This window comes from Mchenga conophoros, linkage group LG8 (genome assembly GCF_057382185.1).
Source record: "Mchenga conophoros isolate Kocher_MC1m ecotype Shallow Benthic linkage group LG8, M_conophoros_male_GT1.1, whole genome shotgun sequence".
NCBI classification, from domain to species: domain Eukaryota; kingdom Metazoa; phylum Chordata; class Actinopteri; order Cichliformes; family Cichlidae; genus Mchenga; species Mchenga conophoros.
Window position 1 is genome coordinate 13,388,706 of NC_140533.1, and position 288,358 is coordinate 13,677,063.

The 288,358-nt window shown below is 42.1% G+C and overlaps 8 protein-coding genes, 1 long non-coding RNA gene and 1 pseudogene across 18 annotated transcripts; 6 read left to right on the forward strand and 4 right to left on the reverse strand.

Moving 5' to 3' along the window:
• Positions 1-5,760: 5,760 nt before the first annotated feature.
• nog2 (noggin 2) lies at positions 5,761-8,835 on the reverse strand. The gene has a single exon (XM_085284318.1). It carries the CDS (start codon positions 7,462-7,464, stop codon positions 6,805-6,807), a length of 660 nt encoding a protein of 219 aa, XP_085140444.1. The 5' UTR covers positions 7,465-8,835; the 3' UTR covers positions 5,761-6,804.
• Positions 8,836-26,176: 17,341 nt separating this feature from the next.
• On the reverse strand, positions 26,177-181,614 carry ankfn1b (ankyrin repeat and fibronectin type III domain containing 1b). 6 transcript variants are annotated; one of them, XM_085284320.1, is made up of 24 exons: positions 181,400-181,614; positions 176,032-176,124; positions 144,207-144,388; positions 136,197-136,426; positions 83,635-83,675; positions 65,649-65,771; positions 50,792-51,011; positions 50,348-50,555; positions 46,971-47,168; positions 46,097-46,210; positions 45,454-45,551; positions 44,657-44,747; positions 41,008-41,115; positions 38,818-38,917; positions 38,158-38,290; positions 37,944-38,063; positions 37,630-37,845; positions 35,101-35,267; positions 34,823-34,973; positions 33,059-33,227; positions 32,757-32,923; positions 32,399-32,606; positions 31,538-32,262; positions 26,177-31,453 (listed from the first exon to the last, which is right to left on the reverse strand). In XM_085284320.1, the coding sequence occupies exons 2-24, from the start codon at positions 176,046-176,048 to the stop codon at positions 31,145-31,147; spliced, it is 4,095 nt and encodes a 1,364-aa protein (XP_085140446.1). In that variant the 5' UTR covers positions 176,049-176,124; positions 181,400-181,614; the 3' UTR covers positions 26,177-31,144. The 6 variants fall into 6 exon arrangements, with proteins under 6 accessions (XP_085140446.1, XP_085140445.1, XP_085140447.1 ...); XM_085284319.1 differs by lacking the exons at positions 176,032-176,124; positions 181,400-181,614 and adding an exon at positions 157,302-157,775; XM_085284321.1 differs by lacking the exons at positions 176,032-176,124; positions 181,400-181,614 and adding an exon at positions 154,501-154,601.
• Positions 180,907-182,404, forward strand: LOC146568331 (uncharacterized). Its single transcript, XR_014893614.1, has 3 exons — positions 180,907-181,376; positions 181,895-181,983; positions 182,065-182,404. It is a non-coding gene; the product is annotated as an uncharacterized LOC146568331 (long non-coding RNA).
• Positions 182,405-190,600: 8,196 nt separating this feature from the next.
• Positions 190,601-236,701, forward strand: capn15 (calpain 15). Of its 2 annotated transcripts, none has more exons than XM_085284326.1 (12): positions 190,601-190,885; positions 210,402-212,070; positions 219,249-219,457; positions 221,383-221,566; positions 222,452-222,675; positions 223,243-223,368; positions 224,404-224,556; positions 228,631-228,792; positions 228,883-229,118; positions 229,256-229,425; positions 232,271-232,449; positions 233,585-236,701. In XM_085284326.1, exons 2-12 carry the CDS (start codon positions 210,424-210,426, stop codon positions 233,760-233,762), a joined length of 3,468 nt encoding a protein of 1,155 aa, XP_085140452.1. In that variant the 5' UTR covers positions 190,601-190,885; positions 210,402-210,423; the 3' UTR covers positions 233,763-236,701. The 2 variants fall into 2 exon arrangements, with proteins under 2 accessions (XP_085140452.1, XP_085140451.1); XM_085284325.1 differs by lacking the exon at positions 190,601-190,885 and adding an exon at positions 194,222-195,223.
• Positions 236,702-237,280: 579 nt separating this feature from the next.
• mss51 (MSS51 mitochondrial translational activator) lies at positions 237,281-247,950 on the forward strand. Of its 4 annotated transcripts, none has more exons than XM_085284329.1 (7): positions 237,281-237,485; positions 238,763-238,941; positions 239,191-239,340; positions 241,600-241,724; positions 242,683-243,246; positions 245,770-245,863; positions 246,872-247,950. In XM_085284329.1, exons 2-7 carry the CDS (start codon positions 238,784-238,786, stop codon positions 247,077-247,079), a joined length of 1,299 nt encoding a protein of 432 aa, XP_085140455.1. In that variant the 5' UTR covers positions 237,281-237,485; positions 238,763-238,783; the 3' UTR covers positions 247,080-247,950. The 4 variants fall into 4 exon arrangements, with proteins under 4 accessions (XP_085140455.1, XP_085140453.1, XP_085140456.1 ...); XM_085284327.1 differs by having other exon boundaries at positions 238,766-238,941; XM_085284330.1 differs by lacking the exon at positions 237,281-237,485 and adding an exon at positions 238,192-238,210.
• A 1,629-nt stretch (positions 247,951-249,579) lies between these two features.
• Positions 249,580-253,293, forward strand: LOC146568334 (putative protein MSS51 homolog, mitochondrial). The gene is made up of 6 exons (XM_085283382.1): positions 249,580-249,681; positions 250,108-250,257; positions 250,349-250,473; positions 250,742-251,305; positions 251,447-251,540; positions 252,687-253,293. The coding sequence occupies exons 1-6, from the start codon at positions 249,665-249,667 to the stop codon at positions 252,889-252,891; spliced, it is 1,155 nt and encodes a 384-aa protein (XP_085139508.1). The 5' UTR covers positions 249,580-249,664; the 3' UTR covers positions 252,892-253,293.
• Positions 253,294-253,773: 480 nt separating this feature from the next.
• Positions 253,774-255,013, reverse strand: LOC146568335 (myeloid-associated differentiation marker-like protein 2). Its single transcript, XM_085283384.1, has one exon. It carries the CDS (start codon positions 255,011-255,013, stop codon positions 254,120-254,122), a length of 894 nt encoding a protein of 297 aa, XP_085139510.1. The 3' UTR covers positions 253,774-254,119.
• A 2,517-nt stretch (positions 255,014-257,530) lies between these two features.
• On the reverse strand, positions 257,531-258,785 carry LOC146568336 (uncharacterized; annotated as a pseudogene).
• A 217-nt stretch (positions 258,786-259,002) lies between these two features.
• On the forward strand, positions 259,003-266,605 carry cog7 (component of oligomeric golgi complex 7). The gene is made up of 17 exons (XM_085284332.1): positions 259,003-259,470; positions 261,020-261,168; positions 261,391-261,507; positions 261,856-262,024; positions 262,137-262,219; positions 262,317-262,439; positions 262,537-262,735; positions 262,826-262,953; positions 263,826-263,980; positions 264,120-264,236; positions 264,360-264,425; positions 264,539-264,725; positions 264,832-264,972; positions 265,122-265,205; positions 265,300-265,414; positions 265,543-265,686; positions 265,796-266,605. Exons 1-17 carry the CDS (start codon positions 259,305-259,307, stop codon positions 265,960-265,962), a joined length of 2,310 nt encoding a protein of 769 aa, XP_085140458.1. The 5' UTR covers positions 259,003-259,304; the 3' UTR covers positions 265,963-266,605.
• A 1,588-nt stretch (positions 266,606-268,193) lies between these two features.
• LOC146568338 (ubiquitin carboxyl-terminal hydrolase 31-like) lies at positions 268,194-284,024 on the forward strand. The gene is made up of 16 exons (XM_085284333.1): positions 268,194-269,686; positions 273,542-273,679; positions 273,808-273,896; positions 274,901-274,993; positions 275,260-275,395; positions 275,496-275,646; positions 275,824-276,004; positions 276,090-276,201; positions 276,296-276,390; positions 276,916-276,993; positions 277,806-277,935; positions 278,079-278,198; positions 278,276-278,501; positions 278,580-278,738; positions 279,654-279,806; positions 279,896-284,024. The coding sequence occupies exons 1-16, from the start codon at positions 269,147-269,149 to the stop codon at positions 281,431-281,433; spliced, it is 3,939 nt and encodes a 1,312-aa protein (XP_085140459.1). The 5' UTR covers positions 268,194-269,146; the 3' UTR covers positions 281,434-284,024.
• Positions 284,025-288,358: the final 4,334 nt, after the last annotated feature.

Genomic DNA, 288,358 nt, shown 5'->3' on the forward strand with positions numbered 1-288,358 from the left:
AATTCAAGTGTGTGTTTGTTTTCATGTTATTGGTATCGCGATTGGGCTGAGTGGTCAGGTAAACAATTTAAAGATAGTTTACCTGCGTGTGTTGCTACGATGACCAGAAACCGTTTATGTATGAGGACACTGGAGTGTTTGTGTGTGCTGGTGATGAGTGATAGAAAAGTGTGTGTTGTGTTTATATGTGAGCTTTTTATTCCTTGTTGTTCTCCCCTGAGTGGTGTGTGGGAAGAGAAAAAAAAATGAAATAAAGGCAAATTAACTGAGTTTTTTTTAATGAATAAGAATGTATACACTGATGCAAAGGGACTATTTTCTGAATTTGAGACCTTTATTGGCGATAAAGGCACAAGTAACCATGGAAACAGAGCTTAGAATATGCACTATTCCCAGCCCTGAGAACGCCACACCACCCATAGCTCTATTTTTAGGCCTTACTTTGAGCTTAAAATATCTGTTACATCTAACAAGAGTTAAACTGAGTAATCAGCAAGCGTGACTACAGAAATGTGACTCTGACACTGATTAAAATGGTAGCAGCGAGAAAGCATATAGAATGACCAGGATCTCACTGCATGTGTTTGCCTGCGGTGCATTTAAGGATACAAATCACATAAAATAGACACAAGTTCTCTTATAGTCTTCACATTACTCACATGCACAGATTAGAAATGGAAACTAATAGTAATATGTGATTAATAGGAGCAGTTGGGTTCAGGGAGAGTACAGAAAGCAGAGGTTATATGGAAAGATTAGTCCAGCTAAACCACAACAGAAATACAACTTCATTAAAAAGTGAGGGGAACTGAGCAGAAGTGTTTACAGTTAGTTAAATTAAGAGATAAATGCTAATGTTACAGTAAATGTTATGCTGCAGTCACACAAGGAAAACAATGGTTGGAGACCAGAACATGACCAAAATTATTGCAATCAACTTTAACTTCTGCTCTTGTTTCTTTTGAAATGTTTGCTTTGAAGATGGGGAGCAAGTTTCCAACCACTATTTATCTGTTGCTGTCTTCTTCTTCAGTCTGCTATCATTTCACTTTCCAATGGGGGTCAAGCTGGCAATTACCGCTCCAATTGCTGTTTATAATATTTAACTGTTTCTGTCTACATGCACAGAAATCCAGATTAATTACTTACATCCAGAGTCCAGCCAGAATCACATAGATTTGAAACGGAAATTCAGAAACTCCTCCACAAATACTGACATACATGCTGCAGGATGCCAATTTTTAACTAGAAAAAAAGACATAAGCGCTCAGTAACCATGCTTTTAAATAAGAAACATAACCAGAATAGCACCACTTTTCAACCAGTTGAGTAGAGTCCCCCATATTAAAGGGACAGGCTGCAGATAAGTTCCACTCACTGACTCATGCAGGTTGATTGCAACCTGTTTGCATTTATAAATTAGACGGCAATTATTTTCAAACACTCACCAATCTGTCTGAGAATGATTGCAGCCAGTCGGAGTCAGACGACAACTGTTTGGAGACAGGTTGCCTCCCATCACATGAGCGCTGTAATCACCTTGCAGTCGACAGTCGACGGCCAGAGGTTAAGGGTGCTGCACGCTCAACCCCTGGGCAACCATTTAGTTGTTGCATCATAGTACAATAATCTCCAAAAGCAAACAAACAATAAAAAATACAAAAATTCAATGCAAACACAGCGCAACCGTTGATTTTTTTCCCTGTTCTCAAGGAGGTCACTGTCCTATTTTGACTCTAGTGACTGAGCCATTAGTTAAACACTAGATATATCTATGAATAAGCAGGAAGTTATTAACTGAAGGTGTGCTAATCAGCAGAAATTAGAAATAAACACATAAAATTAGAGAAATGCATGGATTGTCTAAACATTTGAAAAACTAGTTGAACACTTTGAATAAATAGAGAGGAATATTTGGTAGAGGTTTAGCTGACACTGTTGGCCACAGCTCGTGAGAGTTGTCACTAAGCATAATGAATAGATGTTCCATTGATCAGTAATATAAGTAAATGAATGAATGATTGGCATAATAAGGAAACAGTATGAATAAACAGTTGATAAAGTTCACTAACCCTGGGTGAGCTGAATGCCATCACTAGGAGTGAAAGGTAAGCTGGAAGAAGTGTAGATACAACTGGAGCTTAGTTCAAGTAAGCGTGGTAAGTGGTACTGATGAGGGGCTTCTTGAGTCTATCTGACGTGCCTGTGAGGTATGTTAGATGAAAAAGTCTGGGAGCCACTGCTGTAAGAGGATGGTTTTTAACAAAAGAAGGCATTTGCACTCTTCTGATTTGAAGCTATGCAGTTGAACCTCACATCCAGACCAAAACTAGCAGCAATCCAGTTTTCAGAGTCTGCAGACCTGTATTAATGAATGCATTCATGACTCTTAGTAGCACTGTGCTCATCTCCCAGCTTTCTGCTTAATTACCATAAGCACCACTTGCTGGCAATGGCTGGAGTTTGATTACAAACACCTGTTATTTGACTACAGTCACCTGTTGTTTGTCTGCAAAGATGGGCCACTGTGTTGATGCAATGGCATGTTATGAATTCTATGCCCACTGCTACTGACTCCAGGTCAGGTTTTGCGAGCTCTCGCGGCGATGGATGCCTGGCATCATAAAAGCTGGATCAGCCCGGCAGAGGTTTGCTGAGAGGCATCTGTGAGTTCCTTGAAGACTTCCCATCTTAAACTGGCAGCACATATGAAAACACAGACATCCATTTCAGGCATTTGAGAGAAACGGGGACCTGGAAAACCCACTGTCACAGTAGCTTCTGCTCTTCTCTCTCACACACGCTCTGCAGGCACACTTACCAGACAGAACTCGTGTACAACATGAACAAATGCTTGACACCTATACACACACATACCATCACACACCGCAAGCCATGGATGATGGTGTGATGGAATTCTGGGTATCATCTGCGGTGAAAGTGTGTGTGTGTGTGTGTGTGTGTGTGTGTGTGTGTGTGTGTGTGTGTGTGTGTGTGTGTGTGTGTGTGTGTGTGTGTGCCCTCCCTCCTCCCAGTGCTCAATCTAATACCCTGTCATCATCAATAACCTCACCAGTGCTGACTCACTGGCTTTTACAACTATGAGGTTTGGGCCTTACTCACAGCCACAGACCCTCGTCTCCATCTCTGTCTGTCTGTCAGCCCACTGCACACACACACACACACACACACACACACACACACACACACACACACACACACACACACACACACACACACACACACACACACACACACACACACACACTGGAGTTGTGCATGTGCCTGTGGAAGATTTTATGCATACATGCAATCAGCATGCACGCTCACTTGCACACATATTCTTCTATAAAGATGTGTCCACACAGGTAAGGATGTGTCACTTCAAACCCTTTGCCACCCACCCACACACACAGTCACTCCCAATCTGACCACAATCCATCAGAATAATTGACTATCATCAGGCAGACACAGACTCATCATCTTTACCACTAAGCATGTCACCCCCTCCTCCCACCTACTCCCCCATCATCCCCATCCTAATTGCCTCCAGGCTTTCATTTAATTTTCTTTACAGCCAGCAAATATGGGAGTTCTTTTACATTCACGTGAGGCTGTAGATATGTACGGAGTGTGCACATATCTACCAAACCATATTTATTATTGTAGCTCACTTCGCAGGAGGTCGGTGCTGACGAATGTGGAGACGGGCGGTGTCAGACGATGATGATGCTGAGCATCTGATGGGGTGAGGCCACACGAGTCTTGACATTTTTAAGGACAATGTGATGATGAGTGTGTTGATGGGAAGGGTTTTTCTTTTTTCTGATTTCCTCCAGCATAAGATGTCAGTCAAAAGTCTGTTCATAGCCAATAAAAGGGTTATAAATTTACAAACCCAATTTTATGATGAAATTTTCTGATTTATTGATTTTAAAAACAAAATGGACACATTTGATCAGGGCATGTAAAGCCGTTTGTAGTCCAGCTCGTAGTTTGGGGGGAGAAGTAAAGACAGCACAGTTACCCATTTTAGGACTGTTTCCTCCCTTGGGTGTAAGAAAAAGAACACAGGTCCACTTTTAACATACGGCTGCATCAGACGCTTCTATATTAACTCTGTATTGAAAAGGTTTCTATTTGTAGAATGGGATAAAGTTAGTGGATGTGGACTGGATTTGACACTTCAGGCGGACAGATTGAGCGAGGAGATATGTGAGCTTATCTAATTAAATGACAACTTCAGGACAGTTATCAGTTATCAAACTGAACATTTCTGTTCAGTTTAAATCTCCAAACAAAGTCGTAAACCTGCCACTGAAGAAGAGTGCAGAAATCTGGCGGTTGTGATCATGGTCAGAGTGCCAAAATGTGCGTAATTGCAATTGAATGTTGTTGTTTCTTGTCAATGAAGCACTTTCTTGACATTTTAAGCACCCAATCCCCCCTGGAATCCCCACAAAGGCCACATGGAGCTCCCCGGACCCCACTTTGAGAACCAGTGATCTGACTAGCTGGCAAGGTCTGTTTCTAAAAGGTGCGCACCTAACTGGCTGGAGCCAGGGCGGCGTATTGCCTTTCACACGCTTCTAAAATACTCTCCGGGCAGAGCCTGAAAGGGTTACTGTTTCCCAAAGTGCCTCATTCTGCGCAGTCGAGAGGGGGCGGCTGAGTGGCGCCGTCGAGTCAGAGACGCAGTTTCTAAAAACCCCGAGACATCATCAAGAAAGAAGCTGACAGTAAGGAAAGCAGCCCCTGCTCCCCTCCCCTCCCGCTCCTTCTCTTCCTCCTTCGCTGGCATGCTGCCGTTCTTCCCCTCTGCTTACCAAATCCCCCCCTAAGCGGTTCTGTCACAATAACCGGGCGGCAAGTGTCAAATGCGGCTCTGGCCGCAAGAAAACACACAAATGGCTTAAAGGCACACAAAATGCGCTCAGTGGAAACACTCCGCTTTCAGACGTTTAGTCATAGCTCTGTTGAACTCGTTGATTGTATTTAGACCAATAATATAAACACAATTTAGAAAACCCTACTTACAGAAAATTACTCAGCTCTTTGATTTCACGGGACTTCGTTGCCCCCCCTTCCCTCCCTGCGCGTCTCCAGCGCGTTTAATTGCCCATATCTCTTTAACTTGCAGACAGCATGCCCAGGCTCTCCAATTAATAGTCTGCTAACGTCAAAAACAGTTGACCATTGTTTTATGGGCTTTGTGTTCTCTCTCTCTTTCTTTCTCTCTCTCTCTCTCTCCCTCGCTCTCTCCAGGGCGGTCAGACTTGAATAGGCGCCTGTCTGCTCCAGTCCACCTCTATACAAATACCTCATTGGAACTTGTGTGGAGCTTCCAGAGTAAAAAACACAGAGAGACCCCAGACACTGGAGGCTTTGCGCGTCTGCTCTTGCGATTTCATCATCTGACACTGTTTGAAAAGTCTGAATCATATTTTAGCCATTATGTTAACACCTCGAAGCGCATGAGCGAGTTGGAGATGAATGCTTGTGCGTGGCCTCTCCCCCTCGCTCTCCCTCTCTCTCGCGCGCTCTCCGGTTGAGACAAATGAATGCCAGGTCTGTGGAGGCGCTTGAGGTATGCGTTGCGCATTAAGCAGCGTAGTAAATCAGCCTTTTCTAAAATCGCTGTGACGGCGTGGAGCGTCAGACAGTCCACACAAAGTCACCGAAACTTTATAGTAGTTTGTAACTCCACTCCACTTCGGAGCCCAGCCGTCTACACTGTAAAAAAATATGTCATTTGCAAAAGTCTTTTCACCCTTTATTATTTTAATAAAGCGAGGTACAGTTTCAGGGGTTTCCGGTTGAAAAACACACGAATATTGCAAGAATACTTCAGCGTCATCGCTCTGATATGTGAAATCTCTTCAGTCACCCCGAATGGAAACCAGTGAAACGTATCTCTGTGGCAAGGAAAGATTTTTACAGCTTAATGAGACATTTTTAGATAGCTTTTTGTTTTTACAGTGTACACGCCCCTTTGGATATACACAGTGGTGTAAGCATGGGTTGACACTAACACATGTTGAAAAGATGGACTTTATTGCTAAAACGTGTAACCATAACATGTACACTGATATGTTGGGTTTTTTGTATTTATTTATTTATTTTTTTGTCATTTTTAGAAATATTCAAGTAGACATCTCCCATATTTTTTTATTCTGGTATACTCTGCTATTCTCTGTCCTTATGCTCTATACTCACAAATCGTTAAAATAATAAATAAAACGTACAGATTTGTTTATTCCTACAATACTATGTATTCCAAAAAAAAAAGCTGAGTTCACGCCTTTATATATATCTTTAACCTCAACTTTTCTTCTTCTTTTTTTACAATTTAATTATTATTGATATTAATATACAAAAACTCTAGGCAGCATCGCAGTGAAATAACAGTCAGCATCAATGTTCAGTTGAAGAAGAAGAAGAAAAAGGTCACCTCTTGAAGAAGTGTAGCATATGCAATCCATTTTCAATGTCTCTTAAAAATATCAACAAAACAAAATGCTCCTTCCTCACGAAGTGCTCGTGTTCCCCTCCGAAAAAAAATGTCAGGGTTGAGAATAAAATATGGTCCTGGTTCAATTAGAAAAAATAGCTGCATTTTTCTTAAATATGTACAATGTTGGTATTTCACTTAAAATGCTATATAAAAAAATAGATTTGCTATGGTGCCCACCTCTGTAGAGAGTTAACAGTGCAATAGAAACCGTATTTCCAGTCCACTCCCCCGTCGACCACCACCACCGCCGCCACCACCACCACTACTACTACTTCCTTCCTTAGAGAGAATCAGCACGAACACTTGCACTCTGAGATGATTGGGTATTGCACCTGTATCCACGTACAGTATTTCTGTTTTAGAAAGCCTTGACAATACCACCGGAGGAAAACCTTGGTGATTGACTTGACGGGTTTGCAAGACATCCCCTCGGGGAAGGAGCACGAGCGCTCAGAGAAACAGTTTCCCTCTTTCATGTAACGTGGCCAGAACCTCACACCCAAATCTTTCCAGGTGTACACAACCGGGCAGTGCGTATAGGTCCACAGCCACTGCAGGAATTTCCTACGGGCTTTCTTGCCCACTTTTAGCCGCTTTCCATAGGGGGTCTCTGTGAGGTCCAGCTTTTTAATATCGTTGGGCATGGACCCCTGCAGCTTCACCTGGTTATCTGGCGCGGAGAAGTTCACCAGCATGGGGGGGCTGATGGACATGAAATTGGGGTCAAAGTTACTGCCGAGTCTTTTCCGCAGAGTCCTCTCGACCAAGTCCTGCTCCCGGGGGTCGTACTCCGGGTCCGGGTCCTCCTTCAGGTCGGGCACGGGGAGGTGATCGCTGGGCGAAGGGCGGAAGTGATCGCTGGGCGAAGGGCGGAGGCGAAGGTAATGCTGGGAAACTCCGAGGTGAACGCAAACCAGCGCGTAAACGAACAGCGTTTGAGAGAAGCCCATAATTCCTCTTGTTCAACGCACGGGCTCTTCTCGCGTGAATAATACTCAGTTCTTTTCCCGGTTACTGTGTTCTGTGGAGTCACCAGCCCGGGGCTTCATAAATAGTAGAAGTTCAGTCACCAGCAAGGCGATACTTTTAATAGACCACGTCGGGTTTGAATGACATGGAGCGGAGTGCTTTGCTTTTTAGGGCTCCTTCAACTTTGCAATTTACCCGCTGATGCAAATGTGCAGCATGGAAGCGGGCTACCCCGCTCTCTGCAGAAAGAGTTGAGTCAAAAAAAAAAAGAAAAGAAAAAAGGGAAAACTCGAGCGCCTATTCACGCTCTCTCCTGCTTCACCCCGCTCCTCAGATTCACTTCGGGTTTCTCTCGGTTGTCATGGTTACCCCGAGGACTCGAAGCCACGACGAAACTGTCTGCACTGGATGACAGCGGCCGAGGCGAGAGCTGCATGGACTGAAGTGTTTTCTGAAAGGGACAGAATAGATCCGGAGCTCCCGGGAGAGAAGGGCGCACAAAAGAGCACTTCACCAAGTTTTAAATGTCACGCGCCCGGCAGCGATTGCCAGTCTTGGCCAATGTTATTTTTACGCACGGCTTTTAGAAACGTGGCTTCTCTTAACGTCGCCTGGCGCTCTCAGGTTTGACAAGGTCCCAGAGCGCACAGTCCACGGACCGAGGAGAGGGGGGCGGGGAGTAGGGTAGTCTCTGCAGCCAGTCTCCTGCTGTATTCCAGCCCGTCGATGCGCACTTTCCCTGAAAATGACAGAAAACTTGGAGGAGCCGTGTGGCACAATCTCAGTTTTTTTTTCAGGACGCAACAGCCGCTTATCTTCCCAGAGGATGTTCCAAATCGCAGAGCAGCTCGGTTTTACATGTAAAAGTCTCGCTTGTAATATTCCCACAGAACTCTGGCTTTTGCGTGTAAGTAGTAGAAGTAGAAGAAGAACGATGAAAACACAGCTTTCCAGCGAAATGCAGCCTCACTGCACATGAAATGCAAACTGCGTAAAGACAGAAAACGTGGTTGGGTCAGAGATCCTCTCAGTGTGGCATCGCTGAATCTTCACAACACCAGCAACAAAATAAAAAAAAATAATAAATACATTCAAATAATATTAATTTCAAAAAGAAAAAATCTTCTAATCGCAATGTCGGTGCATGACGAGAGAGTCCATAATCTGCTTTTTTGTTCCCCGGTCTATGAAAGCGGTCAATTCCTTAGGGAGCCTCTCTCCTCCTTTGATAACTGGGTACAGCAGCTACTAAGTCGCTCCTACTTCAGGAGTGTGAGAGACTTGGCGCTGGAGCATTTCTTTGCTTAGGCACACTGTGTGTGAGTGTGTCTGTAGCGAGTGGTGCTCAGTCCCAAGTTAAATATCCCCCTCCGACGGTACAAAGTGTCAGAGGGGCCTGCCCACCCTGGCCACTTTCACTATGATTGACAGCCCCCCCCCCCCCCCCCCCCCCAACCCTCCCCTCACAACGTGGAAAATATCAGCCACAATGAGGATCAACTGGGTCCTAAAGCACCAGCCTTTTTTTTAATCGCATTTAAGAGCAATATTCCCAGACACACAGGATAATACAAGATATTTTTTTAACCCCTCTCTCTTTCTTACACACTGTAAGTATAACAGCAGCTGCTTCTCCTGCGGTTTTCATCAGCAGAGTGTCTCTGATGCACTAATAGGTTCAATGCGCTGTCAATACTCGGCTGAAGTGTAAAAGAGTTTCGTGAACTTTACCATGAAAATGATGGGAAACGTTTGGTAGCTTGTCTGCGGAAAAGGGGCATCACATTCCACCTTTGTTCATCGGGATTTGGGTCTACACAGGAATTGGCCCGTTGAACTCGGGGGTCACAAAATAGGCGCATAATTAAGGGGCTATAAATGGCCGTGGATAACTAAGCGGTACCTTTCCCATGCTAAGCAGTCATTAGGGGAAAATCAACAGAACGTTTTTTTCTTCTTACTATTAAACTATGTTTATTTTCCCATAATCCAAATTAGAACTTACACAAACAAGTGAAATTTATTGATAGTCAAATCGCTTAAACATGTTCGGTAGACGCACTAAACTGATTCAGGAGTCGATCTCCATTCCAATGAACATTTAAACATTTTCAAAACTTTAATAGATTTAAAAAAAAAAGAAAATGTAAACATGCTTTGAAATTAAACTTTGCATCAAAAGCTGGTCAAACTCCATCAGCACGCGCTTGCTCTGAATTTAAACCTGACTCTTGGTTTCATTTACCTACGCAGTCTGGATGGGCTGTGATTGTGCTTGTCTTTTGTAGTAGTCACTAGAGGGCGGTGAACTAGCATGGTGAGGACATGAAGCCAGGGGCTCCCCAGACTCGCCCTCACAGTTTGACTACTCATGTTTGAGTCCATGGGGAAAGAATGTTCACTCGTAGTTAGGGTGCAGCTCAAGTGAAATTGCTCAGCAGCTCTGTAATCAAACTTCTAAAAGACTCCACTGAGGGCAAATGAAGTAGTTAACTGGAATCATACTCACTAAGAGTATAATATAAAAAATTCCACAGTTGTGAGATGGAATCATTTTTATCACAAGAAGTGCTGTAATTTCAGTGTCTTGCACAGTTCTTCAACTTCATTATCCAGGTCTAACCAGATGGAAAAAGTTGCCAGCAGTCTTTGGCATCCTGTGAGTAAATTCCCTCTGACCCCCTCCTAACATCTATCCAGACACACAGAGTCATAATCTGGTTAATGATTAGGGTGCCGGTGTAGACAGAACTCAGTGGGCTGCAGGGACAGTGAGGCTGAGCCGGCTACTGTAGTACCGGCTATTCCCATTGTCTTCCTCCACAGCTCTTGGTGTGCTGGACTGAGAGAGAAACCCCATGCCGGGAGAAACACTTCCTGAGTCCCACGCCCAAATACTCTAGAAACCCAGCAATGAGTCAACCCCCATTTACTGGCTAATTACTGGAGATAAAGACAGGGAAAGAAGAGAGGAGGGGACCGGTGGACACAGTGGGGAAGGGTCGAGGTGATGCTGAGCATGTGTGGTGGTGGTGAGTGGGGGAGATGGCAGAGGGGTGATGGTGATGAAGAAGATGGATTCACCAATGGGGTAAGGGTGGGGGTGAGAGGGTAGTTTTAGTGCTGGATGACAGTTTGCTGTGGAATGGCTAATTAAATAACGGCATTAAAGGACCCCGGCTCGCTTTAACGAAGCCCGTCAACCTCTGAGGAGCGGGTCAAACTATGGAGGAGAGAGCGGGGAGGGGGTCTGGTGCTGAAAATTGGCCTTGTATAACAAGGGGACTTAGTCCTTTGGTTGTGCAGTGATTGTTCACGCTCCCTTAGGCCTCAATAGGGCGCATGTGAAGGGGTGCTGGGGCAGCGGGGGTGCCCTAATGCATAGATTTGACTCCCTTCTCCTTTTTCTGCTATGAATGCTATACAGACATACACTCCCACACATAGCTCACCACAAACACTTACACACACTGACACACCTACAGCTCCATACAAAGGCCTTTACCCAAAGTCCAGACAGGAGCTTATGCACTGCAGGGGCACAGCAAGGGGCAGCCCAGGCCAGACTGGCCGACTGTGCCCACTGAGGACTGGTAGAATGGCACAGATGGGTGGATGGAGATGGACAGATTGGAGAGGAGAGAGAGGGGGGAGACTAAACATAAGAAACTCACAAACTAAGACGACAAAATATTACCTGTCAGAAGATTAGTTAAGGAAAGTCATGGAATTTGGCAAGCTGCTGTGGCTATCTGTGGCTTGAGTGGCAGAGATAGAACAAATCCCAGAGGCCACACCCCATCAAATAAAAAGATATGCCCGGAGAACGTCTCATAATTCATTTTGTGTTGTGGCATCTACAGCAGAACACTCTCTGATGGGACTTTGGCAGTCTGACAGATTTCAGAACCAACCAGAGCCTGAACATTTTGTTTTTTTGAGCTGTCAAATCAGTAGAAGCATTTATCAGTATTTCAGATAAATATTTGCAGAAACGTTGAGATTAGAACAACGTCTAATATGTTGGAAAGTCATTTTAAAAGTGCTTGATGTGACATATTATGTCCTTAGACTTGCGAGACCTGCCTTGCAGCAGCATACACAGAAATGCTCACAATGCAAATACATAGCTTTCACCATTGCTTGTCAATATTGCATATCCCTTTATTCCCCGCTGCCCTGTCATCTTCTCCAGGCTTACTCCCCTCTTCCTTCTCCCCCATATTCGACTCTGTCTCCGAGCTTTAACTGAAAGCAGATGGCTTGGGAAGCATGTCAAAAATCTGTCTCCCGTTAACACTACTTTTGAAGCCCCCCTCCCCGCCTCCCTTCTGCTATATTTTTTTCCCTCTCCCCTAAAATTCATCATAAAGTTATTTTTGCAAAAATATCCAGTAAACAGCATCAAAGTGATATTTTTCCCCCTTTTCCTCTAAGAGAAGAAAAGAAAGCTGAACTAAGTGTAAGGCTTGTTATTGAAAGAGCGCCGCGCCACGCTGTTGTTCAGTCTGAAGTCAATCTGAGCAGGGCCCCGCATCCTTTGTGTCTATTACGGCATTCCAGTCGCGATGGAGAAAATGCTGCTCCACGCGTGATCAAAAGCTGTGATTAATGGTGATCATATCGTAGACAGCTCATTGGCTTTGTGATGTGACTGCGGGGCCCACTTTGAACTCTGAGACTGAAGAACTTGAGCTAAGCCAGGAAACTTTACTGTGGCACAAGCACTGTGAATATGAATGTTTTTCTTTAGGTTTTTGTACGTGTTCAGTCACTCATTACCGAAGCTGTTCAATACCTGAGTTTTCCTTTTTATGAAGATTTCATATGGCGGTGCACATGCAAAGGACGGGGCCTGAAAGCTGAAGTCACATTTCTGTCGTATTGACAGCTAATCCTAAAAAAACAATCCTATGATCGGAAAGTGAAATGAAATTGGAAAAATGAATCTTCTTTTACTTTGTTGAATGCAGTGTTCCTATTGAGGAAAAATTAAGCTCCAGCAATAACAAACACAATGCTGGTTTTCAGCTGTGATGTCACCCATTGGCTGGTGGAATCCCGCTTCTTTGGAAGAGACAAGGTTGCCGCTCACTAATGCAAAATACTAGAACAAGAATAGGCAAACTTAAATATTTTTACATTTGGTGACCAATTACAAGCAGCTGTTGTGACCAATTTGTCACAGATTAGTTGAGCGTGCAACACCCTCGACCTCTGAGCAACCATGTTCAATCTCAAGGTGATTGCACAGGTCGCCTGGTGGGAGGCAACCTGTCTTCTGACAGGCTGCAACCGCTCTGCTATCTGCGTACAGATAGCAAATTAACTCCGTCTTATTTCCATTCAATCCGATGTCATGGCACAGCATGTAATAGACACCGGCATGTCTATTACAAACATTATTAACATATTTACATTGACATACATATTAGCTGCCCAGCTTAATTGTTTCTGACAATTAAGGAACCTGGAATGTACGCCATACGTTTTTTGGATACTACCGACTTTTTTGCTTTAAATATATTATCTCCCCCTGCTGGTAATGCAACTTCTGCATGCATGTCCATTTCATATTCTGGAAATGCAAGCATGAAATGGACACGGTGGACCTGCATGTCTATTACACGTTTTGGTGTGATACCGAGTTTTTCCATTTTATTGCCATCTTTACACAAAACACCTCTGAAGACAGCAGCTGATCACAAGTTGATCAAAGACCTCAGAACCTTTACCAACCTCATAAATCAAGAGAGAATATTAGACTTCTGTGCAGTATTACATAGAGCAGTCGCCCCCTGCTGGGCCCGATAAAGAACTTAGCTTCCTTTTTTCTTACCAACATAGTAAATGGAGCCAACAGCCACATGATCACAGTCTGATAATAATGTCATTCGCTTTTAAAGTAGTCATAGACCAAAGTATTTGTGATTACAAGTCATAATGATTTGATCAAATGTCATGGTAACTTAAAAAAAACAGCTTATTATAAGAGAAAAAACACTGGACCTCAGTGTGGCATCTGTGTAATCTTTAAAGAACTTGCCAACATTTTTCACACGACCTGAAAACGTGTTTGTTTCGGCGCAACAATGAAAATAAGGAGATCGCCCAGTTGGGGCAGCTGTAGCTCAGCATCTACTAATCAGAAGGTTGGTGGTTCAACCTCTGCCTGCTCCAGTCTGCCTCCAGAACTCCTTGGGCAAGATACTAACCCCAAGTTGATCTCCAATGCATCCATTGGAGTATGAATATTTGTAAATGTTAGAGAGCACTTCTGCATAGAAATAGTGCTTTTATGAATGGGTGAATGAGGCATAAGGTCTTCTAAGCAACACGTTTCATGCTGCTAAAAAAAATTAAAAGCTAAGTTTCTATGAAGGACCTGTTCACAATAACTGAATATAGTGTTTTCACAGTTATGCTTTTTATTGAGTTTATAATTACTCATTATCATCATTATTCTGTTTTTATTAGCTTAGAGCAAACCCTTCAGATCTATATGGAGAAGGGTTACTATAGTTTGAATTCGGTGACCTCACATCTACATCAAATCCTACAAACTCCACCTCTGAGTTTTCACCATCCATGAAAAGTTTGAGTATTATTGCTACAGATGACTTTAAAAAAATACCTCTTTCAAGAAAGACTTTATTATTATAAAGTAGCTGCAGTTAAGCAGTGAATAAAAACATGTATTTAACTATTATGTGCTTGTTTCGGCGTTTGTAATGGCCTAGCTGGGTCACTTGGAAATAAGCATTGTTGGTTTCCGTAAGTCATTCCCATTTTTCTTCATGAATCGCTATTTTCCTGTAATGACGCCTGGCAGCTTTTAATTGGCTTTGGCGTGCCCTCACAAAATTCCAGGGTGATTACCCGTATTCACATCGTGTAAAATTGAAACAAAAAGAGGATCTCAACAGTTTGAAGCATCCCATGGTCTTCATCTATCCCTCTCCTTTTATATTTGATGCATCCCCTTTTGGAAAACCCCAAGAGTGCCCCCATCCTTCCTCTGTCATATCCTCCTCCTCTGGCTCTCCCAATGTCCCACCCTCCCTTCTTGCCTCCTCGGCCCCCCTCAGATCAGGGAGTGATGAGGGCGGAATTAAATTGATCGCCACCTTCCGGAAAACAACAGGAAAAAACAGCGCATTCCAAACGCCAGGAGGGCGTTCCCCCTGGTCTTCCCTATGGCAGGATGACATCATTGGCCGGCCGCCAACAGCCTGGAGAGAAGGAAAGGCTGAGAGAGAGAGAGAGTGCAAGACAGAGAGATGAATAAAGAAAGCGAGGGGAAAATAAGTAGGATATACGAAATGTCAAGACTCAATGGTGTGTCAAGTGGTGTGTGAATCGGATGCCATGGCAGAGATATGAGAGCCGCAACAGTGTAGTACAGCACAGTTTGTTTCGACACTTAAATAATGTATTTTCAATCTCTGTGAATGCTAAAGCTTTAATCTGTTATTCTAATCTCCTTTTCCATCAGTGAAATCGTTGTTGGCACACTCTATCGATCACCCCCTGGATGCTTGTTAACGGTCTCGATTTACATGAGAAGAGAAATGGAGAAGCAACTACAATGGAATAAAGACTTTAAATGAAAACAATTTGGGTATTTCAAATTCTGCTGTCCCACTTGAAAAGATTACATTTTGAAAAACAATTGTGTTTCAAAATGTGCCATTACCCCCTTTTTTTTTATCACTAACTAAAGAGTAATTTCATGTAACCACATGTCTTTCAGAAGCTCTGTCCAACTTAGGTAAACCCTGACCACAAGTAACTGGCAATTCGTTCATTCTCCCGACCACTAAGCCATTGTGTTGCCACAGGCCATCTTGTCGAAATGAAACAGTTTGCCCACAGCCACTGACCACAACAGATGTTCCCTTGCCCGACGCTCTCCGCAGCATGTGTGTTCTGTTGAGTCTAGAGCCAAGATACTTCCATGGACTGGCACTGGGTAACAAAAACAAAGGGAGGGAAATTCTACGATGGCGTCTCCACCAGTCTGTGACGGGCTTCAGAGTGAGGGCGTCCCATTGCACGGACGTGACGGAGCGCATCGGTGTCATGACCCGCTCTCTTTTGGGCAGTTCTCCGAGTGGTAGTGCTGGGATCCTGGTGCCCTTTGGTCCTCTAGTGTGCTTGTGGAACACGCAGGAAGGTACAAGGGTGACGGCCTGCCCAGATGCCAGGAGGACTGGGAAGGCTTTGGGAAATGTCTCGCTGGTGTGTGAGCGCGCAACACTTCTGCTTGGGGGGTTGCCCGCTTGGTTGGGAACTGGACGGAGAGGGATGGTGTCTGACAACAGCCCAAGTGTGCACTCAGTAAGCTCGTTTGTGCAAAAGATGTACCAAATGTTGACTCACACTGGTTTGCTAATCAGCAGCCACAAGCCCCTGGAGCCATGTGTAAACAGGAGCGTCTGCCCTTTTTCTGTCACCTTAGGGGGGAACAGAATTAGGCTTGAGAGAGGCAGGTAGGCATGAAAAGTGAGAGTAACGAAGTGCCAGAGTTATGAGATATTAAATTGGTGTGGTAGAAGAACAGCACATCAGTAAAATTCACTTCGACCTCATTAGAGCTAAAGCCGAAACACTCTTAATGTCTTAATCAAGGATTCAAGATCCACCCACCCACCTTTCACTGTAAATAAGAATCTTTTCCTAATTGACTGCCCGCTGAAATAAACATTAGTGAAGGAGTAGCTACAGACAGCAGATTCCCACAAAAATCATTTAAAAAACTGACGCAATGAAGCCGACTTTAGGTAGGAAAAACTTTCTATATCAACATGCTAGAACTGAAGTTAGTGTAAAAATGGTGTGAGATTCTTGTTCTTTAATTCTTCAACTCACACTTTTCTGGCTCAGTTAACCTTAAAACTAGTTTCACTATGAAAGAGGAATCAGAAGAAAAGATATCTCCCTCCATACACTGAGCAGGAGGCAGAAGCTGTTAAATGCATTTACACTCCAATAACTTTCACAAGTCAGAGGGACGTGAAGGGAAAGAGAAAGGGAGAAAAAGTAGATCCATAAAGAGCTACGGATACTATGGATCTGTGCTGGTGTCTGCTTGATAGCCAAACAGGACCGCAGTTGTGCCAATAACCTTGCTGACCTTACTTAAACTTGAATTTGGCCTGATGACAGGTCATGCTTGTTTAAGTCTACTCTTTATTACATGTCCAGATCAAGACACCCTTAAATTCAAAGTGCCACAGCAAACAGTGACTTCAACAATTTTGGCAAAGAAGAACGTCGTGGCATGTGCAGAGCGCTGATCTCAAACCCGTAAATATCTTTGGGATGAGTTGAAGGCCACATCAGTCTATTTTTTCCAGAGAATTAGATTCAAATGACTTCATACCTTGTAATTCATGTGCTAATATTCATTTGTATTACAGGAATTTAATATCGAAGTATAAAATATTATCGTAGAGGTCAATTCATTTTATATAGTAATGTTAAGACCCTATAATAATAGAAAGAAACCTCAACGTTCAGGCAATTGTCTATGATCATGCACTTGGAAACAGTGGGAAGTTCCCTTTTACAGGAAGTAGGAACCACATGGCCGTTTTCACACCTACTCAATTCAATTCAGTTTTATTTACACAGCACCAAATCACAACAACAGTCACATCAGGGAGCTTTATATTGTATAAACCCTACAATAATACAACAGAGAAAACCCCAAGAATCATACGACCCCTATGAGGAAGCGCTTTGGTGACAGTGGGAAGGAAGAACTCCCTTTTAACAGGAAGAAACCTCCAGCAAACCAGGCTCAGGGAGGGGCGGCCATCTGCTGCGACCGGTTGGAGAAGGAAGACAGGACAAAAGACATGCTGTGGAAGAGAGCCAGATATAATAATAATTAATGATTAAATGCAAAGAGGTGTATAAACACATTTTGAGTGAAAAAGGCTACAATGTGTTAGCAAAAGAGAAAGATGTCAGAGGAACGTGAAAGGAAAATTTACTCCGTTTACTGTGGTTTGAATCAATTGATGAGTTTGTAAACTTGTAGCCTTTCTCCATGATTTGGTTTCTTTTCACACAGAAAAAAATACAAGTGAACTCCAAGCAAACCAAAACCTGCCACTACAAACCACGTGAGAATGTTTAGTCCACTCATTGGCCAGATGTGTGTGGGGTGAGAGTGACAAAGGTAAATACAGGAATAAGGTACTGGGTTCTGCACTACTGGAGAACACAGAGAATTAATTTCACGGCAAGTTGCTAGCCTGCACAGACCTTTGCACAATTTTGCACATAGTACCTTACTGCATCCCAGAATACAAACATACGTGGACGTTTTTTAGGGTTCACACCATACGTGAACCACTCTGTAGTTCATCACAAACAGGACCGAGACCAACTCATTTAAAGTGTATCTGTGCAGTTGTTTACTGGTCTGCACCCTAGTGTGATTACTGTGTTCACATCTGCACAAGTGAACCGCACCAGGGGGAGAAACAAACCAGGGTTCAAGTAAAACGGACTAAACACTGGGCCTGAGCGACCTAAGTACCATTCTTTAGTAGTCCTGTCCAGCATTTCCTTTAAAAAAAACAAAACGATTATAAGCTGTAGTTAAGTTTTACAAACTTTAGTTATAAACTAACTAAATTCCTTAACCTTAAAGTGGAACTATTTTATGTTTGCATGATTTGTACCTCAAAATAGTCCTTGCTTTTCATATACTAGGCCCTGCAGTTCATCCACTACTTGAAACAACCTACGTTTTTAAATTTGCAGTTGATATAACACACAGGTATCTGTCTAATGCTGCTTTTCTCAAGCTTCTTGCCAGTATAATTCTGAGACTGTTAAGGTGTTCGATGGAGGATGTAATTGTGAATGTAAAAGTGTAATGAGACAGAGAGAGAGCGAGACAGAATTCAGGAGCCGGGCACCTCTCAGCGTCTGTCTGTTAACAGCGTGTGCATCGTGAATGTGTGTGTATGTGTGAGTGTGCGTGCGTGCGTGGTGTAATTACAGCCAGGTCTCCGGCATGGAGCCCAGTAGAAGTATCGTCAGTCTGTCTGTGGCATGTGGTGGTGGTGCTGCTGACCTCTCCTTTCCTCTCTTCTCCTCTCCTCCTCGCTCACACAGGTGATAAGAGCAATGCTGCTTCTCTGTCCATGTATCAGAAATTAATTGTATTTATTTTTAATGAGCACTGACGGTTTTTATTTTTGTGGACTGCATGCTTATTGCTTGGAGCATGTTAGAAAGGCAAAGAAACCAGCAATCGGTCAGCTCCAGTCACTATTACCTGACACAGTGTCCATGGTGGTGTCACTGTCAGCCATTTCTAACTTGCTGCTCTCTTGGAGTCAGCCTACATTTCTACTTTAAGGGTTGCTTGAATAAAAGTCGGTTATTTAGATGTGAAAGTGAAGTCATGTTGGATAATTTGAAGGCGTCATCTGCAAATCATATGTGCTTCTACTGTTTGTTCCAACATTAGGCCGAGAGGTTTTAGTTTTTTGTTGGAAATTTGCGGAGCTGGTTTTACATGTATAGCACAGATTATAGACTGGAATAGAGGTGAATATCAGCTTTTTGTTTAATGTTTGGTCGGTTGACATTAATGTAAGGTTCTGGTTCTCAACCAGGCCTTGAAGTGAAGCTGAGATGGAGGTGCGTGCCGCACAGCTCTATTATTTTTGCGTGAGCGTACTGATAACAGCACCCAAAGAAGCGTGTCGGAGAGGCCGTCTGTAAATTGTGCGTGTCTTTGTTTGCGTGTACAGTCTGTGTGTTCCAGCAACCGCGTCAGTGACGAGGAATGTCACAAGACATCGCAAATCCTAATGATCAACATCGTGATGCTGTGTTACATGTGCTGCGTGGTTAGTGCGCATTAACCCAAGGCTGCCTCTGTTGTGGTGAGACGAGGGTTTCGTGCCAGGCATCGGACAAAAAAGGAGATGAAAGTGCTCAGAGGTGACATTCCACGGGAAGTCATTTTATTCCTTTGAACGTTGAATCAAAAAACGTGTCAGTGACAGTTTGCAGTGGAAACATTTGAAACCGCTTAAATGTCTAAAAATGCTGATTCTTTGATGCTTTTGAAATGCGATTCTTTAATCACTGTGGAAGGCGGGGGGAAAACACACACACACACACACACACACACACACAAGCACAAAAATTAAAGTTGACGCATCTCCAGAAACCACAATGTGTCTAAGTGTGAATGGCAGATAGCTCAGGTAAACATTTTCAGAGTGTGTGTGTGCATATTTGCGCCCCCCCTTTCCAAACCCCCTTCCCAAACGCATACACACTGCATCCAGGGGGATTTATTTGACCCCTTATTGCCAGCGGTGAGCCTGTGGTGGAGATGAAAGCATGCCTTCCCAGTGTGGCCCCAGTTTCTATAGCTATGGACACAGGCTCACACTGGTCAGAGACAATAGAGGGGCCCTGCCACTCGCCCCTTGCCAGAGCCCTCTCCTCTCCCCACCCCATCCGTCACCGCAATCATATTTTCAAAACAATAACACAGCCGGGGTGGGAGTGGGGAGAAAGCATGATTGAAGTGTGTGCATGTTTGATCTGCTAGTATGTGTGTGTGTCTTTTGTGCGTATATACATGTGTGTTGTTATTTTTAGGCACGCGTTCGGTTTCAGGCCGAGTGCGAACATGCTCATTTGACTTGTGTCTGTGGCTCCTTGCATGCAGTTTAAAAGCAACTGCTTGCAGGCATGCGTTTGTGTGTGTGTGTGCGTACAGATGCAAGCGCGTTGGTGAGTGTGTGAGCTGGGCCTTTGATGGCATGGCCGGAGCGTGCCTAATGTGACTGCTTGCTGGGGTGGGGTGGAATCAGAGGGGTGGCAACGTTGAGCCTCTTGCCCTCATACTGTCTATCCTGCAGCAGCCCAATGCTCCCCCGCAAACTTGAAAGGACCAAAGGAATCCCCCCCCTAAACCCCCTTGACAACCCACCACTCCCCCACCCTGTGTTTTCAGAAAGCATGACATCATCCTTTGCACAAAGGCGGCTGGAGAGGTGGTCAATATGGATGCACAAACGGGCTACAAATTAAAGGAACGCCAATCTAAAAAGTTTTAGTAAGTTTTTGGGTCATTGGGTGCCACCAGAACAAATGTTTGGAGAGTCAAAGATTAACTCACTGTAGAGTTCAAGGATTGTTCTTGCTTCTAAATCCTAATATTTACTCTTTCTTTCTTTCTTTCTTTCTTTCTTTCTTTCTTTCTTTCTTTCTTTCTTTCTTTCTTTCTTTCTTTCTTTCTTTCTTTCTTTCTTTCTTTCTTTCTTTCTTTCTTTCTTTCTTTCTTTTACTCTGAGATACCTTTCGATATATCTTTAATTCTGCGGACCTTCTTTTTTCAGTAACCAAGACTGATAGGAAATATATTGCTTTCAGGTCCAGACATAGGGTTTTGAACGGAGCACAGAATACGTCTTGACAGATTCTTTTGCTGCCCCTTCCTGCTCTCACCAGTGTCTGCATTTCTTTTTGTTTCTGTCCACAGTGTTGGCTTTCCTCGTACCAACCTTCTGGCAACTCGGAGAAAACCTAAGCTGTTATTTTCCCCAGGGAGACGAACGCTTGGAAGACAAACAAATTGCTTCAGGTCTGTGCAGTTAATGACTGAGGGTGAATGCTTAATGAATTTTCTTTTTTTCTTCTTCTCGTGTGACCGGAAGTTTTATATTAAGATGTGACCCTTTTTCCTTTAATGTAGCCATATTATTAACTAGTTAACTAGTTAATGACCAAGTAATTACAATAATAACCACTACTTGATGAGCAGTCTCCTGGACTGAAAACTGAATCTGAGCAAAGTGCTAAAAAAAACTGCAGTTCCTTAAATGTCCACTTGAGACTGGCTCTAAAAAATGAGTCAGTCCCATAGACTCCAGTGTTAAAAACGCCCAAATTTAAACATATTTACAACCAGATGATGATAATCCATCCATTCCTTCAAAATATAATTAAGGCTTACAGTTATTTATGCTTAAAGTAGCAAAATTAGACAAAATAGCTAGCTGTAATCACTGAACTGGACTTCTCATGATTTTGGTGCCATTTGGAGCAATTTTGCTGAACTCAACTAAAAAATACGTGTTTTTTGTTTTTTTGTTTGTTTGTTTGTTTGGCCTGTCCACAGAGTTTGTGCTGCAGTTTTGGGTCAGTGAAACTGCATGTGTTTTTTAATTAGCACTAATTAGGATGTTTGTGTCTGTGTGATGTATCTATACAGATGACAGCTCAGCCTAAAAATAAGTTAGTGACATTTGTGGTGGATACATCCATATTCCATCTACAATCCGTGGTTAATATGGGAAATTGTTTATCATTTCAAGCTCCTTGAAAACGGTGTTAACACAATTACAACTTTTTCTTTGTAGAGAAAGAACTGAATTGGAGTCAGATGTCTGAGAGCATAAGAAGAAAATAAGATATTCTCCTGTCATGACTTTGTTAAAAGGAGAGAATACAAACCTTTGTGACACCGAGAGCTGCAGTGAGCTCAATCAAAGCCACCTGCATGCCTAATGTCATGGCCACTGACTTGTGACTGACACACACACACACACACACACACACACACACACACACACACACGTACGCAATCCTGCAGTGACACTTCGGAGGTTAAAAAAAACACAAAATGTGCACACACAAATTCTTTGCTATTCTCTCCTTTCCCTGCGCTCTCTCTCTATCTCTGCCTTTGTCAGACACACTTTCGGCTCGTACAAGTGCTGCTTAGAGGTGAGGGCCCGTCGCCCTTGCCTGTTTAATGGGCCGTCCGTTTGCCAACTGTTCCTTTGAGGGGGCCAGTGCGTCGGGCGTCGGAGCAGGGATTTGGGAGGGAGGGCCGATGCCGCTGGATCAGACAGATGGAGGGGGGTCCGGCTCCATTCATTTAACTCTATGAGAACAACAGAGCCCCACTTCAAACAACAAGAACGCAACCTGCTGGCCCCATCGTCTGCCATGCACAGGCACGCACATGCTGCAACACATGCACACACGCACATGCTTTTATTAAAGCTTTCTTAATGCGTGTTTGATCTGATGTGTCTTAAATCTAAAATCTATCCCGACTCAATACCTCAAGATAAAGTTGTCACCACTGCTGTTCACAATGCCTGTGTAGCTCATCTGCCTCCCTGACACACAAGCACACACACACATATGCACAGCGGGCAGGCTCCGCAATGCCCATCCCTGTTCCCAGCCCTTCTTTTCCTGGGACTCCCTCCTCTGCTACCACCCAGCCCCCCCCCCCCCCTCCGAATTCACTGGCACTTCCAAAAAGCTCCGAGGCGCCAGCGGAGCGGGGCTCATCTCTTGGGAACAATAAAGCCAGATCTTCATAAAAACTTCAAAAAGGCCTCGCCAAGTGTTTTATAGGTGCTTTAAAGGTTTATGGGCCCTGGGGAGGGAGGGAGGGAGGGAGAGAAATGAATGATGCAGTAGTAGGCTTCACTTTTCCCACCCACTGCACGCATACACAACACAAGAACACACACACATGGCATCATGCACACGCATATATGCCACTGCTGATCTGCCAGTAAGTGCCGGGCTGAAATCAGCTGGTGGTAGGCAGGGCATGGCAGGGGGTGGTTGTGGATGAGGGAAAGGGTGAAAAGGGGTGGGGGTGGAGGGTGGAACAGGTGATCATGGACTAGAAAAGCGCTATACAAATGCCGGCCATTTACCATTTACCATTTATCAGTCGGGGTAGAAAAGGAACATGAAGATGAAAGACGGATGCCAGTGCAGCAGCGTGCATTTCAAATACTTGCAGTTAGAATTTCTATTATTTTCAAGCTCAGACACTTTTGTATATATTCAATGTCACATTTGCAGACAGTGAGAAATTAACTGACTTGTTGGACTGGTACGCCCACTTGTACTTCATGTAAAGCCTGCGTGTTTATGTGTAGTTGTCAGGCTGAGGTGTAGTCCAAGCTTAATCCCCAACGACCTCAGGATGGGTTAAGAGTCAGAGCAGATTAAAGTCCACAGTCTGCACACCATCAAAATACACTGGATGCTGTTTTTTAGGTGGACCTCTTTTAGCCGCACAGAACAGGAGCAGGGACTCACATGCAATTAGCTGTTTGAACTCTTCAACTTCCAGTACACAAGCTTAACAGAGTCCTACTTCTGTGCCAGCTAAAGTGCTGATGAAATCACCTATCAAATGATTCCCCCTAGATACATAGCTTCACATCGCCACATGTGGATGCTTATATTTTGATGAGTCACTGGGCCTGTGCTGAGCGCATTGCACATTCAGTCTCTTTTATGAGCATGAATAGGCACTATTCAAGGTGTTTTTGGAATGTTTGGGTTTTTTTGTAGTTATTCAGATATACGCCAGGGGTTATATTTAGCTCGTGTCTTCCTGGAGTCAGAAGGTTTAAAATTAGGAGGTGTCAGAATTCCAGCACAATTCTTAAGTTACTGTCAATAAACGGTAAGGGGCTGCTCTTAAAGGCGTAGCGTGCTGGCAAGGGTGAATTATAGCACGATATAGGTGTAATAAAGTGCTTGGGAAAGTGTGTATGGATTTGTCATAATATAGTGTAAATCTGCTACATACATGCACATACATGCACAGTTACACATCTACACATCTCAAGATTCCTGAGTCTTTGCTCTGTGTGTGTTGTGCATCGGTGTGGGTTTGTGCGTCCATCTCCACATTAGTGTTTGTAGGATCTGTTGACAGCAAAGCATGCAGCATTTTATTTGCTCAAGGGCTGAAAAAACACATGGCGTTAGCAAGGGAGTGCTGTGATTTGAGCCTGCTGAAAGCAGCCTGGCCAGCCAGAATTCAACCACGGTTCAGCTGCACATATTAATACACTGTATGAAAACACACAAGATTAATCAGTGTGCATGTATAAATGCATATTTTACTGCCATGCAGATGGGCTTTAAGGTTTAGATAGATAGATAGATAGATAGATAGATAGATAGATAGATAGATAGATAGATAGATAGATAGATAGATAGATAGATAGATAGATAGATAGATCAGGCAGACATGGGGGGCAGTCAGTGGTATCAATTCCTTTATCCTCCAGGCCTGTATACTTTTACCAAATACGGCCCAGCATTATTGTGCACCAGGAGGAACCCAGGACCCACTGCACCATTATATAGGGGCTGACAATGGGTACAAGAATTTCAACCTGATACATAATGGCAGTCAGGTTGCAGTTGCCTGTAGGGGCCTGTGCATCCTCCATGGATATGCCTCACTGACCCAACAACAAACCCATTGTGAATGATGTTGCAGGACACATAATTCTCCACGGCTTCCCAAGACGCTTTCATGTTTGTCACATGCTCAGCGTGAACCTGTTCTCATCTGTAAAGGCACAGGTCCAGTGGACCTGCCAATTCTATGGCAAATGCCAATTAGGGTCCACAGTGCAAGGCAGTGAGCACAGGGCCCACTAGAGGATGTCGGGTGCTCAGGTACCCGTCATGAAGTCTGTTTCTGATTGCTTGGTCAGAGGCATTCACACCAGTGGCAGAGATCATTTCGTAGCTCTGGCAGGGCTCATCCTGTTCCTTCTTGCACGAAGGAGCAGATACTTGATGGGTTAAGGACCTACTTAAGGACCTTGATTTCTGACTCAACATTTGAGTGGCATTTGACAGACTTTAAGAACACATTAAATCCACCTTCCCAACATTTCTAGTTCCCATTATCTACCACTGCTCTGTCGTACAATCCTTTGGTTCCTATTGGTTGTGGGGTAGACCCTTGGTGGATTGGTCCTCTTGCACAACTCTTGGTCGTTCAATCAAACTGGAAATTTGGAGCCCAAAACAGCACTTTAGCCATGTTTCTTGAGGTGTTACTGTTCCTGTCTTGTGCTAGGGTGTAGTTGGCTCCCATCAGGAAATGCTATTGTTACAGGGGACATCTATTCTGAAATGTATCACTACTATAAAGCTTATGCTTGTAAATGGGTGTATGAAATTTGTGAGTCTTCTCTAGGGCAGCCGAATGAATTTTTCTTACAGTCTTTCTTCACAGAGAATACTTCTTTTTCATAAAAGACATATCTGTCGCTGGATTTGTTTTAATTTAATTCAAAACGTGATGCTTGCGCTTGAATTTGGATTATATAATATATGAGTGTTCATCCATGGAGAGTTTACTCTGTTTGCCTTATATGGCTCTTCCCTCTCCACTTATAGGCTAAGATTCAGAGTGCAGCTGCCCACCATTCAGTTTTCATCAACTGGGTGGCAAAGAACGGTGAGGTCATTTCAATATAGCAACAAGAGCCCTCTATTTGTCACCCTCATTCATATCAGATGAATGAATGGCTTTTGGGAATGTATCATGCATGTGGCTGAAACTTCAAACTAAAAGAATAAGCCCCACAGAATCAGATCTACACACACTTGAAATACAAGCTTGCTTGGTCCTTCTAGCTAAAAATGTCAGTGACGCTGACAGAGTTTTCAGCTTTCACAAACTAGTGCAGTTCATTTGTAGAGTGGACAATCTGTGAAACAGGAAGTGTAAAAAGGTAATATCACATAAAAGAAGTTGTTATTGCTCAGTGGGACACACATGAAGGTCAGAGGCTTCCTACACTTGTGTGCGGCAATAACAAGAGAAGAAACCACAAAAACAACCGAGGCTTTCATTTTGTAATATTCATTTATTGTTCAATAAAAATAGATTTTAAAAAAGTGACGTGATGTCTCCTTCATGACTTTGCCTGATGCATCTGCCAACTCCTTGTAAACATGGTGCCTAACTCTTTTTTTTTTTTTTTTTTGGACTGGAAAGGGAATTTTTTCTGAAAAGAAAGAAAGAAAAACAACAACCAGCCTGCTACTTCTCTGATCTTTGACCTCTGTTATGATAACCCGTCTTACATTTACTTTCACATTTAGGGCCGATACAGTACATTCATCCACACTGGTCTCGTTCGTCTATATACATAGTTCAGTTTCTGGCTGTGTGATTTGTTTTTGCAGATGGCCCTCGTAAAAACGGCTTTAAACAGTTCGAATAAAGAAGACATCTAGGCGCTAACACAAGAGTTCAAGCCATCAGTAAAACCAATTACAACTTATTAGAACAACAGTTTGTCTTAAGACATCTTTATACAGTAGTTACAAGTAAACAAAAGGAGTACGGAAAGTAAGTTGAGTCTGTAAACACTTTGAAAGACACCACTGTTGGCTCCCTCTGTGAAAGCTTCAATGGCATCTTGTGAACCTGGAATGCTACAGTAACTGAGGCCAGGTCCACCGACTTCATCAAACTCTCCTCCTTTGGACCTTTCTGGTGCTACATTTGAAAATTCTGCAGGTCACTGTGACGGTAAGACGTTGCTGAGCTTGGCTGACATTTTAGAAGAGGAAACCTATTTATCATAGGCTGAAAATAGCTGAGAGGGGGGAAAAACTTCCTGTTAGAATGAGATACTGTAAACTATGCACAGACTGCTGTCTTTCAAGTGTTTCAGTAGTTTATCTAAAAAAAAAAGAAGAAAGTGTAGATTGGTAAGAGGCCCAATTCATTAAGAATGAATAGGGGTTAATAAGAAAAATACAGGTCTCCATGAGAATTGCCTTTGCTGAGACAATTTATGTGTCGTGGGGAATTTCTCGATGGAGCTTTATGTATAGCAAGATTACTAGCATTATTGCTGGTAGCATCTCCGAGTTACAACAAATGGAATTATAATTTTAAAAAAAAGAAGAAGAGATGGTGTTTTGTACCTGTATGGGATTCTCAAAGTCCCAAACGCTTTCTACAGGAAATAAGGCTGAAATTGTAATGTATAATTTAGAATGAAGAAATCTCCATTCTGGCTTTTAAGTTCTGATTGATAAGAAGTTTGAAGGAATATTTTTGATGTTATATTTTGGAGGTAGAGTAGATTTAAGAACATTATGTAACATTTGCCGAGGATAGGCAACAGTGACCTCTGTGGCCACAAGTGGTAATTACAGTCAAAGCAACAATATACAAATTCCCATACTTGAACTGCTTCTTTGGTGCAGTTTACCAACATACAGCAGAAGCCAGTATTAGAAGTTATACAGTAAGCTGAGTGAAGCAGATGATTTTTTAAATTTAACTGAGATGTGAAAATGTTTCTGATGTGGGCATCTTCAAAAACCAGTGAGTCAACAGCTTTGCTATGTGCACGAGTATAAGTCATAACAAGCCAGCCATTACTTTTTAACTGCAAGACCGAGAGCAAGAATGTGCGCTTGGCATCAGTTGTTTTATTTAACTGAGCGCTTTGCCAAACCCAAATTTACTTTTGATGTCAAAGTTGTCTTATGTGCAGCGTGATTCAGTCACACTAGAGTAAAAATAGGATGGTAACCTCCTTGTAAATAAAAAAAAAAATCAGTGGCTACCGAGTGATTGTGCTGATTGTTTTCTTTTTTTTTGTTTTTGTTTGCAGTGACAATGCTTGATTGCAGGCTAGGTTGCACACCTGGTCACCTGGTGGAGGCAACTTGTCTCCAAACAGTTGGTGTCTGACTCAGACTCACTGTAGTCACTCTCATACAGATTGTCAAAGGTTTGCAACTAGCTGGCATGTAATTTATAAACAAAGACAGACCATCAATGCGTTGTCATCAATGCGAGTCAGTCAGTGAGTGCAATTTGCCTGTGACGCGTCACCAAGCACGTGTGTCATTTTGTAGTTGAATTGCCAACCAGCATCAACAACATTATTGTTTGTGAAGGAATCTGATTTTTTCTTTTTGTCTATGAGATTCTGGCTGAACTCTGAATGGAAGTAGCTGATGTTAATTTCTGTTTAATTAGAATTTTTGTGCATCTACATGTAACAGATATGCGAATTTTGTCAATTTATCGCAGTAAATCACTGTGTTGTTACTAATAGATTCCGTATAGATTCCTAATGACTTTATCTTATTGCAATTTTACATCTTTGACATCATCAAAGATGGCGACTGACTCCAAGTGGTTGCAGACCTGGGTCTGATCTCAATATTGTAACATTAGTCTATGACTCCATGATGTGACTACCAAGCTACCTTGTGTTGGCTAGCTGAAGACCCAATTGGTGTTGCGTGATGTAGTCCCACAAAGTGTTACGCAAATTTTGTGGGAGATTGTACCTGATCAACCAGAATTACAGTGCAAGAACAGATGGGAATACCACTATACGCTTGAATTAAGTTGAGAGCAGCTGTTCAATGCAGAATTCATGGTCCCGTGTCTGTATCCATTTGCGTAGGTATTTGGCTACGCAGAGTGAAGAATTTTGGGCATGCAGCTTATGCAGTCCACCAGAGTGTGCTATCCTCTAAAACCCAACAGTGTACAGCCCAATGGGGATATAGAGTGAATACTGAGCAGCTGAAAAGTGGGCACTCTATTTCATTTCAGCTCTTCATAGGTTATAGTGTCAGTCTTACCCAAAACTGGCTGGTGTACCAAGCTGATGGAGTAGTCTTATAGACAGCATAAAAGATGGAGGTAGTTTCTGGTATTAATAAGTAAAACTAAGATAAAGTCCTTTAAACCTTCATTCTTTCTAACTGCCACCAGGGGGTGTTACCTGTGGTTGCAAAAAGACTTCTGGTCCCATAGAGGAGTCTGGGACAACTCTCTGACTTGACTTGACCTCTGTAAACACTTTCCAGCTGACTTTATGGTCTCAGTCACTGATTTTGGTTAGAGTTCATTTTGTAAATCTTGGTGGTACGGTGTTTCAGAAATGAATATACCCAGGGTATGTTTATTGGCGATGGACTTTTTATTGACGAGTGCTTAGCAGTCACCAATCACACCTGGTGGCAGACCCATGGCAATGGTGGCAGGAGACAAAACTCGTCGCGCGATCTCCAGCTCCTGCAGTCTGCATGGAGAAGCATTTTTGGGCAAAATACTGAACTCCAAGTTTCCCTCGATTAATACATCAGAGTGTGAGCGTGCATGTGAATTTTAGTGCTTAGGCACTGAATAATAGTACTGTATAAATGTGTGTGTTACTGGATGAATGATTTAATAAAAAGTATAGTAAGTAAAGTAAAAAAGTGCTCAATTTGAGTAGAGTGGTCTTTGAGGTTAAAATGTGATGTTATGGTAGCTGTTTCCATCTTTTATACTGTCTATGAGTAGTCCGTGGACCAGGTGTTCCACAGATTTTTGACACTGCCCCCTGGTGACAGGAAACTGCAACAACATGCAGATGGTGGTCTGATAAACTGTGTGTAGGACCAACACATAACCTTAAAGCCTCCTATTAATACAAATACGAATGGCTCGATCAGTTGGCCACGAGTCTCGCTTTGTAGAAATGTAAAAAAAAACAAACGAGTCCCTTTGCTGGAGTCGTTTCATGTGTAACACAGTTTAAAGCAGAGTCAGACATGGTTTGGGATATACTGTGTAGTGTGCATCTTACAAATGGTGGGCCTCTTAACAACCCTTTGGGATAACTTGTTCTAGACTGAAGTGCACCGTTTTCTGTTGCATCTGGGAACACCACTGAATCAAACACAACAAAACACTGAACTAGTTAACTCTGAGCATAGCATGACTACAGTACTTGAAATGTACTCGGCACAAATCTGGAAGGTTTGCATGCTTTTTTTTCTCCATCAATTAGAATAACAAAAAAAAAGGAGAGAGTAAAAAGTATTGCTTGTTTTTTCTCTGTTTTGAAAACCCAAATCAGCTGGTTTTATTTTGTGTTTCTCCACAAGATGATCATATCGGTTAGCTACACTGTGACTAAGTCTACTACACAGCAGACTTGTTGCTGCAAAAGGGAGAAAAGGAGCACCGGAGTTAGTGCTGGGGTTTATGTGATGTAACCTCCACCCTCCTTCCTATTCACTCTTTTTTTCCCCTCACTCTCACTCTCTATCATGCTCTCAATTCCTTGGCTGCTTGCTGCTAGACAGTACAGTGGCCAAGAGCAGTTGAGTGACAAGTTGACGGGCCAAATCGTCGGGTCCATTGCATCCCCGAGCAGAGACGCCAGCCACCTCTGTACTTCTCCCCTTCCTTCCTGCCTCCTGGGCTAAGTCCAGAGCCCACATCCTGGGAACATGGGGCCGGACGGCTGGAGCCGACAGCACAATAAGAGGGTTCATAGGAAAAGCCGTGTCCGCGTGTGGCTGGGAGGCGCTGATGCTGCCCATGTCATTTTGGCAGCTCGCACGGCTCTATCTGCTGGCCTCAATCACGCCAAAAGTCAAAGAGACGCTCCATTAATCTCGCTCAGCATCACAATCTTTTACCCAATGACTTCTGACAGCACAAAAAAAATAGTTTCTCTTTGTTCTACTGTTATTGTTCATTTGGTGTCCATATGAGGGTCTCTGATGTTCATCAACAAAAAAAGAAAGGTTCTACGTATGGGAGAACAGATTTCATGGAAACAGATTCTCGGAGTAGCATTTCAGATAACCAGAACACAGCAGAAAATATGACAACATGATATAGCTGCAGCCGAAGACAGTATCAACACAGTGAGAGGGAAAAAATTGTAGAGTTTAGGAGCCTGCAGACAGCGTGACAGTTCAGTACGTTTATCAAAACAGAATCTCGGCACGGGGTGAACTCTTAAGATTTGCCCCTCTCACTTCTGGGAAGTATCACACTGTGGTGGCCCGGCTGTGTTTGAGGGCTAGTGGCGAATACTCCTTAATACGAACACACAGTTTGCCCCTCAGCCAGGGGTTTTGAAGCTCCAGGGGACAGAAGTCGTCCTGTAACCACTTCTCTCTGTCGTCCACAACCAGCACGAGGCCGAAGTGCTTCAGCTGTTCAGGACTGTAGTAAACACACTGCTCCTGTTCGTCACCGTTTTCACTGCTTCCCATCATGCGCCGGGACACGACGTTCATCTCCTGCACCACCAGCTGGACCATCTCCCGTGCGGATGTGCCTGGAGTTACACAAAGCTGAAATGTAGGAGGAGATATTAGCGTTTGCCAAAACAAACACAAGGCGCTCTGAGTGAAAATCCCTGGAAAATGAATCAATACCTTGACGCTGGTCTCCTTTGGCAGACCTGTGCGGTACTGCGGGTAGACTCTGAGTGTGGCATGACAGCCTTTCCTGAGAGCAGCAGGTGATGGTGAGGCGAGTCTCTGAGTGCCGCTGTCTTCTGATAATGTGCGTGCCGGCGGAAGCCGTGACAGGCAGCGCTCAGCGGAACAGCAGCGGTCTACTGATGAGGGCCGGTGCCATCTTCGCTGCGGTGAGGTGGAAGGTGAAGGGCAAGTAGTGTGGTAGGAGTAAGGCTGCTGGTGGGCGGAAGGGAACTCCAGACTGCTGGTCCTCACGCAGAAGGCCTGCCTCTTCTCTGTGATGTGCAAAAGCTCAATCTGCCTGCTGGGCAAGATGAAGTCACTGTCAAACAGCTCCGGAGCCCCCCTTCGCCTTTCTCCTCCACATCGAAAGCCTCCACCTCCTCCACACCTCTCTCCTTCCCTCCCGTGCTGCGGCTCTGATGCTTGGAGGACGTCTGGTGTGGAATCCCGCAGAGCTCCCCCTCCACGTCCACCCCCGCTGAGATGCATTCCTCCTCCTGAGCCGCCCCCGTCGATGCGCAGGAAACCACGGGGCTCCAGGGGCGCAGAGGACGAGAGAGGTGAAGGGGGCAACAGGTCCAGCTCTCGGGGGCTCTGGGCACGACTGGAGTCATAGTCACTGTCGGTAGTGAGGAAAACTTCAGAGGAGCCTTCCTCATCTGAGAGTCCAGCAAAATCTAAAGGGTGCAAGAAAAGAAAGAAATTTATAAATGAGTACAATAATTCCACAATATCACATTTTCTGGTATAAAAAAAATTGCTCATGTACAAAAAATATCTTTTGGAACCACACGAATCAGACGTCTTTCTGACCTGAGTGCTTACGGCATCGTTCGGGTGAAGGCATAGGAGAGGGCATGAAGTCTGGCTGAGATGAGGTAGAGGGAGGCTTGTCAGGCATCACCTCTTTAGAGAAGTCAATTATCCAGCTTACAGAGATGCCTCCTGTCGGCTGCTTGTAGCGGGCGTACTGCAAGGCATCCATAATCCATCTCACATCCCGCCACACCTCCTCCATTTGCTTTGGGAAAGTTATTAAGATCATAAGTTACAGTGACGTCTAATACTGTGCTACTCTGGGATTGTCCATCATAATGGGATATTTACACCTAGACTATGCTACAGGCTCGGATAAATCACAAATAGCTGACATGCTGACAGTATGTCATACCTGCATGTGTTCCTGAACTTGTTGGTGTTTCTTCTTGGCAACGAGGAGCTCAGCTTCAGAGAAGGCCTCCCGTAGTGCCTGCTGAGACATGAGGGACTCCAGCTCCAGCAAGGCGGACACCCTGCAGTACTGGCCGATGAAACTGGGGCAATAGGCATTAAAGTGCACTGAGGAAGAAAAGAAATCCAATAAGACCCAAAAGCAGAAATATAAAATCTTCTGAAATAGAGAAACACATATAGTAACAGCAGTTTTTCAAATATTTCTTTTATATAATACTGCATAAAATTTTATAAACTAACCCAATTCAAAGATCTGCAGCGGCAGTGTGAGGAAGCCGGAGCGCGGGGAGTATGGATTATTCTGACCGGGAGCCGTGCAGACTTCATCTGAAGGTGGCAGGAGGAGGAGGAAACACACTTTCTCCCCAAACTCCAACACTTCCTGGCTGTAGATACGGAAGTCCTGTGCCTAAACACAAAGAGACAGGTGATCTCTGTGGGTCTCTGGCTCCACAGGTATCGATGTACGCTTAGTTGAAGTCCTTTAGGACTGTAAAAATGTGACATAATACAGATATTTATATTTAAATCTTAAGCTTTCATTTGAATATATATGCAGTGTTGTTTGTGTACAAGAACTTTGTGGCAGAGGAATTGTTTTCAGGTTGTTTGACATCCTGTCTGTGAACATTAAGTCTCACGGACAGAAAATTAAATTTGGCAAAATGTTCAATGCAGTTCGGTTCTATTTACATAACAGTTGCCTTAAGTGCTTAATATTGTAAAGTAAACCCTATGATATTACAGAGAAACCCAACAATCATAGGACCCCATATGAGCAAGCATTTTGGCGACAGTGGGAAAGAAAAACTCCCTTTTAACAAGAAGAAACCTCCGGCAGAACCACGTTCAGGGATAGCTATCTGCCACAACCCGTTGGGGGTAAACACTTTGCTGTGTTGGTTCTGGAGGTCAATATTCAAGGTCGCTGTACCCTCATCCAATTAGATTCTCTCTGTATCTTAAAGAAATCCTACAACTGGGAGGTTGTAATAATTGGTTGATATTCTAAGAGTCATTTCTACTTTCCTTTGATAAACACAGTAAAGATCAAGTAATTGAGCCCAAGTTTATTAAGATTTACAGAGTATGGATCATAGAGTGCTATTTAAATCAATTTTATACGTTTCAGTATTTTAATAGCAGAATTAGGAACCAATAAAAAACCTTGTATAACAAAAAGCGACCTCATTGGGGGTTACCTTATCACACTCTTACACTTACACTTTAAACTGATTTACAAAGATTTCCCTACATGAGTGATTCATACCTTTAAGTCTCCAGTTCTTCATTCTTATAACAGTTAAATAAAAGACTTTGAGCAATAGTCCTTCAAGCTTCCTGAAGGTCTTTCAAACATTTTTTGGACATTGGCTGCTTTTTCACTCATTTTTAGTCCTGACCATTTTCAGAGGAATTTTGTTTTGTTTGTTAAGCCACTTAACACTGACTTGTGGATCATTCAAGCATTAAAAAAAAATCACCAAAGTAAAGGGATAAACCAGTGATGTGTCTGGTGATGTGTGGGGTCATCTTGACAGAATGGAACAAAAAGTAGCCAAAATGCAAAGAAGAGCTTTGAGTGTCATTCAATGTTCCATTTTTCTAGCAAAATACAAAGAAATAGGAGGCGGCTCAAGATTGTGACAGTGTGTATGTATCAACACAGTGCATATTTATCTTCATAGTCATGTAACTTTTAATAGCAGTGAAGTTTATGGTGCTGGCGCTCCTCCATTTGAACAGTTGGTGGGAAAAGTCAAATGGACAATGACTGCCATTGTGCAGGAATTCAAACCATGTTCTTTTAGAGAAATCATGTAGAATTAGTGGTCTAACCAGCGCTGCCTCAATTTCCACTGGAGTCATTTTAAAGAGCTTTCTGCTTCTGCTGCTGCCTGACTCGCTGTATGCTTCCCCAGGTTCTACGCATCAGTCAAAATCACTTTTACTAAACAAATTGTGGACTCACTCACTAAATAGATACAGTTGTCTTGTTCTGACCTGATTGCCAGGAATGTTGATGTGAGCTATCAGGTCCTTGATGGCATTACGCAGGTCCTGTAGGAGGCGATGGGGAGCACTCTGTACATCATGGTCCATTTCCAGTGACTCCTCCAGAGAGCTGAGGGCCTGAAGCCACTGCCACTCCTCTCTGGAATATCACAGAAACAACTCCTTTATTGTTTTGCTAGTTTAGTTTAGTTCTTGCTTTTGAAATTTATCAGCCTAACCAGCAGGACTGCAATTCAATTACACATTAGGTAATGCGTGATCCCAACCTGGACACATTGCTGTTGTCTCGAATTTTGGTATGACAGAGCACGTTGGGGAGTTTCTGGGGCACCAGTGCTCTTATCTGCTCCACCGATGTACACAACTTCAGGTAGCCCAGATATAAGCCTGGAGACAAAAGCTTCCTGCTACGCCTGTGGTACGCCAGCTTCTCCTAGAAACAGCAGACAGGGTGTCCCTTAAGACTTTTCATTGCATTTTAATACCACTAAAACAAACATACACAAGATGGAAATACAGAGTAAATTTAAGACGTAATGCAGTCTGCATGTCTTTTATTAAAAGAAACTAGACTAAGGGGCGTATTCGTGATAGCCTTGTGGGCAAGGTAGCCCAAATGCTCACTGTTTTGGGAATCCTTCCACATCTTCAGCTGGTATTTCAATGTAACTGGCATAACATCCTTCAGCCGTATACCTTGCCTGAGTGGGCCATCTAAGACAAAGTTAGCTGGCAAGCTCTGACCAGCCACATCCTTCTTGAGCTCCATTCTCCTCAATGGTTCTCCTCAGTTCTTTAATGGGAAATGAGGTAATGGCCTCATCAACCAGAGCTTAGCACTTGACTTCCTTCCTCATGACAAGCTGATAGCAATCATTATCAAGCCATTTGCCATTAAATGTGTATCTTCTAACTTCTGTCAACTAGCATTGACTAGAACTGGCCAGTCTTTACTTGACCTCCCTGCTGGGAATATGCATCAGTGAGTTTTGTATTTTAGTACATTTTTAGACATAGTCTGCCACAATTAAGGTACCAAATGAATTTAATCAGTCCGGTGTTACTGTTAGCTGTTTACAAACTCAAATGGTCGGCCAAACTACGTATAAGCTGTGGTTTTGTTTTTAGAGCAAAAAAGAACCAGGCACATGTTATGGCTAAACACCATTTTTACCTTCAGTGTCTGGTGTCCACTTATGTTCACTGACAGTGCTAGGATAAATCATCATCAGTTCATCTCTGTGATTTGGTGCTCTGCAACTGGAAAAAAACCTCTACCAGACTCTGGACTGTTCCTGTTCCAAAAGTAGCATGGCCGTAACACTGTTGTCACACTGCATGACCTAAAGGTATGCAGGGGGTAAAAATAGCAGCATTGTATGGTGGAATTTCCACCCAAACTGAACTAAAACTGTGGAATTCAGTACCTTTTTCTTTATAGAAGTAATTTTTAACTCTATGAAAGTAAGTGTTGAACGGGGTGAATTACATGATGGCTGTGCTTTTAATTTTTTCTCCGTAAGCATCCTCTCATTCAGTAGTCCTGTTTTTATGTTTCGCTGTTCAGTTAGTCTTGGATGCTTTTCATGTTGTTCCAGCGTGTTTAAAGTGGAAGTCAGTCCTGCAGAATAGCCCATCAGCACATTTTTTCGCATTTCATCATATAATTTGTTCATAACTGGCCACAAAACAAATATTTCAGTGAGCTGTGGTTTTGCCAAAGGGAATCTTCGCTATTGTTTTGGAACCACAGGACAAAACCAGTGTGCTTTAGAGGCCAAACAGCATTGCAACAATGGCATCAGGTTTACTAGGTTATATAGACAAAATCAACTTGTGGTTTACTTCCAGATTGTTTTTTGGTTGGTTTTTTTTGCTGAACTAAACATCCACACTGAATTAGTTATATAACACTAAATAACAACAGTTACACGGTTAGATCATCATCGTCTCCAACATGCTGAAAGTTTAAACTGCTACTTGCTGAATAAGCGGCTTTAAAACGTGAAGCGACTTCAAGATGGTTACGTTTACATGTTGAGCTGTCACAGATTGACCTGACGTTTGGCATTTTAATTAATCTGATGACAAGTCTGCTCAGTATGCTGAATGGCCTAATAATGACAGTGACAAATGGAAGAGCAGAGTCACGGTGATTAATGTTTGTCTAAATAAAGGGTGTCTGCACAAACAGAACTTGTAATTGGAAGCAGATTTCAATTTAAAGTCCTATTGTTCCTGCCTCGGTGCCTCATGTCTGTCAGGCTGTGTTTGGTTTTCTGTGAATGAGAGCCTCAGCGATTCCACTAAATACATGTTTCGGGGCATTTTGTTGTCGACAAAGCCCTTTATTCGACGTGCTTTGATCTGGCCACATCCTCGGGTAACATAAATGCAACATAAACTGCTGTGGAAGCGTTCTTTGACCAAAACAAAAGCAAAAAATAGCCCAATGTACAAAACTGAGGTAACTCCTAATCACTGCCAGCCCACTTCTCTACAATATGGGAGCCAATCAGCTTGTTTTGAAGAGAGTGGATATCTGGACAACACACAACACACTGACATGAGAGGTAAGATTGTGTAAAATTTCATCTTGTATGTCCCGATTCTGCACATTCACATGCAGATACTGTCTACAAAGATGCCTGCTGTCATGGTCCCATGGTTTTGTGTTATTTCTGAGTTTTGGTTTCTGTTTGAAAACCGCTTGTTGATTTTTTTTTTTATATTTCTGTGCGAGCCAATTACATGTTACAATTACACAGTAATATCTTAAGACCTGCCGGACTCACATGAAGTGTGATGAGGAGCATGTCCAGCGCAGTGGGCTCTTCGGGGGATGATATAGATTTTCGTTGGAGCTGCAGTTTACAAAGCTGCGTCCAGCGTACCCCGTCAAGGTTGGGAGACGCATTCATGTCCTTCAGCAGCACCAACAGGGCGTTACCATGCTTGTCTTTGATCGGCTCAAAATATACCTGACCAAGATCCTGGGTTCCCAGTGCTCCCTGATAAAAAAAACATCAGATAATATTTCCTAAAATGTTTCACACTGAGCTCATATGATCACAGCCGCCATAATTTACTCATAAAACTATTAGACTACCTGTAGATGGGAGACGGCCTGCAGCATCTTGAGGCGAGTCTGCAGAGTGCATGAACACGACGTCTGGGAAGGACCGAGGCACTGCTGCAGCCACGAAATTTCCTCCCATAGATAGGACACCTGTTGCGGGATAGGAATCATAATAAGGGGCATTGTAATCATTTGTGCAAATGCATAGATATGTGACTGTCAAGTTAAACTGTGGTCCATGCACCTTAGTAAACCATAGAAAGTCCTGCATCAGTGAGCTTGAATACGAATCTTCAATCTCCACAATAGGAATCTGCTCCTCTGGAGTCACCAACACGTTGTCGTCTCTGTAGAATATGGACGCCAGATAGAGACCTCTGGAAGGAAACGCAGAAAAAATGTGTGTATGAGTATTTAATACAGCTCTGAATGTTTAAATGTCAAAAAACACTAGAATCAGTACTTTGCTGTTTTATGTAAATGTACATCGTAAAAAGGTATCTTCCACAGCGTGTCTTTTATCCTGTCTTCCTCCCCTCAACCCTATAAACGGTCACAGCAGACGGCCGCCCCTCCCTGAGCCTGGTTCTGCCGGAGGTTTCTTCCTGTTAAAAGGGGGTTTTCCTTATCCCTGTCACCAAGTGCTTGCTCATAGTAGGTAGTTTGATTGTTGGGATTTTCTCTCTATTACTCTAGGGTGTTTACCTTGCAGTATAAAGGACCTTGAGGTGACTGTTGCGGTGATTTGGTGCTATATAAATAAACCTGAACTAAAAATCTGGCGGGAGAGTGTAAAAATAAAATGACAAATTACACACCAGATTTGTTAAACATATAGTTAAAAGCCTAGGACATGGAGTGCTCTAATTTTTACGCCACGGTTCAAGGATAAACTCTCTTCTACCTTTTCAAACTTTTGACAAATTTGTTGGTGGGCTGGAAAAGGTGCCGCAGGCTCTTGGACACTGAGTGCTTCCTGCTTTGTGGTGGAGCTTTGCATTGCTCTGTGTGAAAAAACACAGGAAAAAAACAGAAAGGATTAAGCTAATTCCATAGCAACAACAGAGTCAGATTACCTGAATAACTATTCCAATGCCCTTGATGCTTAAAATCACAAATAGCATACCAGACACAATAGAGCCGTGACTCTGACTGGTTTTCTCTCTAAACTGGTGTCTACTCCTGTCCTAACTAAGCCCAGTGGCAGGCTGTTACCAGAGTTACCTAACTGACAACAAACCTGACACATCCAACATCGCGGTCAGAGTGGAATATTTCTTGACATGCTCTCCAGTGGTGCGGTACCATTTGACAGTCAAGCTGGCTGCCAGCAGCAGAGTATGGGCCTAAAGGGAACTGCTTACTCTCAGGTCCCAGAGGAGCTGTGTGTACATGTGTGTGTGTCTGTGTGTGTTTACCTGTACACGCTATAGCTGCTGGAGCATGGCAAGCCTCGAGCAACAGCCATACGCGCAGAGTCAAGGAGCTGTCGTAATTTGTGTGTGTGTACGTCTGTATGTGTCTTAAGCCTTCGCCGCTCACCTACAGGGGAGGTCAGTCAAGTCTGTGGGGACGTGTTTATTTTTAGTGGACCAGGAGGGGGTTGGAGGCCAGAGCGAGAGAGGTGAATGCATATCTATATGTGTGCGTTTGTAAGGGTGCTTGTTGGTGAGATAACGCACCTCCCCACTCATTAGAAACCATGAGTCCCAAAACCCTTTACAGACCCCCCCTGCCCAGCTCCCCACAGGTGAGGTAACTCCAGCCCCAAGCCACTTAAAGTCAATAAACCTCCCCATTCAGGGCCCAAGAAGAACTAATTTTCTCTTCAGGTGGATGAGTTGAGGTGTAGTAACCAGAAAAAAAAGCACCATTCGACCCTTCTCACCTCCCCAAATTTCGCTCCACTCGCGACTCTGTTCAGCTCCAGCCTTGCCAGGCCTCAGTCGCTCTTTGACACTGAGTAAGAGAGACAAGAAGGGCTGACTGCTGGGGTGCCTGGGTTAGTCAAGACTTCTTTCACAGTTTAATTAATAGTGTTTGGACAAGAGGGAGAAGGTGGTGTGGGCTTTGAGCCGGGCTGTGATGGCGGGGGGGTGCGTACATGGACATGTAGGGGAGTCAAGAGTTGAAAGCGAGAGCATGTACTTGAATATTTGCGTCTGCTCGTGTACACGCGTACCCGTGTGTGAGCCTGTCTATCTTTATGTGTGTGTATATATGTGAGGACAGTAGACAGGGCGACTGGTGGGCTGCAGGGGGCGAGAGGGGGAGGCAGCAGTAGTCAGTGTTAATTTATGCCCTCTCCAGACTCCAGCCCGGGACTTGTCTCTTACAGGAATAACAAACATGACCCCAGGACACGCCACCTCGACTACCGTGTCTGAACTCTCAAACTCAATCAGCCACCGTCTGAAGAACCAAGAGCCACTCAATACCGGCTATTATATTGCATCTTGCCCTGTTGCAAATATGGTCTAGCCACAGTGGACAATAGTAAGTGGGTGAGTGTGTTTGGGCGTGTGGGTGTGAGAGAAAAAGAGGGACAACTTGCTCAAGGCTAAGTGCAGTTTGCCGTCATGTAAAAAGAGGCAGTGTGGATAGGTTTTGACACTTATGGGACCAGCTTACAGCCAGCAGTGTTTAGGGATATAAACAGCTTGAGTGTGAGAGAAGCTGATCTGCATTTTGTCCCAGAGAGGGAGAGGTATTCAACCGAGAAACGGCTGAGTCATGGAAAGACTCGTGAGGGATGGGGAGGGGTTGCCGAGACAGACGGGAGGGTATTATTTTTGAGGCGACGTGTCACCTTAATATGTACGGCCTGAGATTGTAAAGTGTCTGTCATGCTGAGATGAAACACAGCAACCTGTTACACCTGTGATTTCAACTCTGCATCGTTGTGTTTCTTTGCGCAGGAAAAAGAATGCTCATGAAACATGAAGTCGTGCCAGTATTAAACACTGATCTTAAGGTTAAGTTTAAAACACCTTTGAAATTTGGTTGGGCTTCAAATACTTCAAGCTCTCATATTAGTTTTTAGTCTTTCTGGGGGAAAACAGCCCCTTCGAATTGGTCAAAAAGTTGTTGATACCATGGCAGACACAGTGGCGGTGAGCTTCTTTTATCTGCCCAAGTAGCTGGTCCAGTGACTCCTTCTGTCCTCTCTGACGAGGAGCGCGGCCATCAATGTCCCTCCAACCTTCAGGGAGATGAAATAAAGAAAGAAAAACTGTTATACAACAACTTGTTACTGCAATTATCTAATCAGCCAATCATGTAGTGGCAAATCTATGGATTTAGGCATGTAGACGACCTGCTGAAGTTCAAACTAATAAGAAGGCAACAGTTACTCAAATAACCACTTGTTACAACCAATGTATGCAGAAGAGCATCTCTGTTTGAACAATACACTGGATCTTGATGACAGAAGAACACCCCTGTCAACTAAGAACAAGAAATTGAAGCTATGATTCCCAGAGAAGATTTGAAAAATGTTTCCCAGTCCGTTGAGTTCTGAAAGCATGGATCCAACCTGCCTTTTATCCTTGGGTTATGATGCTGCTGTTGGAGTAATGGGGTGGGAGACATCTTCTTGTCACGCTTTGGGCATCTTAGTACCAACTGAACTTTTAAACACCACAGTCTACCAGATTATTGTTGCTGACCATGTCCATCCCTCTATGACCACAGGGTACTCATTTTCTGATAGCTGTCTCCAGCTGTGTCACTAAGTTCAAATCAACTAGATTCTTTAACATGACAATGATTTCGCTATACTTAAAGGGCCTCCACAGTCTCCAGATCTCAGTCCAATAGAGCAGCTTTTGGGTGTGGTAGAACTGAAGATTTGCATCAAGAGTGTACAGCCGAGACAGCTGTAGCAACTGCGTGATGCTGTCATGTCACCAAAATCTCTGAGAAATGCTTACAGCTCCTTATTGAATCTATGTGACAGGTCTGAAGCCAAAAGGATGTCATGGTGTAACTGACAAAGTGGCCAGTGAGTGTATATTTATCAAGACTCACAGAGCTCATACATAATAGGTGTTTTTAGCGGAAACCAACATGACGAAATTAGGGTACTGGTTCGTTTACACACATTGGTCTAGAGTTAGCTTTTTTTTTTAGCATTTTTAGTTGTACCATGATCAAAATTTATACAAATATTTATGGCCCTATGGCGACATTATGTGGTTTTAAGTCCATCTATCCGTCCCTCCGTCCATCCGTCCATTCATCACCTTGACTGTTTACCCCAGTTGGGTCACAGGGTGCTGAAGCCTGGTCAAAAAGCAGGCTGGATGCTCCCTGGACAGCTTATAAGTCCATCTCAGGGTTAACACGGAGAGACAATCAATATACCTACAGGCAAGGTAGAACCACCAGCAACTTATTCAGGCAATCGAAGAACTTGCAAACTTCACTGAGAGAAAAAAAAAGCCTACAGTATAATAGCAACACCAAATGGTAACCACTCCAACACTATGCCACTCAGGCTAACATCTTATTTCACGTTTTTTTTTTTTTAAATTAGTGCAAAACTGTCAATTGTACTGTCATGAAACGTGGTACAAAGATTAATGTTCAGCAAGTTTTTTTAATGAAACAAAATTATTGTTGATTTATGAAAATGGTCTTTTTTTAATTCTATTTTGGACACTGAAAAACAGGAATGTTTCTGTCATTTAACTGTTTACCTATTAATCAACTATATCAGTGTAGTATGAATGGCTGTGGGGGAGGTCTTTATCAGCAGGAAAACCTGTAAAACTTATAAAAAGACAGGTAAAAGTCCCAAAAAATATCTGCTCTCCGTACTTTACAAAGCTGTCAAGTGGGGTGGATTGGAGCCGTTGCTGGGCCGATTCTGACCACCAGGCCTTACATTTGACACCCCTGGCTTATAGTACCACCTTACTTGAGCTGCTCGAATGGCAATGGCCATTTTGTCTATATTGGACACATAAGCTGAATGTGCTTAACATAAAAGAAAAATTAGTAAGAAAATTAGCAGAAATGAGCTGACATATTATTATTATTACAAACTAAACTGGTATATAATTGAGTTTTAGGGTTGTCAGCTACTTCATATTTTGTGTTTGAAAGCTCACTGGCTTTTATAACCAGAGGCTAGTGAGAAGAAGGAAACTAAGCTGATAGTAGACTGTTTTAATAGTGGACCGTTATCAGTTATGGAATGATAAAATTACAGGTAATTAATAAACTCTCAGCAATTTACATTTTATTAAAAACAGCACTTATTTTGTATAAATTATACTTGATGTGACATTAATATCCAGGTAAGATCAGACCCATATAGTCACATTCTCTGCTGGACAGGCAGATCCCCTGAGCACCACTGATTTTGGGTTCAGGACTGAACATGTGCACAGAGATTCTGACGTAGTGCTCCTGCCACCTTGACAGCATCTGAGGAACGTTAATGTACCACAAACTTAACTGTACCCCCAAAACGCTAAATATTCTCATTCCTCTGTCTTTTCGTGTTTCGTCTTTCCCTGTGATGGAGGCACACTTACACAAAAACACCTACTTACAGTACACTGTATTACAAACACACACTTGGCCTTCTCTGCTCATAGATGACCAGCTCTGCAGAAATCCTTCTCCCTTATGCATTAGAACCAGAGGATGTGTCAACGATAACCCACCCCCAACCAACATCAACTCCAACCCACCCCCCACTCCCTCTCCTGGAGCCCCCCGGGGGGTGCATGGGGCTGAAACACGGTGAGGTCTATTCCCGGAAAGGTGCCTGTCCCGACAAGACAAGCGGGCCCTTTAATGGGCGTCCACGGCCCGGTATAAGGCCCCCACTGTTGGGGCCGCGCCGCGCGCTACAGCACAGACATACAAATATTTCCAGTGGTAGGCCCAAATGGAAAACACAAACACGCAACATCGAAATTAGCTCTGGGAGAGGGGAGGGAGAGCGGTGGGACAGTAGAAAAAAAAGGAGAGGGGGAAGCCTAGTTTCACAAACTTGCTGAAAAACACTGTGTGCTGATGAGGACAAACATGTTCATGTGTTCTCCAGATGTGCCACGAGCGTGCCAGTGTGCCCACAGCAATGCTACCTATGCTCACGCTCTTACAAAAGGTGCATTTTGCATCTGCAACAGTCAGAAGAGTCCTTTCACAAATCTCAAAAACATGGAAACGTAAAAATTTCACACAAACTAAAGAAAGAGACAGATGGACTGAAGGAAAGGGAGAAAGAGGGTCAGAGCTGCAGCGGTCAACAGCTCAGCTGTTGCACATGACTCCACGGTTAATTTCTTGGCTGAACCCGGGTGGCTTCTCCTGGCAGCTGGGCCCAAGCAGCATCCTGAGGCTACTGTTACACTCACTAACATCCGCAGTGAGGGTCCCACAACCCGCCCAGCCGCCCTGGCAGAGCTGGAGGAGAGTCCAGCTGTCATCCCTCTAGTGATGGCACAGCAAAATTGGAATGACACCAGCGTGACAAATTCAATTAACAAAATTAGGCGATGCCCGGGTCATTTTATGTGTAAGACTACGAAACAAATCACTTATGCAAGACAAACATACACACACACACCACAGTTATTAATTTAGTGAGGTGAGCCAAAACCTTGTAGAGCAAGGGGCACGTTTTGAAATCACCCTAAATTTGGAGCTTTATGTTTAGCTTTGTGTAAAATTTAGACACAGGCTTTAAAATACTCATATTTATACAAAGAAAATAGACAACTTACTGGAAGGTGCAGCACAGGCCGGTGTGGAAATTTTCCAAGGTCCCCAGCCCTTCATGTTGTACGCTGACACCTGCACGTAGTAATAGGTCCCCTGGGAGGAGAGCAGATAGGACACTTACGACAGAATCTGCTTGCGTGTGGCAACAACCGAAAAGGAAGTGTTTCTGTAAATGACCATCTGCATACATGTGCATGTGTGGAGCTCAGTGCATCTCTGTCTCCCAGCGTGCAGACGGCGAGCCCCTGCCTCTCCTTTCTCAGCCAGATCAATCACACCAGCCGCCAAAACTCACTGGCCTTGCCTTGACCCCTGTTCTTTTTTGACAGGAGTGAGCTTTAGCTGGTAGTGGGGGTCTTAAATGGGGGATGGGTCTTCCCTCACATAATAACTAACAACCAGTGGAGTGTCCATTTGTCTCCATGTCCGTTTAAAAAATGCCACCCATAAATCAGGTGGCAGGCTACCAAGCTGCTCTTTTTTATCATTTTGGCAGCTGCCTGCAAATATCGCTTACGGGTGGTCAGGAGGGAATAGGGTTTGGTGTGACGCTTAACATATACAGTAAAGAAGGGTCCAGGGCTGTGTGTAACAATACCAGGGCCCTTCCTGTGAGAGAATAGCTACAAGCTATTCTACAAGCTACAGCTGGAGAACCTGCAGCATAGTGCTGCTTAAACTATGGTGATAAAATGTGATTGGAACATTTTATCTGTAAGTTGGAAGGAATCTGTAAGTGCTTCAGCTCATGGAAATGTGCATGAAGAAAAACAACAACAATGTGCCGGCAGAAACTTACAGATGTTAGTCCAGTAATGTTGCACTCGAGTTGAGTGGCATCATCCACTATCATCTCACCCAGCAGAGGACTAAACGAAGGATTACCGCTCCAGCTCACTTCAAACATACACAAACACAAACATTTTTCATTAGTTATCAAACACTAGTCATTACTTTACAGTAGAATTACATTGCTTTTCCTTGTTTTCTTTAATTAATATGCTTTTACAGTAATGAATGCTTACACTGAACACGCCCACTATGGGTTTAGAATAATAATGCATGCACAAGAAAACCCCTATGAGCCAAAAGCTTCAGGCTGTTGGAGCTTTATGATGTCAAAGAGAGCGGATGTCCTTAATATTGTCATCTCAGGGACAAATGTCCCACCCACTGTCCATTTTACCCAATGGACTGCCAATCAGAAGAAAGCTGTGTCCTTTAAGGGAGAGAAGCAACAACAGCTTGTTTCAGGCAAACAGGCCAAGTAGAGATTAAATAAGGATTTTGAACTGTGGGCCATGCAAAGCTACTCTCCAATAGTCCAAGAATAAAAAGCTTGGAGCTGGAAATGAACCTAATATGTCCACTTGTAACTCTACATATTGTAATACTGAGTGGTTTGTTCTAAATGAAGTGGCTGGTCTGGTGTGACGGCCGACCTTTGTATTTGGTAACCACAGCAGAGTTGACACAAAGAGGTTCCTGGAAGTCAACTTTTAGACTGGTGCTGCTGCTGACAGACAGGGAAACTACACTGGGAGCATCTGGAGGACCTGGAGAGACAGAGGACCAGAGAGAAGGCCGGGTAAATAAGCAGAGTACACACAAGAATACACAACAGTCAGATTACTGTAATGGGATCTTTTACATGTTTTGATCTGTGCACAGTGCACTCACTCAGTTTGAGAGGGTTTGATATGCAGTGAAATTGTGTATGATGGTAAAATCAAAGCATTTAAAGGCAGCGCAGCTTCATCTTTACCCTATAATCTTCACAAACCGATATAAGCTTAACACAAGTATGTCACAGATTCTCACTGTGGATATAACAGCACAGACATTAACCTTCAACCTGTGCTTTATTACTTTCACGTGCATTCACACATGCCCATCAAATTACATGAGTAATGTAGAATTAAAAGGCGGGAAAAGATCTTTTTTTACATCAAAATGCACATTGGTGTGGGTACAAGGGAGGAGTGTCTGCTTTCTGAAGAGGGGGGCGGGTTAGCTGTCTGCCACTAAGCGTGTCACGAAATGCCTATAACAAATTAAAGCAGGAATACAGGCGTGTTATGTTTGTGCACACACATACATGCCACATAGTTGTGTGTTCGGCTTCCCAGTGTGGAAGCCATTAAGTCAGCCCAGACAGAATGACAGCAGAGGGGGAAAAGGGGTGCAAAAAAACAAACAAACAAAAAGAAAACCAAAGATGACTGCTGGACTGCAGGAGTGATTCAGGCGGCAAACTTTTATCGGCTGGTTAGCATGTGAAAAAAAAAAAAAATCTAAATCAACTTGAAGCCTTACTGGCATGCTCAAAGCCTGTCTGCATGCGTCGGAAGAGCCGGAGCCTCCACTCCCAAGCTTTTAGCTGGCGCTCACGGTCAGATCCCTCCCGCTCACCGGGACCCTCATTCCGCACCTGGGGCTGTAGCTCCAACACTCGCTGCTCGGCCTCCTGCACCAGAGTGGCCAAATGAACCGCTCGGCCCTCCAGACTCACAACTAAGAGGGAAACACAGTGAGAGGGGGAATGTCAGCAGATAATTTTAGTATCAAAACAAGAAGCATTTTATCACACGAGACTCTTTTATTGCCAAACCAAATACATGATCTCTGTCCCACGAACAGGGGATAGAGATCATTCTCATGTTTGGGTATTATTATTATTATTATTTGATATGTGAATGTTTCCATGAAGAAAAACATGTTCTAAATTATTTACACTGTATTTTATTAAGAGATTGGACGATGCGCAGGCTTAGATAGCGCTAGAAACCCATCTGTCGCCCGCAACGGTGCAAATTTCTTATGAAGGCCGCTCTCTTGCTCCCTTTTTTTAATGCCTTTGTTTGCCCAAAATACTGCGGCAGATTCCACAATAAACAGCATTTAATATAATTAAGCAGTCTCTCTTTTGGGCAATGACATCACCTCGAAAATGACACCAAAAATGGGGCAATGAAAGTGAGAGGGGTGAGAGAGGGAGGAGTGCTCTTCATGTGCGGTTAGAGGGGAAAACAAAACGGTGGGAACGTGCATGGGCATCGCTTTAAAGCGCCATTGTAAAAGCTATTTTTCTGCAAATGTGCGGAAAAAAGTCAACTAAAACTATAATAACGCCACAGGCTGCTAGGACCAGAAGATACTTTCCAAAAAGGGGAGAGGGGTTTCAAAGGCATCGCTAGAGCAGACGAGCTGTAACCCAGGGCCGAGCGGTCGCTCATAGTGACCGGTGGTGTTAACGCAGAGATCAACGGTGCTCCGATTTGCAAATGCATCGCTGTAGATCGTACAAATCAAATTACAGGACAAGTGACGTAAAGCTGCTAAAGGTCAAAGAGGACAGCGAGATACTGTACTCCTCCTGCAAGCGGCTGGTCATTTCTTGGAGTGTTTGGGACCGGTGTGTGTCTATGTTTAGTCTGTGTGGTCTGTGTTTGTTCATTGTAGATTCCACTGTTGAGCGTTAGATTCCACTGTTGACAGTAAGTTTAAAGCTCCGTGTCAAAATGTCCATCTGGGTGTTTAATTCTGCGGCTCTCTCTGTGTCTCCTCGGTGGCTGGGAGCTTCTCTTTTTCAACCTTGAGCGTCTCTTCTGGGTGTCACCTCTGTCGTACTCTGCAGACACTCATGTGAAAACTTGAAGGCAGTTCTTTGCTTTTATTTTTTTTAAAGGGATTACGTGAAGGTCAGGGTCGAATTAGGTTAGGACAGAATTGGACATGGACTATAGCTTGGATGGAAACAATCAAAATAATAATAATAACAATATTGGTTCACGTTGATTTATAATTCCAGCTCCTCTGGGCTTAGAAAAAGGCCCAGAAGCTGTCATGAATGTGTATGTGTGTCTTGATTTGTCCTTATTTCACATTAAGGCTTTGTCTTGTTGAGAGCCACTAAGGGATTAATAGTGTGAAGATGAAGTTGCTTTTGAGAGCGTGTTTGTCTTTGCCTGTCCTTGTCTCTCTGGTAACCACACACTGTGTAGTCAAGCATGGCAATAACAATAAGCGCCATAATCAATTCCTTTTAAAGTTCAAGGAAAAGTCTGCATCATCTATCGCGTCAATTATCCTCAGATGGCGTTTTGAGCATGTTCTCGAAAAAACAAAGCTTTGACTTTCATTATGTCCCGTCGTTTGCTTCGTTTGTTTCTCTATTTATGTCTTTTTGCGGACAGCGCGCACGGCCCGCTGTCTCGTGAGTTATTGGGGTTCTGGAGAGAGAGCACAATCAAACACTAAACTTTAGTAAACACCACTTTCCATTCAAGTGTTTTCAATTTAATGATACCTTTATAAGACGTCTGGCTCGGTTCTTGAAAAAAATGAAGTGTGTGTTTGTGTGTGTGTGTAAGTGTAAGTACAAACACAAACAGCCTAGGAGCCTTACTGGCGAGTTGTAATCATTAACAGAGGAAGGCGGCGGCGGCTCACCAGATCACAAACAATTAAAAGTGCTTACGCAGATGACTAATATTGCATCACAATGGCTGCCCCTCTGTTGCCTCTAATATGCTTTCACTGGCAGCAGAAAGCAGAAATAGATGTGTGAAACTGTCAGTAGAGTGAGGATAAATCCATTACTGGTGTGAATGAAAGGAGACTGTGTAATGTTTTAACACCTGCAGTTGATTTACATGACGCTGATATTGCTGGTTCAATACAACAGTTCTCCCTTAATCAAACGCCACCCTCTGCCTTGGCTACTTGGCATGAGAGGACACGGAAGACATTTGAGAAACGATAACAGGTTGGTTGTGTCTGTAACAGAAGATGAGAAACACACGGTTTTGGAGCCAGAGGTACCCGCAGAGGTTCAGGGAGAGAAAAGACCGAAACTACAGCACAGCGATGAATGCACTGAGATCGAAAGAGAGAAAAGAACACAATCTCTCATCATTCACACCTTTATGGTAGTTTCTAAGCTTGCTGCAATCCAAAATCAGCAAAGCTGATTAGAAAGCAGCAGTATATTGCTTTCCCCCGGTGTAACAGAGGGAAATCCCACTTTCAGAGTGTCGCTGACTTCTGATCATTTCCCTGGGAGAAGCGCTCCCCTGACTTCAAAGCTCTTACTGAAGTGGCGCTTGTAATTTCCAGTCTCCAGTGTGGGAGCAGAGCACAAATTAAGCCTCCAGAACTAATTAAAACCGTCATGATAAGCTGTCTGCTCGAGGCAAAGACACAAAACCTAATGACAATTGCCTCTGCAGCAGCGTCTCGATTTGTTTTGAGTACACAGAAGTGAGTGCTCAGTTCAAGTGCACGCAGGCAAAGAGGAAGGCTTGAGTTCAAGCTGGGGAAACGCCAAGTCCAAGACAGGTTTATGCTCATATTCTAACTGTAACTGTCTAATTCTTGTTTTCACATGTGTGTGTGTGTGTGTGTTTAGATCCTATTCCAACAAAAGAAAAACATTCTTCTTATTTCATAAAAAGATCACGTGGAAAATAATGCACAGGTTTTCTCTTCCCACCGTTTAAAAATACTAAATTTATACATTTGTTTTGTAGGTTAATTCCTGCAACTTTAATTTCAGTGAGCACCAGACTGCACGCGCATGTGTTTATGCAGTATTATAACACTATGAAAAGATGAAACTTTATTTGTTTTGTTAACATTATCGTGAGCTTAAACCATCACTACCAGCAGGTACGCTCTGCTTCTCTACTCACAGTGGGGGCTCTCCTTGGCACCGGCTCGCAGCAGAAGCTTAGCCATGGGCACATTATTGGTCATGATGGCGATATCAAGGGGCAGGAGCCCCTCGCTGTTAGGAGTGTTGAGATCCAGCTCCTCCAGACTGTACTGTGAGAGAAGGAGCTGTACCAGGTCCAACTCTTGATGTTCCACTGCCTCAAAAAGAGCTTCGTTACTCTGAAACTGTAATAATGAATGTTAGGAATGAATAAAAATGAATAGGAAAGTTCTTTGCAGTGCAAACATGGAAAACGCCATTTTTCTTCATGCTTTCTGTGTTGCTATACAGTAAATAGATATTTGGGTGTGCAACGCCAATACCTGAGACTATTCAAGTCTACGTGTTTTCCCCGACTATTTTTAGATTACAATGTTCCTGGGCTTATTATTTTTTCCCTCTCCCTCGCTCTCTGACTTACTATGGTGGTTTTGCGGAGCCTCTCCTTGTCTCCTCCCCGTCCTGACACCACACTGTCCTCCAGAGCAGGGGGGTTGGTGCCCACGCGGAACTTTCCAGACAAATTGCGGTAAAGGCGGCGAGCAGCGCTCGGTGAGGACAAGCTGGCAGACTTGCGAGCCGAGACTGGCTGGTGGGCCTGGTCCCCTCTCATGGGCTGCGTCATTTTGGCCGAGTCAGCCCTATGGGAAAGATGGATGCATGGGAGACATGAGTGATAGGTGGGAGTAAGAAACAGAATCTGACATCTGGTACGATACATCACGCTGTAGGAGAAAGAGGGGAAAGAAAAGGTGCTGAGTACAAAATTCACTATGTGTTCGCTTCTCAAGTCTACCATAATATCTTACATCTTTGGGAAAGGTCACTGAAGTCATGACCAGCTGCTATAGCAATAGAGGAACAAAATACAAGGGAAGCAGAAACAAGCATTTTAGTTTACACTTACAGGTTTATCGAGATTCTACTTTATAAAATCAGTTTCTGCTTATAGAAACCAGCACATAAACTGCACAGCCGGCAGAAGGACCGGCGAGACCCCCATACAGAAGATAGGTCACATCAGTGGCAATGCATGCAACACTGATTGCTTAGAATGAGGGTTGCAAATTGGCTTGCAGACACACATCTGTGGGCAGTGCTAAAGCAACGTAATTAGTGCACTTTGTACGAGATTTGTCTATCAACTCAGAAGCTGATGCCGAGCTTCACTTTGCGGCCTAATTAACGCTAAGCTCTGTTATATTACCCAGTGGGAGTGGGGGCTAAAACACCAACGATCGAAAGCATGGTGATACATTACACTGATTTGCCAGATGGGCACCATGCTGACATTATCAGCTCTTACTCGCAGGTGGTGCACAGTCATCCTAAACTGGCAATGCCAGCCTTGGTAGCCGGTTTGCCAACGCTGCTCTGCAATATCATACGTTAGTCAAAAAGATCATTATCTCTTGCTGATGGTTTCTTGGCATGACTGGTATGAAGATTATACTGTTCCCTCTCCATTTTGCCATGGGAACTATGTGGACGGCAGTGTGTTTCTGGGGAGAGTCTGGCATGTAGCGCTCTCACACACTCAGCTGCTGAAGGAAATGTCATCAGGACTCTCCGGGCGCTGGTGATAAACTCTGTGTCGGGTCCCACCAAAGAGAAGCAGAGAGATAACTGAATTCCTCAAGGACGCCTTTTCAGCAGCCCTAGCTCTTGTTTAGTACACCTCTCCCGATATCTTATGAACTTGTTCCTCCTCTAATCATCTCCTCCCCACTCCGTCTAACGCCTACCCTTCTTTCTATTGCTGTTTCACTCTTACTCTTTATCCCCGTACTGTTTATATTTCCCAGTATTTCCCAAATTCTCTCCACACTGTCATCACCATGATTCAACACTTAATCCCGCATGTTTATAAACAACTAATTATCCGCTAATTGTCCACGCTGATTATTAAATAAACAAGTAGGTTTCCATGTGAGGTGTAAGATAACAACTAAGCAAAAACTTAGTAAGTAGATGAGAAATTTAACTGTTGCCTTGCTTGGTTACCTCAAAAAATGCTCACTTGTTGGCAGCCACACTGAGAAACATCATCAGATAAATACTGGTGATGTTGTTAAAAAGAAAATGGTACTGGTTGAAGACACTACTGTAAATAAAGCTGTTAGTTTGGGCCATCTTGACACATGCCAAGAACAGATTTGCAAAGGTGAGAACATCTGTAGGAAAAATGTTATTTATACTCCCGCTCCACAATGGACGTGTGAGCCCAAATGAGTGTGCATACATACACACACTAACCCTCCCCCAACACATGTAGTTCGTACAACAGCTGACAGCGGCCTGCATTGTAGACTTTAAAGCGGGTCCAAGCCCCCGCAACAAGGCCTTTTTCACATGGCCAATACACCTAAAATACCCCCGATCCCCGTCCCTTCCCGCTCCGTCCCATCCATCTCCACTCCATCCCGTAATAGAGGCCTTATTTTAGACATCCTCGTGTTCCCGGCTGGGTCTAACCTATTCCAGGGTTCCAGATAAAGCGCGGCAGGTATTTGGAATAATTTTTCCATGGGCCTGGCCCGGAAGATAAAACAAGAGATATATTTGTAATGCGTGTGCTGGTATCCCATTTCAAAGAGAAAGCCCATTGGAATCCAGCTCCAGGCTTATTGTTATTTGCCTGAGATGGAACAGCCGACTTTTTTCTGTCGGCAGGATGGTGCCCCATCACTCTCTGACGACATTAGGGTGTGTGTAATGCGCTCTGTGTGTGTGCCCTGTGCTTTCAAAGGGATGTTGCATCCTACACATGAAATGGGGATGTCATTCCCCAATGACACAGCGCCCACACTAGAGAGAGAGAGAGATGAAACGTATAATGAATGGAGCCATTTAAAAATTATAAATAAATCAAATCAAATCCTAACAATTAAGCGTCACAGAAACAGAATCTATGATGAATGTATGTACGAACACCCTTGGAGAAACTATAGTACTGTGCAAAAGTCTTGAGCCATCTCTCATTTCAAGGAGCCAGACTTTGTTGTAAGGCTTTCTGACAGTCTTTCAACGTTTTTCTTTGGACATTGGCTGCTTTTTCACTCATTTTCAGTCCAGTCCTCCTGCCTGACCATTTTCATGTTTTTTTCCCCTCAGACAGCTACTTAACACTGACCTAACCCAAGGGATGAACCAGGGTTGTGTCCCACATAACAGACAACCTAGTGGAAAAAAGCACAATTTGTACTTGATGAAACAAAGTTATCAAAGATCTGACATAGGGCCTGAGAAATGCATCTGGTTCTTCAGAAGACCCATCTAATCTTCACAGTGGAAGGGTGGCTGTAAAAAAGCCACTCTTAGGAAAGGGAAGCAGGGAATAGGGCATCGAGGGCCGGTGTCCTGCAGGTTTTAGATGTGTCCTTTTTCCATTGCAGCTGATTTAAATGGCTAAATTACCTCCTCAACCTGTCTTGAAGTTCTCCAGAGGCCTGGTAATGAACTGATTCAGGTGTGTACACCCAGGGTGAGATCTAAAACCTGCAGGACACCGGCCCTCGAGGTCTGGAATTGGCTGGGCTAAGGTATGCCAAACTACACAAGAACAGAAATTTCTGGTTAAATCTGTCACGAGTCTGTATGAAGGAAGGCAGGAGAGAGGTACAAAAGTGAAGGCCTAAAGCCATGTGTAAACACGGTAGAGGCTCAGTCATAGTTTAGGGCTCAGCCAGTGGTGTTGGAGATCTTTTCAAAGTTGATTAAATTATATGGGCTATTTTGAGACTTTTGCACAGTAGTTTAATCATACTGAATACTGATGACCTGTCTATCAGTGACCTTAGTGTTGACTGAACATGAATGCACGTGTTTGGGCAGCTCAGATAAATGCTGAAAAAAATCATTAAAACAACGAGTAGCATATTAAAACTGAAAAACTGACAGTTAAAGTTGGTGAAATTCACACTGACGCTGTTTCTGTTATAAAGTGGTAAATGCCAGGCATGTCCGCACCTTAAAGACCTCTAGGGCCCGGCAGTATGGCCCAAGAGAACAGTTTCTCCGACAATAAACATGAAGAACCAGATGTGCAAACTCAGACTCACAACACACAAATAACCATGCTTGAACCTACTTGAACTTGAACAAATCCAGACAGCGACTATTGCACACAATTTCCTACTGTTTTACCAGTTTTTGGGAAGCAGGAAGCAGTTGTTCTGGGAAACCAAAAGTCTCAACCTAAAAGCCAAGCTCCACGCTTGGCTCTTGATCAGTGCCACATCAAATACACCGAGCATGCTGCTGTGAACATCTATTAGGCCCACAAAAAAAATTAACACCCCCAAGTTGCAAACACACGTACATGCAGCATCCGCTTTATCAAACCATATCAAAAACAGCTTGGGCCTCCAGTCAGTGAGTCACATGTAAACAGAAACTTCACAAACACAGGGACACGGAGTCTAGACATTCACTTACTGTTTGACCGAAAGTCAAGATGGGAAAAACTATTATTTAAAGAAATGGTAAATAATTGTCAGTTAAAGCATTTGGGAGCCAACCGTAAACACGCAAATACCAGCATTTGTGTGCAGAAGGGCGTTTCACTGAACCTGGTAGCAGAATGGATAAACAGCAACTTCAATGAATCCATCCAACCGGGGGTGACAGATTCACCCATCCTCTCAATAATAATAATAATAATAATGTATTTTCTAGCAATCAATCTACCCGCAGCCACAACAGCTGTTCTTGTTCTGGTGGTTCAGTCTTGTGAGATTTGGGAATGAAAACACGTTCCCTCTCCCTCACCAGCTTTGATTCCGACACATTTTTGCTGTTCCCCTCTCTTCCTTTGTTTCCCCGTCTTTCACACACAATTAGTTTGCCTCCTCTTCTTGTCACATAGTAACACGTTTTTGCCATTAGCTGCGCAAGTAACTCGGGGAAAAATTCAAAACAGTTGCTCGGATGTTTGTAACGAGGTAATGCACAAATAGTTAGGACAAATAGGAACGAGAATGCAAGAAGAAAAATGTTGTTGGCCACTGCTTTGTATTCCTATAAACACAGATAATGTCAAGATAAACTGGAAACAGTGGAAAATCTCTTTATATAACCACAATTTGCTATTGCAAAGTATGCATGTGCGTACATACGTGCCAGAAAAGGACATTACAGAGAGTGCTGCTCAAATTAGCTACAGCAGCACAAAGGAGGATCTATTGACAGTGAGGAGCAGACTACATAATTGCAGTAAAGCAAAGAGAACAGTACAAATAGATATGGACAGTGCTGTTTAAAAGGTTTGCCCTTAAAAGAGGCCCAGTATGCTACCTAAGGAGCAAACAGTCATTTGTTTTCCTTTCTTTCTTAAAATCACCTTAACATCCCTCTCTATCTCCATCCACACCCTCTCCCACTTCTCTCGCCCCCTTTTCCCACTCAACCCATCAAGGCCATCCAGTCCCAGTGTCTTCACCTTCAGTCTCCAATGCCACTCGCTCAAACTCCTTACTATGGCTAGTCAACTCCTACGAGAGCACATTAATGTGATTTCTGTTTGGCGGTGTACTTCTAACTGAAATTACTACGTATTACTCGACGTGTATAAGGTGATTGTCTCGACAAAATAACTGGAGACGGATGGATGGGTAGAGAAAGATGCAGAAATGGCAATAAGCAGCAGCAGAAGGACGGCGCTTGGGGAAAACAAGGTGGCGGGGAGTGAGGGAGGTATACGGGCGAAAGGAGAAAGTCACACAAACTCGTGCGCTCGCTCACACGCGCAAACACACACATACACAGAGTACGCTGGCTGCTCTAAATGTGGCTTGTAGAAGGAAATTCTGAAATCTGAGTCTTGGCACCAGACAGGCTGGAAGCAGCCAGGCTGCTAGAGGGAGAGCGAGAGAGAGAGAGAAAGTGGGGTTGGGTGGGAGGGAGGGTGGGTGGGCGGATTGGGAGGACGAGGGGAGTATTGCTAGAATTGCCTTGGCTCTTATCAGCTTATAGGCAACATGAGGCCACTGCAACACTCAGCCACATGCAGCCCCTCGTGCATACCGCATGATTTTGCAGAGACGATCAGAACAAGTCTACGACTCTTTTGGGTCAGAGTCTGTGTGTGAGGATTTACTGAGGGATGTATCAGGTGTGTGCATCCATTAAAAATAAAACACTTTTTTTTACAGTAATTCTTAAGGCAGAGTCAAATGTGGGTGGAATATCATTCCTGATATGCATTCAAAAAGAGGTCAAGTGGCCTGTAAGCAGCGCACCCAAGATTTGTAGTATATTAGAATGAAGTCATTGAGATGACAAACAGCACTGATAAGTGCAGAGTAAACATTGCTGTGTTTAATGAAGGGCTGCAGACAGCAACACTGAGTCTGGATTCTGCTGCGGATTCTGTTGTTTACATTAGAATAACACTGCAGCTTCAACTTTCCCGTTTTCATAATCTAGAGGCGCTACCTCATATATCACTGTTCTTGTAAAGTGGTATTTATTTGGTATTGTTAGCTCTGAGTGAGTCAGGGCTGCATTCTTGTAACCTATCTCGCACGGAGATAAAATCCGGGAAACTTGACTGTGATGAGCCCAAGTCTGTGCCGCCGACTGATACACGTCTGGTGTAACAGTCAAACAATTACTGAGCAGAAAAACAATTCACCACATGTAACTTACTTTCACATGTGTGCATATTAAGCTGCCACAAAACCGTGCTTCATCCTCCCTCATTTTCTTTTTCTCATTTCTGCTTTTTCCACTCTTTTTTCCTCGCTTTCTCTTCTCCTCCCTTGGGAGAGTGGCAGAGAAGGGCTAGGCGGTCTGCTGTATGTTTAACCTTTGAAGTGGGCCTGCTGTGCCGAGCAAGGCCTGCCACCTGTTGGCTCTGTGTGTGCGCATGTGTTATGTGTGTGTGTGTACGCAGAGGTAAATCTCTCTAATTTTGATGAGCAGAGACAACAGCGGAGTCGCCATGGGGATGTGATGTGGCGGGCGGTGGCCGACGTTCTCAGGAGGGAATGGGGGTGGACTTGCAAGGTGGGATCACCCACACACAAACATACACAAAACCCCCTCCCCTGTCAGAGGCTTGGTGACACTGTGTCTCCCACGGCGATCGTGGGTCCAGCCTGGGTGGCTCCAGACCTTCTGTATGTCTCTCAGTATGCATGTGTGTGTCTGAGTGTGTGTGTTTGTGTGTGACACCAATGGGGTTCCTGCCTGGGCCACCATATGCCACCCACCCAGCCAGAGAGAGGCTCTGGGCAGATGGGGGGGGGGGGACCCTCGGCGACTGAAGCCACCAGTTGGCTCATTCTCTCAGTCACACGCCGGTCGGGCGCCATGTTTAAAGTCCCACGGCTATTTATCTGGGCTAGGGATGGAGGGAGGTGGTCGGATGGGTGGGGAGACCATTCTTACTGTGATAGATGCTTTGTAAAAAATGATAACACACATTCTCACACACATGTGCACTGTCCAAACTGGATGGACAGATGAATGATAGAGAGGATGGAAACACGAATGACATCATTGTGAGTGTCTGTGTGTGTCTGTTTGAGAAAATCACACATATATTATTATTATCCTTTATTTATCCAGGTGAAAGAAATTTAACTCTCATTTCCGAGAAAGACCTGGCCATATGCGAAAACAAACAAAAATATTAAACGCTGCACTGTACGCACGCACACACACACACAACCACATGCAAAGACATTTCCATGACTACACAGTGTGCTGATAGAGGAGGCACAACATGTTTGTGTGAAACAGCGAGTTTGGTTGTGAAACAACGCCACGATGCCACAAGCCGCATCATTCACATTCCACAGTGTGTCCTCTCTCCTGTCTTCCTCACCTCACCTCCAACCAGTCACAACAGATGCGCATCCCTGAGCCTGGTTCTGCCAGAGTTTTCTTCCTGTTAAAAGGGAGTTTTTCCTTCCCACAGTCACCAAGCGCTTGCTCATAGGGGGTTGTCTGATTGTTGGGGTTTTCTCTGGAGGTGGAACACTAAACTGTGCATAGCAGGAACATTATTAAATAACAATATAAACATTGTTGATCATTTAACGGAGACAAAAATCTGATGATGTGAGATAAACTTGGCTACTGCTAGCTGAGTGAGAGCTGGAAAATGAAAAGGAGAAAAAAGAGCTAAGAACAAATCCACTGATTTGTAAGTAAATTCGACTCTTTCCTGATTTTCAGAGTGCAAATTATTTTCCAAGACTACTTTAAATGAGGGGGTATAGTTCCTCAAGACTTGGCTGATTGCATAATTTTATTAACCATGCGTGATTATACTCTAACTCTCTGCACACGTATGCACAAGGAGAAACCAACACACTGACGCTACACATTTCTCTCGCGCTCTATCCAAGCTCTCAGTCTAGTTTTTAGATCTTTTCACCACTCTCTCTTGCTGTCTCTTTCCATCATCTTTTCAATCTGTCTTTTCATCTACTTCAGTCTCAATCAGTCAACCTCTCTCCAGTTTTCTTCTCTCTCCTTCTCTTCTTACCTATTTCAGTCTTCTCTGACTTTCCCAACTTCACCGTTTAAGTCTCACTCCCTCCTTCCCATTACACTCCATCCCTACTCCAGTCTTTCTGTGCCTGCGTGCTGAGTTGAGGTTTGGAGTGGAAACTAGAGTATCAAGTCCGAGACACACAGGACAAGAGGGAGCCAGCCTCATAAATCTCCCTTAGCGCAGCCCACAGCATCCAGTCGGGATTGTGTATGAGTGTGCTGCTGGTGCACGCACGGCTGAGGCTGGACATATATGTTTATATGTATTTGACACAACATTGTTAATCTGCTCAAGTGCATTTTTTTGCAAGCGTGTCTTTTTCTTTCACGTGCTTTGTGTCCGTGTTTATGTATGAGCATGAATGTGTAAGCAACCTTGGACTTATTCAAAAGCAGAGCTAGCAGAAATTCTGCACCTGCATGTGGACCAGAATCTGTAGTCTCATCCCACCAACAACTCAACCTCAACAAATGAACCTTGCGGCTCAATATTCAGAGAAAATTCTTTCACGCATTAAAAATAGTGTACAAAAGTCACTCGCCTTTTTTCAACTTGTTTCCCCTTATTGATTTCTTTTTATGCTAGAGCAAATAGTATATATTTTTTGCTGCCATCTTAAAAAAAAGAAAGGAAAACTATCTGGACTTTGACTGGGCAACTGTAACCATGATTCTTTTCTTTTGTCAGCCATTCTATTGCAGATTAGCCTCTGCATTATGGCCGAACATCTCCACTTTGGTCTCATCTTTCTAAATGCCGTTGTTCCAGAAGTCTTGTGGTTTGTTCAGTTACAACTTTTCAAACCCAAGCTGTGCTGCCATGTTCTTTTTAAACAGAAGAAGCTTTCTCCTGGCAACCTTGTCAAACAAGCCACACTTGCTCAGCTGTTTTCTAATTGTACCGTCATGAAAGTTAACATGCTAAGTGAGGCCTGGAGTCTGACATGTAGCTGTTTGTTTTCTGGGGGATTTCTCTGAGGATTGGATGGTCTAACCTTGGGGTGAATTTGTGGAGTCCTCACTGCAGAATGATGGACTTCTATAATCTTTCTCAGATTAATGGGCAGCAATCACCACTTCTTTAAGATCCCTACAAACTGGCAAAACCTTTACTTTTATAAAGGTGCTGATGATCAATTAACCAAGTCATCTGATGGCTGCTACTCTTAACTCCTGTGGAGGCAGTAAACCTGTGTTAAGCTTTACTTTGATGCTGATGGCTGGTCACTTGCAAACACTTCAGGCTTTAGTTGCCTAGGTAACAGTTTGTATGTCAATTAACAGTATCTCACATTTTCATTAGTAGTCACTTCAATCGCTCATGTGGAAGCTTCTCTGAACCGTCTTACTCAGGTCCCACCTCTCCAGTGGTTCTTTTGCCCATAGTCACTTGAAGTTGCTCAACATTTCTCGCTCTCTCTGCAAATCACTTTGTGGGACGCAGCTTAAGGGCGTACTTAGCTTTGTTTTAGCTTGACTCTAGGCTCTATAATAGCTTCAACTATATGTGTGCAGTCCACACAGGGTTTAGCATAATTAGTTTCCACGTGTCAAAAGCTTTTCAGTGTTTAAAACAATTTAATTCAGTCACAGAGCAGGTATAAAGTGTCACACATTCCAACAGAAGCAGGAGTCCACCCCACTCAGCAGTGATTTTTAACAGATCTTTAACATGTTCCGATCAAAATTTCTAAAGAGAAAAATCACAGGCATTTATAACCTCCTCATTAGTCCGTTTCGTTTGAACTGACAGCTCTCGGCTACAGAAGAAAGGAGAAAAATTTACAGAGAGAACGAAAATAAAAAGGAAAAAGCGAGGAATAATAAATCAAATTAGAACCAAATGCGGCAAGTGGCACAATGTCCAAAACCACTTTACACCCGGGCCCCCTGAGCATTGTCCTCCTTTTACCACTAAGACTTTGGTGATTTCTTAGTACTCTTTTTTTATTCCCTTTGTACACATTTCATAAGGATTAACACTTGGTAGCTCCCATTCACCCCTACACACCCAAAACAGCGCTAAGTATTACAATATGTGTTTGCTCATGTATGTGTGTGAGCATGAATAAGAAGGAGATATTTGAGTTAATATATTGACCGAGGAATAGGGCAGGCCAGTTTCTCTCCTAACATCAAAGTTCAGACGTCATCCTCAGAGTGCCGTCAGCTTGGAGTGATTCCTGAAGACACGGTGGCACCAGGCAGAGCGGAGGGCCTTCGGGGGATTGAGAGAATTTAAGCCTTCTAGCGCACGCTGACTAAAAACACAAGACAATCAAACACTTTCTGGTGTCGTACCAACTGCGCTCCTTCCTTTTCCAACTTTAATTTGTGAAGTGGATATAGTTTGATTACCAAACGTGGATGTTTAAGTACTTATGTATAGAGTTTCCTCGCCACGAGTACTGCAGGGGAAATGTTTTGGGAAATAAAAACTGCTTGGCTGATAGACATGGCTGTTTCTCTATTGCACTCAAGGGTTTTGGTGAAGGGTTAGAACTGCCTCTCTGTCACTATTAGAGAATAAAGTAATGAAGACTTACTTGCCGGCCTAGTGTTGCATCAGAAGCAGTATCCCTTTACAGCTCCAGTATTAACTCTCAGACTCTACCAGATGTCTCCTGTGTTCACGTAATACACAAAAAACGAGATAGCAAATACGCACACCAGTGCTAATCAAGACACCCCCATGCGATCTCAGAGGTCTGAAGCCTGAGTTTGAATGCTGATCTCATTACATGAAACTTTGTTCATGTTTAATATTGTAACCATTGCAACCGTATACATTTTTTAAATAACGAAAAGCAGTCTTTTTATCTAAATAACAGATTTCCCCAAAGCCACCGTTTTAAACATTCTGATTTCCATTGTATTTGCAGCGACTAGTAAAAGAAGATCAAATCAATCTTTGGCAATCATAAATTGTAACAGCTACCCTCTTATTTTGCCTTTAACACTTCTTAAAACTCTCACTCTCCACCCTCCTTCCACTATTTTCTCCACCCACATCCCCAGAGGCCATTTACTATGATTACCAATAACAATAACACTGCCATTATCTTTTACTATTGCATTTTCCCAAGGCTCTGCCAGCCTTTACAGACTTTAAGCTACAAAACGGCTCCCGTTTCAAGCTTGTATATGGGCTGCCTTGGCTCAGAATTCCCTTAATAGTCGCAGTTTGTTTGGGTATCTGACGTGAATCGACATAAATGGCAATGGCCCACTAAATAAGATAGTAAAGCTTTAAGCCACCTGAGTCAGCCTTACTCCAGAGTGCTGCTGGCTGCTTTCCAGCTTGGTGTTTTATACAACCTTTGTTTCACTTTATAGTTAGAAGTTTTATTTTGAGTGAAAGCAGGGGGCAATGAGCAGAAAAACATAATGAAACCTTAATTTAAGAGCATATTTTTGTGGATAAAATCCTACATATTACACATTGATTACGGGGACACACATTCCAGGGAATTTGTTTTACTGCGTCTGGTTAAGAACACACAAGATTCTTCACTGATTAGTAAGGCTTGGAAAAATGGAAAGCAATTACAGACTGCTGAGCTCTACTGGAAGATCAGCATGCAAAACATACAAAACGCCTTACTGTCCGAAAATTATACAGTACTATGCTAAATTCTTAAGCTTCCCCTCCTCTCTTCGTTTAGCTGATCCCTTTAGGGTTCATCATAGCAGATCAACTCCCACCATCTAACCCTGTCCTTTTCACCCTAACCTTTATTTTTCTAAGAAAAGTGGAAAATTGTAAAGTGCACACATACATTGAAATAAAAAATATAAACGAGCTGGCAAGTCATTATTTTGTATGGCCATCTGTATTCTTCAACACAGCCTGAACTCTATTACGCAGATATTGGGGTAATTTCTTTAAGTAGTCTTCAGGAATAGTTCTCCAGGCGTCCTGAAGGACATTCAAAGCTCTTCTTTGGATGTTTCTGCCTTTTGTTTTGATCTCTGTCAAGATGATCCCACACTGTCTCAATAATATTGAGGTTCAGGCTCTGGGGAGGCCAGTCCATGACGGATAGTGCTCCATTGTGTGTTTTTCTATTCTGGCATGCTTTTACTGCATTGGCAGTGTGTTTGGGGTCATAGTCATTCTGAAAAATGAAGCTGTTGCCAATCACACTCTTTCTAGACTGTACTGGAAGTGACTGGTGTGATTTGGTGCTCCATAAATTAAACTGAATTGAATTAAATTGAGTGGTGTGTTAAAATGTGATGGTATGTTTTTGGCATTCATAATTCCATCAGTTTTGACAAGCTCTCCAACACTACTGGCTGAACTGCATCCTTAAACCATGTCGGAGTCCTCACTTTAGACGCTCATTGCTGTACCTCTGTCCTGGCTTTCTCCATCCACAGTGACAAGGATTTGAGCCAAAAGTTTCACATTTGGATTTATCACTCCATCACACCTGCTGATTTTTCTTATTTAATTCAGACTTTTTTCCCTGTTTTCACTTCCTCAAGAATTGCTTTTTGACAGCCACCCTTCCACTTAAGACTATTTCTAATGAGCAGTTAACTGATTAGCTGAAGGGGCATCTCTTAAGCCCTCTCTCAGTTCTCTTTATCCTATTTCTCAAGCACATGACTCCATCGTGTTCATCGGCTTTAGATAGCTTTTAAGGGTTGCAATTTCTTCTTTTGGCTCACAATTATCCAGTTTCATTACATTTTTGGGACACATTCCATGCTATGCCAAAATATATTTAGATTTCTGTGTTTGTATAGACCAGAGGTGGGCAAGTCCAGGCCTCGAGGGCCGGTGTCCTGTGGGTTTTAGATGCGTCTTTGATCCAACACAGCTGATTTAAATGGCTAAATTACCTCCTCAACATGTCTTGAAGTTCTCCAGAGGCTTGGTAATGAACTCACCTCTGGTATAGACAGAACAAAGGTTCAACCCTTGAACTGAGTGTCTTCTTTAATCCTTAAATAATTCATAGGTCTGTGTTAAGTGGCTTAGCAAAAAACCTCAAAATCATCTAAAAATTGTTGGGTATAAGAAATGGACTGAAAATAAGTGGAAAAAGTAGCCAATGCCCAAAGAAAAGCTTTGAAAGATCTTCAGAAAGCCTGGAGAACTACAGACCAGACCAAGCCTGGTTTCTTCAAAGCAAATTACAAAGACATGAGGGGTGACTCAAGAATTTTGCACAGTACTGTATATATGGAAGAACTTTCATGAGTAATTGCAACTCATCACTGCGAACTACGCTAGGCAACATGGCATGAAACCACATAACATCACATACTTAACAAGTACACTGCTTAATCATGAATATTTTTGTGATGACATTTATCCCTGAGAAGTTCTCATTAACAATGATTAAAGCAAGACAGATTGTTTAGACTACAGGAAGTGCTGTAAATGTTGAACACTTTCAAATATGCAACTGACTGACACACACGTTTTCCTTTGGAGTCTGTTGATCACTATGCATTCCAGAGACGCTTTTTTGGCCCTGTCAAAGTTGGACCAACCTTGTTTCACCTCCCTGTAGCATGACTCAGGCCTCAACCTTGAATCTCTCCCCCTGGGGACCCCTTATTTATGATGTCACAAAAGGCCAGTCACACTCCTGTAACAGTGGCAGGGCCCGCAAAAAGTCAAAATCCAGCTGTAGTCAAGCCCCCCCTCATCCCTCTTGTAAATGAGCATGTCCAATCTACCCACTGAGTTTCATTAAAACCAGACCACATCAATCAGGGCCTGAACTTTAAAGGCCAGGTCCCTTCTCAAGCAGCATGGAAGAAAAACATGGAGCTGTTAAAGTAAAAGACCTCACACTGCACATACACTCTAACGCTCATTCACTTAACACCACATTTCTGCTGGCGGACCACACATCGCAATACTAGTCCGAGACCACACAGTTGGTCTCATAAGGCCAACAAAAGACCTCGTAAGACCTCACACCAGGCCCTAGCACGATTCGATAGGACCTCAGAAATTTAACACACCTGTAACTCCACAAAATGTAAAGTAACTGCCGAATAGCTACTGTAGTCCCTGCACAGTAATCATCGACCTAGAAAAATCTGGTGATTGGGGATTTTCTTACTTGACAAAATTGAGTGCAAAGGAAGTGTAAGGTCCTCTTAAACCTGTGCCTGTGCTCCCAAATGTAGGGAAAGCACAAAGGAAGAGCCAAGAATACATAGCAGGAAACTCAGGAGGCATGTCAGATGGACGAAAGGCAGGATCAATGGGCAGATAAATGAGTGTAAGCCAGGCAACAAGAGGGGAGACTGGGAAGGATTCCCATGGGTGGGGACTGGAAGGCAGCCTCGCAATGGAAAGCTTTCAAACTCCTTTCATCGGGTGCCTGAAGACTGGAGCTTTACAAGAGCAAGATGAGCCGGCGCCACTGGAGCATCTTGGCGCTCTTCAACGAAACCCAGACGCAGAGACAGAACAGGACCCTATCACCACTTTGCCCACCCTTTGCTCCCACCCCAGCCCCCCCCCAGTTTTCATCAACCTGAGACTTGACTTTGTAAACAGACATGACTCATTGCAGTTGTCTCTCTTTTCTTACATGTTATTTTTATTCAAAATTATACCCGTAACAACACTTAATATTTCACTTTACTAAATATTCTTTGCAGTGTGATACGTGTTTAGACCTTTTGCTACTGCTTCTTGCAATTTTTCATAATTTTTAACAGAAGATGAAAAAAACAGAAGTACAGCCTTTGACTTTTAGTGAAAGCATGTGAGTTCAGAAATTGCGAGACGGTCTTACCAGTCGACACTAAGAGATCGTCTCCTGTAGGATGGAGGCCTTTCTGATGAAGTCTTCTCTGCCTTCGCTGGTCGCTCTTTGAGGGATAGACGATGAGTAAATTTGGAGATTCCCGACTCTGACCTGGGCAACAGAAAAATTACAAAGAATAAGACTTAGTAGGACTGATTTAGACAAAGATCTTGGCCTACTTGCTTGGCAAGTCTTAAGAAATCTTTTCTCTTCTTTGACATGTATTATACATTCTTACACAGAAGTTCAGAAGCACTTAATATACTGCCAGGGTCAGCTTGCCCTGGTGCTTCACTGTTAACAACACCTTTTACTCAGCACTTAATATAAAAAATGGCTAATAAGAAACAAGCACAGAGACTGACATATAGCTGGTTTGCCAAAAAGTGTTCAGCAGAGGTTAAATACTGGCAGAGAGCATGAATATCTGAGAAAGATCGATTCACTCATGCCTCAGACTAAACTAGTTTTGCAGAAAGCGCACAATACTCAGTGGGAATGTAGTCCACGAAGTTGACAAACAGCGTAACAATGCTTCAGCTCCCAGAGGAAACATTAGGTTTCAGGGAAAGCCGCATACTTCCTGCCTCATTTTCTCGAAATCTTTTTCCACACGAAAAAAAAGTCAAACACATTTTAATATCCTCTACTGGGCTGCCAATGTCCCAGTTCAACTTTTTACTCAAAATTAAAAACAGGAAATGTAATATTCCATTCCAGCCCGGACACATTTGATGAGACTCAGCATTGCAATATTGCTGTGGTAACACTGGGGACTAATCAAAATGTAATATTATTCTCTATCAAAGAGCCAGGCTTGTAGAGGAACACCGCTGGAGGAGCACGTCATGTAAAAATTCTCAACAATTATTAAGCAAACTTTTAGATCAACATGGCCAAAGTGGACAACGATCCAAAGATAATTTTAAGGCAATTCAAAACCCTGCAGAAAAAAAAATACAGATGAGACAGGATTACATAGATGATGCCCAGGCGTTGTGCAGGATTATCCCCTTTCCCAATCTCACACACATGCTTTTTCCATTTCATTATGAAATGGTAAAACAATAATAATGGCTCATACATATTCACACACGTACATAGATCTCCTCTCAACCTGAGCCAAAAAGCATTTTAGTCTCCATGGTGAGCTCTGTTGGAGACAAACTACATGAATGGTTAGATCAAGATTTGTGCAGATGACAGAGGCGCTTCTTGCCACTCAAAAACAAGACTTGCATCTGCCATCACTCTTGTGGATTTATGTGAGATGCTTCAGAAATTACTGTGAGCATAAGGCTTTGATAAAAGAAAAGATTAATAAAAGCATATACAACAGTTCATGGCATTACCAGATTGCTGAAAAGTGAGACGTGATATGGATGAATGAGAGTGTGGTGATTCACCCCGTTCCACCTAATTAAACTGCTTGAATGGCATAAGATCACGTGTATTTTTATTAATTTTTTACTTTTGATGAAGACGTCTGAGAGGCTTTTGAATGAGTAATTTGTATGATTTTGCCCAGGAGACTGCTTTGTTGTACAAAGGAGACAGAAGGTCTGAGTGTATCCTGACAAGTGTAATGCATCTATGAGGGAGGACTCAGATCTAAGAGAATGATTACTTAAAAACATGAAATTTGGATCCAGACCTTTGTTGCATCACAGACCTTTACATATTCCCCATTGCTGCAAATGAAAGACTGATGTGAGCTTGAAAATTCAATTCAGTGAAACATTACAAGATAACCTGCCTCTCTGACTTCTTCTTCTGATTTCTTTCTTCTTTTTTTAAAGTTATAATAAGAAAGACTTTTAGTTTAAAAACATAACAGCAATTTAAAAATAAATGAAATACAGTGACACTGTTGTTAACATGCTAACCAGCCAGTAGTAACATAAAACTCAAATTAGATTTCAAACTGAGACAACTAGAATTTGACCGATATAAGATTTCAAGACCAAATCTAATAGTTTGGTGATTTAAATCAAATAGTGCAACTTTTCTTTCTTTTAGACACACGAAACATAAACAGATTTATCTAACATGTTTTATGTGAATTATTATTTGATACGTGTTATGTGTATTATATATTTATAAGTCATTACTTAGATAACATGACTACGCAGTTTCATAAGTAATGCATGACTTTATTGTAACAAGTTGTTTAAGAATCAGTTATTCTTTGTCTGACTGTTGTTGCTTTTGGTGTTCTTGTTGACAAATAGGGAAGTTGCAGTGTGCACTCTGGTGGACAAACTATGTAACCTCAACACTCATAAAATGGTTGAAGGGTGTTTCACCTATCACTTCTTTAGTTTTTACAAATATTGTCATCGGCTGTTATAAATGCTAATGCCAATATTTCGGCAAACAAAGCTAATTGCCCGACCCCCGCCTTTATACACTATATTGACAGAAGTATCCACTTGTCTGCCTTCACATGCATATGAACTTGAGTGACATTCTATTCTTAATCTATATGGTTTAATATGATGTTGACCCATGCTTGACATATAACCAATGTTTAGGAGTGTGTTTATGGGAATTTTTGAGCATTTTCCTGGAAGAGCATTTGTGAGATCAGACACTGATGCTGAATAAGAAGGTCTGGACCACAATTTTCCACTCCAATTCATTGAGGTCAGGACTCTGTGCAGGTCAGTCAAGTTCTTTCACAACAAACTTGCTCATCCATGTCATTATGGACCTTTGCTTTGTGCACTGGTGTTCAGTCATGTTGGAACAGTAAGGGGGCATCCCCAAACCTCTCCAACAAAGTTGGGAGCATAAAATTGTCCAAAATGCGTTGGCATGCTGAAGCATTACGAGTTCTTTTCATTGGAACGAAGGCCGCATGAAGTTTGGCGGTCTGTAGCGATAGACTCTGCAGAACGTTGGCCACTATGAACCTGGACATTACCTGATCCCATTCTGTGATTTTGCATGGCCTACAATCCTAGTTACTGTTGTTTCCAATCACTTCCACTTTTTTATAATACCACTAACAGTTGACTGTGGAATATTTTGTAAAGAGGAAATTTTACAACTGGACTGTCGCACAGGTGGCATTCCACAGTGGAATTCACCGAGCTCCTGAGCGCGACTCGTTCTTTCACAAATGTTCGTAGAAGCAATCTGCATGCCTATGTGCTTGACTTTTTACCCCCGTGGTCATGGAGGTGAGTGGAACATCTGAATTCAGTGATTTGGATGGGTGAGTGAACACGTCTGGCAATATAGTGTATACCAGTCAGGGTTGTCTATTCTGCCCTCAGTATAGACATATTTAACACTTTTACATCTTAACCAGTGAACAAAATGAAAAGGAACTACTGGAGAGCGGCATGGCCAACAGATAAGATGGATGATTAAGGCTTTTTTTTGGCTTAACATGGACAACCACTCTCTTGCTACACTTAACACTCCTTCCCACTCTCTTTTTGACATTTCCTTCCATTAGGCAATGCCGAAAACTAGAGGCCCGGTCTCCTCTGCAAGCCAACGTTAACCCGCAGATCAGATTTCTGTGCTTTGGCAGTGTCTTCTACACTGATGTCAATGTTAAAACTCAAGTATATGAACACCAAGATGAAAGTGATTTCTGCATCTCAGGGCTGATTAAAGGGGTAATTTCTTCAACCTCTTCTCCTACACCATTTTCTACACATTGTGCCTTTAAAAAGACATGAAGACAAACATCTAATGCGACTAATTAATTACCAGTGTTATTTTCCCCCTCATTCCAACCAGTCCACATCCAGGACAGGCACCATTAACCAACAAAGAAAGTTTTCCTTCGTAATTGCAAAACATTTCTTTTTGATTAAAGACAACTTCTGAAAATTTGCTCTGATGCTGTGCAAGTTATTTCTCTTCAGACCAGCTGCCATAAGCTGAGATGAAAATGCAGTTCTTGTTCAAAATGACCTCATGCTATGGCTTATCTAGTAGAATAACAACAAGCCTTACTGCCTGTGTTCCCACTCCTACACCCTCAACTACTGTTTCCTGACCCAACGCCAACATCTCCAAAGAGCTGGTTGACCTCTAAGACAAAGAGACATATTTTCCTGTATGAATCACACAAATGGGGTGTGGGATTTTAGTCATATGGCAGAGAAACCCCTAATTGACGGCATTAAGCTAGGCTGGGCTTCTTCTTCTTCTTCAAGGGCTTTTAATTAAATTAGCACACAGGCTACTGCCAACAACTGACGCTGATGTCTGTTTTCATAAAGTGTGGACTTGACTAGTCTGTAAAATTCTGATTTATGAATAGATTTCAGGAGCGAGGGGTTTGGCTCATCATCGGTTGTTAATGAGTGATTTACTTTTTATGGATCTAATACGTTTATTTGGTGATTTACATAAAGAATTCAGTGTAAAAACTTCAAACAAACCTTTGGATCAAATGCATGACATGTACTGACCGTAGGATAAAAACTTCAATGCCATGAAAACACATAGGATCATGACTTCAAAGACACGGGGACCAGTGGACACAGATGAGGACTCAGGGAATCCCTTTGAGGGGTTTACAGGAAAACTGCACATGCGAAGCAGGTGGGTCTGAGTGGAGGGGGATCTGCTGGCAACTGGCTGCCCCTTGGCTCCCTGAGAGCGTCAATGCTGGCTCCACCCCATGCAGCTGTCCCTGATAACATCACCACAGAAGGCATATTGCGATGACGCAATCCCCTTGGAGGCCCAGGATATCCCGGTCGATTATCCTCTCATCAGAATTACATTTTCTCTTTCATTTTCCTGGTGTTGATTACAGTTAGAAAAATCAATGATTTGATTGATCATTTTTCATTACAAAATTGACACTGGAGGAGGGTGGGTTATCCACACGCAACCGATGACATTTTTAATCTATACCACGACCATGAAAATGCAGACAAAGGAACGAGATGACGCAAATGCACTTGCTGAGCTTCCCTGTCCTCTTTGAAAACTTCTGAATGGCGTCATACCTGTGTGTCAGTCCTCTTTTGCTTGAAACATAGAACATAGAAAAACAACAAGCACTCCGCCAAAGCAGCTCATTCTTTGGGCAAAATGTACTTTTAAGTTGTTCTGTTCTATTCTTTTGGAGTTTAAGAAGCTGGTAGTGCAGTATGAACGTGTAGCATTCATTTAATTGTTTAGTAAATCTGTTTAAATACTTCTTTTATTTTAAAAAAAAGTTATTCAGGAACATCGTACATGCATTCAAACTGTTGTGTATTCAAAAAGTTATAACCTGTGACTGTACTGTACATAAAAAAGTGATAATAAAATAACATGGCAATAAGAAACTGTTTTAATAGCTCTATATAGCAATTTAAGAACTTTGACCGTCAGATCAAAGTGACAATTTACCTTGAAGGAAAAGTCAGAGGTCAAATATGACATTTCTAAAATCTTTATACAATACTCTCTATATGTTGACAATATGCACCACAATTGTAAGAATCATAGTTTCTAGTTTTTAAGTCTTTTTGTCAGTTTTCAAACAATAAAGCACTAAGTTGACTTTGAAGAACTTCTTGGATATGAGCCGAATATTACTGGATTGTTAGCATGACTCCACTCTACACCCCGACAAACTTTGATCAGAACTCATTCAAAAGTTGTCTAATGACACGCACGCAACCAAAAAAAACTTCTTGGAGGAGCTAACTGAGTTATTTCAGCCTCCGTAAAGCATGGATACAGAACACTCTCTGAGCAAAAACCATGTGTGCGCTGACAGGATCCCCTGCAGTGGATGCTTTCTTTTCTATTGTTGTCTTTGATTGCATCCATATATGTATATTCATATGAATTCTTTCGTTATTATTTTTAGATTTTATGTGAATCTGTTGTGCAGCAGGTGAAGGTGGAGGAATCCATTTTATCTTTATACATACCAACCCATATACTGTTTTACTTTATATCTTTTACCTGCAATGCAGGGGTGTCAAAATCAGTTTAGCTTGTAGACCACATGCGGCCCCTTTGATTTTAAGTGGGTCAAACCAGTGAAGTTGTCTTTTTCTGTTATTGCAAAATTTAACTACACATTTAATTCTTGAGCTACAGTACATCTCTTTTATACTGTGCTAGTAAATCAAAGAAAACTATCAGCGTGACTCTTTGGGGTTAACGTATAAGAAATCAGTGCATTAAAAATGTTCTGGTAGCTCATTGCCCAGACTGTTCTGTAATTCAGTAAGTTTTTTTTTAAATTCCACATAGGAGGTTATCAGTTATCAGAAAATTATCAGTAGGAAAAGTTGTAAATCTTATGAAAATACAGTTAAAAGTCCAAAAATCTATGCCCTCCTTCACTTTTTCCAAAGCCTTCTGGGATTAGAGTCTTTACCAGACAGTTGCTGAAACATCTCATCAACTGTTTGACGGATGGCCTCGAAAATGTAAAGAGACTTGTGGTTATAAGAAAATAAAGCCTAAAGAATTTGGTAATCCCCTGACTTTTCTTCTAGCACAAAACATTAGGTTCAAATTCTTGCATATTAATGAAATCTCTTGCCAACTACCGGATGGATTGTTTTAAGCTTCACTATAGATATCCTTACCCTGAGGATGAGTCCTAATAACATGTGGATCCCATATTGATGGATTGGCATTAATTTTTGTACAGCCATGCATAGCTCGAAGACATTGTGTTCTAATCACTTTCAGTTATCTGTTGCTTTCCCTCTAGTTCACTATGGGCCCGAAATGTTTCAACAGCTTTGTGATGGATTTCTATAAAATCCAGATACTCGATGCAGAATGAACCGTAATAACGTAGCACCCAGTTTTCTATTTAAACTGCTTACATATAGAGAATTTTAAAGCTCAAATGCTGACAAAATTCTAGTCTTGGTGGTTCTTTAAGCATTAACTGGCTAATGTTAGCATTTTTTTTTTACTAAGATAGTACAGACCCTGGCCTCAAGTGGCTACCTGTACATAGGAAGAAACTAGCAGCCACATACTGTAGCTGCTAGTGATCTAATCTCAATAAAATTAAGTACAGGTGGAAAAAAAACATTGGTGATGCAATCTGATTAAAGAAATCTCAATTTTGAGATGAAACAGCTACCAGTAGGAGCAAAGACAACTTTTTTAAGAAGCAACATTGTTGGAACTAAAAGTCCAGTCTCCCAGTTTGTCTGCGTTCCCAACTGCTTTTACCACAAAAATCTCAATAACTACAACAGTGACAACCATTCCAATAATATATTCCTCCTATTTGAAAGCCTACCACTGCCTCACTCCAATGTGACTTAGATTATCCACTCACCAGTAAGTTTTCCCAATCCTGTAGCACAAAAGTGCTTTTGTCAGCACTGAATGGCTTGTGTGATGATACTGAGAAAATGTTGACCTGCGATTACATGCACACCTCCAGCCGTTACACACACATTCATAGTGTCACTGCGACAGATTGCTTTCTTGCAAACAACTCACCTAATGCCACTTTTCAGCTCTTGTTCTGTTGCCATGGCAGCAATTAACCGTTCAGAGGTATTCATGTGCAGAAGCTCTGCTAAAGAACTAATTGTTCTCACTCAGAGTACACAAAGCTACAGACGGTGCACTTTGACCCCCGCTTACAGCCTCAGTAACCCACTATTCGAGAGCAGAGTTAAGACTATATGGAATTCTAAAAATCAATTAAGCTTAAATGTGTTTAACATTGTAGAGTTACAGTGCAGACACTATTAACCTATTTTATTACTTTTAATGGTTAAAAATACATCTTTATAAATTATTAATAAACATAAACAAACCCGATTGACCAAGTTCCCAAGCTGGTTGGCCGAAAGTTGCAAAAAAATCCCCAAAAGAGAACATGATTTTACTGGGGGGTTTTTTCTATTTGAATTTTAGATTTTACATAACATATCTGAATCCTCTAAAGAATGTAAAATCAAACTCCTTCTAGAAATCTCTTGCCTATGTACCCTCTCTAAATAAAAAAGAAGCATGCCATAACTGTAAAGTCCAAATAACTGACACATTGCAAGGCAATAACTGGTGGTACATAAGAAAAAATAACTCTAAAAATGCTCAAATTTATAAACCGCACTGTGGTCTTAGCGGATGTATCTTCAGTGATATATCAGTACAGCAAATTAGTTCTCTGTTCTGCTTTCCCTCTTTTTGAGCTTTGCCTGCAGGTCAGTTCAATTTACCCTTATTTACTTGATAAGCACCACCTTGATGAGTCATTAAGTCACCACTCTAGAAAGTCAAATTAAGGGTGAATTCATTAATAGTGTCAACATGTTTTAACACATGGTCAATACATTTGCCTAACATGCAAAAAAATCCCGGTTCAGGACCAGAAGGAGACTGAAATCCCTGGAAGGGCTGCGGTAGGAAGGTCATCCGGTGTATAAGCTTGTGCCAAATCAAATGTGCACATCCATCTGCTGTTGCAACCCCTTGTGAAGAAGGGAGAAGCCAAAATAAGCTCAGTTTATCAATAACTGCACCACATCAGGAAGCGATACAATATCCCCTCACCCAAACAATTTGGTGACTTAAGGTTATCAAAGTAATTTTATTCAACTTATCAACTCAATCTGCCTCATCCCATGCTATGGATATGCTAAGACATTTTTACTATCATAAGCCTGTGCCCTTGCACCAGTCAGTCAATGCAACAATGGCTCTGTCTCACACATTTCCTGCTTCAGGTGTTGACTGACTCTTTGGTGCCATTTTTGCCATTAGGAATTCTTCCACAGACCTTTTTTGTCCTAAAATGTGTTGAAATGTCTCCATCCGTGTAATGTCTCTGGTAAGATTATTCTTAAATACTGTTTTTTTGTATCCGTCCACACGTTTTATTTACATATTTGATAGATCTGATTTGGGAAATATTGTGACAAGCATGCTCTGCATAGCTTCTCAAATCATAAAGAGGGTTTTGTGTGAGATGTGTTTATAAAGGGATCCAATTGAAACCAGCAGAATGCTATGCATTACACAATCTATGTGGTCTGTCTGAGGTTACACTGCCCTTAACCACTGATCTTATGTCAGATTACTAAGGCACAGACACTACAGTAAATCATGAGCATGACAGACAAATACCTGACCCTGTTGGAGCAATTATGGGCAATGGCTCCCTACCTAAAACAACTATTTTGGAAAGTAGGGAAAACAAAGCGCTAGGATTGCTTTCATCTGTGTCTCCCGCTATGGCTTCTTATCCCTGCCAATGGAACACTAATACGCCAAAAAAGAATGTAGCCCCCCCGACCAGTACAAGAGATACAGGCAAAAGAAGTGCATGCAAGCTCAAATGCTCATAAGCGAGTGCGTACACGTACACAAACATAGTTTAATTGATGAACGTACCCCTCAATGTGTTTCATTAGGCAAACAAAAAGGCTTTCAGTGGTCCAATCATAAAAGAACACAGCCAAGCTATGAACATTGCTAATTAAAATGTGCTCAAAGAACGCCTTGTATTCCACTCACCATCCCCATCCAAACCCAAGTCTGTGTGCATGTCTCTCTAACATGGTCGGGGCTGCTTTTATTTCACTTGGACTGAAGTCTCACTAATAAAATACTGATATTTCTTCAAGCTAACAAGCTTTCCCTTTGGTTATATTGTCTGAGTGTAATGCTCAACCATTGGTAGCTGCGATGGTCAATAAATAAGAAGCAATAACACAGAAACTTTTTGAATATTGCCTGATACAATTTGGATAGCTTTTCGTTGTCATCATAAAACTGTCTAAATAAATGCGTCAGAATTATACAAGGGAGTCAAAACAGCGATATGTAGTTTGGAAGCATAATTCTTCGAGCACCCACATGTTCCAAAGGAGAGAGGAGGCCTTTAGGAGTCAGTTCACTGCCTTGACAAATAAATCCTAATGATCTAATCACAACGCTACGTGCCAAAGGAAGGGACTCTGTTATCGTCCTACGTGCATCTTCTCATATGCTGCCCATCCACCCACTGCGATAAACAGAGATATTTCCATCTTGGCTTTTTTCCCTCCATTCCTTCATTTGCACATCTCTGAGTCACAGTCATCGTTTCATCTTCTTCTTCTTTTTTTCAAACGTCTCTCTTTTATTACTTTGCTCTCTCGCTCCTGTTTTCCGCAGAGTCGGCACATACAGAACTCGTCAGGGAGACAAAAATGAGGGAGGAATCCAGCGCTGCTTTTCACTTCGGTTGGCTCCCTGTGGTGTTGGGTTTGATACCATTCCCTCTGTGTCCCCCCTCTCTGTTTGATGTGTGGCATAAGGCTGACTCAACACAGCCAGATATACAGATGATGGATTTGCAGTAGAATTAATGTTGAGTTGAGCTGACAAGCACATGGAAGCCAGCAAATTATTAGAGTCTGTAGTTGGAATACCATGCCACTGAGAAAGGACGGGCAAAGCAAACAGTACCACAGACAGTTTTCACTTTCCACCCGCACTTGGTTAGGTGGGATGAGATAATTGTGAATATAATTTGGGGGAAACTGATCTGGGCTAAATGGCTATCACGTTGGGTAGACATGGTAACACTCAGCCGAACCTCATAATACCCCAGATGTCTGTGCCAGTTACAGGTGTCCCGAATCCAACGTGAGCCAAGGCACTGACCCAGTCAGTCATTAGTGAGACACAATCAAGGAAATACATACAGTACCATAATAATATTTACATGTCTCGGCAGCTGGTTTCATCTGATTTATAACCTGTAAGCCTCATTACTGACGCCACCCTCATCAGTTTACATGACCCACTAATAATGCTGCACAGAATCTTACAATTATCCTCTTAATCTTCATATAAAACTCCACATAATAGTCCAGCTGGCCTCCTGTGAGACACAGAAAAGCTGATAAAACTTTGTGGAGCCTGTATCTTAACCCCCTGTGCTGTTACATTCAGTACTGGAGCACTGCTGCGGGTCTGCAGAGCCTCATGTCTGACTAGTTGACTAATTAAGTGAGGGTTTGGAAAAGCGTGAATATACAGAGTGTCTATGTATTTCAGACTTGGTGTCTTTACAAATTACAGTAAATTGAAGATTTCTAGGCCTAGCCTGCTGGAGATGGACACCCCGCTAGTATCATGTTTAAGGCCTAACACTGACACACAAGCTCACGGCATCCCACTTTTCCCTATCCACCCACAATTGAGCATGGCGTCGAGATTCCAATCAGGGTTGAGCCAGCAGACTGAGAGGATTATTTATGCTGGAAGGGATAAGGAAACCTCGAAGAGGGAGAGACATGTGTTTGTGTGTTTATAGCAATTCTATACTTGTGAGAACCAAAGATTAAATATTTAGGCAAAATTTACCAAAGTTACTTTTTCCTCCAGTCTCCACTTACAAAATAAATTTATTTAGTTGGATATCTGGTAAATAGTTAACACACTGTAGCAAGAGCTAGATATAGAAGCTGGGAAAATATGCATATTAACATCTACAACTAGACAAACCTTGAACATCACGCGCGTAGAACGCATGGTGTGAAGGACTATTTTTTGTTTCTAGAAGATGCATTTACACTTTTATTTGACTGCAAACCGCTTTTAATTAAGAGGTCTGTAGAAAACTGTGAAAGTGAAAGCAGTGGACTGTTGATTACATTTTTTTAATGTTTGTGAGATGTGCAACATACTAGGACCAGTTTTGTTCTGATGCAAAGATTTGTAGCTATAGGAAGATGTGAAATGAGTATTTTGTATGTGAAAGTTTTTTTCACTGAAATCTGTGAATTATTGTGATGAATAATTGTTATCACATTGATCATTTTGGCTGTATTCATGCAGTCGGGGTGGAAAATTTTAGTACAGCTACTTTTATTCTGCAACACAGATTGAAATCTCGTATTTAAGCTTTCTTGACGTTTCTTTAAGGCATTTCAGGAATAGTTCTCCAGGGTTCTTGAACAACATTCAAAGCTCTTCTTTGGATGCTGGCTGCCTTTTGTTCTGTTTTCTGTTAAGATAATCCCACACTGCTTCGATAATGTTGAGCTCCGGTCTTTGGGGAGACTAATCCATGACTGCTAGAGACCATTTAGATGTTATTGCATGGTGCAAAATGAAGATTGCCACAGCCACTGGATGAAATAAGCTCTATACCATAACAAAGCCTCCACTGTGTTTACAAATGGTTTTAGACACACTCTGTTGTACCGCTCTACTGACCTCATCCATACATAACAATGACAATGATGATGATTTGAATCAAGAAATTCAAATGTGGATTCATCTCTCCACCTGTTGCCACCAATTTTCAGTCCAGTTCTTGTCTAACCTGGTATCCCTCAGCCTTTTCTTCCTGCCTCACTTCCATAAGAAAGGCTTTTGTACAGCCACTATTCAGTCTCATCAGAGACCATTTCTGATGAGGCTTCAGCAAACAGTAGACGGGTCCCCTCGGGCCATTTGGATCTCTCAGATCCTGTATCAGGTCTTTATTGGATATGTTTGTCTGTTTTTTTTTTTTAAGGACACTGCACACCATACAAAGATATGCCAAGTTTTCAGCTAACAGCTCTTTGGGAATCACCTTGTAGGTGCTAAAATACAAATTTGTCCCTTTCGACCTGTGTTATGTGTGGTATTTTTCAAATATTGATCTAAAGAAATGGGAAGAAATTATGTGTTTTTGCGACAGTCAGCAACAAAGCACCCAACGACACAATTTAAAATGGGCTCTTTGTCTGTTATATGTAGACACAACAGTGATTCATACCATGACCTGATTGTTCTTTAATGCTTGAATGATTCATAGGTCAGCATTAAGTGGCTTAACAAAAAAACAGCTTTCCTGTGAAAATGGTCAGGCACAAAGACCATATCATGGTCCCCATGTTAATCCTCGTGTTTAGATTCTTAGGGTTATTTAAGGTTTTTATTTTGATTTATATTCCTTCCTGAGCATCATAAGCATTTACTCCTTGTCATGTTGATCTACTTAATGTTTAACATTCGTGGAGATATTATTCCCCTCTGGGTTTCCCCTTTCTGTTGTTGTTCCTGCTACACTTCGGTAATCCTTCGCTTCCTGTGTTTTGGCTTTAGTTTTACTTCCCTTCTGTCTCATTGTCTTACCTTTTTGTGATTATTCTCACATGTCTCATTTCTCACAGCTGATTCCACTCATCATTTAGCCTTCCACGTATAAACTGTCCTGTCTCCCCTTGTCTTTTGTCGATTTGTCTGTAATTTTACCCCGTGTGTTTCCCCTCTGTGATCTCATGCGGATGCTGTTGCCTTGCTTTTGGACTTGCTGTGGAGTTCTGCTATTTAGTTTACTGGACCTTGCTACAGCCTAAATAAACGACTTGCCTTTTGTTGTTGGAGCTCTGCCTCTCTGGGTCCTCGAACGACATAAATCATGACAGAAAATGAGTGACAATGAGTGAAAAAGCAGCCAATGTCCAAAGAAAAACTCTGACAGAGCTTCAGGAAGCCTGGAGAACTGTTGCTCAAGGCCACTTAAAAATATACTTAAAAGTCTGCTTTCTTGAATGCAAAATGTAAAAACATGGAGGGTGGGGTAGTTCAAGACATTTGCACAGTACTCTACACGTAGATCACAAACTAGAGTGCCATTTTAAGAAACTGTCACAATTTGAGGATAATTATGCAAGTCCTGCAGTCTTTTGCATACCCATGCACTCATGGGAACTCAAATTACTGTCATTGAGGAGGTTTTTAATGTTTTCTAAATACTTAACTGGTCTAAAAACATTACTTCTTGTCAGCAGCTAAATTATGAGGGATTCCTGAAAACAGGGGCTTTCATCATGGTCACCATGGTTTCCATTCTGGGAAGAGGTGAGATGGAGAATGGATTTCATCCTACTTTCCTTCAGTCATAGGTCAACAAAGGGAAATTCTTCCATAATAGGAAAACAGAAACGTAAGAAATGCAGTTCGGTTTGGTTTCTTAATTAATCCAGAAGTCGCCTGTTGAGAGGAAAAAAAAAACTTGATGGTCTTTGAGTGACCTTGTATTTGTGATCAGAGTTAAAACGCTGCGTTGGCCTATTTGTAGCAAAGAAGAAGAAGAAGAAGAAAAAGCTTAATCCTGAAATGATGGTTGCAGTTGTAAGCCAGCAAACTATGAGAATCCAAAGTGTTGAGATGTTTTTGGGAAAGCTGATCAAATTTTGATGTGTGGTTTCAATACTGGTTGGAGAGGTTTGGTAAAGGCCTTGTTGTGCAACATGACATAAAGAAATTTTCCCTAAGAACTCCCTTAGCTGGTGTGGTTGCAGGGATGGAGTGTTTTTATGTGAGTTCGTGCTTTTGTATTGAAAGTTAGAATGGAAAAGGCTCTGCTCCGTAGAACAGCAATGTTCAAGTACTCTAAATCATGCTCTCCCTTAACGACTCTCCCTTCGCATTATCTTTCTCTTTCTTTACTTTGCACACTCACCTACATGCAAATACACAATTACAGCCTCGATGCTTTACCAACAACAATGGCTGTCTCTCCCCGCTCCATTCCTTGGCCTGGCAGCCTGTTGTTGGGAAGTTCTCAAACAACCCAACCTCACTGCAGCCAAACCACATCAAATACAACACGCAAACACGCAGTAGTGTAAATTCTGCTAACAGCGCGCCCTTTTCATGTAATGAAACAACACTGGATAAATACTGCAGGTACAAACACGCAGGCAAAACATGTGCGCGCACATATTCGCACTGGATCAACTGTACAAATAGTCCCGAGCTCAGACAGTCAGCCAGCAGCAGTCTCCTCCAGCCCGCTGAGTTAGCTCCCACTCTTACCACCATTACCACTATTGTAAATAATCCTCAGTATGTATTTACTTGGGGATTTCAGAAACCTGAAAAAAAGAAAAAAGAATGAGGCGAAAAGAAAAAAACCCCTGGAAAAATGAAGGAATGTGTTTCACGTCGGTCAGTCAGCGGGAACCCTCATGCCTTATTGTGTTTCTGCTAGAATTTGCTTTGGATTGCTTTGGGAGATGAGATTGAGTCGTGCGGTGGATATTCACTCCATATCTGTGGACTCTGAGTTTGCTCGTTATGTTTTTTGCTTTTCTTTTTTCCAACTAATGCTAAAAGGGGGAATGGAAAGACGTGACGGCCGAGGTCTTTACAGCATGTAGGGCACATTGCGGTGGATCGTGAGATCATTGAAATCATGACCTGTTAAGTGTTTCACTCTGAAGTGTATATATATATATATATATATATATATATATATATATATATATATATATATATATATATATATATATATATATATATATATATATGTACATATACACACACACACATATATATATATATATATATATATATATATATATATATATATACATATATATATATATATATATATATATTTTTTTTTTTTTTTCTTCTCATCATAAGTTATTCCTACATCACCTACATATGAGAACAATTGCATGACGTGCTCCCATGAAGAATTAATCTAATCAAATTCTCTCTAAATTCTTCTCACCATGAAGGGACAGAAGTGTCTCCCAGCCTCTATGATGCCACAACTCAGATCCCTTATTATTCCACCCTGCCGTCTGTGTACAGTACGGGGAGCATAGACAAGCTACATAAAACCAAATTTTTGAAAACTATTTATAGTACAAGCTTTCACAAAGCTTATTGGACAATAAGAAGCCTACAAACAACAACATAGTGCAAAATCAGATACCAAATAAGGTGCACAAGTCTAACACCACAAGATGAAATATTTGTTTTGCTTTCCATGCAGTAGCAGATCTAGGGGTCTGTCAAAAGCTCTGTTTTCAGGGACCTAAAATGCCAATTATATGAAAACAAAACACCAAAACTCATACCTGCGTATGTCCAGATAAGACCTAAACCAATTAATATGGTTGGCAATTTCAATGCCAAAAACTAAAAAGGCAATTAACCAAAGCAATAACAGCTAATTGGCCATTAAATATACTTTTACCACTTTTATTTTTTTCTGCTTTGGGCAGAAACCTCCATGCCTCAGAGTTTGTGGAAAGCAGATATAAAAATGAATGTAATGTGAGACATTTTGGTACATCTGGTATTAAGCTTTGCAGAAGGGTTCTCAATCACTTGTAAATGATGCAGCGATTACCAGCTAAAGCACATAAAAAGAAGTTTTGAGTGATGCAACATCAATAAGCTTCCCTTCACAAGCACAGCAGATCGAAAGAACATTAGCAAAAGATCTACATGAGATGTCTGGTCATGTGGTCCTTTATGGTGTTTAATTAACTATAGAAAAAGAGGTTTTAAGATATTTCAAGCCTGACTGTAGCTTAATGGTAGCGCCTTTGTACACTAATGTTCACATTCACAATGGGAAGCAGAAAAGAAAAGGCAGAAAACAAAGGAAATGATCGTTAATACGGAGGAGGAAAACATAATGCAGGTTTAACATTAAAGAGCACATACTCAGCAACACAGACAATGTCTGTCACATACTTACATTTTTTTTGAGACAGAATGAACGTCTGTTATCGTTTGTGCCTCAGGTTAATGATCAGATTTAGCACAGAAACATGTATTTCATGATGTTGATGTCTGTGCCCATGATGTTCCCCGTGTACTCTGCTCTATCATCACTTCCGCTTATTCGCTTGTTTGTCACAAATCAGTGTGCGGTAGAGTAGAAATCAAGCAGCTCTCTTTCCCTTAGCCTAGGCCAGACTTCTGTCACTTGACATCCAGCGATGGCCATGCTGATGCGTCTCTTGAATACAGCTGCTTGTCTCCTGGCAACAGATGCCTCCAACTCCGGCACACTGAGTGCTCACAGCGCCGGCACAACCGGCATGTAACAAACACCAGATATGACAAACAGTATGCATAAAATCTATAATGAATTAAATCAGCGGTCCCCAACCCCTGGGCCTCGGACTGGTACCAGTCCGTGAGTCGTTTGGTACCGGGCCGCGAGAGTTGAGGCTCAGGTGTGAAATGTATGATTTTCAGGGTTTTTATCGGTTTTCAGCGTTATTTTGTTATCGTTTTTATCGTTTTTATCGTTAACTCGGTTTTCCTGGGTCTTTTCACTTGCGTTATGAATAAATCTTCTTTTTTTTCGGTACCGGTACTAGTTTTATTTTGTTGTATTTATCCGCGACACCTTAAAGGCCGGTCCGTGAAAATATTGTCGAGCTTAAACCGGTCCGTGGCGCAAAAAAGGTCGGGGACCGCTGAATTAAATCACACCTCAAAATCTACTGAAGTGGAAAATATGATACAAAAGTATCATTTATGGAAAAAATAGCCTAAAAAATGTAGAAGATATATTTGAGTAGACTTCTTTATCAAATACTGACTGATATTTATGTGTTTCATATGTAACTTCAGAAGTGCATAAACACATGTGTTTCTATGTGAAGGTATATGCACTGGCAAATGCAAAGATACATAGTAGTGATTGCATTCGATGCATGCTAATATGTGCAGAACCTGTGGCTGATAACGCTCCCTGTGTTTACTTACTGAAAATGGGTGACGTGAAGCTCTACAGTTTATGTAGTCTGATGTTCTCCTTCTTGTAAATTACATTTATTTAGCAATTTTTTGTCTCTCTCTAAATTCTGGAAAATCCAAAGAGTACAACACTGAAAAACTGGAGTGACTGAGAATTAATATTGTTGTGGAATGGATTACTGGTCACGCACAGACATGAAGGGATTTACTGGCACCTTAATGAATCTGATGAAACTGTCTAGTAACGCTGATTACCTTAAACGAGTAAAAACTCAGCTGTCTAATGTTGTTCTTACCACACTTGGGAATTAAGACAGAGTCAGTTATGTAACACATTGTACCAAGTTCTATTTTTACGGCAGCATACGGCAGAATGTGCGTTCGTGGTTAGACGTGTCCAAACCAGTAGTGCTGATTTCAAGAACTAAATCTAGGAAGTGAAATCTGTAACACAAGGATGCGAGGGAATGGTGTGCAGACAGGTAAAGGTGAAGTAAATGAAGGGACTTACTTCTTATTCTGATTCTCCTTTCGGTCAGCTGAGCCCAGACTCTGGAAATAATTAAAGAAAAAGAGAGATCAGAAATGCTTTCAAGGATTTCCCGTCTTTAAGGATTCAAAGAGAAGTCTCCTGTACATGCTGTGAAACAATGGGATGGTTCAGAGGTTCTAAACCTAATAAACTTCATGAAGACTGATTTGTTACATTAGTGGAGGTTTGTCTGCACTGGAGGCATAAAGGGTTACATCAAAAAGGCTCTGTGCACAGTTGGCAACCACCTGCTCAACAGCGGAGACTTTCTGGTAATAGCAGTAATAATACAGTAGAAATTAATAATTAATTAATTAATATTATTAGTTAAAAAAAGCATGAAAATCAACCAAAGCATCAGTTGGTTAGTTATTCCCAATCAAGTCACACGTTGAGCTATCTTTTCTGTTCTCTTAACTGAGTTTCGATTATTAGACTTGAAGTGATCCAACTACCTTCTAGGCAACACCAATCAAATGATCATCAACATCCAGTAAGTGCCAATTACGTCAGTAACGACCTGGCCTCCAATGAAAAACAATAAGCTCTCTGGATAAAATTACAAACACTTATCCCATGGATTTGCTTTATTTGCACGCATTCATCAAACCGTGGCGTCTTCATGCAAGGTGGCGCGCACGGTCGTTTTAAAGGAAGCGAGGGAGAATAAACGTAGAGGGAGCGAGTTTAAAAGCCATTTTCCCGATGATGAAGTCAACCGAGTTTAGAAACTCGAACGGCAAAACGAATACACCCCGCCGGCTTGCCTCAACGGGGGATGTTTGAATGCATCCCTCTGGCAAAGCCACACACAATGACACAAAACACATCTATAGCGGACGTCTATAAACCCTGCTGTCTGCATCCTTCTGAGGTGTATTGCGCTCAAAGGAGATGCATGCTGAGACAGCGCATACACAGAAATACCGGCACACAAACACAAACAACTGGCCTTAAGCTGTAGACAATTTTGGAGTGAAATTTTGTTGCTATTTTGCATATTTACCTTTGGGAAAGATACTAATCTTGACTCTTAAATGTTAAAAGCGCTGTGGAGAAAAAAGTGGGGAATCTGAACGCCCTGAGGGAGCCGACCAAACAAATACTGTCAGTCAACACACTTAAACCCACTGCATTTCAATTTGACCCATCTATTCTCTGTGGTATAATCACAGGGGACTACAAGGAGATGTTTCTGTCTTCTGGGAATTAAAAAAAACCCCTCCGATGCTCAATGGATTACAAGACCATGAGCTTTAAAATTGCTCTAATATCCAAGATCCACTTAAAGCTAATGCTAGCAGGTTAATACACTACAATATTAAACATAACAATGGGTACAAGGCTCACTCTAACATTTTCAAGAATACCAAAAGACTGTAAGTGTGTAAGTTCACCTATAGGAAGAACATTTTACTGTGCATCTTGAGACACTTGTCAGTTCTTTATGTTTTGCTTTTAAAGAGCCAGACTTTCTTGCAATTTTTTAAGGTGGTCTTGAGCAACAGTTCTCCAGGCTTTTTGAAGTTTTACCAAAGATTTACTTTGAAATTTGGCTGTTTTTTCACTCATTTTCAGTCTGGTCTTTGTACCTGACCATTTTCTCAGGACTTATTGTTTGTTAATCCACTCAACACTGACTTATGAATCACCTGGGCATAAAAAAGCACCAAATCAAATGGACAAATAAGTGTTGCGTCTACACATTTGACACATCTTTAGTCGAATCTACATAAACTCAGTAACAGTCTGACATCTACAGCAGATAAACAGTATCTGAAAGTCATGTTATTATTAAATAGGGAATAAAATGCACACAGAAACCTAAGACATCTGGCCCTTCAGTTGAGCAATCTACTATTAGTCAAAGCCTCATCAGAAATAGTAAAGATGGCTGTTAAGAAGACATTCTTAAGGACAGGATAGAGGGAGAAAAGGCTCACATATTCCAAACAAAAACTCCTCTGAAACTCAGGTCTTATGAAGTGATGAATCCAAATCATATTTTTGGTTTGAATCAGCAATCCACCCTGCAATACAATCTGGAGTGTCTGATTGGCAGCGGCTTCATTTTTCAGCATTACAGTGGTTTCAGACACACTCCTAATGCAACACAAACACCATCAGTCATGGATTAGCCTCCCCAGAGCCCGGACCTCCACATTATTGAAGCAGTGTGAGATCATCTTCACACAGAACAGAACAAAAGGCAGAAACATCCAAAGAAGAGCCTTCAAGAAGCCTGGAGAACTATTCCTGAAGACTACTTAAAGACATTAAAAGAAAGCTAGGAGCTTTCAGAGGCTGTGCCGAAAAATAATGGTCATTTTACATTTTATCTGAACTGTCTTAAATGCAAACAACACAAACAATCAGTTTGCTTTTTGAAGCTCAAAAAGATGCAAACGTTTGAAAAAAGCATCCCCTTCCTTTTAATCTCAACCTGAACATCACAGAAGTGTTTTTCTCTTTCTTTTTTGGAGTGTGTGTGTGTGTGTGTGTGTGTGTGTGTGTGTGTGTGTGTGTGTGTGTGTGTGTGTGTGTGTGTGTGTGTGTGAGTGAGTGTGTGAGTGTGTGAGTGAGTGTGTGAGTGTGTGCTTTCATGTAAGCAGTGTGAGCTGACATTTTGACCAGCCAGTGACTTTTCTACTCTGGCGCTCAGAGTGTGTGGATATGAGTGTGTGTGCTTTTATGTGCTCACTGCTATGACATTTTGACCAGCCTCTCTGTGCATACATGTTTGCATACAAGTTTCATCCTGATGGAGGGGACAGGATACACCACACAGAGTGATTAACCTTTCACCTGCCAGCTCGCCCACAGTGCCTTCAGGTAGTACCACTCTCCCAAGAGGGATGAGGGCAGGTGGGTGTGCATCATTTGAAAGACAGCTCTGCAGGGGGTGAAGGAGGGCTATTTTAGAACCTTAGAACATTAATGACTCGCAGCTAAATTGTCTGCACACGAATATCACTACAGCATTACACAATATTAGTATTTTACACTCATATTCCTATTTTTAACATTAGATTGCCTCTTTTAAATCTTCAAATCAATTTTCAAGCACACCGAAAGTAAGAGAAGAAGGATCATCCCTCGTATTTGAGCCATTACAGCATCTGTCCCTATTACACTTTTATTGTTTTATCTTGGCTGCTCATTAGTTTTACTTTCAGTACCTGAAATCTAGCATAAGAAAAAAAACCGAACAAATAAAATCAGTCAAACAATCAGTCGCTCAGTCTGCACCTGCTCACCTCTTTCTCCCTGTAGCCACAGAAAGCATCACCAGCAGTCAGCTGAGGTAAAATACAGGATGAGTTATAATCACCACTCCTTTACCAAACCTTCAGCCTACATCAACATGAGCAGCGTGCATCGCACCTGACAACTGCTGACTATTTCTGGAATGTATGGAAAAAATTCATCTGGCTTTTCCTGTCAGCTGTGCATAAAGGTGCTGTAATTACTGATATGAAAGAGACCACACGGAGCGGTCAGGAGTCTGATAGCAATAAATACAAAACAAGCAACCAGTTAAAAAAAAAAAAATCAATATCTCAGCAGCGTGTTTGAATAGGAAGGTGTGTGAGCACATACCTTTACAGTACCCAGCACCCCCTGGTTTCTGCTGGTAAATCACATTCACACCATATTCTAAATGTTTTAAAAGCACAGACATGTTTATCTCTAAATATTTCCTCATTAGCAAAACAAAAAAAGAGTGAAACATGAACTACACATAAAGTAAAAATGCACAGGCAGCTGGCAAACTATATTTGCAAAATCTGTATGCACTATTTGCAAACACACACAGAGACACTGACATACCTGCTGAGTCCAACCCAGTAAACCCAGTCGGAGAACGCTATTCCCACTCTCTCCCTGTGTTGCTTCTCACTTCTTCTACAAAACCCGAGGTTCTCACTGCGCCGACTCCGATTGCTGTTCACCTGTTCAACTTCAACTCTTTAGCTCTGTTTCTCCCCCTCGGTGTTCAACTCTCTCTGTTTTCCTGTCTTGCTGTCTGAAGCTTTTGGTCACACGTAAGGTTTGCGAAGCTTGCTCCAGTGGTGGCTGCTACCACCACTGACTTGTTGTACTTTAATTGTAGTTGCTAGGCGATAAGCTTCTCCAATTCGGCACACAGTGTGAAGGGGAGGACAGAAGGGAGGGGGGGGGGAGTGAGAGAATAGGTGGTGGTGGTTGGGGGGGTAAATGCTCATGACACAGCATAGCCTAAAGAGAAGGATGGACGATTTGCAGGACGGGAGGTAGTTGAGAGATATGCACAAGGAGAGGAGATCTCACATAGCAGGTGCACTTCCTTGTTTTCTTTGAGCGGCCACTGAGTGCAACCTGGAGCAGCAGCGCACTCAGAGGATTTGCTGTAAATACTCTACATGGACAACGGATTTTAGAGAATTCCTGTGTGCACATTTCCTCACCCTTTTTTTCTGTTTTATTAAGACATTGTTCTTTTCATATAGCACTGCATTATGTTTGAAAGGACAACTGAGAGCTCAGGTCAACAGCAATTAGTTTGTTATCTGTCTGAGTACTTTACCCCAACCCAACCTAAATCTTGCTTTTGAAGTACACAGGTTTCTAAAGCTGATAAACTATTTAAATCAATTGTTTTTCTGTTTGCAATATGTTATCTAGCCTATCTCTATCACAGCGTGGTGCTACTGTTCTGCCTTGTTAACAAAAATCAGGACCTGTCTTTTAATCTATCTATCTATCTATCTATCTATCGATCGTAGTTTGTCACCACTACACATGATTAAAAATATATTTAATCATGTTTCTGACAAATAATGTTTCTGAGTCAGGGTTGAGAATCATAGCTTCCTTTATTGCTTAAACTAAGAACTGGTGTTTCCCACATGCCACTGACTCACACTGAACTTACTGGCTTGTAATACTCTCAAGGCATTCCCTGCAGGGATGATAATCTAGTAACTCACCGAACCCCACTAACTGGAAAGCCTCATTTACTGTGTGTCATCACTGTTACATTATCATTATTGATTTAAAATGAGTCCTTTGGCTTTTATTCTAAAGAATCAATTGTAAGTCACTCACCGTAACCAGCAGGACTACAGAAAAGCACGTATAACTTAAATATTAAGTTATTTGTTTGGTCTCTATTACAGATGTAGGTTATTCTCTAAAAGAACATATATAGTATTCCTTAAATAATGATGACGTTCTTCTGTTGTTAGATTGGATTTTTGTTTTTTTCTTCAGATTTTGGGGGGAAATGTGTCTGGCAATGCATCATGTATGACGTCTGCAGGACACACAGTGGTGACTTCTTGACCCAGAGTTCAAAGGAATTGTTCAAGACTATTTAGCCATCTTTAAACATGCATTACAGGCCTGAACTTTCAGAAATTACCCACCGGATGTGGGTGAATGTGAGAACAGACGTCTGATGGAATCTTTACCAGCTCTCTGGTACAAAATACAAAGTGATTGCCCATGGCACTAATTTGCACTGATGCGAGAATGGCGAAGATAATAACCCAATGGAGTCACAGTGAGCAAGCGGGCATCATGTGTTCTGTGCTCCTCCGGGCAGGTCCCTTGGACCAATCACATGGAAGTAAACCATTTCCTGCTATGTCTTAAACTCGACATTGTCCAAAGATCTTGCATGGAAATGGCTTTAGAGACATGGAAACCTGCATGTCTAAACAAAATACTATAGCAAACGCCCCCACCATGCTTAAGACTTATCTCTGGTTGATGTTAATATAAGTCAGTACAGTAATAAAATATACCTTGTCCTTAGCTGTTTTGGTTAAGTTTTTGTGTGTACGTAAAGGTGCATGCAAGTGTTATTCGCCACTATTTGCAAAATAGGCTGGATGAATCTGTAAAGCACCAACCAGACTCACAAGATTTTTTGCTTGGTGAGTGTTGGATGGGATAAACCTCTGCCTCCACATCAGTCTGACTTTAGACAGTTATTAGACTGAAAACAATGAATGGTTGCTTTCAATGCCAGAATGGTCATACAGCATTGATTTATAACTTTAGCTACAAAAATTTAAAATAATTTTGGAAGATGGGGACTTGAGGACAAGATGGTTCAGTGGCTCAGTACTGTTTCCTCATAGCAACAAAGTCCTGGGTTTAAACCTGGTGGCTTGTTGTCGACCGTGTACAGTCCAATGACATCCATGCTAAGTTAATTTGTGATTCAGAATTGGCTGTACCCAGCCTGCACCCCATCTGGGGCAAATTCCAGGCCCCATGCAACCCTGAATGGATGAGTGATAGAAAAATTGATGGATATATCCCAAATTATCCATTCAGAGTATCAGTTTGTCCATATTATCAGACAACTTTTATCCATTTGCTGAGCTATCTATTTTTACAAAAATTCAAAGAGTAATAAAAGGACAGGAGAAACACCCTTCAACTATGTTATGAATGTTGATAATGTATAGTTTGACCACTAGAGGGCACTCTACAAATTAACCTGTTGGAACGCCACAAGCGTGCATTCTTAAATCATCAAATATCCATTTCGGTCTTAAAGATTAGATATCAGTTGGGACTTTCTTTTGTTGTTTCTTGTGAAGCATTAAGCGGCAGCTACCTGTGGATTACTGATCATGAATAATTGTCAAAAGCTGGAGGATTCTCTGGGAAATTCTAAGACATTTCTGCTTAAGCAGCTTGTTTACCCACATTTACACTTCTAATTCCAGATGCACACTCTCATTAATAATTCTAGCTTTAAGATAAATTTATCATAACAAATATGAGATCATGTATGACAGGACAACACAAAGGGGGTGAGTTTTCTCACCCCCAATTTGTGCAAGCACAGTATACCTTCAAAAAGAGTGGACTTGGTTACAGACCCTGCATGGCTTTTTGCATTCACCCAGCAGAAAACTTATGAGCTTGGCTGCTAATCTCTACATGTGTGCGAGGGTTGTGCAAGTGGCAGTAAATCCTTGCTCGTGTGTTCGTGATATTTGCTCATGATAATTTTTTATTGTTTGCCTCGCTCATGAGAGAAATTAAACGCCATATAAATGTAAATGTAGGAGACAGAGCATATATGTGCGTGTGTGCATGGTGTACTCTGACTCACTGTGTGTTTTCAGTGCCTGTGGCTGTGGGCACACACAAATCTCTGCCACCTCATTGTCTAGGTGAGCAATGTAAGCATTCTGCCACCCGAGCTGAATAGTGGACATTACTCATAGCTGTTGGAAAAGTCAACCATATTGCCAATGTTCTGAAAGGCCACGCAGGAAATACTGTCACACTTTCTTTTTTAATCCTTCCATTTCCCATTGTGTCCCTCCACCCCCTCCACCCCATCTTGTTTTACTCCAAAAAATAAAATCCACCTGCCAATTTCAGCCTCTGAGACTAGAGGAGAGGCAAGCAACCCGCTCGCAAAACTGAGGGGGCCGTAGCAGGTTGTCCAAACACCTGCCAGTCAAGTGAGGCTTTTCTAACAATAGCTCACACACACAATACACGCAAATGCAAATGCGCACACCTCTCGCTGTCATACTTCTACGCCTCCAAACTCACATTTAGCAACATCCTTTAAGGGCTCTCAGTGGGTTCCTGGTAGCCCTTTAGTAAATCACTCCTGTGCAACCTTGTGGGAGAAAGTGTGACAGCTGACTTGGCGACACACTACATGCCCCCGCAAGCCTCCCAGTGACAGTTTGAAGAAAATACGACAAATAGTAATTAGTCAGACCTAAATTTGGAGTATTTCTGCTGGATTTGTTGAAATGTGTGTTTAAAAGTTGATTCGATTTGCTGTACGATATATTTTGCTGCTGATGGAGTGATAAAAGCACTCTAATCTGTCTAGAGAAAGTAGAAAGACATTCATTACTGCAGCTTTATCACTTGGAACATTTCACAGTGCCAAATGAATAAAAAAAATGCACAAACAGTTTCACTTCCAACGCTGTGTCCAACAACCAATAATTGGCCTTCAAATTAGCCAAGCTGTGACTTTTAGGACATGTAGAGCTGTAACTGCTGTGCTTTTTGTGCGTGATCAGTTGGCAGATTCGGAGGATAAAAATTCTGCATGCTATGGCAACAAGGCGCAACCCAATTAGAGGCTCCCAGTCCATTAGCAGCCGGGAGCCTCCTACACATTGTGTTTGGCTAGGGGGGGAAAAAAGGTCAAGAAGGTGAAAAAGAGGTTGAGTTTAAAACGAAAGGAAACAGCTTAGATAGAAATTGTCAGGTAGGAAAAAGAAGCAATGTGCGGTAAAACTGAGAAAAAAAGGTCAAAATTTTTGGTCTCATTATAACCAGACAAGGGTACAAAAATACACTTTCTGTTCTGCAACACTCGACAGGTGTTTTGAGGTTTAAATAAGCGTCTCATAAACCAAAACAGTTCAAATAATTTACAGGTCTGTTAACAAAATACAAAGAAAAATATACTCAGTCGAATGCAAGGGTGAGGATGCAGAGAGTGCGTTCCTTCTTGTGCTAATCATTTTCCACTGTGCTGTTAGACAGAATTATTAGGGCTCTTAAAAAACTCAGACACTTCTATGACAGAAATAAAAAGGGAAGGGAAACAGATGTCACCGGACAGGCAGATGTATTAACAGCAGAACAAATGGACAGAACTGACATGAAAAGCTAGTTGGAAAGGTACGCATGTGCAGATGGGGAAACATGGTGCAAAATCACTGCTGTTGTTGCACATGTGTGTTGTGATTTCTGATTTCCCTGACCAATCAGAGCACGTCAGCCATACCGGGTGATGAGCGAGTGACAGGCTGGGTCTTCTCCCCCTTTTACCTCACTGTCTCCAGTTTTATAATGTCATTATTTGTATAGGATTCCCCCTCCCAGATCTTGTGGTCGGGGGACCAAAGGGACCAAAACATGGCTCATAAATCAACACAGCAGAGACTATGGATATTTACCCATAAATCATTGCGGCGGAGCCACCTACAATCAGACTAATAGGGCTGGAAGACGTGCTGTCATCCAGGCCATGATGTCATCAAGCCCGAGCCTTATGGTGTTGATGTTGGTAGTGGGTCGTTGGTACTGTGTGTGTGTGTATGGGGGGGAGATGCTGAGGGTGGGGGATGGGGGGGGGGGGGGGGGTGTCTGAGTATGTGGTGGTAGGTCTACAGTTCTGCTTATGTAAGTGTCTGTGGTGAGTGTGTGTGTGGTGTATGTGGGAGGCAGGATGTCTGTTTATATGGGTTTGTGTGTACTGGGGTGGCCAATGTGTGTGTGTGTGAGCACGTGTATGAAGATTTGTCTGTCAGTACACACTTTCATCATGTGCATGCATTTGTGTTACACCGATCTTTACACTGTCATATGCACACGCTCAACTCGCACATTGAAAAGCACTCAAACACTGACATGCAGACACACACACACATTAGTCTTGTGGTTATTGCTGGCTTACAATGGGTGTGGGATTCCATAGAGAAAATCTAAACAAGTCGAGCGGTTAGCACGGGTCTGCCACGTTTCCACACAATGGTGCTCATTGACATAAATAACTGAGGACTTTGTGAAATGAGACACCCATTAACTTCTCCTCCATAGATAATTGTCCATTAGATGTTGGAAGAGCATTGCATTGAGAAATAACTCAACTCTGACGCTAAATGCAACTTGTAATAATAAAAAAAAAAAAAGAAGTCACATTGTGAAAGCGGCCTGGAATCCGTTAAGATGGGTTGGCTTTTTTTGTACTATCACCCAGCCAAGCACTTGGATTATCAACAAAGAAAATTATGGCTTGTTTTAGGAGCCTGTGCCTATGCCTTTGAACATGGAAAAGATGACAACAAGGGGAAAAAAAAGGAGACAAAGATGAAGAGGACTGCAAATTAGAAAATGAGAAGAAAGGCAAATATAAATTATTGTAGAAGAAAGCGAAAAATGCAGTCAAAGAAACACAAGCAGCAGAGAAAAATGAAGTATTTTCAAATCAAAGAAAAATATGAACAAAGCGCAGGAGTTCCTAGTTATTTCTTTGCTTCTTGAAAGTAAATATAACCAATTATGATGACTAATAAATGTCCGCAACACGTTGAGCACTGACGTCACCCCTGACGTAGACACTGGTAACAATAGCCTTCACCTTTGATGAACCAGCTTTGTTGTCGGACCCACGTATTCTCCCTACCCTGATGTGCCCATATCAGTGCTTCACTTCCACTTACTGTCATACGCCTCACTCTGTGCGCGTGCTCTGGTTGGATGCGTCACAGGAACATGAAGATAGGACAAATGATCCAAAGTACAATGACTCATTCACAAAAACGAAATGCCTCCTGCCTACGTCGCTCCGAGCGTACCACACACAGTAGCAAAGCAGGCGCAGCAATAAGGGGTGAGTCAATTCTGATTAAACTATTGTGACGATAACAATCTGCACGGATCATCTCTGAGGTGAAAAACAGATCTTACAGGCAATGACACGCATCAGTCGGGCCGACATTAGTTGTCAGCATTTCGTCTCAGATTCTAGGCGATTCCTTTGAAGTTGTTGGGAAGCCGTGCCACAGAAACTTTAGCCCAAAGTGAAGCGCTTGGTCACATCTGTGATTTAACATCCACAAACTTGTCCTTCAAACCTTGGTGCTCACACAAATGGGTGACAAATGAAAAGAAGAAACAACAGTCGGTGTCTTAGCGAAGCCACCGGAACAGAAAAATACTCTTACGTGGTCCTCAATGATAGAGATGGAGAGTGCGCTCTAACACTGGTCACGATTTTTCCTATCTGTGTTCATTTCTGGCTAAGATATGATAGATGTGACTCCAAAGGCCCGAACAAATGATTCACATCATTTCCATACTTATCAAACCATTCAGGGACCCTCCTGTGTGCCCAATGGACTGTGATAAGGCCATCCCAAACAAGTCCACTTCCTTTATGACGGAAAAACTTCATCAAAGGATAAAAGTAATCACTCCAAACAAATTTGACCCTTTGTTGTAAGGGGACAGCAGGACCCAACTCGCTCAAGCACAACACTGTGGAGTCAGTTTTTCTTTGTCATCCATCCGTATGTATATACAGAAAACACACTGCATGGTCACACACATGCACTTCGCACATTCCACTTACTCATGCCAATGGCAATGGCTCTATTTATTTTCCCTCATTAGTTTTAAATGGCCCATCCAGACATTACTGTGGCCCCTGCTTTTAATCATGAATGCTGGCGTCGTCCTCTTTGATGTCCTTATTCAGTCTGCTGGCCAACCAGCAAGCCAACGTATCTACTGCCTTCCTTTTCTGCTACCGCAAACTGCAAATTCTGCTGAACTCTTCTTAGTTCTTTCTTAGACTGAATCACACATCAATCAAAAATAATCTAAAGCATTGATGCACTGATGAAAATTACAGGACAGTTTAAGTACAGCTTTACTGGTCAATGTAATATAAACACTCACTGCTTAGCAGAAGGCTAACCTCTACTGTAATTTTACGGCAATCGTGGACGATTTGACTGATCAAATGTTTTTAACTAAACTTTCTCTTGACAATTTGTAGTTATCAGAGATCCATGACAGTTGATGATTCAGGCATACAGGGACTATACTTATTCCAGTAAGTTCATCGACATTTCCAGCCTTTTTCCACATTCCTTTCAGAAATTCAAAGGATAAGGCATCACGAGGGTACAGTGTCCTGAAGTCACCACCTCACAGCAACAAGTCTCATAGAAATTTGGACAACTTGCAACTCTGCCTGACAAGTTTGATTTTAGTTTGTTACATCTGATATGACATTTGAGCGTTGTCAAAGCATGCATGCTAACATAGAGTAAATGGATGAAAGCTGTATGGGATAAGTTGTGGGTAAGATTACACTGCGTACAAATGAATGCGGTTTAGGTTGCTGGCAGTTTCTATAATGAGCACAAGACTTCATATCATCAATGCAAAGATCAGGAGAAAGCATTTTCTTAACTATCCAGTTTATGGTTATGGGGGAGGGCTATCACTATGAATCACTGCATGAGAGGTGGGGTACACCCTGATCAGAATGGTCAACCATTGCAGGGCTAACACATAGAGACAGACAGCCACGCTTACTCACGTTTAAACATACAGCCAATCTGAGACTATCAGTTAATCTAACAAGCATGTCTTTGGACTGGGGGAGGAAGCTGGAGAATCCAGGGACTATGCAGAGGATGCAAACTCCACACAGAAGAACTCCAGCTGGCCAGCAGGTGACAATGTGGAACCTTTTTGCCGTGAGACAAAAGTCCAAACCACTGTGCCACCTGCATTAAACATGACATATGAAAACATGCTGATACTCTTGAATATGTGTGTTCCAACTTGAAGGCTCACTGCGAATACAAAGGAGGCATATTCTTTAGTGGTCTTTGCTTAAGTGGACAAAAAGACTTCTTAGATTTTGATAGAAGGAAAAGAAACTCACTGCTTTCACCAACAAGGGGAGAAATAATTATTGGACCCCTTGCTGAATCTGTGAATTTGCTCTCAAAGAAATGAACGGTTGCTTATTTTTATGGTAGTTTCATGTTAATGCAGAGAGACAGAAAAAGCACATTAGATAAACATAATAAGCTGATTTTCATGTCATTGAGTGAAATGAACATTTAATCCTCTGCAACCCAGCCAGAATTATGCCTCCCGCAGATTGGCTGATTGCAATCAATCAATAATTACAGATACTCCTGATCACAACAATGTGTACAAAGTACACCTGTCCACAGAACCAGTTTCTTCCATTCCAACCTCCACCACCTGCACAAGGCTGGAATGAGCTACAACACCATCAGGAAGAAGCTTAGTGAGAAAGTGACAACTGTTGGTGTGATTATTCAGAGAGGGAAGAAATATCAAATGCCCATCAGCGGCCCTCCAAGATCTTTCCTTATGGGATGATGATGACTATGAGAAAGTTGGTGGGCCAGCCCAAAACTACACGGGATGACCACAGTCCCAGCTGCCTTCAGACACCCACTACACTGTAATGGATTGAAATCTCAAGAAGGCAGCCTGTATTAAGTTTACCATTGAACCAAAGTGGTCTCGGCAGAAAGTGCTCATTAAAATGAAACTACTGAAAAAAAATTATAGAAGTCTAAGTTTGCAAACTTAGAAATTCACAGGCAGGGTTTTAAATAATAATTTCTCCCACTGTACATTTAATTAAATGTACTTTATCCATGTTGATGCATTGTAAAATGAATTTACACCCCCCCTTGTGACATCACCAGTCTATGTAGTGTTTGTATTCAGCATAGCAGGGGGTTGGCCCACAGACACCAGGTCCAACAGCTACTAATTAGCTGTTAAGAAGGATAAAAAAGGCTTTGATATGAATGACAACATCACAGCAGGACCCGATTTTGACTGGAGGCCTAAACACACACTGTGAGCAAAAAGGGCACTTCATTGTGGTGCGTACTTGGACTCATGCCTCCATCTCTGATATGCAAAAAAAAAGAAAAAAAAAAAGAGAGAGAAAGGGCAGGTGACTAATGGGAAATTTTGGTCAAAATGGTCTGAAAATAACTAACAATTAGTTTTCATTTAGCATTCATGCATCGTTGTATTTATGTAATCATTCAAATTCACAGATGGAAAGAACCTGGCTTTCTTCTTTATAATCACCGATTCAGAAATGTGCTGTCCAGCATTACACTATAAACTGCAGGCACAGCCTAACGGGCAGCATCTGCTGCGATGCTGCTAGGTGGCACAGTGCTAACAGCAGTAAGTTTGTGTTCCCTCCTGACCCCAGAGTGATTTATTCAATTTTAATACAGCATGTTTGCTTTGGAGCGCGATATGTATTTGGTCATGAGACCATTAATAGACTAGAAAACACGTTGAAAAATGAGCTCGCTGACGTGTGTGTTTGAGCACTGTATGTGCCGGAGTGTGTGCGCCTTTGTGAGTGTGTGTGTGTGTTGCAAGAGTCTTGAGGCCCATGCTGTCACTCAGCCCAGCTCTCAGGGTGGTCTAAACACTGAGCCTTTTTGACTGAGTCACACACGCACGCACACGCACACACACAGACGTGCATGCACAAACATACGCAGACAAACAAACAAACACTCACTGGTGTACATGTAATAACATACATAACAAAGTATACATAAATATATGGCCATATATATGACCATAATGAAGCAATCAAATAACCTCAGCGCTTCCCCCTCTTCCTGTCCCAAACCGTACGCCTAAATATACCGCGGCGGACTCCATCGCGTAGAGGCAGAAACGGCGAGTCCAGAGGAAAGGACCAGCGCTCTGCACAGTGACCCTTTCATGCTTCACATTTCTTGTGGCGAATGGTTTCACAGGAAGGATGCTAAGTTTGACAGCATGGTGTATTAGCCAGTAAGTGGCTGTCATTTGGCACCTTTTTTTCTGGCAAGTCAGCGAGGCGACCATTAACAACCATTCTCTCACCAGAAGAAGACAGTTGAGGCGAAACCTCTCGATACCCAGTTTTTTCCAAAAGCCACCCAAGCTTAGGCTGTTTTGGCTCTTCAGTCAATTGCATTACAGTGGCATTGATTAGAATCTGTTTCTCCTTAGCCCAGCGAGTAATAAAGCTCATCCCCAAAAGCACGACAATTTCACATTTGCTCGTTCAGCAGTTTTGACGATTTCACAAGTCGGAGTATCTGAGATGACAGCATTTCTTGTAAACAGCACTCAGCCGTGACAGCTTCGAATCTAAATATTTGCCTCCTTTAGCTCCACCAGTTGCCACTTCAGAGACAAACTGCATTATGATTGCTTGCAGGATCGTGGTGTTAAACAAAAAAAAAGAAAAAATGATCAAATGGGAGAGCGCGAAAGAAAAGGGGGTCTCTTTGAGCCTGTGTGTATAATTGGAGCGGGGAAACATGGAATGCAAGCCGTGCAACATGAAAGTGGTGCAAAAGGTCCCGGTGTTGTGTTTGGTGACGAGAAGTGAATACTCCTGTCATTACCAACCAGAACAAAAATGTAGATGTGTAACCAGAGTGTCAACAGACTAGCAACAAAGAGATAGGATCGAAAATAGGTTCAAACGTGAGAAAATGTCTGAGCACGGCACCATGGATTGATTTTTCCATATCCTCCAAAAAGACAACAAGCCACAAAGTGAATGCAAAAGTGATTTAGTGGGGCTATTAGCACTGAAGTATCTGGATTAGCTCTACTTTCGTCTTCCAGGTGAGGGGGAAATGAGTCATTAATATCTGAGCCATGCTACATGCTTCTCTTGCAGCATCACAGCTTGCACGGAGGGGAAATGCCCGGCTCCCCTCCCTTTCCCGGTATTAGACAACCACCGAACAAATACTGCAAATGAGCCCCGCTTCCCCCACAAAATGGTAATAAGCCATAATTGCCTGTAATCTGAATACATTAGTTCTAAGAGGGTCCTGTTGCTTTTGTGTGCAATCATGGTAGAGCTTGAGCACTAAAATACGATGATAAGAAACATGTATCTTGGTCTGCAGGCAAGAAGGGGTCTGATTTTGGTCTGCCTCATCAATTATATGTTGCATGTTTCATTAACCAACGAGATTAGCTTGCACATAGAACCTTTCCAGAGAAAAAACCCACAAAGATTTTACACTTTCTGTAAGTTAAAGATTTACCAATCAAAGAAAAAACTAAAAAAACACATCATTGTCAGCCTCTTCGGACCTGAGCTCACTTATACTGAACTTAATGTTTTACTTTATTGCCTCCATGGTGAATCCAGAATGGGAGGCAAAGCCTTCAGCTTTCTGTGGAACCCGCACCCAGCTTGGATTCAGGAAACAGACACCCCCCTCTGCTTTGGATTTGGCTTGAAGTGTTCCATTTTGAGAAAGCACATAGTTAGGATGGATCAGGTGGCCCTGAAGTCCTCCATTAATTATGCTGCAAAAAGCCTAGGCCGCTGCAAGTTTCCCAGAGTGTTTCTTCTCCACTCACCTCTTTTCACTAACACGGTTTATACACCTCTCTGCATTTAATAATTAGTTATTATTAATCTCTGGCTCTCTTCCACAGCATGTCTTTTATCCTGTCTTCCTTCTCTCACCCCAAGCGGTCACAGCAGATAACCACCCCTCCCTGAGCCTGGTTCAGCCTGATGTTTCGTCCTGTTAAAAGGATGTTTTGTTGCCAAATGCAACGACAGCTCATAGGGGTTAATTTGATTGTTGGAGGTTTTCTCTGTATTACCTTACAATATCAATATTAATAATCCATAATGTCTGAAGAAAAAATAAAGTCAAACATCAAAAGTCAACATCTGTGATAATATGTGTAAAGACCTCACTGATTATGTACCATATATACAGAGTGTGGAGATCATATACTGCCATCCACATGAAACTTGGATGGGAGTACAGAAAGCCCCCATGGAAAAGCCTTGCTTCTACTAGCAATGGCACATTGTGATCAATAAATATTACAACAGCATGGCTATAGAGCAGAACAGGTGCTAAACTGCTCTTCCTTATCTCCGAAGCAGCTAAAATTATTTCAAAACTGCAGCAATTAGTCAGTTCCCTAATGCTTAGAGTGCTGATAAAGGAAGGGATAATGCAGCACAGCGGCAAACCCGCTCTTGTCCAAATGAGCCTTTGCAAGGTGTTGCATTACATTTCTAATAGCATTTTACAAAGCCTTCCAATCGTTTTGGAAATGTTGCTGCAGATTAACCAGGCTGCAAATTAAAAAAAGAAGAAGAAGAAGAAGAACTGGGGTTTTGCCGAGACACGAGAGACAATGTGAAATTGAAGCTGACTGCCACGGACAAAAGACAGATCGCATTTGACATGATATGCATTCAAGCCTTGACTTTATTATCCCACATGACTTCTTTACTTAGTTGGTGTTTTCCAATGATGGATGGTTGCACTGCTGTTTTTCTGTTGGTACGCAGTTATGCAAAAAAATAAAAACAAAAACACAAAAACAACCTGCCAGCATTTCTTAAAACTCGGAGGGTAAGTACAGGACAGTCAGAGGAAGAACCCATTTAAATTGTAGTCTGCATCCACTTTAGTTATGTTTTTTTAACAAGGCAAGATAACGTCCTGGACTTGCATGCTCTGAGTTGCTGTTTGTTTGGAGTTGTATGTTCCCCTCCGTCTGGAGGTTGGCATGCCTTCTTTCTGTTTCTCCTTTCATTTTCTCATTGCGCTCCTTTCTTTCTCTCCGACTCTCTAGAGTGAGCGGCGCCATTGTGTGCTTGCGGCTTGTTTACGAGGAACACTGATTCACCCGTGAGGTTTGGCTTGCTCGTACCCGAAGTGTGAGGCGGGGAGGGGGGGGGAATATGAATGAATTTACTCCAGTACTCTATTTCTACCCTTTTATTCCCAAATTCTCCCATCAGCGTTCTTCCTCTCTACATGCTGATATCTCAAGTCGCACTTTTCCACTGCGCGCGCGTCAGTGAGTGTGTGTTTGCGCAGAGCCAGACGGGCGGCCAACACTGGCCAGAGGCTCATTTTTGTGGCCGGGCAAGTGTGTATCCCGACGGCTTGCAGGCGTCTCGGGGGCCAGCTCCTCCTTCCAGCTCCATTCCCTCACCCCGGGGCCTCTCCAGAGAGCCTTTGCGACCCAGCCACTGCTTAGTCATTTCGAGATTCTCCAGCACACAATCAGCACTTGGTTTCCAGCATTTATTAAGAGTGACAGACTGCGATTGTGAGACCTGTTGAGAAGAAGAGGATGAGGAGGGGGAGAGGGAGGGCGGGGGGGGGGGGGGGGGAGTGGGGGGGGGGAGTCAAGTATTCAAAAACTGGAAAGAACATTGAGAGCGGGTTTCACGGCTCAGCTGGCAATGGGAAGTCTTGGACTAAGATGTAATGATATCGCTCCAAAAATGTCAAGGTTAAAAATGTCTGCCTGTCTGCCTCCCTAGTTGCTGACGGCCATGTTCTCTATCTCTCATGTGCAATCCCGGTGGTTGCCATAGAGACCCGCAATATCGCCTATTCTGGGACACTAGCTGGATGTTAAGAGAGTAAACCAGCAGAAAGTCAAACACGCTAAACCAGGGCTGAAGTCTATATTTATCCCCACCAGGGAAGAAAACGTGCAAACACCCCCACCCCACCCCAAGAAATGTTGTAACTATAGAAACTTTGTTGGTTATTAATATCCACAACATGTATGACAACAACTGGCAGCCAGCGACTGGGCTCTTTTGTGTCCATAAGTGGGTCTGTGACCGTGTACACGTGGCAAACAAATAAAATGGCACACGGTTTTCAGGAAGTTCAGAGGCTCAGGACATCAACGAAGGAAGGGGGTGGTGTTTGATTTCTCGCTGACACAAGAGGAAAAGGTCGGGGGGTTGATGAGCGAGACCAAAAGGGGGAGCGAGAGGGAGAGACAGGGCATGGAGACAGCAGCATCCTCTGCTTCACACCTCATCTTTCCCACAGTATTTGGTTTGTTTACAAGCAGGAGTCAGTGACAGGTTCATTCCTTGTATCCCAGCCCGATGCCAGGCAGGAGGCAGTCAGCCTGGACTCTGAGGTCTTTCTGCCAATCAGTGGGCCACATGGGCCAGAATAACAACAAGCTGGGATTTCCATGTCGTCACAACCTCCCCCCTTTCCCACCAATGACTGACACTAATCTTTTCCATTTCCTCTTTGCTGTCTCATACTCCAGCTCCCCCCTTATCGCATCCATTTTGGGAAAGCCTTCATCACTCCGAGGGGCAACAGTAACCGTGCAAGATCAGGAACCTTACTGGAGATCTGTCCAACCCCACCCCCACCCCCCTCCCATCTCTTACATCTAATCGTTTCTGCAGTTTGTGCTGGTTTGGCATTAGTGTCCGGATGCTGATACCTAAGACAGCAAACCCGACCCCTGCTGACTCCACACAGCCACATATCCCCAGAAACAACCCCCAGCTAACAGTTTAGCCTGAAATCGCAACAACCATCTCCCTCCTAAGTCTGATCTACTTATCCCCTTCCCTTCAGTTATTTGTTTTTCTTGCCATCTGATGGCCTCTACTATACAGTATCTGTGTGTACGGAGACATCCGTGAATGGCCAGCTATTCTGGGCATGTGGAACATGGCATGTGCCGGATCACATCCATGAGATCTCAACTACCATACCACGCTTACCATCCCCTGCTAAAGCATTTATACAGCCTGGCTCAGGTGTCTTGCCCAGTAGTCGCAGAGTCTGGAAAACATTTTGCTTTGTCACAAAAGGCCAGAAGCTTTTCTGGTGCACCACAAGGGTGGCCCAGGGTGGCCAGACAAGCCCTGGCAGTCTCATCAACCTATTCCAAGTAAACTTCCAAAAAGTGCAATCCTAATCCTCTTAGGTGTTTGAGTGTGGTTTAAAAGTATCTATGATTATGAGCACGAGAGTGATCCAGTGTGTCAGTGTTACGAGTCTTCCTGCTTTGCAAAAACAGATCAAGAGAGCAACAGAAAAACTGAAGAGAAGCACTTGGAGAGACAATTGGGCCTGAGATATTCTGTGTTCTCCATAACATGCCTTTGAATCGTTTGAAAGAAAAAACAAATTACCACAGTCTCTGCAGAGCTACAGCTCTTGTAAATAATCCGAGTCTGGGCGCCACCTCAGAATCCCAGCCTGGTCCCTAGCCTGATGGGTACCATGTCAGTTCAAGAGGAGGGAGTGGGGGTGGCTGTTGGAAGAGGAAAGACTGAGGCGAGGAAAGGAGGGTGAAAGAGGGGAGGAGGTAGAGGGGTATCCGGGCCTGCTCTTGCATCATCGTTTTAGCACTACTTATCAAATGCTGCCTGGGTAAGAGAGCAGGCTACATGCATATAAGTCAAGGAACTGAACAGGCACTAGTCCCTCTTTCACTCTTTTGTCACACGTTTTTAGAGTCAATCAACAACGTTTGCTTGATTACATCCCAAATTCTTGAGCACGCTTTGAGAAAAACATGGAAAAATTCTTCTCTGCATGCTTTCTAAACAGAAACTAATGTTTCAGTACAGACATCGTTAATCCTTACAGCAATTACAAGGACTTATTGTCACAGCTAACCCAGCAGCACAGTGTTTTCCCACCAAAATGAACCACTCAACACACACTTTTTCTCACACCATAACAAATCTTTGTAGGGTTTACCTGCGTCCAGTCTTCTTCTTTCCAACCTTTAATGGCATATTGCTACATATCTTGGCACATTACTGCCACCTGTAGATGACTTGAATTAAAAGTAAAGATGGAGAAGTGGCACCTCAGTGTTTTATGTGCCACATATTTGAAACAAGGCTTATGCAGCTTAATCAAGGTAGAAGACCTCACTGTTTGCAATAAATTCCATTGTTTAGTTACTCCTTGCTCTGCATTGTACTATATTCCAAGTTTTACGTTGCTTTTAGATTTGACCTTGACATTCTTTATATAAAGCACATTTAATTGCTTTGTTAAAATGTACTATACAAATAAATTTGTCTTACTTGAATAATCTGGAGCCATTTGTAAGGCTGAGTATAGCATACATGTGCGTGCGTGCATTTTTGAAAATGAAAATATACCAAAAAGACTTAATACACTGGGTGGGAGATTTTCCCATTACAAGGGATGTCAGAGATTTCAGGTCTGGTCCATTACTTCCAAAACAAAGAATGTTTATAGGCTAGAGAAGGGTCTAGCTGAGTATGAATATGGAAAATTGTCCTGTTTTAAACATGCATGGCTTAATAGAAAGAAAGAAGGCATAGGGGAGACATGAGAGAGAATGTGTGAAAGATGAAAGCCAGTGAAAACCCTGAGGTCATATAAGAACATACTACTAGGTCAATGAGACAAACGGGAAAGAAGAAAAACAGATGCAAATCATACTGTATAGTACAAAAAAACACTGCTCCTGGACTCCAGCTTGCAAGCATGCAGAACACTTGTGCTTATTGTCAAGCGTGTCACAGTGGATGTGACACACAAACATGTGTGTCTCCATCGCACGCAACTTGTGAAATGAGGTTGCAATGACAAGTGTTATAAGTGCTCCACATTTTACAGTGCTCGCAGCAGCAGCAATCATGTCCAGACCAATATAACACAAATGTGGGAGAATGAACTCTAACACAGGGCTAAACTTGACCACACTATGTATACAACATTCAGGAATTCAGATTTTACAATCTCGCTTTCTTGGTTAAACACATCGCCCCAAAACTTTTGCAACTGCTAAACTTTGGAATGTCGTAATACTCGCAAGTTAAGCTCAGCTCATCTTATTATCTGATTCCCAAATGTGCAAATTGTAACCAGCAACAAAGAGAAAACATGTGATGAAACAGAATTTTGTCTCACAGATCAAATTTACACAAAGTAAAAGAAAAATGATGATTTGAACAGACATGAAAACGAGCTAACCTGACATGAATCACAGACCTTATTTGATGGAGCTATAATAAAAGAAAGACACTACACCTTCTTTTACAAATCAGGACCTAATAAAGACAAATGTACTTCTTATTAGGACTACACCAAAATACAGAAGCGGTGGATGAATGGTTAAGTACGCCCTATGATTCAATAGCTTGTAGAACCACCTTTAACAGTAATAGCTTGAAGTAATGCTTGACTTTATCCATCAGTCACATTGATCTCGTCTCTCCAAAGGACATTATTCCAGAACTCAAGTTGCTCAAATGCAACTTCGCAAACTTGAGGTGTGCTGCAATGTTATTTTTAGAGACAAGAGGCTTTCTCCTGGCAACCCTTCCAAACAAGCCATACTTGTTCAGTCTCATCATTTAACATGACGACTCAGGTCTGTAGAGTCTGAGATGCAGATCTTGGGCTTTTTGTGTTTTTTGCACTTTTTCTGAGCACTGCACAGTGAATGTGTTGGGACGTCGACTCCTGGGAAGATTGGCACAGAGCTCCATAATTTCTATTGCTGCAGAATGCTGGACTTCAAATCTTTGGGAAATTATTTTAGAACTGTTTGCTGACGTCTTTCCCCCTTGGCATTGTGTTAACAAACACCTGAATGCTTCAGACCAGCAAACTGCCAAAATGTATGTGTAGTTTTATAGAGGTGCTCACACTTGATGATGATCAGTTTCACATCTTGCTGGCTTGACTACTTTAAGCTACAGAGAAAATGCAAAAGTTTCCTTAACCCAGGTAACTAGAAATGAGAGAGTGTCTTCCATGTAGCCGGCCCTATCCTTTCAGACTTCTCTCATCCAGGCCTCTTGCCTGGCTTCATTCAGAGTTTGGCAGCACAGACTTGAATAGAAGGAGAAAACTGAGTGAGTTCTATCTTCAGGTCGCTACCGAGGAAACGCTACATCATCACTATTGAGACATCCATGATATCAAGTCATTAACAGCATACCTTTAACATTATAAAGCTGCACATACTGTATGTAACATACACTTGTGCTGTATGTGTGAATGTATCTCAGCTCTTGACTTTTAGTAAATGTGGCAGGTGTAGAGGAGAGCAGCAAGCAGACAGACACAGTTCATTTAGAGTGGAGATAAAAGAAAGCACTCTGGCTTTCTTCGTTATATCCTGCTGGTGTGTGGTTTACAATACACTGCAGTTAATTGATACTGTGTGTATTAGTTTATTGTTTGCAGTTAATTTGTGTGGTACTGCAGCACAGCAGTTGCGGTAAAGCTGTGGCTGTTCACAGCAGTTTGTCAGCCTCTAGTGGTTACCTGTAGAACTTTCAGCTGACACTGTAGTAGCAGATTTCAGCTGCTGGAGCTCCTCTTTGGCTACTTACACTGTCTGCAATAAGACTGAACAACTGAGAAGGCAAAGCCCAACTAGTTAGTCCAGTGATTCCTTATCCTTTACTAAAACTGAGTCTTTATTAAAAAGTGTAACAACATTTTAAGTGTGCATTTTCATTAGATGACTATGGGGTCGTCAATAGCAACATGACTCCTATGTGTTTGATTATATTTTTCTTGTCAGCGTCTCCTAAAAGTGACGACGTGTTGCCGATTAACACAATGTTCACTTCCGTTTATGAAATCTGAGTCATACTTCCTGTGCGCTGAAAGGCTGAAACGGTGAGATTCTCTCGCCTTTTACATCATTTCATACACCAGCTTCCATTCATTAAGTCATTCATCTTTCACACTCATCTCTCCTTCTGTTTCATACTTCTGTGTCACTGTCCCCAGCGGGTTAGTGCCTCGAAGTTCCATCTGTCAGCACCATCCAGGAGGGGTGACAGAGCGGATGAGGCCCGGGGGAGACACATCAAACGTTGGATGCTGGCCTTGGTTTTCTCCCCCCGCCCTCCCTGTCTCCACCTCTATTTGAGTTTGCTGGCCCCTCCATCTGTCTGCGCATGATTTGGAGCTGGCTGTCGCAGGAAGGAAAGAAAGGACCTCCACCAATGACAAATGACAATCTCAGAATAAACACGCCGGAGAGGGAGGGGATGAGAAATAGAGCTGAATCACTCTTTCATCATCCATCAGTCTCTGTTGGTCTACTCATTAACCTCTGGTCTCTGCCCATGACTCTCTTCTGGTGCCTGTCACTCATTTTCTCTCATTCTCTCACTCTTGTAATCATATCGGGCAATTTGTCCTTTTGCAGCTAGACTGACAAGTTTGGCACATTTCATCTTGTACGGAGTTATACCTGAAAAGTCTCAGTTTGATTTTAATCACAAAACACTGAAAGTTATTCTACAGCAGTACAACTTATGAGTGCATACCAACAGTACACCAGCTCGCGCTCTACTCTAGCTCTCAGCACTAGCTAAAACCTGTAGCCAAGATGCCGAGCCCCCCTGATCCCAGTGCCGGCTCAACCAAGCACACACATGACAGATGCCTACTCTGCTGCAACGCAGGCATTCAGAGCATCTCCTCCAACACCAAAGGCATATTCCTTTTATAACCAGCAGGGATTAGGGCCCAATGGAGGAAGCTAGCATGTGCACCGGCCTTAAGCGGCTTGCAGATAAAAAAGCATCTCAAATTGAATCAATAACCACCAGCCGCCAACTAATCCTGGCTAGCCCCCATAAACACCACTGCAGCAGTCCCTCTCTGCCAATGCCTTAGCCCTGCTCCACCACTCCCAAGCTCCCCTTCATCTTTTTATAACTGAACCCAAGTGGCCATGCAGGGGTGCTCAGGTGAGGGCTTTTTAAGCAGGGTAGGGTGAGATGTATATTCAGAGCACAAGGGGGATGAAGGGGTACACTTGTTCGTCCAGGTAATCCATGGGCAGACAGGCCAGCTTTGGATTGCACGGTGACGGGCAGCTGGAGAAAAGTGGACAGCTGATGTAGGTCGAGCCCATCCGCAGCACGCCAGACGGGATAAAGAGATATAAGCCCCACCATGCTCAGAGCTCCCCCCCCATCCCCCGAACATAGACCCGTGTCATTCCAAATCTCTTTCATCTTCTAACCCAGCGGGTGCTAAAGCAAACTTTCCACATTGGCTCTCCAGGGTCTGGGCATTATGGAATTGCAAAAAGATATGCTCTCTTTTCTCAGTGCCTCAAAGGAGTGCCGCACTCCTTCAGTGATGGAGTCATTCAACGGGTGTGAATGATGCAGACACCGTTTTAAACGGGCAATAACTGCATGAAATTCACCAGAGTAAAAGATCCAATTAATTTTAAAAAACTGCATTGTGTTTACCTTTCACCAAACAGGTTAAGTTCCTTGAGCTCTAAAAACATGGCACTACAATGTAGTGTTTAAACAGGAAAAATCCCATGTTTGACACCAGAAAGAGACACAAATCCCTCAAGCACCGGCTTTGTAACTTCATCGCATAGACGCTTCCATTTGTGTCACCATTACTACCCTGGTTTCAGCTGCACTCAGACCAAACCTCTACATCAGTGCTGATAAATGAGAAGTCAAAATCAGAGGCAAAGACATTGCCGAGCTTTTGTTGTTGTTTTTTTTCCACAGTCCTTTCCACAAAGTTTCATCTTTTCATAGTGTTGCAACATCACCCTCTCTGTAGTCTCTGAATCTCTGAGCTTAATGGTGGAAAAAAATCAGACACAAACGCACAATAATGCCGTAAACTCAACTGCGGCTACAGCAGCACAACACGGCAGATTACGAAACTCAAGAGCTGCACGACCTGCAGAAGTGGCCGTCAACTATGTCGTCGGTGCCATTCGCGAGACGCCGCATGTCGGGTATAACGCGCCCCTTAGGGGGTGCACCAAGGACGGGCACAATTTTGCAAAATCAAATCTGTGGAAGCATCTGCTGTAAATTAGGGAGCAACCGAAAGAAGCTGCTGGTTGAGCTCTAGAACACTATTCGCAGAAAAAGTCAGGGCCTCAAACTATACAGACAGTGGGCGGTGTGTCGTACTGCGAAAACATTACTCTATTCACAGAAATTGGAGAAGTGGAAGAAGATGGATGGGATGGACAATACTGCATATTTATCAGTATTACACTTTTCAGCAGAAGCAGTGCTGCACAGCTAGGCATACTAAGTGTGGGGATCCCTGTGTTTCTATTCTAGCCACTTCATGTCTTTTTTGCCACTATCCCCTTTTATCTCCTTGACAGCTCAGTTTTTCATTTCAGACGTTTAGAAAAACTTAGTGTGGGTCACTTAGTCTGTTGGCAATACATCATCAGCTTTTTGCTAGGAGACAGAAATGACAAGAAGGCACCATCATGAAACACAAAGTCAGTGGAAAGCCATGAATTGTTTTTTCTTCCACTGTGGGCAGGACATGAATGTGTACTGTCTCTATTCCCCTGGTGTTAAATAAAGACTTTGCTTGCAAATATAAGCGACATGTTTTTACAGTAAAATCAATTTGTCATCTGCTTTTATAGCTCACAAGCCCTCAGTGTCAGCTCACTCACACACACACACACACACTCCTCACAGCCTTCTTCTTTCTCCCATCTAAATTATTATCATTTTCCCTCTTTAAATTTTGGGTTGGGGCAGAAGATGCAAGCTAAGACGAGGATCAAGCCGTGGAGTGGTGGGATTTCCAAGCTGTCAGGAAAACTCAGCAAATCCTATCCCCAGGCCACTGGCTCCACACAGGAATGCGGGTTGTCCACTTTAATTGTGCTTTTCTCCCGATCCCCATCTTGCAAAATCAAATTTCCCTTTTCCCACTTGTGCATTCCCTGAGGAGCCTGGTGTAACATATTTAAACGCTAACTCGAGGCCACATATAAAAGTCAGAGAGAGCTTAAAAAGAGGAGGTTTCGATAGTTAGATAACCGAAAACTTCAAAGTCAAAAGGACTATAAGAGACAGTCGGACAGTAAATCAGGGAGACACTTCAAAGTAAGCTATGGAAACAGTCGTGCAGATGGATGGATGGATGCATGGATGGATGGATGCAGGGATGGATGGATGCAGGGATGGCAGAAAGAAGAAAGAGAAGGATCACAAAATGATTCAGAGAGAGCACACAAAACCAACACCACCAACAGAACACCCTAACAATAAGCTGCATATGAACTAGAACTATCAATGTAGAAAAAGTATGATCATTGGTCTCTCTCTCTTTCTCACACACACACACACATACACACACACATACACACACGCACACATGCAGCTGTTGTTAACAGCCAGCCAGGGAGGCTGACAGAAAGGCAGACAGACAAATAGAGTGAGAGATCTCCATGTGAAAGACAAAGGAGGGTACAGTAGTGGGTAGCAGCAGGCAGCAGCCAAGGGAGACTTCATTAGTGAGGTCAGTGCCCCAGGGTACTTAGTGTAACACTGGAGGCCTATGCACCCACCCCCCCGGCCCTATGCCGAGGTGGATATTGCATCTTTGCGATAACATCTCCCTACATAGGAGGGGGGCCCCAGCATCACAGCATAAAGACCCCTGTTTTCGGCAAGTTTGAAATAAGGCTTTGTTCCCCCAAGGCCGCGGTCCCCTCCCCCCACCACCTTCTCCTCCTACTCTTTCCTCTTGGGTGGGCCAGAGACTCTCCAAAAAACTGAGCAACTTGTGTCTGGGGATAGACCCCCCCTCCCCAACACCACCAACACCACTACCACCACCCTCTGCAGATATACACAAACGCACAAAAACACACTCACACGGGCGCATATACAGGCATGTGCACACTTACACACACATATCTTCCACCGGCCTCAACCCCCTGATCCAGACAGTGGCGTCCCCTGGCTTTTGGCCACGTCTGTGTGGAGTGGTTGGTGAGAGAGGTGGAGAGCCTAGGCTTCATGGGGGGAACTGCTCCAGGAGAGAGGCCTTGGTGGGCTCATCTCACCCAAGGGAGAGTAGGAGGGGGGTGGGGGGGCACAGAGAGGTGTGTGTGTGTGTGTGTATGTGAAGGCCTGAGGGGGCCTAGCCCTGGTCAAAGGTGCCTGGCTGCCTGGGCACTCCAGGGAGCTCCAGAGACAGGCAACCTTTACATGGAGCCTCCATTAGTACAGACGCTCCACAGTCAGTTACATGCAGTTTACTGTAAAAGCTCTCACTGCTCATCAATAGCCATACACACGCTCAGACATGCACAGACCATAATAGTAACATTCATGAATCTGCACGTTCATTTTTTTTTTTTTTTTTACCAGCGACTTCACACCAGCTAACAAAACCAAGCAAGCCTCACACGAGTGTATGCTAAGAGGCTTTGTCAAGGTCTTACTGTAGGATGGACAGTATAAATATCCCTGTTGTGATGCTGAGATGGGTTGCCAGGTAGGAAAGACATGCACACCCCCCATTTATACCCGCATCTGCTAGTGGATTTATAGGACCTTTAAAACGGATCAATCATTTTCCACTCCCAGGTCTCTACACCTCTCATCCACTCTCTCTTCACTTTCCTTTTTGATTCTACTGTCGGAGCGCACATGCAAAAAAAAAAAAAAAAAAAAAAAGAAGAAGGAGGGAGTGGGGTTACACGTGTGCATTTTGCATCTAATGTAACATAGCCGTATGTGCGCCCATGCCTGCAACTCTTTGCGTGTGTACGTATGTGCACAAGGCAGTATGCGCTTAGTGGCTCAGTCAACTACCAGCGCTCGGCGCTTTAATGTTCATTATCACTTGTTTTATAGTGGAATATTTAAGTCAGGGGGCCTTGGCGTGGCTACGGCTATAGTTAGAGAACAAAGGAAAGCGCTGGGGGTGTCAGGAGGGTGTGGCATGCCGGAGCACAGCATAGAGCTTTTCAGTAAGTGTTGCACCCCACACTTCATGGAAAGCCAGGGGGGCTGGCCAGACCAGCCATGCAGGCAGACGGAGCTAAATTCAACTCATTCCCGTATTAATGGGAGCTTATGTGCCATTCCACCTCACTGAAGAGGGCATTAGCTAGAGCCAGACAGCCAGGATACACCTCAAAATATCTCATCTCTCTGGCCCACTCTGTCTCTCTTGCATTCTGTATTTTTCCTTACATGTGGGTTTGGCAGCGCGGTCGGTTACGCTAAGTCTGTGTCTGTTCAGTAGACTGCTCTGTCTAAAACTCAGCAATTTCTATTCACTGCATATAAAGCCCTGGGTAAACTAAATAAGAATGTCATCTGCTTGCCATAAAAGTGGTTTGGCAGGACAGTCACATCACTTAAGACATAAATAGAAAGGTAGGCAGGCTTCTCAGACAGAATGGATCTATAATGCAATGAGGCTTGGGCTTTTTTTCCACCTGCAGAAAATTTAGGTAATAGTGATATACTGTGTCTATCTGGAAGTTTGCTTTTGCTCTCCGGTTATGGATATGACATGATGTTTGGTCCCTCTGGCACAGGGTGAGATGGACTTTCCAGGCCTGTGATGAAAACCTCTTGACACTCCTGCAAAGTGCACATACATTTCACTGGAGCTGGGTCAAACTGAGGGCCACTGTCACTTACTGTGTCGCTGAGTATAATTTAAAAGAAGCACATCATTCACTTCAGACGGAGCAATTAAATTATATTTGACACTGGCTCTCTCTGCAATGTGCTTTACAGTGCTTGGCTCTCTCACATCAGTGCTGTTTCTCTGATGATTATGTCCGTGCCAAGATAGTTTTTTCCCCTTTTGCCTCAAATTGTTTTGAAGCGTGTTGTTCTGCTTTTAATTGTCTTCAACTGGTTTGTTTTTTCGCTCTCCCTTTTGTTTAGGGATTTCTGTGTATACATACACATACACTGGAACATCGAAAGACATTCATTGTATAACAGGCAATTTTGTGTGTGTGTGTGTGTGTGTGTGTGTGCGGTGCAATGGAACGAGCTGAAGAGTTATTAGCTGGCAGGGATAATTGGGCTCTATGTAGGTGGCATGACCCAGCTGTCTGCAGCAGGAAGGCCCAGAGCTGAGCGTGACCTCAACTGCTGACCTTACAAATGCAATACAGTGACCTCTGACCCTCCCCACATTAAAGAGACAGTGTTGTCTTTCTGCAGTCAGCCAGCAAATTGGAGCACAAGAGGCCAGAGAATCTTCTCCTGCTCTGTTTGTTCAGACTGGGGTTGCATCCTGTTGTATTGTCATCGGAATCTCTGTGAGAAATATCACTGCATGGCTGCAAGGTGCATTTTAAAGAATTTTTCCCCCATACGTCTCACCTCTCCTCCTCGACCCACTCCTTTTTTTTAACACAGTGTACCACCTATATGTAACTAACTGTATAAATGAGGTAAACCTGGGGTGGGGCAACGAGAAAGATATCACTAAACTCTTCTACATGGCATTTCATGACCCATGACACTGCTACCACATCAGAATTATAGCCAGTAAAAAGGTTCTTCATAAAGTAGCAGAGGTGCATTTTTCAGGTGAAACAGGTTGTTTTTACATTACACTTGCTGACTCTTGATTAGTACAGACCTATTGACACATTAGCGTGCAAAACTTTTTCCCGTCCCTCATTATCCCTCTTAATATTTGACACATTTTCAGTCCAGTCCCTGTACTTGATCATTTTCAGAAGAATGTTTTTTGTTTGTTAAGCCTCGTCACTTATCACATGAATCCCTCAAGCATAAAAAGTCAAATAACTCAAGGGATGAATCTGTGTTGTGTCAACGCATAACATCTCAGTATGATATGAATTGTGTCCAAAAACAAGAAGTGGCAGGCTTACAAATCTATCTACAGCAGGTGAACAACGCCTGGGTCTTCAGCTGAGAAATTTATTGTCCACTAAAGCCTCATCAGAAATGTTCTCAGTGCAAGATTGGTTGTCAAAAATCCCTTCTTAAGGAAGGCAAACACGGAGAAAATGCTGAGGTATGCCACAGTGAACAAGAACTGGATGGAAAATCTGTGGCAGCAGGTGGCATGGATCGTCTACAACCATGTGTAAAACATGGTGGAGGCTCTGTCAAGGGTTGGGATTACAAGTGATCCAGTAGTGTTGGGGGTCTTGATCAAGAGTTCCATCAGATTTTGATCCACCATGTGATACCATGTGAAAAGCTTCTGACTTGTAACAGGTTATTTTTCTATATGAAAATGATCCCAAACGCACTACCTTCAGAGAACAGAACTAAAGGCTGCCAACATCCAAAGAAGAGCTTTTAACATCCTTCTGGAGCGTTGAGGACTATAGATCTGCCTAAGAGGGTTCAGGATGTGTTGAAGAATAAAGGAGGTCAACACAAATACAGAATTTCAAGCAAATGAGAATTTAACAAACTCTGTTTTTGCCTTATTTGATGTTTTTCCATGCATGTTTGCAGAGGTTTCAATAAATCTCTGGATTCTATTTCCCGTGTTCCTACCAAAATATAATGAAATAAGAAGAACTTCGGATTTTTGCACAGCACTGAGCAAAAAAACCACAACGTTGAAAAGAAAAACGAAACATCATAAAGGAACATTCCGCAGGATGTAACTATTATGTCTTTTTTGTTGTTGTTGTTGCTCCTGGAAAAACACCAGAATTTCATCTCTTCTATCATCCAATCATCACAAACAGGTTATTTAGTTTGTTGTGTTGGAAAAATAAACTAAGCGTGAATGTTTCTCAGGGACCAAGCTGAGTGTGGCATCAACAAAATTCCAAACGCGAGTCACCGATCCGTGCAGTGCTCGCACACAAGAAAGACACGCACAAAGACGCAGCCATACACCTACATCTTTATTTTTGGATACAGTCTCTCAAGAGATCACCCCTGTTGCCTCTCTGTGCATCAGTCACTGAGGGGGTAGGTAGGCCTCCCCTGGGGACATTAGAGAGAAAGATATCTGTCAAGATGGAAGCGGTGCTCCCTTAGGCTGCCACTGAGCGACAAGTGTGTCCCTTTCCCTGCCCTCCTGTATCACAATACTGCTGTTGAGTGACTGGAAAGCCCTAATGGATGTAGGTATCTGCTGTTACTCTGATCTTCTATAAAAGCCCCCGGTGAAAAAAAAGATAAAGGAAAAACCAGAGGGAGGGGGAGAGCATGTGTGGGTATAATGTAATGTGTATATGTAGGAACTCCTTTGATGGGGAAATGCGCCTGACTTGGTAGCCTGTGAGTTAGTGTGAAGAAATATAATGAGGACATATGTGGGTGCACAGAAAAAAAGTGTGTGTGTTTCAGTGTCCAGCATACATTAAATGTGTGTGTTAGGTCATTAGTAGGACTTTAAAGGCTTGGCATCGCCACTGAAATGCGCAATAAACCAGAGGAATTCAACAACTCACAAGGTCATCGAGGAAAAAAAAGATTTAACAGCTAATTCATCATCTAGATGACGGGGGGTTTTTAAGCATCCAACCCCCCCAAAAGCCACTTTTTGTTTCATGCAGCTTCACAGAGTGGTCAACCTTACTACAGAATTACTATTATTATTATTTTTTCAGCATATTCAGCATAAATGCTTTCACTGATTGTACAGGCGATATTCAAGAGTTTGCCACCAAGTCAGTCGTCAGAAAATAGCCAGGTCTCCGTCAATTTAACCTTTCCATTGGGGGCCGTCTACAAGAGGTGCAAAGTGTGGAAATTTATTCTGTACCACCCCTCCGAACAAATCAACAGAGAATACTGTTTCCACTCAGGAAAGAACTCTTCACATCTCAGATATTCTTACGGCATCTTATTTTCTGGGTCTCACATGCTCGCACGGACCACCCTGGTTCATCCCACCCCATCTTTCATTTCACAGCCCAAATCCCTCTTTCCTTTTCACTTCATCCTGTCCATATCCTCCTTCATCCCAGTGCTCTTCTCTGTCTTGCCTGTCACAGATTTTTTTCTCACCTCCTCTCCCTGTTGTTTTTTCGTTGTTTACTGCACATCCATCTGCCCTCTTGAGCTGCGTACTGTCTGCAGCCTGAATGAGCTACCAAAGAAGGAAAACCATGGGTGCCATATGAAGTGGCAGCTTCAGTGCACCATATCTAGGAGATGTCCAGGTACTCTATGGATTAAGAAAAATTGCAATTCATATAAATAAAGAACTTAAATGCAACTTTCTGTGCAGACTCACATTAAGTAAGAGTAAAACAAGCAGTGTTGTGTCGGGTAGTACATATGTAGAGTACACATGCTACCCATTAAGGGGTAAGAGGGGTAAGATGGCATTAATTGATCTCCATAGGGAAACGTTTTCTCTGCACTTCATTCTTACAAAGCGCTGGGAGCAGTCAACAGTCATAGTAGGGCCCACTTTACAGCTCCAGATGAATCTGGAGTGAAGGGGACAACAACAGAAGACTCTATCTAGCATGTTTATCCATCTGATTTATATGCTATGCCTGGTTATAGTATTGTGCAAAAGGTTCAAACCAACCCTAGAAAAATGGGAAGTAGGTGCAGCAATTTATTGAAACTTGTACAAACATTAATGGAAATAAAGTACATACGGCAAAAATATTGCCTTTTAATGAACTTGAGAGTCAACATTTGGTATGGCCGCCTTTAATCTTCAACAGAGTCTGAACTCTCTTAGGCAGCTTTGTTGTAATTTCTTTAAGTAGTCTTCAGGAACAGTTCTCCAGGCTTCTTAGCAAACTTTGAAAGTTCTTATTTGGATGCTTAATGAACTTTGTTTTGTTCTCTGTAAAGATGAGCCCTCACTAAAGTTGAAGTCTGGACTCTGGGGAGGCCAATCCATGAAAGACCTTAAGAAAGGCTGGAGAACTACTGATTTAGGACACTTGAAAAATAACCAGAAATTTGGGTACCATGAAAGGAAGCTTAAAAAAATCTGGTTCAAGGCTTTTGTACAGTACTGTATTACTACGTGAAGATATCTGCTTATACAGAAGCAACCATGGGCATGAATTCTATAGTTCATTGATTACAAAAGGTCTTTCCAAGTCTGTAAAAACAGGCTACCCTGGTCTTTGGTATCAATGTCTCTGCAAATTCACTTCACTTTGGGTCCTGTTTTCTCTGTCTTGTGTCCCTTGCACTAGCTGTAGCATATTTCATGAATACTTCATTATAATCATTATTTTTGCGCTCTAAACGGAGGAGGAGATGTGACCTTTAATAAAAACTGTTGACTCTCTTTACTACCTCTCCATGCCTCCCTTTAGTCAAAGATGATCTTATCAAAAAGGGGGATAAAAGAGTGAAGGAGAGGAGAGTGGAGATAAAGTGTGAATGGCAAATGGAGAAAACAGAAAGGTGGCTGTAAAAAAACAAAACAAACAAAAACAAAAAGGTACAGGTAAAAAAAAAGAATTAAATAAAAAATACTGAACTAAGGGGTGGAAATAAAAAGACACTGAGCGATATACAGATCTGACAGAGTGCAGCTAAAGGCAGAGTGGATAGCTCGGCCTATTGTTTCAGGCTAATTTCATGGGATCAAACCAAAGCACAGCCCCAGACACAGACAGAGCTACAGCAATCTGCTAGGAAATCTCCCCTCTAATTGGCCCCATGGAAAAGGCAACTGCCTGCGCACTGCTGCTTGCTCTTGATTGCTGCACCTCCCTACATAACCGACTACACCAGCAGCAGCTAGGCCTTCCAATCAATCAGCACAGCGACAGCTAGCCCTGTGTACCAATAAAGACATCACACAGGGCTAACAGTAAGCGATTAATTTGTAATGCTGGAACACTGTGTGTCAGTTTTAGATGAGAAAGAGGGGAAAAACAAGGATTTCACTGTCTATCAGCCAGTCTGATGGATGAAAACACTGCCAGACTGGGGGACAAGGAGTGAAAACTTGACAGGGATCGACTGTGTCTCTTTGTATCTCTATGTGGATGCATGGGTGGGACAATAAGGGGGAGAGAGGATTTGATTTGAAAGGGTTTATTTTGAAAGAACACAGCAGCTGAAGGAGGGAGATCGAACAGAAAGCTCCATACGATGGGTTTACAAGTATCTTTCTCTTTGTCCGACTTCCCCTCGCTCACCTACACGTCATTGTTGTTCCCTCCATCTTTCCTCACACTCTTAATCTACATCTTGATAATGTGCAAGTTTTTCTTGCATGTGTGCAAGAAAAAATACTTTTACATTAAATCACTCTGCCGAACATCAGCAAAGATAGGCAGGCAATACAGTGAAAATACACGACAAGGAAAAGTCAGAGGTTAAATGGCGAGCTTCGGCATAATCTTGTACAGAGAGCCTGCCAGGGCCCGATAGAGGCGACAGTCCCTTTCTGGGGTGACTCATTGTTTCCGAGGCGTTTCATATGCATCGCATTAGGAGACAAAACACAAAACAGAGTCCTCTGCTGCCTTCCTCGCTCCTTTTTCCCAGGCTTCTATCTCATCCTCTGTTCCTTCTCAGCATTCTCCTGCTCTTATTTTGATTCGGCACTCAGGCAGTCGCATGCATCATCTTCACCTCGCTCTTCATCATGTTTCCCACTTTGTTTCTTCTGCTTCTATAAATGCCAGTCTGCTCCTTTTTCATTTCACTTAATGAAACGAAAAAGGAGTCGGTAAGAAATGTCAAACGCACCAGTTACTGTGCTTGTCAATCAGTTTTATATATTTTTCGACATATTTCCTTAGCTTCGCTCACTCAGTGTTTTGTTACCATTTCAGGAGCCAACTGTTTTTCGTCTGGTATTTCTTCACCTGTCTAGTTGATAGTGTGGCTCAGAGAACTTGGTTATCAGATCACTAAAAGGCACCCAATCTGCCAGACACACATGTATATGTCACATGTTAGGTTATTGATTTTTTTAACCTCTTTTTCTGTGCCAAGATATCGTTTAGTACTTAAAACCTTGCTACTGACAAGCCAGTATTTCTACTGGCCTGTGATCATAATCTGGGTTTTCCCTTTTCCGTTCAAGTCCAGTAAAGTTAAGAAATATACACTGTATATAAAAGATGATTGTAGTCAGACTGAAAGCTTCAGCTGTAGCATTTTGACTGTCTCTATTTTGTTGTTTTCTTTGGAGTCACAAGTGTCCAAATACAGAGGAATGCCCCATTATCAGCGTGCAAGGTGCATCCCAACATCTTATAGATGCATCACATGGACACCGCTTTATATGTACCATATAAATCAAATACAGTGGAACCCCGACTTACGAATACCCCATTTAACGAAAAATTCAAGTTACGAAGGCACTTAACGGCAATATTTCTGCCCGTGTTATGGCAAAATGCCCGCGTAACGAAATCCGCTGGCTCTGATTGGCTGAGCCCAGAATGCCCACAATGCCCACAATGCCTTCCGAATCATGTGAGAAACCCTTGGCTTTCGTACTTGCGCTTTGCTGTTCCACTTGAACGACGTATTGTTGTTGCAGTTAGCAATTAGCCTATAGCCTATTGTTCACTCAAAAGGCGCGATGGGTGCTTGGACTTACGAAAATTTTCGACTTACGAAAGAGCCTCGGGAACGAATTCATTTCATAAGTCGGGGTTCCACTGTACTAGCAACTAATTCATGATAACAGTGCAATTAATATCAAAGCAAGCCTGACTGATTTTGTATTGTTAAGGCTAATACTGACACCAGTATTTAGTGATCATAAATATATCAAAATTAGTCATGGATTACTTGTTTATGCTGTTTATGCTGTTTGTGGCGTTGCAACAGTGTGCTGCCAAAAGAGTGTCCTCTGGTGGACACACTATGGAACATTAACATTCATAGGATGGTAGAAGGGTGTTTCTCTGCTCTCTTCTTTACTTTTTAAAAATTTCACTTACTGGCTGTTACAAATGTTATATCGATATATTAGCAAACAGCTAATGTTGGCAGATATATCAGCGGAACATTCACACACTGGTGGAGGCAAACCACAGTTGTAGCCACAGCTGCTCTGGGGCAGACTGACAGGGCCCCTCTGGCCATCACCAGTAAGCAGTAGGTGAAGTGTCTTGCCCAAGCACACAATGACCAGGACAGACAGAGCTGGGGATTGAACCAGCAACCTTCCGGTTAAGACGAGCTTCCCAACCCCTGAACCACAGTAGCCCCGAGTGCCAGTTGCAAGCTTGGGGTGGGGTGCATCAGGAATGAGGTCACAACCGCTGTGGCGAAAGATGGCAGCGTAACATCACAGTCAATGACTCGCATTTTGGGGCCCAGCCTCTAGCGGCCACTCGGGGAACTGCAGCTTTTGCTACTCTCGCGATGGTTTGCTGCTTCTTGGCAAAATTATCAGTATCTCTGACATGTTTAAGAAAACCACTGACAGTAGAAGTGGATGAAAACTCCAGCCAAGTTGCCCAAAAAAACATGCCTCAGTGTGTACGAGTCCATGTGTGCAGTGATATGTGTGTGTGTCTCCGATGACAGGCGCTCTTAGTGACTTACAGTATGTGTATGTGTGTGTTATGAGAGCGTATGGGAGATGGGGGGGGGAGGGGTAAACCCTTCTAAATATGCATCTTAATGGCTGCTCTGTTCCCACCATTCACATTCACACAAGTGATGGAGAGAGAGCGTGGGGGCGAGAGGAGCGGCGGACGTGGAGAAGAGGTGCTGTGTGTTTTCAAGTGGCCAGCCAAGACAGGGACAGAAAGGACAGAATGGTATAAGCAAACGTCAACAGGAGACGAGCTATGAGAGGAGTCGCCATACCTGACTCCTTCAACCGTGACCCCATTCCATATTGACACACACTCACACACATACACAGGCCTCAGCAGCAGTAGTATTGAGGAGCAAGAGTGGAGAACTACCCTCCTCAGGCAGTGGCTGTTTGTCGCTAAATGAAGGCCAGCATTCTTTGGTTTCCTAGGGAGCTGGGTGCCTGCCAGTCCCCCGGCCACTGAGTGCCATTTTATTAAGAACAAAATGGAGCCCCTATGAAAGGAGCCCAGCACTGAGCCTGCACAGGTCTCACTGAGCTAAGCCTCGGCATAAACAAACACCACCTTAAAGAGACAGGCTTGCAGAAAATAAGGGACGGCAGGGCCCCTCAAGAGGCCCTCTAAGAGACAGAAACAGCTGTGGGAGTGGCAGAGGCCATTATTGATAACCAGGAATCCCCTTAGAGAGACAAGGTGAAGGGTGGAAGAACAGAAGAGGGCTATGGGAAAAAGCCTGTTAGGATTTGAGGGAACTCAATTGTTTTAGGAGAGTACCAGTGATTCAGTAAGTTTCAGTTCCAGAGAACATCCACACCTGCCAACCAAGAGCACTAATCTGGGGTAGCAGTAGGTACAGGCTCACCAGAACTGGTACAAGGGTCACAATTTGTTATTAAAAGCATAAATCCGTAAATCCAACCTGCCTTTTGTACCATTGCGACTGGTTTGTTGACACAAGGCATGTTCAATCCACGGGTTTCTGCTTTTGAAGCCAAGGAACTATTACCATGCATAAAAAAATAAAGAAATATAAACTGTTCTGTCAAACTTCACAGAACCGAGGATCTTTTTTTGGGATCCCTGCACTGCTCCTCGCCCTCCCTTCAAATGATACACGACATATTTCACTTGTCGAGGAGATATTTGTTTAAGATTAGTACAGATGTATACGGGTCAATCCAAATATCCAATTCATCACGCAACCAGGAGGGGTCAGTAACAGAGTTTATATTCAGACTCACTATCTATATATGTGTGTGTAAGTGAAGGTGAGAGTGTGTTTAAATGTGAGAGTGAGGGGAAAGCAGAACTTCCTTTCTGCAGTACGTGTGTGCAGATTTTTTTTCTTAGAAAAACAGCTGATATAATTCTTTGACTTTAAACCTGTGCATTACTGGTTACTGTAAACCATACCTTGCCACTTTTAAGAATCTTTTGTGCATCACATTAACACATTTCTGCGTTTTTGTTCTTGCCATTTCACACTGTTTTGCTCTCATTGTGAGTAAAATAAAATAGACTTTAACATAGAAACACTGAGTGCAAAGACTCACTGGTGCAGGGGTGGGTTAGGAGGTAAAACACACGTTTTCAACACTAAGGTCAGCAGCTCCAACTGCTGGTCCCAACCTTGGCAGGCAGCAACTTTTTGTGTGGTTTTTTTTGTCAACCGAACTTGACAACTCAATCTATCATCCTTCATTCTGAGACACAGTTTAAGGCAAACACTCGAGAAAAACTGATGCGATGTGATGACACGAGCCAAAACACAGAGTTCAAGGAGAACATTTCGAGAGGAGAATGTGAGACTGTGAGAGTTTAAGCTGCTTTATGGTTTTCTGCGTCGGTCCTGTGCACAGTATTGCAGACTGTGCTTTACATGTTGTAGCTGTGTACACTGAAAAAATTGAAAGATTTCTGGTTTGAAACTTTAGATTTCACTTTAACTAAAATTAAAAATGACTTGCTGCGGAAAACAATTTGTCCTTAAATAAAGCTGTACAAATCTGAGAAAGGCGATGGTGTCACGTCACTGTGTGACATCACTGACATCGCTCGCCATAACAGTGACGTTTACCCCACCTCTCACCCCAAGGCACTTGGTACCCCCCCTCCCGTCCCTGAATTGGATAAGCGAAAGAAGTCGGAGGGATGGATGGACGGATGGATTCTTTCCCTTCACAGTGCACTCTGCTGTCACACCCTTTCCTGTTAAGGTGTATTTTCTTTAACCGATTCTTACCATTTTACCCACGCAGCGCACCTTTTATTGGAGAAATGAAAGCATTCTGTGCGAAATCCTTCATATCTAGCTAGCCAAATACACCAGGGGAAAAAATGTGATACAGTAAAGTTCAATTTAGCTTGCCCACAGTTGCTGAGTATCTGCAAACCACTTTGCAACCCTCATGCACCCCAGTCCCTCAACAAGAAGAACTGTCCAGATGAATTCTATGTCTGTATTTTCCCAAACATTTTTTAATGCCACCAATGAATACCTACATACGCAAAAAGAAACGTGTTCCCAGGGATCTGCAGATCAGCGCTTCCCCTCCTGTTTCTCAATCACAGACACACGATAAAAACACACACACAAAGTATGATGGGACCAGAGCCAACATCTGTCTTTGATATTATTTAACCAACCGCTTATTGTGAGAGCCCACCAGCACCACGGATGGCGTCTAGAGCTGTGTGTGTGTGTGTGTGTTAATCTATGAATGCGCTCCGGTGTCCATTCAGACGCTTTGGCAGGCCCGGCGTCGTTTTGTTACATCGTTTAAGGGCCGAGCCGCACGCATGTGTGCGTACGCTGGTGCGTTTGCTCGGTATGTGTGTCGGCATTTCTGAGAATGTGACTGCATACCAGTGCGCAATGTGTGTTTCCACAGACATGTGAGAACAGTGTGAGTGTGTGCGGTGGCGATCCCCCTCCACAGTGAAAGCCGCAGCCTCAAACCACATCAGAGAGTGTGTGGGAGACAGAATGACAAGGCCAGGAACCAGCCAGCGTCTGCCTGAAGCCACACACAGGCACACACACACACACACACACTCGCACTTACACATCAACTTATTGACACATACTGTCCCTTACGCGCTCTATTTCGCCGCCTAACACACACACACACATGCACGCAAACACATTTAACACCAACCGTCATTAGACCACAAGTCCTAACCAGTGGTCACCGTTTAGGCCAAGGATGCAATAGAGGGAGATGTTTATGTTTGCATACTCATAGACGGGCATTAACAGAGCGGAGAGGAAAATAGGCCATCTACCGTAAATTTGTTTTTGTTTTCATCAGTGTGCGGGTTAAATAAAAATATCTGATTTACAGCCATCTCGCCGGGCAGAGAAATAAAAAGCAAAGACGCAATAAACAGGAAAAACAAACAGAACACAGATATGCATATTCTTACATGCGCATATTACGCAGGCAAAATATGCAGCCATTCATATTCATGAACACCCCGACAAGCACATACCAGCAGAAGACAGGCGTGCTATGATGGTACTCGCCTTCTTTTCCCTTTTTCTTTCTTTCTTTTTTTTTTTTACAAACACAAACACGTTGCCGTTGCCAGCCAAAGGCCATTCGTGCAATTTCTCACGCTGACACAAGCACACGCACACACATAGACACACACACACAGGGACAAAGATGTGGCGCAAGTGTAGGTCATCCATGGGTGAGTGAAAGCTAGAAGCGGTGTTTTTCCTTGCGGTGGACACACATCAATTTCAAGGAAATTGCTCGCCCCATTATTGGAAAGTGTTACCGGAATGTCAATTAAGGGGGAAGTTTTTAACCTCGCACCACACAAATAAACAGTGCGCCCCACTCCCCCTTATTAAAGGCGGTGTCAGTGCAGACAGAGAGTCTGGACGGGGGCAGAGGGGAGGGAAGGAGGAGATGAAGGGAGCGAGGGAGGCCCAGAGAAAGGGAGACGAGGAGACAGGAGATTTTTTTTTGGTGCTCTCAAAGAAATGCTTTTGGCCCCGCTTTTGTGCCGGAGGGCCCTAGACCCTGAGAACCACTCAAAACCTGGGTTCTGGCCCTGGCTCAGGCCCACTTAAGGTTGACCTCATCAGGCAGGGATCAGCTTGACAGGTGGTTGGCTCTCGGTAGGTGCAACAGCGGGAGACCAATAAAAAGGAGGGGTCAAGGCGAGGAAAGAGCAGGTCACAGAGACACAGATGGAAAAGAGAGTCAGAGGGGAAGAAGGCAAAACTAAGACAAGTGTGGTATAAGTGATAGGTGCGGAAAAGGAGCGGCAGAGGGAAGAAGACCGATGTCAGTTATTAAGGAGGTCAGATGAGATGGAATATGCAAAGGAGGAGCGGGGGGAGGGGTGGAGGTGAAGGGGTAGTTTGTTTTGTGCAGGATTACTTGAAAAATACAGTGGGCACAGTGCAAATAAACATTGCGGGGGGAAGAGGAAGACGCAGGCAAAATTGTTGCAAACACATACAGAAAATTAGCTGACCATTAAAAACAACTTCAAACAAGACATTCAAAAGCAGCAAGAGAGCCAATACGACCATACTGAGAGTCAGGCTGGAGTAGATGTGGTAGATTACCTTATAGGGTCGGGCAATTAGGCGATTATAACAGCTACGAGCGGCTGGTTGGGTCCACAGCCAGTTGTTGTGTCCACTGGGATTCTTTTTAACTTGTAAAGTGCAATCGCTGATCAGGACTCGAGGTCGTACCACCTTTTTTTTAATCTTTTTGAGTTTAATTACGAGAGCTGGAGAGCTGTACACTGACACTGACAGAGGAATGTGTGACGGCAGGCGCTGTATGGTGAAAGGTTTCTTGCAGAGCAACGAACCAGTTTAGAAGTTTGTGTGTTTGACAAATTTCTGAGCTGATTAGGTATCTTGATGCATGTCATCCTCGCCCATGCATATGCATACATATATGTTAGTTCCTGTAGGGGCTGCCAGGCATCCTTCATGTGTTTGCTTTATTTAAGTCTGTCCATTCTCCCCCTATAACAAAACACTAGTGCAAACACTAGTTTTTCACAACGGCCAGCTAGAAAACACAAGACAGCCCTATGACCTATGTATAGGAAAGATAGATCGACACAGCAGCAAATCTCTTATACGCTGATTTCATGGTCCTCACATGACCTGCTCAAACAGTACCCAAATAGTACAGGCTCTTAATGCCCAAAGCATATGAAGAGTACTGACTGACTTTTGAGAATAATCTAGAAAGACAAGGCAGAGACCCGGTCGACATCAAAACAGGTATCCTCGATTGATGCTTTACTGAACAAAGCCTCCAAAGCTGGGTGGAGTGCGCTCAGATGGCTCCAGGGGGTCTAAGTCTGCAAGCTCGCAGGCATGTGAAATGCCTTTACACAGCCAGTGTGTGGGCCTCTGTTTGGAAAAGGGTTTGCCAAGAGCCCCATCACCATAACAGATGAACAGCTGCTGAGAGGCTTTTCCATATAGCCCTGTGAGAACACACGCCGCCCCCCCCCCAAAAAAAAAAAACCTGATGCAATTTCTCTTCTCGCTCTGAATGGAAAAGGTATTGAACGAGAGGGCACGACTGCAGAACTACTCGTATCCTGCAGTAATAATAAACAACTTGGGTGGGAGCGGGCATAATCTCTTGAATTATGTTTTACCATCCAGTAAGCACGGCTACACGTTCGGGGAGTCAGAAAATGTTTAAATGTCAAGCTGAGTGAGGGGGAAATCCAAAAAACTTCCCAGAGCGCAGTGTCCATGGTTATAATATTTTACACAACGTAAGCATGGAAGTGTTAGAATAAAAATATACAGAGCATACGGTATTTAATGCTGTGCATGGTAGGCTAAGGGGGATTTTAAGGGGAAAATCTCTCAGTGTAAAATGTTTAAGGAGAACATAATCAAGTGGTAGTAAGTCGGGAGGTGTTCAAGACCACACCCCATTCCCTGCATCCACGTCATTGATACCTACTGGCAACTGGAGAGTCAGGCCACAGGTTAACCTGATGCAGAGTTAAAGGCTGGGCAACATCACGCCACCATCCTGCTGTAGGGCTGCGGGAGGTTGGGGATTAAGGAAAGACACAAACTTCAGTGTCTGTTTCTGCAGCGGTGAAGGCCGGGGAAAACAGAACAAGAGATTTCAAATCTGGTAAGCACAATGCCTAAAATACAGCCAGTGGTTAGGATGTTTGATAGCTTAGAGGGTTTAAATAGGCGCATGGGAGAAAGGAAGGGAAAAAAATGGGGGGGGGGGGGGAACAAAGGAGATTATCATACATCATCATTAGTGAACTACAGACTCCACAGTAATCCGCTGCAAGAGCTCCGATGTCAATAAGGAACCGAAATCCCGGGTCTGAGTGCAAAAAGAACCAAAGAGAGATGGAGATGGGGATGAGAGAGGTTCTTTACACAGGTATTTCACCAAAAAGAAGTCCGGCATATTCAAATAACAGGATGTTTTTTGCTTATGTTTGTAGGTAAAACAGCCATACTGTGGTTCTGATCTTTGGCCATGCTCAAGTGCATGAAAGTGGATGGAAAGAGCAACAGTTGATGCTGTAAAGAGGAGGGTATGCCTGAAAATGGGGATGAATTATATGTGTAGACGTGAGTGTGCACGGGCATCTGAGTAATAGCGTATGAGTGTGTACCAAAATAAAAAGCCAAGTGTAACCAAGCAGACTACGAATGTTCCAGACTCCAGCCACTAATGCAGGTAATTAAAAATGATGTGTTGAAATCAGTTTACATTAAGAGACACTCCACAAAACCCATTTTGCTGCGGCTGCCGTTGTTTGTTTGCAGTCATTAATCGTTTTACTGCTTTAACCCGTCCCACATCTGCATTGCGGGGGAGAGTGACAGGAAAGACGGAGGGTGAGAGAGGCTCGCCGTGCAAGCACAAGCTCATGAGCCAGACAGTCGCTTTGTGGGGCTCGGCTCGGTGAGACACCGGTAAGCGCCCCTGATTGTCAAATCGGCGCTCAGCGCGGGAATGCTGAGCACACAAAAACAGCACTGTTTCATTGACACAAAGTGGCCAAGAGCTTGGCTTCTCCTTCCCCCTTTCTGCCTGCTGCTGTGCATTCCAATAAAAGTCTCCATAGATAATGAATGCTAGTAGACTGTCCGCAGCCAAAGCTTGGCTCCGATGGCAGTCCACTGTGGTGTCTGTGTGTTAGTCATCTCAGGATGAATGAGTCACCAGAGAGAAACCTCAAGCACCACCCAGGTAACAGTTCAGTCACACAGGCAGTGAACACAGCAGCGAGATGAAGGAGAGACAGCCTGTCAGGCAGGAACTCTATTCTGTGGGATCGTGATGCCACCTTGTGGTCTCCAGAAGAATGAACACAGAAGGCAGACGCACAGAGACACAAACATTGGGGAATGTTATCAATGAGACTAGTATTAAATAGAGCAGTGTGCAAAAACTGTTGAGCTACACCTTGTTTCTGTATATTCTGCAAGGAAAATGGGAAATAGGTGCACTGATTTATTAAAACGTGCAAATTTACACTGTATGCACACAGTATATAAGGCAAAAATAATTCAAACATGCTTGAACATCAATATTTGGTATGACCACCTTTATTATTACAGAGCCTAAAATCTCTTATGTAACATTTTTTGTCATTTCTTTAAGTAGTCTTCAGGAATAGGTCTCCAGGCTTCTTGAAGGACATTCAAAGCTCTTGTTTGAATGTCGACTGGCTTTTGTTTTGTTCTCTGTCAAGATGATCCCACACTGCTTCAATAAGGTGTGCGTCCAGGCTCTGGGGAGGCCAATCCATGACTGACAGTGCTACATTGTGTGTTTGGGATCATTGTCGTGCTGAAAAATAACACCAGTGCCAATCAGATGCTTTCCAGACCGTATTCCATGGTGAATCAAATCTAATGACACTTTTCTGTGTTCATAATTCCATCGATTTTGAGAGGATTCCCAAAATCACAGACCCCAAACCATGACAGAGCCTCCTTACACACAGCTATAGATGCTCACTGTTATACCTCTCTCCTCACATACCTCTGTACATACTGAGGATATGTAATTTGGCATACGTGGGGGACACACACAGTGTTTTCGGATCACTCTATGGCAATCCCTTTGTTGGTGTAAAAATGACTGTTTTATGCCTGTTAAGCTGTAATATCTTTGGCATTTTTCCTAGGGTTTCCCAGCAACAAAGTTCCTAAAGATATCATTTTAAATTGTTTCTTTGATAAGTTGTCTGTCATGTGCAGACACGGCACTGATCCTTGAGTTAGGTGGGTTTTTTATGTTTGAATGAGGTCAGATGTTGAGTTGCTTCAAAAAGTTTTCAAAAATCATTGTCAGGTAAAAGCTTCAGAAAGTCTGGAGGACTATTGATCAAGATCGCTGAAACAGACTGACTGGTTTCTTGGAAGCAAAATATAAAGACATGATGGGTGGCTTTATATTTGACGGTACGACACCCCTGGTACTCCAGTGTGCACTTAATGATTTGAGTAAAATATATTTTTGTAGTAAGATGTAGTAACCTTGAGCTGAGTAGATAGAGAGTCAGTCAGAATGAGAGAAAACAGCAAAGGACTGGAGATCCTTTAAATAATCTTTAAAGAGACAAGACAAGCTCTCGTGTGCTTTACAGCTAGTTGATACAAGATAAACTTGAAGAGAGCACCAAAGACCGGAGAATAAGATGAAAGGGCATCTCATGATAGATCTTACAGTGATCTCAAAGTGAAAGAAAAGTGAAGGTGTTTTCACCCAGCACTTCATCTTTTCGTGCCCTCATCGTTATACAGCTGGTTGAGTTTTCATATTGGCAATTTGGGATCAAGAGCAGGCTAATCTTGAAGAAAAATCCTCACTGCACCAGAATCTCTGATCAAAGACAGCAGAGTATGAAATCGTGGCCTAAACCACGATAACAGAACTAAGCCTGCAAAATGTGATGAAAAACCTCCCAACAAGCAAACACGACAAACCATTCTGGATGCGCAGAAGCTGGATTATCTAACGTATATGTAACAATAATTACTGGTGCACATAGAGCTGCAGTTTGCTATAGAGGCAGGCATAAAAAAAATTGTTCAGCCATTTGGCAATCATTTTTCAGGGGGTGATTTACCAAGTTACAAGTTCCTGGGGTCCAAATTAAAACTATACATCAAGACAGTTTAAAACAGTATTAACATTACTCGGGACAACAATGACGATCAGCACTGAGTTAAGTTCCACAGGTGCTGCTTTAGTGAACCTGTGTGATTTTATCTGTTTATCAGAGGGCCCGACCTCTGCACACAGCAGTTTATAATAATTGTTTATGAATATTAGAGCAAAACAGGGCAAAAAAAGAAAAATGAGAATTAGCTCCCATAACCACTTCTTCCTCTGCCTCCATGTTGGCCACACCGTCAGACTAATTACCCCAGTAATCACTGTGTTAACATTATAAAGGGCCTTGAGGCTGCACTCCTCTATCCTATTTCAACTGAAGTTAGTCAGCCAGAGGAAATTATGAAGCTCTCAAAGTGCTGCTGCTGTCCTTTTTAACTCCGTCATCTCTGGCTTTAGGTGATGTTGGCACAGTGAATACAAAAATATGACATTATTGCAATCATGCTCACAACATGACTTCCCAGGCTGAGACCCTTACCTACTTTTGTACTGGGTTTTACCCATTACCAGTGATCTATCATTGTGAAATGCCTGGCCCATGCCTAAACCAATGTTCAGAAAACTATTTTGTCAGTGTCTGAAGCCTAATCTGGGGTTTTTATTTTGTTTTTGCTGTTATTTATTCCTCCTTTTGTGCCAGAGAACAAAGAAATCTCATCCTACATATTTATGAATCTGGATCCCAGATATAAAGACAGCAAAACAGACGGGACACGGATAAACATTGGCCTCTGCCACCGGTGAATGCCAGCTTGTTTGCCAACAGGCCAGTGGCAATTAACAAGGTGATTACACACTGCTCTATGAATTAACAATTAACAAAGCTGAGTATCCATGTTATCCTGGCAACTTCATGTGGTACCAGAACATGAAAAAATCCCATGCAGACAATTTGTCGAATCATTACCATAATGATTTGACAAATCGTCTGCATGATTTGTTTTCTTCAATGTGACCTTGAAGAAAACGGTGATGCACTGATTTCTTCAAGGTCACATCTTACCTCTTGTTTAACTCTGGCCTATCATAACGCTGCTGATTTTTCTCATATATAGCGATGGATTCTCTTAAAGTAGCTCTTAAATCTAAGCTAAACAGCAGGTACACAACTCTGGCCCCACCTGCTGTTCAAACCTTCTGTTTGCACAGGGCAGCAAATCAGAAAAAAGTTGCCCAAAACGGAGGGTGGCTTTAATCTAGAGGCCCTAAAACGGCTTGTTTCACACAGAAATGTGGGGCTACATCAATGCCCAGTCAGAAAAACAATGACCCATGAATAATGCAAAGCTGCTTTAACAGAGTCCAAAGAATACAAATAAGGAGCTGGAAATGAGCAGAACTGGTCCACTTTAAGCGCTGAAAGCCTGACTGATAAAACACTTTATGTAATAAAGTAAAAACAATAAAGAATCAATTAAAGGCTTGAAGAATAAAAGCTGTGAGCTCTGAGGCTGAGTAGCCACAAACAGACAAACAAAAACACACAGTGTTGCCCCTCAGCCTCCTAGCAGACGCTTCTGTGCTATGAATTTGAATTTGAGGTGACAACTTTCTTAAGTTAGATTTTCAGAAACCTTGCCCTAACCCTACCTGCACGTATGGTATGAATTTGAAAATCCTACCTCACTTGCTTCTCAAGTTCTTGTGTTCAAAAACGTGGGTTTTTAGGCCGCCGCCTGCCTGCCCACAAACCTAGCAGGTGGACAACAACATCAGCCTTTTTTACAGCTGAGGGGTAAACACTCTAGGTAGTTATTAAAACAAAACTAGCCCTAAAATAAAGTCAATTCTGGGATTCTCAGGAAATTGTTACCAACAATAGGTGCTCATTCTTGCCCTCTAGTGGACAAGAATCCCACAGACCTACGTCGAATCAGTAATGAGAAAAAAAATGCGTTTGCTGGATTTACGGCTAACAAAAGCATCCAGTGTGATCTATTTTGAGATCACTGAGGTACACAAGCCATCTTAGGATACATCAGATGGTGGCTTAGCAATGAAAACAAATGGAAAGCTCCATGAGCCACGTGAAAAGAACACAGTCCATCCAAACAGGGTTTTATCTTTTTTGTCTGTAGCGTAAATTTGTCTCAGACAGATGGGGAATAAACTAAACGGCTGTCGAGCACGGAGAGTTTCAAACTGTGAAGATGCTTCTGTCCTCGCTTGCTAATTCCAAACACAACTAGGAAGGCTCATTCTTATTATGAACACAATATATTCTGTGTTCTCGGATTCACCAATCACCACAAGTGTTTTGTGAGCAGACGGTCAGTCAGGGTATACACCAAGAGTAGAATAAATGTAAATCAGCTGCTTCGTAGACCCCCCGCACTCACCACCTCAGCTCAATGCTTTTCGTTCGAGGTGTAAACAGGCTGACTTACAAATAGATAAAGTGGCGAAGCAGACGTCACAGAAACACTTGTGGTCTTCATCTAAGCCTCGCCAGTGGCCTTTAAATGTCTGATTTTTCAGAGTATTTCTCATGTGTGTTAAGTGTGTTTTTATGAGCTATTATGTGCGAGCACACTCTGTGCCCGTTTCCTGATAACATAAAAGAGCATAGCCGCAGGTGGCGATATCAAGTTTCTCAAACCAATCCAGGCGACCCAGAGCCTTTGACCAAAGCAGCATGCTGAATATAATTCGCCTTATTCAACAGTCTAGATACCACTGAGATTCCTGCCAGTACAGTATCAGGACTCCTGCCACCATGCAAGGAGCACATCCACGTACGTGATTTGGTTGAAATCTCTCTTGTGGTGTTTCCTGTGGGTTTCCGGTGAATATGGAAATGATGAAAAACAATTATTTGCGTTCCCTGTGCTTTTTTTGTGTGTGTAATTTTTAATATATTGCTTTAATAGAGAATCTATGTGAGTCACCAGAGGATGTGTCAGACCAAAGTGCAGCGAATACGCACGAACATCCCATTATGTAGTTACAGCCATTCAATCAACAGAAATGATACGATCTGTACTTTGATTATGTGGTTAGTCAGCCTCTTAGCTTGCTGTCAGTAGGCTTTGAGTGCATTTGCACGTCAGCCACACATTTAAATAAATAAAGGACACACAGGCACATACATGCATACATATTTACACTGCATAGGCAGCATGTCAAGAGATGAAATTACAGCAGATAGAAACAATAACTGTTGAAAGGCACACTGCTGTCAGTGGAGAAAATGATCCTTCCTGCAAATACAATTTGCAATCCCTTTGTAATATTACAGTAATATTACTCTTGTACACTGCAAACAGTCCAACTACATCATCTGTGGTTTGCATATGGCTTAAACAGGCTTAAAATGTGTTTTTCTACACAAAACCACAAAAACTGTGCAGCTGTTACCTAATGTACACAGCCTTATGTACTGACATAAGGTAAAAAAAATTCAATTTTTCTAACAGGCTTGAAAGTCAAGGCTGTTTTACCTCTTTCATGACCTCCTACAAACATTTTGACCCATCACTCCATAAGACCTGAGTTTCATCCCAGTTCTTGTGTAATTTTGCGTACCTCCGCCTTTTCTCCCTCTTGACAGCCACTCTTCCACTGAGAACATTTCTGATGACGCTTCAGGGCAACAGCTAATAGCTCTTTGGCAAACACCTATTGAGTGCTAACATACTATTTTATACCTCTCTTACTGTGGTATTTTTCATAAATTCAGTTAATGAAATGGGAAAAAATCTTGTGTTTTGCAACAAGTTTCTTAATACATAATACTCATATACTCATATTTGCAAATTATGGTAGACTGAATCATTCATCACTGTAAAGTCAGATTACTCATGATTTAGCTGGTCACTCTCCCCCGGGCTCTCTCAGCAGAGTGTCTGCAAAGAAGTGGAGAGAGCTGCATCTGTGCAGCTTTGCTCCTCCAACTTTGCCACATAGCATGCTGTAAGAAAGGTGACAGCTAACTGAGGGCGTTATACAACTGTGGGAAACTCTGGATTTTATATATGCAGAACTGCAGAGTTTCTTGACTGTGTAGCTCAACAAGTAAAAGTTGACAAAAGTGCGAGGTGTTTTCGGTATCCCGGTGAGCGAGACACATTTTCACTCACAAGTGTACAGCTTGTAACAATATAAAGAAAGGTCAATAAGGGTCGTAAAAGCCACGAGCTGCTTCTGTTCTGGGTAGAGCACGTGATTAGTGGTGTTTCAGTCTAAAATACAAAACAGCTTCACCGTGACAGTTGTTGCTGAACAGATAGCACTGCCTGTTGACCTGAAGACCCTGAAGATAGGCCCTCACAGAGTGTGACAGTTTAAAGGGAGATGGCATTGATATCGTTACAACAGGTAATTAACTCGGACCATAATGTAGAGTTTGGCAGCCTTACAAACACGGGTTACTTTCTCTCCTTCTGTTCTCTTACTCCTACCTGAAAAGCTTTAGTCTTTTCTTTTTTGTTACAATAATTACAATTCCATATTTAGTCCAAAGAATGAAAAACACTGAAACATTTTTCCTTTAAACACCTAATCCGCCTCCATTAGTATCTCCGAAAGATACTGTAGATTACTTCTAACATGCGTGCCAGCAGGCAGGCCTTCTGCAGTGTGGGCCGACTTGCGCTAATATTAAGGCATTGTTTCTCTGCTGTGTCACAGTCAACCTCCATAGCACAACACTAAATACTGCAGCACAACAGTTGTTTGCATGAGGCAGCAGGCTGAGGCGTAGTTGTTTTTGTCACGGCAATTTTCGCGTCGCTCTGGAGAGCATACAAGTGTTGAGCAACAACACGGCTCTGAATGTTTTATCTGTGCATCCGCAAACGAAAAAGAAAAGACTGAGTGATACAGAGAGAAGACAACATATTTAAAGCAGGTATGATGCAGTAGTAAAGTACATTTGACATTTCCTCAATTACAGTGTACTAGAAGACAATACAATGTGAACTCTCACCCCAAAACACCCGCGGCAGGTCATCAGATCCAGTGCTGTTCCCATTTCTAGTAAAGATGGCCAACTGTTTAAATGTGATGGAAGTTAATAAAATGAACTTCTTCCCTTCTATTTTCAGCCCGACTATTGTGACCACGAACTGATCTGACACCAAACTGTTGATTGGCTCAAGTGTATGAAAGGAAAATAAAAAATGGCTAATCCCATTTAAAGTTCAGTTAAGTATATTCTTGTGATCCACATCCAGCAGTATGCCAGAGAAAAAAACACCCCACACACACCTTAAATTCTCCCACTGAGCTATCCACTAACCTGTCCTGGTCTCCTGTTGCGCCTGTGACACCCGAGAATCAATTACAACGCTTCGGCTGGTAATGAGGTCTCCAATTACCTGATCCACAGGCTAACGGACAATATACAGGTCTTTAATCTTTCATGCGCCTTCAACAAGCCCGCTGCACTCGTCTGGCAGCATTTCCCCCCAAAGATCTGACGCAACCAACACTGTTACATGCAGCTTACGGAATTAAGCTCAAATCAAAACATCATTTTAAGCAGCAAGTGGGGTAATTATACTTTACTAATTAGATAAAATGAAAAGGACCAGGGACCAGTAATTTTGGAAGCTTGAAATTAGCCAGCAGCTTTGGGTTTCCTAAGCTGACCACTTGATGGATGTCATTTTAATTGCCAAAGCTCCAAAACTGGAGTAGCTACAGTCCTACAGTCCTCCCTATATATATATAAAATAGACTTTATTTATTTTTACCTATTGTTTCAACTTTAACAGAATAAACTTGAGTATATATGCAAGACTAAAGTAAAATAGGTAGCATGTCAGCTAAATTCATTGTGTTTTTTGCGGTATTGTTTCCATTTTTTAGCTGCACTGTGGTGCAGTAGTTAGCACTGTTGCCCCTTTCTGTTTACATTTTGCATGTTCTCTGCAAGTGCTTGGCTTCTTCCAAAACTCATGCAATTAAAGGGGTTAGGTTAATTCTTAATTGCCTATAGGTGTGAATGTGAGTGTGAATAGTTGTCTGTCTCCCTGTGTTGGACCTGTGACAGACTGGTGACCTGTCCAGGGCGTACCTCGCGTCTCACCCTAAAGTAGCTGGGTTAGGCCCCAGCCCGCCTGTGACCCTGAATTGGATAAGCAGAAGAGAACGGATGGATGGATGGATGGATGGATGGATGGATGGATGGATTTTGCACCATTTTGCACCTTATGCTGTATTCTCAGGACTGTCAGCCCTAGATTTTTTCCTTGCACTCTCCTCTTTATCAGCTTTGATCACCATAGTTTCTCTTGCTCATTATCTTTCATGTATCAGGACAACAAAGCTTTAAAGCGATAACTTGTTTTTTGGGGGTTGTTTTTATCATCACATGTTAACAGTCGCCTTCCCTCAGGGTGACGAGCAGGATTTATTTGGTAAAGTTGAAAATAGCCACAGAGTCACAAGCACACAGCTGTATAAATTAATTAAAGATAAGGAAAGAGCGAGTGGGACGAGCTGTCTTCATTTGGGAGCTGCTGTGAATGTCTGCATGAAGCTGCACTCACAGCAAGTGAGAAAACTTAAGTCATGCTCTGCCGAACGGCCATATGTTCTGTGGCCGGAAAAACCTTTAATCCTAAGTGCCTATTTAAATGAGCCGGCTTTGAGATGTGTGAAAAAAGGGGATGAAGGAAACAACGCCATGATGATACAGGATTTAGCTGGACACGGCTGGGTGGGACCGAATCAAATAACAGGAAGTGAAGGAATCAAACTTACAAACTTCCTCTTTAGCTTTCCCTTCCCACGGTTCTGTTTGCCCTCGACCGCAGTCACTGCGCCAAAGTCGGAGCCCATGTCTAGGTGCTCATCGGCTGACATGCTCTTGCGCAGGTAAGCAGCCCGCGCCCGGAAATGGGAGAACGGCGACTGGGAGCGTGGACGGGCCTCGGTGCAGCCGCTAGTCTCATTGTCACCTTCCATGTCATCCTCCAAACGCCAAAGCTCCCCTGGATGAAAACAAAAAGACAAATTGAAAGACAAATTGTCTTTAATTTGTCTTAACTGAAGACAAATAAAGACATCACAGTGGCATTACATGAAGGCAACAATAAGAAGAAAGGAGAAGAAGGGAGAAAAAAGACAGGAGAATAAATGAGAGCAGGACCGACTGGACCGTGCGCAATAACTGGAAACTCACTCTACAAATTCTGAGCTATCATCCCTGATTGCTTCCATAAAACATTTCCAGAAAGTAATTTAGCTTCCTTTATAGGTAAAATACTTTATAACCGCAGCATTATTCTCACCATGCCTCCTGAACAGCGTGATTATGATTTCATATGCTGGACAGAGAGGGCGTTTTTCTCCAAAGCGCTGACATGATGTCTGAGTTCTCACAGTCACACCACAGAGATGGATGAGTGCTGTCAGAAACTGCCTCAGCTCCACTAATCAGAGACAACTTCCATCGCTCTGCATTTGACGGACGTCAGACGTCTTGTCGCATCCCGTCTGCGGCATCTGACCAACGGCATTCAAAAAAAACACGCAGCCATATGTAGAGCAGGGCGATATGGCCAAAAATATTTATCACGATATATATTTGAAAATTTGCGATAACGATATAACTGACGATATAATTGATGCGAGACAAAATACAACTCCACAACATTACTAGCGCAAAAAGACAACCTTCCATTTATTTTCACTTAAACAAGAAGCTGGTTTTTATGTACATTAAAGCTTTATAAAAATGTAACAGTGCAAATGCAAATTCCTTGCTGAAAGTTTAACCAAAAGGCATTTCCAGTAGAAATGGGCTGACACATCCTGAGCATAACCATGTATAATATCCACTGAAGTTAAAAAGAGGTGCTTTGCAACATTAAACTGCAGTGTGCAGTATGTATTTTTCGGACCATAAGGTGCACGGGATTATATGGCACATTAAGCGAAACAAAGCAGTCAGATAAATCAAACTTTATTAAACTCATTCTTCTTGCTTCCTCCACTTCCTTACCATTGATTCATTAATGTTGAATTCTCTGGCAGCTGCTCTATTCCCATGTTGCTGCAGTATATTAATGACTAACCTCGTATTGTGGATGGATTATCTCAGTTGTTCTCCTGACTGAAGTTTGGTCCGTTTACAGCATCCTGCCATGCGATTGCATTTGTCTCTAACCATGAGGAACCTTCAAGCTAACTTTTATAAGTGGAAAAGTGTTAGTGTTCGTCCTCCAGCTTCACTGTTTATGTTATGCTAACATAGCTGTGTCGCTAGCGATCACGTAGCACATCATTATATACCAGCTAGCCCAACTTCAGTAACCCTACAAACGTCACTGCTGTTTAGTTTTCTGTCTTCATTTATGTTGGAAGTGATAGCAGAGCTGTACGTTTGATTTTTTTTCAGAAATCTCTCAGTCAGAACATGCAATATCATGCTTAGGTAACTAGCGAAACTAGCGAGCTAACTTCCGCTAGCTTCCTGCTAACTTCTAACTCCGTTAAATGTAATAACTTTTGTTTTCATGGATGTCTGGAAGTTAAACTTTATAGTTACACCTGGTAAAGCAGCAATGCTGATCGTTTTATTAAAGATGAAAGAATTTAGACAGTTTTTAACGCTCAGTGATGCTGCAGTGTTCGTTTGACCTGAAGCGTACGGAGTTTAGGACCCAGATTACTCCCAGATTTAAGAGCATCTTAGTCCGACAAATACGACAATAATGACGGCCGCTTGCATGTTCTGCAAAAAAATGTGCTTTGTTGTGTATCTGACGGACAAACACCAAACCAGTTCCACATCACGGAAGTTGCACCATTTTTACAAACCAATTCTGGTTCATCTGTTTCACTCAACAATCGGCCATGTGCGTATGAAAACAAAGGCACTGCGCATGCGCGTTTTACTCCCATTCTATCGCGATATTTCATTTTCCTATCGTTGCCTAACATTATACCGGTATTACCGTGAACGGTATAACATGGCCCAGCCCTAGCCATATGCTGAGTAAGCAAAATCAGCCGTCTTCATCAAGGTATTAACAACGACAGCAGTGAAACGTGCTCATGATTCAAATATCATCTCAAATTATAGTAGGAAAATGAGCACACAGTGTACTTCCCAGCCCCCAATGAATCACTGTATAAGGTTAAGAAGGTCAAAGTCGCAGACATTTCTCTGCTGTAAATACTTTTATTAAAACATCAGATAATTGAGTGCAGTCAGGACCACTGGAGTCAAAACCAGAAAAATATATAAAAACTGGTATTTATATGTTTTTCAGTCTATTTGGCTGTAATGCATTTATATGGCTCTGTTCTGGAGAGCCTCCCCGCTCTTCCAAGTGCACCTCTCCTCACATCCATGTGCATATGTGGAAAGCTGGAAAGGTGCAGAGAGCAGCAACAAGAGCCCATCAGAGAACCAAACAGGTATTAATGACGACAGACATGACAGAGCAGAGAGGCTGCAGTGCAAAAACTCCCTTTTTCAGACAGGAGCATTCCTAAATCTGTTTATGTGATATCGTTACCTCATATTACACCATTTCACTCTTTAGTTGGGTTTCTTTAATGCAAATTTTAGTGATTTTCTTTACTGCAGGATTGTGTCGTATGATTGCATTTGGTTTTTACTGTTTCTTTTATTATTTATGTGGATAATTTCTTGAGAGCCTGTCTGTAAACCAAAAGTTTATCAGCAGGGACGATAAATAAAGAAATGAGAAATGAGGTGGAAAGCCACTAAAATCTTTTATATAGGCTTTCCTGTCAGGTTCATTAAGTTACAGTCCAGTATATTTATTTTAAAGAAAAATATATTAGTTATATGCATTAAATGGGCTACATTTATATTCACACTTTATTAGGTACACCTTACTAATACCAGGCTGGATCTCCTCTTGTCTTCAGAACTGCTGTCAACAAGATGCTGGAAACATCCTTTTTAATTGGCTCCTTGGGGATAAAGTGTTTTTGAATTTGAATGTCCTCAGACATGATGGCATCACACAGTTGCTGCAGATTTGTTAAATGCACTTCCACAATGGGAATCTCCTGTTCCTCCACATCCCAAAGGTGCTCAACTGGATTGAGATTTGGTGGATGTGGAGGTTATTTGAGTACAGTCAACTCAGCAGAAGTCCACACCAGGTGGTCTTCCACTGCTATACACCATCTGCTTCGAGCTTTAATGCATTGTGAATTCAGAGATGCTCTTCTGCATACCTTGGTTGTAAGTAGTAGGAATCTTTTCAGTTTCTATTGCCTACCTATAAGCTTGACAAAATCTGGTCATTCTCCCCTGACCTCTGGCACCAGTAAGGCATTTTCGAACTGCCTCTCACTGGATATTTTCTCTCTTGTGTGTTGTGTGGGAAACTCCCAGCAAATACTCAAACCAGCACCAATAACCATGCCATGTTACAAGTCACCCAAATCCGCTTTCTTCTCCGTTTAGATGACGTTTGAACCTTAACAAGTCGCCTTGACCATGTCTACATGCCAAATTGCACCGAGCTGCTTGGCTGATTAGTTATTTGCATTAATAAGCAGTTGAACTGATCCACTGAACATTTCTTATTGGTTACACAAATTTATGTAGCACTTAACTGTATAGATACAGTGGCTCCAGTGCAGTGGTTTTTACATTTGCATAACAATTGAAAGATCCCCAGTTTAATCCTGGGAGGATCAAAGAAGAGCACACTGCTTGGACACATGTGGAGATACCTGCTGTGGTGACAGCTTGTGATTAAGCGAGGAGCTGAAAAGTCATTTTTGTGTTATTTATTTATTTTTATTTTTTGGTACACACATAGCTCTTTTTCCCCTCACGCCCTGGGGCTCAAACCTCTGGAGGCACCCCGCTCTACCTCCCGAGCCACAGCTGCTGTGATTCATTATTCATTATATCCATTATTAAAAGAGTAAAACTGCAGCTCTTTTGGCAGTGAGTGTTTTGTGTGAGCTTATGAATGATCTCCAGAGTGTGAAATATAACCTGTGTATCAGTTCCACAGTCTGAGCCGCAGCCAAAGCCGGGCCAAATAATAAAAGCAACAAAATGACTGAGCCTGATCCCTAATACAGGATGTTGCTTAAATCCACAAACCGAATGCAGCTGGATTATTAAACAACTTGGATTTTTAGAAAAAAGTTGTCTGCATACCGAGACATAAACAGAGGTAGAGAGAGAAAGAAAGAGGGAGGCAGCATCATGGTCGATGACAGTGGTCGCTAGGCAACAAGCAGCCACGTGAGACCAAACTCTCTCTCAATTTGATATTTTCAGCAGAGCAGGAGCCGTGGAAGAAAAAAAATAGGCAGAGAGACAGACACCAACACGCCATCAGACCCAGATAATTAGTCTAGATGTAAAAGGACATAAGATGGAAGCACTTGGACTAAATCAACCAATCACTGACAGAGAGCTGAGTTATTAGACGTAGTAAAGGGGAAGATTTATCAGATCAGAGCAGCGAGGGCTCGGGATTCACTCGATGCTACTCGGCCAAAGTGGGTTAGTGATGACATTCACATAGTTCAAACTGCAGCCAAAATAGGACAGAGAAATGTAACGAGAGGGAGGAAAAGGGAAGCAGGGATACTGGAAGTCTCTTTCAGAGACAATGGATTCACTTCTGCCATGTTCACTTTATTCACTTTAGTCATGAATTTTAACAAATAAGCTCTCTTATTGTATTAAATGTAGTTTATTACTGAACCTAAACATCTAAGTAACTTTAATACATTTATTTAAAAAAAACACTTTCATACCACCATAGATGGAAGTGGCGATATTATTCTTTTTTAAAGTTCCAGATTTGTATTCTTGGAGTAGCTTTTACATGATTCACAGATCGAAATAATCCTCACACAGGCCCTCAGTTCACTCTTTCTGAAACAGGACATTTATTCTCTGTCACTCTTCCTATTACGCTACGCTACATAAAAGGCAATGCTACCAGTGTAGGAAAACCTTAACTCTCTATATATTAAGTCTCCTTCATTTTAATAGTTCACTTATAATATAAATAGTAAAAAACATCAGTAGGTTAAAGCAGACCAGACTGCAAGCAGACCAGCAATGAACTGAAGAAACACCTGTGAGTTAAAGCTCAGGGCACAGCCGAGCAGTCTCACACAGGAGCTGGTGGTAACTAAAGTTGTCGCCTCGCTTTAGTCATCCGCAAAGTGTGCAGATCAGCTGCGTCCTCAGTGAACTAGAAAAGAGAGCACTGGCATGAGTTGTTTTTTTGGTTTTTTTACAGTATTTTGATGTGAATTATTTTGAACACAATGTGAATTTCTCATTTTTAATAATCACGGTCAAATCCAGTTTATTGTGACAACACCAGTTTCTTGTATGTAGAAGGTTTTTACAGATGGGTGGGTCTGCCGTACTCGCAACTAAGGCTATGACCATAATAATCATATCAGTTCTTAATGACATCACACAGAGCCAAAAGTAGAAAACAGCCGTCCGATTATTTTAGTATATTCACCTATGGTATCAATTAGAAACTCCTACATTGGCTCGTTCTCGAGTTATCCCATTAAGTTGCAATATATTTGACCTCTCAGGGCCACCGTAGAATAGTCTGTCCTCAACGAAGTGGCGCACAGGAGGTGAGAAGCATGGAAATGCTGATGTTATCACTGACAGAACCTTGTTCAGTATTTTCTTCTACACCATAACAAATATCATTCGCACAGCTTTCTATGAAATATCATGATATCATTTTGAGCCTACATCTCAAATAGTAGGTCCACCTTAACATAAATCAACCTCAGAAAGGTTTACTTTCAGGTTGCTTGATCTTATTATTTATAATTTTCTGTACACATGTATCATGTGAGGTCCCATTCACATTGATTGAAATTTGTACCAGCACTGACTGCAGAGCCGGGAGACAGCGAAAGAAGACAGAAGCCAATCAAGAAAGAGGGGAGGCAAAATAAAGCCCTTGCTGTATCAGCATCTCGTCCCCTCTAAGCCCTCTCACGCACTCTGAAATGCGCCGCTCCACAATGACCTTCACGGTGAAGAGAACGAAAATATCAGATATCTTCTGGATGAGATTTTTTTTTCATTACAATGTGAGCAGCTGTTTTAGCTCATTTCAAAGTTTTTACCGCCTATGTTGCTGCCTGCGTCTCTGCCAATCCAGTGGGACTGAGTGACTTCAAGAGGAACCTATTTTTTTCTTATTTTATTTAGGTCTTCCTCTCTGATGCTGGCTGCGTCTTTTTTGGAGTTACATACTTCTTGCAGTTTCAGGATGAGCTCCTGTGCAGATTTCTCTTGTATTAAACATCACAAGTGAGAATGATAACGTGGTATTTTCCACCTTAATCCAACATTTGAAATGTGCCAAAAGTCATCTCTTCTCTCAGAGCTCCATGCTGTCAAGCTGAGTGACATCAGTCAGCAGTGATAGTGAAAGTGTATGTCTATCAATACGTGTGAATGAGGAGACAAGCGTTAGGATGTCTAGCTCAATGTCTAGCCTTGATCTTTAGCTTTGAGCTCTGGTTTGATGGTGCTTGGCTTGTTCAGGGTTGAAGGGAAGATTAGTTTCCAAATCAGGCACTTTGAAAAAGTATCTGAGCTGCTTGAAGAAATTAGAAATGCACTGCCTAAATAGCACAAGCACAGATTTCATGAGAAATGATTTAAATTGGCCATAATGTTTAGTTTTTGTCTTAACAGATAATCAAAGGTTTGCATTAATTCACTCGCATTAAATCGAAATTTCCCTGATTCATTTCTCTCCTGCCTTCAGTTTCAGGTGTCTGCTATTGTGGTGTTTCTATAGAAGAGCTCTTTTTGATCTATACAAATCAAAGCCCAACTGTGAAGGGCTTTCTTTCACATAAAAATCCCTGCCACCTATAAATGTTTTCATCCTCAAAAAAAGCCCTCATTTGTCTTTAAGATGAAAGCCTTCGCTGTCAGCGGGCTTACACCGTCAGAATTCTCCATGACAGTTTCCCCTCTCCTGGGAGGGAGTGGCGTTTGATTCCTACACAAGAGGAGGAGAGAAGAGAGAAAACAGTGAAAAGATATACACTGTTTTCTCTTGTACATGCAGCTGCTGAGACAGATGGCTGCTGGGCGCTCTCAGCCAAGTGAAGCATAAGACAGGATATCACAGAACCAATGCAGGTGTGGGCATTTGAACAGAAATAAGAAGACTTTAGCTTAAGCTTTTACTGCCCTTTAAACTCTTGTATCGCCGCCACAAGATCATTTTCAAATAACTAACCCTTTGAGTTGCGCTCAGGCCAGAGACTGCCGTTTCATGGTGAAAAATGAAAGACAGAGCAAAGTTCACCAAGAAAAAAAGAGCACTTCTAGGTTAAACCCAAGTGGCAAATTTCATACAGGGTGCCTTTACACTTGCTCAGTATCTGCAAGCTGCTTTGCAACCCACCTCTGCCACACTTCCTCCTTTTCATGCTGTTTCTTACTTTATCCATGCCAAGTATGTTTTGAGCAGGGGTCTTGCTGCTGCTGCTTTCCTCACCTCCATCTTTCCATAGATACACCATAGACAGGTGGAGAGGTCCTACCACAGGGTCAATTTTCCCTCAAATTACTGCAGATTGAAATTATAATCACCTTTTTCAAACAAAAGTGGTCATGGCCTGACCACAAAGTGGTTAATTGCATCACTTTGATTCTAACAAGTCGCTTGATATTGTTTCTCCAAACTCTGTTAGCTGAAAAAAAATAAGCTAGCTGTGTGGTGCTAGCTTCCATTCTGTCTTTACCTGCAGGTGGCAAAGTGCAGGCCTTTGAGTGGCTGGTGGCAACTGGAGGATTCTTCATGCGCGGAGGACTCCCGCCAATGAGATCAGAGTGGTGGACCCTGGAGACCGTTGGAGACTGGGGGATGCTGGGGAGGGTACGCGACTTAGCCAGTATGGGTCTCTGTAGCTTCCTTTCCAGCGACCTGCATAGACAGCATAAATGGTCAATTACACGGATCGTTACAATACCACAGCCAAATCCAACATCAGCACTAACACTGACTCAGGCACATACTGGTAGACAAATACAACTTACTGTTAATGAGCAACGAAAGCATCTTTGCCAATCAATAGCTAAATTGCTTCCACCTCAGTATAATCAACCCGAAGGTCATTTGGAACACTAGAACAGTAGATCGATAGTGGACTGAACACTGTCCAATGGGACGCAAATCAATGGCTACAATCACAAGATCGGCTTAACAAATTGGTGACAAGCACACATCCAGGCTTACTTGTGTCTTTTTTATGTTAATATTTTCTCACAGGAGACTGCGTTCCTTGTGCTCTCACAGCCGTGCTGCGTTAGACTGCAACAGATGACTGATATTACATACAAATCCTCTCTGAAACATTTGTGTCTCATTTATAATAGAGACTAAGAATCTGAAAACAACAAACTCGGTACTGACTCGGTGCATTGAGTCCACCTCCAACGCCACTTCCGATCAGATTGATGTGCTGAGATTTAATGAAACGTGGCCGGCATAGCAGACATCAGCCTGGTGGAGCTGGAAGACATGTGACCTCCAGACTTTAGCGTGACAAGCCTGGGTACTAAACACATGATCCCCAGCTGAAAATGAGTTGAAGACATGCAAGCTGAATTCTCAGAGGCTGATTTTTCCTGAAAGCTTCAGGGGAAAGTTTTTATCTGTGATTAAATGTGTGTTTTGTTTTAATATATACACAAATGTATATATATATTATCTCATATCATATAATATGAGATAACTGTTTCATTTTGAGCATTTTGAAGATGAAACAAGACAACCACTTGCAGATTTGGACAACAAAACAAGCTGTTAAATTTCATAAGCCGGCATAATGGTGTGTCATTACACCAGCATATGCCTTAGAGAGCAAGTGTGCCTGCATGCAAATTTCAAACCTCTCTGTCTTTTTGGGTGTTTTTCATTTTTCCTCTCTCATTTGCCGTCTAGTCCTGTTTGTTTCATTGTGATTTGTCAGCCCTGCAACCCAGATTACGTTCCAAAAACTAACAACAGTTCCACATTTTATTATGTGGAACTGTTGTTGACAATTAGAATTGCAGTTTTGCAATTATTTATATGGTCTGAGGCAGAAATTAACTTTACTAATTTGCTGGGAAATAAACACGAGAGTTAACTGTTGCAGTACTGTGCAAAAGTCTCGAGTGACTCCTCATCCTTTTGTATTTTGCTCCCAAAGAGCCAGACTTTTATTGTCATTGTTTAAGAGTTCTTGAGCCATAGTTCTCCAGGCCTTGTACCTGACCATTTTCAGAGGAATCTATTTTTGTTTGCTAATACTTGCCTATGAATAATTCAAACATTAATAAGGCACCTAACTCAAGGGCTGAGCCAATGTTGTGTCTACACATAACAGACACCATGGCAAAAAAAACAAAAAAACATTTAAAAATATATCTTCAGGCACTTTGTTACTAGCAGCCTGTGCAAAAACACATTATTTATTCCCATTCTTTAGTTGAATCTATGAAAAGATATGAAAAGAAAAGTCACAGTTTGGCAGGTATTAAATATTTTTGCACCAACAAGGATATCAAATTGCCATATTTCAGTATGCTGCGCACTGTGTCCTCAAAACAACTGAAGAAACCGAAACCATGCAATACCATCTGAAAAGCATCTGATTCACAAAAACTTTTTCAGCATGGCAGCAATCCAAAACACACTGACAATACAATAAAAGCATATCTGCTTAGAAAAACACAATGCAACACAATCAGTCACGGCCTCCCCAGACCCCAAACTCATCATTATTGAAGAAGAGCTTGCAATGTCCTTCCTGAAGACTACTTAAAGAGATGACAAGAAAGCTTTCCTAATAGGGTTCAGTGTTTAGAAATGAAGGTGGTCATACCAAATATCGACTCTCAAGCTCAACAGAATTGTACAAACTCTGTGTTTGGCTTATATACACTCTGTATGTTTGCACTTTTTAGTGAATCGCTGCACCTATTTCTCATCTCCACAGTAAAATCTAAAGAAATGAAGAGTGACTTTTGCAGATGACTGCAGATCATTTACTAAGCATGAATGATGACTCGACCGTCTTGAGTTCTTGGCAGGCAACCTTACGGTGATTACAGGACTGCCCATATGAGCTAATGTAAACATCTTGTTTGTAAGTGTTCCCATTCAAAAGATTCAAAAACATGTACTCTACAGATAAATCTGCCTGTTACCACCAGAGCAGGTAGAGTAAGGTAAGAGCTCTTAAAGGGCTGGAAAAAGCAGAGGCTTGTGCAGCATGTACGCATTAATCACAGTCTAGATTCATTCAGCAGACATCAACCAAGGCCTCAATAAACTAAATAGGTTGAGTGAACCACACAATAAAAACGAGAATGAAATTCTGTATTCTGTATAACAAAATTCTATAACCTCTTCAAATGTTTCAGAGAAGCTCACAGCCACTGATTCAAATCATATACCATCTTATTCCATTAAATTTATGTTGTCTCCACTGTGCTGCTGTTTATGTCGTGCTGTTTTTCTGCTTCATGAGACATTTATTTTTATGTATCATAATGTGTTTCTAACTGTTATGCTCAGCAGAACAGGAGCCTGCTGTAAACCACTTTAAATTGAGTCAGGCCAGTTAAACATGACTTATTTAATGTAATAAATGGAATGATTGAAGGGATAAAAACGCCTGGGCGGACTAAGTGACAAACAGAAGCATCGTGTGTACCATTTTGTGTACATTACCGAAGGATGGGCATTAACTTGTTCATCACAGAATGATTTGCCATCGGCAATCATTCACTGTGGGCTGGCTGAAGCAAATTAATCACTGTATACTCCCATTACTGTATAGTAAAGTTGCCCGTTTAATCCAATTAAACATTTCCTGTGCCGATTTGACACACAAGCAGCTGTAACTGGTAACTGTCTGCCAGGCTTCACTTCCACTAATTCGACTCTACCTCTCGACAGTGTTTGAGGGGCTGGTGCATCTTGGAGCGTTGTTATGCAATTATCAGGCAAACAACATGGTCTGCCGTGAGGTTACTTGTACTAAGAGATTGTCCAAGAAGTCGATGTGCTCTAGTTTCAAGGAGTATTTTATTTGCATGCAATTAACAGGTATCTGTGTTCCTGACAAGCACACATACTGTCATGGTCCTGGGCCATGTTGGCCTAGTATTCTTAGTTTTTGTGTGTTTTGTATTTTGTTCCCTATTTATGCCTTGGTTCCTAGGTTATTTAGTTAAGATGTTCCTTATTTGGTTACCTCCTGTGTGCCCCTGTGTATCTGTGAGCCCTCGTCTCTCCTTGTGTTTTATTCCATGTTTTCCCCAGCCCGTTATGTCTGTGTTCTCCCCGTGCTCTCTCTCCTCCTGTCTGAACCTCCGTGTACTTCCTGTTTTACTTTGACAGTCTCTCGTCATTATGCGTCATGTTGTGTTCACTCCTGCCCTGTCTCGTTATGGTTATCTGTGTCAGCTGTGTTCCCCATGTGTTCCCACTTCCCTCGTTAACCCTCTGTGTATTTATCAAAGTCAAAGTCAACTTTATTTGTCGATTCTGCCACATGTACAGGACATACAGAGAATAGAAATTGCGTTACTCTCAATCCCTAGATAAATAGCAAATGAACATTTAAATATATTTAAATATAAAAGTGATTAAAAATGCAAGTAAAATAATTAAAAAGTAAAAATTTAAATAAATACAATTTTACATATAACAAGAAAGCTATACAATATACAATATAATGGGTAAGTGACATTGAGTGTAAACCAGGCAGAGTAGTGCAAATAGGCAAATAGTGCAAATGGAGATTTAGTAATGTACGGTAAGAGAAAGTGTAACAACAAAGTCTTATGAGGTAATGGCAGTCCAATGCTCCACAAAGTGACTGGTAACTGGTGCAGGCCAGTGAGTGAGTCAGAGAGTGTGTGTGTTTGTGTGTGTGTGACAGAGTTCAGTGAGACCGTGGAGGAGAGAGGGGAGAGGGGGCAGAATCGGGAGGGAGTTAAGCTTCCTGACAGCCTGATGGATGAAGCTGTCCTTCAGCCTGCTGGTCCTGGCCTGGAGACTCCGCAGTCTCCTCCCTCAGTTCGGTGTCGCGTTCTCCCTCATGCTGTGTGTGATTCTCCCTGTGTTTCTTGGTGAGCTTTATATTTAGTTTTTCCCAGTTTAGTTTTGTATTACCCGTGATCTGCCTTTCCAGCAATAAAGCTGTGCTCTCTGAGCTTATTCCCCGTGTCCCCGTGAGTGTGCGTTTGGGTCCTCTCCTGCCTGCCACACAGCCGAATCATGACACATACAGTCTATTGATGCAACTTGCTAACCAAGCAGATAGCTTAGAGTTAATCTCATGTCTTATCCAGTTATGTTGATTTCTTGCTCCAAAAATAACAAGATATCAGCAGCTAAAAAGCTTAAAATTATGCTTTTCCAGCTGGACCTCATAAATCAACTGGCCTCATCACTATGGATACATCCATCTTTCTGGTAAATGTATCCTTTTAAAGAACACTTTTTGAGCTGTTACATTTAATTTGACCTCAAATGCAATGCAAAAATCCCGGGTGTCAAAAAATGTCTCCTATGTGGTCCGAAACAGGGTGAAAGGCTGGTAACCGTGGCGATACAAATTCAGAAAATGAACAAATTTCATCAAATATCATCAATCTGATGTAAGCCAGACATTAAAGCCTTTCTTCTACACACAGGATCATATCTAATCCATTAAAGAGCTTGCCTTTACGAAAGAAGATTATTAGTCATTAATTAATTCATGAGGAAATCCAATGCTGCAGCTTTATTAAGAAGTGCATGCACTCAGCGGTGAATAGGAGTCTTTTTGGTACCAGCATGTTTTTACAAGCCACTTCAGTAAAACTCAAGTGTGCTGTGTTTGAGGGGGGATACTTATGTTCTTTTTTAATTCCCTTCGATCGCTGGCTCAGGATATGCGGCGTAAGCTCGGGGTTTACTCGGCGCTAGGGAGCTATCAGGTAAACCAACAGCGGGTGCAAAGTCAGCACATCTGCAGGTTTGAGAGGCAAAGCGCTGCCGGCAAGGAAACCGAGAGCTAAAAGAAAACACGGGTGGTGAATTTGTGAATGTTTGACACTGACAAACCGCGTGGTGTGTAATACTTTAACGCTGACTACGGTATATACATGTGTGCAGGACTTACACAAACAGAAACTTTGATAGTAATGCAAACTGAAAGCTCTCTTACTCCTCGGCAATCCATACTGACTTGCATGAAAAAGCATCTGCCCGAGGTGCGCGCACACACATCTCTTCTCAGTGAGCATAAGATGAAATAACTCAGAGTCCACGGGTAAACAAACGCACACACATACAACTGCACTGACACACACGTGCGCAAACACAGTTGTTGGCCTCCCACCAGCACATCATGATGATAACACACTGTGCTGAACAGCCGGCCCAGGCCACTCTGACAATTTGGGCTTCACTCATCCAACAAACCTGTTGCTTAGCGACTCTGACTACAAACGGGGGAGACGAGAGATCGCCGGAGAGGCTTATTCTTGCTTCCCAGCAGCAATTTATACTTTCATAAAAACAGCGTCTCGCCCAGGGTTGCGAGCATCAAGTGCACCACGTTTTGTGGGGTGTTTCTTTTTTCTTTTTTTTTTGTCACCGAATTTATTATCGCTTATATTTTAGTCGAGCTTTCTTTGGCAGTGTACATTTGTGCGAGCGCTCTGAGTGAAATAAAATGACACTACAACAAATGGGTGACATTTTTTTTCTTAGAAATAACAGAAGAATGCATGAAGAAGAACATTAATTAAAGATGTGGAGGGGCTCACGAGGAAAAAAGGTCACCATGCAGAGAGATCTTGACCAGGAGTCAAACTTCTGACCTTATGATTGAAAAGCAATGTTTTTATGTGGTGTGGGTGGTTTGTGGGCTACAATGTTACTCCTGGATTGGCATCATCAAGCCTTAACAATTAAACTGATTTTGCAACAGTGTTTGAGAAAGACAGGGACTTGTGGTGAATTTGTGGTTCTGTGGATGTGTCCTTCAGTGTTGGAATTGGTATTGGTCTACAGAGAGCTTAGCATGCGTGCAACCTACACACATGTGCGTTGAACTTTGGTTGAAAAGTGGTCCGGAACAGGAAAGTGGGAGAAGCACAGACGGTGGCTACGGAGGACAGTTTTCATTGTTTTTAGCATTCGGCTTCACTTCAGCTCTCTGTGTGTTAAAAGTGTGTGCAGCGCAACAGCACAAGAAGTTGAAGGACATTGCACCCTTAGCTTCGATGTCCTTCTGAATCGATCATGAGTTAAACCTGCCCTAAAGTACACCTTGCATTTTGAATCTAATGAAGCAGTAATATACAAAATGAGCATCACGTTTTATTCCATAGGATAAGAAACTAACACATGAGACCACACGCTTATGGATAAAGTGTTTCATGAGGTCATAAATCAGGTGATAAGTTGGATCCTTTTCTCACAGATTTATATACAAACAGACTTCATTATGCAACAAGAGGAGCCGCCACCTGCTGGCGATTAGAGCAAGTGCAGGTTCAAGGCACTTCAGCATCGAGGCGTGTAAGCTCTGTCTACTTTTTATAGCCATCCTCTGGTAAAAACAGAATCACGTGTTTGAGTGGTGTTGTGTTTTAAGCACTCACCCGGTTTGTTTTCCTTGTTTTTTTGGGGCTGGAAGGAGCACTTCTCTATATCTTTGAACGCTTGACTTAACATGAAAAGACTGCAAAAAAAGCCTCTGTTCTCTGTCTCAGTGCAGACTAAAATTAGATTTGTTTCACATTCTGGTACAACAGAAGCACAGCAATTTGTATTAGTGACCTATATTAATTCCAAAAGTAGCACGTGCAGTGCCTTCAGTCCTTTTTGGTAATCTGATGTGAAACTGTTGAAGTATTTTTCCATTGAATGCTATGTAAGGGTTCTTCCAGCCTCAGAATGGGTCTCTGGGAATAAATACACACAGCAGTAAGTCTGATCACCACATGCGCAAAGGCATTTAACAGAAAACGGTGTTTGATTAAAACAAATGTACACTATGCTTAGGTAGATGAAGCGCTAGCTAATAAAAGACATTGGAGGATGGGTTATGAAGACTTTTGAAGAAACATCCTATGCTGGGGATAGAGATGGGGGTTGGCTGTGCTGGTGAATGTAGCTGCGTAGAAAGAACTATCTATGGTGCTGAACTGACTTAAAGCACACTCGCAGAGCACAGCAAGTGCACATCCTCATACTTGTTTACACACGTGCCCACGTTTTCATGCTCCGAACTTCAGTTCCAAACTTTTGCCCTTCTTGTCTTCACATGCTTTCATGAATTTGTCTTCTTAACAATTTTATAGATTTTCGAAAGATTGTAATCCACAGAAATCACAGACCTGTGATGTAAGTGTAGTATTTATTTTATTGTTGAGTTTAAATGTAACTAATTGAGAAGAAATTGGTCAAAAAGAAATAAGAGCAGATTAAGTGACAAGCGGGAGAAAAGGCTATTCTACATTACGTAAAGATGGACATTAACTTGTTCATTACAGACTGACTCACCATTACCCATCATTCACTGTGGACTGACCTTCTTGTCACTATACATTATGCTAATGGTTGTACCTGAGAGGGGCCATGCAGCAGTAAAAGACGACTGAAAATACAGCATGTCTCATGTAGTAAGGAAATTTTGCAGTTAAAGCCTTTAGCACTTTGAAATCATGCTTTTCTTACAAGGGATGTAATCAGAACCAGTACTTCTGATATCTTTAAATACCAAAATTCATTGTTTTTTGTGATTGTGCTGTTTTGTAGTTTTTCCTGTACATACTGAGCCTGCAGATCTTCCCGGACTGACAGCGGCAGTATTGTAGTCTTGTCTAGTCAAGTCTCCATTGGCTAACATATTTAGAATCGCCAACGTTGCATAAATTCTTAAAGCTGTGTTGACACTGGAAATTACGGGGCAACCAGCAACCACAGAAAGCAAATGACTTTCAATGACATGAAGCATCTACAGACAACGGGAAATGGGTGGGACCTGAGATAATGTTTTTTCAACTTCCAATTCCGTGTTAACTCACATAGCACAAAGCATTTCCAAGGTACCGCTGTCTGAACACATTCAGCTCCACCTAGACGTTATCACGTGCGCTTCACGTTACCGTAACTCCTCAACCATTTTGAACAAGAGAGAAAATTCAAACGGTTCCTGAAAGATGAGATTACTTCATAACTTTACAGCCAATATTTAAAAAATAAGTCCAGGTGCCATGTATGATACTTGGGTGTTAAAGGGTTAGGGAGTTTATGTTTAAGTACATAGATCACTCTTTTTTTCTTTGCTACTGTGATACTGAATTAGGTATTGAGAGTCACGTAACTCTACTGGCACTGGTAACAGCCACTGAATATCTGCATCTGTGACATGATGATTTCTAATAGTAATATGGACGACTTACGAGGGCTGTGCGACCTGCGCTCATTGTTTTAAACTAGTAAGTAGGCTGGTTTGTTGCTGGACTAGCGGACAGTCTCCATTCTGCCCGCTAGAGAGCCATTCTTGCTGTGCCTCAGGTTTCCATCACTCTCACTCTTCGCTCTCTTCACCTGCTGGGTACATCTTTTGCAGCGGCTCTGGTGTCACAATCAAGCCTTCATTATCCCCGGACATTTTGTACCCAGTACGTTCTGTAATTAGCATTTACTTCGAGTGTCTATCGCCTGTTTGAAAAGGTACATATTAGGGGTGCAACGATACACAAAATTCACGGTTCGGTTCGGTTCGATACTTTGGTGTCACGGTTCGATATTTTTTCGATACAAAAAAAATGTTCATGCCTTTTTAATTTGTCATTTATTAAAATTATAAATATATATTTTAACTCAAAAGTACAGTTTTTAAATTTAACCCTAACCCTTGTGCGCGTTTTTTATTTTGACAGCGAATGCGCACCTGCGGACCACTTATGTGCAGCCCTGGTTATTTAGCTCATCATATTGCAGCCACAGAAATTCTTTTGTCCATGAAACCATAAAGCTGCACTTTCTTTTTGCCTTATAGTCTCATTTGTCATAACTTCTCCGTTTTGTGGTAAGCTTTTCTTTGGCTGTCACTTCTTCACCCTGACCTGTCTTATTTGGCTCAGCAGAACTAAAATATATATACTGCTACTTTTACACACGACTCACATAAGCTCAGCGATTCTCTGCGCGATCAACCTCTCACATGTTTAAGCTGCAGGAGATTTCACTTGTCATGTTTGCATAGTAAGCTAACGATTAATAAGACGATGTCAGAGGAATTGGTGCACAAATTATCATCACTCACAGATCAGTGCTGTCATTGCAAAGTGAAAGCAAAAAAACAAGCGCAAATTCAAACGCGATTTCAATATGTCACATATTGACAGTGGCTCACCGATGCCAATGACATAATTACCCAGCTACATTTCTGAAAGAATGCAAAAGCATTGACATATATTTTTCCTACAATAGCCCGACGGGCAGGGCAGAGAGATTTTTGTAGCCCGACTGGAAAGATCGCTAGCTCCGGGACGTCGGGCTAGCGATATTGCAAGCCCTGTATCTGATTGAGGAATCACTCATCTTTGGAAAAGAGAGTTTATTACAGAGAAATGTCTCTTTCCAAAATAAAAGCTATACTATCCGCTTCTTCTGGGCTATATTCTCAGCAGCATAAGGAGAATCATGTGCTAACAGCTGTCTAAATGACTCGGCTAAAGTTAGTAGCATGCTTGTTGTTTTTGTCTTTGCACTAGGATGATGTCGGCGTAAATGTGCAGTCATATTCGTTGTGTTCCCACTAGTGCTTTCAGGTTAATCTCGTTGAAATGACCTTAACGCCACAACACGGCAAATCTCCGTTAACGAGCTACCGCCGATCGCCCCGTGCATGGGGCTAGACGGCCAACACGTTAACGAGCTAACTGCGCTAACACACTAGTTCACACCAATGTAATTAAGCATTGCATGGCACATCCAACATACTGTTTTACTTTAGTCCATGACTCGCTTACCTTCAGGGTCATACGTCACATGAAAACCAAAATAATTCCAAATGCCAGATCTGAATGAGGGTGGGGGAGGTCCATCTTGCAAGGAGAGCTTAACTTCTGTCTGGCTAGCTTGCCCTGCGCTCTTCCTCCTGACTATGCTGTCTGTGTTGAGCGCTCAGTGGATCTGCGCTCGACAGTGCAGCCTAGGCGGAGTAGTCGAACGCAGATTCACTGAGCGCTCAACACAGACAGCATCGTCAGAAGGAAAGTTGATAAAATAAATTACAAATGTTGTATTGTTCGATACATATGCGTACCGAACCGAAAGCACTGTATCGAACGGTTCAATATCGATACGAATATCGTTGCACCCCTAGTACATATCTCACTGAACTCTATCAATCACAAAGCTTTTCTAGACAGACAAGTACAGCATGAGCTCTTTGTTAGACAACTGTAATGCTGGAGATTACTGAGGCCAGATATCCATTCATTCACTGAAAACAGAACATTGTTTGATAGCTGTCCCTGCTGAAGTCACCCTCTTTCTCTGCAACCATTAATAAATAATACATCAATCTCTATTTTTGGCCATTTTATTGCCCTTTTCCCCCCCCTCTTCCCTGCTCCTATTCATTTAAAGGCAAAAGAGACAGCTCCAACTTCAACAAAAAAAGTCTTGTAGCAACTCTGATAGCCTCAAACCCCTCTGGCTCCTCCTTTATACACGACAGTGTACCGAGAGAACAAGCATGAGAGTGGGGCAATACAGAGGGAAAGAGAATGATAAAAGAGGCCGAGCGAGAAAGACTGAAAGTAAGACTGGAAGAGATTGAGGGGCGTAGGAAGCGGGTGGCTTGTGAGAAAGAGACAGTGAGTGGGAGAGACAGAGACAAAGAGACTGTGGGGATGAGAGATACTGGATTTGTAATGGCAGGGAATGTGAGTCTTTTTTTTTTTTTAAATACACCAGATGTCCACCCACGTTAACACTTCTCCTGTGAGAACGATACGAGATTTGATGGATATATTTTCAAAGTCTAGAGTAGTGGCACTGGTGGGAGTTTTTCACACTGGGGCTCTGATTTTCATTTTTATGCTGGTTGTATAATTTAACACTGACTCAGACGTAATTTTGGGTTCTTGTTAAGAGCAAGGCAAGGTTGATCATTAGAAGGACAGTCGTGCCGGTAAGCAGAAATAGAAACACAGAGCTCTAAACTTAGCGTCGAAGTTTTCTCGTTTTCTTTCGGGGCATTTAGTTTAACGGTAATCAGAGTGAATAACGTTGCCTTTCAGAATTCAGGACGCTAATTGCAGCGCTGCAGTACACAGCAAGAAGTTGTTAGATCTTAGTAGAGCCACGCAAATTGAGTTTGCAGGAGGGTGTGGACAGCTTCTGTTTGACACAAACAAAATTAGCACTGTTGCGGAGGAAGCAATATTTCTAAATCCATCTTCATTATGAATTACAAGACCAATCCGAGAACTAGAATTGAAGAAGTAGAGTTTGATTGAATGTGAATTGTGGTCACATTCTTCTCTTTCTCCCTAAGCTACCACATTGGAAAAATGGTTCTGTAAAACACCACATCATCATTTGGGTACAACATGTAATAACGTAATCAATTTATCCTATTACATATTTGTAAAATGTTTTTCTAATTAGTGGATGAATTCTTAAGTGAGAACAAAAACTTGTTTTGCTGTCAAGGTAACCTCGATCACCGAACGCCAAATTACAGCCGGTTCATCTCTGAGTCAGAGCGGATGTTTGTGCCAGATGTAATGACATTTCTTCCAGGTGGTTCCGAGATATTGCATTGGCAACAAACGGGGCAGTAGTGGGGGTCAGAACACGATATCACGGTGACCGTTGCCTTCGACGACGGGAAATTGAATCGATTCATTCTCGAGTGCTGAAATTTGAGCAGCCTTTAAGAGATATTGCATTCGGGTGGAAGGTTTGACCGGCTGGACGGTTAACCAGAAAAGCTAATAACAGTCCTGTTTTTGAGATTACTGTAATTTAGAAGATGAAAAGTAATTTAAATCTAGATTACCAGGGTGATGCCAGAGTAGACCATAGACTTGTGACATTGATGTTAGTTCTTCAAACTAAAAACTAAAAACCTGACTTATTGGCACCTGTAAATTTGTCTTTGGAGATCAATAACAGCAACAGTTGTGATTGTAAATACGTGCGTGTGTGGTAAAAATAAGGTGAAGTGGGTAGACTTGGCCAAGAAGGACTCTTTGCGTCTCCTTCTCTATATGGAGCCTATTGACTTCCTCTCTATTTTTGTTATATGCAAACGCTCCATATTCAACTGCACGACAGTGGAAAGAATCTATAGTAGCTACCACCATGCCTGACAGCAGCTATCCGCCGCACCTCCACACTTATGTAACTCGAAGCTTACTCACATGCATACAAGCACATGTTTACATGCACATACAGGTACACAGTCGCTTTAAAGCCTCACAGTCCTGCAAAACATACAATTTGCATGTGGGCTGGCTCATTCATTTCATTTTTGTTTAGATGTTTTTCAGAATGTTACATACATATATTACACTCCCTTCAGTATATATCTGACTGATATTACTTAACCATTAAACCCTGACACACATGTAGAGGTGCAAGTGTGTGACCAAGTGGCGCACACCCTCGAACCTCTCATGTGCACATGCTCATTCTGTTGCACTGAAAGTCACAAGATACAGCCAAGTGGCAATGTTTACAGCCTGGAGACAACAGTATATACCAACCAGGCATAGTGACACACACACACACACACACGTAGACACACACGACTTACCTGGCCTCGGCCACAGTGCAGCAGTAACTGCCACTGCGCCGCGAGCTTCTTCCCACCCGCAGCTCCTCTCGAGACTTACGGCGATTAAAGTAGTCTGTGAGTTTCCCAAAACTCGCCATCTTTTTCGCTTGTCGCTCAACTCCACCTCCCCGTCTCTCCTTTTTTTTCGCTTATTTTTTTAATGTTGATCCGTAAAATAAGGAAAGATTCTCTTCTACAAAGCTCCACTGTGCACGACCTCTTGACTTACAGTCTGCCTTGCTCTACTTCTACCTGGATTCAGTTGTGCAGTTTGGCATCAGCTGCAGGTCCGACTTCCCCCGTGCTCCTTCATCCCTTTTTGCCAGAACACTTGTGCAGAAGAACGAGGGCTCTGCCTTTCCCTGCCTCTAACTCCCCTTTCGATCCGTCTGCTGCCGCACACGGTGCTTGTACGCTGATTCTCTTAAAATAGTAACGTTTGTAACTGCCTACCAATCGACACAGCAGGAGCAGTGTCTCCCCCAGTGGACAGCAGACAAGAAGGAGGAGTGGGAGAGAGAGAGAGAGGAAGAGAGAAATGACAGAGAAAGGGAGGGTTCCTCAGTGTCTGTCTTCTTGTGTGCTGAAGGAAGCAGGGCTGGTGGGAGAACATGAGCTGCTATGATGCTTGTACCTAAGCCCACCCCCCTCTTTCTCACTCCAAGTCTCTCTGTTTTTTAGTGCATATTGGCTGTGATGCCCAATTGTGCGCTCTCTCTCTCTCTCTGTCTCTCTCGCTCCCTCTCGCACACACACACTCTCTCTCTCTCTCTAATGCATGCATTCTTTCACACACAACCCTTCGACTCTCGGTGAGCAGAATCACGGCGTTCAAGCAAAGCTGGTGAGCAGGTGCCAGCGGTTGAGCATTTGGGTTCATCACTCTGTCTCCAGCTTCGATCTCTCTCTTCTTTTCCACCCCTGTTTCTCTCCCTTTGTCGCGGACATACACACACACACACACACACACACACACTCGGATTCAACCTAAAGTGCACCTGCTCCACCATGATAACTTTCTCCAATTGTTTGTCTTTCAATTATTTGCAGCTGAGTGTCTTCAACCCTGATTTTTTTTTTCTTACCAGTAATGAAATGGAAGCAGATTTAGCTAGGACCACCAGCTGGTGGACACATATATTGAGAAAATTAAAGACAATAGCAGGATGACAGGGACAATAAGGCAAGTGCAGCAAGAAAAAAAAATATGAGGATGGATGAAAAAGAGGTATGGAGTGAGGGCTATTTGTGAAGTGCCTTTTTGTGATTCACTGTGTATATATGTGTGTCTCCCTCCCACACATCCTGACAGCTACCTACTCTGTCTATTCACTGTCTCACCCTGACTACATTTTTCATTTTTATCTCCAAACATGTGATTGTGACCTCATTGTTTCTACCTCAACCATAAAACTCGCTCATTTGCATCTTTTCCTGATCCAGCAGGCTCTAAAGTATGCCCATGACATTTACAGGTAATGGACGGCATGGGCACAAATAACCAACACTGCAATAATCAGCTGCTTCTCCACTGAGCCTCTCATCCTGCAGTTTGGACACCAGGTCATTAGTAACGGTAGTTTCTGTTCTACTCTCCCCCTTTGACAAGTTCTTAAGAACCCTTTACTACAGGTTCCAACAGAGGTATCTTTCACCCCTATGTCCTCTTAGAGAGTTAAAACAGCAACTTCTCAGGAAAAATGATACCAGAGGCGGTCTTAAAGTAAGGGGATTGTCCATTGCTAAACTGAACAGCTAAACAGTTTTTACATCGGAAACACTGTAAATATTAATGTTATGCATGATTAGAGGCATATTTCAGTTTCTTCAGCAACTACAATTGGTTGTTTTTTCCTGACTGGAATTAGCATCCTATTTAGTATTGCATTGTTGATGCACCTTGCTAGACAATCTAGTTAGCTAGTGCAAGCACTAGCCCACAAAACTGCTGAGAGAAAACCACGAGTCTAATCGTTGCACAAAGTTGCATTAATAAAATCGGAATAATTGCACCGCAGGATTTTGTATTAGTCCAAGTAAAAGAATTTGTCTTCAAAGGCATGTCTGTGTTTTTGGTACATATTACGTCATGGGGATCTAAGGGTCCTGGAGTAAATCTCCAAGAAATGAATGAAAGTCAGTGTAATGCCCTCTGAAGTCATGTGTGTGTGTATATGTGTGCATGTGCATGATGTTTGTTGCACTGTGATTCCACACTGAAGTTAATGTTGTGTGAAAGGTGTGGGCTGTGTGCTTGCAGGTTCCTCTGCTGAAGAGTTCGGCTTATTGATCGGTCTCCCCTGTCTCCGTCTCTCTGAAAAATTCTCTTCATTCCATGCTTCTCTGTTATGATCTACACTACCCCTCCCGCAACAACCCATTGATCTGAGAAACAGCGTGGTCTGGCTGTATTGCCCAGCAGGCATGCTAATATTTGAGTTCAAATGTCAGAGAGACACAGAGAACACTGACAAAAAAGACGCCGATGAGCTTTAAAGGATGTAAATTTCACCTCTTTGCTGATGACAAAATGTTATTCTGTAATAAAATCCCTGTGATGGGAGCATACGCATTTTGAAAGTCAATTCGGGAGTTTTATGTAACAACAACAAAAATGTTATTTGTTAGTGTTTCCAGAGATTTGAACCCATAATTGGAAGAGACACAATGACATTTCTGCAGAACTAACAGAAGAATATATTTCTTCGCTCATTTTCTTCCACTTGCCCGGATTCCATTTGCACTGACAGCAGGCCAAGCAGGATATTCCAAGCATCCTTTTTCCCAGCAATGCTTTCCAGGGTGATCCCAAGCCACTCCCAGGCCAGACAAGACATTTAATCTCTCCAGCAAAGTTCTGGATCCACCCCCGGGTCTCCTCCCAGTTGGGTGTGTCTGAAAAAACTCCATATAGAGAGTTCAGAAGGCACCCCAATCAACAGCAAGAACCACAACAAGAAGGAGTAGCGCCTCTACCCAACTCCAACCACACACACCCATATTTTGTTTTCAAGCGGTTTATTTCACACCTCAAACATGTAGTAAGCAAATAAACAAATAAAAGTAAACTGCAATAAATTACAGGTAGTAATAAAATACACTAACTCTTTTATGCTACGTCCACACCTACACGGGTATTTTTGAAAACGCAGCTATTTCTATGCACCACACGTAAACAGCGTTTCGAATCACTGAAAACTGAGATTTTTTAGAACTCTGTTTTTGCGTTTACGTGTGGACGAGGAATGCAGAGTTTGTCACACAACGCCAAAGGTATGTGCCTTTTTTTTACGTCACGATGTGCGCCACGTTATTGTTTACATGAGATGAATTTCTGCAATGGCAGATAGAGACAAAATACTGTTAATCTGACTATCTTGAGTTTTTACACGCTTACATATACACACGCAGTTACTGTCCCTCCATTTAGAAAGGCAGAGGCGTCACGGTGTGATTATTTTAGGTGTAGTTTCCTGTGTAATAACATTCAATATTACTATCAATACATTTTTCAAAAAATGCCTCTCTATGTAAAATGGGTTTAAAAACATAAACAACTGTGGGATCCTGTTTGTCTGTGATTTGAACCGGGGGAAGGGCGGATCCATATAGTTTGGCTACAAGTCAGTGTCCCCCATCACATGCTACACGTTTGACACCTGATCATTTAATAGCATAAATTTTATCTGAGTGATTCATTGAGGTCCCTCATTCTTCCCATTTTGCTCCGTTTAAAACAAAAATGATTCTGCATTGTTTAAAATGAAACTTTTAATCACTGGGTGGGTTTTAATTAGGCTCTGTCTCTATGCTCATAAGGCTGAATTCCATTTAATTAAATATTTACCAATGTAATTTTGATATGGTTTTATGAATAGTGAATCGATTTGCAGACACATAAATGCCTACAGTATTTAGCAGAAAAATAAAAATTTTGGATGATGATTGTGTACGCTCGAGCTAAATAGCAATAGAGAGAAAAGAGAGAACAGGAAAGAGTTTGAGCCGCAGAGACAGTGAAATAAAGAGCTCAAAGGATTGAGGGAAACTCCAAGCCTCTAAGGAGAATTTACCACCACAGTGAGGAAGAGCTGAGCTCCAACTATTGACAGCTTTAGTCTGCGTTTGGCTCTGAAATGGCTTTGGCTGATGAATAAGTCATGCAATGCTGTTTTTTAGGGCTATTTTCATTCAAACATAAAAACATGCTCACTTTAACTATATCCATTTGGGAACACAATACTTGGCTTGCAAAAGTTGCTTTCATTGAACTAAAATGGTTATGAGGTCATCTCAAACTTTTAATTACGATTAAAAATACATAGGTCTATTTAGCTGTTGGGGCAAAGTGTGAACTACATTACTCCCTACAGGTTTTATTCTGTACATATTCTCAGAGAAATCTGATTTTCATAAAGAGTGAGTTTATGTGCATTTATGGAAGAAGTGTGCCTGCTTTCACAGACCAGCTATAAAGAACAGTCGTCGGCAACTGAAGTGAGTCCCTCCAGCGATGGGCATGCTCAGTACATACTCTAACTTGGCCCTTTGGTCACTCTTTTTTTAAAAGAAATAAATGTATTAGACATATATATATATATATATATATATATATATATATATATATATATATATATATATATATATATATATATATATATATATATATACACATATATGTATTGCTCATAAATCAAAAATGGTGTAGCAAATGAGGCATAAAATGCAACAATGTAATCAATAGTGACTTATGACACACTGAAATATTCATAGTGTGCTCGAGTTCAGACACCTTGATACATCATTCCTCCCCGCCAGCTCATTTGGCAAGAGAGAAACAGCCACAGAGAAAGTGAGAGACAGTTTAAGAAAGCTTCTTCCTGTAATTACTGCAGCAGCACTCTGAAGCTTCCCCTACTGGGATCAGTCAGACAGCACCATTCATAAGAAACACACACAGAAGCCATTTGCAGTAAAACGAACGCCGTCATTCTGGAGCACACCAGTTGAATCTTTGATAGTCTCTGGAATGATAAGCACTCTGCACAGAAAGACACACGCTCACACACACTACACGCCAAGGATGAACACTGCCACCATCTTTATGAGTCATCATTAAGGGCCCTGCAAAGCTGCCCCAGGACATCCAAAAGATATAAGCTCCTTTTTTCCATCGCCTCCCCTTCATTTCAGCTTCGGTGATGCAGTAGTTTGCACCGTTCTCTCTCAGCGAAAACTCTCTGGGTCAAAAGCTTCTGGTCGTGGTCGGGGTTTTCTATTTTGCAGTTTGTTCCCATCGGTTACTCCAGCTTCCTCCCACAGTCCAAACACTTGCATGTTAGGCTAACGGGTGATTCTGAATTAGCCGCAGGGCTGGATGTGAGTGTGGTAGGTATCATCTTGTTATGGATTGGCAACGTGTCCAGCTTTAACAATGCTCCAAAGAGAGTGACTGGATGCTACAAAGTGTGCACAATGTGCATGATGGACAGCAAACAGATATAAAATTTGTTGGCACGGATGTTTAGAAAGTGCAGCTCCCAGCAGGGTGCTGATGCCAGTCCACATGAACATTTAAAGGAGGTTCATAAAAGAAATCACAGATTACGATGTGTTTAAGTTAGAACTCATTGGTAACAAATCAGTACCAGTATTTAGTACCATGCTTTGTGACACGCACACTTGCGTTTCTTTTTCTTGCCTATTTAAAAGGTATCTGTGTAATTTTGTGCACACTGAGAAGTAGGAAGGTTTAAAAGGATGAATGTCAACTAACTCACTACCTCAAAATTCTGAATCTTAAACTTTGAACGAGAGCTAATTTATTATAATCTGTGTGAACTGAACTTGTTCAGGGGTGTCATTCAAAGACAATATGCCTGAGCATGTGTGTGTGTGTGTGTGTGTGTGTGTGTGTGTGTGTGTGTGTATTACATTAACTACATAGCTCAAGGGTGTATGGAACAAGCTGCAGCTGCGTACCACATAATTCATCTACCTCTCTGCATCTATTTTGCAAAGGGGAAGATTGAGGGATACGAAATACTGTCTACAATACTCTGCTGTCTTGCTTTCACATTTACTTGTATGCATACATATGTGTGCTCGCCAGAAGGTCTTTCAAACAGCTTAATCGAACACTGGCCTGTTAACAGCTGTTAAAATACAGAGACGGCACAAAATTGTTTCTGTCAAGAGTACTTATAAGCAGTCATATATTTTTTTTGTTGTTTGCGTTCTGTTGAAGTCAAACATCTTATTCTTCAGCTCTGGACGCTGCCCACCAGCAAAAATACTATTTGATTTTCACTGGAAACTATTCAACTGAAATCGGTCCCAAATTGTTCAAATGACTGGCAAAGACATGTGGCCTGCTAGCTCTAAGTAAGCAGGCAAAAAGAGTATGGAGCACTGCCACCAGCTTCTGGAAAAAGTAGCACATTACACTTTACGCATTACTGTTGGTAATGTGTAATGTTTTATTCGCAAAAACCAAAATAAAAAACTGTCTTTTTCTTTCAGAGAAATGACACATAAACACAACATTTATTATCTGTAGTTATTTATGTATTTGTTTGTTTGTCTGTCGGACTCTGCTCGGATAAGTTTTTTTTTTTTTTTTAAAGGTTTGCAGTGTTCCTAAAATATGTCATCAACAGGGAAGTTGCAGAATGCCCTCTAGTGGACAAACTATGTCAACATGGCTGAAGGGTGTTTTTTTCCCCGTCTCCTCTTTTTCTTTTTCATTTATTGGCAACGATAAATGCCAATACCAACAGATTTGCGAAAACTCAATACTGGTCGATATCAGTTTTAACTCAGAGATCTAAGTCAGATTGATTCTGCAAAGAAATTAGATGATTATTCAGCCAAAGGCTCTGAATATTTTTAGGAATAATGGTCAGCAATTGCCTTTTTATGAGGCAATGTGAAAAAGCAAAAGGTTTGACAAGTGTGAGCGAATGCGGTGTCTGAGATGGTCATATCCAGGGCATACTTTCTTAAATGCTCTACAAATGCATTCCCACACCGGCCCAACACTGCAGGGAAGCTGAACACATATAACACAGAACAATGAATTATCATTTTACACTCTCATGCCGACCTTTTGACTTCTTTTTCTGTGTTCCAGATCTGCCACGGACGAAAAGCAGCTGCTTGTTAGAGGGGCTGTATATCTAGAGCCCCATTGCCAAGTGATCCTTGCCATTTGGCCACTGGGCTCTGTGTTGGGTTGATATTCAGTTTGGGCTTGTCTGGCATCATTTGAAATGCCTTACTTAAAAGTGACTTGGGGCAAACCTGGAAAGTTTAGTTCCTGTTACTTTGCATTTGTTTAAATCTGTCTCTTAAGGCGATGGAAGCTGGGTTTACCATTTTATCATTAACCACTTTCTCTGTGGTTTTGTAGCAAAGACCTGCAGGTTCTGTCGCTTTAGTTTGATTATGTAGCTTAGGGCTTTTATTTTTTATTAGGTTTTGCGTATGTTGTTTTGCTCCATGAGGAGACCCTGAAGTTTAGTCACTTCCTTCTTTTGTTCATTTTCACTCCTTAACATATTTGTCTTAATTATCACTTTGTAAATAAATGTTGACTCACTGCCAGTGTTCAGTATTTAGAATTTTGTAACTTACTAAGACCCATCTTTGCTTCTCACTGTGCCACCCCAAACATAATAACTGCTCTGTCTGAGGTGGACATATTTAGAATATCCCCCAATTCAGACCACATACAGATCCAAGACAGAAGATGCAGAAAAAGCAGAAAAGGCACATGATTTCCACTTTAAAACTTTTTATTTCGATGTCCTACGCAGACTCAACAACACTGGAAAGCAGGAACACCTACACGCACCACAGTGAAATGTCATATTCCTCTAATTTAACCATCATCAGAAAGACAAATGGAAATGCTCTGCCTGAAGGCTGAGGAACTAGACAGCCCTTCTGTCTCCTCTTCTTTGCCTCCATAATTTCCTCATTTTAGCCCATCTATCCATCTTTTTCTCTTTCACTATATGACAGCACCCCACCCCTGTCTGCATAATGCCAGGAGATACACTATAATCCAGGGAATAGCTAGCCCTAGGAGGGTGGTCTAAATAAAAGATGAATCCATGTAAGTATTGGTTGCTGACTCTGAATTTCTCTTCTCCTTGACCTGTAAAACTACTGATGAAACATCTCTTCCAGGTTGCAAGTCAAAACTGCTTCTTGATGTCAAAAACATGTAATTTCAAGGTGTTCGTAGAAATGACAAGGTAAAAAGAACTGTAGTAGAAGATTAAAACAATTCCAGCCCCACCTCTAGAAGTCTGCTGATCTCAGAAGTGGTTCCCCGTTTATTCTCTAGTGATTAGGAAGTAAATCAATACTTATCGGTAGAGCTTCACTGACATGATTTAGCCTGGATATAGCTTCATAACAGCAGGTTAGAAACATGACTGAAAGGACTTTACAAGTTCCTGTAAAGCTGTTTGTAAGCATCTAGGCTTCAGCTCTGATTACATAGCTGCAAAATTTCATTCAGTTCACACCGAGTACCTGATAGCATGTAAGAGCTCTGCATTAGGACTATATTCTGGGTCAAAGTGCGTTTTAGTCATTGTTGTCTTGAATTTATGATTTTCAGTGTGCAAAATGCAACGATGCTGATGTATGATGATGTCATTTAATTTGACTGTGAAGAAAATGTGATAAATGGCTTGTTTTCCCATTATTGCTTTAAATCACGTTAGTATTAGATTTATATTAAATTTATTCTGCCTTGCTGCAGTTTCATGTCAGCATCTCTTGCATATAGCAGATATAATCAGTACTTGTGACACACACACACACACGCGTTGCCAGTGGTCGCATGTCTGCACTCTGAAAATAAATGTGCGCGTACGGAGCTGCTACACTGATTCATCGTCATCTCAAAGTGAGAGAAAACAGAAGGAGGGTATTTCTGTCTGTTAGTTTGAGTTTCAAACTGGAGCCTGATGTAGCATCAACATCTTGTTACAGAGATGGTTTATCACTATCTCTCCTCAGCTTTTTGTTTCGGCACGTGTTTGCTGGTGAAAGGGTGTCGAGATGGAGTGGTGAAGAGCGATGGAGAGATAGGTGAGTGTTTTACAACTAAAAAAGGTACAAAGCTATCATCACGGAAAACGGGAGGTCCACTGGGATGAAGATGGATGATCTCAGAGCACCAATTAAGAGGCAATAAAAGGGAACAACTTTGCCATGATGTAACAGACATCATGGCAAAGAATAAAGAAAACTGAGGCTGATATAACTACACAAATACAGACACAGGGGGCAACCGGAGGAGGAGGAAACATCTGAGAAACTAGATACAGCTCAACCAAATCAGATGAGGAGACAAGGGGAAAATATAACTAAAGGTAAGACGCAAAAGATGCAAGACTATCAAAATAGCAAAAAACACCCGAACACCCAATACAGACACAAAGACTTAACAAGTTATAAAAAGATACTAGTTAGTAGGGCTCGGCCATATCATACCGTTCACCGATATGGCCGAGCCCTACGGCCCTACGGCCATATGGCCGGTAATATGGCCGGTAATACTTCACTTCATGTGCTTAAAATGGAAGGCTTTTTGTGCTCACCTAAAACCTTTAAGCTTGTCCTTTGCTAACTTGTGTAGAACTTCAATCTTAAGACGTGTACTGCCACAGCAACACAAACACAGCAGCAATAGGCAGAAATTTCCCTTCTACTGTATGATACCCGTGTCTTATCATTGCCTACAGTTAGGCAATGATAAGAAAATGAAATATCGCGATAGAATATGGGTAAAACACGCATGCGTAGTGCCTTTGTTTTTATACGCAGATGGCGGAAAAAGCATGGCGGCGACAGAGAATGAGAAGGGCGAAAGCGGATCGTTGAATGAAACAGATGAACCAGAATTGGTTTGTAAAAGCCCTGCGGCAGACTGGTGTCCCGTCCAGGGTGTACCCTGCCTCTCGCCCTATGACAGCTGGGATGGGCTCCAGCGCCCCCCGCGACCCTGAAAAGGATAAGCGGAAGCGAATGGATGGATGGATGGATGGTTTGTAAAAATGGCACAACTTCAGTGGTGTGGAACTGGTTTGGCTTTGGTGTATCCATCAGATACACACAAAGGCACAATTTTTGGTAGAGCATGCAAGCGGGCTGTCGTTATTACCGTGTTTTTCAGAAAATAAAGTACACTTAAAATCAATCTTTTGATTTTCTGAAAAATCGACAGTGCCCCTTATAGTCCGGTGTGCCTTATGTATAAACTCTGGTTGTGCTTACTTACCTCCAACCGATTTTATGTGGTACACGGCGCTCAAAAATCTGTCAAAAAATGTTCTAGTATGACTTTCGTAAGCTATGAAGCCGCACCACTTGATGGATTGTCGGAGCATTACGGCTGCAGGAGCCTCGCGGAGTGATAGGTACTGTGCTTCAACATAATATTACCGTATTGTGTGTGTGTACAACCTCTTTTTAAGTTTTGTGGATATTATATATGGTTATGCTCAGGATGTGTCGGCCAGTTTCCACTGGAAATGCCTTTTGGTTAAACTGTCAGCAAGTAATTTGCATTTGAACTGTTAAATTTTTTATATAACTTTGATGCACATAAAAAACAGCTGCTTGTTTAAGCGAAAATACATTGATGGGGGTTTTTTTGTACTAACAAAGTTGTGGAGTTGTAAAGTATTTTGTATCGCGTCAATTATATCATCAGGTATGTTGTTATCGCAAATTTTCAAATATATATCGCGATAAATATTTTTGGCCATATTGCCCTGCCCTACTAGTTAGGCTAGACTAAACTAAAGAATACAAAGTAACAAACAGTTGTTAAGAAAACTATAAAATAAGGATTCCGAATTACAAAACTCAAGTAGCAAAATCAAACTAAGGATGCGCGCGCACACACACACACACACACACACACACACACACACACACACACACACACACACACACACACATAATTGATTTTGTGATATTGTAACATATATCAATATCAACAGATATGAAAGAAAATTATTGTGCTGTTATTTTTTTCTAAACCACTGAAAATACCCCTCCAAAAAATAATTATTCTGGTTCTAATACTTCACTTCATGTGCTTAAAATGGAAGGCTTTTTGTGCTCACCTAAAACCTTTAAGCTTGTCTTTTGCTAACTTGTGTAGAACTTCAATCTTAAGACATGTGTACTGCCACAGCAACACAAACACAGCAGCAATAGGCAGAAATTTCCCTTCTACTGTATGATACCCATCTACCCATTTTCTTAACCGCTTATCCAGTTCAGTGTCACAGAGGCAGCTGGAGTTTATCTCAGCTGACTGGGATAGGAAAGAGGCAGGCTACATCCTGGACATGTCCTATTGTAAGACATGACTTCTAACACTCTTCATGCAAAATTCAATACTCTTCTGAGTCAGAAACCCCTAGAGGACTCTATAGCTTTTTTCCTTCTTTCCCTCTCCCTCTTTCAGTCAAGTAACTCACATTCACACAGCAGCTAAGTATGTTCACTGCTGTCCTTTTTTAACGACACATAAACACTTCAGACATCCTCACATACACACACACACAGTCTTTGTTTAGATGGAAGCTGACCACTGCTTCTGTTTTTGCTCATGTCTGATGTCCAGCTGACTCCCCTTCATGATTCATTATGCGGCAGTTCAGTGGGATATGCACTCCGCTGAGTGCGCTTCCTCGTTGCCTTCATTGTCTGAAGAATGATTAGGCTGCCACTGCTGTATCTATTTGTGTGTGCGAGTGCACATGTGGAGGTGGGGTGTTCGATGTGCAGCGAGTGCTCTTCCATTGGCGTTCGCAATAACCCAAACCAAAAACACACTCAGAATTTCTGGGGACAAGCGAGCCATGTTTGGTGTCAAAACTCCACTTCAAGGTACAATAACAGAAAAGGACAACCGGGAATCAAAGGGGGGCGCTGATGCATTACTGTTTAAGCGTGTGCACATGGGAGTGTTTGCAGCAGGGGTTGACAGGGTACTGAGATCGTGTCTGTCTTAAGAACACAGGCACGAGACCTCCCGGGTATGTTGTTCGCATGTCCTTGGAGAATCACACCCAGCAGCTTACACGTGGACAGATAGGACGCACAAACACAGTCGCTCCCTGCGAGGCAGCAGTAATCCATCTTCTCAGCCCGAATGCATGCAGCACACTTCCACTCAGCATGATGCATAGAGATGAGAACAACGTAAACAGGCACCTCAAGTTGTTTAGTTGTGACAAAGATCAAAGAAAGAAACACGGCAGCTAAGACAAAAAACAAGCATGCTGATCTGACGTCAACGCCATTAGGCCTAATAAATCCTGAACTCAACAAGACAGCTAAAATATTCCCTCAGACAGCAGCCACTTTGCCAGTGACGCGTCTCAGCTTTCACTTCACAGTAAGGCTGTGTATTTTGCACCAAGTAAGAGGGGGTGTGTGGTAGGGTAACGCTTTATTTTTTGTAGAGCGTAACTAAGTGAGTACCGAGAGCTGGAACCCATAAATCATCATCATCAAAAACAATTCACATAAATAAAGCAGTGCAAAGGCCATAAGTACCAGCACCAGTTTGTCTGTGCAGCCAGCACTGCTTCTGTGTGACAGAGTAGTCCTGAATGGCCCAGTTAGAGCCAGTTATATTTCCCCAGTGACAAAAAGTATTTGCTCAGCTCATCACAGTAGAGTTTAGGAAATAAATATCTTGAATCTTCTACTAAGCTTCATAGTTATCTGTTCATTCGCAAAAAACAAATAAAACCCACTGTAACATAAAAGCATAAAGAGCTACTAAACGTTAGTGTTATTCATGCAGAAATACACATTTTACAAGACGTCCAGTAGCCTCCTGTCTCCTTTGTGAGCAGTTATGTATTAATTTTACATTCGTCATCTGCCTGCCTCAGTTCTGAAGAGCCTGACTCCCAGGCGTCCACTTTCTGACATCGGCCTAGGGTGTTTGTTTTCCTTAAAGCACTTTTATAGGGCATGAGAACCCCTTAATAGACAGCAGGCTTCAATTTCTTAACACTGACTTCTTTATCAGATTGCTGCCAGCTTACTCTCAGTGGAGGTAATTCAATTCAGTTAAAAAAGGAGCCTGTACATTTACTCTGGTCAGCTGTTCCAGACAAATGATTCTGCTGTGTGCAAAGACAAATGACCCATTAAAGCATCTAAAACACTGCTGCACCTTCTGCGATCATTTTTTCCCTTTTTTTTTTCTTTTGCCCAAGACATAAGTCACATTTAAACCCTGGATTAAGCTCTTCAAATGATTTCATGTCATTTTCTAGATAAAAAATGTACTTACTCAAGATAAACAGTCCAGTGAAGAATGACCCTAACTGCTATAATCAGTTACATGACGTCCCCGTCAACGTGATGATGATGACAAATAGTAAGATTAGACACATTGGCAAATGAAGTAAATAGTATTGATCCTCTTGTCATAATGCATTATTCTGCTGGAAAGCCTTGGGTACATGCATTTATATGGTTGTCATTTTTACATGTACCAACAACAAGAGTACTGCAGTCCAAACTTGGCACTTATTTAAAGCAAAGACCTCTACAGTTGGTCACTGTGCCCTGCCACACCGCAAAATGTAATCATGACGAGCACAAGGAACACGACAAACAGGCCAGGGCACTGACTCAGTTTCAACGCTCCTCTACAAGCCAATCAGATGGAGCATTTTAACAAATCCAATCTGCAGACCCTGCTGCCAGCATCAAGATGGTCCAAGACCACGATGCTCTCCTAGGTTAATACCCAGAGGGGTCAAAGCTATTTTTGGCAGGACAAGATATACACAATGTAAAATAAAATCACTGTACATTTATCTAGACAATTTTGTCTGGCCTAAATGTTTCCTTAAACAGATTATTCTTGTTTTTTATGTATTTAAAAGAACCATGCCAAATCTATGTATTTGACCTACTGCTGACTAGTCTTCTTTTCCTTATTTCTTAAGTAGTGTTGCTCCAAAATAGGTAACCAGGCTCTTCCTGTCTTGTGCAAACATACATGGAAGTATATAAGCAAAACGTTTGGACAATTCAAACGAGCTTGAAAGTCAATATTTGGTATGACCACTTATATGCTGCAACACAGACTGAATTCACTTAGGCAAACTTTCTTGTAATTTCTTTAAGTAGTCATCAGGAATGGTTCTCCCGCCTTCTTGAAGGACATTCAAAGCTCTTCTGTGGATGTTGGCTGCCTTTTTTTCTGTTCTCTGTCAAGATGATCCTTCACTTCCTCAAATATGTTGAGGTCATGTTGAGGTTGTGCAAACCATGATTGATAGTGTTCCACGACATATCCAGATATGTTTTTACTGCAATGGCAGTCTGTTTGGGATCACTGTCATGCTAAAAATGGTGCTGCTAATCAGACAATCTGATGGTACTTTTCTGCTTTCATAACTCCATAAATTTTGACAAGATTCCCAACACCACGGCCTAAAATCTAGTCCCAAACCATGACAGAGCCTCCACCTTCTGTTTTACAGAAGGCTGTAGACACTTAATGTTGGACACCACTTCTGACCTCGTACATTTTGACGACAAGGTCACTTCAGTAGACCTTTTGCCACTGATTTTCAGTCCAATTTTGTGTAATTTGGCATACCTCAACCTTTTCTCCATGTTTCCCATTCTTAAACATGGCTTCTTGACAGCTACCCTTCCACTGAGATCATTTCTGATGAGGCTTTAGTGAACAGTAGATGGATCAATTGTAGTGCCAGATACACCTCTCAATACTTTTTTGATGGATTTTCTATTTCTTAAGAACATGAATTTCAGATACTGTTCATCTACTGTAGGTTGTTTTTAGGCCTTCCACATCTTCTTTTATCCTCCACTTGCCTGTTTTCCTCACATTCCTCGTTTGAAGCTTTGTAAGATCCCAAAAGACGGAAGGAATAAGTAGTAGGGTTTAAGAGTGTAATAACGGACTGAAACAGAAGATGGCAGCACTGCATGTACAAGGATGCCAGCTGCCGTTAAGCCCCGAAGAAGAAGAAGTAGTGTCCGGTATCGTAGCTGTGTCCAAATTCAGGAACAGCATCCTCCTGTGCCTGCATTTGTAGGCCGATTACGTTACAGCGACACGATGAAGACTGTCCAAATTTGAAGACTCCGACAAATGCGGCCGACAAATGCGCCCTTCATTTCCCCAGATTTGAAGGATGGGTCGGGCGTATACTTCGTGGCCCAACCTATCAAAGAATTCATAGCGCGGCCCTGCTCAGTTTCCAACAATAGCGGCAGCTAGTTAGTTTTAATATTACTCTTATTATTCTTTCTGGGTCACAAAATAAACGTTTAACATATTTTCAGGCGAGAATGTAGCTGTGTAAACTTCAGATATCTGCTTGGTTTATCAAGACACCACATGTTTTCAAAAGCACTTTCGGAGACGTCTGTTACCCACCAGCTCGTTAGCTAGCGGGGGTTCAAGGCTCACTAGAGCCGGTGAGAACACCGGACTCCCGGCAAATCGTTTTCAAACCCACCGCCGTCTTTCACTACTCAGGTTAAACATGATGTATAAGTCACTTAGATAACTTAAAAATGTTATTGTTTGGCTTATTTCAGTATATTCTTTGTTCCTTAGTAAATCAGTTTGGCTGAGATTAAAGTTATAGTTTTTACACAGCTGAATAAATGTCAAGCAGACAACTGATTATCAGAAGTGTGAGATGCTTGAGAATATACTCGTGTCCTGTTATATCTCAGATAGCAAGGAGCAGACAGCTGAGTTTATTAAACTCCACCGAAACAATCTGCAAATTTCATTAAAATGTAATAAACTATGATCTTGTCTTTATTTTTAGTCAGCACGTACCTTAAGCACTTAAAGCTGTAAGCTAATGATAGTCATATAAGAGCAGGTGCATGCTGGTGCAATAAGCTGTACGTTTTACGTCCAATGGATGCATGATCTGATTAGTCGACTAATCGCAAAAATAATCGGTGACTAGTCGACTATCAAAATAATCATTTGTGGCATCCCTACAGTCAAACTGCATTATCTTTGGCCTTTTCTTTTAGTCATTGAAAGTAGAAAGAAAGTGTTGCATTGTTATGCCTCAATGATTCACAAGCCATTTTTAAGTCCTCTGGAAATGGTCAGGTACAAGGTCGGGACCTTCACAAAAGCTGGAACTATGATAAGAAAGTCTGGCTTCTTGGAAGCAAAATATAAAGAAATGAAGGATGCCTCAAGACTTTAGCACAGTACTAATACTACTGTGACAAAACAATTTTAAGACAGTTTAGGAGCGCTAACACCTGCAATTAGGTGTGAACCAGCGACAGGCTATGTCATGGGATATTAAACAGTGCAATCTAATATTAAACCACACTTGTTCAGGAAACATCTAAGTGATCTCAGATATCAATGTTCCAGGCATTTTGTTAGAGCAAATATACAAATGAAAAAGTAAGCCTCTTAGGAATTCAAAACTACATGAAGACAGAGGAAATGTTATGAGGCATTAAAATGGAAAGGCCATTATCGCCCACTCTCCCAAACTCCAATATTTGAAATATAGAATACTGATGAGTTAATCAATAAACTGGCAACATCAATCAACTAACAAACATCTTTTCTTAAAAGGCTTATTGTATAATTAGATTAAAAATGGGACTTGCCAAATGAATTCACACAAAGAAACGCTAATAGGATTAATTCCTCATGGTAAATGGTTACATCGCCCTCTGTTGGTTGAGTACCTAAATCTAAATAACCACAAATATAACAAGTTTTCATTATTATGCTTGGCCTTATCTTATCAAGACTGAGTCAACAAAACATTAATTGGAATGCGCCGAGTGTCAAACAATTACTGACTCCGCTTTATCTGGAAAACACAAACTCTATTACACCGGTGATGATTATAATAAATAATGTTGTGTGTTTCTCTGTACTCAGGCACAACGATAGAGTGGAAGGACAGAAATATGGTGTCTTTGGGTGCATTTACGCAAGACCAAACACACACACACACACACACACACACACACACACACACTATCGGGAACAACAGAGAAAGTATTTGCTGTCAGAACCATGTGTACAAGCTTGAGTGTATGTGTGTGAACATGCATGGGGGTGCGTTTATAGCCCCCTTGCCTGTTGCCATGACTCACCAATGAGTCACAAGCCAGGGAGTGCGAAGTTGCGCAAATCAGGAGCCCTTCTTTGTCACTTCATAGTTTGGCATGGTGCAGCAGCAGGTCGGTGACGTAATCTAATCATTAAGAGAAAGCTAGTCATCCTGGCATGGGAGTCATAGGTGTCAGAAAGGGAGGAGGGCTGATTCAACAATCACTGACTCAATATGAGACACGAGTAGGGCTGACACTTGGTTACTGTAAATGAATGGTCTCACTTGACAGGTTGGAGTGTAGGGAGCTGAAGGGAAAGCAAGCAGGCACGCATCCCTTTCTAGGCCCAGCCACAGGTATGAATTATACATTCTGCGTCCATGCCGGTGAAAGATATGTATAATGAAATCCCACCATGGATCGTGTGATTCACACACACGCACACACACACACACACACACACACACACACACACACACACACACAGCGCTTACTGTATGTGCACACAGCCCAGAAACACAATGCCAATCCTGTTTCAGCTATCTGCAGAATGAGCTGAGGAGTGAAGATAGAACTCCCATGGCTCTTATCACACTCTGCCCAGCTACAGCAGCGTTGACAAGACGAGAACCGCACATGTTTGCAGAGGAAACTACTGTGCGTTGAATGAAGGAAAGCAGGTTTTCAGAGGATAACAGCACATTATAAAAGCTGAGTCTGAGCTAGATGGCATGACGCTGAGCTAAGAGTTTTTGCATTCGCAAAGTGGACAAAAGGCATTTAGGGTCAGATAAATCACCTGCCCATCCCCCAACAACATTCAGATGGTGTGGTTACTGCTCTTCTGCACCATCCTTTCCAGGCTTTTTTAAACTTTCTGCTGACTCGCTGTTCAAAGAGGAAATGTAGCCACAGAGTTTACGAATAATGGCGCGCCTTCATTGAATTCGAGATGCGACTGCTCCCAAGCGTATTCATGTTATATGTGGGTTGCTTTGTATTGCCTGCCCTCTTTGGTTCAGAGAGCCTTGCAAGATTGTTTATCCAACCCTCACTTTCGCAGAACTGCCTCCATCAAATCAAAGAGCCAACCTTTCGCATGCTGGACGATGATGAGTTCTGTTTAGCTAAGAATAGAAAATAACAAGATTTCTAAATGCACAGACATGCACCACAACAACCTGCCTCACCAAAATATCCAAAACATGCAGAAAGACAAAAGATGTGTTTAGATGTCACCACTGTTTAATCACTTATAAATATCCTTAAATCAAAGTCTTTGAAACATTTGGCCCCTGAAGTTTCTTATTAAGGCATCTTATTTACAGTTCCCAAAATGCTTGGTGAGCTGATGTAATCTCTTAGTAGATGCAGTATAGCTATACACCGCCAAACACAATGCCATGCATGCAGCTGAAGCTTGGGCAACAACAGTTCCAGGAAGCACCAAAATAGAGACAGGACGTTCATTTAGTAAACACAATAAAGCATGTCAGCAATCTGTGTAAAACAAGCTGTCAAATAAGATAAAGAAAGACATGATCTGTCTTACTCTATGAGTTGCTCCATTCCAGCACCCTGAGGCTCCAGTGGCTCCCCAGGTGGGGATTTGTAGTCCTCCTTTTTACACCCACTTGTTTATTTCCTGGAAGCAGAGAAACAAGTGTGTTATTCCGAAAGTGCATTAGAAGAAAAGGCCTGTATTTATCGACAGTTATTTTTACAGTAGGGTGAAATTCCTTTGTTTTCCCAGTTAGGAAGCTGAGGTCAGCAGCACACTGTAAACAATGTAAAACAGAGGGAAATGCTGAACAAGCACATGTGGGCCTATCTTTAAGTCATACATCAAAATCATCATTCATTTTAAAGCTGAAGGTGATTTTTTCCTTCAAGCTATCGGTCTTGTAGTTTGCATGTCCTCTGTATCTGTCAACCTCTCCGTGTTTTTTTAAGGGCCTCTCAAGCCCAGTGAGATCTTGAGGTGTTGAGTTTCAACGTTATCGTCATGCTGTGTGATTTATGATGGAAACAGAGCATAGGGCTGGTTTCTGTGTCCTTTGTGAATTTCTCTGAATGTTACACTACTACTACCAAGTATCGCAGCCTTCTACTTACACATCATGAATCTGAATAGGTGTTTAAAGCCCATAAACACGATCAGGACTATCAGGTCTTTTCTTACATCCATTTACAACTGGTTAATTACATGATTTGTACATTTAGTGTAGCAATGGAACTGACTTTCAAAAAGTTAATTCTGTTCCCGTTTTCAGTGGGAGAAACGTTTCGTCGCTCATCCAACTGACTTCTTCAGTCTCCATTGACTGCAGGTTTCCCCAACCTTACAGTACATTTGCACAATGACTAAAACTAGCACCACTGATGAACAATGGGCCACACGGTCAGTTTCTTGATCATTAATATGCAATTTGTCATGACCATTGATCAATGGCCGTAAGTAGCATTCACAGAGAGTGGGGGAATGGCTGCAATCACAGCATTGTAAGATGGTGACAGATGTACCCTTAGTCCCCCTCCTCGATTCAGAGATGGTCTTTCCCTTTTCACGTAACCTCATTGACTCCTCGCTCAAACCAGAGTTCCTCCCTGTCCAGGATGTGTACATCCTCATCATTGAAAGAGTGGCCACTCGCCTATAAGTATGAATAGACTGCAGAGTCCTGGCATGATGAGTTAGCTCTTCTGTGTTGTGCCATCCACTTAGCCAGAGGTTAAGGAGGAAACACTTACAGACATTTTTTCTGGCAAGTCCAAAGGCCCAAAGATCCATGTAACTGTGATATATAACAAATCAAGTCATTTTATGCTTAGAGTACATTTAAAGATGTCTATCTGTCTTTATTAGTGAAAAACACTGTTGTAAAGCAAAAATACCCTGTAAATACTATCATTACTGTAGATAACTATGTATTTTTACTTTATATTACATGTAGTTAAACCTATGGGTTCATTTATAGAAGGAAAACAATAAAGTTGTTATTAGTTAACCTTCAGTTAAAGTTAGTAGTGTTAAATGGCAACAACTAAAAAACAATAAAGCAAGCATAACACTGGATGACATGATAAATAGAGATGCCCTTGTTGACCAGCCAGGGACCAGAATCAACTGATTGCCAGTGTTATCGGCCTTGACCAGTGACTGAAAGATCAGCTAGCAAGCCTGTGCACGACAAGCACAGGAACACAGGCAGACAGTCCTCAGTGTGAGTCCTCACTCAACACAGATTCTCAAATGTTTTTTGAATGTTTAGAACAGCAACCCAAATCAAACACTTAAATTACCTTCACACAGCAGAAAACAAACAACAAACAGCAAAACAGAAACTAACAAAGGCAGAGTAGCTAAAGCTAAAGCTATCAAGAGCTCAGAGCCAGCTACAAGCTAACAGCCTCAATATAAGCAAAGAGTCAAAGAAGTTGCAAGGAAAATTCTGGAGATTCGTGAAACAAAGAAAAGGGTCCGTGTCCTGTTATCTGGTGAAGCTATAAACATACAGGAAAATATGTCAGGCAAAACTTGTAAACTAGCACATAATGACAAAACAAGCAAATCTGGTCTCAGTTTCAGAACTGCGAAACCCAGACCATAGGTCTTAAGATTAAGCCCAATCTGAATATGCTTGAGAGTTTAGTTTTTAGTTTTTAGTCGACTTTTGAAAGTCTTTAGTGGAAAAAGATCCCCATAGCCCTTTTAGGGATATTTAAAGAAGCAAAAATGTTTTTATAATTAATCCTATACTATTGCCAATATTACTATACTAGGGCAGACACGCTCATGTTTGCCAGTGAAGAGTCAAGCTGTAGTATTTGAGCCAAATGCAATCATGATAATTTGGGACTTCCAGCATATAAAGGATTTTAGTACAGCAGTGGATCTATTAGAAGTATAGGTGACCTTTCCAAAGGTTATTAAAAGAAAATAAGTGTTTAAGATTAGCTAAAAGCATTACAAGAAAAAAAATGAATCAAATCACAAAGGCTGAGATTTACAATATGGTACCAAGGAAGGTTTTTTCTAAATAAGTAACTGTTACTCAACAATTAAATTACTAAAACAGTTGCTCTTTCATTTCCTGTGATTGACTAATCAAGTTACTGCTGCAGGTCTACAGTGACAGTTATTCTTTTCTTTTTCTTCACACATACACAGCTCAACTTGAATCAGTACAATGCGCATGAATCTAATCAATAGCTTTCATGTAAATGTCAGGCAATTATGCAGAGCTGCAGCACCTGGATAAACTGCATATGGGTGCTAACACCTCTTTCGCCCCGAGCCTGCATGTTAATTAAGCTGAACATCTGGCGAGAGGAAAAACACACTGTCGGATTGAACCGACGGGATGCTGCCTTGATCCAAAGTGCTGAATGTTTTGGAAGGTGAACTTCAGTTACATTTTTGATGTGCTTATTTCCCTGTGCCAAGATCTACTGCAGTCCAAAAAAATAAAATAAAAATACAGGGATTAGGAGCCAATCTTTTGCTGATGGTAGGAAATCTCTGGCTAAGAAAAGACAGCGGATGCTGAAATGTGCTGTAAGGTCAAGTTCCTACTTTTAACTGAATACATCATACTGATATCACAGAGGAGGGCATTGGGATTACATGACATGCAATGAAGTTATTAGTTTGTTTTTATTTTTACGTCTGATGTGGCAAACCGTACTAAACTGAGACTAATGTGCCCTGGAATGGACTGATTGTGATAAAGAAACAAAAATAAATGGAGACTTCCACCGAGCATAAATGCCCTTGTGCTCTTTGTTTGGGGAACCAGTCGATTGAGTTTTTGTGTCCCAGCATGGCAGAGTTTGGTCAACAGACAGACAACCAGACAAAGCAATTTATACCAGCTGTTCACAGATAAAAAGAACAACAATACATCAAACAGCAAGAACAAAAGACGACTCCACAACAGAGCAAAGTGTTATTGACTCACTGGTATCTCGGCTTTATTATCGCTCTCTAGTTCTGCCAGCACTAGCTAGATTTTGATAATCCTACTGTATGATGATAAAAGATTAAAGCAACATTTAAAAACGGCATGTTTTATTTCTCTTTTCACATATTTGTAAGGTATACACCTTTCCTTTCCTTCCACCTAGTCATGCATACTTGATCCATGCTGTACGGTAAGCAGGAGCAGTAGCCAGCCGCTGCCTGCCTGTCCCATCAAACATGCATAAGAAACAGATGTATCTTTGATGTAGGTTTGTTCATGTTGCCCCCGTGTGCATGAGTGTGTGAATGAGTGTGTGTGCTTGTATGTTTAGTGTCTCTTTTTTTTCTTCTTTTTTTTAAATGTGCTTCCAGGCCCTACGGGCACAAGCTAGGCTGAGGAGATGCGGCTGCATGCCCCGACACACAAGCAGAGACGGAAGGTTGCCACAGATCCAAGGGAGGATAAATGATCGATGCAGCCATGCATTATCTTTGAAAGCATGATTCCTATTGAGGAAAGGAAGTATGCAACTGTAATAGCTCCTGTTATTAAAACTACACCATTATGCATTCATTCCAGGTTTTGTTCAGCCTGCTTCAGATTAGCACAAGTGGTGCTCTACTGTACTATATTTTAAAGGCTTAACCATGAATATGTTTGCCTTTTGCACTGACAGTCAAGGAAGCTTTGAGAATAGGCACCAATAAATTCATACCTTCATATATCCATAAAGAGAGAACTATTGTGGAATATAATTATTATTTTAAAGGTATATTTAGGGATCCTAGTACTCACAGCTTGGACTGTATTCAGAGGTTACTAATGTTAGAGTATTTCGCTGGCACTGCACTTAATGACAAGCATGGCACCGGTTCACGAGACACTCATCTTTAAGCACCTGGAATAGTGAAAACTTCCCTTGCACAAGACTGTAAACAAGCATAACCATGAGTCATCTGAGCGAAAAGCTTTCCTATCCTGCGTGTTGCCAGCTTCATTCCAGCCAGTAGGTCCCAATTTGCTCCGTCTGGTGTGTCTGCTGTATGACTGAACTGTAGTTACCCTCCACTCACCTTCAAAAACCCCCACCCGTAAGTTGATGACCACCTAATGTTACCCAGTCCTCAGTTTCCTACCATCTACACACAAATGCAAACATACCGTAGTGTAACACATGTATTTATTTTGTCATTCACACAGCTACTACTTCCATTCTCTCTCTCTCTCTCTCTCTCTCTCACACACTCACACACACACACACACACACACACACACACACACACACACACACATCTTTTTCCTTTTCCCCTAAGACAATTGTGTGTTGCTAACTCTCTATTGTAGAAGCCAGTCATTTCCACATGTGTGCTGACCATAAAGCAGCAAAGGGCCGACTAAAAGCATCCTTTTCCTGACTGGCAGGGTCACAATCTGCCTCATATAAACACAGGACACACCTTAGCCCAACAGATTCCACATATCCTTCTGACCTCGTTACCTCCCCCGAAGTGCTCCTCTTTCCACTGACACAGGATACTAATAAATAAATGTTGACAAAGCCGCTTTTTTTTTTTGGGTTTTGTTTTGTTTGTTTGTTTGTTTTTTATATCTTTCTCGTTGACGGGTAAAAGACAAAAAAAGAACACTCTTTGGGGTTTTTTAATTTAAAAAAAAAGTTTAAAAGCAAAGCTAAGCCGGGGTCCTTTTGTGTCTCTCAACGTGCCTCGCGCAGGGTTTCCCTAGCATTGTCATGACAACTGTGTGTACGCACCGACACTGGCCTTTGAAAACAATACACCCACAAAAAGTTGACTGAAGTGGGCCAGCTAAGATTTTTTAAATGAAAAAAATCGTCCAGAAAACAGAGTGAAGCAGAGATATTAAGCGGAAAGGAAATGAATAGCGAACAAGTGCACAAGTGGGGACAAAAAGTGTAAGATGCAGTCATTTCCATACCTTCTTGTCGAAGAAGTATTTGTTTCCTTTTCAACTATTCCCGGGTGCCGTTCTTGTTAGCTAGAGTCAAGCGACTACTTAGCTTTTGTCACTGTGTTCTAAACAATTAGTTTGTGACACCGGTAATGTGTAGCGAGCCGTAGCAGCACGAGAAACAACTCCACCAAGCTGTAACTTTTCTCCGCCCCGGACTGCCTGCTTCTGTCTATCGGGGGGGATGCTTCGCTCCGCCTAGCTCAACCCTGAAGATAAATCACTGTGATCCACCGGATTTCAACTTTGTGTCTTCTTGCTGGTGGCAACATGTCTCTCCCCCCCGTAAAATTACACAGTATGCTATTTATAATTAGCGAGTTTCTTTAATCCCATTATATTTACCGCTTTTTTAGTGCAAAATCGAAGCCACTATTTGTGCCCCGTCTCCAGGCCAGAGTCAATTGTGATGATTGATTTCGGACAGGACAATTATATTAATAAGAGTTTAATGGGTTTTAGACTTTGCCCCGCTTCTTCATTAGCGAATCGGCTTAATCCTTTGAACTTTCCTTGTTCAAACAACCCGAGTGACACAGACATTAAAAGAGGTAATCCAGACTCACTCAACTGAATGCTTCACATGCTACCCTTTACTCCAAAGACATTTACATCTCTCCCCTGTTTTAAAGGGACAGCAGACTAAGATGGAGTGGAAGGGCCACAGCAACACTGGCACAGTGTGGTGATAAGAGGACGCTGAAGAGAATGCAGAAAACTGAAGCTTGTCAGATTGAAAAAAGCACATTAACTTGAGAGTTGGCTGGATTTGTAAAAAAATAAAATAGCTGGCAATGGACAGATGCAAGATATACACGGTTACACCCAGTATCAACAACAAAGAGGATGTATGTTGTATCATAAGACACAGTGATAAAGTTATTTCACTAACTCATCAACACAAGACATTTTGTAAAGGGTAAACCCAGCCATGCTAGGGTTTAGCGTACTGAATCAAAACTAGCTATGTGTTTTGTTTGTTTTTAATTTAAATGCCCACAATTGTACGGAAGTAACAATCATGTTGTATATTATGTGTAATATATTTACACAAATGTTTGAAGTGCACTCACCAGCTTTTGTGTGTATTATCATGATGTTATTGAAAAGGATAAGATTATGTTTAATTAAGTGTCCTCACACAGACACACACATGCACACACACCTGCTCTTGTCTCCTTCCTGTCTCTCATCTCCTTCTCTGCTCCCCCAGAAGACTGAGCGAACTAGTGAGCCCTTCCTTTCACTGAATCAAAAAAATAATGCCGTACATAACAGTTTGACCGGCATGAACTAGTAGTTCTTTTTTAAAGTGATTCTCAAAGACCTTTTAGCCAAGAACTTGGTATATCTTGGTATAGTCAATTGAAGAAACTGGACAAGTGGAGGATAAAAGAAGAGGTCTCTGCCTTAAAAACAAAAACAAACAAACAAAAAAAAAAAAAAACAGCAGCAGCAAAAACCTGACACAGGACCTGAGACACCCATCTGACCCTTTAGCTGACCCATCTCCTGTTCACTGAAACACACACACCTCTTCTTGTCTTATTCTTCTCCCACAAACACATTTTCTCCTCTGCTTTCTACCCTTTCTGTGTGGAGTTTTCCTGTACTTGTGTGGGTTTTCTCCACATACTCCAGCTTCCTGCCATGGTTACTGGGCGATTCTAAATTGGCTGTAGGTGTGACTGTGAGTGTGCATCAATAAAGACTAGGGTCAAAATTATAAGAAAGAAAGTCATCAGAGTCCCTCCTGAGACCAGCTTTATGGAGGTAAAGTTGTAGATCAGCAATAATAGGAGTCTGATGACAAGATATGGTATGCAAAGTTGTCAAATATCACAAAGTACATAATTACACTGTAGGTAGCTACTTACAAATTTATATTTTTGTCTTTAATTTTAAAAGAACATTAAGTTTTGGAGCCAACATGGTTCATACTGTTAACCACTAGATAGCATCAGCGTGCCACTAGCTGGCACTGATACTAATACCATAAATAGGACTATACAAAATCTTACAGTGTTCAAATTACTTTAGCAAAGGTTGAAGGCTAGGTGTGCAGTGCATTCTTAAACACAATTCACTCCCAAGTAATAACAATAATCTCAAGAACTGAAGCAATCAACAAAGAAAATATTTACCCCATAGAATTCTACAGGACTGGAAATCTTTTTACAACCATATCTCCCCATCCGGTGGCCTTGCAGCAGAATGCAAGTTTTTAGACTATTGGCTTAATTTAATCAACCAGGAAGCTAGCTAGCATCCATGTTTGATAGTGTTTATGACTTGGATGTAATATTTTACATGACAGTGGATGGAGCAAGTGTGCGTGCACCTAGCTGCAGGGAGCAGACTTTATCACTATTCATTACTTTATTGTCTCCTAATCACAATCTTTTATTTATTTTGGGATGATTTATTTGACCTCAAACATACCTTGATGGTAGTTTTTGTTGGTTGTTAATTACTTTTGCATTAATTTTAATATTTTAACCTAAACACTGCTGAAGTAGCTGAATACGTTTGTTTTTTTTTAAAGTCATATTTAAAAAAGAAACCCTCTGCACCATATTTCCTGCCTTTTAATCCAGGATTTTGCAGAATAACATTCTCGTCTGGCAAACATCAAATCCTGCAAAGCTTCTGTGTCTCACTGTCGTTTGATATGAATGCCTTTATCATATACGGGGGAAACACATGCAGCTGACTGATAAATTAAGAGAAAGCCCTTAATAACTGAAGATTCTTCCAGACAATATATGATGGATGAATTTATCGTACAAAAAATGAAAAGCATCTTTTTCACCTCCAAAGGAGACTTCTTTGAAGTAACACATCAAGGCTCTCCATTAGTAACATTAGAACACAAATGTAGAAAGCACTTTTTTGTGGGCTCCAATTTTCTATGTGGCCTCAACTGTATTTTTAAGGCTACTGCCATTTTAATTTGGGGGGTAAGGGAAGGGGGGACAATTAAGCTTGGTTAACAAGATCTGTCAGCAGACTGTGCAGGTTCAGTGTACAGGCACAGATACTTGCTAATTAGCTCAACTATTAGAAAAACTAGAATTTCAGTATATAAAACAGACTTCTTGAACAATCTGTTACCAAAATGAACTGCACAGCAAGTCAACTAATTTATCAATATTTCTTACCAGAGCTCCAATTCATTTATATAGCACATTAGAATATGTCTAGGACTGTCTAGCAGCCAATACATGAAACACCTGACTGTTAGCGTTTACGTCTCTAATAATGCAGGAGATCAATATCCGACCAATATCCTTTCTTTAAAAAAAAAATCAGGCTGTAAATATGTTCATTTCTGCCATAAAAATTAACACGAGTCTGTGTCGACTGACTTGCTTTTTGAACCAGCCTTATTTGAAGTATTGCAATCTCTTTAGTTCCCTTCATTTGTTTGCTTCAAAGTTTCAGTTTAGTGGGAACATGTTTTGTAAGAATGGTCTCTGCCACATTAGGCTTCCTGACTTGTAAGTCTAAGTCAAGCAACAGTAAATTGTTCTAATGTTCATAATGACCCATCACCAATATAATGTTTTTGAAACAATTATAATGCCATATAATATATACTTATTTAAAATAAGAGTAAATCTGATTTTTTATTGTAGAAGCCATGGCGTCAGGGTCAAGGGTTCTTCACTGTCAATTGACATTGTCATCTTTCACCAGGTTGTTATCAGCCTCCCCTCCGTAATCATCATGTTTTTAATCACAGTTTTTATATGTAGGCAATGCGTCGTTGCCAGGAACAGCAAGCTGGGTGAGGTTATGGAAGGACACAGTTATAAGTGACTTTAGTCTTAGTTATCAAAGTGTGACAGCAGAAAACACAAGCTGTCACACTTTGCTGGGCACTGAAACAGAACCTGGCATATAAAAGGGCCTAGTGATGCCATATAATGCATCATTAGTATTATTATATATGCTACAGCTTTCTCTAACTCAAGGTTTTAAAATGTATTGAATATTTCTATATAGAGCAATTATAGAACATTTTTATTACAGTCAATTTACAGTATGCTCAGGCTGAACATAAACAACAAAGGCAGTCTCATTTCATGTACTTTAGGTTTTGTAATTCCTTTGGCAAAATTATTGGCTGTTTTATATGTTTTATGGTTAGGTGAAAAAGAAAGCTTATACAAGACTCTGTATTCCTGTGAAAAACTTTGTACAGGCCATGGTTCAGTAGCTTGTAGGTCTACCTGTAGCAGCAAAAACTGAAGTAATCATTTTCTGTATGACTATTAGTCTCTTGCATCATTGTGGAGGAATTTTGGGTCTCTCTTCTTTACAACATTGCTTCAGTTCATTGAGGTTTGCGGGCAGTTGTATATGCACTGCTCTTTTAAGGTCCCATCACAGCATTTCAATGGAGATTGAATAGAATTCTTTTCTCTTTCAGCTATTCTGTTGTAGATTTGCTGCTGTGCTTGACATCATTGTCCTGTTGGATTATCCAGTTTCAGCTAAGTTTTAGCTGTCGGGACAGACAGCCTCACATTGTACTCTAGAATCATTTGGGATACAGAGGGTTCATGGTTGACTCAGTGACTGCGAGGTGGTTAGGTGCTGTTGCTGAAAAACAAACCCAAGTCATCAACCTTCCTCCTCGTGTTTGACAGTTCGTATGAGGCGTTCGTGCAGATATGCTGTGCTTGTTTTTTTGTTTTTTTTTAACCATTTGGTATTAATCATTGTATTAACACACACCTGAATGCTTCAGACCAATATACTACCAAATGCTGCTGCTTATAGAGGTGCTCAAACTTGTTGATGATCAGTTAATCAAGTGCATTTGATTAGCAGCACCTGGCTGCTACTTACCTGCTTAATTCCTATGGAAGCAGAAAGGATGTACTTAGTTTTTAATAGTTTTTCATTCAGTAACACCTGTTTAAATTATTAGATCTTTTTTTCACATTGCTTACATCTGCATCTGTGATCAAGGACAACTTGGGGATGTCTTTTTATGGTGATGGGAAGAATATTTACCTCTAATTAAACTTTTACCATGTGTGACTCAGAGTTAGAGTTTACAATACACTGATACTTCCTGTTGTCCAGTTTCTATGTTCAGGTAGTTTCAACTTCTCATTATCTTAGATGTTTAGCCATCATGAACATGTTACCTCACATTCTGCGATGTCTACTGGCTACATAGTTTCTACATGAACTACATGTGGGCTACATGTGAACTACATATGAGCTACATAGAAATCATAGCTGAAGGTTGTTTTTAAGGGTGATCCCACTTACTCCGGATCTGCAGCGCAGGAACTCCTCTAAATTTCTGTCTGTTTAGAACCACAGTACACTTACACAAAATTTGTCTTGAAGAAATGCATAATATAATCATCACCAAGAGTGATTTCTGTCCTTACAAGCCTAATACCAAGCTGTCAGGATCTGGTAATGGGTTCACTGTAATGGGGTCAGCCCCATACACAAGAAACTGTGATGCACTGTGTATTCTGACACCTTTCTGTTTGAACCAGCATGAACCTTTTTAGCAGTTTGAGGTACAGTAGGTTGTCTCTGCGATTCAACCACATGGGGCAGCCTTTTAACTCCCCAATGCATCAATAAGCCTTGATCGCCCATGACCATGCAGAGTATACAATTCCAACAAGTCAATAATTGGCATGACCGCCTTTATTATTCAACACAGTCTGAATTCCCTTAGGCAGGCTATCTTGTATCTTCTTTAAGTAGTCCTCATGAATAATTCTCCAGGCATCTTAAAGGACATTTCAAAGCTCTGCTTCTTGTTCTAATACAGGGGTGTTAAACTTATTTACCACTTTATCACGCGGAGAAATGGCTTACTTAAGATAAAAATTAGCTGTATGTGGCCCACAATCTAAAATGAGTTTGGTATCCCTGATTTAGTCCTCACTAGGCCATAAAACTCAATGAACAAGTGGAAACAAGCTGGAATGAAAAACAACGCATGACAAATCTGTCACAGCATGATGAGGAGATACAAGGTTTAACTTTTGCAGGATGCTGATGAATGGATGAATCTCAGGCGTGCAGGATAATTGGACATCGAGGTTAGAACTCATCAGTGAGAACTGATATTGTTAAAGAAAGAGAGAGACACAGCAACAAAGAAATCACAGGAAACAATGTGAGGAAGATCCCCCCCAAAAACTGTAGAGACACAGTTTTACCAGATGTTCTCTGCTGTTGTCTGGATTCTGAAATGGGAGAAATAATAATATTGAGCAGAAACAATGAGAGGACAGGACATCAGAGATTGATGTTGTGTGTGTGAACCATGTTTGTATGTTTTTAGGTTTTAAGTTGTTTTTGTTGGTTTCATTAAAGTGATTTGAGACCATCAAAATTAAACATTCTGTTAAAGCCCAACTCTCATTTTATTCTGATGTGTACATTATATGTTGATGACTCTATTCTTTAATGGGGAAAATCCATCAACCATATCAACCAAAGTAACTTCATCACTGATATCATTTCTAGAGGCTGATGAAAGGTTGGAAATGCTGCACCATCCTTATGATTTCCCAAAAAGGTGTCCTTCTTTCCCGCGGTGCTACGCCCTGAAAGTACACTTATAGTTTTAGCAAATTACAAGAGGATCATTATTATTATTTAACAGTTGGAAGGTGGATATGGTGAATGATGGATGATGATGGAGAGAAAGATCAGTGAGCGTTGATTTAAGAGAGGTGGAGGAAGAGATGGAGAAGTGGAACAGAATGGAATGGAGGCCAGGTGGAGAAAGGAGGGATGTGGAAGCGACTGTTGTCCAGCCTGCTGAACCCCCAGCAGCCTCGTGCGCACTCTTGTCAGCAGAATGTTTCCTGTTTCTGGTCACCCAGGACCAGGAGCCTTTTTTCTTTTTCTCCGGCTCTTTCTCCCATTTTATTTTTTTCTTCTTTTTCCTTTCTTTGCTTTTTTTCTTGGCCTCCTCCTCGTCGCCTGATGTTCCACGAGTTCTGTTTTTGTTCCACAGTTTATTATTTTAAACTACATTATTTATTTTATTCTTCGGCTAAAACACTGCACAATTTTGCAGCTGTTCTGTCTTGTCCTTTTGAGTTTCTCTGTTTTTTTATATTTTGCCTCTCATTGTATGTTTTGAGTATTTCAGAATTTCTGGCCTCCACTTCTTTGTGCTTTTTTACCAGTTTTTCGTAATCTTGCACTTGTTTTATTTTCTCCTGCTGCATTTCTGTTCTGCAGCTGTTGGTTCTTCATCTCAAATGCTTTACATTTCTGCTGCAGTTCTTGTTTTTCTTCTATTTGTTTGCTTTGCTGAAATTGCTTGTAGTCATGTGTATCATGATCATGATGTATCATGTATTGTGTGTGCATCTTTCAACTTCGCTTCCAGCTCTGCCACTTCCAGATGCATCTTTCCCTCCATTATTTGGTATATGTGCTCCAGCTGTTTATGTTTTTCTTCCAGCTGTGCATGCTGACTTTTTATGCTGTCCATCTCTTGTAGCTGCATAAAGATTATTCTTCTCTTCCAGATCTTTGTATTTGTGCTCCAATTCTTGCATCTCTTCCAGATGTTTTTTATTCTGAAATTACTTCTGTTCTTTTCGAACACAACTTGGATGTGTGCATTGTTAAGGTTTTACCATATCCACGTTCTCATGCTTCAATATATGGTTTTCCTCTTCTAGCTGTTTGTTTTTTTCCTCAAGTAGCTTACATTTCCCCCCCCATGTTTTTCTAAAATCTGCAAAGGTATCTGCATGAAAGAAATTTCTTACAGAGGTTTTACAGAGGTTACAGAGGTTTTATTAGAGACATAGGTAATTGTCTTGCAATTTGACATAATTTGTAAAAGTTAAAAAATTTCTTCAGTATTGAAAAGCAGAAATTAGGCTTTCTTGTCAGAGGTCATTTTTGGGGAAAACACGAAAAGAAAACCACCGACCGACAACATTGTACACAACAGTAGACTGGTGTGTAGTATGCAAGTGAATAGTGCAGAAAATAGAGATTTTTGATGGAAAACTGGTCTCAAAGCACATTGAGAAATAGAGCTGTGCAGGACGTGCGATTCTATTGTGGTTGAAACAAGACAGAGTAGGAGATTCATTACAATCTTTTTCAGATGTGAAGCGTAGTTTTGGTGTTCTTTTGCTGTTGATTCAATGAATTGTGTGATGCAACCTGCCCTTTCAGGATCTATGAGAGGTCCTTTTTCTGCTCCCGACATGTCTGTGTAGGTGTCATTGGATGAACAAGAGGATCCGTTGATGTTTCTGTGGATACCACTCGTCTATATTTAAATAACAAAACTGGAGGGGAAACCCATTAAACCAGATATTGTCCCTCTCCCCTCTGATAGGCACTGGTGCTTTACAAACTCGAACATTAGACAACCAACCAACCACGTTCCTTGTTGACAGAAGATGGCGCTAAACATGTTTTTAAAACGTTAACTTTAAACACGTATTTCTTAAATCCAGCTTCACAGACAGTGTGACATGTATGTCAATTTTTGAGAGCAGGGCTCAGTGATGTAAAGTAGCCTTTATATGTGTAGCATTTTATGTCCCTTTAATAATTAAGATGAAATTATTTCGCATACGTTTGACAACTCTGGTCTAATAGTCCTGAAGAGATACTGAAGAGATAATCAGTGTTACTCACTCATTTGGCAGTGGTCAGAATGCTATGCCTGTAAAGCTGAAGATCATATCTTTTGCATTGCAATATTAGCCCCCTGGCCTGGGTGGCTTCTACCGACGGTCTGAAACAATAATTTCAGATGTGGTTCATACCATTGACCACTGGATGGCGATATAGTGCCGCTAGCTGGTTTCGAGACTAATAAGATTAAAATGTACCATTTATCATAAGAAGGACCTTTGTACAGTATAAGCTAGAAAAAATGAAAGAAAAACACGAAATCTTAAAGGTTCTGCGTAAACTCGCTTTAGCGAGTCATTAAATATATCTTTATTACATATTTGCATTAGGCGACGGTGACCGTACCCGGATATCCTTGTTGAAAGATCCGCGTTAATCACGGGAAATGGAGTTTTCCATTTTGGCATTCTCCTTTTCTTCTTACGTAATTTTACTTGCGGTTAGCTTTAGATAACAGCCCTTGGTACGTATTTAGCGTACGACTTGATCGCTGTTTGCTCTTTAGAATTCCCCCCTCCTTCCTCTCCGAGCTGTTTGAGGTAAACCGACGCGGTCGCATCAGTATCGATAATACACGACGGAGTGGAAATAAGCGCACATACGCGTGTTTGACACAGATATGTTAGGTATGAGTCGACGGCAGAGAGCTGGGAGCTGACTAACGACCGGGAAGCTCGGCGAGTGAAGAACAAAACCGGGGGAGAACTTACCGTTTCCATGGCTGTGAAAAGTTAACGTACAGACGACTGAAAACGGGAATAATTCCTCTTCAGCCGAAACGAGGTAAGAACAACCGGTGCCTGAGAGTACTTCACCAAGTGGGGTAATGTCAGGGAGGGTCGGTAATGTCGGCCAAATTTGAGAATAAGAGTGTCTTTGTGTGTAAGGTTCCCCCCGGCAGTAGCAGCAGGCGGCTGTGTCCTCGTCTCAATGGGATTGTTCAGAGTTTTCGTCTGGCTGCTTTAGTGACAGAGCTGGCAGGCTTACACTTTGGACACAAATAGATTGATTATGTGAGAGAGCCTCGTGTATTTAACAGTCGGAGTTTATTCACCTCACCTCACAAGGAGAGACATTAAGTCCCCATAACAGCGCTGACATTTGTTCTTTAACCCTGCCTGCTTGGGGCAGCAGGGTTAGGGGAGGGAGATAAGGCAGGAACCAGACATACTGCAGCCTGGGGTACACATTAACTTGCTCGTGGGCACTCCAGCTGGTTGGACAATATTACGAATGTGTGTGTGTGTCTTGAGGCCTGGACTGTGGCAATAGTCTGAAGTTTTGTCGTTAGAGTGTCAATAAAAGGTGTTTTGTTTTTATACCTGGAATGATCATGAAGGGTTAATTATTCCTGCTGTGCTTTGTTCACTGCTGGGAGTAAATATAGTGTCAGCCCGAACACGCTGGGTTGTGTAGAAATGACAGTTTACAATGTACTGTGAAAATCAGCTCACATCCCACCTCCTTTCCCCCTTTTTTTTCCCAGTGGGTCCCTGGAGATTAGAAATGAAACCTAATCTCTCTCACCCCTGTCTCTGTCTCTCGCTCTCTGGCACTAACTGTGTCAGCTGTTGGTGCTGACTTGCAGTGGAACAGGTGGTGCTTGGACAGGTGCACCCATAACAAAGGGTTGCAGTCCCTTGACTCCTTCCTCTCTTACCCCTTCTCTCTCTCTTTCTCCCTCTCCCTCTCTTTTTTGCCAGATCTGCACTCTTTAGTAACCCATCTATCTATTACAGTACTACAGTGATGATGATTTCTCCTGTCTCAGTCAGTGTGACTCAGTGAGCTTAAGTGAAACCACTCCAGTGTTGTTGTGTAAGCAGCGTTTCATTTTTGGAAATGGAATTGTATTACTAATACAGTAAGCTCCCTGTTTACGTCTTTCCGCGAGAAGCAGTTGGTCTTGAGCAACACCCTCCGGTGTCGAGCTTGGACTTGAGTCTACATCAGCAGCTGCATTACATACTGTAGGCTTGCTTGTTCACTGGAATTGTAATTGGAACATTTCCAGACAAACCAGTTTATGTCTTTACACATTCCACTGAGGAGTCATGAAGATTACACCCTTGCAGTTACAAAAAGCTGAGGTCCAGACAGATAATTGGCCATGCAGTCAGTCTCTCCACGATCTGTAGCTCAGGTAGACTTAACTTTATTAAAGAAGAAAATGGAGAAAAAGCAAAAAAAAAAAAGATGTGGTTTGAGCCTGTTAATGTTCTGGCCACTCCTGTGTTTTCATGTGTGTATTTTGCTGGTGAACACTGAGTTCAAAGATAGAGGAAGGGATCAGGAATGAGGGCAGCAAAGTTACATGAAGTGGAAGAGAGCAGTGGGGGAAGTTTGAAGGCTTATCTCAGTAATGTGCAGGGACAGTTGAGCAGTGATGAGTGTTGCAGTCACCGCTGTCTTCTGCTTTAACCCTTCAGTGCTCTGCCTGCAAGTGACCAAAGGAGAAATCTGTCTCCGGAAACCAACAGAAAAACACATAACATTTAGGCTAGACAGCTGTAACAGTGTGTATTGTTCTTATTCTCGTGCTCTCCTACGGCTGGCATGCCTCATCTTGCCCCTGTGCTGCCGTACACACTCATTACTAACGTCGCTCCTATTCACAATAATGAGCGAGACCTCTAAAGCTTGGACTCTACTGGGGTTTATTTAAATCTCTTGAACGCAGCCTTCCAGCTTTGCTCTGCTCGCCAGGGCCAGTGCGCCTGCGCTCTACCGACACTCCAGTAATCCGCTGGAGGAGATTGCATCCTCGTCCACTGCGCTCAGGCTATCAGTGAGGGAGACTTAAAACATGGAAAAATACATAACGGGAGCATGGGAGGCTGGGAACGCGTAGCGGGACCCAGATGTAGAAGCATTATGGGGAGGAGCGGCTTTTACACTGCGAACAAGCTCACATCCAAGGCGATAACGGGACCGGGGCGAGGATGTCTCCTGATGTAAGGCAGCGAGGCTCAGCGACTAACATCCCAAACGCTGGAAATATGAGATGAGCGCACGCAGGAGTGGAGCCGGCGGAAGATGGTGAAATTTGCGACCGAGTGCTCCTTCTTCTTCTTTCTCCTGCCTGGACGAACGAAACATCTTCGGGTATTCACGCTTCTCCCAAAGCCTGCGGATCGCTTCCTGCTTCATGCACATTACTCTCCATGGCCCTGTGTACCGCTGTGGAAACTGATCACCTTTTTTCTTTCTTTTTCAAATGAGTAACGCTTTGCAGTTATGCTAACAGGACTTAGTTGAAAGCTCACATACGCGTGTGTTTTTAGTGTGACGTTCACCGAACCCGTAAAGCCAAACTACGGATCCGATCCCATGCGAGCGACCCGTGGGCACAGCGATCAGCTAATACTTGATGCCTATCAAAGCTCAAGCAGACCAGGGAGCACCGGGGTGTTTACAAACTGTCGATACTCCTAAAATCACCCATGCAAATGTAGTTAGTCTCTGACGCCGTGGCTGTGGGGATACTCCTTTCCCTGTGTCGCTTCGCATGCATAGACCTGCTATGACAAACTGGCAACCCCGCATAAATCCGAGCGCAAGATGATGAACTGAAGTGGCCTGCCTAGGCTGTGGGATCAGACAGAAATTAAGCTGTGACTCTCAGACAGAAGAATCTAGGATCATCTCCAGTCCTTGTGCTGGCACAGCACCGCAGCATGACACGGAGCATTGCTCTCGGGTGTTTACTTGGATATTGCTCAAAAGTTGAAACTGAGTTGTAAACATGTTCGTGCTGTGACAGCTGTTGAGGTAAACACGCCCGTGGCCGGTGTTGCTTTGAGATTTAATTCACGTGAAGTGCAGGGATTCTGCACATTTCCGAATTGATCTGTGTGAAATGGCCCTTCCTCACGCTTTCAAACATTATGTTTTCTCCTGTGAGAGAAATGCAGCTGGGCTGTTTTACTGGTAAACCTCCACAGCAGCTGTTAGTCAGACTGAATGTCTGAAAGGGGACACTTGGCTATTTGCATACTTGTAGTGTTGCCAACACTGCTCCCACGAAATGCGATGCATTGATTTCCTTCTTGCAAATAACTTTTGTGTGACTCTCTCTCTCCCCCCCCCCCCGCCCCCCCCCCCCCCTTCTACAACATCATCTGTGCCACTACTAATCTGCAACATTATCAGCTAACTTCATGGACAGTGGGGTCATCTTGGTGTCCTTTTGCGAGTTTATCTTAAACGTAACACTTTTTGGAGGTGTCTGGTTTTGTTGCTGCAAAGTTTTAAGACAGTGAACACTTTTACGTGCACACGTTTTCCTTTTCGTTTTTTTTGAGACATTTTTCCGAGCATGTGTGAAAGGAAGAGGAAGCAGCACAAGACTTTTGCTGCACAGGCTGGGGAGATGTGTGAGAATGAACACGCAAGGAATTATGAGTGGCACTATGGAAGACTTGGTGCAGAGTGTTACAAGCTTAAAGTCTACAAAAGGGAGAATTACAAGGCTTTGCTGTGAGAAAATTGTATTTTCTCCTCTGTGACGCCAGCTGTTCCATTGGAATCGCCGCTTCTTGCCTCAATTTACTGTTTGAATTGAGAACTTCCACCATGTTGTGGATACTTGGCCACCTGCAAGTTAAACTCATTTGAGTACCCTTCTTCTTCTTTTTTATATTTGCCATCCTGTTGCTGTTTTTTTCTTTTCTTTTTTTGTTATAAATACTTTCTTTCCCAGAGGGATCCTTGGTGTTATTTGAAGGAGGAAATTCTTCATATTCGTAGCTGAAAATTGCCAACGGGAAGCAAAGACCACATGATAAGGGTTGTTTGTGTTCTTCTGAAGGCTTCCTGTGTGCCCAACTGGGTGCAACAGTGGATCCCTTGTCATATTTGGTGCTTTAGGGAAATACAAAGAAAGAAAACCCCCAAAACAGAAAAAACAACATTTAGAAACTAACTTCTTATCTCCGTGGTGATGGGGAGTTCAGCCTCGTCTCTCACTGCAGAGACCGAGTCGGACCATGGCTTTCGAAGTACCCCCTACCCTTCGTCACCCCCTGTGGGCTGGCTCAGGAACAGCCACAGCAGCCCCGTGTGGGGTACCACCTTCATCACACGGCAGCAGCAGCAGCCGTTGCCTCATCGAGAGCGCAGGTAAGGGGCAGCGCTGTCTAACCAATCAAGCACTTCTCTCACATTGAGCACACTCGGGTCGGGTCGGGGGCAGTTAATGGCAGCCTTAAAGAGGTATTTAATTTTTGCAATTGAGTGATGCTGCTCATTTGCGTTGTTGGCTTAAGAAATGTGCTGCGCTCTCTTTTATAGTCTTACAGAAACGCTTACTGAGGATTCGCTAACCCCTCAGCTATGGATCAAATCCACTGTCTCATCAAAGCTTATCTAATCAAAGCCTGCATTTTGATGTTTTTCTATGATGCACCCAAAATCTGACTAAGCCGGATTTGTCAAACAAAATCCCACCTCCTCCTAGCTCGGCTGTACAGTATGTGCTGCAAATGAGGCAGGGCAGAGGGGACTGAATGGGCAGATGGAATGACCTAGGCTCAGTGAAACCAATGCAATGAAACCCTGCCAAAGGATTAATTAAAATATGAATTTAGTGTGATCATGGATATCTATTTGTTGACCCACAAAATAACCCTTTCTGTGTTTTAGAGGCTCCTCAGTTTGCCCGTCAAACATAGCTGTGAGTTTTCAGAGTAAAACACAGATTTTTCAGAGTTTTGGGTTGAGAAAGGTTTATGTGTAGCTGAACAAACTCCTTTGTGGAAGAGACAACGCTATTCCTTTTTGTATGAATAAGATAGATTCACTCAGTGCATCTGCAAGAAAGGCTGCATTAATCCATTGTTCTGGTGTGTGCCTTCTGAATCTCTGATTCGCTGTCAGAACAGCGGCACACAGGAGTTTGTGAGAAGCTTTGAATGTGCCGCACATCTGGCAGTTTTGACTGACTTTCTTCCAAAGCCTGATCTTCCCAACCGCCCTCACAGAAACCTATTTAGAAGTGTTTCCAGTTTTCCTCCTGCCTTTTTTTCCCTCTTTTTTAAAATTTTTTTTTTTTTTTAGGTCATGTCTCCCGGAACAAGAACAGGCAGTTGATATCGACCGTCTGCAGTGTATTGAAGTTGTTGCTGAGTCACTCAGGGCATCATGGTCTGGTTGTTAGTTATTGATTTTCAGAGAGGCCGATCACATTTCCCCACAGTGGATGTCATTATTTATTCAGCAATCAGTCTCCAGTTGGGCTTTCATCTTTCTTGATTCCTGCCCACTGCTGTCGATGCTTTGCTTGCAGTTGCTCCACGTTTAACAGTTAAGTCTGTCAAGGCTTCCTTGTCTTATTGTTTCAAGGTTCTCTTGGGGTTTTTTTGTTTCTTTTTTTTGTTTGTTTTGTTTTATTTAACCATGAAGCAGAAGTCTGGAGATGTAGGCTCTCTTTTGTGAGTGTTGTAGGCCAAGATAAGGAACCAGGCGTGTTTTTCAATGCCCAGGCTCGAGCATGGCTCCGTAAATATTGCTGAATTCATGATTAAAACTTAAATCTGGCTCGTACTGTCAGTGTAGTTTGACATCATACAGTTTATTTGCTTTTCATTCAGCAGAATCTTTTGTTTGTGCATCTCTGTAGCAACAAGACTGTGCCTTCAGCACCAATCAGACTACACTCTCAGTCAGTCGAGTGCATGCAGTCCGTTTCTGTCTGCTGCTGGAAGGCATGGAGGGACACACACACACACACACACACACACACACACACACACACGCACACACAGACAATAGATGTTTTAGAAAGACATTGCCGTACCACTTGAACGTGCTCTCTCATCTACCCCACTCACCCTCTCTCTCATGTTCACTCAGTCTTTTGTCCATGAACACACCACTGTGTGAGCCTAACAACGTTAGGCAAGCTTTGCTGAGCTGTGACAGAGCATGAAATATAGAAACAACAGTACACCATGAGCCCAGCTAAACTTCAGCAATTCTCTTACGCTTTATTCTCTAATATATTGCCCTATAAACCATTTTCTTTCCCTCCTTTTTCTTTCTTTTTTCCCTCTACCTTGGAGACTGCATGAACAGACTTGTCCTTGAGTAATTTCAGTTTGTTTGCGTCCAGCAGTAAACCCCATTGACTTTGGGAAGTGTTTTTGTGTGCCTTGATTCAGCACCTCAGCTGTGAAGGTTCACTCATGATAACAGCCCACTTATCACACAGAGATGTGCAACATAAGTGCACTTGTGCACACTCCCAAAATGGGACATTTAATAGCATTGCTGGCTTCATTAATCCTTTAAAGCAGTGGCGTTCTGTCGTTCAGACGTTAATGTGGCTCACAGCTCAAATTCAGTGAGGGTGACAGAACTAGCCACAGTAGCCACATGATGTTATAAACTGTTTGAGATCTGATGGCGCGTCAAGTGACACTTACTGCATTAGGTACACATGCATCTTAACATGGCAGCTGTAAATTGGTAGCTAATTTGATAATTGAAGAGGGTATAGGAAACAGATCTATTGATAGTCTTTGGGACTAATATACTAATCATTAAATGTGAGGAAAAAAATGTCAGACTAAGTGACTTGGATGAAAGTAAGAAAACAAGCCAGAAGACAGAAACATTTTAGCACACTTTTAGCAATGTGGTTAAGTGTTGTCTCTGCATTTGGATTTAGAGTCTCTTAATCACATTCTTCGATAATCAGATTGTTTTTAAATGCGGCTTGAATGTGAAATGTGGCGTTCAGCCCAGTGCATGAAATTGTACACTGATCAGTCTGCTGAGTGTGTCTAACATTAGCTGTGCCAGCACCCGCAGCCTTCTTTCCATGCAGGTTGATATCCATGCACCTCTGCAGAATAAGCTCAACTGTCTGACGTGAAATACACAAAATTACTCTGTTTAAGGGCTGTCTACACGGGAGGACAAGAGAAGTTAAACTCTTCTCAAACTTTAGGCTACTCATTGTAATTTGTATAGTATTTTTTCTCTCTCTTGTTTTCTTTTCTAAATGTACTTGTATATTGTTCACATGTTGAAATAAATTACCAATCAATCAATCAAGCAGCTACCAATGAGAGTGAAGGAAACTATTGACTGACACACGATTGGGTTGTAAATATGTGTGTACACATTCTTACCCAGGCATCACAGCCTGAAGCATCCACCATATGTGTACGTGACTTTAGATCCCAATCTATGAGGTTATGACTGTTGTCCAGTGTGTAACTGTGTACAACTCTCTTCCTTCTAAGCGCACATGGAAGGATTCTAAGGCTTTCTGATGCTGGAGGTATTAAAAAAAAAAAAAGGAAAAAAAGAAAATAGGCTTTTGTAAACAGCTGGAATTAACACATTTTTCCAGCTCCTCTTATTTTTTTGGCAAACCGGACATTTACATCTTTACTCTGGTCTATAACCTACTCGTTACTGCAGTAAAAATGCTTGAGTAAGTAAGCTAGTATTTTCACATCTGTAATGGATCTGAGATTTCAGAGTAAAGTAAATGAAGGAAAAACTGAACATATATGAGAAGAGTTTAATGACTTTTGGAGAGGGGTTTTGTGTGTGCCTCCGGCAGCTTAATGGGGCACAAACTGTGTCTTTTGTGCTCTCTGTGCTGTTTATGTACAAGTGTGGTGCCGAACTTAAGAAAAAAGAAAAAGATTTTTGGGTAAAGCGTCAGCTTTGAGACTTCCTCTTATTTGTTGCGAGAGATTCATGTGGCAGTGTGAAAAAGACTGAGAAAAGGTGTCTCACGCCAAAAGTGTGAAAGTTTACATGCCTGTGTTTCAGTTTATTTATTTATTTTTGAATTTCTTACGTTGTTACTTTTCAGGTCATTCTCCAAAGCGATTTAGCGAGCCAGCAAACTCACAAATATACAGGAGAGAAATGCACACTCTGTTAATGTGACTGCTTGTCTTCAGATAAGATGAATGTTATAAAGGAAGCCAGTGTTATGCAACTTTGGAATCTCAGTCATGACGCTATTGTAATTACGGCAGCGCAGTTAAGTTTTATCACAGTGCTTATAGTGTGAAGTCACAAATGTGACTGCTTCATTGCATTTCAGCCGCATACTCCTAGCATCCTACGTTACACGTCGCATTACGGGGGCCCTAAGGTCGGTGTCTGCTCTCTGCAGAGTTGCTCCCAGTCTCTGCTGTCCCAGCATGATGGATGACGGCGTTTATTGCGACCGCGTTCCACTGGCTGTGCTCTCTTTAATTGGATTAAAACAGGTCCACTTGGGCTCAACAAGCATGGTCGCTGGCCGCGTTTATGTCTGAATTATTTCAGCCTGTTCTCTCCCTTGCCGTTGCCTCATCTGATGGAGACAGGGCCGCGTCAGGACAGTCCCCAACCAGAATAGACTTGGCATGGAAGCGTTGTCTCACAGCGTGGCTTTCTGTGGAAAACAGTGCAGGGATGCAGCAGGGGAAAAGAAGGAGGAAAAAAAACAAAAACGCCCGTTGGCTCTGCAAATGACATGATTCCAGATTTCCCCACTCTTGTTGCCATGGAAATGTGTAGCATATGTTCAGTAACCTAATTCCACTGGGCCCAAGATAAGACGGCACATAATAACCTGTCTGTCTCGCACAGAACGAAAACTCTGCTGCTGCTGAATTACACCTATGGAGAAAGGGTATAATTCACGTTAATGTTAATGGTTTCACGTAGAAACTAGTGCTTTCCCGTGGCAGGTGGTTTTTGCTGGTCTGCCTTCCCGGGTTAGATTTGTGTCGCAGTAACAGGGGTGGAACTGTTTTAGAAGTTGCCCCCGGGCTCAAGGCACAGCTGCGTCAGCAGTGTCCTCGGCCCCTTCAGATTTGGGTGCCCCCAGGAACTTCAGATTAGCTCTGTGCCCCTGCCATCTCTTTCCCTTCTTCCTCTCTGATTCTGGAGCTTCCTGCTAGCTTCCTGCTTGCGCTCGCTTTGCTCCATTACTGATGTCTGTTGCAACCCAGTCAGACAGTTTCCTCTGTTTAAAGATTCAAATGTCTGAAGCTGTCTCCACCGCTGACAGATTCACCCATCAAAAAACGAGCGCTGGTCGTGAAATATTCACCGAGGGCACAGCGAGAGGTCAGAAGCCGCTGTTATTGTTTCATTCCTTTTCTCCATTTTTTCCTTTCTCACTGGTATTTGCAGAAGTGATTGGTAGTTCTTAAATCAGTGTGATAATACATATATGGTTTGAGTCCTTCATCATAAGTAGTGTGAACTAAAAAGTGAGAATACAAATGTTGAAACTGATCAGAAATTCACACACTGATTTACTCTGTTTAGAAGCAAAGGTTATATTGTGTAAAGCTTCCAATAATATTTAGGTTTCATAACAAGGGAATGTGTGTTTAATTTTTAAAGTTGCTCTCAGTGTATAGTTTCTCCCGTACTTTCTGGCTGCCTAAGGGCAATTTCTCAAAAGAGCTCGTCTGGTATGAGTCTTTGTACCACTGTCAACATCTTAAAATTGCCCATCTTAATGTTCTATCTCAAGAAGTCTTGGAAAGACTTAATTAAAACTTTCTGAATTATATTTCTATTGTCCCGTGTGATTAAGGCTTTGCTGTCTCCAATCCTTTGTATCACGTCACCAAGTTTCTTTTTAACTGCTGGTGCTCTAGATTACTGCAAACAAGTATCACTTAATGGCTTATCTCTGCAAAAAAACCCATAAGGGTTGATGTGAGTGAGTCATATTCATCACAGAATTACCTGTCATGTAGGAAAAAAAACAGGTTCCTGTTAATCGGTGACCCTGACTCATCAGTTTCTTCAGAAAACAGAAAGAACTTCCACGTAACAGAAATGTATCTTTATTTTTTTTTTAAGGAGGAACACGTACTCTAGTCTTGTAAGTGAGAAAAGTACTTTAATAAAGTCAAAAAGTTCCTGTCTGTGAGACTGTTACAGGCAGGCTGCATTCATTACTGATGGGGGTTAAAATAAATTCTCGGTTTTCTCGAGTGTGGCAGAGATGGTATAAAAGTGCTGATCTAATCCCCGTCACAGCACACAGGGTGTGTTCAGAAGCAGCAGAATGTTTCAGCTTTCATTATCCATTTTTACAGCTCGTCTGATCCAAGGACATATTGGTGTCTGATAGGTCTCTCTTTTTTTCTCTCCAATAAAAAGCTCTGTGCTGTCGAAGAAGAGTTGCCACTCCTACTGCCTGCCAGTACTGTTTGCATGTAAGAGGTAAAAAAAAATAATATAAAAAGTACAAATAGAAATGCCAGGGCTCTGAAACCCTGCTGACAGTTATGAAAATCACCCCCATTTTCTCTTCTACTTTAAAAACATCTATCTGTTCATCTTCAAGTGCACAGCAACCAAGACTTTTTTTCTAACATTATATAAGTTTTAAGTTTCTATATTTCCACTTCTCTCCCTGCGCTCACTCAAAAAAAAAAAAAAAAACCCATCTGAATATTTACCACCAGAGAAGCCTCACTTTGAGTGTGTTTGTGTGGGAGCTACATCTGGAGCCTGTCTTGCAGTTCAAAACAGTCACGCTCTCCTGAGACATCCAGGCTTACATGGCCTATTAAAGTCATTCCTGATAAACTTGCGTTGTAATAAAACTGGTTTCCAAGAAAGTAAAACAACTGTGGAGATTGTTTACATTCGACGGACCTTATCATAGGAGTTTAATCCTGTGGGAAAATAAGCTTTGGCAATTTAAAAAAGTATAACACACCGGACTGCACTGTAGCCTTAATTATTTGCATTATTGATCATTTATTAGGTTTAACAGACCTCATGTTAGTGCAAGGAAGCCCTGATATTGAACTATCGATGGAGACATTTATATTGAGTTATTGATTGATGCTTTTACTTTGAATTACACTGTAAAATGAGAGAAATTGACTTTAACCCTGTAAAGCCTGAACCATGAAAAAATTACCAGGAAATTCAAGTTTGTTGTTTTTGCTTTCTTTTTTTATAAATTGAGTATTTAAAAATAATTATAAAAAGAAATTAAATTAAAAAATTTTATATAGATTTTAGTTTGTATCATATTTTACATCCAGTATTTTTTGGCAATTTATTATCCAAAAAATTATAGTGCAATTAATTTGGGTTTTTGGAGGGAATAAAAATCAAACATGATGTAGTTTTTGAGACTTCCATCAGAAATGACATAATTTGGTGTTACAGGGTTTAAAGTATTGTGACATAGTATACAAAAAACAGTCCAGAATGTCCCAAAAGGTTGATTCTGTTCATCTGGACATAGTGTTTTCAGCGGTGAGCTCCTCACTGCCCCATTGTTCATTCAGTGGGCTAGTTTCAGTCATTGTGCAAATGTATTGTTTATAGGGTTAGGAAAACCTGCAGTCAGCTGAGACTGAAGAAGTCACTTGGATGAATTGTTTCTCCCACTGAAAACACTTGGTCCAAATGAACAGAACCAACCTTTTGGGATTTACTTACCTGGATGATTAAGCATGAATTATTGGGGTTTAATAACAATGCAAATAGTCAGTTGCAGCATATTCTCAAAGTATGAAATTAAAAACTCAACTACGTTTACTAGAAACTGTCGATGGACACACCCATGTTGTCCTGCGCTGTAGGAGGAAGAGCTTCCAACAGCACTGAAGGAGCAGGTTTCACTGGCTGACTGGCCAGGTCGCACCTTCTACTACTGTGTGGCTCACTGAGCCAGGGTTTTCCCATCATAGCCTTGGAGGTTTGGTGGATGATTACTTGGGGCAAAAGGGTGTGTTTTGTGTGCAGCGCAGGCATCAAAAGCTGAAACTGAAAGTTTTTTTTGTTGTTTTTAAATATATTTGTGAGTAATGGCACACAGTAAATTACAATAACAAACACTTGAAGTATTTGGAAAGTCTGGTTGTTCTTGATTCCATCATTGCTTGGATGTTTTCATGTTTTGTTTTTGTCGGGATTCTCGGCTTACGTCTTTGGCCAGCTTTCACCACAGGAAGTAAAGTCTGAAAAGAGCTCAGTTACACTAACATGTTTAGTGCAGTGATCTAACAGGTAACTTAAAAATAATGCAGAATTCTTGTGGCCCTTAATACACTATAAATGCCTTTTTACTAAAGCACACTGTTAAAGAACACTTTTTTGCAAGTTTGAAAAATCTGTACTTTGAGGATCCTGACTGAAATATCAGATTTTCAAAACTGATTCTGATATTTTAAAATATCAGAATTTCAATCCCAGAAACAAATTTGTCATGTCAAGTTATTTATTTACTTGTCTAGCCTCAGACCCTACTCAGCTGGCATGTTGCCAACTGTGATGTTGCAGAGTGCCCCCTGGTGGATAAGCTATGCATCGTCAACACTCGTAATATTTTTGAAGGGTGTTTTTTCAGTCTCTTCTTTTATTTCTTAATTTTCATTTATTGGCCGTTTATAAATGCCAATACCAGTGGATCAGCAAATGGCTAATATCCTCACTGATATGGGTCATGCGGTGCTACTTTGCATGCACAGAGCTAGAGCTGTCACTACAAAGTTAGTCTTCCCAGGAATACTATATTCCAGAGTAAACAAATTATGCAAACACTCTCACACTGTGCTGCTTTTGGTTCTAATTTCCAGTCAAAAAAAAAAGAAAAGATTATTTTCTTTTTTTTTTTTTTTTTTTTTTTTTGTAGTAGTGCACACTAGTCTGTTATTAGTCACTTGTGTTGCATTGCTCTTCCTCATATACTGCACAGTTACAGGAACAGGTTTTATTTATGTTTGAGCAACAACCATGAACGTAAATGCTACAGGCGCTTCGGTTATGATGACCTGTTAATATCTAAACTCATTCAGTCCATGGTCACACACATCCTGGAAATCACATCCTTAAGAGTCAGAGTCCAGAGTTTACATACCTGAAAAAGTGATAACGAATCTGCTGAGTTTGAAGTTGAGCACAGTTGATCAAAGTTAGAGGCCAGCAATTCCTACTTGGACACATCAAGTAGAAAAAGCACAAGTAGAAATTCACTGATTGCAAGCAAAATTTCAAAAACGAGTCCTAACGATGTTAAATGCTCTGATTTAAGTGAATGAGTAATTAAGTGCCGAAAATTAAAGCGATTGTATGAAAATGTTAAATTAGGCAGCTGCTTCGTGCTACCTGAATTTAAATGTGAGACACTAAATTTGCAAGATTTTTCTCACACTGTTTCTCTGTTGTCTTGCATGCTGTGTAAGAGCAGCAGCTACATTTACAATTCTTCCCGTCAGACAGGCGTGTAAGGTGTACTGGCAGGCTCGAACCAGCAGTGTATGCATTTGGATACATTATTAAATAGGAGCACCCCACAGCGGAGCAAGTTTGCTTCACCTCATTCAGAAACTGAGCTCAGCTTAGATAGATTTGATAGAAAAATTCCTTCACTTTAACAAAATCAAATTGGCTCGCAGGCAGCCAACTCTATTTGATATTCACTGGATCAGTGTTTCACTACAAGCTGCACACAAATGTACCGACACCAACCTACAGCTGGAGTCTGCGTTTTTTCTGCCAAGTATGTTTTCATACCAGAGAGCTGACTCGGTATGTTCCTTTCAGATATATGTCCCAAGTGCACGCACATGATAAGAAACGTATCAGCTGGCACTCAGGCAGGCAGCAAGAATTTTGAGTAAACATTATGTTGAGGTCATGGGATTCTGTATAGTTGCTGCGTAGTTAGTTAATGTTTGTTGTCAAGGCTTTGAGGAAACGTGTGTTTTGCAAAAAAATTTCAAGCTCAGCTAGACAAACTGTCATAGAGCCTGAATGACACTTGCACTACGGTAACTGACAGGCCATCTGTCATTTAATATCTCTGAAGTGCTGACTGACTCGCTTTATATTTCTGCTCGGTCCTGTGTCAGACTTCATTTATTAGACAGCAGGTTAAATGCTTGAATTGTGGGAAGCTGACATTTTTGGCACGTTTTTAGATAAGAATAAAAATCACAATGCCTGCACTGTACAGAAGAACTGACACTGTACTATAAGACAAATACGGTGAGTACTACAAATGCAAAAATTAAAATGTTAAAGTGGTCAGTCATTAAGGAGCTAGGCTACCAACAGCAGCCACAGTTTCTGTGCTGATAACATCCTTTTTTTTTTCTTTTTTTTTTTGTGGCCATGCTTATGTTTGTGTTGAATGAGTAAATCAGGAGCACTGCGCCTCTAATGGCCAGTGGCGATTCCACACCTTCCCCTCAGGCCCTGGGCTCGGGGCCAACCTTGGAAAGGCAGTGCTAATGACTGTCGCACAAAGGCCAAATGTCTCACAGCGAGGCAGGGAGAGACTGGCAAGATTCTCCTCGTTTGATCTCGCATTAGAGTTCAGTATGTATAATGAATCCAAGTAGCCAGAGCCATAGGTGGCCTTAGACACAGTTATCAGTGATTTTGTAGCATTTCTTAAAGCCTTTCTGACATCTCTTGTATCCAGGGTGCTGTAGATACTGATCATCTTGACTATGTTTGCTGTTTGTAGGTACTCTTATCTAAACCCTGAAGACTTCCTTGTAGACACCTGAGTTGTGGAAGTTAATTTACTCTTTTTATGCAATATTACAGACTTGCTCATTTTCCACTAAGACATTTTAGACTTGTACTCTTTATAACAGTCTGCTGAAACTTTGATTGTCTGACACCCAGTGAAGTGTTGAGAAATCACCGCAGGGTTATAGATGTTTTTACTTAAGTGAAATTCCAGTTTCAGAGAAACCACTTTATGGGCAGCAGGCTTCATTGAGGGCCTCATTGCAGAAAGATAGGCTTTCTAGAGGTGAGGGTGCTCTTCTATTCTCTTCCTCTTCAGTGTAAGCTACTGGCTGACTGCCCAGGTCTGCGACACAGAGGAGCTGAAGTGGGCACTTTTAGACCAGCTCCAGTGAGCACAGGGCCAAGGACAAAAGGTGTGTGCATGTGTCTGTGTGTATGTGTGTGCGTGCTGCACACTTTTGTTAGTGACTGGAACATGTACATTAAAAACATCCTTTTAAGTATGGTCCAGGGATCACAGGCTATAGTACTTCATCCTCTGCTGCACGCATGTATTGTACATATAGTCCTGTGCAAGTCTTGACCCACCCCTCAATTCTTTATATAGTTTGTTTCCAAGCAGCCAGACTTTATTTAAATGTTTTAAAAAAATGGGTTAAGCCGTAGTTCTCCAGGCCTGTGAATCATTCTTCCTCTTACATTGCAGAGTTACAGGAATCCTGGTTTCATTTATGTTTGAACAGCTCTGAACATGACCTCTGATCGAAAGTCCTCAAATGCTACAGGAGTACTTTTTATAGGTTCCTGTTAATATTGAAACTCTTAATGTCTCTTGTCACCTGTACAAAAAAGCCAAAGAGAACACAAATTGATAGGCATGTAATAGTATTTTTGCACCAACAAGGTGTTTATTGAAAGAGCTGAAATTGTGTGCCACAAAATGTGTCCTTAAATGATTTGGGGAAACTGCACAAGTGGTGGGCAAAAGAAAAGGTAGCCGGCCTTTAAAAAATAAAGATTTGAAAATTTGGCTTAAATTATTGTCAGTTTGTACAACTGGTGAGTGTCTCCACTTATTTGTACAACATGGCGGAGGCTCTGTCATGGTTTGGGGCTGCATTTTACCCAGTGGTGTTGGGGATCCCGTCAAAACTGATTCAATTATGAACACACTGAAGGACTATCAGATTTTGAACAACAATTCAATTTCCATCGGGAAAGTATCTCAATTGACAACAGCTTGACCATGATCCCAAACAAACTACCAGTACAATAACATCATACCTGGATGGAAAAACACATGAGTCATGGATCGGCCTCCCCAGAGCCCAGACTTCAGCATTATTGAAGCAGTGAGGGATCATCTGGACAGAGAACAGAACAAAAGGCAGAAACATCCAAAGAAGAGCTTTGATTGTCCTTCAAGAAGTCTGGAGAACTATTCCTGAAGACTACTAAAAAAAACAAAAGCTTGACTAAGAAAGTTCAGACTTGGTTGAAGAATAAAGGTGCTTCTTAGAATTGTACAAACTCTGATTTTGATTTATATATAGTATTTCCATGTGTGTTTGAATATGCAATAAGTGAAGGGTAGCTCAAAACTTTTGAAAAGTACTGTACTGGGTGTGCACATAGTACAGTCAAAATGCATTGAGAACCCCAATTGAGAGGTTATAGTTGTTCATCACACCGTACTGGGTGAGAGGTAAATACCGCTGCTTATAACTAGTATCAATAAGATAATTTTAAAAAATCCTTGAGGCTGATCACTTTAATAAAAAGCTTTCATGGTGTCAGCTAAAGATGGAAATATAATGAATCTGTGATCCCTGTGCTCCAGTGAGAACCACATCAATTGCTTTGACAAATTCTCCACGTGGCTGACACTGCAACTTTGCTCTCTTGCTGTAGATGAAAGAGGCCTGACAGTTATAAATGTCCACAGGGTAGAATCTGTCATCAAACATGAGGTGTTGACACTTGTTGTCGTCATTGATGTTTGCGGCACTCAGATACGCAGACCTTTAGAGAGCCAAACATGATGTAAACATGTGCCATCCCAGCTGGCACAGTGCTGCCACTTAATTCAACTACTTTTAGCATAGCTGCTGAAGGTGCGGAGACAGGGCTGTAGTCTCAGGACACACCACAGACCTTTATTTTCTTTTTTTCTTTTTTTTGTGGTTAGATGAACAATGTCAGTTATGTCCTTAATATTATTACTCAATGAACATTACTTCATTGGCACCCCTTTTTTGTTAGTGGCTAGAAGGGCACTTAATATTGCAGAGCAGCCATGAAGACATTGCAGATAAATGCAGTGATAAAAGCGTTTGTGTGCTTTTAAAGAAAAAGTGTGTTCTATGTTTTGTTTATCATTAGAAGGCTGAATTTACTCCTTACAGTGTGGACTTCAGGGGTGCTAAAGGCTACTATTTGCTTCTGCTTCTATAGTTTTGCTATCCTGAGAAAACACACAAATGTAGGTGGACAATAAAACTAGCAGCAGTGCTGCATCTATGGATAAATATAGCTAGATGCCTGCATTCATGCAAGCATACAACCAAGCAGCGAGGACCCACACACTCAAGAGACAACTAAAGTAACACGTTCACATTTCTTCCTGCTTGTCATTTCCCTCTTTACCTCTGGGAGAAGGGATGACAAGAGGAACAGACATTGCGCTGGGAGCAAGAGGTCGTCTGTAAGAGGTCCCCCTGGGATCTGGGGATTCGCTTGATTTGAAAGGTTTAATGAAGTTGAACTAAAGGCAGTTGGCTGGCCGTGACACATGGCACTTCAGGGGAGAGGAGCAGGACCCAGGCACTCCAAACTGCCGTGTCAGCAACAAGGAATTATCAGAATATGCTTTTATAGAAAAAGTTTGTTTTACATCGAGTCTCAGATCTCACTATAACTTCTGTATGCCCAGCTGTTTGTCTGTTTTTCACCTGCCTTGACAGTCATTTATCCAGTCCACTTTGTGGGTGCATTGGTGGGGACTTTAGCAATTGCACTACTGAGTTTAAGGTCATTGGTTCTCATGTTTTGGCTAAAGGTTGTCCTGTGTTACCATTGTTTCCAGTACACTTACTGCTACCTGCTACACACTGTGGGTGTGGTGTTTGTTTGGCGTCACAATTAAGTGCCAAACCCCTACCCCAACCTAGAGCTTGCAATCCTGTGACTGTAGAGCAGCTGTCTTCCTGGTTTGCTTGATATGCACCTGGAGTTCTCCCTTTTTTATTTGGGCTATTTTTAAAGCTAATAAATTGTCAGGTGTTTTAGATTACTTTTAATTATGATTCATTTGCCCAATTAGAACCTGACCGATATTTTTAAGACCAATACCATTGGTCTATAAATGAAAAAAAGCAACAAATGCATTATTGCAATTATTGGAATGCAGAGCTGAAGTACAAAAATGTCTGCTCTGATTGTAAAGGTTTCAGGCTCGTGCCCTAAACGAAATCTTTTAACACAGCACATGTAGTTCTCCAACCAAAATATCACACAGAAGATCAACAAGCTTCAGTGACTTTGAGGGCAACATGTTCTCTGCTGGGGTCAATGTGAAAAACACTGAAGTATCCTAGCTCTTGGCACCTTCCCCTCAGCTATCCTAAAATCCCCACATTACCTTCTCTGTTGGTGTTCACACATGAGCAGCCTGAGTGACACTGACATTTATGGGTTTGTCCAGATAGAAACCGTGTCCGTCCCTTGGGGCTGTCCCTCTTCAATCCGCCCCCACCCCAACCCTCTCTGCTGCACAGTTGGAAGTATCCGACTGTGCTGCCTTCCCTCCAAGCCCCTAATATACCCTCTATCAATAAGTCAGATTGACTTTTTAGGTTTTAGTTTGCGAGAGGTGGAAAGAAACCGAGGGGGCCGAATAGATGGATTTCTTTCTGTGCTGTTTTCTCTGTTTGAGTCCTCTTAAGATATGTGGATAGTAGCGAGCTTTAAATTTGCTGTAACTCCAGTGGCATGAATGACTTGCCATTTAAAATATGCCTGAGTCATAAGCGCTGTGAGAATTAATAGACTCATCCATTTGAGATTCATTTGGGCAAGAGATTGACGTGACCTTAAGTTGCTCCCATCTACCCTGCATTAACATTCACTGAGAGGGGAGAGAGCCGCTAATATGAAGTGGAAAAGATTGTGTGTGTGTGTGTGTGTGTGTGTGTGTGTGTTCTCTGTTTTGTTTTGTTTTTGTTTTTTTTCCCCTCCTCCTCTCTCTCGCCTGTGTTTTAGTGAGTGTCAGTTAGGGAAACTCAAGCAACACTGTCCTAGTATTCTGAGGCGATAGCAGCCTCCTCTCCTCTCTTCTCGCTCCTCCTCACTGTGCGCTGTCTCCCTGGCTCTAATCAGGTGGCCATTGTGTATGGATTTACTGCCCTCAGTGCCCCCAGGAGGGAGATTTGATTTTTTTCCCCTTTCCCCCCCTGCACTGACTAATCTTTCCCTCTTGCGCTGTATTTTTCTATTCTACTTCTTTCTGCCTCTCCTCGTCTTGCGTTTTCTGGGTTGTTTTTGCTGTTTGCTCTTTTCTTCCTTTACGTGATCACCCTGAATTCTCTGGCTTTTTCCATAAGAAAAATCTTGTCACGTTTCCTTCTCTTCTCTTCTCCCTTGCTCTGCTGACACTTTAAGCTTCGCTTGACTGAAATAGCTTGCGCGTTTATGCAGCAATATAGTTAATATGCATCTATTTTTGCCAAGCACTTATATGGCAAAATGTATTACTGACTGATTTGTTTGGTTCATTCTGTTCTGACTCATTGTTTTTTCTCCTTTTTTTTCCCAGCCACTCTCACTCTCCAGGCTCCATGGCAGCAGCGGTGCAAGGCAGTGAGTGGTCATGTGGGCGCTGTACTTTCTTAAATGCCGGTGCAGCACCTCGCTGTTCTATCTGTGAGGCGCCACGCCAGAAACCCGACCTCAACCAGATCCTGCGCCTCAGCAGCACTGAGGAACACCGCTGGACCTGTCCCCGCTGTACCCTCAATAACCCGCAGGGATCTGGAGCCTGCTCGGTCTGTGGCTTTGGTCCATCACCCGCCACTCACACACCTCCTACGACCACCATAGCTGCCACTGCCAATGGTCTCCCTTCTGCTCCCACTGAGCCCCCAACACCCACGATCACCCCCACAGTGCTACTTGAGCCCCATGGACAGCATCCAGCTAAGGAGGAAGTGTTTCGGCGGTCTGAGAGCAATGGAGAGGTGGGTGGTCAGGAGGGTCAGCAGGCGGGCTGGGCTTGTCCTCGGTGCACACTTCACAACACCCCTGTGGCGCTTTCATGCTCAGCCTGTGGTGGGCCTAGAAAACTGTCTCTGCCTAAAATCCCCCCAGAAGCGCTGGTAGTGCCTGAGGTGCGCACGCCAGTATTGGGCTTTCCTGTTCACACAGCCGCTTCGGCCCCGCTACTGATTGACCTAACAGATGACTCCCCCCCAGCCCCGCCCTGTGATCCTCAAGAAGCTCCCCATGTGTCTTCACAGGCCCTCGCCTCCACCTTTACTTCATTCTCCTCCCTCCAGAACAATCCTGTGCCTCGCAGCAGGCGAGAGGTACCGCCTCCGGGACGCCCACCGAACCCAGGAACCAACACTCCCAGCCCCACTTCCCCTTCAGCTGCCAGTGTGCCACCCCAACCTGGCCCACAGAGGCCAGCTAAGCCCAAGCACGCCCAGCCCCAGGAACCTTCTTACCCCAGCAAGCGCCTCAGTATCTTGGAGGAAGAAGAGTCTCAGCACCACCCACTGACGCCCCACCTACCTGTTGCTTCCACATCAGCCTCTACCTGGAAGTGCCCTAGCTGCTCCGTGGCCAACCAAGGCAGCTCAGCAAAGTGCGAGACCTGCAGATCGTCAAGGGGTGGTGCTGACCTCATCGACCTAGTAGGCTGTGAAACCGTACGTTTTACCCCAGCAAGCCCCTCGAGCCCGGACTTTAGCACATGGGCCTGCTCTAAGTGCACCCTGCGCAACCCTACAGGTGCTCCCAAGTGCTCAGCTTGTGGTTCTTCAAAGCTGCATGGCTTCCAGGAGCAGCAGGTGCCTCTACCCCGCTGCTGTACACATTGTGGCCTCCCAGTGGGGCCTGGTACTGCATCTTGCTCCTGCACACCTTCCTCTTCTTCATCATCCTCAGGTCATAAAATACGTAAACAGGCCCGGGGCTTTCCTTCATCCTCTTCTGCCGTTGCCTCCTCTGGTTCTTCTTCGTCCTCCACCTCATCTAGCCTCCAGGAGAAGGTAGGACAGTGGAGCTGTCCAGCATGCACGCTGCTCAATGATATCAAAGCCAAGAACTGCGCAGCATGCCACACACCCCAGCAGTACCTCACCCTTCGCAAGGTGGTTAAACCTCTGAAGAGAAGGGAGAGCATGCATGTAGAGGCGCGACGACGGAATGATGAGGGCGAGGCAAAGGAGCTTTGGGAGAACATAGTCAGCTTCTGCCGGGAGGTAAGAGAAAAATGTTGCTGTTAGTAATTATTGAGAATTTGAGGCTGCTTCTGGAGTGTGGTTGTACACTATTCGTTCTAGTTCCTTTGAGTTAGTCATGTCATGAGTCAACTTTTTTTTTTTTTTCTTACTTTGCATGCATGTGAATGTCCTGACTTTGAGACATCAAAGGCTGCTTAATTTCAATGTGTAATGCATCAGAGGGAACACATTGCCTTTCAGAGCACAGTTCTCTCATTGTATTTCCTCTTTTTGTGCTGTCATTGTTCCCACTACTTTAATATCTCTAATTTCAGAGAAATGTCAATAGGTTTTGTTATTGCCATGTTTCTGCTTGCTTCCTTAGCTGGGTTTTTAACGACCACACAGTGAATCTTTACCACCTAAATGAACTACGGATATGGAGAGTCTAATGTTTATAACCAGATTACCTCTGGCCCTCAGCTGCAGTGAAGTCACTTCACAGAATTTTGAAATTCTGTTTGACGACTGTGACTCTTGTGTCAGGAGGATTGCATTATTTTGGTTTGATTGTGTCTTTTGATTGTTCTGATTGTTATGTTCAAGCAGCAATCTCCAAGGCTGAAAATGAAGCCAAGGTGGAAGTGCCAAAAACAGTTTCTGTAATGGCCACTTGAGGATTGCTCCAAAATGAGTCCATTCTAGTAAATTCTCTTATTAAATTGCCCAACAGCAGAAGTCAATCTTTTTGGTATCAAAACATGTTTTGGTCACAACAGTTGTATTGCTGTGCTCCCCCACCCCCCCAATTGTTTCACCAGTTTATTAGGACTCACTGTAACTGATGCGTCTCCTTTGACTGACAGGTGGATGCTGTTTCAGCTTTAAGCTAGGCATCTCCTCAGCTAATACGAGCCCCTGAACTGGACTTGCAAACCATGTTTGTGGTGTTGGTCTCTTTAAGAGTATTTTTCTATGCAATTATTAGGCAAATATTATTTTAATCACACTAACAGCATTCTAGTTCCCAAAATCCAAAAATGCCATTGTACAAAATGATAACTCTTCATTGCTGGAACTTGAACCAATGGGTGATGTCCATCTTTTTTTTTTCTGTCCAGCTGTAGCTTAGTTTGTATTTTGGAGAGATTTTACACTGCTTAATGAAATATATTTCCTTTCACTGTGTCGGAGCAGACCTCTCAGTAAGAGATAAGAAATATCATTATGAATGTAATTTCCTTTTAAAACAAAACTAAGTACTTTAATTTTACCAAGGTCGGGACAGACAGCAAGAAGTCCTTCTATAGCACACTCAAAACAAATATCACACTGCAAAAAGTTAATTATGATGTTTTTACTGAATTGAAAAAGAACATACTTATAGTAATTATGTTTTTAAAGAGAATATCTCAACCCTCAACATAACTAGCTTAACAGGAGAGTTCAGCTAGCTTCTCCGTTGTAAATGTTGTGCTGAAAAACCTCTAGTTTGTGACAGGAATATTCTTTCTGGATTAAAATGACTTGATGTCATTCATTTTTGAAATATGATTGACAGATTAAAGATCAACAAGTCAATTTACAACAGTTTAATTTAGAGCTGGGCGATAGAACGATAACGATATGTATCGCGATATAACTTTTACTCGATAGAGAAATTAAGCTATCGCGATAGACCTCTCCGCTCTTGTTCTCTTAAAAAAAAAAAAAAAAAAAAAAAAGGTCAGCCGATCCAAATTCAGTAGCGCAGAGCCGAACCAATCACAGCCGCAGCGTCACGTCGCGTGACTTGTTACGTACAGCACAAGTGCCAAGCCGCACGTGTGTTTGTTTGGGAAGCAGCCAGCGGGTAATGGAGCCAGCGCGTAATGGAGGAAATGAGTGTGCCGACTAGAAAAATCAACCGAGCGTGACCGAAGAGAAAACAGATGATGGTTCCAATGCCGGAGAGATTGTCGAACGGAAGAGCCATAGAAGTTCCGTAGTGTGAAGGTATTTCGGCTATTTCAAGTCTGACAAAAAACAGAGTAGCATGCACTGTAAATGTGCCGAAAGCAAGTCTGGAAATACAATAAACTGGTGCATGCGTCACACTGTGCGCCACGTTATTGTTTCGGTGAAATGAATTTCTAGAATACTGTTACTGTTAATTCTACTCTCTGCAGTGTTTAAATGCTTACATATACACACAGTTACTGTCCCTCCACACATACGACTCGGTTCTGCTTCTATGCCGCAGCTTTGTTTACTTTTTCCCACCGAGGCTTCTAGACTTCTGATTGGCCAACATTTCTGCACGGTTAGGAATCTAGCGCCACCTGCTGCTTTGGCATGTTCATAGCAGCGTTTTCCTTCATTTCTGCCTTTATGTGTGGACGGGATTATTTTTTAAAACGAAAACGGAAAATCTCCGTTTTCAAAAATACCCGTGTACGTGTGGACGTAGCCTCAGTCTCTGACTGGAAGCGCTAATTCGTCATTCGGCTTTTGTCAGACTAAAGTAACTGTTACAACTGTTTGAAAAGCTCAGCTATACAACAAGGAGAGATTGAGAATTTCCTTTTAGTTCTCAGTTTATTTGATATTGACAAAAGTTAGTCAGTTTTGTCTGTTCTTCTGTAAAACAAACTAAGATTTATTTTTAGAATTAATACTTTATTTCTAAGTGGAATTGACAATTTAGTCTGTTTCATTTGTTCTATTTTGAAACTTAAACGCTTTAGCGGCTGTCTTTTGTGTAGTTTGCAATATTTGCCTTTATTTATCTGAAAAAGTCTCATGTTCCTTAAGTACATCTACCCTGTTGAACTTATTATGGGAAATAAATATTTAAAAACAAGCTGCTGATTATTTCACATTTTACTTGTGAGCAACGGCACATTTAAATCTTACAAATATAGTTATTTGGCTTATATCGTGATAGATATCGTTATCGCCTGAAATTAAAAAAACATATCGTGATATGAAAAAATCTCATATCGCCCAGCTCTAGTTTAATTACAGGCAGTCATTTTTTGGCAAATGCTAGAAATCACTTTTTGGTATGACACCAGATGATTGATGTTGTTTAGTTTTTCTCATCCCGAGCCTGAGTCTTCACCGTAGCCCAGGGCCTCATACCACTTATCTGTGCCATGATGTAAGCAACCCTGACATCGGTTCTTTATATCAAACTGGTTCAGGCTCACTTTATCTCTGCAGTGCCCAACCTTTGATAAGCCTGTATTATGTTATCATGGATAAGCTACTCAGGCCTATCAGAAAGGTTCATTTGAAACCATTTAAGACCGCCAGCACCTGCTCGGGAGACCGACCTGATTGGTCTAATTACACCTCAGGAAAATGAGGGCATTGCAGAATGTTAGACCGTTTAGATTCAGCTAAGTTTCCAGCCGGCTTTTATTCTGTGAATTTATTTGGGTGTCAGATGTGTGCCCATTTACTACACCAGCATGACACCTATTCTGCCATGTTTACAATAGCATAAAGTGAGCCTTCGAATGCATTATTAATGCCTTCTTTGAAAGTCACAGGGCTCACTGCTGCAAGCGTGGGAGGGAAGTTGGCTCGGTAGGAAGGAAGGATATCGGAGATCCCTCATCCCCACCTTCTCCTCTTCTAGTTTCATCATTTAAGCTACGCTTTCTTTTATCGTCTGTCTTTTTCTCCTCAAATATTTTACGTCTGCCCTTTCTCGAGCTCTTCAAAGTACTTCATCTTCCTTTTATCCCATCTCCTTCCATCACATCTATCCCCACATGCTCATCCTGTTCTGCTAATACCTCAAAATACACTTTCCCCTTGCCACCCACTACACCCCTCCACCCCCATTCCACCCTCTCCACACGACTGCACTCTATTCTCCACTGTAGTAGTCAGTGTGAGCCTGGATGTGTGTGTGCGCATGTGTATTTGCTAAGGTGAACGTAGGGCTGGCCTATTTTTAGCAACGGAGTTGGAGTGGAGGGGAGCACAAATGATATACTTCCCTATAGTGAACGTAATCACTGACGGCATCAACTGCTGCATCTCGGGTTCACGGGCCAAAGAGATTAAGGTTTTTGTTTAGGCTGTAACAGGATGTGCAGTACAGTTTGACAGCAAGACTGGAGGGACCGCTTCAGAGCACCTGTTTTTTCTCTGCTGTTTTGTAACTGGACCAAACTGGAACTGGAGTTTGTTTTTGTTTTTTATAAAAAAATATTCTCCGCTCACCTGAGTGTGGTTGCTTTCTCTTGCCTCTTTTGCTTTTTTGACTCTTCCTGATTGGTTGTGAGGGTGAGAGGCACGTGTGCGTGTGCATGGTGCTAATGCCTGAGAGCAGTCTGCTTACTCACTGTGCCAAACAAATAAATGCTGCTAACAGCCATCAACTTAACTTGTGAACTGTGACACACAGCATGGATTGAACTGCTTTTTGCTGTTCCCTTTCCGTGCTATGCAATAAAACCAGGCCACATTGCAGCGGATTGTTCTTCTCTTTACTACTCTTCATACTACTTAGTTGCTTAATTTTGTGCCATATTATCAAGGACCTTCTTGCCAGGCTTGCGCTGCTTGTTACAGTATTGTGCATGGAAGGCTTTTTTTTTTTCTTCTTTTTCATAAAATATGCTTTCAAGATGCTAATTTTGTAGCTTGGGTATCAGAATGAGACTGACACAGCCTTGTATGGCTGCCAGTTCTGAGTCTGGAAATGATGGGAAAGCAGCTGGTTTTCCTAGCTCAGCACTGAGTTGGCTGATTGCAGTGTTTGCATGCTTACATGTGCACGGCGATGGAAACGGAGGTGGCAAGACAGCCAGCGAGAATTATCCTGTAGAGTCCACAACACCAGAATCCTGATTTAGGAAATTGCTTTATACGTGGTTATAATTCCTAATTTTACACTCTGCTGAAGTCAGATTGTTTAAACTTTGATGCTTGGATTGTAGAATATTCGATATGAGGAATTAATGCTAATTCAAGGTTAATCTCACATTAAATACACACTGCATCTTAATAGAGATGTGACGCAAGTTAAAAAGGGAAATACGACCTAAATTGCCTTTCTAAGGTGTTGAGCCTCCATTCTTTCCAAATATATATTTTTTATTTTTTATTTTTTTTAACGATAATAACAGTGGAAAGTCTTGTGTAACACGTCTAAGGAGCCTTTAAATGAAACCAAATGCTTACAAGAACAGCACAATGGGTCTGCTGCTCCTCTCACTGTAGGGATCCCAGTCTGTCCCAGCTGTCATAGGGTGCTGGAGAAGTTGCCAGGTTAACGCATAGAATCAGACAACCATTCAGACTTTACATACATGCCAACAGCCAATTAACTTAACAAGCATGTCTTTAGACTGTGGAAGGATCCTATAGAGGCACAGGTAGAGCTCCACACAGAAGAGAAAAATGGTTGTTTTGAACCAAGAATGTAAGGATCAAACATTGATTTTAATTTTTTTGTTAGAGGATCATACAGATGATAAATTGAGTCCAGACTGCAGTCCAGAGTGTCATATCACTGTGCCGTTTCAGAAGCGCCTAATTAACATCACAGAGCATCATGTACACTCCAGATATGAATAGGCAAGTGGCTTTAACCTTTGAGGCAGACTGCAGCAGATCATTCTGCTGATGATAATGTCTTTCAAATGGGTTAGGGCAAAACCCTTAAAGGTACTCACAATACAGGATGTGAGTGCAACCGGATAAACCACACGCACTGCGTTCAGAAAGAATGGATAACATAATGGATACATAATCTGGTAGGTTTTGGTAGCGCAAATGCGCACATCAGTAGCAGCATTAAAGTGTGTCTGTGTAGGTTCCCTGTCATCCAGTTTATTGTAGTCTTAAGAGATTGGGGGGGGGAAAGAAGAAGACAAATAGATTAAAGTTTTAAAAGACATTTCACCTCTATTCCAAGAGGATACGAGCTACTTTTTTCAAGCTCTTCGGACCAACATTAAAATAATTCATATAATATTGTTTTCATTCTTAAAATAGAGACTATAGAACTGTAAATGTGAGGGTTTCCATACATTTCACATGAAGTAAAAAAGAAAATGTTTCCTGTTTTACATCAAGCTCAGAGGAAAATCAGCTCAACTGGGGTTAGACCAGTTTGTATGTAACAAGTCAGACTCTTTAACCCTTGGTCGCTGATCATAGTTGTCTTTCTCATGTCTGTTAACATACAGACTGTATTCTTTGAATTGCATTAGTTGGAATTTCAGGATCTGTGTGTATGCAGGGACAAAGCTTTGATCTTCACCTCTGTGTTAAATTGATATCAACCGAAAAAAGCCTTGCGATAACAGCCTGCACATGGGTCACAAATAAACCTGTGAACTACAGAATCGATAAGCTACGTGACGACCTTGAATGGCCAGGGTGGTAAGGAAGCCTTCAAATGACTCTGTCTAGTAGCAAATGCTGCATCCAGGCTACAGAATTGGATTGTGGGGGATGGTTACCAATTGATTCGCTTCACTCTAACTGCCAGTGGGGTGCCCGCTTTACATCACCCCTCCGCCTGCCTTGCTATGCAACTGGCCGAGTCCACTTCTGACACGGCAGATGGGAAACTGGATAGGGGTTTGGCGTGTGTGGCTGTTTGCCATCTCAGGTTTGTACAGGAGAGTTTTAGATGGGCAGATAGTGTGTCAGGTTCGGTGTCTGGATCTGTTAAAGTATCCGTGTAGTTCTACTCCTGTGTACAGTAGCGGGGCAGTGTTAGAACCCATCATGTAATTTAAAATGCGGTGTACTCTGCAGGGGAATGTGCCAGAAAGCAAGAAGCTCCAAATGTTTGAAAGTGATTTGCATTTTTGTGCCACATCCTGGTTAGGAGAGTACAAGATGCCACAGTTGGGCTTTTACTGTGCACATAATAATCTCACGTGGAAAGTGGAAAGAATAACAAGTAAATGTGGAAGGCAGTAATTCACCCTCACTCAAAGCATAATCCAGGGCTTGTGTGATGGTCTGTACTGTCCTGCAAATCATGTGAAATTGCAGGATAGTTGGTTCTTTAAAAACTTGCATTAGCAGTTTGAAATGCTTCAGGTCCTCACACAAGATCCTTTTAAGAGTGATCATATTTTAAAATGGATTTTGGAGTTTAAAGATGAGGTGTTTTCATGTTCAGTAGTTTTCATGTTCAGTAGTTTCACTCCTTTGTCTCTCTGCCTTCTTTCGCTCTGTCTTTTCCTCCTCTTTCTCAGAATTCAGTGAACTTTGTGGATGACAGTTTTCCCCCCGGACCTCGATCTGTCGGCTTCCCAGAGGGCGACAGCGTCCAGCAGCGAATCAAAAAGTGGCTGCGTCCCCACGAGATCAACTGCAGCAATTTCAAAGACCGAGGAGTCAAGTGGTCCGTGTTCCGCACACCAAGGCCCTCGGACATCCTCCAAGGACTTCTTGGAAACTGCTGGTAAGCTGATACACCTGAACATAAGAACACACAGGACACTGATCGTTTAAGATAACCTTATAAAAAACCAAACCAAAAAAGGCGTTGTTGATTCATGGTTTGATTGGAGACAAAATAGAATAGCAGCAGATCCTCAAAGCAACAGGAAATTTTTCATTCCGTTAAGTCTCTGTTCAGTTTCTGAGAAAGGTCAGAGGAATGCAAAGCAGACAACAGCCAACACTTCTCTGTGTGCGTCTGTCAGAGTCTGCTTTCAATGGACACTGCCGCTGTGAGCTAGAGATGGCGTGGCAGTGAAACAGTAATTGAAGAGGATTAAAGAGAGAAACTTAAAAAACAAAGCAAAAAAATCAAAGGAAAGAAGGTAAGCATGAAATGAAAGGTTGAGCACAGCAGACAGATGTACAGATACATGTGACAGGGAGATTATTCACAGTAATGTGGTCCTGGACACATGCTTTATCTCCCTGCCCTTGTTCTGGGTGCCCTTTGGGGTTTATGTGTGTGTATGCTGTTGTCATCCATCATCTTCCTGTAAGCATAAACGTACACACACACACACACACACACACACACGCACACACACACACACACACAAAATAACAACAAAGCACAGTCAGTCAGGAAGTTGTCCCCAGTACAACTTTTCGCTTCATCACCAGCGCACACAGCTTATCAAAAATAACCCTCCCCTGAGCAGCATCCTCTCACTCGAAACAGGATGTAACCCAAATTCTTTGTCATTGGCTTCGTCTCCCCCACTCTCTCACTCTCTCACACTTGTCCTAATAAACCAACAAACAGCCCAGCTTCTGCCAGCCCAGCCAACCAGTGACGGCAGAAGAAAGTCGTGCCAGTCGCCTCTGTATGGCTGCAGTACAGGCCAACATCAGAGTTCACATTATGACGCGGCTAATTGAATTTTCATTGGATTCCTTTTGTTTTTTGGCCAATTTGTATTTCATCAGTGACTGAATGGGTTGATCGGCCGTGCTCAGCTGACACTTAAACAGATGGAATATAGCTTTAGTAATGCCGCCACACAAGAGCTTCACTCTATAAAATAATGTGCAGACTGAAAGCAGCATTCCTTTTATCTTTTCAGATATTGCTGCAGTACTGCCAGAGGCAAAAGTAGCTGCTCAATTTGACAATTTTTTTTTTTAAACTTTTTTGCTTTTTTTGTTGATAGAAGAATCAAACTAGTGCATGTACAGCAGTGAGTCTGCGGCGTGCAGAGGCAAATACCTTAAGCTCATTGTCCCCTCCAAAAAGACCTTTCTTTGCAGAGCCATTTCATTAATAGTGTTTAAAGATCTCTCTACATTTTCCGATGAACTAATGTACACTTTAAACTCTCTTCCCTTTCAAGTCGAGTCCTCATGTCCCCAGCTGTGATTCCCCAGTGTAAAGAATTACCATTTTCCACATCTATCTGGATTTTTGATTAGCTAATTTCTCTTGCAAGTTAATTAGAGGAAGCAAGCCTGTTTGTCTTTGCTGTGGGGTGTATTAAGAGTAATGGGGAGGTAACCAGAAGGCACAGAAGCTTGACTCATCAAATGTGATTGATTTTCAATGAGGGCTAATTATGTATATATGTATAAAAAAAAAAAGTCTTTCATAAGTGTTTGAGGCACTCTGTTCAGGAGAATGCTTTAATTCCACATTTAGACTTTAATAGCAGCTTCTCAGTTTTTTTCCATTCCTATCTAATCACATCAGTTGACGTTCCTAAACCATGTCTGTCTCTTTGACGGAAGACGGCGCTCATTCAGCCATTCACTTGTCCATCACACTCAGCTGATCATTTATGTGGTTTCTCTGCCTAATTCACATTTTCTTCGTGCCTCGTTTTAGTCGCGTCTGTCCGTCCTGATGTGACGTTTCATTTTCCAGTTCATTGATTTTTATCGGGTCTCTAGGTTCCTGAGTGCACTCGCTGTGCTGGCAGAGCGTCCAGAGCTCGTGGAGAGGGTGATGATCACCAGGACCATTTGTCCAGAGGGGGCTTACCAGGTTCGGCTATGTAAAGACGGGACCTGGACGACGGTGCTGGTGGACGACATGTTGCCCTGCGACGATTACGGCTACCTTCTGTTTTCCCAGGTAAGTGCAATGCAGAAAGGTGTTTATGCTGATACTGTAAACAGACAAGAGGGAATTTTAGATAGACATATACAAAATGGATAAATACTCAAACAACTGTCTGAAATTTTGGGGAAATAAATATTGCAGATCTGTGTATTAAGTTGGGAATTCTTAATACGCAAAAAATAAAGAAAAACATGATATGTCCCATATTAATTGCTCCAGATCTCTGAAACATGAGGGTAAATTACTGCCGGTGAGAACTGACAGATCCAAGACTTTGGTAAAGACCTTCTCATCCCTTAGTTTGACCCTGAAAACGAGTGCGTTTCGTGGGCAACTCTTAAAAAGAATTACATTTGACTTGGTGAACCCTGAAAAATAAGCAATTAATTAGTTCAAGTTAGTTGATTATGTATTTCTTATCACAAGCACATCTCAAAGGACCCCAGTGAAGAGAAGAATCTAATTAATGAACAGCCAACAATTACGGGTCAAATGAGGTACTGAATTATGCAACGAATAAAGCACAGGCAAATAAAAGCAGGCATTCATGCGTACGGGAGAGACACACTGCGACAGCGTGACACCTTATCTACACCTTATCATGACTCCAACAAACGTCATCTTTTCAAAGAAGACAAAGGAGCAAAACAAGAGGGTAGAAGTCGCGCTCGGTGAGGCAGTGACCTCTGAGCAAGCAAGAAATGCTGGAGAAACATTGCACATGCACATTAACAGATAAAAAAAGAGCAAATAAGAGATCCTACCTCTGTTATCAGGTTATCATTTTCATTGACCTTTAGATAGAGGAAACTAACCCAGAGACAACATCCTGCTCCCTTTCTCAGTGAGTCATACTCAGGCTGATGTTTCCTCTCTTACTTTTTACAATCATTCCAGGCTCAGAGGAAGCAGTTATGGGTGGCGCTGATTGAGAAGGCCCTGGCCAAACTCCACGGTTCCTACTTTGCCCTGCAGGCAGGGCGTGCTATTGAGGGTCTGGCCACGCTGACAGGGGCTCCGTGTGACTCCCTCATGCTTCAGGTCAGCTCCACGAACCCGCGAGAGGAACCCATCGATACAGACCTCATCTGGGCCAAGATGCTTAGCTCCAAAGAGGCTGGGTAAGAGAGGGAGTAAAGGTGGTTCAGTTTAAAAGGAGCATATAAAATAATAAACCTTGTTTGAAAACACTTTGAACCAATATTCTCTGATCAAAACTACAAACAGGGGCACTACAAAGGTGGTGAATGCCAATTTAGAGCATGTGTCCATAATAAAAGTTGTGCCAGTCATCACTTTGATACACGAGCTTTCAAAGCAACATGAGACAAATAGTGCAACTCCAAAGGGGCCATTTCATCTGCGTCCAAACTGCAGGTCCATCTGCCAGAATGATTATTTATTTTATCAAAAGCAGTGTACTAATGAAGACTTCACTCACGTACTATGGTAAACAGAGACAAAGTTCATCACTGATGATGTTTGGTCTCAAACAGAGGCACATCAGTGGGATTAATTAGTGACATATACTAAAAACTACTATTGTTTTTGTTTTCTGTAACTGTGTCTGCCCAACCTCGAGGTTAAAGTTTTAAATTTACGTGTTTTTTTTTTTTTTGTTTTGTTTTTCTCCCTGGTTACTGAGTAGTAATTGCATTAGTGTCCTAATGTCATTTCTTGTCTTTTAGGTTTCTTATGGGAGCGTCTTGCGGAGGAGGCAACATGAAGGTAGACGATGCTGTTTACGAGTCGTTGGGTCTGAGACCTCGACATGCATATTCCATTTTGGACGTACGAGATGTCCAGGGTTACAGGTACAGGTGTCCTCTGTTGTTCTGAACACGCCTCCTTATTGCAAATGTATCTTCTTAGAAATCCTTCATACACCATTAATAAATGTATCTGGGCCGTCATCAGTCAGTGTTATTATTTGGTGGCTAGAACATGAACAAGCCCACGAGCCATATGTTGAGCATCACAGAACCCGGTGGCTTGCCAGTAGAGAACGGGTGCACAACAGATCTGTATGATTGCTCTGTTTGGAGCAGCACTGGGAATCCACACAATTCCTTGCACTATAAGAACATATATGTCTTCTTTGTAATAATCACACACACAGAAAAGTCTGGGGCAGAATCTTTGACTATCATAAATAACTGGAACATCGTATGGATTAAAAAAGCGAGTTTAGTCCTCTTGTCTGTTCATCCTCTATTATAACTCTGCCTCTCCTCTCCTCTGTTCTCCAGATGCATTTTAGGAATTAAGTCATCCTTCATCATGGCGTACTGAAATTGATTTCCGGGTCACAGTCTAGAAGGACGGAGGACTGAGGAGGCACAAATTAGAAAAATGAGAAAAGCCTAATGAAGGCTTTTTCCTTCTTACCTGTGAGGAAAAAATTTGACAGTAGCCAGAAATCCCAGAAGTAATTTGCTTAAAACCCACACGCAGCCACTTTCATTTACTGCCATAAAGCAATCAGAGTGGAAGGCTTGGGCTAGACTTGGCCACAGGGCTAGATCCAAAACGAGTTACAATCCTCCTGCTAGGAGCCCCGAGGAGATAAAAAGCACTCCAGAAACAATGAACCACATGCACTTTGTTACTTTTTTTTCCTGGAAAATACAGATTCTCCAATATGTTATTCTGTTATGCCCCTTGTGTTTTCTACAGTATGGAGGAGGCGGTAAAATAAAAAGGGTTGTTAAAAAGCAGCCAGTCATCCATAAAAGGAATAATATGACTGTGCAGAGATGGGGGTTGCTGCTTTGACTGAAAGCTGTTGTCACATTAACTGCTTGCTGAATCTGTCTCTCTCGCTGTTTCCGTTATCTTCCTGCCTCCAGGTTGCTGCGGCTGCGTAACCCTTGGGGTCGCTTCTCGTGGAATGGCAGCTGGTCAGACGAGTGGGCAGACTGGCCTCAGCACCTCCGCCATGAGCTGATGGCGCACGGCAGTAGTGAAGGGGTCTTCTGGATGGAGTACACTGACTTTATAAAGTAATTATCATTAGCGCAGCATAAGTGTGATCTTTTTTTTCCTTTTCTTTTTTTGGGTGGTCATGCTGAAATCATTTTGGTTAATCTCTCTATACCCTAGTAACCCTTGAATTCCTACAGTTATGTATAATAAGGCTATTTTGTTGTCATCACTGTCATGTTTGCTTTCACAGTCAGTGACTGTACCTGCTGGCACAATAGACCAGTGGCTGTGACCGCTAGGCTACGCTCACAGATTTCTTGTGTTTATTCCAAACATACTCTCATTAGAAGACTTTCTGTTCGATTTACCCACCACTAGCTGCTTAGAATTGGTTGAATGAGTTAAAGAGTCCTTTATCGTACCGTGATGGACACACGTAATGTGTTAAACGTGACGGACTGTTTGGCAATCTCACGCCTCTGTGGATTTTACTGACCATCTGGTATTGACACCAAACTGAGTTACAGTGTTTTTGTTGTCGTTCCATTTTGCTTGCTGACAAGCGCATCATACACTGGTTTCCACAACATGTTGTTATTAAGAATTGTGGAGGGGGGGATTTGGCAGGCAGCGGCTTAGGCTTGTCATGGCTTTCAGTTTGTTTTGTCATATTAGACTAATCCTGTCACTCAGTCATATACAGCATTGATAGTGACTAGTTTTTCTCTATCTGTGTTTTGCTGCATGCTGACATGCGCTTCTAGTTATCACATGGAAAAATAGTCACAGTTTTTATTCAAGTATTTCTATAAATGCTATTTTCTTTGTCATATAAAAAACGAGTGTGTTCTTAAATAGCGCTTTTTTTACTTACTTTGATCACTCAAATCAGTTTCTTACTTCAAGCCTCATTCACCCATTTACACAGGCCTTTTATTTTTTACTTATAACCAAACATTCACACACTGATGCATTGGCAGCAGATATGGGTTCTCTAACTTGTCCGAGGATACAACACGGAGGCTTGAAGAGCAAATAATCAAACCACCTTGCGCTTAGTAGACGACCCGCTTTACCACCTGAGGTACAGCCACCCTTAACCCCCTATATATTTATTATAAACACCCCTGTTCTGTACTCTACTGTTACAATAGATGGATACTCATACTGGCCACAGTAGGAAACAGTGATGAGCTCAAACCTCAGGCTAGCTCTGTATGATGTCAGTGAAACTAATGTCCCCAATAAGGCCATCTCTGTTACACACCTCTGCCTGTGCACACAACAACCTCATCCATCTGTTGTTTAAACAGCATAGCCCCCATGACCATGATCACCACATTTTTTAAAACTTCAACATCAGCGTTTTGGTGGCTGCTGTGTTTTCTTTTCGCTGTCAGAAGTTCCCATAATTGGATTAAAGACTGTAGTGCTAAGTTATCAGCTAAAGCTAGCTAGCTTGTTAGCGAGCTTCATTTGTAATCTGTATGGCTGCAATGCAAGGACACATATAAGCTAATTAGGGCTAAGTAATAGACTAACAGAGAAACTGGAATTTCACTTATTAAAACTGAAGCACAAACTTCTTCTTGAAAGGTGGGTACCACAGAGAAAGCCATATTATTAGGTAATCCACTACGGAAGCTTTAGCTTTATTGCTACGGTCTGTGGGGACTGCCCCTTGGTTTACCAGGAGCAGCCAATCGGTTGAAAGTTGGGTTACAGTTGAAGAGAGAGAAGTTGCTTGTTTCAGGCAGAGAGCAGAATGAGGCACATGAGCAAAGTCATGCAAAGCAACTCTAGTGGAGCCAAAGAATAATGACGCGGAGCTGGAAATGGCTATAATGGGGCCCTTTTACAAGCAACTCAAATGGCCATAATATTTGAAGAAAACTGAACAGAATCCAAATTACAAATGTAATAAAGCTTAAATATAATCTACCATTCACCAAAATGATATTTCATGGGTAATTGAATAAATGGACAAGACTCCACTTGCATAGGAAGTTTCGTTTTTTTTTTTTAAAAATAACTGTCAGCAAAAAGAACTGAAGAATGGAGGAAGTTCACAACATGAGCAGCTTGACGTAGGGCTAAATTGTCTGTACAGTGCATTTGTCTCTCTGAATTTATTGCTCTTGTTGTATTATGAAGGAGGAGGGACATGAATAACAATGTGGCTGTCCTCCTGAACAACTCCAACCTGAAAAATGTGTTCAGCCTAGATGAGAATCCCATATGTCTTTGGGCTATTTATTGTTTTCTCTGACAGGCAAATAATCTCTCAGCTTTGTACTACATGACAAACTTGCAGCCAGCATCTCCCTAGACTTGTTTTCAGTGTGAAAAAGAAAAAGCGGTCAGCTTCTCGGACAAGCAAGGCCCTTAAATTGGCCCATCAAGTAAACAACTAGGGCCGATGTTGATCATTGATAACATTCCTGGAAGGTGGCTAGACACAAAAGCGAACTAAATACAAACAAGAGGATTCATCAGCAGACGTGTTTGTCTTTTCTGATCAAAGCTGACACAAAAGCGAACTAAATACAAACAAGAGGATTCATCAGCAGACGTGTTTGTCTTTTCTGATCAAAGCTGAGCGTAAAACTTAAGCGTTCCCTCTTTTTCCTCCTCTCGCTTCTTCCTGATTGACAACAAGACAAAAGTAAGATGTAAGACTGTTGTCAGACCGAGGTTAGGAAGTGATGAAACACTGAAAAACAGACTGAAAGTAAGGAAGAGAGTCTCCCGTGGGGCCGATGTCTTTGAAGAAAGAGGTCTGATATGCTAGCAAGGTAAATTGTGTTTGTACAGGGATGCCCTCAGAGGCTATGCTAACGTTAAAGAGTTGCCTGTGATGCATACAAATAATCGTAGCTCATGACAAGAGGAGATCAACCGGTCACACTGCTAGCATCTCAGAGGAACAGGCTCTTATGCAGGTCTTTTTTCTTTCTTCTTCTTCTTTTTTTTAAATTTTTATAAACATGTACATAGGGCTGCTCAATTAATCGAATTTTAATCACGATTACGATCTGGGCTTTCAACGATCATTAAAAATGACTGAGCCGATTATTAGCCCCTCCCTCATTTATCCGCGCCACCTTAAAGGCCGGTCTGTGAAAATATTGTCGGGCATAAACCGTCCGGGGTGCAAAAAAGGTTGGAGACCGCTGATTAAGAGGACCCGAGGGAAGCTCGGAAAGCTAAGCAGAAGTTATTTGGAGAGTGACTGCCGTTGGTTGAAAAGAGAGTTAAAAAAAAAAAAAACTTCAGTGGTGTTGCACACTATTTTATATTATTTTTTTAAAGTTGTTGTTAACCCTTTAAAGCCGGTCAGAGCAGCACGCTCCGTTTTGCGTAACTATTTTTAAATCCCTGTAGAACCTGAACCGTGTAAGCTAGCGCAATAATTTGTTTTGCATATGAAACCGGAGGAGTTGTACTTACATCTGATGCCATCAGCTTGTCCTCGGTCACGGTTTCCTTCCACATATAGCTTTGCAAAAATTGCATAAAAAGCGCTTGCAGGAACAAAAACATAATATTCCAGAAACACGTTTTGCCGTTCCTATCAGCTGTTCGTAACACTTCCCACAGTGAAATGATGCACATGCTGTTTTCTTTGCAAATCTGCATCATAGGATTGTTTTTTGTTTTTCCTGCAGTATATAAAAATTGCTGTATCTCCAAAATAAAACTATGAAGACACTCAAAATAAATTTCCTGTTGTTGTAAACTATTTTTTGCAACTTTATTGTATTTAAAGTTTTGAGGCATAAACCTCTTAAATTTCTCCAAGTAGAAATATATATAAACAAAACAAAAGCGATTTTCAATTTTTTTTAGTTTATTGCACTTTTTTGCAATTTATGTAATTACTATGGACTTAATGCATACATATTATTAAAATATGGGCTATAACAGTTGTATTGATGTATAGCAACTTGAAATGCTCCCACAAATGGCACTACAGCATGTAAAAAAAATAAATAATATAAGCTCTGGTGGACTTGGTTCTATAGTAGGTCTTAGGGGTTAAATAAATATCGTCAAATAATCGTGATCTCAATTTCAGTGAAAATAATCGTGATTATCATTTTTGCCATAATCGAGCAGCCCTACATGTACATTTTTTCCCCTTCCCACAGGTACTTTGACTCAGTGGACATTTGTAAGATCCACTCTGACTGGCAGGAGGTGAGACTACAAGGCTGCTTCCCCAGCAAAGCCAATGGGCCAGTCACGGTCACAGCTCTCACTGTGCTGGAGAGGACGGCACTGGAGTTTGCTCTTTTCCAAGAGGGAAGCAGGTAAATAGGACTCTAATCTAAATCTTTCAGTACCCACACATTTTTCCTCCTTGCCCTTTTTTCTCCTAAGCCTCTTCCTCTTCTCTCCAGGCGCTCCGACACAGCCGACAGCCACCTGCTGGACCTGTGCATCATGGTCTTCCGTGCCTCCTTTGGTAGTGGCAACAAGCTGACTCTGGGCCGCCTAATGGCCCACAGCAAGCGAGCAGTGAAGAAATTTGTTGGCTGTGATGTTATGCTGGAGCCAGGGGAGTATGCTGTTGTCTGCTGCGCCTTCAATCACTGGCAGATGAATGTCAGCAGCACAGGGGGTCCACCCACACCCAGTAAGTGTACAGATGCATTGGTCACAGGCAGGGCTTTAGTGTTCTTGCTTGTGAATGTTCGCTTAATGACGAAGGAACTTTAAAAAAAAAAAAACTTTAATTTTTGTCTTCATTAATTGTTCTCCCCTCCTTCCCAGTCTCTAGCCCCACCAGTGGAGCAGTACGGCGGCCCAGCCAGGACTTCCCCGGCTACATCCTGGCCATTTACAGCTCTCGTCAGGTGATGGTGGAGCAGGTGGAAGCGACCGCGACCACATTGGCCGACGCGATTATTCTACTCACAGAAAACAAAGGCGAAAGACACGAGGTTAGAAACACCCATTCCAGAAAAAGAGAAGTAGTAAAGCTGCAATAATGCAAACCATATTTGTGTTACTTGCTACAGTCAAGTGAAAAAGGTTTTCACAGAACTCTGTGGGGTCCTGTTAAAAATTAAATATACTCCATGGTTCAGCAGCTACAACTTGGGGGAAAAAAATTGTTTTTCTATATGACTTTATCCCTTTCTTGTTGTGGAGGAATTTGTGGAGCCTGACTGTTCTTATCACTATTAACCACAAATAGCTCAGTTCAGAAAAAATCTTTAAGATTCCTTCCTAGTAGAATTACATGAGGTAAAGAGTTTAGGTCTAAACCGCAGCGCTTCCATCTTTTGGAGGTCTGAACTTTGACTGGGCCATTGCAGTCATTCTCTCGTAGAGTTGCTACTGTGCTTGTGATCATTATAGCCAGTTTTGACAAAGATGTATTTAGTTTTTCTCAGGACTGCAGAGAATTCTCTATATAGTTGTAGGGTTTTGTCTCTCTTTGTACCCCCAATCTCCTTCTCACACGCACGCAGTTTTATTGCCTTTCAGTATAATATTACAGTCCAGATGATAAGTATTTGGAAAGTTTTTCTTTTTTATCTCCGGGCTATGCGCTTCAGCAATTTATTTTGAAGTGAAAGACTACTGCCTGAACGTGTCTGATTTAATTTAAATGTGTTGGAATGAAAATACACAAGTAGATAAAGCTTTTAACACATTGGGATAACCAAAGTAATCAGATAGTTTAACCAACCAAAACCATTATATTTAGTAGATAGTAGCTGTGACAAAGGCATTGGGGATAGCCTTTGTCACAGGTACTATCAGCTTTTTTTATGTGGGGTCTCTTTCACTTTAGTGTGGTTTTAGCTGTTCATTAGCACTTTAACTCGTCTATGATATTCCACTTAGTCACCCTGAAGAGCCTGTTTTGACAGTTGGGTAGTACAGCAGGATGCTGAACTGTCCTCTACAGAGTTTGGCTGAATTTGGGCAATCCTCCCACAAGAATACACTAACAGGATGGAGTATTCTGTCCAGAATGCTCCAACCTACCTCACAGCATTTATCCTGTTGTGTCTAAACATCAGTAACTCACTGTGTTCCCGGTCTATTGGCAGCCATGCTGTACAAGACCAGATCATATTAGAAGTACCTCCATCTCATCTTTGACAGACGAGATAGCTCACTTTGTGTTGTGAGCTCTTCTCTTTTACCCCTCCACTCGTTTCCTTTTTTCAGAACTTGTATAAGAGTTGTTTTTTGGTTTATTGTCCATAGAAGTTAGTTCCACAGCCCTGCATCACAGTTTTTTGGGGGTTTCTTTTGTATTTTTCCTTTGTTTTAACGTATGTGCACACTTTCTTAAGATGGGCCCAACGTCTTTGGTTGCATTAATTCCATAAATTAGTAAATAATGGGGTTGAAAAAGTACATCTGAAACATTAAGAAACATTTAATAGTCTATTGTCCAATCACTATTGGACCACTATCTCCAATTTGGACAGTCTATTAAAAGGAATTCCACATACAAATCTTTGTATATGATGCTGACCTCCTCAAGCTAAAGCACAGAGCCTGCAGAACAAAAACAAATGCACAACAGTCTAAATCCTCACAGTCAGAATGGTTCATACTCCTCAATCTGAGGCATCTTACACGCTTGCAAGTCCTGTTCTGCCTTCACACGTGCACGTTTCTGTGCGTTACCTCTTGCACGAGCTCGCGCACGGCCGTTCATACCCAAGGAAACAAATCCTCCTGGCTCTTCAGAACAATGCTTTCCTGAAAGCGCCTGTCACATTTGGTGAATATTTTAGAGGATGGCAGAGCTTTTTAAACACTTGAGATCATCTTTGTTAAATCATTCAGCTCTTCAGAAATTCACAGCTGAGCACTCAGGAGCACATTGCAGCCAGTGCGTCAGCTGTAGCGTTTTAGCAATACAGTTAAATGAAGATTTTCAGTTATTATTAATAAATAATTTGAGCAGTCCCGAGCTGTGAAGAAAGGAGAGCTTTGTGTTAAGAGCAGATAGAGTACAAGTATTGCCCAAAGCTATTTTTCAGACACTGGATGGCATTGCTTGTGCAATTGGACGTGACAGCAAATGACAGCAGCTAAAGTAGTTTAGCTGCACTTGTGTTTGCTTTACTACAAATACAAGTGGCCCTAAAAGAGAACAGCAGCCACTGTTAGAGAGGTAAAGTGGCAGCTGAATGCAGAATTTTTTTTTTTTTTAATCATTATTATTATTATTGCATTTTAATAATATTAAACTGATTGCACAGAAGTATTTTTTTCTCCATTGAAGCTACTTTGTATTAAGCACATTTCTTCCTATTTCAAAAGCATTTTAAGAGCATTTATGAGCCATACTTACAGAAATGTAGCCACCTCTCTGTAGATAGTTGCCGCAATGCTCTGTAAATCTATGGAATTATAAATACTGTATATATAAACTGTACTATATGGAAGTATATTATACTGTATATATACTATACTATATGGAAATTTAGGATTCTCTATATATATAATACTATATGTATACAATGTGGAAACATGCATACTATACTTAATGAAAACATAGGATATCCTATGGTTGGAAATATAGAATTCTGTATACTATACTATGTGAGTGCTTTATAGGATACTGTATATATACTATACTGTATTCTTACTAAATAGAAATGTAGGATACCGTGTTCTGTATTTTGCTGACGTAGTATCAGTGGTGCTAGCTTTGCACAAGTGGTGAAATCTGAGGTTTGCATTTAGAAAACAACCCTTCTGCTTTGAAAAATGAAAAAAAAAAAACAAGCTTGTTTCCTTGTGTGCTCTCAGGGCCGTGAGGGCATGACATGCTACTACCTGACCCACGGCTGGGCAGGTCTCATCGTGGTGGTGGAAAACCGCCACCCCAAGTACTACCTCCACGTCTCCTGTGACTGCACTGACAGCTTCAACGTGGTGTCCACACGCGGCAGCCTCAAGACCATCGACAGCGTCCCGCCTTTACACAGGTACACAAACCACTCTCTCTTTTCCTCACTTGCGCACAAAGTCAGAAAAGATAACAAGTGCACAGATTAAATTCTCCGGGAACATTTAGGTGCAGCAAATATCCACCACACTTACATGCTTATATAAACACAGTGATCTCACAGGATTAGTGCGCTGTGTTTCTTAATAAACTACCCCAGGCTGGTCTCAGCACAGTTAATATCTGCTTTTGTTTTCTGCTGGTCTCTATTGTGTTTCTCGCACTTCTCCAGGCAGATAGATGCTGGGAGAATCAAGCGTGCAGAAGCCGTTTACATGTTATTAGTTTTCTGTTTAACAGCATGAAATCTTCCAATAAGGGAAAATTGAGGGCTTTACCTGTCACAAAGTTACAGCCCATATAATGGCAAACTGTAAAAAGTCACCATGCATGAAGCTGCTCTTGTCATTTTCTCCATCTAAAAAGAACATAGTGTCACTTTGCTTGCCTAAAAAGCTACTATCGCAAACTATCACAGTCTCATATTTCGCTCACTTGCTTTATACGATTCATAGGTGAAAGCATTTAGTGGCAATGTAATCATTCAAAAGAAGACCATATCCAATTCATATTCATAGAGGTGTGAGTAGCACAGTCATGGGCAGCAAGCCTTTATTATTTCTCACCATATGTCACCATATTATCCCAGTTTGTCTTGAAAACAGAATGAATTATTGGTTCTGATTAATCAGCTTGGTTTTCTCCACATGTGGGTTTAGCTTCTTCGAGCTTCAATTCAGTTAATTGAAACTCATTTTAATTATTTTGACGAGGGAGTGGGATGAAACGACTGTGGCGCTCTTGTCCGTCAGCAGCCATCGGATAACTGTTGTAGCCGTTTGTTTTGCCACTTTTCGTCAGAAGCTGTAGCTGCACTTTTTAAATTTTCTTCCATTAATGCATGATTAAATTAAATGACGCTGCACTTTTCTCCTGAATGACGAAGGAGAAATGATGCTGGAGAGTTGAACCAATTCCCCCCCTGTGGTTGTTTTCAGTCTCTTACTTTTGTTTCATACACAAGGCACGATTGAAGACCACTGTGTTTGTATTCACTCTACCTGCATTTAAATGTCAACAACAATAGCTCGAAGGCTCTCTCTCTCTCCCTGCAGGCAGGTGCTGGTGGTGCTTTCTCAGCTGGAGGGAAATGCCGGCTTCTCCATCACCCACCGCCTGGCTCACCGCAAGGCAGCCCAGGCCTCCCTGGGAGACTGGACCCCCACCAAGGCCACACACAGCCCCCAGCTCACCCCGGACATTGACGGCCTGCACCGACCCCGGCCTCTATGACCACCGCCCACGGCCTCTATGACCACCGCCCACTTTATCCCAGACTCACTTGCTCTAGTCCAATAAACTGTCAGACCACTGGAAAAATCAGACAAGGTTAGGCACAGTGTGTGGATCCCTAAAATGCAGAGAAAGATGCGTTTTTTTGCATCTCTTTGGTGGTGCATCTGAATGTGAAGCATGACGGGAGAGGGAAACGTTTAGTTGCTCTCTTCCTAACGCTCCATGGATGCTCGAGATTTTGTCCGGACTGCACATGCTCTGTCTGTCCCTTGCCAACTGGATGTGCCATTTGAGGATAAAATGAGCGACAGGGGAGTACTAAAAAAACCAAACAAACAAAAAACCCCACAATATTTCACCCCGGCACCTGAGAGGATCCAGTTCTGACTACTTAACATTCTGGACATTTTGTATAGCTGGCAGCACCTGCTGTATGTGAAACAGATGTCAGGCCTCAGTTTGGTATGCTTGGAGATGACCCTGCTTTCAATGAGCTTCAAAAAAAAAAAAAAAAGCCGGGGTGAGGTGCTGAAACTACTGAGCCATTGACCGGCCCACGGACCATGAGCCAACCACCAGATCAGACACTTCCCCCTCCCCCCGTGTCGTCCACCAAGACTGCTAACAAAGTGGGCAGACTTCTGGGGGGGGTTTATCGCCCCTATCCTCAGTGCGGTACTTTATGAGCCAAACCCCAGTGATTTTACCCATGAAACATACATGTCCTGTATTTTTACATTTTTGGAAAACATCTCAGTGTGAGTTTAACTTGTTTTATACACAACCCTCATTGCCTCTTGTCCATATTTGTGTTAGGGTTTTTTTGAGGTTGTAGACAAAGCCATCATTCATAAGGTACTGTTCCCTCTCCGTGGCACAATCTCTAGCTCAGGACCAAACCTGTGATTTGTACAGTAAGCTGGATTGGCAGGTGGATGGTGCCCAAGAAGCTGCAATAGCATCTTTTCACTGTTGTCTCCACTGTTTGTGATGTTAGTGGGGTCATGTTTGTAGAGACTGTAAGGTTTTTATCTTGTGAAATACTGAGCCGTGATGGAATCACCTGGCCTCAGTTTAGGGTCTCATCGCTGGAGGGCTTCTCGTCCACTTCAGAAGACAGTTTATATCTTTCCCCATGAATTAAAATTTATGTGTATGGCACCTCCTCCCAGTCATCGCCCTCCTGCATATTACATGAGTCTTACACTTGAGGTTTCTAACACCAAGCAAATTGCATCTGATCTTGTTTGGTACAGAAGGTGAGTTTAGTGTCTGTTTCCCACGCTTGCACAGTTTGCCAGCATGTCAGTTTGTACTATAACGTGCTTAGGGAGTACTGGAGTCGCTATTGGCTGTTTGAACAGCCAGTTTGCCATGGGGGAGCTCTTAAGAGGAGCTGCCGAGTTTACTTTGGGAGGGCAGGGACCACTTTTGTTTGCTTGGGTGCAGCGCGAGCGTCTGGGCAATCCTCCCACAAGAATACACTGACAGCTTGTTAGCAACAACACAGAGTCCTCGTGAAATAACAAATGATCATTTTGTCAGACTCGGTGCACACACAGCGAGACAGGAAAGAGACCCCCGAGATGGGTTGTGACACAGAAAATAGTTCTCTCTGAGTGTGCTCGTTCAAGAGATAGCTGTTTTACGTAGGTCCTTATATATAGGGTCACGGTTTTTTGTTTTTTTTCCCCAGTGTCAAAGCCATTACTCCTCATTCATCATGCCCTCACCATGGCAACATAGATGTCTCATCAGACAGAGGGGAACAATTAACATGGTACTATAGAGACAGGATTGAGTGGGAGACTTTTTATTTTAAAAACGATGTCTTACTGTTAATTTTGTGGTGAAATGGAGAAAAACTTGAAACCTAATAAGCAAAAATCCAGCAGCATTCATACAGTTAATGATTAAAAGGGAGAAAATTTGATTTATTTATTTTTTTGTTGTTGTTTTTTGTATCTAAATCATTTTAAATGTAATCATATCATTCATATCATCTCATTTTTCTCCTTTTACTTTTAAAATCATTGATGCTAAATGGCTGCGCTGTGTCCCGATGCTTGCAGTGCAACGTTTGTTTTTAACGAAACCCAGAGCTCAAGTAACTGTAAATATGCTTTCCAAAGAAACATCAATGTGTAATGACCACTTTCAGATGTGCGTCCCCATCTGGCCCTGTGTGCATGTGTGAGAATGTGCGGTCGCAGCCACGTAGCTGCTTCAGTCCCTGTGTCTTAATTTATTCATACAAGTGATTTGCAGCCCTGTTTTTCTGAAGCTGATGAATGACAGATAAAGGAATGTAACGAGGCTTTTACAGCTTCACTCTGAGCACAGATGGATTGACGTGAACCTGCACTGAAACGACTGCGAAGGCACCTCAAAATCAAGCGTCTCTGCTGGATCACTTTTACTTTTTACAGGAGTTTTAAGTTTTGTTTGCTGGTCTTCTGTTAGGTCCTGTCCGTAGCTCTTCTGTGCTTTAGGAGCGCCCCCTGCTGCTGAATAGAAAACAACCAGAGAAGAGGTGGTCACTGACAGACCCATCCAACCCCCCCTTTTTTTCCTTTCCTCCTTTTTCTTTTTTTGACCCTCATTGTAAATTGTACAATTTAGACAGAAAACTGAAAACTTAAGTCAGACTAAAGATTTAAAAGCAAAAAATGACCGTTTGAAAAAAGAAATTAAAATATGATAGTAGATACAAAAAAGTAACCTAATGCTGAAAATAATGAACTCTAAAGAATGTGATATATATATATATATAAATATATATATATATATATATATATATATAGACATATAAATATATTTTATTGATCCTCTTTTTTTGGGAGCGGGGACGTGGTATATGTGTACAAAAATATGTATGTTTAATTTTCAATCTCAGGTTCCAATGGACCAAATAAAAATTTTTTTAAAAATGAAAAGGCTTTGGTGATTATTACGAAGTAGTATTTCCTTTATGTATACAGATTTATTTATTTATTTTTAGTTTTTGGAACTCATAGAAATAACCTGATGCATGCGCATATTTAATTTTTTTTCCTGTTCAGGAAAAAAATAAAATAAAAAGATGAAGTCAAAGCTTTCAAGCTGCAGGGGAAAAAGCACTGACTAATTGAAAGAGCAGTGTATTTCCATATCAAACGTGGTTGGGTTTTTTTTGTTTTTTTTTTTAAGCATATACATTGGTTTCTTCACTTTTCACTGAGCTTTACAGATCTGTTTTCTGGTGTGTTTATCAGTTTCTAGCCTGTAATGTGCATCGTTTTCATCTCTGAGCCCCCTGTCCCCTGCTGAGAGCATATTTTTTTAGAACATCTCTTTGGTACATAAACTACTTTAACATACAGCCTTCCTCCTCTCTCACCCCATCCTAATTTAGCTGATTTGAATCTTCACCCACCCCTCCCTTCTCTCCCTCCTTTTTCTAAAAATGACCTGCTCCCCACTCCACTCCTCACTTTTTGGCTCCTGCACCCACCTCCAAGGCAACCCCTCCCTGCCCAAATCATCCAGTCCCCCCACATCCTCTTCATTTAACCTCATATGACAGGAGTCCCCAACCCTCCCACTTTGGCTCACTTTTGCAAAACCCAGCAGACACACCAGAAAGGCTCTCCGAGGTTGTGACATCCAGCATAAGGAGCTGTCAGCCCCTTTCTAGAATCATCTAGGAGGAAGCCTCTTCTAATTTGGAAACGAACAAAGGTACGGCCACGATCATATCTTCTAACATAGCCAGGGCATCTTCATCGTTAGCAGCAATGCTCAGACTAGTGAAAGGTCTGTGTACGCTAAAATGCAAACAGCGGTCAGACCAATGAGGAGAGAAAAGTGAAAACTTGCCCTTCTCATGGGAAACCTGTTCACTTCTAAGCCCTAGCTTCCCTGCTGCTGTGCAGATATGAAATAACCAATTAGATATAAGCCTCTGAGTTTAGTCTGCACACATGATTAAGGTTAAATCACCCCAGTACATGATATGAAATTGAAAAGATGCAGTATCCCCTCAGAGTGGAAGGAAACTTTTCCGGGAAAGAGGACTGCTGTGAGTAAAGACTAGGGTCTCTGTGTGAGAGGGGGAATTTATTGTGCTGTTCTCAACAGAATATTGTGTATTGCTGCAAACTGCTTGAGGTTTAGTGCGAGGGGAACGTTTTCAGCTGCTTCCAGACAGGTAGATATATTTGATCGCAAAAAAAAAAAACACGAGTGGGGAAATTACAGCCATACATTATCATTATTTTAAGCACAAATTCAACACTTGCTTCCAGTAAATTCTAAAGAAGGACGGAAGGAGGTATGTGAGCTAGAGATGTAGGAGTGCCACCACCAGATGATCACATTTCTCGCCCATCCTGTCCAGCTAATAAATCATTTGATATTCAACCCGCGGAGGGCACGGGATGTGAGGATTTCCATGAAGGGCAGAGGTACAATGACTCACCTCGAAGAGCATGCCTAAATAGAGCCTTGGCTTGTCTCAGATTTGTGTGAGCTTCTTGTCATGAGAGTTCTCATCGGGGCTTTCAGGTCAGCGAGTGTAACTGAGGACAAGGTTTGTGTGTTTCCTTCACAGCATTTCACATAAGTGAAAGGAAGGAATGTGTATGAGGCTGATTAATGTAAGGCCACTTTCACTGTGGCTTGGTGAAAATCTGGGTCTCAAACAGTCCAGTACACCTGCTAACCCAGTCATCATAAAACAGTCAGTGCAGTGCGAGTGTAGTGTGGTGGTTGGGTTGGGTAGTAAAAAATAATACTTGAGTGGCATGGAACGGTATGTGTCCCTGCACCAAAGTCCCCATTTACAGCCCTGCTTCTTCTCATTTGTCAGTCTGACCACTGGCTCTGCTCTGTGTCTGTTACTAAGCAGATAACAACACACAAAATATAAACCAGCATGTTTAAACTGAAGACCTGGTGTTAATAAACCATGCAGTGCATATGTTTATATAGTTATTTAATGCTTCGTTCTTCTCCAGTAGAAAGTGTAGGCCATAATAATGGCATCCCAGATCCCTGCACTGCCACAGTCCTACACTCCGGGGACTGACAGCGTCTTTTCTGACCAGTCTGGCTTTTACTCTCTGGACTCCAACGTACCTGGACTCTCAAAGGTGATTCTCAACAAGCTCAACCTGAAGGACTATGGAGAATACAGGTTTCCAATTTTCATTTTTTCTTCTTTTTTTCCAACGTTCATAACACCCAGACTGCTTTGATTGGTTACGCTTTAGAAATTTGCACAAATTTCACATGTCCTACGTGCTCAAAAGTTGCCCTTTATGAGCAACTTTTGAGCACATGCAGATTCTTGCATGTGTCTTGCAAGAATCTGAGCAAGACACATGCTCAGATTCTTGAGCATGTGTCTTGCTTGGCAAATGATTTAGTGTCTGACTCTAATCAGGGCTGTACTCGAAGGGAAGGCTAGAGGAATCTCATTCCGCAACTACAAAGAGATGTTCCAGAGGATGGAGGAAACTTTCAAGTTCTGCGCCGGCTGTAACGAACTCCCCGAACATCTCGCCGAGGGACAGACCCTGAAGCGCTGCGTGAAGTGAGTGCAAACTGCACCCTGTTGCGTTTGATTTACAGTATTCTGTCATTAACGCCGATTAACAGCAATCGTTGTTTACAGTCTGAATATTTTCTGGAAATTAAATCTCCACTGTTCTCTGGACATTTCTGTCACCACACAGCCAGGATCTTGTTTTGATGTTGTTGTCCAATAGCTGTCATGTGTGAGGCATTACCAGCTGCCGCTGTATCAGCAACGGAATGATAAGCCACCCAAGTGTGGACAGCACTACAGAGGTGGATAATGGCCAATGGCAAATATAGCTAAGTCCCCTGACTGTGATTCATCTCTCTGCAACTCTGCAGCTTATTAAGAGCAGCTTAATGCAGTTCATATGTCACACCATCAGAGAGAGTGCTCAAGGAGAATATTGAGGAAAAAGCAGCAGAAAACACTGCAGTGAATTTTCATGAGCTCCTAATTGTTTTTGTGCCTCGTTTTTCTTTGGCCCTCCGGCTCCCTGCTTCTTTTTTGCGTCCTTTCCCATCTCTGATTCATGCCGACTCATTCATGCTGTCGTACAGGCGCGTTCCCTTGAAATTCTCAGCTGCCTCTGCCTCTAACCTCTTACCAGTAGCAGGAGGCATTTAGGCGCACAAAAAACGGAAATGCTGACAAGTTATACCCTCGAGACCTTTGACATTAGAATTACCACCAGCGTTAAATCAGTAGTGCTGACTTTCTAATGCCGTCCTAATCCTCATTCTTTTTCGCTTTCCTCTGTTTATTAATCTCTTGGGAAATGGTTCACACTTTAACTTTCAAGGGCACCTTGTTTTTCTCACCCGTGTTTTGAGTCACTTCTTCTACTTATAAGCCTCTTTTGGAGAATTAGTACTAGCATTAGTATTAGCAAAGTGCACCGTGCTGGAACACGGTGGCTGATAAATGATTTTATGTAAATGTGGGGTGCCTCTAAGGCTGCAAATGGCTGCAAGGTAAAGTAATATAGTCTCCCAATGCAGCAGCTGCTGCTGGCTGTCAGACCACTACGCCAACACATTGCCTCATCATCGTGCATGCTGTGTGACAACACAAAGGCCTGCATCCTTACTGAGAGGTCATAAATGCCTGCTTTTACCTAGTATGCCCCTGTTTTATTTATTTATTTATTTTTTCCCCCAGCAGCTGCCAAAAGCAGGTCAGAATTCATCTTCAGTCTCATTAGTTTCTCACTGCACAGGAAGGTCAACATATTGGTTCTGTATGTAAGAAGCTATTTGTGACTTGGCACAAGCAAAACATTCTAACTGGTGGCCTAGTAATTAAGGAGCTCTCTTGATATACATTACGCTGCATGGAGTACTCATAAATATTTTTACTCTTTAGCTAATACTTAGCATGAAATACCTAAAAGCTTAGATAGTTTAGCGTAATACAAAATTAGAACCAGTAGGGTGACCAGAACCCAACATGCTAAATGTAAAATAAAGTGTGTGTTTCTGCAGGACTTGTGGTGCCTTACATTTTCCCACCCTGGGAGTACCGTAGGCAGCATGAGATGGTGATATAGTCACCTGTGGGAGACACAAGATGACAACCTTTGCCACTATCTTCACAGACATTAAATAAAAGCTGGGTTTTCAGAAACTAGAGACAAACAAAATGTGCAGGATTGTCTCAGTAGGTGAGAAGGGAGGGAAAGGTATAAAAATACTGTGCGCTTACCTGCTTACCCTATTATATTTCCATGCTCACCTTCTGAGTGTGGCTTTTCTTGGCAATAGATTGGACTTTTTGAGCTTAAATTAGGAAATCCATATACAGCCAAGTATGCAGTCCTGCGAAAGTCTAAGAACACCACATCATTGTTTTGGCTAGCTTAAAGAACCACTGCTAGCAGCAATAACTTGAAGTGATCGCTTTCTGTGTGACTTTATCAACCTCTTGCATTGTTGTGGAGGAATTATGGCACTCTGTTTTTATAATGCTACTGTCATCAATATTTAAGCTGCAAAATGAGACCTGTAGAGTCTGAGAGGTAGCTAACTGCAAATAGCACTGACATTTCATGGTCTGACCTTGGGGTGAGGATGGTCGGACAACCACCACTGAAAAGATTGCAGCATTGTGTTAAACATGTACCTGAATGTTCCAAAACAAACTGCTGAAGGTGGAGAACAGTAGAAGTATGGAGAATTACAGTTTCACAAATAAAGTAATGCTTTTGCTTACCGTCTTCTTCTTCCCCACACCAGTTTTTCACTATGTTACCATTGTTCTTCGGTTTTCCACCAGGTGTTTGAATGTATACTACTGCACTAAGGACTGTCAAAGAAAGGACTGGGCTCAGCATAAAAAGGTTTGCAAGATATTGTGGCTGGTGGCAATTGACAGACTAGTGGAGTGGCTAATGTTCACAGGTGAGAAATTAAAAGGTGGTGCTGCTGAAATGAATTCACATCTCCATGGCTTAAATTTTCCTTTTCTTGAGAAAAAATTATATTTCAGCCTGCTTTTTGAAAGCTGTATCATATATATCAACACATTTGTACCCCTCCCTCACCAAAAAATGGGCTCATTGCCTCGGGACAGCAATGTGCAGTTTTCTGTATATTTATGAAGTAGATTTGTTTGCTTTTATATCCTGCCACTCAGCGCTCCTAAAAATAATAACACTCTCTGATCGGAGTCACTACTCCAACACACTTGAGTCGAATAATCACAACAAGCAGCCCCAAGGACCTGAGTTTGGAAGCGCTGTTTTCCTGTTATCCCCGTAAGAAAAATGGTCTAATGGCATAATGATGCCCTGAGGCAACGAACCAGAAAAAGCTGTTTTAGTAAATACATGAAATCCAAATCTGTCTTTAAACAAACAACTATACTTGGTCACATATTCATGCATATACACACATTGTCTTGTTATAGTTATTTCAATTTTGAACATGCATACATATGATATTAGTTTTAGCAGTAGCTAACATTGAGTTGCATGCAGAATTAGTTCCTGAAAGGACTGTTCCACTCCCAGGTCAAAGGGCAGATCCTCTTCTACTGGTTATTTTACTTATTACAGTGACGTGTTATGAAATAAAGTAAGTTGTAGATTGTAAAGGACAGTGTAATAAACAATTATGTGGTTTGTTGCCTACCTGGGCAACTCCACACCATAGAGTCATGAGGTTTCTAATCTGAGATGAAAATCAAGAGAAATTACACAAAGGAAACGCCTGAAAGACAACGAGTGAGACAGAGAAGTGAAATTTTTCTCTCCTAAATTTCTGTCATAGTTGACCAGTGTTTTGTTATCTGACTTTAAAAGCCTCTGTGGACCTACAAACTTTGTAGCTCAATCATAGTATTGTACCACTGTTACAGGAGACCTCCCCATCCCTACTGAGAAGTGGACCAAGTCAGCTGGTGAGGTGAAGAACTGGGACGACTGGCTTTCCAAGCAGGGGGATCTTACACCACGCCTGAACACGGTCTTGTCCGGTGCCAACATGGCGGCCCTTTGGAAAAACGCCTCCAGACCTCGACCGGATGATGCTGACCTGCGACAATCCTTATGGCGAATTCAGAGCGAGTTCCTCTCTCGAGTTCTCACGGTGGGCTTGGCCGTGCAGCACTTTAAACTGGACCCATATGACAAACCAGTCACTGTTCACCTAGTGGGGACATCTCACAATGAAACCATGGGAGCCAGACTGACCGACTACGATGAGCTGAACCACATGTTCCCTGGACACCAGGGGATCGAAATAGTCATGGTGGGGCCTGAGGTGGTGGACGGCCCCATCATGAGACCTCCTCTCAGGGCATTTGGCCCCAAGCACAGAGTCTACATCAGCGCCTACAAGGCTCTTTACCATCAGTTCTGGGAGGATATGGTGGTTAAACAGGAAGCAGCCAAGCCGGACCTGGTGGTTGGATTTCATCCTGGTATGTATTCTAATAATCCCACAAGACATCAACGAAGAGTGCAATTTTGAGAGAATTTTAACAGTGGCCTGAATTGAAAATGAATTTAGATTAAGACCTTAATGACTGCTGCAGCTATTTTGGACTGAAGCGATGGCTTGTCTTCCTCTACATGTGTTTGGCAGCTACTTCCTTCAGAGAACAGAGAAAGCAGGAAACCTGTAGCTCACTGGATCTGGCCCATTCATTAGTGCCAGGCCTTTATTGGGGATTTGGGTGATTAAGGGGAGCAGCTGTAAAAGAGTTTGGCTTGAGATAGCTGGAGTCAGCATAATGTTAGTAAGCTCTCCTTTTGAAGAAGTGTCTCAGTCTATCACTGCCTGCCCTCTCGTGTGCAAAGTCATTGATTTGAAGCCGTCGGGGGACAGCTACATTTAAAGCTTTTGGAGTAGAACACAAAGGGTAACTGAAAGTCTTGACACCTACTTCCCCGTTTATACACTTTCACTGACAACCACCTCATTAAAGCCGCACTATAACCCAACGCCCTTTTAAGCTTTTGCACTGAGTCTGTTCTTTGACCTTTTAACCTGCAAATCAGCAGTAAAGCCCCAACCCAAAATGCACCTGTAACCCTGGCTCGGTTATCGCTACAGGCTCCAGTGGAGCTAAATATACAGGAATCAGTCATCCTGAGAGTAAACTGCCTGAGAGCCTGGCTGCAATTCATACTGCAAAGCTGGCAGAGCACTGCATTATGACACTGTTTAGGTGATAGGCGCGCAGGCAGCGTGACGAAAGGAGTAAAAAAGAAGGTGTGTGTGTGTGTGTGTGTGTGTGTGTGTATGTGCTGAAGTCACAAGAGAATGAGAACCGGGGGAAAGGGAAAGCTACTAGAAAAACACATTTACAAAATAAACTATGGAGATATTGACCTTTGAGAATAAGAGGGAGAAGGTAATGTCAGCTTTCAGAAAGAAGATTGATGTGGGATATGTAACATTAACCATACAGGGATACAACGCCCCCAAAACAGGTGCCTCATAAATGCAAAAAAACCCATCCAGACTTCTTTTTGTTGTCCGTGATATAAACTGGATTTTCACAGCTATATAACACTTTCTTGTTGCCTGGTTTGTTTGTTTTTTTTTTAAAGTCTATTATCATTAATAATTACCATATGGCCCGAATTTACTGCTGCCAGGCAATTATGGCAGTCGTTACCAGTCAGGCTGTAGCCTGTCTTTGTCGCTTTGTCTCCTGGGGTATGGTTTAAACCTCTAAACGCTTACTCCGTGTTAACAGCTTTCTCGTCACGATAAGTAACCGCTGGGGTGTTCATATCATGGAGTGCATTAATGAAATTGAAATCGCCCTCCACCTCCAGTTTGAGTTCCCGGGAAAGATGAGGCGCTTGATAACATGACGCCATCTCTGTGCCACGCTGTCACATTTCTTGTATACACCCCCCGGTAGGCTATCTGCAAACATGTTTCTCACATGTCCACTTTCCCGTTAATGCTGAGTAAGATATAACCACGTCCTTCTCTGTGGTAAAATAATAATAATGCAAGCACAGGAAAATTCTCTTGTTTGCTCGGTTTTGTCTCACTCGGGGACACTTAAGCTGGATGGATTTACAGTATTTGCTGCCATGGCAGGCTGGAACCTCACTAATCCGGTTGAAGGGCAAACTTTTCACCATAATACCCCATCGCCACCCCGCACCACAAAAATCTGACTTCTGATATAAACCCGAGTCGGGGGAAAGTGACATCTGTCAGTTAATATACCCGAGGATTATGCAAGCAGCCCGTCCTAAATGTAGCCGGACTGCTGTGACTGTCTGTGTGACTGACTGGCGAGTACCACACATTTTCAGCTGGTGTGATGCTGAAAAGAAAGATTTAACAAGCTTCCCAATGTCCAGCTAAAGCTCACAAACGAGGTCCGCTTGCTTGTGGCAAAGCTGCCGTCTTCACATCGACACCACAGGTGTGTCGGCATCAGTGAAGCTGGATTATATAATGCTGTTTACTTCAGACCTCAATCCTGACACTGACACTGCAATACACACCTGTCAATAAACTGCTGCGGAGGAACACGACAGCCAGAGATTCCTTGGTTTATTAATGAGATTAGGTATGCCCAGAAGGGATTGTAATCAAGCTAACAAGAGAAACACATGGTTTGCTGGAGCCTAATCAAGTGTACTCTGTTCCATCTTTACCTCATTGACCAAAAGGAGACTGAGACTGACTGTTTTCTCTGTCAGTTTGTTGTTTTAATCTTTTAGCTTCCAGATGCCTCATTTTTTTTTAAAGAGTGGAGCATCTAGCAGGAATAAGACGCACATATTTACTTTACCAGGATTATATTGGAGGATGGGAAAAGATGAAAGGAAGATAGAAGTGCACTCTTGTTTTAACAGTGTAGTGGGTAACAGGCCATAAGCAAATGTGATACTAATTATTTAATATTTCTAATAATTAGCATGTTTGTGAACGTACAGCATACAGGTTCACGTGTTTGTTTTTAACTCAGGGTTCCACGCTAACCAGGGTCTGATAGAGGGTTGGCTGCCCACTCTGCTGCTGCTCAGAGACTATAACATCCCTTCCTTCTTCACCATGTTCAGGTAAGTCATGCTTCTGTGGCTCTAATTTCTTGGATTGCATTTTATGTAGCAGGCTTAATAAAACTTCTCACTCTCTTGAATATTTGAAATTCTTTGCGCTTGAGGGACTTCATTAACTCGTTTTGTATACCATCTGCTAACTCCAGAAAAAAAGAAAGTCAGAACTGTCGGAGATTGTTGATGAACATACAGTGCTATGCAAAACTTTTCATTTCTTTATGTTTTGATAGAAAAATTAGAAATAGGTTCCACATTTTATTGAGATGTGCAAACACACATGGAATTACACTACAGAAGGCAAAAGCAGAGTTTGTATAATTCTAAGGAACTCAAATGTCAATATTTGGACCACCTTTATTCTTCAACACAGCCTGAATTCATCATTACATTTAGGATCTGTTGCCTCCTCTTATGTTTAATATGTCAAGAAACCTTAAGAACGGCTCCCTGACAGCCACCCTTCCACTGAGACCATTTCTGATGAGGCTTTTGTGAACAGTAGATGATCCACTGATGGTCCAGATGCCTTGTTCAGGTCATGTGTCAGGTCTTCGCTGGATTTCTTCCTATTTCTTAAGGCCATAGCTATCGGATTCTGTTCATCTGCTACAGATATGCATTTTTAGGGCCTGACACTTTAGCCCAGTTTTCTGCTCTACTGCTTACCTAGCTGCCTTCATTACCTTCGGATAGTTATCTCTTAAACATTATTCCTCTATACCTGTTTCCAATTTAGTTTTTTTGTTTCTTTACAAAGGCCAAGTAGAAGAAAAGATTTGTTTCTTTTACAGCAGGAGCTCTAAACAGAATCTCCCCTTGTAGAGTATAACGGGATGAAATTGCACAGTTCTGATACTCCAGTCTTTCACCCTTTGTTGATGCCGTTTTGCCAAAACGTCTGTTTTCTTGTAGCCGTTTGTGTTTCTTAAGCACTCACGATTCACACGCACAATAAAACTAAACTTCAACCTAAATTTGAGTATTTTCACACCTCTTTTGTCTCCACAGTGAGATGGAGCTCAAGTACTCACTGGAGATTCTGCTGGAGCTGGAGATGCACATCAGGGACAGTGGGCCCAATCCATTCACCTCACAGAAACCAGAGCAGGTCCAAGCCTGTCCTAACAAACCCCTCGTCTACTGCAACTCTCATTACGTCAGTTTCCAGGGACTGCTTCCACAAGAAGACCTTGAGGGCCGAGGTGCAGATGCTTAGAGTCCACAGTGAAACCTATGAAGGTAACTCAAAGCCTTCTTTTTGGACCTGACAGATTTGCAGGTTTCCTAAAGTCCTTGGGGGACTTTCTGCAACCTGTCAGAGATGGCCATAACTCTGCTGGACACTGAATCATACCTCTGGCATTGGGAGTGAAGGAAAAATAATCTTCACTCCTTCCAGAGTGTGCTAAAAACTATCTTTTAATTCTGATATGTTTACCTAATGAGGAAGAAGCCAGCAGTGTTTGGGGGGGTAAAGCACCAGCGGATCCCAGAGGTTTCTACTCGCTTCATTATGCAGGGTGACATGACGACTGTTGGATATGAAGAGTCACTGTTGTACCTACATTATGTGACCAAAATTAGCTTCATCGTCACTTAACGACTTCCTGTGATTTGTTCTGCGGCACGAGCGAATTCCCAAACATCACGCTGGCTGCACATGAATTTAACACACAATCTCAAATAACGCCTATATAAATGACAGCATTATCAAAGAAGCTGAGGTTCCTTTGAGATTTGTGATGGTTGTGAGTTTTTCTACTTTATCGTGTGGATTTGTCTCTGCTTTGTTGCTCAAATTTGAGTCTTTAGTTCTTGAAAAAGAGTTGTGCTGACAGCAGAGAGCTCTACTGATGCACATTAAAGTAACACTTCTTTATCAATGCCTCTGTTTACTGTGTGTTGTCTTTTATTAAGGTTTATCATCATGTCTAATAGCATTTTTAATGGTGGTAATCACTTAAGCGTGGTAAAATATAATAAACACACCATTACTGTTTTGATTACAGGCCCAGTATTGCTGTATTGTAATGTATATTTTTTTAAAACTAGGGTATTAAAGGATATTTTCACATGTGCTAAACGGAGGTCTGTATTGGCAAGTGAGTTTTATTTGACAGGTACGTTTTATTTACTGTGGAATAAACAACAATTACCATACATTAACCTTCACTCTCTCCTAGCCCATCTGCCTCTCTTAAAAAACATCACGAGCCCCGTTTTTCAAATAATCATAAAACAATTTATAGCCAGTCTGAAACCATCGGACACAAAACTGAACAATGCTTTTTAAAATTAACACTATTATGTTATAAAGCATGGACAAAAAGCCGAATTCTGCCCTCAGTAGCAAATGGCACATAGATCCACCGTAAAGAAAAATGTATTGTTTCATCCTCATTCAAAATGTTGATCTGGTGTCATTTCCCCACACAACCATCTCTAACTGTCACAGAAGACTTTTTTAAAAAGAGAAAATATCCAGTGAGCATCGGCTCTCTGAACAAAATGAAGTGCGTGGGGAACAGAAGAGCACATCTGGCATCACTCCTGTCAGCTAGGAACAGAAAACTGAGACTACACTTCACACACGCTCACTGAAATTAGACAACAGATGATTGCAAAAGCATTTCCTGGTCAGATGAGTCTCAAATGCCGCAGCCTACCTGAGCAATTACTACTGACCGTGTCCACTTCTTTATGACCACAGTGTACTCATCTTCTAATGATTGCTTCCAGCACGATAACAAAACTCAAAACGTCTGAAACCGGTTTCTTGAACATGACAATTAGTTCTCTTTATTCAAATGGCCTCCACAGCCACCAGCTCGCAATCCAGTCGAGAACTGTCAGGATGTGGATGTATAGGAGATTCTCATCATGGATGTGAAACCATCAAATCTGCAGCAACGGATCTGTTACTATGTTAATATGGACCAAAATCTACCTTGTTGACTCTGGAATGAAGAATTAAAGTCGATCGCAGGTGTACCTAACAAAGTGACTTGTGAACATACATTAGAAACAATTCAAGCATAAAATCTAAATGATAAAAGTCTTTATTAATTTAGAATCGCCCTTTTTTTGGGGTCAAAATGTTGCTTTCACTGATGGATACAAATAAATCTATTTGACGCCGTTTCTAGAGAGCAGGCCTGGTGGGGCGACACTGACCTCTAGTGGATAGAAGTTGTAACACAAAGCTATAGGAAAACAAGTCATTAAGAGGCCCAAGGCATGTTTTGGACTAGTGGAAACAGTGTTTCTTTATAGCTTTCTGCCTGATTGGCTTTATTCTCTTTATATCATTTCATTTTCAGGGGAAAAATGTATTCAGGTTTAGGCAAAAATCTTCTATTAGGCTATGTGTAAATACCAGAAGTACATACTCTGGGCCAGGTTTACTATTGAAACCATGGGCAATAAATCAGTTATAAAAATAATAATAAAGTAATTTGGGGTGAAAATATATCAAACCCACAAATTATTGCAATCGATAAATAAACAACCGTAACACCATAAATGCAATGATAAATTAAATTTTTAGGGGGTTGTTACGTCATAAAACCTACTCGTACATCTACTCATTCATTCATGCATTTTACCTCCTCATGTGAGTCTGGCTCTTGTGAAGTCAGGAATGGTCTGGAGTTGTCAGACGTTTCTAGAAGGCAGAGCACAGGTGCTATATCTGGCACTGCAGCCCCCCAACAGACCGCTCACGTATCATAAAAGCAGAGGAGCAGCAGCAGAGGAAGCAGCTGAAAAGCGTCTGTGTCACACTCATTTGCTCGGTTCGAGATGACGGAAACCGAGAGGTAAGTGGAATGTGTGGAGTCCAGTTTTATTAAATGTACATTTATTTTCACAGAGCACTGTGAAAGTGGCCGATGAGTGAAAGCACATGCGGGAGGAGCGGGGCCTTCACCGACAGCTTGAAGTTTGAATTGCCATTTTCAGTCTTGAAACACTGAGGTAGTGGAAGCCTGTTTCAAGACTTTCTTTATGGGTTCACTGTGTATAAAACATACCTTATATACAGTGTATGGTTTTTCCACTTGTTCCAAGTTGTAAACATGAAGCTTAAAGCAAAAAACACTCTTCCCACCCACCACTGAGAAAAGAACTGAAGGTTACAGCATGAATATAAGAGTATGATGAACACATGGCATGATGTTTGTCATCATCAGGCTCTGATCAGCTGTATCCCATTGATCTTTAATAATTTGAATCTTCCTTTCCAGGGCTGTTCAGCAGACCAAGGATAAAAGCATGACTTTCCGGTCCCAAAAAGAGATGTTTGAGAAGATGGAGGAATCTTTCAAAATCTGTGCTTATTGTGAAAAGCGACCGAATGAACTTTCCAACCCACAGAAGCTAAAGCGTTGCTCCAGGTAAAGAGAGAGAGTAAAAAAGCAGCGTATTCAGATTTTATCCAGTGAGTTTGTACTGCCAGTACAGACCAGATCTTTTTTTCCTCTCCAGGTGTCTGAATGCTTACTACTGCTGTAAAGAGTGTCAGAAGGAAGACTGGCCCAAGCACAAGAAGTCCTGCTCACAGCTGCGACTGGCTGCCATCGACAGAGTTGTGGAGTGGCTTGTGTTTAAAGGTAAAGTGAAGATTCTTCCAAATATTCCAAAAAAGGAAGTATCGGACATAGTGGGTTGCTTCAAATGTCTGATTTAGCAGATTTTCTTCGACTACATGCCGTGTCTGACCCAACCCCAGAGGGAAACTGAGGGTTTTGTGTGAATGTGTAAACTGCTATGATATTTTTTATTTTACAATATTATGCTAAAGTAATAATGTGAATTTAAAACAAAAAACTAACAAACCGTTTTAACCTTGCTCAAACTGCCAGTTTTATTTGTCTTCAGGAGACCTCCCGTTTCCTACAGAAAAATGGTCCAAATCCCAGTCCGAGGTAAAAGGTTTCGATGACTGGCTCTCCATGCAGGGAGATCTCACAGCACGCCTCGATCCCATTTTAAATGGAAAAAACATGAACGACTTGTGGTCCAACGCTGGTCGGCCTCGGCCAGATGATGACGATCTGAAGCAGTCGCTGTGGAGGGTTTGCAGCGAGTTCTTCTCCAGGCCTCTGACAATAGCCTGGGGGATGAGGCTGTTTGGTCTAAACCCTTTATCCAAACCTCTCACCATTCACCTGGTGGGAGCAGGCCACACTGAGACTCTGTCAGCCAGACTGACCGACTACGATGAGCTGAACAACATGTTCCCTGGACACCAGGGGATCGAAATAGTCATGGTGGGGCCTGAGGTGGTGGACGGCCCCATTGTGAGGCCTCCCCTCAGAGCTTTTGGACCCAAACAGAGAGTCTACATCAGCGCCTACAAGGGCCTCTACCATCAGTTCTGGGAGGAGCTGGTGGAGAAAGAGGAGGCAGCCAAGCCAGATTTGGTGGTTGGATTTCATCCTGGTGAGAATTTTTTTTTCTCCCTTATATAAACACATAATAGTGTGTCTGTTTCTTACTGAGCAATAAAAAGTTAAGAGATCTTATTCATTATTTGGTTTTCTTTCCTTCCTATTTTAAATGTATTTATTTATTTTTATTAAGGATTTGATGCCAGCCAAGGTCTGGACGAGGGTTGGCTTCCAACTCTCCTGCTTCTCAGAGATTATGAAATTCCTTCTCTCTTCACTGCTCTCACGTGAGTGACATTTTGACCTTATTACATTTATATTTAGTTTTCAGGTTCTTTAACTTTTTTTGGTTACATTTCTGTTTTATGACATTTTATTGCTAAAGGGAAACATTGCGATCCACACCGCATTATTTTACTTCAGATATGAAGTTACTGCTGTCTAGAATAGTTAAAATGAGCTCAGCTTCTCTCAACTACTACATTAATGTTCTGTTTACATGTTAGTTCATCAATAATAATCAAATATAGTACAACATTAACTAAGAAAACCTTGGCTGTTCTACATGACGAGGACTTTTGATAGTATTGTTATGGCATGCTAATGCTACTTAAAGCTACAGTGTGTTGGATAACAATCCTAATTTGTTTAATGGGAGTAAGAATATTCCTAGCGGCGTGTATTTAGGGATAAGATTACTCACCATCACAGTCAGCAGCTGAAACTGCTGCAGTAAAACCCAGCAAGTTCAAGAGTAATGCCAAACATTACATCTTCAGAATTAAATCCAGAATACATCTTCAGTATTTGGATTATTAAGAATTAAGGAGCAGCTTTTTCAGCCAATGAGGAATCTTGGCCTTGTATAACCTCAGTGAGTGGGAATATGCACCTGCAGCTTTGGAGAACTACTCATTCCAACAGATCTTTAACGCACTGATGCTGATAATATGGGACAATGGGGGGAAAAAAAGAGTGCTTTGTCCATCACTGGAAAGGCACAGCCCACGCGGCCTGTGAGGAGCACCGGGTCATTTGCATTTACAAGCGCTGATGCTGATACAGCCAGACAGCGAGAATACCTCAGCTACACAGGCGTGGCAGAATAAATAAGAGATCTGTGAGGGGTTTTAAGTAAGAACCCGAGCAACTAATTCTGGGGAAATGAGAAGATCCTGCGTTAAGTGGCGTCATGTGGGATCTTCAGTTTAATAAGCTATACTGTAACAGTCAGTTTTACATTCTAATCAGGTGACATGCTTGTCAGTTTCATTATTGTATTATACATTATATCTTACAAGTGCACAGCAGTCTGCCGAGCCTAAACTTTCTGCTGCTTCTGCTCTTTTATCACTGAGAGCTAATTTGCCCATTTGCCATGCTTTGCTGCGTGTAATGTCTGCTGATCATGTCTGCTTGTTCTCCGTCTGCAGTGAGACAGAGATGACCTACTCTTTGCAAATTCTGCTGGAGCTGGAAATGGACATGAAAGGAAGTGGAGCCAACCCTTTTGCATCACTAAAGCCAGAAGTTGTGGATTCATGTGCCCACAAACCTCCGGTCTACTGCAACTCCCACTACTTCTGTTTTCAGGGTCTGCTGGAGACTGTGGAGTTTGAAGAACCAGAGGACGCCTGAATAACAGCAGCGTGCTGACTCTTCCAGCTTTGGGACTATAAAGTTCTGTTTTTATGTGAACTTTAACTATTTTCTTAAAGTAGTTTAAAAAAAATACTACTTAATGTGTACATTTGCTGAATAGGTTCTGCCTGATGGCTACTTACTGTGCAATGTCCCTGCTGCATTTGCATTCTCACTATCCCAGTTTGATGGCATTCAGCAGCCACGGTGATGACATTTGACTATACTGCCTATTATTGTGTGTAGAGGGTACAATGTTATAGTAATAGTTTGCTTTCTTCTGTGGTTTTAATCTTTTGGTTATGGCCTCTTTTTTCATCTGCTGTTACAATAACCATGATGTGATAAAAGTAACTTTTCATTAACATTGTCACCTTGTGCTTTTTAATTAAAAAGGACAATATGTCAAAAGTTTTTCAGGCACTAAATTTATTATTTTTGCAACATCTTAAAACAAAAATCACTCAATCAGTTTTCTCTAGGCAGAGGAAATGAAACGTGCAGCACATTTGTAGCAAGAACGAAGCATAAACCCCCCTAAACTGTATTCATACGTACAAAGATTTTAAATAGGTGATTGTCACCAACCAGGAATGATCACAATAGTGCGCACAGTCAGGAATATATGATAAATAGCAGGTCAGAGCTTGTCGTGATTATGAATACTATATAATATTGAATCAGATAAGTGGATTTCAACATAAGTAGCTGCAGGTGGAAAATGACAAGGACTGCTGTAAAAGTATTCTGTTAATAAGAGCGTGGTAGTAAGGAGCTGTGAGATAACACAAATGTTATTGTGGGGGAGATAAAACTTACAATCAGACAGTGAGGCAGAGGGAGGACACATGAAACTGACTCATGCCTCACTTCAAATACTCATTGTGCATTTCAGTTTGACAAAACATAACAAAGCAATATTCAAATACTCAATTTTATAATGGTAAAAATACAGAAACTATAAAAACAGAAATTATAATCCACATTCATGGTATTGTAGAGCTATCTGTCAAGCTACCCAACAATGATATCCTGAAGTGCTGATGCAGATTAAACACAAGTGTGTTATAGCCATATGCTTTAGTCTATTTACATGGACCTCAATATACCAGTTTCAGAAAGCATTATAGAAACTCAAAAATGAGATTTTAACCCTTTTTTTTTGGTGTTTGTTAACCTGAAGTACAACTTAAAAGAGTTTTGATTGACAAAGAAAGGCACCAGTTTATGGGCGTTTAAAGCCACAGATACCAAGCAGAGTGAAAATGAGGTCCAGTACGAATAGAATGAGGTTGACATAGGTGAAAAAGGCAACCATGAACTGAATGGCCCATATGCAATAGCTGGGTGGACAGTCACTGGGGCGAGGGTTGTGTCTGAACATAAAAATGGGCCACATGATAGCAGTAAATACATAGAGCACAACGGAGATGACCAGGAATATAAAGACAAACCTGTCCAGATTAAAAGGCAAGCAATTCTTGAGTTTCTTGAGGATGTTGGTGGCAATGATTATAGGGATAATGGGAAATGGAATGGCGTATGCTATAACACACAAGATCAGAGGGAAGGAGTCTCTGTAACCGGTCAGGGACACAAAAATCATGCAGCTCACGAAAGCCTCCATAACTTTCATGAATCCAGGTAGGGCGGACAGGTAGCTCCCCGTACTCTTATCGAAGATCTTGTCCTTCACCACTTCGAGTATGTAGACGATGCCGGACAAGAAAGCAAATATGCTCACAATCCACCCGTGCAGGCATGTCCGGCAGATGTAGAAATTGGCATAGAAAATAGCAACGCTGACAGTCATAAGCGCGGAGGACATGGCCATCCCTGTGGTGAAATCTCTCCAGTCCAGGCAAAGTTTGAGCAGTGGGTCAAGCATGAACATCTCAATGATGGTGATGATGAGGGTCATGATGGGACAGAAAGACCAGGCAAACATGGCGTAGTTCCAGTAGGTATGGCTGCTCCCTCCTCTGAAGGCACTTATGACAAATGTAACCAGACACAGTAATATCTGAGCCATGTGCAGCCCTCCTCGCCCGGACATCAGAGTGGAAGGAGTGAACACAGCCTGCGACACTGTGTTCTTAATATCATCAAGTATTCCCATCTCTTTAAACTGAACCGAACAACTGTTAAAATAGCTGCGTAACCTATGTATGAGCTCCCAGGTTGCTCTAAGCACCCACTGAGGTATGTTTGATCTATGCTTTCCGTTCCTTCACAGCCCTGTTTTCCATGCAATCTTTTATTGCCTTTCATTTTGCATAACTTTCTGGGACTGATCTCAGTGTAGTGATAAATGTCTGTCACAGCATATGGAAAGGATATGAAAAGTTACAGAATGTCAACAGTGTGTAAAACCATGGTTTCCCAGAGAACGCCGTTTGTTTTGGAATCATTAGTGTAACTCTTTCAATATATTCTGGTTCTTTTTTAACCAGAATTATTCAAAAAGACCCAGTGTAACATCATAAAATAAAAGGCCAGCAGAAGATGCACAAGATGCACATGCCCACTCAGGAACTTCTGTCAGCTATCTCTGATGAAAAGATTATTTTTGAATTCTAACACATATAGTTAAATGCAGATCTGTGAAAGCCACTGAGTGTCATTCCCTCGAAACACTGTTAAGTGCAGGGGGACTATTTTGATTTCCAAAAAAGAGGACATTTGGCCCAGTCATGAAGAACGTTAATAATGCTGTTTGCTTAAAGAAAATTTTAATATACTCAAACGATGCCTTTTCTATGTGGTTAATGAATGGTGAAATAAAAAATGTCATATAGGGTTTACAAGACAACAAGTGCAAAAAGATAACTGAAAAACCTCTGGAATTAAATAATGGTACAGAAGTAAGGCCTCATCTGTATAAGAAAAATGACCAGTACCGGGACGGTATGAGGGAAATTTCTTTTGCAGTTCGTCTGAAAAGCTGCATTTGCACTTTCGCATCTTTTAAACATCATCAGGCGTGCTCTGTCACGTCTGTGAGGCTGAACAACCACTCACAAAGCAGCAGTTCTGGGATGACGTCGCACATATGGATCCTCTGTAGGCCTATAGAAAAACCATTTTCATCAATCTCGAAAATCCCCCCGGATATCCCTGACGGAACGTGAAAAGTGTACATGTCCGGGGAAAAGAGGACGGTTGGTCACCTTAGTTTAGTTTAGTTTAGTTTAGTTTAGTTTAGTTTAGTTTAGTTTAGTTTAGTTTAGTTTAGTTTAGTGCTCTCTCTGCCCTGTCTTAGAAACCACACTTTTTCCTGTGGAGGCAATGTAATCTGAGGAGCTCAAATTGATGCAGAAGACACTGCCAGTGCCAAAGTGCCTTTTGACTTTGCTTCATGTGATCTGTGTGTTTGTGACCACTTAGGCTTTCTCTGAGAATAATCTGTGAATTGATTTGTTGACCAGCCTCTGCTGTTTGTTCTTGTGTTAGTTAGTAGTAGCAGCCTGGCACATATTTTAAGATTAATCATTAATCAAAACCTTTTGTTTTTGCTAGTGATTGTGTCTCACTGTCTCCTTTTCTAGACAATTGTGTTACTTCTCCACATGTCCTGGACTTAAGTGAACATAACTCTTGGCCCACCTCCTGGTCAAGATGAAAGCATGGCAAATCAGAGATTCCAGACCCCGGAATAGATTAGGAAAAAGTCTTTTTTGTGGTCCAGGTTAAATATGTTTGAAATTCTTCAAACATGTGGGTAAGAAAAGCTTTTTACCCACAATTAAAGCATATGCCACATTTCTATTTGACAGTTTATAGTAGGAGTCACAATGTTATTTTGTTGGTTTCATATCCAAAGAAACTCAAAATAATAATAATAATAATGATGATGATGAAGATAACAATGCTACTACTACTAATAATAATAATGCTCAGATTATGACTTCAGTTAGACTTCATACAGATCCCCGTGCAGTTCATCCATAAAAATTGTCCGTGCAATCCAGTAATTACTGATCCTTATTCCAGTGTTATGAACATATGTCAGCACTAAGTTTGGGTCCATACCTTCTGCCTAATTTACCGCCTATCATATCTATGTGCTCGCGTGCAGCCTTGTTCATCACTTCTCAGGATCTGCTTTCATCTCACCCGTCTAATCCTCTAACTCCTCTGTTTCCTGTTAACAAGGTAAGGTTAAGAGTGAAGAGTTTAGGGCAGCTGAAGTACAGTTTGAACAGTTCATCTGACACTGATGGATTAATGTTCCCAGGAGAGTATAGAGAAGGGGAAAATCTCCTGGAACGAGAAGAACGTTAATGACATGCAGTGGTTGCAGCACTGAAGGACAAGATTGAGGAAGGGACCAGAGAACCCTATAGAGTCCCACAGTGTTAGTGACACTACATACTGATTGTCATGGTCTGGGTGAGTGCCGGGTTTTTCCACAGAGTCGCCGTTTCCACCCCTAAGCTGAGTCACTGCATTCATGTGTGTTTCCACGCCTGCCGGCAATAGAGCTGCCGGTATTTAATACCAGCACTTACCATCACTCTTCGCCAAGTCTTCAGCTAACCGCAGTTAGTGCTAGCCGTCATAGTTATTAGAAGAACTACTCATCGGATCATCTCTGTCAGTACCACGCCACCCGGACCACTTACCCCTCCTTTGCCTATTCTCCACCTGTTACTCTGCTTCCTTTTGCTTCTCTGCAGCGGTGGTCCTCATCCCAACTGTCATTAAAGGTGTGGCTCTTGCTGTTTTCGCAGTTGGTTCTGGCCCTCTTATTTGACGTCTCAAAGATGTTTTCATCTGGCTTCCTCTTACTTGGCGAGATGGAATTCTGTGTCCTGTAGCCACTGGTTGAGCAGGATGGACCCCTAGAACAGTGGTTTTTCTTTTGGTCATGATCTGACCTTTCATGTTGGTACAGTGTTTTTCTGTGCACATCTTTCCAATCAGTCTTTTTTCTTTTAAGCTCTGCATCACTCATATCCTTTTTATCTACTTCCAGATGCTTTCTTTTACACAGTGCTTTCATTGGAATTGTCTCAGCATTTTTACTCTGACTGGGCCTGATGAGATTGGGGCTGTTCCTCTGAGTTGAAGGGAGAAAACCGTTTTGGCTGCGGGGGCTCACTAGTGTTTTTCTCTCCGCTGCAGAGGGAGGGAAGTTCCTTTGGGCAGGTTGTCTGGTGTCAGAGGTGGGCTGGTGTGGAGACTCTGTCCTGCTATCTGACGCCTCGTTCTTCTTTGTCCTTAAGTAGTTTATGTGTTCATAACAGGACTCAACATAGGAGCTACACTGGTGCAAGCAGGGCACACTTTTGTAAACGCATAGTCCAGCACCTGATCAGGTGTCATTCGTTTTTTTGGATCGAGGTGAAGCAAGTGCTTTACCATTTCAACAAACATCAGGATATCACACCTTTTTGCAGTTGTATGTGCATAATCCTGATCCTCGATGAGGTGGATATGTAAGAGGCCATCCAGAGAATGTAACTTTATACCTCTTTTTTTAACAAACTGAATCTCAAACTCCTGAAAATATTGTTCAGTTGTCTTGAGTTTCCAGTGGTAGATGTAGGAATTTAACTCTCTGCAGAAAAACGTGGCAGTCTTTTGCCCTTAACATTTTCCCCAGGAGTTGTCCTTGGGTCTCCGTTATGTATCGTAGCATGGCATATTCACTGTATCCAGGGTACAGCAAATAACCAGTGTACAGAGTCACAGCCACGCAGCCCAGAGACTATATGTCTATACAAAGTACGAATGGCTTTCCCCCATGTCCGGGGAAAAGAGGACGGTTGGTCACCCTAGTTAAGTGTATTGGCTATGACAAAAAATAATAAAATATGTTCGGATGTAATGTTTTTAACTTTAATTTTGACTTTGATTGGGGTTGTCCACTTTCCAAGAAATACCATTTACGGTTCCTTTATCAATGTTTCTGTACGGACCAATTTAATGTGACCCCTCTTCGCCGCTTTATGTGCTACTGTTTTATGAACTGCCCTCAAGATATCATGCTTCTTAAAAAACAAACAGATATTTACACTTTGTTTACAAAGAACGCACATTCCTCAGTCTGTTGATGGGATTTTTATTGGGCAGCCGGCCCGTTTTTTTAGCATTTGTTTTTAGGGGGAAGGTAAATAGAAAGCGCTACAGGAAGTTGTTGTCAGCATTACCACTGCAGTCAGTACTAGTTAGAAATATGTGCTCCCTGTAGTCTTTTAAAGCCGTAAACCTTTGAAAATAACTCTGGAGGAGGCCGTCGCATTGTTGGAACTCTATTTAGTTGTCATGATAATTTCATTTTCGTGGGCTGTTTATTTTATATTCGTGTCGAAGCCGGTGCTGGGGAAAAATTAGCTAGCGTAACGATAGAAATGGGTCGATGACAGAGACTGCAGCGGAAGAGTTTGGCCGAACGAAGCAGCGAGATGGATTTCTCTAAATTCCTGGACGATGATTTCGACGTGAAGGACTGGGTGAATGGTGCCTTCAAGGTGGTGCAGAAGGACGCGCCGGGGAAGGCAGACGCACACGCTGCTACACTGGTCATGAAGCTGCAGGTCTTCATCCAGGAAGTCAACAATGCTATCGAGGGTCAGTAGTTTGCATTGGCCAGTGCGTCTTTAGTGATGTCCTCACCATTGTAATTTGCCTTTATGGCCTACACTGTTAACTTAGTAAACTACGTCCCATTTACAGTTAATGCAGTATGCTACAAGAACATTTCTGCTGCATTTATTGCATTAATATAAACGGCAAAGTCAGTTTTATAAATACTTCTGTAGAACCAATACAATTCAGCTGCCCCACAATCCTCTAAAAAGGACCATAACCACGTGACCATGTGTCTTTGTTGTCATTAAGGACTATGGTTTGTGCATTTGGAAATTGCATGCTGTATGAAATCTTCTGATGACAAATTAAAGGAAAACTTTACAGAAAGAGTCATGGTGTCCCCATCAGCAGGTCATTAGTGAGCACTGAATGGCTTTAGGTGTAGGAAAATTATACGAATCATCTACTGTGGCCTTTACATTCACCAGATCTCTACCTGGACAAACACCCATGAGAAAATGACTTGTTAGACGTGAACACAACACGTAATGAGAAATTGTCTTTGAGAAGATTTATGTTCTATTCATACATCAGTTTAAGAGTTTGTATCTAGATCAGAGGTGTCAGAGCTGGCTTAAAATTTGTACTTGTGTAATTTATTACATTTTTTCTTGCTTATAAAGATCTGTTTGTCATGAATAATATACGAAAGTGATAAACAAACAGTTAAATGACATAAAAATTTAATTTGTTTTCACTATTGACTATAGAACTTTCTGTTAATTACCAGAAACCTTCTGTTGTAAAATTACAGGTCAGTCTGGCCAATAAACTACCAGAACATTTTCTGGTTTTCTTTTACCTTTAGTTCTTCAATTCAGTTTTAGCTCCAAATCACAACAACCATCGCCTCAAGGCACTTTATATTGTAAGGTAGATCTTACAATAATACATACAGAGAAAAACCTAACAACCATATGACCCCCAATGAGCAAGCACATTGGCAACAGTGCGAAGGAAAAACTCCCTTTAAACAGGAAGAAACCTCCAGCAGAAACCTCCACCTCAGGGAGGGATGGCAATGTGCTGTGACCGGTTGAAAGAAGGAAGCCACGATAAAAGACGTGCTGTGGAAGAGAGCCAGAGATTAATAAAAAGTATGATTTAGTATGATGAGGTCTGTTTAAGCCCTAATTATTATTATTGTTATTGTTGTTATTGTTAACTTTTATTTAATCAGGAAAGAAATAAACTCTTGAGATTAAAAATGCCTTTTCACTTGTTGACACCTTCCTTACACTTCCTACAGAAGCTTTTCTTTATCATGTAGGAAAAACTAACAAATACTGTTGAAATTGGATTCCCTTTTCCATGACATCTCAGCTAAATATGTAAAACTTCTTTTCACTAACAGAAAGGGAAGTTTACAGTTTACTGAGTTTACAGAGTTGGTGGGTTTCTACATTACGATATCAAGCGCCATGGCATTTGTATTTATACTGTGTACCAGTACTGCATGGATAAAATTGTGTTGAATTTAACTAAGACATGTTAAAAAGTTAGAGTTGTGTTTTCATTTGTTGTGTAGAGAGCAGTAACCAAGCCCTTCAAAATATGCCCCGAGTGCTGAGAGATGTGGAGGCTTTGAAACAGGAGGCCTCTTTTCTAAAGGAGCAAATGGTCATGGTTAAAGAGGACATCAAGAAATTTGAGCAGGAGACAGTGCAGTCCATGCAGGTGTGTGCACAGTTCCAATACTTACTTGAAGTGTATTCAGGATTTAAATGTGATCTAGTGCATTAGGAGAACATGTATACATACTTTGTATATTGTGTTTTTGAAATAATTTGCTTAATAGTAAGCATTATAATAGTGAAAGTCTAGCACTGGACTCAAATGTGCAGAGTACTCCATACTTCTGAGGCTTGAACTGTATGTTTCATGCATATTTTCAACCAGGTCCTGGTGGAGATAGATCAGGTGAAGAGTCGAATGCAGCTGGCAGCTGAAGCGTTGCAGGAAGCAGACAAATGGAGCACACTGAGTGCAGACATTGAGGAGACCTTCAAAACACAGGTATGAAAGAAAGACTCTGCCGCAGAGCTTTTCTTGGTTTGTTTCTGCCTGCCTTGCTGCTTACCAATTATGAACTGATGTGACTCACACTGGCTCATATGCGTGTTAGAGATCAGAATATTGGAGCACTTTAATCTTGTTATTTAATCTAACTTTCTGAGTGTACTCAACACATCCTGTAAACTGATCCACTGTAGAGTCAAACCTCTTCCAAGGCACTGGATGAGTAATGTGTAATTACAGTGCTATTGTAATTAGCTTTTTATCCTTTGAAAGCTAATTATATAATATTACGATATTGTGCAGATGTTGACGGTAACGATAGTAATCATATTTTCCTTTTTTCAGGACTTTAAAGTAATTTCTTCTAAGCTAACCAGCATGCAGAACAGTCTGGCCATGCTAGTGGACACACCAGACTACTCTGATAAGTGTGTTCACCTGGAGGCTTTGAAAAACAGACTGGAGGCCATGGCCAGCCCACAGATAGTAGCAACGTTTAATTCCATGTCTGTAGGTAAGAACCCCAGAGAAAGTGTTGTTTCTTGAATTTATTCAGTGCTTACTGTTTTGGTTTGCTGTAGTTTGCTTACACTGTACAAACATCACATGCTTTTGCCTCTCTGCAGACCAAGCCAAGCTGTTTGTTAAAGTCTTCACAGAGATCGACAGAATGCCGCAGCTTCTTGCGTACTACTACAAGTGTCACAAGGTAGGCACCACTGCATCTCTGTGACCTATAAATCTCTGCAAAGGCATATTCTGATATATTTGCTTCTGTGCATGACTGTCTGTTTTGCTGTTCTCAGGGCCAGTTGCTGAGTATATGGCAGGATCTCTCCCAGAGCGAGCTCAATCTGAATCAGCAGCTGTCTGAATTCTACGACACCTTGCTCTCCACTTGGCACGGCCAAATACAGTGGAGCAGCCAGGTGAGATGGACTGCAGTACCAAGATCGACACCTGATGGGTTTTACTTTGCTAACACTCTGTAGTGCTAATTTTTTTTTTTATCTTGGATTCACACAGGTGTTCAAGAAGCCTTATGAAGTGGTGACAGTGTTGTTGATACAGTCTCTGGGGGCCATGGTGCCATCCATACCTGTGTGCTTGAGCACGGCCATGGAGCGGGCAGCCCAAGAGGAGCGTCTGGGGACTCTGCTGGAGCTCCATCACACCACGTCCACCTTTGGACACAACCTTGAAGCAGCCATGCTGCCACACCTGGGTATGCACCTGAACCATATGTGTAAATACTGCTCATGGAAGATGACAACATAAAGTGTTCTCTTCATGTTTGGTCTTATTTCTGCTGCAGGTGAACATAACCTCTTGAAGCTGAGTGAGCTGGTCTGTGCGCTGTATGATCCCTATAAATCTTATCAGCTACATTATGGAGATCTGGAGGAAGCTCACCTTCTCATCCAGATCAGCGCCGTGCCTTTGGTTAGAGCACACCAGAAACTCAACCATGGAAATAACCAGAATTTTTGCAGTAATTACTTGTAGTCTGATCTTTATCCAAATCATAATTATACACTGAACTAACTAACTAATTATAACTGAACTAACAACAGAAAGAGTTGTGAACCTGTTTGCTAACAACTTGTCAAGTTGTCAGTCAGGTGTTCCAGTTACTGAGAGATTTGAAGTGTTGTTGTGCCCCTCAAACAAAGTTTACTTGCTGATAAAGTCTGCTGTTGCCTAGAAAGACTGGTAGGACCTATCGTCTGTGAAAACAAGTTTCACTTCTCCTTAGAATAGATGCATGAAGTCAGAAGCTAAATGGATGTTTAAAAAGAATCCACCCAAAAACTGTTTACAGATGAATGAAAGTCATGACTGTTCCTAAACTCCATGGGATGAGGATTACAGGAGAAGTGCATCATGTAAAACTGAACGAGGTTAGAAAAACAGCAAAAAGGGAAAAAGTGAGGAATAGCTGCAGAACTCCTCCAGCACAATTATTTTGAGGACTTATTATTTGCAGCAAAACGACACAAAGTTTTGAAGGAAACAAGGCACTAAACACCGCCATCACTGGAGTGTTTATTAAATCATCTCACAAATGACAAAATTAATTAAATATCAATTTGCATATCTGGCTTTTAATTTGCATAATTTTGCTACATCTAGCATTTTTGTGCAATTTATTCAGGCTTTTAAGGAAAACATAGATCACACTGATGATGTAGAAATCTAAAAAAACTCGCCATTACAGGGTTAAGTTGCTGAGATTCATAAGCTAAAAATGTGTTTGTATGTAGCAGTGACACTAATATAGTCCATTTTGTCCTGTTTTGCACATTCCACTACAGGAACATGGGGAGGTAATTGATTGCGTAGAAGAGTTGAGCCACTCGGTAGGCAAGTTGTTTGGCCTGGCTGGTGCTGCTGTGGACCGCTGTGTCAGACTGACTGATGGACTTGCAGTGTGTGGCCTCCTCAAAGCTCTCAAAGCCCTCTTCACCAAGTAAAGAGCCTCTACTCACACTCACATACGCCACATACTGCATGGATTGCTACAGATATGTTTTATCTCTAGATATAGTTTGTCTGATTTTAGCATTACTGTAGATGATTCACCAGCTTTGACGTGGTGCTGATTCTAGGTATGTGTCAGACTTTTCCACAACACTCCAGTCGATCAGGAAGAAGTGTAAGCTTGAGGACACACCAAGTTCATCGGTTTTCCAGGAGGACTGGACGGCTTTCCAGAACTCAGTCAGGTTATTACCTTTTTAAAAAACAAAAAAAACAACAAACCCTTTTGTTATAATTCACATGGATTGAAAATAATTGCATGAAAAAAGCTGTCTTCTTGCTTTAAAAAACAATATTGTTGTTTGCAGGATCATTTCCACATGTGGAGAGTTGCTTAGACAATGTGGGGCCTTTGAACAACAGCTGTCAAACAAGTGAGTGAATCTTTTTACTGAATGAATATTTTTACCCAATGACAGTGAGCACACAGTCAAGAAGCTGATCTGGAATTTTAAAGAAAATGTCTACTTTGCGATCTGTCCCATAGGATCCTGGCCACGGCAGGTAAGTACTTGTCAGAGTCGTACAGCCCACGCAGCCTGGCAGGCATCCAGGAGGCCACTTCCACAGAAAGGAAGAGTGCCACCAAAAACCCTTGGCAAGAATACAACTACCTTCAGAGGGGAAATGTGGCTGAATACAACAATCTGATGGAACTTCTTTACTCGTTAAAGGTGTGGCAGTTTTCTGTATTGAACCCTTACACTTGGTTTATCAGGGTCCTTCTGTAGCTGTTCTTCTTACCCGACACTTCCTCCTATTTCTGCTTGTCCCTCGCAGGAGAAAGGCACAGGTAACTCCAACTTGTTAGCAGAGCCTAGGACAGCTCTGACCAGACTCAATCAACAGGCCAACCAGCTGGCCTTTGACTCGGTCTTCATGCAGATCAAGCACCAGCTCTGCCTCGTCTCCAAGATGGAGGTGTCAAGTTTCTGCGTTATTTAATTTCAAATAAGGATCAAGATGATTTGAGTGAATGTGTGCTGAAAGCTTTTGGATTGAGTTTGCGCACTCGAGTGGTGGATGTGCCGTATCCGTTTAATCTGTTTGATTTGTGCTTCGTGTTTAAGAGTCAAGAATCACCTGGTCTTGGAGAGAGCTACACGGAGGACCTGCCTAATTTCAGCCTGTCACCCCAAGAGTACATCACTAATGTTAGTGAACTTTCATTTGATAAATATAAATAAACAGGATACAGTGGCATTTGTACATATTTACAGAGACCATATGACTTTTCCCTCCACATAGATAGGACAGTACCTGATGTCTCTCCCACTCCACTTGGAGCCTTTTGTGACACAAGAGGACCCGGCTTTAGAGATGGCCTTACATGCTGGGAAGCTGCCTTTCCCTCCAGAGCAAGGTTACTGAAAATTATCCCCCTCAATTTTCCCTAAAGTCAAAGACACTTGAGTGACAACTCAACTCATTTGAAGAGGAGATGTCTTGTAATCTGGTGCCCTTCTCAAAGACCACCTCCTTCTGTTTCAGGTGATGAGCTTACTGAGCTGGACAACACAGCAGACTACTGGTTGGGCTCCATTGCTCGGGCAACCATGCAGACCTACTGTGATGCCATTTTACTGATCCCCCAGCTGAGCACTCATTCCACTAAACAACTGGCCACGGATATCGGTACAGTAGCTAAAATGCGGGACAGATGACGTACTCCTTCTCATGGGGATCAATTGAAATTCACGATAGCCCGAAATTATATCTGAACATTTGTGTTTGTGCTCCACAGACTATCTGAGTAACGTGATGGACGCCCTGGGCCTGCAGCCGTCTCGCACCCTGCAAAATATCGTAACTCTACTTAGGACTAAACCACAAGACTACAGACAGACTGCCAAGCTGTTGCCTCGACGACTGACGTCCACTATCGCTGCACTTCGGAGCATCGACTACTAAGACAAAAGCAAAAGGACTCGATAGGTTGCATGGCTTCAAGGGCGGCCCTGGGGACGTCCTGTGCTGTAAACAAACAGAAGAATGTGATGTTAATATCAGCTGGTTTACATGTTACAGTTCCCCAAATATCATAGTGGCTAATCTCGCTGACAGCTGCAGCATTTAAAGACGTTTGTGTCTAAATATGGCATTTATGGGACGAGATTCAAATAAGGGCATGTCTGACCTTTTTTTTTTTTTTTTTTTTTTTTTTAATTTTCATTTTTTTTTAACTGATTAATGTTTGTGAGTTTGAAATGATGATGTCTCACCAGTGACGACGCCTTCAAGTGAAACCAAAAGGGGAATGTGTCTTGACTTGTCATTTTTCACTTCTGCATTTATAAGACGGGGGCAGCTTCAGAGCATTTAAATCTACTTAAACAAGTCTGTCATGCTAATGAATAAATCGTAATTATTAAATTATATTTAGGTAATAATAGTGACAAACTTTATTCATTTCTGGTAATTTAACTTTGAAAATAAGGGAGAAAGTGATCTGTCTCTGTTGAGGTTGTGGGTGGGCTGAACTGGTGACATGGTTAATATTTTTACATGCAGTATGGTGGAAACGTGTATATAAAACATGGATGTAAACACTGTAGTGTGGCTATGTGTATTATTTTAATTCAGTGGACTGAATCAAGCGCTGAATGAGGATCCCTCAGTGGTAAACTGTGTATTGCGTTGTATGTTCCACTTCCTACCTTTAAGACATGAAAATTGGCTTGTCTGTCACGGTTAATTGTCAGGGGACTCGAGTAGGCAAAGAAGACTTTGCTGTAAAGCTCTTTTCACACATTTAAACTACTGAAAATGTGGACGAATCAGGTCAGACAGTTTTGCAGTTGTCCCTTATCGCAGCAGGAGATGGAGTGTGCAGCTTTGGGCTCATGCTACAGTTACATAAAAAAAAAATGGTGGTTGGAGACTGTGGCAAGACCCAAATTAGAGTGACCCTGTGATATGAAATTGTGGCCTGGTTGCTTTTGCATCTGAGATGCTGTCAGTTGCCATCTTCAAAGCAACTTATGTGAGTCGAAATGGCGATGGAACTGAATCAGTTTGAGTGAATGAGGTACGCAATGATAACTCTATGAACTGCTTAAATTCAGAGTCCACCCAGGACCTTAAATTTGAAACACAAATGTCTCAACTTTGCTTTTATATGGTAATATAACAAGAACACAACCAACCGAGTCCCTTAATGAAAACCTCCGGGACATGTTGCGCTCATCAGTACAGACTCACTCAGGTTGTTTGCAGTTTGTTGGCAATTGTCTGCGTTTATAAATTAAAGGGCAGTTATTTGCAAACCCTTGCTAATCTGTCTGAGACTGATGGCAGTCAGTCCACTTTGGATTGCAAGCAGTTGCACATCTATCCAGGTGGGAGGCAACCAATAACAAATAATTGTGGTCCTGTGACCAGTTGGTCCCACACACTTACTTGCAGTCATTCACTAAATGTGAGGAAATGAAATCCACTCATTTTTTTTTTTTCTTTAAGGAGCTCCCCACAGGTATTAGTAGTCTAGTGTGACTGAGTCTTTAGGGAGAATTGCTCTACTTTTGGTGCAGCCATCTGCCCAACCAGCTGCCAGATGGCTACATCCTTCGATCCTGGTTCACCCAAATATGTCTTCCTGTTAAAGAGAAGTTTTTCCTCCCCACTGTTGCCAAATGCTTGCTCATAGGGGATCATGTTATTGTTGGGTAGCTGTGAATATTGTGGGGCCTTTACCTTACAACATCAACTGCCTTGAAACGACTGTTGTCTTGAACTGTCGCTAGGCCCATATAAGTAAAATAAATTCTAATTAATCTGACTTTTCCACGATTTCCCGACATGCCAGTGGCCCAGCAATAGCCTACATTATCGGGAAAAATCAGCTGATAATGAAAATAACTGTGTTGTGTCTTTTGTGTAGCCACTGTAGAACAATCCATAGCAACTGGCAACATTTTTACATAATTTATTTGTTTGTTTGTTTTTTAATTAAATTTTATGGGGTTTTTTAAAACAAAAATTCCTTTGTTGTCCTTTCCCCCCAGCTATAAGCTCAGCTGCAAATAATGTAAAATAATGTGAAAGAGTAATATATTACCACTGTTACCGGATTGGTTGGGATCGGCGTCCGCGCTGTCCACAAACAGACACGGAGCATCATCACATGCCGCTGTACCTGCTCTCCTCCAACATGGACCAGTGTTTGGCCCTGACGTCAGCCGTTACCGCCCTGCCTGCAGTATCGTTGCCCACAGATGATGATGGTGGTGATGGAGACGGGAGAAGCGGCCTCGCCGTGAATCTCATTCGGAGGCGGAATTAAGGCGCACGAAGCGGACAAGTATTTAAACAAACAAACAAAAGGACAACAAACTTTCAGATGGAGAAACGGGAACGTCCGCTTCACGCGTTTGGCGCAGGGAGAGATGCCCCGCAGCAGCCAAACGCCAGGGAGCGGCGCGCTGTGTCGCTTCGGTCGGGGGTTCCTCAGTTTGGCAGCGCGCCCGTGGAGTCGATTTAGGGAAGACGTTCACTTGGTTCATATCTCCGACCCACCGGTTCTCAACGTCAGCGCGGATTCGATGGCCGGGGTCAGAAGAAATACCTTTAAAAGGGTGGAGCTGCGGTTCGTTTAATAATAAATGATGAGGAATTCCGCTCGTCACTCTCAGCCTAATTGCGAGTAGTGGATTTGATGTTTATGTGTGCCTGACACTGATACCCGAGCCCCATCAGCGCCGTGCTTTCTTTTTCCTTTTCCAGCACCCTAACAAAGAAACGGGTGATGATATGTCACCATTTGAAATGACGATGGCTGCTGGCGGGTGCGGGACTACCCCTGGCATTCACGTAAAGCGCCCTGATAGCGGCTCTCCGCGGAGGCAGTTTATGCAATCCGACGCAGTGTTGCAAGTGGGCCGATGATTTGATGCTGTACTCTGCTGTCTCCTAATGATATGATCCCAAGAACTGCCAGGCCTTTACGTTTCAGTGAAATATGCTCAGGCCTCCCGTAAAGCACCACAGAGCGAGGGAGCTGTCAGTGCGCGGGCACGGGGTGTTTCTCTGAAAAGTGGGGGCCCTCTCTGTAATTAAGGTGTGAAATCGGAGGGGCAGAGAGAGAAAAAAAGCAATCATGTCGAAAGTTGTGAGTAACAAGGAGAAGAAATCCTTCAGCAAAAAGCTGTTCCGGAGGAGCTCGGTGCGCTCCGTGGGGAGCTTTATGAGCAGAGTTCTCCGGACTCTCTCGACTCTGTCTCATTTTGGCACCGACGAGCAGGCCGCCGAGGATGAGACCGACGAGGCAACTTTGCTCCCCAACACCACCGGGGGGTCACTCCCGTCGGATGACAGCGATTGCGGGGGTTTCCCCTTTGGGGATAAGGTGCCCGGTGTTGCCGGGCTCAAGAACCACGGCAACACCTGCTTCATGAACGCTATCTTGCAGTGCCTGAGCAACACAGAGCTCTTTGCTGAGTACCTTGCTTTGGAGCAGTTCAAAGGTGGAGAGACGACAAGCAACAACGAAAAGGCCAAGTCCAACGGGGTGCTGATGCAGAAAAAAGGGGGAGGCCAGCAGCAGCCGGAGACAGGGGAGGTAACCGAGCAGCTGTCCGGACTGGTTCGGGCTCTGTGGACCTTCGAGTACACTCCTCAGCACAGCAGAGACTTTAAGGTAGGTCGTGGAGACCCATATAAAGACCCTCGCTCTGTGTGGGTCTGCACAAGTTTGACAAGCAAGCAGAAAGTGTCCAAAAGACACTAGATTTAAGTTGTGTTTCTATTTTATTTTGCAATATTTTTTTTTATTTCTTTGAGCTCCAAATTCAACAGTCATCTAACGTTTGATTAGATATGAGCTTATGGGACAACCAGCTGCACCTTATAGTCCAAGTTTTTGCCTCTTAAGTGCAACTAAGTGAACTTGAGCAACAAACTGAGTCCTACTTTTTAAGTGGTTGGCTACAAATCAATGTGTTTTTTATGTTCTCTAAACTTACATGGTTAGAAGATAAATCTGAGTGTGAACTCCTTAAATATTACAAAGATGATTAGTTTTATATTTTAGATATGCCACTTTGTGTTTCTGACTTTGATCCAGGTGTGATTGTCATACACGGGGCAGCCATATATGCACTTTACAAGCAGTACAGTGTTTATAGTAGAATCCCAGTGATCCGTGAAAAGTCAGTGTTTATAGGACTAACACTTCTTCCTTGTAAATGAAACAGAATCTTGAGCAGAGCTGTATTGAAGCTGACTGTATCAGCTTTTTGCTTCCAGCCTTGTCTGTTTTTCATTGTCATCTCTTAAATCTGCGTCCCGGCGATGAAAAGTTTGCCTGTCACGATCACAAAGATTTGCTTCTGCATAACAAAAGACGTTTTTTCTCACTCATGATGTGTTCTTGAAAAGTTCAATACAAAGTGGAGAGAGACTAAACAGAAACGGGCCATACAGCGCATTCTTTGTTCTTGACAATGTTGCTATTTCTGTCTATTTTCTTCTGCTTTAGTTGCCAGCCAAACTGCAAACAGTCCAGCTGGATATAGATTATTTTCATCATCAGAAGCATTAAACATGTTGAACTGGACATGGACACATGGGTGAATATAACCTTAAAAAAACAGAATAAAACTATGTAGGATTTTTGCAGCATACAAGTGTTTTCTAGTAACATTAGTAACGCTTCCAACTGGTGCTTTTAAAAGTGTCATTTCATAGATATTTGGGAGAACACACACACGCACACACACACAGTACAAATGGATCTTTCTCTTCAAATGTCTAAAAAATACTATTACAACCTTAAATGCTGCTAACTGGACTTCAGCAAAGCAAACTTTGTTGTGGTTTGTGTACATTAAAGATGGACATTTGCTAATTTTCCACCTCTTTTCTTAAACCACAATCTGAGCCTAAACTGGAAGCACTTAAAGACCATTAGGGAGATTTAATAAGAACACAAGGGAATTATTTTATCGTCCATTCTCTCTCAGAAGCCGCTGGTTTGAGGATTTGGTTGTAGTACACTACCTAAAATCTCAAAGACTTTGCACAAGTCTGCACTTCTGCACATCTCATCTTAAGATGAGATTTTATTTGTCCAAAGAGTTTGGAAGTTCCTTTGTTATACCAGCTGAACATTAAGTGAAACACACTAAAAAGACTTAACAAAACTGCTTACAAAGTAGAATTGGCATATAGCTAAAAATTTAAATACAATATCACAAAACAAATATCTTAAAAAAAGATCAAAATAAATACAATTATATAAAATAAGTATAAATAAAAAGTGTATTAAATATCTCAAATGTGTAAAAATATCCAATCCAACAAAGAAAAATGAAACAGAATTAAACTAAATGTAGATAAAAGCATAAATATCAGATGACATTGAAGTGGCTTCCTGTAACAGGGTCAAGTGTCAAAGCCAATGCAGTCACTCTACACACAGAGTAAAGTGTTGTGACAGTGCCAACATGAGACATTCAACATTTGTACCCCCCCCCCCCCCCCCCCCAACAAAACAAAACAAAGCAAATTATATGATGATAATATTGATATGATATTTTTTAAAACCCGTACTGATACTGATATTTGATGATCTAAAAATCCAATATGTCAGCCGATATTTTTTCTTTCAGACCCATGAAATATGAACAGCTTTGCATGACATTCATCGTGTGTAGCTTTTTATGGGCAGTTACTAAGATAATATTTGTCTAATAAGCAAAGTTCTCCAGTTCAAATCTGGGAGAAGATGCAAATCCTAAATCAACCAAAAAAGTAACAAAAACAAAAAAATGGAAAACCATGCAGGGCTATCTGTTGTGGCAACGACTTGCGAATATGGGAGCAGCCAAAAGTAGCTTCTCCTACTAAGATAATTAAAAAAAAAAAAACTAAACTTTTTTACTGTTACAATCAGTCTTTGACTACTTTTTTTATGAGTGTTGCTAACAGAGAAGTTGCCCTCTGGTGGATAAACTACTATTTCTCCTGTTTCTCCTTCTAGTTCTTTTTAAAAACTTTTAAACTTTTTCTTTATCAGGTGTTATAAATGCACATACATACATCGTGCACCTTTTAAATACACGGGAAACATAGTTATATTTTTGCTGTGTGGTGGTTTCATTCATTTTATGCCACATTTACTTAACACTTATTTAATCCTTTCAAGCTCAACCTGCTATTTGACATTTAAGTTGAACTACAAGTTCAGCTAAAATCCTGGTCAAATGTACTGCAAAGGTACAAACGAAGGTCAGTAAGAGTCACGCAAAAGTGTTTGAGTGCACAGCCTGGGAAAACAGTTTGTCCTTCCTGGCACTGGGGATTTTTGTAGTGCCTTGTTGGTGTCACTGGTTTTTAATTTAGATTTTGAACTCTGCATTGCAGACCAGAGGTTTGGGGTATGAAATGTGAGGGCACTTATTTGGCAGAAAAAAAGCCAACAACTCAGGCTAATGATGCATTATGAGAAAGATATCACAGCTTTAATGCAGTGCCTCATTTAATATTACTTTTTAAATATTATCACCAACTGATGAATTCAGAATGAAGTTACACAGGCTGAGCATCAGTATCAAGCCACTTTCATACTGATTGGTTATTGGCCTGTTGGCAAAAAACAGCATAAACCAATGGCATTGGCCGATTTTTATCAGCTAGACGTTGACAAACAGTGCGATGAACAATAAAAGACTCTGAAACAGTTCAGCCATTGTTTTTATATCGCACAACGAAGAAAACAGGGAGTAACGACTAAAACCAAATACAGTGGCACTCAGGACAATCAGGACAGTTGCTATTGGCTTAGAATTTCACATTTTGTGCATCCCTAGCTTTGCCCTATGGGAATAACAATCCCATTTTTTTCACAGTGTCTTGTCTGTCGTTAACCAAAAATACACACAGCATAGCAGTTTATAGGGTTCTATTTTTGTGAAGGTGCAGTGTTTAAAAGAGACCTGGGTATTTAGAAAATGAATCACTGATATCATCTCAGATCTCTTTACTTAAAGACAACCTTTGTGGTTGAGCCACACAAGATAGCCTGGCCCTGTTTTTTTTTGCACCATTTTGCACAAAAGCGCTGAGGCTGCTTTTGTAACTGCTCTAAAATAAGGACGACTGTCCCATAGGAGAGGCTGAGCGGCCACACAGTACCCAGTGCCGCTCGTATCTTTGACCTTGTGTGACATTTGATAGCCTCTGCGTGGAGGTGACTTCACAGCTTCCAGCCTGGGCGGCTTTGTAGAGTACGCACTGTTTTGATCTCCAGCAGCTTATTGTTTAAGGTCAAGCTTCAGCCAGTGTCCTTGCTTTAAAAAGCTTGGCCTGACCTTTAGGACTCTGCTAATCGTTGTCCTGATTAAACATAGCTGAATATTTCACAGTTAAGCAAGGTGGAAAAAGGGAACGAGTCGCTCTCTGTGAACTTTTACTACATCTCTGTTTTTTTTGTGCAAGCCACTTAAATCCATCCAATTCCTTGATTTTTCTTTTTTTCTGCTGTTGTCTGCAGAATGTAGTGTCAAAGAGTGCCCTTCAATTCAAGGGCAACTCCCAGCACGATGCCCAAGAATTCCTCCTCTGGTTGCTTGATAGAGTTCATGAAGACCTCAACCAAATTGTCCCCCTGGACAGCAGACTCCCCAGGAAGGTAAACACTGATTTAGATCACAGTTACGTGTTACCGCTGTGTCCTAAAGTAAACAGATATGCAACTGCGCATTCGGTAATTTCTGAACATTTTATTGCTTCTTGACTGCTGCTGTTGTTTATTCTCAGCCTCCAGTAGAAGAAGAAACTGTCCCTGAAGGATCTCCACTACCAGCACCTGGCTCTTTTGTACAGGAGCTGTTTCAGGCACAATACAGGTAAAATTTGCAGTTGCTGGCAGTTGCACATTTGTTTTGACTCTTTAGCACCGTGCTTGTATTACAAAACATACATACGTAAGAAAATCCTCGACATCCTTTGTTTTCTATGCTGAGAGTAATTGCCCATGTGATAAACATCCAAGTGAAACGCTGATCACAGGTCGAATCCACATTGGTATAGATGAGGATATTTATACACAGCTGTGACTTTGACATCAAACCAAACACTGTGCAAATGGAAAGCGAGATCACTCATTAGTTTGTGGATTCTTTGCTGTGGATGTTTTATCCTAGAAAGTGTTAAGCAGTGTTAAATAAGACCATAAACTCACCAGAAAAGTGTTCACTGAACTCATAAATCAAGTGAGAAGTGGAGTCATTTCCTCAGTCTTTACAGACTTCTTTCTGTAACTGGAGCAATTGCCCCCTGCTGGCCATTATTATGATTGCAGGTTCAAAGCTGCTGTTGCTTCTTTTTCTTCTTTTTCTTTTCCTTTTATTTAAAGCCCAAGAAACTTAAAATTCAGTTCAGTTTTATTATATGGCACCAATTCACATTAACAGTTGCCTTATATTGTAAGGTAAAAACTCTGCAGTATTAAAAAGAAAACCCCAACAGTCAGATAACCCTGAAAAGCAAACATTTGGCAACAGTGAGAAGAATAAACTTCCTTTTAATGTGAAGAAACCTCCAGTAGAACCAGGATCAGGGAGGGACAGTCATCAGCTGTGAGGAGACAACAGAGGGAGGCAGAATTAAAGACAAATTATGAGAGTTTTATAATTGAGAGTGATTAAATGTAGCAGTGGTGTATAAACATACAGAGATTGAAAAGAGGTCAGGAAAGAAGAAATGCTTAGTGCATGATGGGATGATGGGAAGCCTCCCAGGAGCCTGAGCTTAGGAATAAATTTGATCTGGCTCAACTATTCAGCTTCATATAAGAACATAAAAGTGGTGTCAGTTGTAATTCATTAATTCTCCTTGTTTCTCTGATTAGATCCTCCCTGACTTGCCCTCACTGCCAGAAACAGAGCAACACCTTTGATCCTTTCCTCTGCATCTCACTGCCAATCCCGGTACCTCACACAAGGTAAGGTGACTTTGGGTCTAGTTTAGAAGTAAGACAATCCATCATACAATTAAAAAAAAAGTCCCTGTATCCAAAACTGTAATGAGACAAGATCCTGTCTGAACTCCAAGCTTGGAAACAAAGGGAGTGTCAAACCGAGCCCAGACAAACACTGTGAGAGATGTGACAGGAAAAAGCTAAAATTAGAAGATGCTGTCTATCTTTGGAACATCGGTCCAGTCATGGTTATGAAACAGCCAATTAAATCCAGTCGTTCTGTTGTGCAGGCCCCTGTATGTGACAGTGGTGTATCAAGGAAAGTGCTCCCACTGTATGAGAGTCGGGGTGGCGGTGCCCCTCTCTGGCACCGTGTCCAGGTTGAGACAAGCTGTGGCCCAAGAGACCAAAATACCTGCCCAACAGGTGAGGCCTCATTTAAAACTTTCCTCTTTGTGTTCCTGTTAACGAACCCGCATCAGTAATTTAGTGTTTTGGGTTTTTTTGATTCCCCGTCACTGCTTAGATTGTTCTCACTGAAATGTACTACGATGGCTTCCATCGCTCCTTCTGTGACGATGACGACGACCTCGAGATCATTCAGGAGAGCGACTCCATCTTTGCTTTCGAGACACCCGAGCTGTTCAGACCGGAGCAGATCCGCTCCAAGCGATGTGGTACGACATCCTGTTTACTCACTCTTTGTCTCAGTGTAGTGGGTTGACAAAAACAGGCAAAATGTTTCATTTTTGGGAAGGTAAAGCAGCATGTTGGATTGATTTTTGGAAACACTTCACAAGGGAGCACGTGGGTTTTTTCCCCCCCAACTTGAACTTTTTCTGTGTACGTTTCAGGAAGCCCACATGCCAATCTCAATCAGAACAACTTGAAGTATGGGACAGATAATAACAGGATGGCCACACAAATACAAGAGCCTACAACACCACCTCAGAGTCCCAATAAGAACAGCGGGCAGGCTGAGAAGATCGTCCTGCTGGTGTGCAACAGAGCCTGCGCTGGACAGCAAGGACGCAGGTGCTTTAATGAACAGAGCTGTGTAAGAATTGCAAATTTAATCCACAAATCTTCTAAAACTTGCTGTTTTTCTATTTTCCCCCAGGTTCGGTAATCCATTTATTCTATATTTGGAGCGTACAGTGACCTGGGATGTACTACAGAAAGAGATTTTGGAGAAAATGAGGCATGTTCTGCGCCCTGGAGTCTTTGTACAGGTGCATATTATGACGTAAACACAGCAACCTCACATTTTGATAAGCTTTTAATGAAGATTAAGTTTTTTCTTGTCTTACCCTTGACGCCCTGTAGGTGGGGCCCTTCACTTTGCGTGTGGTAGGAGTGGTTGGAATCACATATCTCTTGCCTCAGGAGGAGCAGCCTCTCTGCCATCCCTCTGTGGAAAGGTAATGCCGCATATCCCCGCTAGGATGCAGTGTTACCCCACCTGAATGTCATTGTAGAAATCCTGTGGCGTGTTCTGTCCAGTTGAAGGTGATTGAAGAGCCTCAGCGAACCTTCATTGGTATTGATGTCAAAATAAATCCTGAGATGTCTGATAGCTTGTCTGGTTCTAATAGATTTTCTTCACAGAGGCTGTCGACCTCTGGGGTTGTTGCATGGATTTTTTATTTAATGAAAAGAAAGTTGTGAGTGACATTTGCTCCGCTTGTGTTACATGAACAAACAAAGACTCGTTCAAACTAAACTTTAAAACAAAAAACATGGTCACCATCACAAGTTCTGATGATGACTTCAAGACTAGGACAATGGTTAATAGTGGCTAGTGGTGAAAATCTAAAACAGAAATTACCTCTAGAGGAGGCGTAAATCTTTCTGTGCTTATATAATAAATATAATAATGAATTAAAAAACCCAGTTAAATGTGTAAAATTAAACATTTAATGTGTCTCTGGTCTAACTTTTAACAGAGCATACAAGTCCTGTGGTCCTGGAGGACCCCCTCATGTCAAAATTGTTGTTGAGTGGGACAAGGAGACGAAAGACTAGTACGTGACACCCACACGCACACACACACACAAAATTAACACAAGAACTGGACTAAAAAAATGATGGACTGATAGAGTGATGAATCCAAATAAGAGTTTTTGGTTCAAATTGTTGTCTGTAGAAACGGAGGAGGTCAGGTGAGCGGTACAACATTGAGTATTTACAGACATCTGTAAAACCCAGTGGAGGCTCGGTCATGGTTTGAGGCTGTACTTCAGCCAGCAGTGTTGGGGATCTTGTCAAAATTCATGGAAATATAAACGCAGAAATGTACCATCAGATTTTGTTCCACCATGCAACACTATCTGGAAAGTGTCTGATTGGCAGTGACTTTGATTTTCTGCACGGCAATGATCTTAAACTAAATTTCAGTAAATGCAGAGCTCGATAAATAAAAACAGCAACACACAATACAGCACTATCAGTCGTAGACTGGCCTCCCAAAAGCTCAGAACTCAACATTATTGAAGCAGTGTGGGATCATCTTGACAGAGAACAGAACAAAAGGCAGAAACATCCAAGGAAGAGCCTTGAATGTCCTTCAAGAACTCTGAAAAACTATTCCTGAAGACTACTTAAAGAAATTACAAGAGAATAATGAAGAGTCATGATGTTCCCACCAAATATTGACTTTCAAGCTCTTTGGAATTGTACAAACTCTTTTTTTTCCCTTATATGCTCTATTTCTATGTGTTTTCTCATATATATAAAACATGTGAAGACATGAGGGGTGACTTTAGCACAGCGCTGTATAGTAACTCTTTTGAAGTTGTGTATTCCCTCTGTGACTTCGGCTGTGTTACGCCCACAGTCTGTTCAAAAGAACTGAGGACGAGTACATCCCCGATGCTGAAAGTGTGCGGCAAGCGAAGGAGCAGCATCTGCAGCCTCAGACCTGCTCACTCGCCCAGTGCTTTCAACTCTACACCAAAGAGGAACAGGTATGCTGGTGTGACCTGCACAAAAAATATTACTGATACTGATTAAAATATATATATTTCCCCTTGCATGCAGGGGTGCAGAGCGTAAAGCCTGTTTTGTGCTTAAAGTTTGCCACTTTAAAGCGTTTTCACATTAATTTCAGCTTGCTCCTGATGATGCATGGCGCTGTCCACACTGTAAGCAGCTTCAGCAAGGCAGCATCAAACTCAGCCTGTGGACCCTGCCAGACATCCTCATACTTCACCTGAAACGCTTCAGACAGGTGCAATATTGTATCTTTTCATACGATGTAAGTAAAAAACAAAAAAACCCCCAAACTTAAACGTATTGCTTCTACAGGACGGGGATCGGCGAATGAAGATGCAGAACATGGTGAAGTTCCCGCTTACGGGCATGGACATGGCACCTCATATGGTAAAGAGAAGCCAGAGCAGCTGGAGTCTGCCCTCCCACTGGTCGCCATGGAGACGGCCGTACGGGATGGGTCGTGATCCAGAGGACTACCTTTATGACCTGTATGCGGTGTGTAACCATCATGGGACCATGCAGGGAGGACATTACACAGGTGAGGAAGCACCATATCCAGCTGGGTACAGAAGCTCTCCAGGATATTTATGTTGTTTTATTTCATTGTGTCTTGTAGCTCACTGTAAGAACTCCATCGATGGGCAGTGGTACTGCTTTGATGATAGCGATGTTCATCCCATATCTGAAGATGAGGTCTGCAAGCAGACTGCTTACATCTTGTTTTATCAACGACGTGCAACTATCCCGTCCTGGTCTGCCAACAGTTCTGTGGGAGGTAATTTGTGACAATGTTACTGTGTGCAGACTCATGTCCAATATGCAAGAAAAAGCATTTGGCAATAAACCCATAAAAAGGAACACAATTTTGAGTCATTTTCTCATGCACCTAAATGGTAAATGGACTGGTGCTAGTATATCACCTTTCTAACATTTGCACACACTCTCACATGGATGCATTGGGGGAAACCTGAGGTTCAGGATCCTGCACAAGTGGGCTGAAGGAGTTAGAGATCGGTCCACCGACTGTGATTTGTAGGCGACCTGGTTTTACCACTGTTGCTATATTATTCCTTGGAAGTTCCTTTATAAACACTTACACTAGCACATCTGTTAAAACAGTGCAGAGGGCAAACATTCAAACTGATTCAAATTTGCTGTGGATGATCAATGCTGGTGATGAGTGCTCGGTCTGTGGCTACCACTGAGCACTTTCAGCAGTTTATGTACTCTACAGTTTCAAAGCCTGAAGATGGAGCATCGTGCAGGGAGCAGGTGGTTCTTCTTCTTTTTTCCTCAGCAGTCATGAGATTAAGCACTGGGAATTCATCCTCCAGGGTGTGACTGTGGTGTTTGAAGGGAAACACTGTGGAGAACTCCACTGTGTGGTGGCATACAAACCCACTGGTTAGATTTGCTTCCCTGTGACTTTGCACACTTGCCCAAAATGAAAATAATTTTTAAGGGCTCCTGTTTTCAGACACTGAGAGAAATCCGGCTCACATCACAGAGATCTAAAAGTAGAAGGTCTGAAGGTTCATGAGCAGATGACCTTAAAGGTTTTTGATATTTATTTTTTATGTGCTGTATCCTGGAACTTTTTTATTGCACCTCATACCTCACATATTAAATTATCCTGTAATGCTCATAATATATAGATGTTCAACCACTGTCTGTCTGTTTGGCCTCTCAGGTTCCACCAGTTCCTCTTTGTGTGAGCACTGGATTAGTCGGCTGATAGGAAGTCGTCCACCTAGCCAAGCCTCATCAGGGTCCTCCAGACGCACCTCGCTGGCCTCTCTTTCTGAGTCTGCTGAGTTTGCTGGTGAACGGAGTGAAGATGATGGTAAAGAACACTAATATCACACAATTACATGTGTTTTTTTCAGCTGACAAGCATGACTATTTTCTTAATGCATGTTCTCTGCCCTGCAGGTTTATCTTCCAGACCAGCAGTGAGAGGCATGCAAAGGCAAACTTTCTCCTCAAGATCTTCCATCGCAAGTCCCTTAGCACTGAGTGAAAACGGTGCTAAACCATCCTGGCCCCACTCTGCTAAGCTCCAGCTTCGTTCCAACTCTCCCTCACGCTTCTCCCTGGAGTCCCACTCCTCCTCCCCAGTACTGGAAAGGATAGGAGAGGTGGTTGATACCAAGCAGTCTACCTCCTGCTTCACTGGGTCACCGAAGTTAGATAAACTGTCAGGGGGCAAGTCGGCTATTGGTGCTTTGGAGAGTAATGGAGGCGCTAAAAGGCTGATAGAGCAGGTGCACTCGAAAGCTGTGCTGCAGGCAGATCAGAGGAGCTCCATCCAGGCAGGAGATAACAACAATTTACTGGTTGGGGCTGAACAGGTCAGTCCAAGACATGGTGCAGCTGCAAAGGAGGTGAAACCAAGGACTGTGGCCGTGGACAGCAGCGGTGTCAAAAGGTCCTCTGCCAAGACTGGGCTGGAGAGCGAAAAGAGCCCAAAGAAGCGCGCTGCCACCTCCTCGACGTCATCCAGCTCTCTCTCTCCTGCATCTCCGGCCATTGATAAGTCACAGTCTCGAACACAATCCAAAAGCGCAGCGGCACCATCAACGCCAAAAGACAAAAGCGATGGAAGCACTAAAATTTGCAAGGGCGGCTCCTCCAGAACAGCAACCCCCTCTAAAAAAGGATCATCCCAAACCACGGAGGTATTACATCCTGAGTTGGCTGCACAGAAAAAGAGTGGATCTCCCGGATTACAAAACTCACACCCTCAGAGGAGGACATCACCCAGAGGGGTTAGTGAGAAAAGCTCCGCTTCAGGAAGGAACAGAGCAGCAGACAGGAGCACTAGCCGTGAATCGTCACGGACCAATACGGCGTTAGAGAAGAAAGTTAGCCATGGAGGTCCTCCCTCCAGGCTGAGCGCTGCTAGTAGAGCTGAGGGCAGGCCAGGCAAGGCTATGGAAGACAGAGCAGCAGCCCGGAGCTCAAGCAGTAGCTCCTCCATTACTAGTCTCCGATCCTCAAGTGTAGGTGTTTCCTCTTTAAATACAGCTCCACCGCTAAGAGGCCCCCAGAGGAGCAGTAAGACAGAGGACAAAGGTTTGTCCTTCTTTAAAACTGCTCTGAGGCCTAAAGAGACCCGGAAACCAAGTGATAGCGGCAAAGCAGGGGCAGGAGAGGGGAAAGGAAGTCCAGAGGAGAGTGGTGGGAGCGCATCTAGAGAAGGAGTCCCGCACGGAGTGAGCAAAAAAACATTGTGCGTGGCCTCGGAGTCCAACGCGAGCACAGCCAAAGACAAGGAGTCCTCTAAGGCATCAAGTTCCGCCAAGCACTCACTGCTGCCCTCCACAAAATCAAAGCTTTCTGGAGCAGAAACAGCAGCTCAGTCTCCTGCCACTGCAAAGGACCCTTCAAAGAAAGAGCCGGCTAAAAAGACATTACAGTCCAGAAAGATCCCCATCAACTCCACACAAACTAGCCAGAAATCCAAGTGATGTTACTCCGAGGGTCTGAAAAACAATCTCTCTAAAGTGCAGCTCTGAGGTGTTTTTCTGTTTCTTTTTAACCATCAAACCAGACACAAAGCATGTCTGGCAAAACAACTTTGAAGCACCTGTAGCTTTTCAGTGGTCACTGAATACCAGCTGCCATATTGGACACCTCTTGCCCACATTGTTAAATAGTTATTTAGGAATGGATTTTAACAGAAGCACTTTGTATGGATTGCATTGATTTTCAGGCGTATTATACTGTGTTGTAAATAAGCATGGGCGTGTGTTTAAATTATTGCCTTGTTCTGTCTGTAGCATCGTCGGGAGAAGAGCAGCTCATAGCGAGAATAAAAGTCACTTTGCACAAGTTGGAAAGTGGATGCGGAAAGGAGAAAGGAACTTTTCAAACACGGACTCACTCAGTCACCAAAGGAAGTTTACTGGCAATTTTTAACATGCTGATGCAGCAAATTATTTTCAAGAGAAGATCTTTACGTACAGCTCTCCTCCAGTATCGAGAGCCATTATGTCAACGACAAACATCAGTGCCTCAGATAATCGCAGAGAAGTATTTAATCGAAAGTTGTGTAACTGCAGGTGTTGGTAAATTTGTAACTCGATTTTAATATTTATCAAGCACTGAAAATGTCATTTCAAGTAAAACACAATAACGCCTGTTTAGTGCGAACCGCTGTTTACATGTGCTCTTTTTTGACGTAGTAATTCTGCAATAGCCTTTAAAAAAACAAACAGAAAAAAACAAAGTTTTTCTTCTTTTTTTATTCGACCACATTCTGACTGTCGCCAAGAAGCTGAGGAGTGAAACGTGCGTCATCAGTGTCTAACGTCTGGAGATCCTCGGTCCACCATGGTTCTTAACATTTGTGTTTATTAACCTGTAATAACCCCTCAAAACCACCCCTGCCCTCCAGCTGCTGACGCCAACACTTAACTGCGGTGCCCAGGTTCCCTTGTGGGAAATCGAGCCTCTTCAGACTGCCAGACGTCTCCAAACATTCCTCCCAGACGAACACAGGGTTAATGTACAAAAAAACCGCATAAACAACATGCTCAAAGACAGCCTGTCCTCTGTCTTCACATGCCACATCACAGCTTGTGCGCATCTTAGCTTGCAATACAGAGTAGTACTCCACAGAACGCACTGACTGTAGACCTGAGAAAAAGAGATCACTATTCCTGAAGTATGTGACAGTTGTTGCATGATAAATTGCTTATGCATGCACTTAACTATGCAAGCAGATTCTTGTAAATGCCCACACTGAGTATGTAGAAGTGCCACTCTTGTTGGATGTGTATTTATTTCCAAGTATATATATGTATATGTACATGTATATATATATATCTATATATTTATATATGTATATATATATATATATTAATTATTATTATTATTATTATTTTTTTTTTCAAAGGCCAGCATCGGAGAGCATGTAAAGGCATCTTTATTAAAGCTTTGTTTGCACATTTCCTCAGAGTAATATAGAGTTCATATGAATGAAGGTTTTCTGTAGTGTATTCATTTGTCTCATGTTTCCCCCTCGAAACAAACACTCACAGTTGCACTTATTTTTTTAAACAGTTTTCATGACTTTTGCAGCAAAAATGCTGCTGCAGCTTTCGGATTGTGTTACAGTCGGATCACTTTTAACTGGTCAATATTAGCAGAGCTATATTTGCCCCAGGATGGGAGTGTTTTATGATAGACCCAGTGACAGGCTTGTTGTCTGGGTTTAAAGGGGCATTAGTGGTCTGTGTAGTTCCAGAGACATCTGCTCTAAAGATGTCTGCCTCTTCTTTAGTGAAATGGAGCTGTGGCCCTCACCGTGCCCAAAAATCACAGATTTTAAAAGCTCGGCAGCAGAAATCTGATGTAGTGCAAAGAAAGAAGTTCCAGCATGAAACTGCTTGTGAGGATTTTTATTTGTATTTTTTTTTATTTGTATTTTTTTTTTAAGTAACCTTGTGACTTACATTTAGCTGATTTTGGAGTGAACTCTATTTCTGTTCATGCATTTAGACAGATTGTGGCCACTCATGACCAGTCTGCATAACTGTGCTGCTTTTGTCAGAAAAAAACTGATGTGCAGTATACACGTATGCATCTTTTACATAAGATCAAAACATGAACCCTTCTACAAAAACAAAACAAACCCCCCCAAACAAATGCTAATATCTTACAGTGAAACATTGGAAGGCTTCATTAACCTATACAACAGGAACTCTACTTAAGTCAAACCAATCAATGAAAGTTTTAATAATAAAATGATTTACTGAATGTCACATTTAAGGGTGAGTGTATATCACTAGCCACAAACTGCTTTGCGGGCTCTAAGTTTTCAGCACATGCAGTGCAGAATAAATCAAAGATGCTATCTTCAGTGCCTGCTGGCTACAGTTTGTTGATGCTGTGGTATTAAAACCCAACACATGCAGTATATGAACTGGAAAAAAAAAACCTGACCTATGTATGTCGCGCCAGTGTTGATGATATGTCAGCAATGTGGAAATGCAGTACTGTGAGGAATTATTTGTTTACACAAAATGCATGGGAATTATTAAAACCTTTTTATTTTCCCATTTGTATCGAGTCATTTTATTTAAAAAGTGCTGTGTTCGTCTTTTCTGTTGATCTGAGGAGGAAAGTGGGGCGGTGGTAATCACAACTGAAAGCAGGATCGGTGAAAATGCTGTCTCTGTCTCTCTGTTTGCGTGCAGACAGCTTGACCTGCCGGTGCTTTGTTTTTCATTTAGAGTGTTTGTATAACTAGCTTGGGGGACAATTTATTCTTCCATTTCTCATTACCTCCACTTGGTGGTGCTCGGTGTTTGCCTGAAAGTCTCAGAAGAGCCAGAAAAAAACGAGTTAGGGAAATAAAGCAGCACTCGGTGTGAATTTGCTCTTGACAAATGCCCTTCAGTCTGAACTTGTGGGATTATTAAGATATATAAGAGTGTCAGGTCTAATGCTGTCAGCGGGGCAGATGATATGTTATTAAACTACAGCACCATCATTTATTTAGAGCTGATTCAATTGCAGTTTTATTAGTTTGGCCCAAGGCTGGGCATATTAAGAGTTAATGCTGCCTCTTTGTCTTTTCTATTCTTGTAATTTTGTGTAACAGTCATCAGTTTTGGGGATTACATTTTCTGCCGCTCACTTCTCACCTCTTGTGCAGTCAGAAGACTGATGAAATTTTAAAAATTGCCTGGGGTGTGACGGGGCTACAACATGCTTCTCCCCACATGCAGCAGATTTTATACACTTGTAGGAAAGTGTATATTTTCTCTCTTTTTTTGAAACCCTAAAGGACAATGAGAGGCTCTCCTATTTAAATGCACGTATGGACGTAATTAAATTCACCGACTGCAACCCGGCACAGGATCATTCTGTAATGGAGCCAGGCTCTTCTAGTGCCGAAATCAATAATCATTTGCCAATTGTATCACTTCCAAGAGAACATCATTAGCAAGACCTCGGTGGAGAATTCAGCAACTTTTATCAGGATTTAGCACACAAACTGTGACATTACCCTCCGTGACTCCTGAACACAAGGCTGAATTAGTTTACATGTTTTGCTTTTGCTACATTAATGTGCTTGGTGCGTCGTAAAAAAGGCAATCTAATTGTATTGATCAAACCAATCTCGGTATCTTCTGGGGGCCAAATTTAATCCTTAATGCTGCTGCAAATGCTCCAGCGTCCCCGCGCAGGAGCAGGAGAGGAACGGGAGCTTCATGATTTCACTTTTTCACTGCTTGCTGCTTGGATGGATCGATGCATTGACTACTGTGCTGAAGGTGAAATACTCAGTGTGGCCACACACACACACTTATAAACACCTCTATAACACAACACAACAAATAGAACCAAGTGTAACAGCCATGCAACACTGTGAAACACATCTGACTGGATTTTCATTTTTGGTGCCCGTGTTTGTGTTGGTGTTCCATTGTTTTGTATTAAAATTCATAAGATGCTGCAGTGCTATAATACATCCAGTAGAATCTTGCTATTGGAATGTGTGTTATATGCTAACACAAACACACACACACACACACACACCTATATATATTGTATACCTCTCTGCAGTATGACCTTATTATGCAGGACAGTGCTAATTTGTGTTGCATTATGAGCTTTTCTTTCTGTCTTTTTACATTAATGATATGTTTCTTTTTAGTTATTCATTTCCTATCTGATCCAATAATTTAGGGTATATAATCAGCCTCATTTAACTTGCCCAGCATTGTTCCCCTCTGACAGGACAGAAAAGAAAGATGCAGCAGAAAAGTGAAAAGCTTTCAAAAGCCTGTGGTAGCAGCTAAACTGATTAATCCTAAAGTCAGATATCTTGGTATTAATAGATCAGAGAATTATTTAAAAGGGTTTCTTTTCTTTGTAAAAGAAAAAAGCCTTTTATGTAATTTAATCATTTTTAGCTTTTCAACCAGTATTGTCACATGAAGGCACTCACAAGTTAGTTTCATTCACAAGATTTCTTCATTTCTACATTTAAAATGTGTAAATAACTTTAGGCAAGAAACTCGTACTTATTCTTGTGTTTTTGGTTTCCCTCTGTCAGTTCATAAACTGTATATAAAAGATGAAAATAGCCACCAGGAAGGCAACCAGTGATTTTCTATGTCCTGTTTTTCAAACCTCAGGCCAAACATTTTCATTGTTACCAGAGTTCATGAGTGTGGGGTGGACCTGATTTAAAGATAACTATAAAAAGTCATTTGAGAGCAACTTGTCAATTGCCAGTTAGGGTCACCCTAAAACATGTCCTACTTCCTTCTAGACACTCAGAGGACCAAAAGACTTGAAACTAACAACAGATCTAAACTGTAATATTTAACTTCTTTGTCTAACCACTGGCATTACCCTTGAAATGTTGGTTTAAACCACTTTTGTTTTTTTCACTTTTGTTGAAATGATGCTTTGCTCATTTTAATATTCAATTCAATTGATTTAAATTCTGTTTTATTTATAAATCGCAACAACAACAGTGGCATCAAGATGCTTTATATTTTATGGTAAAGACGCTACAATAATGCAGAGAAAACAGAGAAAACCTGAACACTTGTATGACCTCATATGAGCAAACGCTTTGGCGACTTGCTTTTAACAGGAAGAAAAAGGGCGGAAGACAGAGCAGTTTAAATAGAGTTCCTAGCACAGATGTTGTTATTGTATACCTAAGGTCGGTGCTAGATTGGATCAACCAGAGGGACTGTCATCACTGCTGTGATTTTTTATTTGTTGTCACAGTCACACTGGAGAAAACGGTGGTTGGAGACTGCCACACGACCAAAATTAATGGGACTGTGTTCAATGAGCTTGTAATTTTACTACCTTTGAAATGGTTGCTTCAAAGATGGCGACCAGATCTGCGACCACTTACAATCAGTTGGTATCTGTAAAGCAACTTTGGTTCATGTGGCAATAAGATGGAGTCAGTCTGCTGCCAGTTTAAGACTGAATGAGGTAAAACTGTCATAAATCAGCCAAAACTGCAAACCAGTTCATGTCAACATAACAATTCATTTTATTAAACAGAATTTCAGGTTAAATACTTACATTTAGAGTCCAGCTGGAACCTCATTGATGTGAAACAAAAATCCTCAAATTCCTTCACAAATAATGACGTGATTGCTGCAGGATGCCAATCTACCTGTGAAAACCTGGGTGCTGGCCAACCTGGCTTTAATAGTAAAGCAGATGTAGTATAGATGAGTTATACTCACCAGCACAGACTGATTGCAGCATTTTGGCAACTCGTCTGCAATAAATTAGACAAGAGTTATTTACAAACCTTCCTCTGTCTGAGAGTGACTGCTGTCATCCAAATCAGATCGCAATTTGGAGACAGGTTGCCTTCCACCAGGCAACCTGTGCAACTGCTTTGTAGTTCAGAACTGATCATCCAGATGTTGAGGGTGTTGCATACTCAAGCTTGCTAAATCAGAAAAAAATAGCACCATTTTACACCAGTGTGACTCACAGTCCACATTTAAAAATGTTAGTGCTCAACAAATTTCTTAAGCTTCTATCTATCTATCTATCTATCTATCTATCTATCTATCTATCTATCTATCTATCTATCTATCTATCTATCTATCTATCTATCTATCCATCCATCCATCCATCCATCCATCCATCCATCCATCCATCCATCCATCTATGCTAACAAACTGCATCTCCTTAAGTACCCAAGAAAAAGACGGAAACTGTTAAATTTTCTCTTTTTTACATTTTCTACTCAACCCTTATCAATTCATAATCATAAAGTGAAAATTTAACAACCTATGCTTCACCAAATGTGTTCTCAGTGTAGGGCTGTTTCCCCCCCTGCCAAATGAGAAACAAATTAAATCATTCACTTGTTTCAGCAGCGAGCGTGTCAGTTATTTCTCTTCTCTTGAGCCCAGTGATGGAGCACTTTAGTTCTCCTTTAATCGGATATGAAAAGCCTAGTAAGCCTTGAGTGCATTGGAGAGCGAGCGAGCTGCTTTTTAGGCAATGCAATATACATGATGCGTCTTGTGGGATATCTAAGGCTGAATTACGTAACCCTAAGCAGTGAGTTGTGTCTTGAAAACAACTTTAACACCCAAAGAGACTCTGCTGTTGTTTCTGGACTAGAGACAGCTTCCACAAACTGTCAGGGTTGGTGATCTTTGTACCCTTCTCTAGCAGCACAGGATTAATGTGCAGTTTTTTAATGCAGCACAATAATCTTGCTAAATATAATCCCCATCATCGCTCCGCACATTATCAGCTCAGTCTTAACTGCAAGATAGTTTTAATTCTAGCGTAAATTACCCCCAGATTTCTTTGAGTAATTAATTCACTGACATTCAGTTGAGTGCTCTTTATGAAGGAAGAAGCTGGAAGACGATACAG

Excerpts from the sequence above, each read along its gene's own strand:
- nog2 (XM_085284318.1), bottom strand. The coding sequence starts at position 7,464 with ATGGGCTTCTCTCAAACGCTGTTCGTTTACGCGCTGGTTTGCGTTCAC.
- ankfn1b (XM_085284319.1), bottom strand. The coding sequence starts at position 157,420 with ATGGCGAGTTTTGGGAAACTCACAGACTACTTTAATCGCCGTAAGTCT. Across the intron at positions 51,012-65,648 it reads CGATCTCTTAGTGTCGACTG|GGCTGACTCGGCCAAAATGA; the intron begins GTAAGACCGTCT and ends TCTTTCCCATAG. Across the intron at positions 47,169-50,347 it reads TGCCAAGGAGAGCCCCCACT|TTGTGAGTCTGGAGGGCCGA; the intron begins GTGAGTAGAGAA and ends TTTCCCTCTTAG.
- capn15 (XM_085284325.1), top strand. The coding sequence starts at position 195,045 with ATGGGGAGTTCAGCCTCGTCTCTCACTGCAGAGACCGAGTCGGACCAT. Across the intron at positions 222,676-223,242 it reads CTTAGCTCCAAAGAGGCTGG|GTTTCTTATGGGAGCGTCTT; the intron begins GTAAGAGAGGGA and ends CTTGTCTTTTAG. Across the intron at positions 224,557-228,630 it reads GAGTACACTGACTTTATAAA|GTACTTTGACTCAGTGGACA; the intron begins GTAATTATCATT and ends CCCTTCCCACAG.
- mss51 (XM_085284329.1), top strand. The coding sequence starts at position 238,784 with ATGGCATCCCAGATCCCTGCACTGCCACAGTCCTACACTCCGGGGACT. Across the intron at positions 239,341-241,599 it reads ACCCTGAAGCGCTGCGTGAA|GTGTTTGAATGTATACTACT; the intron begins GTGAGTGCAAAC and ends GTTTTCCACCAG. Across the intron at positions 241,725-242,682 it reads GGAGTGGCTAATGTTCACAG|GAGACCTCCCCATCCCTACT; the intron begins GTGAGAAATTAA and ends CCACTGTTACAG.
- LOC146568334 (XM_085283382.1), top strand. Across the intron at positions 251,306-251,446 it reads GGTGGTTGGATTTCATCCTG|GATTTGATGCCAGCCAAGGT; the intron begins GTGAGAATTTTT and ends ATTTTTATTAAG. Across the intron at positions 251,541-252,686 it reads TCTCTCTTCACTGCTCTCAC|TGAGACAGAGATGACCTACT; the intron begins GTGAGTGACATT and ends CTCCGTCTGCAG.
- LOC146568335 (XM_085283384.1), bottom strand. The coding sequence starts at position 255,013 with ATGGGAATACTTGATGATATTAAGAACACAGTGTCGCAGGCTGTGTTC.
- cog7 (XM_085284332.1), top strand. The coding sequence starts at position 259,305 with ATGGATTTCTCTAAATTCCTGGACGATGATTTCGACGTGAAGGACTGG. Across the intron at positions 264,426-264,538 it reads GAACAACAGCTGTCAAACAA|GATCCTGGCCACGGCAGGTA; the intron begins GTGAGTGAATCT and ends TCTGTCCCATAG. Across the intron at positions 264,973-265,121 it reads GCCTCGTCTCCAAGATGGAG|AGTCAAGAATCACCTGGTCT; the intron begins GTGTCAAGTTTC and ends TTCGTGTTTAAG.
- LOC146568338 (XM_085284333.1), top strand. The coding sequence starts at position 269,147 with ATGTCGAAAGTTGTGAGTAACAAGGAGAAGAAATCCTTCAGCAAAAAG. Across the intron at positions 274,994-275,259 it reads ATCCCGGTACCTCACACAAG|GCCCCTGTATGTGACAGTGG; the intron begins GTAAGGTGACTT and ends TCTGTTGTGCAG. Across the intron at positions 276,994-277,805 it reads GACAAGGAGACGAAAGACTA|TCTGTTCAAAAGAACTGAGG; the intron begins GTACGTGACACC and ends TTACGCCCACAG.